At 43.5% G+C, this 288,358-nt stretch overlaps 5 protein-coding genes and 2 long non-coding RNA genes across 16 annotated transcripts in view; 5 read left to right on the top strand and 2 right to left on the bottom strand.

Moving 5' to 3' along the window:
* LOC110509091 (nuclear receptor-binding protein 2) overlaps positions 1 to 52,639 on the top strand; it is a 54,232-nt gene extending 1,593 nt beyond the window's left edge. Inside the window, exons 1-18 of one of the 2 annotated variants that reach the window (XM_090225222.1) lie at positions 1,505 to 1,760; positions 26,510 to 26,632; positions 27,043 to 27,144; positions 27,436 to 27,525; positions 28,012 to 28,052; positions 29,154 to 29,248; positions 30,607 to 30,630; positions 30,870 to 30,953; positions 34,566 to 34,621; positions 38,947 to 39,042; positions 43,012 to 43,144; positions 46,839 to 46,941; positions 47,055 to 47,105; positions 49,980 to 50,109; positions 50,508 to 50,561; positions 51,422 to 51,485; positions 52,108 to 52,163; positions 52,482 to 52,639. In XM_090225222.1, coding sequence (XP_090081348.1) covers positions 26,555 to 26,632; positions 27,043 to 27,144; positions 27,436 to 27,525; positions 28,012 to 28,052; positions 29,154 to 29,248; positions 30,607 to 30,630; positions 30,870 to 30,953; positions 34,566 to 34,621; positions 38,947 to 39,042; positions 43,012 to 43,144; positions 46,839 to 46,941; positions 47,055 to 47,105; positions 49,980 to 50,109; positions 50,508 to 50,561; positions 51,422 to 51,485; positions 52,108 to 52,163; positions 52,482 to 52,571 — 1,347 coding nt within the window. In that variant the 5' untranslated portion in view covers positions 1,505 to 1,760; positions 26,510 to 26,554 and the 3' untranslated portion in view covers positions 52,572 to 52,639. Of the gene's footprint in view, positions 1 to 1,504; positions 1,761 to 26,509; positions 26,633 to 27,042; positions 27,145 to 27,435; positions 27,526 to 28,011; positions 28,053 to 29,153; positions 29,249 to 30,606; positions 30,631 to 30,869; positions 30,954 to 34,565; positions 34,622 to 38,946; positions 39,043 to 43,011; positions 43,145 to 46,838; positions 46,942 to 47,054; positions 47,106 to 49,979; positions 50,110 to 50,507; positions 50,562 to 51,421; positions 51,486 to 52,107; positions 52,164 to 52,481 lie in introns of those variants that run through there. The other variant, XM_036966073.2, reaches the window with a different exon arrangement.
* Positions 52,640 to 58,970: 6,331 nt separating this feature from the next.
* Positions 58,971 to 72,075, bottom strand: LOC110509092 (tetratricopeptide repeat protein 19, mitochondrial). Of its 4 annotated transcripts, none has more exons than XM_021590054.3 (10): positions 71,184 to 72,075; positions 70,830 to 70,921; positions 69,696 to 69,806; positions 69,274 to 69,312; positions 68,759 to 68,815; positions 68,333 to 68,394; positions 67,845 to 67,939; positions 64,976 to 65,130; positions 63,385 to 63,547; positions 58,971 to 61,294 (listed from the first exon to the last, which is right to left on the bottom strand). In XM_021590054.3, exons 1-10 carry the CDS (start codon positions 71,464 to 71,466, stop codon positions 61,134 to 61,136), a joined length of 1,218 nt encoding a protein of 405 aa, XP_021445729.3. In that variant the 5' UTR covers positions 71,467 to 72,075; the 3' UTR covers positions 58,971 to 61,133. The 4 variants fall into 4 exon arrangements, with proteins under 4 accessions (XP_021445729.3, XP_090081349.1, XP_021445730.3 ...); XM_090225223.1 differs by having other exon boundaries at positions 64,934 to 65,130; positions 71,184 to 71,633; XM_021590055.3 differs by lacking the exon at positions 69,696 to 69,806 and having other exon boundaries at positions 71,184 to 71,679.
* Positions 71,658 to 76,122, top strand: LOC149971141 (uncharacterized). The gene is made up of 2 exons (XR_016492799.1): positions 71,658 to 72,124; positions 73,589 to 76,122. It is a non-coding gene; the product is annotated as an uncharacterized LOC149971141 (long non-coding RNA).
* Positions 76,123 to 82,158: 6,036 nt separating this feature from the next.
* Positions 82,159 to 90,274, top strand: LOC110509089 (uncharacterized). 2 transcript variants are annotated; one of them, XM_090225220.1, is made up of 8 exons: positions 82,159 to 82,309; positions 83,705 to 83,907; positions 84,036 to 84,140; positions 84,229 to 84,324; positions 84,955 to 85,065; positions 85,567 to 85,693; positions 86,959 to 88,571; positions 88,707 to 90,274. In XM_090225220.1, the coding sequence occupies exons 1-8, from the start codon at positions 82,273 to 82,275 to the stop codon at positions 89,622 to 89,624; spliced, it is 3,210 nt and encodes a 1,069-aa protein (XP_090081346.1). In that variant the 5' UTR covers positions 82,159 to 82,272; the 3' UTR covers positions 89,625 to 90,274. The 2 variants fall into 2 exon arrangements, with proteins under 2 accessions (XP_090081346.1, XP_036822579.2); XM_036966684.2 differs by having other exon boundaries at positions 82,170 to 82,309; positions 86,959 to 89,762.
* A 20,729-nt stretch (positions 90,275 to 111,003) lies between these two features.
* Positions 111,004 to 142,796, top strand: tfr1a (transferrin receptor 1a). Of its 3 annotated transcripts, none has more exons than XM_021590050.3 (18): positions 111,004 to 111,329; positions 119,188 to 119,237; positions 121,780 to 122,014; positions 122,625 to 122,814; positions 123,557 to 123,782; positions 124,118 to 124,240; positions 124,506 to 124,598; positions 125,298 to 125,437; positions 125,611 to 125,762; positions 126,099 to 126,218; positions 128,801 to 128,886; positions 132,341 to 132,404; positions 132,556 to 132,623; positions 132,725 to 132,792; positions 132,982 to 133,069; positions 133,786 to 134,013; positions 134,290 to 134,448; positions 137,316 to 142,796. In XM_021590050.3, the coding sequence occupies exons 2-18, from the start codon at positions 119,205 to 119,207 to the stop codon at positions 137,556 to 137,558; spliced, it is 2,316 nt and encodes a 771-aa protein (XP_021445725.3). In that variant the 5' UTR covers positions 111,004 to 111,329; positions 119,188 to 119,204; the 3' UTR covers positions 137,559 to 142,796. The 3 variants fall into 3 exon arrangements, with proteins under 3 accessions (XP_021445725.3, XP_021445724.3, XP_021445727.3); XM_021590049.3 differs by lacking the exon at positions 111,004 to 111,329 and adding an exon at positions 111,644 to 111,731; XM_021590052.3 differs by lacking the exon at positions 111,004 to 111,329 and adding an exon at positions 112,258 to 112,675.
* Positions 142,797 to 144,461: 1,665 nt separating this feature from the next.
* Positions 144,462 to 268,871, top strand: LOC110508241 (activated CDC42 kinase 1). 3 transcript variants are annotated; one of them, XM_036966285.2, is made up of 16 exons: positions 144,462 to 144,749; positions 159,743 to 160,076; positions 208,970 to 209,147; positions 215,022 to 215,092; positions 217,739 to 217,948; positions 224,560 to 224,712; positions 225,336 to 225,619; positions 226,315 to 226,441; positions 226,551 to 226,697; positions 228,556 to 228,650; positions 235,019 to 235,213; positions 240,071 to 240,162; positions 243,076 to 244,559; positions 248,323 to 248,418; positions 250,043 to 250,170; positions 254,520 to 268,871. In XM_036966285.2, exons 3-16 carry the CDS (start codon positions 208,985 to 208,987, stop codon positions 254,524 to 254,526), a joined length of 3,252 nt encoding a protein of 1,083 aa, XP_036822180.2. In that variant the 5' UTR covers positions 144,462 to 144,749; positions 159,743 to 160,076; positions 208,970 to 208,984; the 3' UTR covers positions 254,527 to 268,871. The 3 variants fall into 3 exon arrangements, with proteins under 3 accessions (XP_036822180.2, XP_036822177.2, XP_036822179.2); XM_036966282.2 differs by lacking the exons at positions 144,462 to 144,749; positions 159,743 to 160,076 and adding an exon at positions 187,963 to 189,851; XM_036966284.2 differs by lacking the exons at positions 144,462 to 144,749; positions 159,743 to 160,076 and adding an exon at positions 206,631 to 206,838.
* LOC149971140 (uncharacterized) lies at positions 176,346 to 184,338 on the bottom strand. The gene is made up of 2 exons (XR_016492797.1): positions 177,187 to 184,338; positions 176,346 to 176,885 (listed from the first exon to the last, which is right to left on the bottom strand). It is a non-coding gene; the product is annotated as an uncharacterized LOC149971140 (long non-coding RNA).
* Positions 268,872 to 288,358: the final 19,487 nt, after the last annotated feature.

Raw genomic sequence — 288,358 nt, 5'->3', positions numbered from 1 at the left:
CCTTTATCCACTTGAATTTGTTGTGATGCATCGAAAACATCCAAGTTGGATTCCATGGGAAAAATAGCAGAGCACATGACATGTCTACAAAGTATATACATTGGCAAGATATGGATGACAAAAATTTGTGTGGGGGGGGGGGGGAAAAACCGTCAAAATGGGAGACATCCTCCTTTGAGAGTAGCATGGTCTCGACCGGCTTCGATAGTTTTAAGTCAGGCTATTGGGTGGTGAAGTGACAATCGAACTGCGGTAAATATTAGAGATTGTACCTTTTTTTTTAAAAACGCTTCAGAGACGTCAGCGTCATGAGCTTCTCTTCTATTGTTCTTGTACGGCTAATGTAACAGTGCTGTTCTGCAGTGACTGGGAATCATTTAGGCCTGGCTGTGTAGATGGGGGTGGGCAGGTAGCCTAGCGGTTAAGCGCGTTGGGCCAGTAAGGTTGCTGGTTCAAACCCCTGAGCTGGCCAGATGAAAAAAATCTGCTGTTCTGCCCCCCCTCCCCCAATAACATCCGCTCCCCGGTCGTCGATGACATGGACGTCGCTTTTTAAGGCATCACCCATCCCCGCACCCCTCTGATTCAGAGGCAGAAGACTCATTTCGGTTGAATGCGTTCAGTTGTGCAACTGACGAGAACTTTCCCCCTGACAGACTATGACAGCATAGGGGTTAGGTGTGAGACTGGGGTTTGGCAAATGAGGTACCTGTGAATGGGCGATGAAGTGTGGTATGTAGACAGACACTTCGCTGTGAAATCCAATAACTATGATTTTGAAGTACTATGAGGGGCCCTAGCATGCCACATATAGGTGTCGCGCAGTCATCGACATTGGGCGATGGGGGCGTAGCCCTAGTATAGGCCTCCGACATTGGGCGACGGGGGGTGTAGACATAGTATAGGCCTCCGACATTGGGCGATGGGGGCGTAGCCATAGTATAGGCCTCCGACATTGGGCGACGGGGGCGTAGACATAGTATAGGCCTCCGTTGCAAAAAACGGTCCAACTTTTGAGAGCTGATGAGCTGCAGGTTTCCGTTCCTCCCTTCAATGTTTTATCACATCATTTAAAAATAAAAAAACATTATTATTATTTTTTTTTACATTCAGCAGTAGGCTTACTCGGTGCTCTGACAATTGAACAAAGTCATGGTCATACCAATATGGGCCAATGAGTGTCCAGTCAATCAAATCACCATGTGGTGGGTAACTTTTTACACAATGCAATCTACACAAGGCTTCTGAGTTTGTGTTCGCCCATTGCATTCTCTAGATACGTGTTTTTTTAAGTGTACAAACTTATCATGTTTAAACATGTCTGGTAATGGGAGTTGTCTGACCCAGTCACCCCCTAACTCGGCACCTATGATACCATACTAGTCCGTTCTCCTGCCATAGAGTCTGTGTGAAGGCCTACTGATGATACTGTTTCCCCTGTGTACTTGTATGTGTGTGTGTGTCAAGGGGCTTTAGGACAGGGTGTGTCGTGTTAGAACGAGCCATTCGTACAAAGAGAATGAAAGCCAGGTTTGTTTGCAGAGTTTTTCCACTCAATATGGTTAGCGCCGTCGCTCTGAGGAATGCCTGTTAGATTTTTTTATGAGGAGGCTTGAAAGGCACCACCTCTGTGGTTTCTAGGAGACGGCGAGTATGAGGAAACTGCATTGACTGCGTCCTGGTGGAAACAACAGATTACCAACATTAGCCTCTTTTCTCTTTTGCTTTCATGGGCAGTGTGTTTCCCATCTTTCGTCCAGGTATGAAACCCCAGTTTATGTATTTCATAAAATGTCTGTTCTCTATGTAGGTATGCCTTTTACAGTGCTGTTTAGAGTACTGTTCTCCTGCTAGGACCCAGTATGATTAAGACTTTTCATAGAAACGGCCTAATAATCAATGTCTATTTCTATTGTAAACTTCACATACTAGTTTAAAAAAAAAAGTATACTTACCTAACCCTTGGCAGTATACCTCCCTATGCCTTGGCAGTATACCTCCCTATGCCTTGGCAGTATACCTCCCTATGCCTTGGCAGTATACCTCCCTAACCCTTGGCAGTATACCTCCCTATGCCTTGGCAGTATACCTCCCTAACCCTTGGCAGTATACCTCCCTAACCCTTGGCAGTATACCTCCCTAGCCCTTGGCAGTATACCTCCCTATGCCTTGGCAGTATACCACCCTAACCCTTGGCAGTATACCTCCCTAACCCTTGGCAGTATACCTCCCTATGCCTTGGCAGTATACCACCCTAACCCTTGGCAGTATACCTCCCTAGCCCTTGGCAGTATACCTCCCTATGCCTTGGCAGTATACCACCCTAACCCTTGGCAGTATACCTCCCTAACCCTTGGCAGTATACCTCCCTAGCCCTTGGCAGTATACCTCCCTAGCCCTTGGCAGTATACCTCCCTAACCCTTGGCAGTATACCTCCCTAGCCCTTGGCAGTATACCTCCCTAGCCCTTGGCAGTATACCTCCCTAGCCCTTGGCAGTATACCTCCCTAGCCCTTGGCAGTATACCTCCCTAGCCCTTGGCAGTATACCACCCTAGCCCTTGGGGGGCATCAGCCCTCCTTTTGTCAAACTTGACAAGGGTTCAGCATTGGTCAGATTTGAATGACAAATCCAACACAATAAAAGACTGCAATTGTGTTATTTATTATAAATAATGACTGTAATTATCTGTTAGCCTATTCTCTTTTCCACATATTTGACATACTGTTTACAGAGACTTAGCGCTATAGATGTGTTGGCAAATCATCATGGCAATGAGTTATTGTTTTATTTCAAATGTTTACTTTTTTTTTTAGCTATCTACCAAGCTTACAGTTTAGACAACCGGTCATTGGGGCGGCAGGGTAGCCTAGTGGTTAGAGCATTGGCCTAGTAACCGGAAGGTTGCAAGTTCAAATCCCCGAGCTGACAAGGTACAAATCTGTCGTTTCTGCCCCTGAAAAGGCAGCCGTCATTGAAAATAAGAATTTTTTCTTAACTGACTTGCCTAGTTAAATAAAGGAAAAATAATTTAAGTAATGTCCTATAGGGTGATTGAGTGTTGTGTACTGTGACTCTGGAAGGTACTGACTGACACGACATAACAGGAAACCCCAGATTCCTCTGCCAATGTATAGCTGTGACTGTCTCTAAGACGGTCTCATACAGAACAGGCAGCCTAGGTATTTTTTTAGAACTGTCATCCAGAGTTTGTACATTGGATGATAAATGAAGTGTTGTGTTTGTGTGTGTGTGTGTGTGTGTGTGTGTGATTGATTACATTTGGCACACACAGCTGATGCATAGAACATTTTACTTTCGCTAATGTTTCCAAATGCATTCAATAATTCAGGCAGATGCAGTCACCGCTAGCATCTGAGTCAACAGAAAACACCACATTGGCACAATAGAAATCCTTGTTGGTGGAATGACGGCAAACCCGCAGCGTCACAAGACTGCCATTGAGCTGGCGGATCTGATCTCGGACCTGCTGGAGGGATGTCTGGCCGGGGGGGGGGGGGGGGGGGGGGGGGGGATTAAATGAGAGTAGATCCCGCTGTGATCATTTTCCAGGACATTGGCTTGATGAGGCCATCTCTCTGTTCACTTTTGACGCGGGTGTTCAGAGTAAATTCATATTAACTTTTCAAATGGTTAGTGTACGTACACAGGTTTTTTTTGTTGTTGTTGCAACTGAGACATTTTTTCTTCTTTTCTTAATCCTCTCAAATCTGGACTCGATTGCAATTTAAGCGACATATAGACTGATCCAGACTCTTAAACTGGCACACACTCGCTCCCTTAGTCTAATCTGCCCTTTTGGCAGCCGATCAGCAGAGCGAACCCCGTTTGCCGAGTCATAGCTGTGACGAGTTATGTCTGGAGATAACCTTCAACTTTCCATCAGGAAAGTGCTTGTGCTGTAATCTTCGTAGTGGACTCTAGGCTTTACTGATTTTGAAGAAGACTGGAATAAATGCAGTACTGTAAAGCAACATCCTATCATCTGTAGGTTCTACCGTATAGGGGATACACACTTATGGGGAGCATTTTCATTTATTTGGGGAAAACTTTTAAGTTAAACGTTTTGCGAACAGAACATCACTATTTGGGGAAATATAATGGGACCTTTTTTTTTTAAGAGAGCTGAACATGTCGGGAAGGAAGTCATTTGAATCACCTGAAATGTTAGGTAAATTCACTTTAAAAACGTATCAAAACATTTATTGAAAATGAAGAATGGTGTATTTACCAACTGTCTGTCCTAATGAGGTTTGTGTATGGCTTTATACAGTGTATTCAGCCATACATGAACCAGCCTGTATGACAATACCCAATCCACTTAAAATAGCCTGAATGCAAAGATTAACTTCAATGGCAAGGACAGGACTCGACGTTGATCTTTCTCTTCTCCTCTCTCCAAAAATTATTTCACTAAAATTACATTTCATGAAGCGAAGAATTTCATAAATGCTGCCTGCTTGTTTGCCAGTGTTAAAATAAGCATGAATTATACCCGTAGTAGTTAGTAAGGTTGGCTATTGAAACCTTAACTAAGAACCTAAATCTGTGTTTTTAGAAAATGTGTTGATATGACATTTTCTAGTGTTATAGATATAACTGGATGAGTATATATTATATCTACAAATGTCATATAACTCAAATTGTCCCTAATAGATGCATGTATGGTTCTTTGTTGGGTTCAATTGATGGCTTAAACGTCACAGCAAAAAACTCATAGCCCAAGATTATGATAACTGTGTTGTCACAAAGTAACACCAGGTCATTTTATTAGATGTTTGACACCGGAGTTAGTTAATCCAATATTTTGAGCCGTACCTTGAGTTGTCCTATGTAGGCCAGTAGATGCAGCATCCACGATAATCCTAATATCAGGGAAATGTTAACTAATTGGAATTCAGGGGATGATGCTAGCTAATCAAATAATAACACATTTAAATGCTGTGTACACAGTTTAATAGCAGGTAAAAAAGGTGCAGTGAAATGCTTGTGTGCTAGTTCCCTCAACATTGCAGTACAATAATCAATAAGTCAAATGATAAAACCAGTAATAGAAGAGGTAGTATTTCTTTCCTTTTTTTAACTAGGCAAGTCAGTTAAGAACAAATTCTTATTTTCAATGACGGCCTAGGAACAGTGGGTTAACTGCCTTGTTCAGGGGCAGAACGACAAATTTGTACCTTGTCAGCACGGGAATATGAACTTGCAACCTTTAGTTTACTAGTCCAACTCTCTAACCACTAGGCTACCCTGCCGCCCCAACTAGTATGTCTAGTACTAGCCTGATATGTACACAATAGGATAGGTGAAAGAATAATCTCTGCCCTTAACCGTTGCACTTATTTCTCATTTCTCCTGTAAATCGTTCAGCAGAAGAGTCCTAGATATTGTACACGTTGTACAACCACATACATATTGCACAACTGCCCTGACACATTTTGTCAGTGACTCGGGAACACAGCTCGACTTAATTTATTGCTATTTAGGTATTTGATGGACATGGCAATAATGCAGGATGCTTGTACCTGTTCAGCTTACACGTAGCGACCCGATAGGGTCTGCCTGAGGGGACGAGCTGATACTCAGAGAATTACATGGGAGTGGTCTGAAAGAATCTCTGATAACGGTCTGTTCAACAGTAAAGAAGGCTACTGCATCACACCCATGATCTTCATGGCAGTTTGCAGACAATTTGAGAGGCCTAATATGGGGGTGCTCTTCACCCGGACAATTAGGCACATTTCCATAAGTCTGTTTTGCCTCTGGACGATATGACTCTAGTCACGAGGAGGAGGTCCTGAGATGGTGGGTAGATTATCAGATCGTATCAGGAACCACATCAACAAGAACATTCCTATTATGTTCTCTGGAACCCGCAATCTTTTGAGGACAACCAGCTTGTTTGTACCCGAATAGCCCACTTTAGGAAAGAAAAGCAAGTCCTTTCTGTCCTTTGTCACCCTCTCAGCTCACTGCCAGCGAAAAGCACATCCGGAAAGACATCTGTGTTGCAACATGGGGCTCTGTAGATGGCCTTGTTTGTTCCTGTTGTGTTTTTCTTCTCCCCAGGTTTCTTGGAAAGGCAACTGACGTGGGCGTTTTTACTTGTTTCTAAAACTCTGGGCTTTGTGGGCGGAATACGCTCTAGCCACTACTTGTAAACGTATGCCATGAGTGTGCGGTGTTGCTTTGCACCCATGGGAATTTACACAGAAAACCTGTCAGTCACTCATGTTCATGGCTTGGTATGCAAAGTACCAGTCAAAAGTTTGGACACACCTACTCATTCCAGGGTTTTCCTTTGTTTGTACTATTTTCTACATTGTAGAATAATAGTGAAGACATCAACTATGAAATAACACCCATGGAATCACGTAGTAACCAAAAAAAAGTGTTAAACAAATCAAATTATATTGGATAATGTTTTGCAACGGAAAAAGTTTCTACTGGCTAAATTCAGATAGGTCCCCTCCCCGTTTCGTGTGCTGCCGGTTGGTTCATAGAGCAAACGGTAAGCAGTTACCGTTGCAGAGCGTTTTTGCAACGGAATCCGACTAATGAATACACCACTACTTGTTGGTCCACTGATTGGCCAGGCCTCCTCTCACTTTAGAGAATTTGCAATAGCATGTCACCTCTCTCCTGGGCTGCATTCCATTCCAAAAAAAATCCTTCCTCCAAAATGCTCCCTTTCCATCACATTCAAGGGGAGGATCCCCAACATAAGAAGGGGGGGGCAGCAAAGGGATGTAAGTGATTGGAGGGAGAAGTTACATTACCTCAGTCCCTCTTTATTTTTTCCTCTGCGCCAGTGTCACGAACCGGCTCAAAGCCCGTAACAAAAAGGGAGACAACGTGGAGATAAGGAGTAAACTAAGTACAATATACAATGGTGTGTGTAATCAGTAATCAGTAGTGTAAGTGAGTGTTTTTTGCATGCATGGATGTGATATTGCAGGGTGTTGAAAGGTGCCAAAGCAAACAACCAAAAGGCCACCAAGAGACACAACAAAATCTAGAAAGGTGTCTGCATGGAGAGAGTCTCTTCCATTAATGTGGAAGTGGTGTATTTATCCTGGGAGACACCGGGCCCAGGTGTGTCTGCATGGAGAGAGTCTCCTCCGTGAATGGGGAAGTGGTGTATTTATCCTGGGACACACCGGGCCCAGGTGTTTCCCATGTAGCTGACGACCCTCCCAACTCCGCCCACCGGCATCCTAATAAGGAAAACCAAGAGCAAAGAGAGAATACGGCAGACAGAGTGGGAGGGTCGTCACACCAGTTAGAAAGTATTTTTCTTTTTTTTGAAGAGCCAAAATTTAAGACCTTTTCAACAAAATCTTTCTTCTCAGATCTGTCATTACTGTAGCTGAGATCAACCTTTTCCCCCCAGAAATATGTATGGATGTATTTAATTTTTCATATTTGTTGCCTTCTGTCACAGCCAGGCTCTGGCCCAGCTAAACACACGTGTTGCATGAGTCATCGCTTAAAGTTTGTGGCTGGTTTATAGTGAACTATAAGTGTACTGTACAGTTGCTTTCCAGATAACTGCCGTGACACCAAGGTCGGCCGGGGCAATCAATAATGTGGCCCATCTATGAGATTGAACATCAATATTATCTTTTCTACCACACCGGAACTACACGCCGACGACATTCTTTACAGTCAATAGTGATGGACCCTGTGAGATAAGGACATGTGACATATGTCTACAAAACAGTGCACAGCGACTTGCCAAGAATTACCGTAACGTTTTGAGTAGATGGAAGGGCACTTCATAATCACTGCGTTCTCAAGGACATCGTCAAAAAGAGACATTTTGAAAAGTCCTGCTGCAAGAGCTGCTATTCCAATGATGGAGAATACAGAAGTCCCTTTTTAAAGTGGACAATATTACTATATTACACAACAGGCTACACCACTGGAATAATGCATGATATTATATGGTTGCTATCGGAAATACCTTTGCATAGCACAGTTATAGTCTTTCTTTTTTTCCCCCTTTGTAACCCTCAAGATGTTTTTTGGTAGCCAGTACACAATTATTCAATGTTTTCTATGATCCTTTCTTTGAAAATATTGGGTACAAGAGATACCTTTTTATATCACCAAAACACTAGGTTGGGTTTTTGTACAAGCCAACAGTAACTCCGTACTCTACATATGAGCTGAACGCTTCAAGATCAAGAGGAGCGTGTGAGCTGGAGTATCTCCTCTTTTTATCTCAAGGCTTATTGAAGGGAAATTAGATTTTTACAATGTTGCAGGAACTAGGCCACTGTCTTCATACCGTCCCAATGTGGTAAATGTATCCGGGGTTTGAGTTACTCCACAGATGCTGCCTTAAGACTTAAGACCCCAAAGACGCAAATCATAATAAATGAATCTAATCAATGCCAACGATGGGAGTAAATGTCTATCGGGATGAAAGAGAGTGGAGGACAATGTTTGAAAATGTATGCATATTGAAGCAAACAACCCTCAAGATGACCAAGGGATTCCTGTATTCATTTGAATGACATTGTGGCTTCCACTGTAACGTTCACAGGACTTGTGACTTGTAATTATACTCAACAAAAATATATAAATGTAACATGTAAAGTGTTGGTCCCATGTTTCATTAGCTGAAATAAAAGATCCCAGAAATGTTCCAGATGCACAAGTGGCTTATTTCTCTCAAATTTTGTGCACAAATTTGTTTACGTCTTTGTTAGTGAGCATTTCCCTTTTGCCAAGATTTATCCCAACCCTCGTCTCCACACAAGGCCTTTTGGTAGGCCGTTATTGTAAATAAAGAATTTGTTCTTAACGGACTTGCCCATTGTGCTGGGGACAATAAAAGGCCACTCTAAAATGTGCAGTTTTGTCGTGCCCTCTTCACAACTTGTGCTTGGACCATGTTAGTTTGTTTGATGTGGACGCCAAGGAACTTGCCGCTCTCAACCTGCTCCACTGCAGCCCTATCGATGACAATGGAGGTGTGCTCGGTCCTCGTTTTTCTGTAGTCCACAATCATCTCCTTTGTCTTGATCACGTTGAGGGAGAGGTTGTTGTCCTGGCACCAGACGGTCAGGTCACCAGAGCTGTTGCCATAGTTAATTTCTCTACCATAAAGCAGCCTCCAATAATGTTTTAGAGAATTGGGTGAGGCCTTCCAACCGGCCTCCAATAATGACCATTTATTTCAATTGACTGATTTCCTTATGCACTTTATCCCTGTAAAATCATTCAGATTTTGTTCAGTGTAGTTATTTTTACACAGCAGTAAGCCTTTATGCTTGCAGTCAGTCTGATAACGTGTCGAAAGGGGGGGACTGGAACTCTCAGGTAGCGTGACCGTGTTGTGACGTGTTCCCTGGGTTTGTTAACACATGTTTCATTAACGAATGACTTTAACAGACTCGAAACGGAATTGACCCAATCCTGTTAAAGTGAGCTGAAGAGTTTTAATTTACTGCTTGAGTTCTCAGGCACAATGCATTCCTTGGCAAAGGGGAAACACTAAGAATTGTGGTGACTGTGATCGCCTGCCTGAGATAATTAGCCAGTGACTGTGGCAAATTGCTATTTGTTGACATGCGGGTCACATCATGCGTACAGGAACTGGCTTTGTGAGCTTGATTCCTGCCTGATTCAACCAGTATGAAGGTTACTGCCAAAAAGTGGCAAGAAATAACCATTTTGAAGGGCACTTTAACATTCTATAAGCTTTTCAGACAAAGTGGATCAATGTAACACTGCAACAAAGGAATAACATTTTGTAAATGGGTCATGTAAAATAAGGCAATATTGCAGGTTTCTCAGAATCAAAATTAGAAAGAGAGGAAAAAATGGATGAACTTTTCCAACGCTAGTTAAAGATGGGCTTTATTCTGGTGCTGCTCTGCACATACAAGCTTGTTAGCTAGCTCTGGTCCAACGTTAGTTAAGCCAACTCTCTGAAGTTCAAAGACATTCAAAGTTCCTCCATAGAAGCTGCTTCTCCGTAGGTATAATTCTGTGGGCCTAATTCAGATAATGCATGTCATAAGATGCCCAGCACTTCAAGCCAAGCCTCCTCCTCCACCCTCTCTTACTCTCTCCCCACCCTCAAATTTCAGTCGCATCTCGTGCCCTACATTTGTCTGTCCAGTGCATGTAAACAACTATAGATTACCTGCTCCAGCAAGCTGATCTAGTCACACTGATTGCTTGGTGACGTAATTCAATGTTGCACTAAATGTAAAAAGTGTGTGTATATTTCGAAGGTTGAGAAAGGAACTAAATTCAGCAAGAAAAGAAAAGTCCCATAACTTCACAGATCTTCATTTTTGTAAAGGTTTTAAACACTGTTTCCCATGCTTGTTCAATGAACCATAAACAATTAATGACCATGCACCTGTGGAACGGTTGTTAAGACACTAACAGCTTACAGACAGTAGGCAATTAAGGTCACAGTTATGGAAACTTAGGACACTAAAGAGGCCTTTCTACTGACACTGAAAAACACCAAAAGAAGGATGCACAGGGTCCCTGCTCATCTGCGTGAATGTGCCTTAGGCATGCTGCAAAGAGGCATGAGGACTGCAGATGTGGCCAGGGCAAGAAATTGCAATGTCCGTACTGTGAGACGCCGAAGACAGTAATACAGGATGGACAGCTGATCGTCCTCGACGTGGCAGACCACGTGTAGCAACACCTGCACAGGATCGGTACATCCGAACATCACACCTGCGGGACAGGATGGCAGCAACAACTTCCCGAGTTACCCCAGGAATGCACAATCCCTCCATCAGTGCTCAGACTGTCCGCAATAGGCTGAGAGGCTGGACTGAGGGTTTGTAGACTTGTTGTAAGGCAGGTCCTCACCAGACATCACCAGCAACGTTGCCTATGGGCACAAACCCACCTTCGCTGGACCAGACGGGACAGGGAGAAAGTGCTCTTCACTGACGAGTCACGGTTTTGTCTCACCAGGGGGGAGGGTCGGATTTGCGTTTATCGTCGAAGGAATGAGCGTTACACCGAGGCCTGTACTCTGGAGCAGGATCGATGTGGAGGGTCTGTCTGGGTCGGTGTGTCACAGCATCATCGAACTGAGCTTGTCATTGCAGGCCATCTCAACGGCGTGCATTATTACAGGGAAGACATCCTCCTCCCTCATGTGGTACCCTTCCTGCAGGTTCATCCTAGCATGACAATGCCACCAGCCATACCGCTCATTCTGTGCGTGATTTCCTGCCAGACAGGAATGTCAGTGTTCTGCCATGGCCAGCAAAGAGCCTGGATCTCAATCCCATTGAGCACGTCTAGGACCTGTTGGGGTAACATCTCTAAGCAAGAACAGGCAAATCTGGTTTGGTTCCAACTCCTGCTTTGTTGTGCCTACCAACCTTTGTGTAGTAAAGAGAAACTGCATGAACATTTTTAGAATTGCAATAACCAGTGGCCCCTAATGTAAACTTCTGCCTCAAATATGTAGCTATAATATTGTCTATTTTAGTTGGTGTACTTTTGATAACCAATAGCTTTTTTTGTGTTGATACAACAGAGAGACAACCAATCGTGTAAAACTGCTTTGCTTTATCTTGGTCAGGTCACAGTTGTAAATGAGAACTTATTCTCAACTAGCCTACCTGATTAAATAAAGGTGAAATAAATAAAAACTTTAGGGCTTATTTCAAACTTAAGTTCTGCGCTCTCGGCTTTACCTCGGAGGGCTAATACTGTCTGGAGGCCTGCAGGCAACACTGGTTCGATATCCAGTTGGTCACAGTGGGGTATGTGGTTTTCCAGCCCTCCAATCTTTCACCATTTGGCCTACTGAGACGCCACGGAGTCTGAGTCAGATTGTGCACAATGCACGTCACAAATAAGACACTCGTACAACTCCAGTCTAAACCACAGCCTATTACATTTTGATAAAGTGGATGACTCAGGCCTTGAATAAGTTACTTTTTTAACGGGCTCTCTGGTGGAAAAACCTCACAGTAAAGTATTTTTTTTTTATAGATGTTTCTTCTCAACAACAGCCCTCCCACTGAGTGATAATGTCTGAACCCCAAATGGCACCCTATTCCCTTTTACAGTGCACTACTTTTGTTCAGAGTCCATAGGACTCTAGTGAAAAGTAGTGCACTATATAGGGAATAGGGTGCCATTTTTGGGATGTGTGTGTGTGAGTGAGAGATTATACATCCTGCAACCTTTTTTTAGGGGAAGCATGGTAATCGGAACCTGCTGTTATGCGTACTGAAGACTGCAGTGGTCCGACAAACTGTTTACATCGCTGTGCAAGACAGAACTACAAGACACTGTACTAATTCATGAATGAGAGAACATCTAAATATTGTGCTGGATTGGCTACAATTCTGGGTACTATTGTTTATTTGACAGTGACCACTTAAAAGGAGTACATTACACCAGTGTTTTTTTTTTTACATTTCTAGACTATCCCGTCTTAACTGCAGGTAGTTTCCGTATCCAATATTTTTGAGCTGTGACATGAACTGCAACTTGTACAAGGAAATCCGCATGCCATTCTTCATGCGAATGACAGTCCAACTGTGTTTTATCAAGTGCTATTTGCTTGTGAAATTGTCATGCAATTCATTCTCCCCATTGTTGACGTTTTTTTGTTGGTGGCCCACTCTTTGATGGAATGAACCCAACTTTTTAAAGGTTTCTGTTTTTATGTTGTAATTTTTCCATGTTTGTTTATTTATTTATGGTACGACGTTAATGAAGAGGACCTGTATTTACAGTCTGAAGACTGCTTATGTGTCCTCCCATATGGGAATGGGGGTTTATCTGTGAGGCGGAGGTGCTGCTGTCCTTCATCTGCGATTGATCAATTCAGTTTCACATTGTTAATATGTGACTGGAACTGACTGACCCTGTTTGTAGCGTGCTTCGTTGTCTTTTTTCTATCTGCTGTGTTTTTGTTCTACCTTTTTTTTTGTTATTTTTTTAGTATTACATTGTTATTGATTACTGCATTTTGGGGTTTTCGAGCTTGCAAGAAAGGCATTTCACTGTACTTCTGTAAGACACGTAAAAATACATGTGAAACTTGATACTAACTTATAAATGCCTTTTTTTAAATGAGTTAAACTGTGGTATCGCATCAGAACTCAAAATAATAAGCATGTCATGGAACTCTGTCTCTGAATTTGAACGGTTAGTCCCACCCCATCCCTCAACTGATTCCCAAAGCAGTGGGGGGGGGGGGCTACTTTTTAAATGTTTTTTTTTTAAAGGTGACCTTGTGTGGCCTGACATGTAGTTAGGCTATTCAAAACAATGGGCCTCTCACGTTTTACCATCTCCAATAAATAGGATACTGTTGCTTTCTACTTCACGTCCAATCACAGGATTTGGAGACGGTGCATACAGTGAATGGTTATTAATGCCAGAAATAAAGGTAGTTCTAGTAGTGAAAATCTACACACCCCCTTACACATTATTTACATTCTGCTGTCTTTGAATTTAATCTAGAAAAAGGATCAAATTTGTTTTTCTACAGAACTACATACCCCCCCCCCACCCCCCACATTATTTTTTTTCAAACCATGTCTCTGATATTCAAGCAAATGTTAAGTCAGGACTCCGACTTAACCACTCAGCAACACTCAACACCTCTTGGAAAGCCATTCTGGTGTGTCTTAACCATGAAAATGTGTGTAATTGTCTTGCTGAAAAATAAAGCTATTCCAGGGTTAGGTTTTGAAAATACTTTTATTTTTACCCGGGCTTTGCTCCTTTTCATATTTATTTTAATCACGACAAACTCCCCGGTCCCTGCTGATGACAAGCATACCCATAACATGATGCCTCACATCAGGGCGTCAAGCTCTCATCACAATATCTCTGTGCATTCAAATTACCATTGATTTTTAAAATGCAATTGTTTGTCTGTAGCTTATACCTGCCCATACCAGAATGCCAAGCCACAACTCTGTTCACAACGTTGACATCTGCAAACTGCTCGCCCACACGACGCCATACACGTGGTCATCACTTGAGGCTGGTTGGATGCACTGCCAACTTCTCTAAAACTACATTGGAGGCTGCTTATGGTAGAGAAATTAACATTCAATTCTAAGGCAACAGCTCTGGTGGACATTCCTGTGGTCAGCATGCCAATTGCACGCTCCCTCAACTTGACTTGAGACATCTGTGGCGTTGTGTTGGGTGACAACTGCACTTTTTTAGAGAGAACTTTTTAACGTTTTATTCATAGATTTTTCGGCTATAACAACAAAAACAGTACAACCCCCTCACTCCCTCCCTCTCCCTTCAAACCACCCACCCACCCAACAAGGCATCTATAAAAGTAAGTTAAATAGGAAAGAAACAAACAGTAATTGAAACAAACAATGGAAAATAAAAATAAGTTCAATAAATTCTTATCAGCACAAATGACCACTAGAACAGACTGCTTACCAAACGATGCAAGTTGCACAAAGTAGAAGACAGCCTCTCCAGGTATTAATGGAGACCAGGTTAAGTCAAACTTTGTTGGGACCAAAGCACAGAAAGGCGGATTAATGTGGAGTATTATGTCGTATAATCTGGAGATTGTGCCCTTCGGATAAGGGTTAAGATCTAAGCACCTTGACACTTAGTAGGCTCGAGTGGAAATTAAGGGAAATGTTTTTTTTTGGCAAATCTGTGTATCTAATAAAATAAGTAGTTATTGGGAATATTATGGTCAACACTCAGAGTATCGAATGAGACTAATGTGTTATCAACAAATAGGTCACAAAAAAATATTACACCGTTCCTATGCCAGAACTGGAATGCCAAGTCAATCTGTGACCCTGGGAAGATTTTAAGGGAGTTCTTTAACTAGAGGTCGACCAATTTTTTTATGATTTTTTTCAACGGCGATACCGATTTAAAAAAATATTATTTATTTATTTTTATTTGATTATTTTTGTTATAATAATGACAATATGAACACTTATTTTAACTTAATAGAATACAAAAATCAAATTATTTAGTGTAAAATAAATAATGAAACATGCTCAATTTGGTTTAAATAGGGCAAAGAAATGTTGGAGAAGAAATTAAAAGTGCAATATGTGCCAGGTAAAAAAAGAAAAGCTAACTTTTAAATTCCTTGCTCAGAATATATGAAAGCTGGTGGTTCAATATTCCCAGTTAAGAAGTTTTTTTTAGGTTGTAGTTATTATAGGAATTATGACATGTCGACTATTTCTCTCTCTACCATTTTATATTTCATATGCCTTTTGACCTAATCTCAGGAGTTGATAGGCTGGAAGTCATAAACAGGGCTGTGTTTGAAGGAATGCTTACGAGCTTGCCGCTGCATACCACCGCTCAGTCAGACTGCTCTATCATAGACTTAATTATAATAAACACAGAAATACTAGTCTTTGGTCATGGTCATATGGTCTTATCCGGAACCTATCATTTCAAAAACAAAACGTTTATTCTGTCAGTGAAATACGGAACCGTTCCGTACTTTATCGAATGGGTGGCATCCCTAAGTCTAAATATTGCTGTTACATTTCACAACCTTCAATGTTACGTCACAATTATGTAAAATTTAGGCAAATTAGTTCGCAATGAGCCAGGTGGCCCAAACTGTTGCATATACCCTGACACTGCGTGCAATGAACGCAAGAGAAGTGCGTTTCCCTAGTTAATATATATTTGTACCTTTTATTACCTACAATTTCCCTAGTTAATATATATTTGTACCTTTTATTTAACCAGGTAGGCTAGTTGAGAACAAGTTCTCATTCACAACGGCGACCTGGCCACGATAAAGCAAAGCAGTTCGACACAAACAACAACACAAAGTTACACATGAAATAAACAAACATACAGTAGAAAGTCTATATACATTGTGTGCAGGGGAGGTAAGGCAATAAATAGGCCATGGTGGCAAAGTAATTACAAAATAGTAATTAAACACTGGAGTGATAGATGTGCAGAGGATGAGTGTGCAAGTAGAGATACCGGGGTGCAAAGGAGCAAGATAAATAAATACGGTATGGGGATGAGGTAGTTGGATAGGCTATTTACAGATGGGCGTGCAGTGAGCTGCTCTGACAGCTGGTGCTTAAAGCTAGTGAGGGAGATATGAGTCTCCAGCTTCAGTGATATTCGCAGTTCGTTCCAGTCATTGGCAGCAAAGAACTGGAAGGAGAGGCGGCCAAAGGAGGAATTGGCTTTGGGGGTAACCAGTGAGATATATCTGCTGGAGCGCCTGCTACGGGTGGGTGCTGCTATGGTGACCAGTGAGCTGAGAAGGTGGGGCTTTACCTAGCAGAGACTTGTAGATGACCTGGAGCCAGTGGGTTTGGCGACAAGTATGAAGTGAGGGCCTGCCAACGAGAGCATACAGGTCGCAGTGGTGGGTGGTATATGGTGCTTTGGTGACAAAATAGATGGCACTGTGATAGACTGCATCCAATTTGTTGAGGAGTGTTGGAGGCTATTTTGTAAATGACATCGCTGAAGTTGAGGATCGGTAGGATGATCAGTTATATGAGGATATGTTTGGCAGGATGAGTGAAGGATGCTTTGTTGCGAAATAGGAAGCCAATTCTAGATTTAACTTTGGATTGGAGATGTTTTATGTGAGTCTGGAAGGAGAGTTTAGTCTAACCAGACACCTAGGTATTTGTAGTTGTCCACATATTCTAAGTCAGAACCGTCCAGAGTAGTGATGCTGGACGGGCGCGCAGGTGCGGGCAGCGATCGGTTGAAGAGCATGCATTTAGTTTTACTTGTATTTAAGAGCAGTTGGAGGCCACGGAAGGGGTGTTGTATGGCATTGAAGCTCGTCTGGAGGTTAGTTAAGTGTCCAAAGTAGGGCCAGAGGTATACCGAATGGTGTCATCTGTGTAGAGGTGGATCAGAGAATCACCAGCAGCGAGAGCGACATTGATGTATACAGAGAAGAGAGTTGGCCCGAGAATTTAACCCTGTGGCACCCCCATAGACTGCCAGAAGTCCAGACAACAGGCTCTCCGATTTGACACCCTGAACTCTCAGAAGTAGTTGGTGAACCAGGCGAGGCAATCATTTGAGAAACCAAGGCTGTTTAGTCTGCCGATAAGAATGTGGTGATTGACCGAGTCGAAAGCCTTGGCCAGGTCGACGAATACGGCTGCACTGTATTGTCTCTTATCGATGGCGGTTATATCGTTTAGGACCTTGAGCGTGGCTGAGGTGCACCCATGACCAGCTCTGAAACCAGATTTCATAGCGGAGAAGGTATGGTGGGATTCGAAATGGTCGGTAATCTGTTTAATTTTGCTTTCGAAGACCTTAGAAAAGCAGGGTAGGATAGATATAGGTCTGTAACAATTTGGGTCTAGAGTGTCTCCCGCTTTGAAGAAAGGGATGACCGCAGCTGCTATCCAATCTTTGGGAATCTGACAATGCAAAAGAGGGGTTGAACAGGCTAGTAATAAGGGGTTGCAACATTTTCGGGAGATAATTTCAGAAAGAGAGGGACCAGAATGTCTAGCCCGTCTGATTTGTAGGGGTCCAGATTTTGCAGCTCTTTCAGAACATCAGCTATCTGGATTTGGATGAAGGAGAAATGGGGGAGGCTTGCTGTGGGGGGTGAAGGGCTGTTGACCGGGGTAGGGGTAGCCAGGTGAAAAGCATGGCCAGCCATAGAAAAATGCTTATTGAAATTCTCAATTATAGTGGATTTATCGGTGGTGACAATGTTTCCTAGCCTCAGTGCAGTGGGCAGCTGGGAGGAGGTGCTCTTATTCTCCATGGACTTTACAGCCCCATAACTTTTTGGAGTTTCTGCAACAGAATGCACATTTCTGCACATTTCTAGCTTTCCTAACTGCCTGTGTATATTGGTTCTTAACTTCCCTGAAAAGTTGCATATCACGGGGGCAATTCGATGCTAATGCAGAATGCCACAGCATGTTTTTATGCTGGTCAAGGGCAGTGAGGTCTAGAGAGAATCAAGGGCTATATCTGTTCCTGGTTCTACATTTTTTTGAATGGGGCATGCTTATTTAAGATGGTGAGGAAGGCACTTTTTAAGAATAACCAGGCATCCTCTACTGACGGGATGAGGTCAATATCCTTCCAGGATACCCGGGCCAGGTCGATTAGAAAGGCCTGCTCGCTGAAGTGTTTTAGGGAGTGTTTGACAGTGATGAGGGGTGGTCGTTTGACCGCAGACCCATTACGGATGCAGGCAATGAGGCAGTGATCGCTGAGATCTTGGTTGAAAACAGCAGAGGTGTATTTGGAGGGCAAGTTGGTTAGGATGACATCTGAGGGTGCCCGTGTTTACAGCTTTGCGGTTGTAGCTGGTAGGTTCATTGATAATTTGTGTGATTGAGGGCATCAATCTTCGATTGTAGGATGGCCGGGGTGTTAAGCATGTCCCAGTTTAGGTCACCTAGCAGCACGAGCTCTGCATACAAAGGTATGGTAGGATGTGAATACAGTGGAGGTAAACCTAGGCATTGAGTGATGATGAGAGAGTTATTATCTCTAGAAACATCATTTAAACAAGTGATGTCATCGCATGTGTGGGAGGTGGAACTAAAGGGTTGGATAAAGTATATTGAGCAGGGCTAGAGAGAGGCTCTAAAGCCTTTTCGGCATCAAGAGAGATGAGAAACTCTGGCTGTTCAGTGAGCAGAATAAAGAACATTAAATCAAAATAAAAAGATTACCTGAGAAATCCGGTTTGGTCAGAGTTAATTATATTAGGCATCACTGTCTCTAAATGGCACGAGAGGACTGTAAGTGAGAATTTTATAATCGCAGCACAAAAGGCTTATGGGTTGGTATGAGTCAGGGGATTCTTGCCCTTTTTTTTAAGCAAAACCGAAATAGTTATCTGGGTAAGGGTCTGTGGCAGTTTCTGACTAGAAAGGATTTCCTTGTACATTGAGCTGAGGATAAGGGATAATTTAGAGGAGAATGCTTTAGAAAATTCAATAGGGAAGCCATCAGACCCGGGGGGCTTTACCGCTCTACATGGACTGGATTTCCAGAGTAGCTTCATCTTTCACTCATTGAGGCATCCATGTTGGTTGTTCATATGAATTGAGACCGGGGATGTCTAGAAATGTATGCATACGAGATGTGTCAGGAAGAGCCTCTGGCGAGTAAAGAGCAGAGTAGAATTGCTTAAATTGATTGATTTCTTTGGGATAGGTAGAAGTTAAATCAGCTGCAACACAGATTTCAGGTATGCTGCTGCTGCTAGCAGCGGATTGTCGAAGCTGGTGAGATGTTCATAGAATTTTTACCTCGACTTAAACAGAAGCTGCTCCGTTTGTTTGGTGGAAAGATTGTCAAATTCCAGATTGGTGGTAGCAGTCTCTCTTTGTAGAGTTCAGGAGTCAGAAAACAGGCATCTCTGTTGTACACATCTAGAATGAGTTGCGATAGCTCCGATAAGCGCTTGGTGCGCTGTTTGTCATGTATGAAATCATTTGGCCCCTTAGATATACTTTTAACGACTCCCACACAGTAGAGTGAGACACGTCAGGGGTACAGTTGATCTGTAAAAAGACATCAATGTGAGTTGATGTATTTTTTTTAAAGGCACTACAGGATAGTAGTAGTGGGTCAAGTCACCACGCGCATTGTGACACAGTACTGTCCAGAAAGAGGATATCTAGCTGGACAGGGCTATGGTCTGAGATAACAATGCTGTGATATTGGCTATTAGTTACAAAAGGAAGAATGATATTGTCCAGCAGGAACAAGTCAATCCTAGAGTATGATTGGTGGACTGGAGGAAACAAGTCAATCCTAGAGTATGATTGGTGGACTGGAGGAAATAAGTCAATCCTAGAGTATGATTGGTGGACTGGAGGAAACAAGTCAATCCTAGAGTATGAGCGGTGGACTGGAGGGAAAAAAATGGAGTACTGTTTAACAGTGGGATTGCTCCTCCTCCATGGATCAGACAAATTATAGGATTCTAGAAATGAGTTGATTACTGCGCCTGATTTTGAAATTACATTGTTGGGCTTCGGTCTGGATCTGTCTAGACTTGGATGCAATACACAATTGAAATCTCCACCCAATGTCAAATGATGAGAGTTAAGGTCAGAAAGTGTTGCGATGAGTTCAGAGAAATTGAGCGTCATCCCAATTAGGACCATAGAGGTTAGCCTAGAATAACCTGTGTGCTAAACAATTTCCCCATCACCATCTGCCATTAGTATCTGAAATTACTTTGGAGGAGACAAATGGGGGTGCTTTTTTATGATAAGGATGGCTGCCCCTCTGGCCTTAGTAACAAAGTTGGAGTGAAATATTTGGTCTACCCATCCTCTCTTTAGTTTGTCATGGTCGCTGGACCGGAGATGGGTCTCTTGGAGAAAAACTGCAAACTGATTTCAGGACTTAAGATGAGCATACACTCGACTACGTTTCACCACCTGGTTAATACCTTTCATGATCCAGCTGATACAGCTTGTGGAGCCTAGAGTATGTGAATTAGGCATAGTAATCAGAAATGAATGTAAGTACGATCTCATGGCCAGTGTGCTGAAAGGTCAGAGTAATAAAGAAAAGGGGAAAAAAACGGCTAAAAACAACAAAATAGCCAGAAAACCTTGGACCCCTATGCTGGTCTTCCCCCTGTTGGAAGGCTGCATCTACCTACCTCTCCAAGACTAGAGCAAAAGGCTACCATGTTAAACTGAACCTCTTCTTCATGACTACCACCGTGTAGTCCGGGTAAATGCGAATATTCTGGCCATAGTGGGTGATGGGAGCCTCTCGCGTTGCCTTAGGGAAGACGACCTCCTCCTGAAAGTAGTGGAATTTAACTACTATGGTTCTGGGCGGCTCCCCATTCTTTGGTGCAGACTGTATGCTTCTGTACTCCCTGTCAAGGGTGGGTGTGTAATCGAGGCCTAGAATTTCCTGTAGCAGTTTAGCTATGGACAGGGTAGGCCGCATTCCGCCTACGGTCTCGAGTCCCTCTCTCCTGTCGAAAATGCGACAGTTCCCCTGCCGCTGTCTGTTCTCGAGGTCCTCAACCTTGGAAGTGAGTTTGATGACATCTGATGAAAGCCGAGTGACTTGCTCTTCCAGTGTCACCACTGTGTCGGAGTAAATATTTGCGCCATATTCCAGACTATTCAGACGGGTGTCATGTCTTGTCAAGTCTTCGTTAACGGAGTCGATCTTTATGTATACCTCGGTGGCGAGAATAGGTATTTGTGTGGATAGTGACTCCACCTTATCCATCACAGTCTGTTCAGATTTAATGATAGCCGCTATTACCACGTCTAGGTCGGGAAACAGAGTCCGTGTCAGGTGAGCCCGCGGCCGTTGTCTCGATATTTTACGATTAAAAGACAAAAAAATTCAGGAAAAAAATCCAGATTAGTAAATTGGGTTCGATTCCATATTAAATGTTACAAAATGAACACGTGTTGGTCAAGTATTAATAGTAAATTGTTCGTCTTCACATGTTGCTGCTCCCCAGTATTTTTTTTTCTGTGATATTTCTTACATTATTAGCCCAGAATTATTTTGGGTGTTATTACATACAGCTGGAAAGAACTCCTGGACATCAGAGCGGCGGTAACCCACCAGTAGTATGACCAGGAATACGACTTTCCTGAATTGGATCCTTTGTTCGTACCCCCCAGGGCAATTGATTCCAGAGGCTGATCCAAAACACAGCCGGCGGAGAAGAGGTATTCGGGGTTGGACTTCTAGTCCGACTCAGGAGGCACGCACATCACCCACTGCTTCCGAGTATATTACTCGCTAATGTTCAGTCTTTGGATAATAAAGTTGATGAGCTCAGGGTGAGGATCTCCTTCCAGAGAGACATCAGGGATTGTAATGTACTCTGTTTCACGGAAACATGGCTCTCGAAATATACTGTCTGAGTCTGTCCAACCAGTTGGTTTCTCAGTTCATCAAGCAGATGGGAATAAAGATCTCTACGGGTAGAAGGGCTGGCGTGTATGTTTCATGATTAACTACTCATGATGTGATTGTGATAACATACAGAAACTAAAGTTTCTTTGTTCAACCAACCTAGAATACCTCACAATCAAATGCCGTCCGTATTACCGCCCAAGAGCATTCTCTTCGGTTATAGTCACAATCGTGTATATTCCCCATCAAGCCGATACCACAACGGCCTCTCAAAAAACTACACTGGACTGGAAACCACATATCCTTAGGCCACATTTATTGTAGCAGGGAATTTTAACAAAGCTAAAATGAGGAAATCGCTACCGAAGTACTCTTCACATTGACTGTAGCACTTGCTCTGAGAACATTGGACAACTGCTACTCAAATGCCTACAAGGCCCTCCCCCGCCCTCCCTTCGGTATGTCTTATCACGACTCCATTTTGCTCCTCCCTTCCTATAGGCAGAAACTCATACAGGAAGTACCCGAGCTACGGTCTATTCAACGCTGGTCTGACCAATCGGAATCCATGCTTCAAGATTGTTTTGATCATGCGGACTGAGATATGTTCCGGGTAGCCTCTGAGAATAACATTGAGGAGTACACCGATACGGTGACTGAGTTTATCAGGAAATGTATTGTTGTACCCACTGACTTTTAACCTACCCAAACCAGAAACCATGGATAGATGGCAGCATTCGCACAAAACTGAAAGCGCAAACCACTGCATTTAGCCATTGCAAGGTGACTGGGAATATGGCCGAATATTATAATATATTTTTTTAAACAGTGTAGTTATTCCCTCCCGTAAGCAATCAAACAGGCAAAATATCAGTACAGAGACAAAGTGGAGACGCAATTCAACGACTCAGACACGTATGTGGCAGGGTCTACAGACAATCACGGACTACAAAGGGAGTCCGCGATGTCTTGCTTCCGGATAAGCTAAACACCTTTTTCGCCCAATTTGAGTATAACACAGTGCCGCCGACGCGGCCAACTACCAAGGACTGTGGGATCTCCTCCGTGGCCGACGTGAATAAGACATTTAATCGCGATAACCCTCGCTGGGGAAGCCACGTCCTCAGAGTATGCGCAGACCAGCTGGCTGGAGTGTTTACAGGCATATTCAATCTCTCCCTATCCTAGTCTGCTGTCGCCACATGCTTCAAGATGTCCACCACTGTTCCTCTACCCAAGAAAGCAAAGGTAGCTGAACTAAATGACTATCGCCCCGTAGCACTCACTTGTCATCAAAGTTCTTTGAGAGACTAGTCAAGGATCATATCACCTCTACCTTAACTGACACCCTAGACCCACTTCAACTTGCTTACCACTCCAGTAGATCCACAGACGATGCAATCACACTGCACACTGCCCTATCCATCTGGGCAAGAGGAAAACCTATGTAAGAATGCTGTTCATTGACTATAGCTCAGGATTCAACACCATAGTACCCTCCATGCTCATCGTTAAACTCGGAGCCCTGGGTCTGAACCCCGCCCTGTGCAACTAGGTCCTGGTCTTCCTGATGGGTGGTGAAGGTAGGAAACATCACCTACCTCTGCTCTGCTGATCCTCATCATAGGGGACCCACAAGGGTGTGTGCTCAGCCTCCTCCTGTACTCGGTTTACCCATAACCGTGTGGCCACGCACGCCTCCGACACAACAGTAGTAGACCTGATTACAAACAATGATGAGACAGCCTACAGGGAGGAGGTGAGGTCCCTGGGAGTGTGGTGCCAGGAAAATAACCTCTCACTCAACATCAACAAAACAAAGGAGCTGATTGTGGACTTCAGGAAACAGCAGAGGGAGCACCCCTATCCACATTGACGGGACCGCAGTGGACAAGGTGGAAAGCTTAAAGTTCCTCGGTAAACATCACTGACAAACTGAAATGGTCCACCCACACAGACAGTGTGGTGAAAAAGGCACAAGAGCACCTCTTCAACCTTAGGAGGCTGAAGATATTTGGCTTGGCATCGAAAGCCCTGACAAACTTTTACAGAGGCACAATTGAGAGCATCCTGTTGGGATGTATCACCGGCTGGTACGCCAACTACACCGCCCGCAATCACAGGATTCTCCAAAGGGTGGTGCGGTCTTTCCCAACGCATCACCGGGGGCAAACTACTTGCCCTCCAGGACCCCTACAGGAAGTCATTGACTTGTCACAGGAAGGCCAAAAATATCAAGGATAACAACCACCCGAGCCACTGCCTGTTCACCCCGCTATCATCCAGAAGGCGAGGTCAGTAGAGGTGCATCAAAGCTGGGACCGAGAGACTGAAAAACAGATTATATCTCAAGGCCATCAGACTGTTAAATAGCCATCACTAGCATCTTAGAGGCTGCTGCCCTATATACATAGACTTGAAATCACTGGCCACTTTAATGTTTACATTTTTTTAATTAAACCACATATTTTGCATTACTCATCTCACATGTATATGCTGCATTCTATTCATTGCTCATCCAAATATTTATATATTCTTAATTCCTTTACGTTAGATTTGTGTGTATTGTTAGATATTACTGCACTGTTGGAGCTAGAAACACAAGCAGTTCGCTACACCCGCAATAACATCTGCTAAACATGCGTATGTGACCAATAACATCTGCTAGGAGAGGACCAATAACATCTGCTAAACATGCGTATGTGACCAATAACATCTGCTAGGAGATGACCAATAACATCTGCTAGGAGATGACCAATAACATCTGCTAAACATGCGTATGTGACCAATAACATCTGCTAAACATGCGTATGTGACCAATAACATCTGCTAGGAGATGGTCCATAGAGATGGTCCATGACGTTAGATTTGTGTGTATTGTTAGATATTACTGCACTGTTGGAGCTAGAAACACAAGCAGTTCGCTACACCCGCAATAACATCTGCTAAACATACGTATGTGACCAATAACATCTGCTAGGAGAGGACCAATAACATCTGCTAAACATGCGTATGTGACAATAACATCTGCTAGGAGATGACCAATAACATCTGCTAGGAGATGACCAATAACATCTGCTAAACATACGTATGTGACCAATAACATCTGCTAAACATGCGTATGTGACCAATAACATCTGCTAGGAGATGACCAATAACATCTGCTAAACATATGTATGTGACCAATAACATCTGCTAAACATGCGTATGTGACCAATAACATCTGCTAAACATGCGTATGTGACCAATAACATCTGCTAGGAGATGACCAATAACATCTGCTAAACATGCGTATGTGACCAATAACATTTGATTTGTAATGATGATCATTCTGTTTTAATCAGCTTCTTGATATGCAACACCTGCCAGGTGGATGTATTATCTTGGTAAAGGAGAAATGCTCACTAACAGGGATGTAAACAAATGTGTACACAACATTTTAGAGAAATAAGCCATTTGTGCATATGGAACATTTCTGGGATCTTTTATTTCAGCTCATGAGACCAGCACTTGTTTGTGTTTTTTTGTTAATAAGAGAACATTTTCCAATTTACAATCAATTCGTTCACTTTGTAAATGTGGGGTAGGTTGTTGTAGATCATTAAAACATCCAAATGTATTCCCTTATTTAGATTATGTTTTAAGCCAGAAAATGTTAAGACTATGCAAGGGGTGTGTAGACTTTCACTAGCGACCATCTTCCTTGTGTTGACCCCGGTTTTGCTCTCCAGACAGGATAGCGTGCAGTCCGTTTGGAACGGGATCATTTCCTTTTGATCCCTTACAGCGTGAGTCCGAAGAGCATTGACTTATTCAATTTAGACTCATTTACGCAAAATAGAACTAATGTAAAATGTGTGTTGTTGTTTTTTCTAACATGTTCTTATACTACTGTCCTTTGCAACTCCCTGTCAGGTGTGGTAGATGGTTCAGTTGTTCAACTACCAGACATATTATGAGGATACTTGAGTAATACACTGTGTACAAAACGTCAGGAACACCTGCTCTTTCTATGACGTAGCTTTCATTTACAGCCGGTCAGTCAATGATTACTGATTTGATGTCGCTAGTTAAATCCACTTCAATCAGTGTAGATGAGGTGTGTTCCTAATGTTTTGTACACTCAGTGTCTATTCTAGAACATATTGGAAGTTGTAAACAATGTTTGTTCATTTTTAAATGGTCCCAAGCTTTGCTTCTGTGTACCTCCTAAAATGAACCACTATAACATGCAGCACGAATCCAGGGCTCATTTGAATACTTCTAACAAATCCTAATTTTCTTTTGAAGTAATCACTGATCTGACATGTCTGGATTGGTGAAAAACTAAGAGGTAGTACCCTTGCTTTCGCCTATTCAATTGTTTTGTATCACTGATTTCCTCAAGGAGGGGAAGAAGGAGGGAAGCATTATACATCTCTTTGTCTGACTTTTGTTGAACAGATGGAGGATGACAATGGGGAAAGATGGAGATGTGTCATGACAGTAGGCCAGATTCTAACCTATGCCAACACTGGAGACCGGCTTTACCCCTGGAGCAGCCAGGCCACAGAGGGAAGCATTTTAACAGTTTCGAAGAAGGCTGACTAATACTTTGGACCTACGCTTTCCTCTGTTTTTGTAGGTGAGTCAGGGGAATGTCCCGGGCATCGAGACTGCCTCACTGGCCATGGACACAGAGGAGGGGGTAGAGGTGGTGTGGAACGAAGTGCAGTTCTCCGATAAGAAGGTCTTCAAATCTCACGAGGTATCTTTTTGATAATCCTGTCCTGATTTGTTTTATTTATTTATTTATTATCCCCCCCCCCCCCCCCATTTTTTTAAAAGGCAGAATCTGGTTAAAAAAAAGAAGAAAAAAAAACGAAGTTTGACCCGGCAGGACTAGGAAGGTAGATATTTTTGTTGTGTGTGTCAAAGAGTGATGTTGATAACCGGCTTTGAGAGCTCATGGGGCGGGCAGGTAGCCTAGTGGTTAGAGCGTTGGGCCAGTAAACGAAAGGTTATGCGATCAATGACAAGAAGTTTGTCATTCTGAACAAGGCAGTTAACAAGGCCATCATTGTAAATAAGAATGTGTTATTTAACTGACTCGCCTAGTTAAATAAAGACAGTAAAACATTTCAGAAGTGTGGGTCTTCATGGTTGTTTGTCTTGCAGGATCGAATGAGGGAGATGTTTGAGAGCCTGATGCATGTAGATCACCCCAACATTGTCAAGTTCCATAAGTACTGGCTGGACACCAGGGAGAGTCGTGCGAGGGTGAGGGACATGAGCACGCATGACCTTGGTCTCTCTCTCACACACACACACACACACACACACTCACAGGTAACCAGTACATACTGTACACAGGAACAAACTGTCAGCATCCGGGAGAAGTAATTCCCCTCCTTTAAAAAAAAAGTCCATTCAAAATGGCTTGTGAATTTCAATGACTATAGTATATGGATATATAATTTTACACCTTTTCGGATAAACAAGTTTTTCCAAGAACACTGATGCCCCTCCCCCTTTCATTCATTATATCTCCATGCCTATCTCCGAACTCAGGTGATCTTCATCACAGAGTACATGTCATCAGGCAGTCTCAAGCAGTTCTTAAAGAAAACAAAGAAAAACCACAAGACCATGAATGTCAAGGTGAGTCCATTCCATAGAGAATGATAGAGGCCTCTAATGACCAAAAGACTGAGGGCTTCCACCATTTTAAAGTAGTCAAGTGGGTGGGTAATTCCTATGGGTAGCCTGACTGGCGTTAACCATGCTGTCAGATCTATCATCTCTATGGACCATTCCCACTCGTCTTCCTCCTCCCTCATCAAACCTCAACTGGGAATAGCGCCATCTAGTGTTTGGCTTTAAAACTACCACAACTTATAGGATTTAGAACGTTTCTCGTAGTCACTTATCCTGTATTTGTCTCTGGACGCATTCCAGACCACCCGCAAAGCAGTCGCGCTGCACATACTAACCCGATTCAAATGCTCTGCAGCAGGGCATCAGATTGCACCAGTAGGTTAAACACTTATCCAGACGGTGTGAGATTTTGTAGACGGCCACTGTTTTTGTATCTATTTAAGTCATTCAGTAAAACTGTTTCTCTGCTTGCATGTGGTCGGTTTTTAGGCATGGAAGCGATGGTGCACTCAGATTCTGTCAGCTCTGAGGTAAGAAACCCAGCACCATTCAACCTGTCACTCAAAACTCACCAAAATGATGTCCTTCCCCACCCCCACTGGGCAAATGTGTAACACAAAATCGGTCCCTTTTTTGGTTGATTTTCTACCAATGTGAATTTTGCTTGAAATAAACCAACAGTCAAATTGTGGTTCAAATCTAGTTAAAATTACGTTGACTTTAAAAACAATTTCAACCAAAAGTTCAACTACAATTCAGATGACAGTGATAGAATATTGGTTTTGTATATTTTGTGTGAACTCTATTTATTCAGTGATATATCTAAAGGATAGTGGTGGAAAAAGTACCCATTTGTCATGCTTGAGTAAAAGTAAAGACACCTTAATAGAAAATGACTCAAAAGTGAAAGTCATCCAGTAAAATCCTACTTAAGTAAAAAAATAAAAAAGTATTTGGTTTTAAATATACTTAAGTGTAAATAATTTCAATTTCCTTATTATGCAAACCAGATGTTTTTTTTTTAAATGTACTGTTAGCCAGGGGCACACTCCAACACTCATACATCATTTTCAAACAAAACATTTATTAAGTGAGTCCACCAGATCAGATGCAGTAGGGATGACCAGGGATTTTCTCTTTAAGTAAATTAGACCATTTTCCTGTCCAGCTAAGCATTCAAAGGGAAATTGTATGGGGTAAAAAAAGTACATTATTTTCCTCAGGAATGTAGTGAAGTAAAAGTAGTCAAAAATATCAAAAGTACAGATAGATACCTGAAGCTACTTAAGTAAAAATACTTTAAAGTACTTAAGTACTTTACACCACATGGTAACAAGAGGAAAAAAAGAAGATGGCGGCTCCACACAGCAGTATCCCAGCAGGTTTGGGGAGAATCTGACTGCCATGTTTCTTAAATTGGATTATATTTAACTACTATAAATGAGCAACTTTAACATCGAGCTGAACGATGTGAAACTGCTTCTCCTGTAGAAGATTTATGAAGTAGATTATACACAGCACATGACAAGACATAATATCTTACTGACATTTGATTTTAACACAGGACAGAAATCACACGCACGCAAAAAAGGTTAGTTTTTTTTAATACGAATGCGAATTTATATCCTTAGTTATCTGCATTCCTGCCACCCGCCCATAGTCCATGGTAACTTGACGTGTGACACCATCTTTATCCAGCACAACGGACTCATCAAGATCGGCTCGGGTATGTGGTCTACAGGGCAAGGAGGGGGGGAAGAGAGTACCAGTACTCCACCATTTTCCCTGACGCTAGTTGGATTTAAATCATAGGAAATGCTATGCTTTTAAAACCGTCAGAGGTAGTGCACAAGTGGACATTTGCAGGGAAAAGATTGGAGAATTACAACGCGGATGTTTATCTAATCACCAAAAAACAAAGAACAATGGTAATAAGAGACGGCTGTTACCGATGTACCCCTCTAACAGACCTACAGTGATATCACATTCTATTAAGTTGAATGGGGATTACAGTACCAGTCAAAAGTTTGGATACCTACTCGTTCAAGGGTTTTTCTTTTTTTACTGTTTTCTACATTGTAGAATAATAGTGAAGACATCAAAACCTATAAAATAACACATATGGAATCATGTAGTATCCCAAAAAAAAGTGTTCAACAAATCAAAACATATTTTCGATTCTTCAAAGTAGCCACCCTTTGGCTCATCAGACCAAAGGACAGATTTCCACCAGTCTGTCCATTGCTCCTGTTTCTTGGCCCAAACAAGTCTCCTCTTATTGGTGTCCTTTTGGTAGTAGTTTCTTTGCAGCAGTTCGACCAGTCTCCTCTAAACAGTTGATGTTGAAACGTGTCTTGAACTCTGAAGCATTTATTTGGTATTTGGGCTGCAATTTCTGAAGCTGGCAACTAATGAACTTATCCTCTGCAGCAGAGGTAACTCTGGGTCTTTCTTTCCTGTGGTCAGTCCTCATGAGAGCCTACTTCAACAGGGTGCTTGTTGAGTTTTGCGACTGCACTTGAAGAAACTTTCAAAGTTCCTGAAGTAAAGTATTGATGGACTGTCGTTTCTCTGCTTATTTGAGCTGTTCTTTCTCTGTTTATTTAAAATGTTCTTGCCATAATATGGACTTGGTGTTTTACCAAGTTGGTCTGTCTTCTGTATACCACCACTACCTTGTCACAACACAACTGATTGGCTCAAATACATTAAGAAGGAAAGATATTCCACAAACTAACTAATTGAAATGCATTCCAGGTGACTACCTCATGAAGCTGGTTTAGAGAATGCCAAGAGTGTGCAAAGCTGTCAAAGGCAAAAGGTGGCTGGATACTTTAAAGAATCTTGTAAAAAATATAATTTGACTTTTTTTTTTTGGTTACTAGATTATTTCATAGTTTTGATGTCTTTGCTATTATTCTACGTTGTAAAAAAAATTAAGAAAAATCCCTGAATGAGTAGGTGTGTCCAAACTTTTAACTGGTACTGTATATAATTGAATAAATACCTAACTTTTCCTCAGTTTTTCCTCTTGGGGCATGATCATTTGTTTGAATTCTCAGTGTCTTTCTGTTTTGTTTACAGTGTGGCATAGGCTGTTTGTCAATGGTAAGAATCCTATTTGTCACTGTTGTTTTTTTTCCCCCTTCTAGTCTACAATCCACTACTAATTTAGGAACTAAGTTCTGTTGTGGTTTATGTTCTCAAGACTGCCCTTCACTTGGTCAAAAAAAAAACTATTTTTTAGATAACCTGTTGAAGAGTAATTGTGAATATAATCTATTTTCGAGAGCGTGAACGAGATGGAGACTTGTTTTTTTACTCTGGTCTGTTCGTCCCTTTCCTAGTTTTCCCAGAGGCGATCTACGGAAATGTGCAGCATCATCGGGATGATGAAACGAACCAGCACTATTTTGCTCCTGAATACGGCTGTAAGTGTCTATCTCCCATCTTTCTTACTCTCCCTTTAACTCCATCTACTCCTCATGCATTTGATGTAGCTCTTATTTTGGCCCGTGTGTATAAACAATACTCCACCACCTATTCTGCCTTTCTCTTATGATCATTTAGTTAACTTTAATAACAAATTAAGGGTAACCATTGATGCTATAGCTCCAGTAAAGTTGAAAAGGGCCACATCCAAAAGGAGAGCCCCTTGGAGTGAGAAATAATAAATGAAAGAGAAATTGCAGAAAGGCAGAGCGGAAGTAGAGAAAGGCAGTTGCAGGTCCGTTATGATATTCTGAGAGAGCAACTTGACATATATAACGAGGCAATTATGAATGCCAGACGGGCTCATTTTTCTAACATGATCACTATTAATCAGAGTAATTTGAGTGCCCTTCTCCACCATTGATGGCCTGATATATCCTACCCATGCAAACCTATGTGACCTTTCCTCCACATCTAAATGTGAGTTTGCAGCATATTTCAGAGAGAAGATACCCAGCCTAATGTTGGTTATCAGTAAAGCAAGACCTGATGAGAAGGCACTATGGATTTATTTCCCCTGGTTGACACAGACATGCTCAGGAAAGTGATATCACAACTTAAGCCTTCTCGATCCTATCCTCAACACCTTCAAAACAGTTTTTAATAGTGTATCTGAAGAACTGCAAGCTATTGTTAACCACTCCCTGTTCATAGCAGTGTTTAGTGCAGTGGGGAGAGTGCCTATGTTAAAAACCGTTCTGAAGAAAAGTAATCTGTTCTGAACCAAAATATTAGCCCTACATTCAACAATTTCAACGAGTTACAGTTCATATAAGGAAATCGGTCAATTGAAATAAATTAATTAGGCCCTAATCATTGGATTTCACATGGGGCACAGCCATGGGTGGGCCTGGGAGAGCATAGGCCCACCCACTTGGGAGCCAGAACCAGCCAATCCGAATGAGTTTTTCCCCACAAAAGGGCTTTATTACAGACGGATATACTCCTCAGTTTCATCAGCTGTCTGGGTGACTGGTCTCAGTCGATCTCACAGGCATCGGAACGCAGAGCTTTCAAAACATGAGTCACTTCCGGATTGGATTTTTCTCAGGCTTTCGCCGGCAATATCAGTTCTGTTACACTCACAGACAATATTTTTACAGTTTTGGAAACTTTAGAGTGTTTTCTATCCTAAGCTGTCAATTATATGCATATTCTAGCATCTTGTCCTGACAAAATATTGTAAGGCCTGCCAAACTGCCAAATTCTCTAAAACAACATTGGAGGCGGCTTATAGTAGAGAAATTAACATTCTCTGTCCATAACTCTGGTGGACATTCCTGCAGTCAACATGCCAATTGAATGCTCCCTCAACTTGCGACATCTGTGGTGTTGTGAGGTCCTTTTATTTTCCCTAGCACAAGGTTCACCTGTGTAACGATCATGCTGTTTAATCAGCTTCTTGAAATGCCACACCTGTTAGGTGTATGGATTATCTTGACAAAGGAGAAATGCTTGCTAACAGGGATGGAAATGAATGTGCACAATTTGAGAAATAAGCTTTTTGAGTGCAAGGAACATTTCTGGGATTTTTTATTTCAGCTCATGAAACATGGGACCAACACTTAATTTTTTTATTTAACCTTTATTTATCTAGGCAAGTCAGTTAAGAAAAAAATCTTATTTTTCTTACACTGGCCAATCCCAGACAACACTGGACCAATTGTGATACAGCCTGGATATAAACTTGCATGTTGCGTTTTATTTTTGTTCAGTATAGATTCTAACGCTCTTAGCAATTTTCAGCCAATCTCCAACCTTCCATTATTAAGCAAACATCTGGAGAAATTGGTGCTCAAACAGCAGTGTCAACTTTAAAAAAAACAAAAAAAAGTTTACAATTCCCATCTGGTTTTAATGCCCACCACAGCACAGAGACCCGCCTTAGTTAAAGTGGTCAATTATCTTTTAGAGCCATCAGACGCCAAACAGCTCTCTGTCCTTGTACGCTTCGATTTAAGTGCTGCATTTGACACTGTTGACCATGATGTCCTTCTGGGCAGACTGTGGAGACGTGTGTTGGCCTCTCCGGTCCAGTTCTAAATTGGTTTAGAACTGGGTTTTTTTTGTCACCCTTGGTGAACATAACTCAGAGAAAATACATTCCACAAGGTTCTATTTCCGGTACTGAGTCCGGTGCTGTTCAGTTAATATATGTTAACCCTTGGCAGCGTTATCAGAAAGCACAGCATTGATTTTCAGTGCTACGCATATGTAACACAACTTTACATTTCTGTGTCACCAGAGGATTTTAGCTCCATGGATAAATTATTAGGCTGTATTGGTGATTGTAAATAATTGGGTGGCTCACAACTTCCTCCGGCTACATTAAGACAAGACCGAGGTACTTATTGTTGGAGCCAAAGCACAGAGGGAGAATCTAGCAACACATTATAATTCACGGGCAAGAAAGATAAAAATCCAGGTGAAAAACCTAGGTGTTATTTTACATTCTGAGCTAAATTTCGAATCACATTTTAGGAATGTGACAGCTTTTTACCACCTGAGGAACATTGCCAATGTGCATCTGTTTCTCTCAGGCTGACAGAGACTCATCCATGCTTTTATTACAAGCAGGCTTGACTACTACTGTAATGCTTTCCTGTCTGGTCTACCCAAGAATGCCATTGGTCAACTGCAAAACATACAGAATGCTGCAACACGGGTACTGACCAAGACCAGACGGAGAGCACAGAACCTGAGGGGACCAAGAGGCATGGAGAGGCATGGAGAGGCAGCCTTTAGTTACTATGCCTTTAGTTACTATGCCTACAGCCCTCTGCCAGAGAACCTGAGGAGACCAAGAGGCATGGAGAGGCAGCCTTTAGTTACTATGCCTCCAGCCCTCTGCCAGAGAACCTGAGGAGACCAAGAGGCATGGAGAGGCAGCCTTTAGTTACTATGCCCCCAGCCTTTAGTTACTATTCCCCCAGCCTTTAGTTACTATGCCCCCAGCCTTTAGTTACTATGCCCCCAGCCCTCTGCCAGAGAACCTGAGGAGACCAAGAGGCATGGAGAGGCAGCCTTTAGTTACTATGCCCCCAGCCCTCTGCCAGAGAACCTGAGGAGACCAAGAGGCATGGAGAGGCAGCCTTTAGTTACTATGCCCCCAGCCCTCTGCCAGAGAACCTGAGGGGGGGGTTGAAACTGTGGACATATTTAAAAGAGATCTTAAAACACACCTCTTTAGCTTTGCTTTTCCTTAGGGTACTTTTTAGTCTTTCAGTTTGTATTATTTGATTTGTTTCATCATCTATGCTTGTGTAGTAAATATTTCAGTTTATTTTTCCCTGTGAAGGGCATCGCGTTGGATTCCATGTCTGAAATGTGCTATATAAAAATAAAGCTTGATTTGATATGTTATATTTTATATGCTTTGTTTTGTAAATACTTTTTGTGTGTAGTGTACATTGAGCTGTCTTCAAATTTGTGTAATTCAGACAAAGGGGTCTCTAAAATAACCTTTTCTCTTTCCTTCTCCCCTTGTCTCTGTCTCACACGCTCTGTGTCTGTCTCTGTCACTGTCTCTCTTCTACACTATTCTGGTTTAGTGGCTGAGGATGTTTGCTCTATTGACATCTTCGCCTTTGGCATATGTACCCTGGAGGTAAGATAAAACAACCCGGGGTGAAGTTTCCCCCTGGGTACAGATAAAACAACCCGGGGTGAAGTTTCCCCCTGGGTACAGATAAAACAACCCGGGGTGAAGTTTCCCCCTGGGTACAGATTTAGGATCAGCGTCTAGGGTGAACTTCACTCTACGCCAACACAAAACACTTTCTCTTGCAGTGATCCCAATAATAAACAACCAGATACCCTTTAAATACACTACATGACCAAAAGTATGTGGACACCTGCTCGTCATCGAACATCTCGTTCCAAAATCGCGGGTATTTATGGAGTTGGTTCATGCTTTTGCTGCTATAACAGCCTCCACTCTTCTGGGAAGGCTTTCCACTAGATGTTGGTACATTGCTGCTATAACAGCTTCCACTCTTCTGGGAAGGCTTTCCACTAGATGTTGGAACATTGCTGCTATAACAGCCTCCACTCTTCTGGGAAGGCTTTCCACTAGATGTTGGAACATTGCTGCTATAACAGCTTCCACTCTTCTGGGAAGGCTTTCCACTAGATGTTGGAACATTGCTGCTATAACAGCCTCCACTCTTCTGGGAAGGCTTTCCACTAGATGTTGGAACATTGCTGCTATAACAGCTTCCACTCTTCTGGGAAGGCTTTCCACTAGGTGTTGGAACATTGCTGCTATAACAGCTTCCACTCTTCTGGGAAGGCTTTCCACTAGATGTTGGAACATTGCTGCTATAACAGCCTCCACTCTTCTGGGAAGGCTTTCCACTAGATGTTGGAACATTGCTGCTATAACAGCTTCCACTCTTCTGGGAAGGCTTTCCACTAGATGTTGGAACATTGCTGCTATAGCAGCTTCCACTCTTCTGGGAAGGCTTTCCACTAGATGTTGGAACATTGCTGCTATAACAGCCTCCACTCTTCTGGGAAGGCTTTCCACTAGATGTTGGAACATTGCTGCTATAACAGCTTCCACTCTTCTGGGAAGGCTTTCCACTAGATGTTGGAACATTGCTGCTATAACAGCCTCCACTCTTCTGGGAAGGCTTTCCACTAGATGTTGGAACATTGCTGCTATAACAGCCTCCACTCTTCTGGGAAGGCTTTCCACTAGATGCTGGAACATTGCTGCTATAACAGCTTCCACTCTTCTGGGAAGGCTTTCCACTAGATGTTGGAACATTGCTGCTATAACAGCTTCCACTCTTCTGGGAAGGCTTTCCACTAGATGTTGGAACATTGCTGCTATAACAGCTTCCACTCTTCTGGGAAGGCTTTCCACTAGATGTTGGAACATTGCTGCTATAACAGCCTCCACTCTTCTGGGAAGGCTTTCCACTAGATGTTGGAACATTGTTGCTATAACAGCTTCCACTCTTCTGGGAAGGTTTTCCACTAGATGTTGGAACATTGCTGCTATAACAGCTTCCACTCTTCTGGGAAGGCTTTCCACTAGATGTTGGAACATTGCTGCTATAACAGCCTCCACTCTTCTGGGAAGGCTTTCCACTAGATGTTGGAACATTGCTGCTATAACAGCCTCCACTCGTCTGGGAAGGCTTTCCACTAGATGTTGGAACATTGCTGCTATAACAGCTTCCACTCTTCTGGGAAGGCTTTCCACTAGATGTTGGAACATTGCTGCTATAACAGCCTCCACTCTTCTGGGAAGGCTTTCCACTAGATGTTGGAACATTGCTGCTATAACAGCTTCCACTCTTCTGGGAAGGCTTTCCACTAGATGTTGGAACATTGCTGCTATAACAACCTCCACTCTTCTGGGAAGGCTTTCCACTAGATGTTGGAACATTGCTGCGGGGACTTGCTTCCATTCAACCACAAGATAATTGGTGGTGTTGGTCGATTTAGGCCTGGCTCGCAGTCGGCGTTCCAATTCAACCCAAAGGTGTTCAATGGGGTTGAGTCAAGTTCTCCCACACCAATCTGGACAAACTACTTCAACATTTTTTTTTTTTTTATTTTTTTTTTTTAAATTCAGCCCAATTTCGTGACTACGGTCTTGTCTCATCGCTGCAACCCCCCCCCCCAACGGGCTCGAGAGGCGAAGGTTGAGTCATGCGTCCTGAGAAAGATGCCGCGCCCTGAGAAAGATGCCGCGCTTCTTACCACAGCCGATTAGAAATTGTAATGTATTTTTGTAGCTGTCTATTTACCAGCACAAACTGACGCTGGCACTAAGACCGCACTCAAGCAGCTGTATAAGGCAATAAGCAAACAGAAAAATGCTCATCCAGAAGTGGTGCTCCTAGTGGCCAGGGATTTTAATGCAGGCAAACTTAAATCTGTTTTACCTCATTTATACCAGCATGTAACATGTGCAACCAGAGGAAAAAAACTCTAGACCACCTTTTACTCCACACACAGACACCAACAAAGCTCTCCCTTCCCCTCCATTTGGAAAATCTGACCATAATTCTATCCTCCTGATTCAGGCATATGAGCAAAAACTAAAGCAGGAAGTACCGGTGATTCGCTCAATACGGAAGTGGTCAGATGATGCGGATGCTATACTACAGGACTGTTTTGCTAGCACAGACTGGAATATGTTCTGCAATCCATCCAATGGCATTGAGGAGTATACCACCTCAGTCACTGGATTCAATAGGTGTATTGACGACGTCGTCCCCTCAGTGACCGTACGTACATATCCCAACTAGAAGCCATGGATTACAGGCAACAACCACACTGAGCTAAAGGCTAGAGCTACTGCTTTCACGGATTGGGATACTAATCAGGACGCTTATAAGAAGTCCCACTATGCCCTCCGACGAACCATCAAACAGGCAAAGCGTCAATAGAGGACTAAGATTGGATCCTACTATACCGGCTCTGACGCTCATCGACGGGGCAGGGCTTGCAAACGATTACGGACTACAAAGGGAAACCCAGCTGCGAGCTGCCAGTGATGCGAGCCTACCAGATGGACTAAATGCCTTTTTTATGCTCGCTTCGAGGCAAACAACACTGAAACATGCATGAGAGCACCAGCTGTTCCAGACAACTGTGTGATCACGCTCTCCGTAGCTGATGTAAGACCTTTAAACAGGTCAACATTCAGATGGATTACCAGGACGTGTTTTCAGAGCATGGGTGGATCAACTGGCAAGTGTCTTCACTGACATTTTCAACCTCTTCCTGACTGAGTCTGTAATACCTATGTTTCAAGCAGACCACCGTAGTCCCTGTGTCCAAGAAAGCGAAGGTATCCTGCCTAAATGACTAACGCTCTGTAGCATTCACGTCTGTAGCCATGAAGTTTGAATGGCTTTGAATGGCTCATGTTAACACCATCATCCCAGAAATCCTAGACCCACTGCAATTCGCATACCGCCCCAACAGATCCACAGATGACGCAATCTCAATTGCACTTCACACTGCCCTTTCCCATCTGGATAAAAGGAACACCTATGTGAGAATGCTGTTCATTGACTACAGCTCAGCGTTCAACACCATAGTGCCCACAAAGCTAATCATTAAGCTCAGGACACTGGGACTAAACGCCTCCCTCTGCAACTGGATCCGGGACTTCCTGACGGGCTGCCCCCAGGTGGTAAAAGTAGGCAACAACACATCTGCAACGATGATCCTCAACATGGGGGCCACTCAGGGGTGCGTCCTGAGTCCCCTCCTGTACTCCCTGTTCACCCACAACTGTGTGGCCACGCACGACTCCAACGCCATCAAGTTTGCTGGCGACACAACAGTGGTAGGCCTGATCACCGACAATGTTGAGACAGCCTATAGCGAGGAGGTCAGAGAGCTGGCAGTGTGGTGTCAGGACAACAAGCTCCTATGGCGGTGCCACGTTGAAAGTCACTGAGCTCTTCCGTAAGGCCATTCTACTGCCAATGTTTAACCATGGAGATTGCATGGCTGTGTGCTCGATTCTATACACCTGTCAGCAACGGTTGTGGCTGAAATAGCTGAATCCACAAATTTGAGGGGTGTCCACATTTTGTGTGTGTGTGTGTGTGTCACAGATGTTAATTGAAACCCATATTTCTGTTATGTTCAATAGACACGAAACAGGAAAAAACATTCTGATGTTTTACCTGAACTCGTCTGATAAGCCATTCTCATTTTCCGACTAAAAATGTTTCCTTTTTTTTTGCTGCCTACTGACGCATAATATTAATCACAAATGCAAAATAAGGGTTGTGTTCATTAGCTACCAAATGGAAGAAAACAGACTGATAGAGGGAGGGACAATCTAGCCTTGGTCATGATAATAAGACCCGCCCATTTTAGCTTTCTGTTTTACCGTTGTGTTGTCCTAATTAACACGACCCAGCACATTTTGGTTTTTGTCCTCCCCAACTTTAGATGGCAGTGTTGGAGATCCAGGCCAACGGGGACACTGTGGTATCCAAAGAGGCTATAACCAACGCCGCCCAGTCTTTAGAGGACCCGCTCATAAAGGCAAGTTGCACAGGAGTAGTGGGCATACCTGGCGTGCCTAAAGTTAGGCATTTTCCACAGGGCAAAACCTGGTTGCTTTTCATATTAGTTATTTAATGACTTCATATTTACACCTGAATCATATTTACACAAGCGCCATGCTCTACCTACTGAGCCACATGGGGACCATATACTGGTTGTATACCAGTGGAGGCTGCTGAGGGGAGGTCGGCTCGTAATAAAGGCTGACATGGAGTGTAATTGCTGGAATGGAGTGAATATAATGGAATCAAACACATGAAAACAACGTGTTTGATTCCATTCCATTTACTCCATTCCGGCCATTATTATGAGCCGCCCACCCCTCAGAAGCGTCCACTGTTGAATACTGCTTGAATAAAAAGGTTTTTTTTGTTAATGGATTTTTCTGGTTGTTAAAAAGACATTAACAACACGTCTAAAAAGACGCCAACAAAACGTATACAACCGGTGTGACCAGATAAAAAACAATAATGACATCATCTCAACCAGAAAGCATCATTAAGGTGCCATGTGCCAAATTTGACCTGCTGGGTTAGTGCTACATTAGCTGGTATATTCTCTTCAACTTTGCAACGCTCACTTATTTCAGCAGTTGAACGCGCACAACATAGCCTCGGTAAAAATGGTTTGCTTCCACCAGGATGCCAGCATTATCTCAAAAGTAAACTTAAGAAGACACACTGCCGTAATGCAGTGGTGTGCAATGACTTTAACCCCTGGGTGTTCATTCGGGAAAAATTGGGACTAATAACCAATAATGATGGAGTATTAGAATCTCCTATTATACAACTCCTAGGGATTAATTGTACCGTAGTGGTAAATGTGTGAAGGAAAGTTGGCAGCTGCTACCATACTATAATACATTGAGTCAAACTGTCGGTTTATCATCTTCGTCAGTCACTGAAAGCCACGGTTCTCTCTAATTCCCATGACACATTTCTTCCTTCCTACCAAGTGTTTGTAGTAACTCGGTGAAAGATGACAGGCCGTTTTTATTTAAGCACATTGTAGGAAAGATGTCAGCAGCCGTAATGCTATGTGTAACGTTACACGACACCTTTTTTTCTATCACCAGAGGCTATGGCTCCTTCTAATTACCCAGTTCCTTCTAAATACCCAGTTCCTTCTAAATACCCAGTTCCTTCTAAATACCCAGTTCCTTCTAAATACCCAGTTCCTTCTAAATACCCAGTTCCTTCTAAATACCCAGTTCCTTCTAATTACCCAGTTCCTTCTAATTACCCAGTTCCTTCTAAATACCCAGTTCCTTCTAAATACCCAGTTCCTTCTAAATACCCAGTTCCTTCTAAATACCCAGTTCCTTCTAATTACCCAGTTCCTTCTAAATACCCAGTTCCTTCTAAATACCCAGTTCCTTCTAAATACCCAGTTCCTTCTAAATACCCAGTTCCTTCTAATTACCCAGTTCCTTCTAAATACCCAGTTCCTTCTAAATACCCAGTTCCTTCTAAATACCCAGTTCCTTCTAAATACCCAGTTCCTTCTAAATACCCAGTTCCTTCTAAATACCCAGTTCCTTCTAATTACCCAGTTCCTTCTAAATACCCAGTTCCTTCTAAATACCCAGTTCCTTCTAAATACCCAGTTCCTTCTAAATACTCAGTTCATTCTAATTACCCAGTTCCTTCTAATTACCCAGTTCCTTCTAAATACCCAGTTCCTCTGTAAAAACTCACGTACAATTTTATTAAAGCTCAAACAAAGTTTATTCACCCAAAGGGTCAGACAGCTGAACAGACAAAGACATATACACACAAATACTGGTATTTAATCCTTTCTCCTATGCCGAGTCTCCTCCTTACACATCTGAACAGCCAATACATCTCTGTTGCTAGACATAACTTTAGTGATATCTGTTGTACCTCACTACATCTGACCTGATTTCTGTCCAAATTCCTTACTACTCCCTAACTCACGGCTGTCCTGTTGACTTGTACCAGACGGTGGCCATTTTCCTTCCCACAGGATCCCTAATGTCTAACAGTGACATGAATAAGGATATTTAATATTTTCAAGTTTAGAAGTCAGAACCCATCAACACTAAATCACACCATGGCCTCGTCTAGTAGTAGTGTTACCGCCCCTGGACCACGTAAGAAGGCAGCAGTTCGATCCGTGTTCCACTGCTCACTTTCTTTTCCTGTCCTCTCCCCATCTACATATCAATCAATAAAGCATGGAAATGCATTAAATATATAGATATATTACACACAGTATAGTGCATTCGGAAAGCGTTATTCTAAAAATTGATTTAAATTGGGGGGGGGGGGGTTACCGTCAATCTACACACAATGACCAAGCAAAAACAGATTTTGATTTTTTTTGTTTCTAATTGATTAAAAATAAGAAACGGAAATATCACTTACATAAGTATTCAGACCCTTTACTCAGGACTTTGTTGAAGCACCTTTGGCAGCGATTAAAGCCTCAAATCTTCTTGGGTATGACACTACAAGCTTGGCACACCTGTATTTGGAGTTTCTCCCATTCTTCTCTGCAGATCCTCCCAAACTCTGTCAGGTTTGAGGGGGGCGCGTTGCTGCACAGCTATTGTCAGGTCTCTCCAGAGATGTTAGATCGTATGCAAGTCCAGACTCTGGCTGGGCCACTCAAGGATATTCAGAGACTTGTCCTGAAGCCACTCCTGCGTTGTCTTGGCTGTGTGCTTAGGGTCGTTGTCCTGCTAGACTGGGGTGAAGGATCACCTTCCGAGGTCCTGAGCGCTCTGGAGCAGGTTTTCAATAAGGATTTCTCTGTACTTCGCTCTGTTCATCTTTCCCCTCGATCCCGACTAGTCTCCCAGCCCCTGCCGCTGAAAAACATCCCCAAAGCATGATGCTGCCACCACCATGCTTCACCGTTGGGATGGTGCCAGGTTTCCTCCAGACATGACACTTGGCATTCAGGCCAAAGAGTATATCTTGGTTTCATCAGACCAGAGAATCTTGTTTCTCATGGTCAGCGGGTATTTAGGTGCCTTTTGGCAAACTCCAAGCTGGCTGTGATGTGCCATTTTTTACTGAGGAGTGGCTTCTGTCTGGCCACTCTACCATAAAGACCTGATTTGGTGGAGTGCTACAGAGATGGTTGTCCTTCTGGAAGATTCTTCCATCTCCACAGAGGAATTCTGCAGCTTTGTCAGAGTGACCATCGGGTTCTTGGTCACCTCCCTGACCAAGGCCCTTCTGCCCTTATTGCTCAGTTTGGCTGGGCGCCCAGCTCTGGGAAGAGTCTTGGTGGTTCTAAACTTCTTCCATTTAAGAATGATGGAGGCTACTGTGTTCTTGGATCTTCGATGCTGCAGAAGTGTTTTGGTACGCTTCCCCCAGACCTATGCCTTGACACAATCCTGTCTCGGAGCTCTACAGACAACTGCTTCGACCTCATGGCTTGGTTTTTGCGCTGACATGCACTGTCAGGTGTGTGCCTTTCCAAATCATGTCCAATCAATTGAGTTTACAACGGGTGGACTCCAATCAAGTTGTCGAAACATCTCATGGATGCTCAATAGAAACAGAATGCACATGAGCTCAATTTCGAGTCTCCGAGCAAAGGGTTTGAATACTTATGTAAAGGTATTTTAGTTTTTATAAATGTGATTTTTTTTTTAACACCTGTTTTTGCTTTGTCATTATAGGGTATTGTGTTGTCATTATGGGGTATTGTGTTGTCATTATGGGGTATTGTGTTGTCATTATGGGGTATTGTGTTGTCATTATGGGGTATTGTGTGTAGATTGAGGGGAAAACATTTATTCAATCAATTTTAAAAATAAGGCTGTAACGTAGCAAAATGTAGAAAAAGTGAAGGGGTCTGAATACATTTCAGAATGCACTGTGTATTTAAAAATCACCACGTTCCACCCACAATTCCACCCATGGTAGTAGTAACTCTCCATGCACCTCCCTTTTCCCTCGTCTGTTGCAGGAGTTCACCCAGTCGTGTGTACGCATGGATGCCAAGAAGAGACCCACGGCCCATGACCTGCTGTTTCACAGGGTCCTGTTTGAGGTGCACTCTCTTAAACTGCTGGCTGCCCACTGCTTTATCAACTATCAGTGTGAGTAATGTCACATCAGAGGTACATTTAGATTCTTGACACAATTGGTCAGAAAACATCCCCTTTTTTGCCGTTTGCCCCCATACTGAAAGTTTAATGCAAATGTGACCATCTCTTTTCAGTCTTATTTTCCAAAATTCAAATTGTATTATTATTATTTTTTACATTGGATAAAAGTACAGACTCAGCGCTTCAAAATGGCATATCATACACTGTAGTTGAAAGAAACATGGGGGAGTAATGCTGCTTTAAAAAATTGTAATATTTTCACAAAATGTATTCTTTAACCAAATTGCCAAAATGGATTCTCTGAACATTATCTCACCAAGTTAGGCAAACCATTAACACTATGACATTTAAAAATATTTTTTAAATATTTTTTTTAATTTTTAATTTGATTGAATATTCGAAACATACAATATACTTGCAGTGAAGCCGCTCAATAACTACATCATACCAGTCATCCAACAGATTCCCATTCAGAGAGACACACAGAAGCATCCAGGGTCAATGCCCTGCTCAAGGGGGCATGTTGACCGATCTACCACCAGGCCAAAAAACGTGAACACGAAGCCTCCAAGATCCCCCCCCCCCCCCCACACACACACACACAGTTCCCCAATAGCTGTCCCTCAACCATTCGAGAACCCTCCCAAAGTCCCCCCCCCCCCCGCAATAAAAAATAAAATAAATGTTTTAATTAATTCCATTCCCCACCCCCAAGAACCCCCCACCAAGAGAACTAAAGAGAAAAAAGGAAAAGACAGGAGAAAACAGCTAGCGTCCCACCTGGCCAACATCCAGTGAGATTGCAGAGCGCCAAATTCAAATACAGAAATACTCATGATAAAAATTCAGAAAAGATACAACTATTTTACATAGGTTTAAAGATTAACTTCTTGTGAATCCAACTAAATAGAGATGAAATGTATCACTTACCTTTTGAGCTTCATATGGTTGCACTCAGAAGATTCATTTATTCAATAAATGTTCCTTTTGTTTGATAAAGTCTCTCTTTATATCCGAAAACCTCAGTTTTGTTCATAGTTTTCTTCAGTAATCCACGGGCTCAAACGCAGTCACAACAGGCAGACAAAAAAATCCAAATTGTATCTGTAAAGTTCATAGAAACATGTCAAACGATGTTTATATTCAATCCTCAGGTTGTTTTTAGCCTAAATAATCGATAATATTTCAACCGGACAAAACGTCATCAATATAAAAGGTAAACAAGAAAGGCACTCTCTCGGTTGTGCGCATGAAAAAGCTCTGTGACACGGCAGGGTCCACTCATTCAGACTGCTCTTACTCCCTCATTTTTCAGAATACAAGCCTGAAACAATTTCTAAAGACTGTTGACATCTAGTGGAAGGCATAGGAACTGCAATTTGAGTCCTAAGTCAATGGATACTGTAATGGCATTGAATAGAAAACTACAACAACAAAAATCCTACCTCCTGAATGGATTTTTCTCAGGTTTTCGCCTGTCAAATCAGTTCTGTTATACTCCGACATTATTGTAACAGTTTTGGAAACTTTAGTGTTTTCTATCCAAATCTACGAATTATATGCATATCCTATCTTCTGGGTCTGAGTAGAAGGCAGTTAAATTTGGGCACGCTTTTCATCAAAAATTCCAAATGCTTTCCCCTACCCTAGAGAAGTTAAAGAAATGTCTCGTTAATCCAACCACGGTGTCCGATTTCAAAAAGGCTTTTTGGCGAAAGCAGAACATGTTATATATGATATGTTAGGTCAGCAACTAGTCACAGAAAGCATACAGCCATTTTCCAACCAAAGAGAGGTGTCACAGAAAGCAGAAATATATATCAAATTAATCACTAAGCTTTGATATTCTTCATCAGATGACACTCCCGGGACAACATGTTACACAATACATGTATGTTTTGTTCGATCAAGTTCATATTTATATCCAAAAACCTCAGTTTACATTTGGCTTTGTCTCTAAAACATCCCGTGAATTTGCACAGAGCCACATCAATTTACAGAATGTCAATGTCATTGGAGGAATCATGGAACATATTCCAGTCTGTGCTAGCAAAACAGTCCTGTAGCTTAGCATCTGCGTCATTTGACCACTTTTTTTTTAATTGACCGAGTGACTGGTGCTTCCTGCTTTAATTCTTGCTTGTAAGCAGGAATCAGTGTGCGGTCTTTTAGTGCCAGCATCGGTCTGTGGTGGTATGTAGACAGCTACGAAAAATACTGATAGTGTGGTCTACAGCTTATCATGAGATACTCTACCTCAGGTGAGCAAAACCTTGAGACTTCCTTAGATATCGTGCACCCCTGTCTTATCAGACACCGCTGTTCCATCCTGCCGATACTGCGTATAACCGGTCAGCTGTATGTTGATGATGTCGTCGTCATAAGATATTCGTTTTTAATGTCCCGTTGGGAGTTTAATCTTCCTCGTAGGATGTCGATTGTTCTTTTCCAATGATTGCATGTTAGCTAGTAGAACGGAAGGCAGTGGGGGTTTATTTGATCGCCTACAAATTTTCAGAAGGACTCTGTCCTCTTTTTTTCCCCCCTCTTATCTTCATGCAAGTGAACGGATTTGGGCCTGTTCCCAGGAAAGCAGTATGTCGTTCACGTCAGGCTCGTCTGACTCATTATAAAGGGAAAGAAAAAAAAGCTTCTGCCAGTTCGTGGTGACTAATTGCTGTTCAGATGTCCAGAAGTTATTTTCGGTCATAAGAGACGGTAGCAGCAACATTATGTACAGAATAAGTTAAAAACAACGCAAAAAAAAAAACACATGGTTAAGAGCATGTAAAATGTCAGCCATCTCTGGCGCCATGATAGCTATATATGTGTAACAATGGCTAGCTATGAAAATGACTTTTTGATATAGTTGAGAGAATAACACATGTTCATGTAGCTATCTTGGTATTTTAACTGTAGACTCTTACCAGTGTATGGATTATGATGATTCACAGCAGACACACTTTCAAAATAGTCCTTCCCACTCAGCTTCAACCAGTCCAGAGTGCTTTAGCCACAGAAGATAAAGCTGTGTCGATACCAGCAGCAGTATTCAGGACAAAACTGGTATTGAAAGCTGTAGCTACACTTTGCATGTTGTCAATGATGAAAATATGAGTAAATCCGATGGATCGGTCAAATATCTGCGGTAGCAGAGAGCATGAAGTGCCATTTGACAGAGAAGACTTGCGCGACAGAACGGACCCTCTTGTTGTGAATGTCCCAGCCCACTCATTATCTCAACCATTCATGATGGCTAGGCAAGATTTTGTCTAAACAGCTTTGTGATTTCACATTTTATTTATATTTACAGATTACATACGAGTTTGTTATTACGGCACATAAATTGACATGCTCAAAAAAGCCACTTTGCTAAAAAAAATTTTTTTTTAAAATGTAATGTTCAAATGCCTCTTCTGTGAAGTAGTGACGTCTATCGTACACCCAGCTTTCTGAAACGGTTCACAAATACATTGTGAATCTGTATATTTTTGTCAAAAACAATATTTTAGGATTTTGTTACTTAGTCCACTACAATCCCACTTTTTTTTTTTCTTCAGGTTAGGAGTCCAATATCCCTTTGACGTTAAAGTTGAAGTTATCTCTTCTAGAGGTCAATCCAATAAAAATAATCTCCATATTAATTACATAACGGTAGTCTCAAATGCATTCCCTCTTTTAACAGATCAGCTTCATGATAACTGCCTTGAAGAGAAGACCAGAACTTTCGACCCCAGTGGTGTGATGGCTGAGATCAAGCATGGGGACCGGCCCGGGGTGGAGATCAAGTAAGGATGGAGAAAAACCCGTCCCCAGGCATAGACCCCAAGGTCTGTTTGATTGAGGTGATTTGTTGATGTTATTACTCATATGCTGTCCCATTTCTCATCGTTTCCTAAAGGTACTCGAATGTTTCGCCGCTAGAACTGGACAAATTTCTGGAGGACGTAAAGTAAGTGTGGGCGTTGGAGGACAGAAAGGTTATTGGATTTAATTTATTTGATCATTAAAAGTAGAAGACTGCTCCAGCCGGAGATTACATTACATAAAGTACCAGTCAAAAGTTTGGACACCTACTCATTCAAGGATTTTTCTTTATTTTTACTGCCAAGAGTGTGCATAGCTGTCATCAAGGCAAAGGGTGGCTACTTTGAAGAATCTCAAATATATTTAGATTTGTTTAACACTTTTGGGGGGGGGGGGGGGGTTTACTACATGATTCCATATGTGTTATTTCATAGTGTTGACGTCTTCACTATTATTCTACAATGTAGAAAACAGTAAAAAATAAAGAAAAACCCTGGAATGAGTAGGTGTTCAAACCTTTGAATGGTACTATATACAGTTGAAGTCAGAAGTTTACATACACTTAGGTTGGAGTCATTAAAACTTGTTTTTCATCTACACCACACATTTCTTGTTAACAAACTATAGTTTTGGCAAGTCGGTTAGGACATCTACTTTGTGCATGACACAAGTCATTTTTCCAACAATTGTTTACTGACAGATTATTTCACTGTATCACAATTCCAGTGGGTCAGAAGTTTACATACACTAAGTTGACTGTGCCTTTAAACAGCTTGGAACATTTCAGAAACTGATGTCATGGCTTTATTGACATAATTTGAGTAATTTGGAGGTGTACCTGTGGATGTATTTCAAGGCCTACCTTCAAACTCACTGCCTCTTTGCTTGACATAATGGGAAAATCAAAAGATATCAGCCAAGACCTTAGAAAGATCTCCAAGTCTTCATCCTTGGGAGCAATTTTCAAACACCTGAAGGTACCACGTTCATCTGTACAAACAATAGTACGCAAGTATAAACACCATGGGACCATGCAGCCGTCATACCGCTCAGGAAGGAGACGTGTTCTGTCTCCTAGAGATGAACGTACTTTGGGGCGAAAAGTGCAAATCAATCCCAGAACAACAGCAAAGGACCTTGTGAAGATGCTGGAGGAAACAGGTACAAAAGTATCTATATCCACATAACCTGAAAGGTTAGGAGGAAGGAGGAAGCTACTGCTCCAAAACTGTCATAAAAAAGCCAGACTACAGTTTGCAACTGCACATGGGGACAAAGATGGTCCTTTTTTGAGAAATGTCCTCTGGTCTGATGAAACAAAAATTGAAGGGTTTGGCCATAATGACCATCATTATGTTTGGAGGAAAAAGGGGGAGGCTTGCAAGCTGAAGAACACCATCCCGACCGTGAAGCACGGGGGTGGCAGCATCATGTTGTGGGGGTGCTTTGCTGCAGGAGGGACTGGTGCACTTCACAAAATAGATGGCATCACGAGGAGGGAAAATTATGTGGATAAATTGAAGCAACATCTTAAGACATCAGTCAGGAAGTTAAAGCTTGGTCACAAATGGATCTTAAATGGACAATGACCCCAAGCATACTTCCAAAGATGTGGCAAAATGGCTTAAGGACAACAAAGTCAAGGTTTTGGAGTGGCCATCGCAAAGCCCTGACCTCAATCCCATAGAACATTTGTGGGCAGAAAAGCGTGTGCGAGCAAGGAGAACTACAAACCTGACTGTTACCCTAGCTCTGTCAGGCGGAATGGGTCAAAATTCACCTAACTTATGTGGGAAGCTTGTGGAAGGCTACCCAAAACATTTGACCCAAGTTAAACAATTTAAAGGCAATGCTACCAAATACTAATTGAGTGTATTTAAACTTCTGACCCACTGGGAATGTGATGAAAGGAATAAAAGCTGAAATAAATCATTCTCTCTACTATTATTCTGACATTTCACATTCTTAAAATAAAGTGTTGATCCTAACTGACCTAAGACAGGGAATTTTTACTAGGATGAAATGTCAGGAATTGTGAAAAACTGAGTTTAAATGTATTTGGCTAACGTGCATGTGAACTTCTGACTTCAACTGTACATACATACATACATACATACATACATACATACATACATTCTAAATTATCAAGGATATAAACCTTGATCAGGAAGGAGGGATGCAATTATAAAGGGGGGAAAAAAACTGTGTACCGAAACCTTGGTTGATTACGGTAAGATATTGTCTAATTTCTGTTGGTCTGCTCATCATCAAATGTTATGGGTGTGCATCTGCAGCTCCTATATCTGGTATAAACAAATCAAATGACCTACGATTGGATCCAGATCGGACCTTGGCAGCTTGCGCCCACAACTGGCATTCAATTGTGTCCTCTATCCATCTCTTGTCTGCTTTTTAATTGGATGCTTATACACACATTTTATGTTGTGTTTTATTAGAGTTGGCCGCTATTTTATTTATTGCTGCACTTATTCCACGCCACTTGCCAGCCGTTATTGTAAATAAGAATCTGTTAACTGACTCGCCTGGTTAAAGTAAATATGATCTACATAGTAAACCTCTTTTTAATCCTAAATTTGTTTGACTTTCCGGTTGATGTTAGAACCGTCCGGTGCTATGATGGCCGCCACATATGTTTATAACTATCACTTCTCCTTAGTAGCTCTGACTTTGCCGATCGCTGCTTAGAGGAAAAATGGACTTACTGTGACATGTGGTTGTCTCACCTAGCGGTCTTAAGATGAATGCACTAACTGTGAGTTGCTCTGGATAAGAGCGTCTGACAAATGACTAAAATGTTCATGTAAAAAAATATAAAAAAATTACTCAACTCAATTAAGTCTTAAGATATTCCAAGGGACTCTTGTCCCTTCCCCCTTTTTCATACTGACTGTGGCATTTAGTCAGTATTTAAAGTAAAGACTGTACATCACATGATTTAACTCACTTAGTCTGTTTTTCAATTGATTGGATTGTCTCTTTCTTACTGTGTACTCACTAGGAATGGGATCTATCCCTTGATGAACTTCCAGCGGGGCCTCACCATGCCCCGGACCTTGTCCATCTTCCAGGAGCGCATGGAGACAGTGAAGACTCCCAGCCCGGAGCCCCAGGAGATGGAGACCAGAAAGGTAACTTACACGAGGGGTTCCATGCAGACCAGTAGTCAGGAGGTTGCTGGTTCAAATCCCGGGCCAGTCAACAACAAAAAAAGTGTTTAATAGCAAATGTACTGTATATGAACCATACCGGCAACACCCAACCAAAATGTTGGGGTAAACAATTATCAACTATACAGTCTCTTTAACTGGCAACCGGAAGGTTCCTGGTTTTAGATACCAGACGGTACTATCTTCTGCCGCTGTGCCCTTAAGACACTTAGGCACTAAAATGAACCTTCTTTTTGTCTGCTTTCAATTTCAAGGTGGTGCCCTATGGTCATGAAAAAAGTGTTGGAAATCAGTTGAGCAGATTTTTTTTTTTTCTCTCTCTCTGTCTCTCTCTCTGTGTCATGCTTGAAACTGTACAGGTTGTCCAAATGCATTGTAACTTGGAGTTCACTGAGGAAGGCACCAGAAGTCATGTGAGTTTTTGTTCATTTTCATCTACAACAACTTACACTTTAAAAGGAACAAAGAATTGTTGCTGGAATGTAAACGTGTGAGCTTTTATAACTACAGGCAACAAATAATTGCACAATAAAACATCTTGGTTTGTGTGGTTAGTGCCGCAGCCAATTCCTCCTTTGGCCGCCTTTCCTTCCAGTCCTCTGCTGCCGATGACTGGAACAAACTGCAAAAATCGCTGGAGACTCATATCTCCCTCACTAGCTTTAAGCACCAGCTGTCAGTGCAGCTCACAGATCATTGCACCTGTACATAGCCCATCTGTAAATAGCCCATCCAACTACCTCATCCCCATACTGTATTTATTTATCTTGCTCCTTTGCACCCCAGTATCTCTACTTGCACATTCATCTTCTGCACATCTATCACTCCAGTGTTTAATTGGTATATTGTAATTACTTTGCCAACATGGCCTATTTATTGCCTTACCTCCCTTATCTTACCTCATTTGCATAGACCTTTTCTACTGTATTATTGACTGTATGTTTGTTTATTCCAATCTGTAACTTTGTGTTGTATGTGTCGAACTGCTATGCTTTATCTTGGCCAGGTCGCAGTTTTAAATGAGAACTTGTTCTCAACTGGCCTACCTGGTTAAATAAAGGTGAAATAAAAACAAATGTAATAAATCAAAGCCCTCGGCACTTACGTACAGTATGCACGAGAGTTGGGATTGGTTCAAATCTGACCTAGTGCACACACTCGCACCTCTCCATTTTATAATAGCTAATAAAAACCAATTATATATATATTTTTTTTATTATACAAGGAGTTGTAAAAATACATTTGAATTGAATTCTCTGTTATCTGTCTGCAGCTCTCTCTCCTCCTGAAGATGGACGACAAGCTCCAACGGCAGCTGAACTGTGACGTTCTGCCTAGTGAGTCAATCCAACGTTCAACAACGTTATTGTAACGTTACTTTTTGACGTCGTATTAACCAAACAGGATGTACATTAATCTCCTGGTCCTATAGACTGGGTAGATTGGTTTCGGAGACATTTAAAAATATATATATATATTTTTTTAAAACAGCTTGTGACGTGGCACAGTTGGGGTTCATGTTCTTGACAAGGCAATGTGTTTCTACAGTAACGGCCACTAACTCATTGAATTAGCCCCCCTCCCCTACCCTCCACTGTAGATCAACAGATAAATGACCTAGTACCAGATACCAAGTTAACAACCACATGCCAATATACAGAGGGGCTGTTACAAATGCAGATATACAGCTCCATCTATTGGGTTATTCAGTTGATCGCATGCAGTTTTTAAAGGGGAAGTTCAGGATTTTATGAGGTTAGATGTTTCCTCAACCTGAAAGTAGTCTATGGGCCAGGAGTGGAATCGGTGGTTTGGTTTTATCTAAACAGCCACAACAAACTTCAGTAACTGCTAGCAAATAATCCATGGCAGTAGTAGGGGCCCCTTTTAACTGTAGGACTGGTTGAGGATCTTTATATGTTAAGGTTTTTGGTGGCTGTTTTGTGTTTTCCAATTTAGCTGACAGCTCCAAAGACCTGGCTAGTGAGCTGGTTCACTTCGCCTTCATCAGTGAGGTAAGAGGAGCAGAAGACACTGATTGATTAAATTAAACTCAACCCAGGCCAGCCTTAAATCTGTAGTATTTATACAGAAGTATTGTTTTTTTGTATTGAGTTTTTTTTTCTTTTTTTCTTTCTGGTACTTACTTTGAAAAATTTGACACAATTTGATAATTACCTGATACCAAATGGTGCATAGTGGGACTTATTTGAATGAATCCCAAAGAATCAAACTGGTTTTAAATACCTGGTCATTGTACCTTTAAAATAAAGTGCAACTAAATATCGTCCCTTAATATATAACCCCTTATTTCTGGTCTCTTGTTTCTTCAGGAGGACTGTGAGAAGCTGGCGGGCTTTCTGGAAGACGCCCTGTGTAAGCATTGGGCCGGGCCGCCATTGGAGGAGTCTTCCCTGGCATAGTGATGCTGTACCGACACATGCTGCTGACCCAAGGGGGATCTGGACCCTGGGAAAACTACAACAAGAAAGAGAATTTAGGGACAGAGGGGAAGGGGGGGGGGGGGCAATTAGTGGGGGAACTTTAAGAGTGAACATTCCAGGACTAGGAAGTGCCAGATTTTTGTTTTTGTGAGGCTTGTAAGGGAAGAGAGCCAAGTCAGCGCTTCAATCTGTGTGGCAAATGTAAGCAACAAGAAACGCTGTCTCAAAACAGAAGTGAGAAGCGATCTCTCTTTCTACTAAACAGAAGTGAGAAGCGATCTCTCTTTCTACTAAACAGAAGTGAGAAGCGATCTCCCTTTCTACTAAACAGAAGTGAGAAGCGATCTCCCTTTCTACTAAACAGAAGTGAGAAGCGATCTCCCTTTCTACTAAACAGAAGTGAGAAGCGATCTCCCTTTCTACTAAACAGAAGTGAGAAGCGATCTCCCTTTCTACTAAACAGAAGTGAGAAGCGATCTCCCTTTCTACTAAACAGAAGTGAGAAGCGATCTCCCTTTCTACTAAACAGAAGTGAGAAGCGATCTCTCTTTCTACTAAACAGAAGTGAGAAGCGATCTCTTTCTACTAAACAGAAGTGAGAAGCGATCTCTCTTTCTACTAAACAGAAGTGAGAAGCGATCTCTCTTTCTACTAAACAGAAGTGAGAAGCGATCTCTCTGTCTACTAAACAGAAGTGAGAAGCGATCTCCCTTTCTACTAAACAGAAGTGAGAAGCGATCTCCCTTTCTACTAAACAGAAGTGAGAAGCGATCTCCCTTTCTACTAAACAGAAGTGAGAAGCGATCTCCCTTTCTACTAAACAGAAGTGAGAAGCGATCTCTTTCTACTAAACAGAAGTGAGAAGCGATCTCCCTTTCTACTAAACAGAAGTGAGAAGCGATCTCTCTTTCTACTAAACAGAAGTGAGAAGCGATCTCTTTCTACTAAACAGAAGTGAGAAGCGATCTCTCTTTCTACTAAACAGAAGTGAGAAGCGATCTCCCTTTCTACTAAACAGAAGTGAGAAGCGATCTCCCTTTCTACTAAACAGAAGTGAGAAGCGATCTCTCTTTCTACTAAACAGAAGTGAGAAGCGATCTCTTTCTACTAAACAGAAGTGAGAAGCGATCTCTCTTTCTACTAAACAGAAGTGCCAACCAACTCAAGCCAGATAAGACTATGCTAGGAGAGCTACTATATTTGGCCACTTCAATGCCTCCGTCTCTCCGCACAGATGATGTCAATGGCCTTGTTTAGAATTTTAGCAAGAGACGGTGGACAAAGTAAGCAATACGAGGAACATAAAGGTCTTCAACATTTACTGCTGCATTGAGGCCTTTTTGTCCATAATAACCTTTTGGGCTCCATTTTACACACGCAGCGCAGCCTTGGCAATGACCCCATAAAGAAAACGAATCTAAAACTCTCACTCTCACATGCAAGGTGAGGGTACAGACACATTGAGATTTTGTGTCCCAAGATTCCAGGATTGAGACAATGGTTTTTCAATGGGGAGGTCATCCTCTGCTTGATGAATGATTGTCCAACGGAAGGGAAAAAAAACTGCAAAATATGTTAAGTCTTCTACATATACAAGTCATCCGAAAAAAAGTAGGGATGAGTTAAACTTATGACAAGAACGGACAATGATGTAGGTCATATACAATTTTATCCGTGTTCATGCTTCTCTGTTAGGGTTGGATATTTTCCTGGTATTTTACAAATAAATCACTTTTCTCCCGGGTAAAATCATTTGTAAAGCATATAAATATGCCTATGTCTGGATTTGAATAGACCGTTGAGCGAAAATTCAAGTCTGATGCGCCATATACATTAAAGACATTTAATGAGCCCAAGCCACCAAAACAAACACATGATTGTGCGGTTATCAAATATATATGATATAGTTTACTGCACATTACGCACGACAGAAAAACATAAAAGCCCATTGATGTAGTTAGTTTCATTTATTTACCCAACAGAGCATATAGCTAACTCCAGTAGGCTAATACTTCCTGAGTGTGAACTGTATAATATCGACTGGAATTACACACATCGGTCAAACTGTGATAAAGCGAGGAGAGAACATGCGTCTTGTAAAGTTACAAGTACAGGTTAGCGAAATAGTTTTTAATTTTGAAGTATAATGGGGCCTATTTGTATAATTTTAGTCGACTGACGCATATATACCTTTAAATAATATTTCCTCCTAATGTTATTAGCATATTATATTTGTTTTTGCTTCCTTCCTTCCTCTCTTTCAACTGTTAAATGAAATACGTTTCGTTGTCCTTTATTCTCATAATTCTCAATGACATCCTTGAACAATATAGGACTCGAATTAGATGCAGAAGGCTTTCACTTCTCTTCACAAAGATAGAATGGTCATGGGTCTGAATAAATAACTGCTATAGCCGACCGATATCGCGCGTTCGCTCTTTCAAATTAGTTATACTGGCTGCTGTATTTACCATTCAGCAAACAAGCGCATCAGTCCCTCTTCAAATAGTCTATTGGTATAAGAAATGCTTAAAGAAAACGTCCAAGCTATTCTAGTCTAGCTTCTCCTGCATGGGACTCCAACAGCTAAGGAGCGTGTTTTTAAAGAGGCCAGCGGAGCACGGGTGTGCGCGTATTGCGCAAGAGACAGGGGCTATAAATTAGAACCTAATTATGCATAACCCATCATTAATTAGCTAAATATAGGGCAAGTACTGCATTGAATGTTACCTGAAAGAGGTAGGCTAGGATATATATATATATTGGATGCAATTTGAATGGAGTGAGAAGGACGGTGTGCTCGCACGTGCACAGATGTTTTTAAAACTGCAGCTGCAATAAAACAATTATCTTTACAATTAAAACAACTAAAAGTGATCCCTAAAGCCAGATGTAAAGACATTCAGTCTTTATATTACTGTAGCATAGACTATGCTGCAGAAAATGCAGGCCTACCATCACAATATATTTTGTGTTTACCATGACATGCTAGATCTACATACATTGTGAACTGCGGTCCATACTGATGTTCCCTGAGCGTTGATTTATCATGCAGATGCCGTAGAGAAACCAGATTTTAGACATTGGGTATAATTTAAGTTCCATTCACGCCATGCTGTTCATATAAATAATTTATTAGCATTTTCCGGTTTCTCGCAGTTATTTATCCAGAGAAAAGTGTGTGGTTTTGGGCCGTGAATCTCAGTAACCGGGTTCCCGCCATTCAACCCTAGTCTCGGTGTGTCCATTCCCCTTACGCAAGTCGTAACTTTTCGTTTGCGATGTCTGTGAGAAAGCACAGATTATTGAAACATCGTTGAAGCACATAACACTAAAATGTGAAGCGCGTAATTCAATCTCGATTATTATTTTTCAAACGTTACCGAGGCTACGCTGCGTATGTCACCCAGGTATGTTTCAATGTTATAAGGCTACGAACAAGATGCACAAAATTAGCATGCATGTTGTATTGCTTAGTTACTTTACACCATGTGTATGTGACAAATACAATTTGATTATGACCACTTCACCGCGTGAGTGTTATTAGTCTTTCATAGGTCACACTCTGACCATCACCGTTTCTGAGGAGACCGAATCTGTGTTCCCGGCAGACAAAATTGACATGGAACAAGGATGGTTTTTAAGGTTGTTTTTGTTAGTCTTTTTTTCTTTTTTTTTAGCAAATTAAATAATGTGTCTGGTAATCTGGTTGTAATGTAATCTGGTTGTAAACATAGCTTCTGACCAAATCACAACCAAAATATACAGTCTTTTCCATGACTTCTTTACCTTGTCATGAAAACATTTCTCGGTTTCTCTTGCTTTACCTGGTTGTAAAAGAGACCCGTTGGTTGTAATCTGGTTATATAGGACGTCTTCTCAACCAGAAAACTAGTTAACAACCAGAAAATGTCATAGACCATGAGCAAAATGTCCACTGGGTTGATACCATAAATCAAACACTACTTCTGTCTTTGTGTCCGACCTAACACCTTTGCTCAATTGCAGGGAAAGTCTGGGTTAACGACAGATCTTCCATACTAAATGTCAGACATTGAACCTGTGAAAGTAACTCAAGTTTTAAACTGGAGACAATAGAATAATTTGCCAGCAATCCCTTACACAGTATGCTGCGTTTCTCTTTCTAAGAATGAAAACCCTATCAAACTGAGAGGAAGACTTACCTCACAATTTGAATTCATACATTTTTCTGCCTCATTGATATGATCATCATTCCTTTCCGATCTTAATATTTTGCTCGGTCCTTAATGTCTTTCAGTGGAAAGTCATAGACCTACAAGAGCTTCTGAATTCAATTCACTGTTGAGAAAATGTACCTTTTTAAAAAAAAATCATAACTTGCAATATGCCTTTTCCATGTTGCTGTGTGTTTTTAGTCTGTATGAACAAATGTTACATGTATCCACATTGGAATATTCAGTTTTTTTGGTGTTTTTGCATTTGTTGAAAGGTCAATCTTTTTAACTTGGTTTGATAGGCTACACTATGGCAATTTAGTTGCTAATTATTTACCTCAGATTTTTAGCTTGTTGACTGTATGGTTCATTATACATGCATGACATACTATTAATCGATTTTAGCTGCAATCAAGCCCAAGTGCCTCACTATACACTAGTGCAGCGTTTTCCCAAACTTTGTCCTCGGGACCCCAAGGGGTGCATGTTTTGGTTTTGCCCCCAACACTACACAGCTGACTCAAATAATTGACGCTTGATGATTAGTTGAATCAGCTGTGTAATGCTAGGGGCAAAAAAAAAAACTAAGCGCAACAACCCTTGGTGTCCCGAGGACCGAGTTTAGGGAAACCCAGAACTAGTGTTACACAAACTAACTTTAATGCAAATTTAGTTGCCATTGAGCTCCCTTACTGGGCTGTGTGGAACATGCATGAGCCTCAATTTCCATTGTGTAAGCCAGCATTCATTTAGTACACTTCATACCATGAATTTGTAAAACATTGTGGGTTCTGTTCCGCTTGAAATATTATCAGATACGGCTTATGTTGTAATATCTACTTGATTATATAACCGTCCAGTTGATCAAAACCAATGTGCTGGCATGTTGTATGATGAATGTTAAACTCATTTGATCAGTAATCTTTGTTACTCCGTTGCCCATAACTGGTCGGTACTGTGCCTCCGTAGACCTATTTTTGGGGGGTCAAGCATGTCCTGTCCACACTGTATACAGGAGTGGATGTCTTGAGTTGAATTGTACTTGAGCACGCTGCAATCAAGTCACTCTAGCCCTGTTTATACCTGGTGCTAACATGCAGCCTTTTTCCTGCTCTTATCACCACATTCTGATTCTGCCCAAATTTTTTTTGACAAGTGCAGATTAAAAAAAAAATGCATTGTGATCTGATAGGTGTAAACAGACAAGATCAGGACGAAGGACACATGTTAACGGCACTTGTAAACAGGTTCAAATAAGGTTCTCCTCATTTCAGCACCACCGATGGATTTATGTCTACATTCCATATTGTAGACAATGATCATTTTCTTGGTGAAATTTGGAGGGGTGAGGCTGTATCATCGATAATTGAAAAATAACTAAAAACAAATGAAAGGCCTAACACATCCTCTTCCTTTGTCTGTTTAGCTAAATTACAGCTCTCCTTGTATTGAGTTGCTTCTGCCTTGTTCTGTTTGTACAACTCATGTAAAATATTGTACAATAAAAAGTATTGAGTATAGATGAGGCAATAATGTTGCATTTTGTTGTTTATTTTGTTGAACTAAAAATCTGGGCCCTAAGAGTTGAGCTATGGCTTCTGTTATTACACACGTGGGCCTGCCATTCCTCACACATCAAACACAACATGAAGCCTAATCCCGTTCAAAAGACCATTCCGCCCAACGCTCGGAAGGTCTGGTGGATCAACGTGTCAAATGTGGCCTTCAATTTATTTGAAATAGGAAAAGTCCCGACCCACAACCAAGGTTCTGGAGCACTCTGCCTTAGTCATTCAAAATCAGTTTATAATCTATATCAACTGTAATATTACTAAATAAATGTATTTGTTGTATTAAAGTTAAGACTCACTACATTGTATGTACACTTATCTGATAGCAGTCAGATTCACTTTGTAAAATGTTCCAAATGTAACCTTTTTTTAACTAGGCAAGTCAGTTAATGACATTCTTATTTACAATGACGGCCTACCACGGCCAATTGTGTGCCAGCATCACGGCCGGATGTGATACAGCCTGGATTCAAACCAGGGACTGTAGTGACGCCTCTTGCACTGAGATGCAGTGCCTTAGACCCCCCGCGGGAGCCCTGACTCATGCAAGTCGTCTCACAGATTAAGCCAGTTTACTTCAACTAAACTCAGCAAAAAAAAGAAACGTCCTCTCACTGTTAACTGAGTTTATTTTCAGCAAACTTAACATGTGTATGAACATAAGATTCAACAACTGAACAAGTTCCACAAACATGTTACTAACAGAAATTGAATAATGGGGGGGGTCAAAATCAAAAGTAAGTCAGTGTCTGGTGTGGCCACCAGCTGCATTAAGTAATGCATCTCCTCCTCATGGACTGCACCAGATTTACCAGTTCTTGCTGTGCGATGTTACCCCACTCTTCCACCAAGGCACCTGCAAGTTCTCAGACATTTCTGGGGGGGAAATGGCCCTAGCCCTCACCCTCCGATCCAACAGGTCCCAGACGTGCTCAATGGGATTGAGATCCAGGCTCTTTGCTGGCCATGACAACACTGACATTCCTGTCTTATAGGAAATCACACACAGAACGAGCATTATGGCGGGTGGCATTGTCATGCTGGAGGGTCATGTCAGGATGAGCCTGGAGGAAGGGTACCACACGATGGAGGAGGATGTCTTACCTGTAACGCACAGCGTTGAGATTGCCTGCAATGACAACACGCTCAGTCCGATGATGCTGTGACACACCGCCCCAGACCATGACAGACCCTCCGCCTACAAATCGACCATGCACCAGAGTACAGGCCTCGGTGTAATGCTCATTCCTTCGACGATAAACGCGAATCCGACCATCACCCCTGGTGAGACAAAACCGCTACTCGTCAGTGAAGAGCACTTTTGCCAGTCCTGTCTGGTCCAGCGACAGTGGATTGGTGCCAATAGGCAAAGTTGTTGCCGGTGAGGACCTGCCTTACAACAGGCCTATAAGCCCTCAGTACAGGCTCTCTCAGCCTATTGCGTACAGTCTGAGAACTAGTCAGAGGGAAAGATTGCTCAGTTAATGTACAGAGATCCTTGAAAACCTGCTCAGGACCTCAGACTGGGGCAAAGGCTCACCTTCCAACGAGACAACGACCGTTAGCACACAGCCAAGACAACACAGGAGTGGCTTCGGGACAAGTCTCTGAATCAATCTCCTTGAGTGGCCTAGCCAGAGTCTGGACTTGAAACCGATCAAACATCTCTGGAGAAACATGAAAATAGCTGTGCACCATCCAACCAGACAGAGCTTCAGAGAATTTGCAGAGAAGAATGGGAAGACACTCCCCAAATACAGTTGTGCCAAGCTTGTAGCGTCATTCCCAAGAAGACTCGAGGCTGTAATCGCTGCCAAAGATGCTTCAATAAAGTACTGCGTAAAGGGTCTGAATACTTATGTAAATGTGAATTGAATACATTTGCAAACATTTCTAAAAAACAGTTTTTGCTTTGTCATTATGGAGTATTGATTGATGAGGGGAAAAAAACTATTTAATCCATTTTAGAATAAGGCTATAATGTATCAAAATGTGGAAAAAGTCAAGGTCGGAATTATTTCCAAATGCACTGTATAATATATATACACAGTTTTTACCATCTTAAATACAGTTTTTATGATACATCTCTGTTCACAAAAAGGTTATTGATTAGGCCTTTCACTCTTGAAGCTGCCAGTTAAGTCCTATGTCCCATTCTAGCCCATACAACATTTACACATCTTAGTTTAATTTAGTGATTCAGACAGCAAAGTCAGACTAAGGTGCCATCATTCAGAGTTGAATTCAAACAAGACACATTGTCATCAATCGCTCTGTCGAACAATGTGCCTTTTGTAAAAGGGCATTTCCCCTCGACGTTCGTGGAGAGATCGCATTCATGACAAACTCTGAAGATGCCAGCACAAACGTAAATATAAAGTCATAATTTAAAAGTCAAGTGCAATTACGCTTGTCGACAACACACCTTTTGATTGAATTCTGGCCATGGACTTAATTAAGCCCTGAGGTGTTCCCATTACATCTTAATGCCAATCTGACAACAAACAGACACCACATTGAAGGAGTGAGATTTCCCACAATACAGACAACATCATTGGGGTTTCACAGATAATTGTTAATTGCCCAGTGTAAGAAACTGTTCCAAGACATCTGTTACGATGTGACAGTGTTGTTGTTCTTCTCTTTCTGAGCTAAATGCCCTGTACTCCATAACGTGTGCTAACACTGACCACTCAGATCCCTTCAGCACAGACAAGTTAAGAGAGATTGCTTGGGGGTTGTGTTAATAAGATTAGTTTAGTTGATCCAACCAGTCAGTCTGTCTTATTCTTGGCTGCTTCTGCCTTCTGTGCTTTCCTCCTGTTTCCCACCTCTTTCAGTCCCTCCTGGATCTGCTCCAGTGCTTCTTCATCTCCTGCAGACTGGGCCAGAGCCAGGGCCTCCTTGTACAGCTTCACAGACTCTTCAAAAAGATCTAGAAGGAGACAAGAAGGATTGTGTTCATTTGGCACGAAACGGAAAGAAAAACAGGTGGGACGACCTGGAATTGGCCTTTTCCAATAAGACACACATTGTTTTCTATTGCAAAAACGCTTTGAAGCGTTTTCTGTTGCACGCCTTAGTGAACACTACAGAGATGATCAACAGTCGTAAAAAAAAGTCTTCACTGTACCCCCTTGAACTAAATGTTAATATCTGTACAGTTACTTATGCAGCTGCACCTACTCAAACTGCCGTATTCATCGACCTGGCTAAGGCTTTCGACTCTGTCAATCACAACGTTCTTATTGGCAGACTCAACAGCCTTGGTTTCTCAAATGATTTTCCTCGCCTGGTTCACCAACTACTTCTCCGATAGAGCTCAGTGTGTCAAATCGGAGGGCCTGTTGTCCAGAACTCTGGCAGTCTCTATGGGGGTGCCACAGGGTTCAATTCTCGGGCCGACTCTCTTCTCTGTATACATCAATGATGTTGCTCTTGCTGCTGGTGATTCTCTGATCCAACTCTACGCAGACGACACCATTCTGTATACCTCTGGCCCTTCTTTGGACACTGTTAACTAACCTCCAGATGAGCTTCAATGCCATACAACTCTCCTTCCGTGGCCTCCAACTGCCCTTAAATGCAAGTAAAACTAAATGCATGCTCTTCAACCGATCGCTGCCCGAACCTGCCCACCCGTCCAGCATTAAACTAGACGGTTCTGACTTAGAATATGTGGACAACTACAAATACCTAGGTGTCTGGTTAGACTAAACTCTCCTTCCAGACTCACATAAAACATCTCCCATCCAAAATTAAATCTAGAATCGGCTTCCTATTTTGCAACAAAGCATCCTTCACTCATGCTGCCAAACACCCTTGTAAAACTGACCATCCTACCGATCCTCGACTTCGGCAATGACATTTACAAAATAGCCTCCAACACGCTACTCAACAAATTTGATGCAGTCTATCACAGTGCCATCCGTTTTGTCACCAAAGCCCCATATACTATCCACCACGTTGGCTGGCCCTCGCTTCATACTCGTCGCCAAACCCACTGGCTCCGGGTCATCTACAAGTCTCTGCTAGGTAAAGCCCCGCCTTATCTCAGCTCACTGGTCACCATAGCAGCACCCACCCATCGCACACGCTCCAGCAGGTATATCTCACTGGTCACACCCAAAAACAATTCTTACTTTGGCTGCCTCTCCTTCCAGTTCTCTGCTGCCAATGACTGGAATGAACTGCAAAAATCTCTGAAGCTGGAGACTCTTGCGTCCCTCACTAGCTTTAAGCACCAGCTGTCAGAGCAGCTCACAGATCACTGCACCTGTACATAGCCCATCTGTAAACAGCCCATCCAATCTACCTCATCCTCATACTGTATTTATTTATCTTGCTCCTTTGTACCCCAGTATCTCTACTTGCACATTCATTTTCTGCACATCCTACCATTCCAGTGTTTAATTGCTATATTGTAATTACTTCACCACCATGGCCTATTTATTGCCTTACCTCTCTTATCCTACCTCATTTGTACATGCTGTATATATATTTTTTTCTACCGTATTATTGACTGTTTGTTTTACTCCATGTGTAACTCTGTTGTTATGTGTCGAACTGCTTTGCTTTATTCTTGGCCAGGTCGCAGTTGTAAATGAGAACTTGTTCTGAACTGGCCTACCTGGTTAAATAAAGGTGAAATAAAAAAAATAAAAATCTGTGCGGTCCCACAGGTTTACCCACCTTCTGTGGAAAAACATATTGAAAGTATGCCTATAGGGAGCGATACTTTTTTTCACCGTGGCCGGCGATCACCGTGACGCAACCATTATTGTTTTTTACCACGTCATCACAGTATGCATGCAACCATTTTTTTATTTTATTTTTTTAACTTATAGGTGGTTCCCGGGAATCAAACCCACTATCCTGACATTGCAAGAGTCATGCTCTACCAACGGAGTTACATTCATTTAGCGAATTCACAATAAAAGTTAATGTTGTGACACTGAAAACTGGCTTGTGTTGGAGGAAACCAAGGCCCTCCTAGAGGTTGTCCTCATTTTCATCCCTCCTTACCATTGTGCAGTAGGATGCCTGCCATGTTTCCCAGCAGCACATGTTGGTCAGGGTGGCCGGCTTCTCTGCTCAGCTCCACAGCCTGCTTCACCAGGGACAGAGCCTCATCGTGGCAACCCTGCATGTCCAGGATGGTGGCCAGGTCACTCATCAGCACCAAGGACTGTAGTCAGTAAAGTAAGAACAGATGAACTTCTAGGTTACAAAACAGCAAGGATGCATAAATGATGCATAAATGCCACCCAGTCTGCTGTCCCCACATGCTTCAAGATGGCCTCCCATCGTTCCTGTACTCAAGAAGGCAAAGAACTGAACTAAATGACTAATCGCCCATCACACTGCCCTATCCCATCTGGACAAGAGTAATACCGATGTAAGAATGCTGTTCATTGACTACATCTCAGCATTCAACACCATAGTACCCTCCAAGCTCATCATTAAGCTGGAGGCCCTGGGTCTCAACCTCGCCCTGTGCAACTGGGTCCTGGACTTTGGAGGGCCGCCCCCAGGTGGTGAAGGTAGGAAACAACATCTCCACTTCGCTGATCCTCAACAACGGGGCCCCACAAGACTGCGTGCTCAGCCTCCTCCTGTACACACTGTTCACCCATGACTGCGTGGCCATGCACGCCTCCAACTCAATCATCAATTTTGCATACAACACAACATTAGTGGGCTTGATCACCAACAGGGCTGCATCACCGCCTGGTACACCAACTGCACTGCCCTCAACCGCTCTCTAGAGGGTGGTGTGGTCTGCACAACGCATGACCGGGGTCAAACTACCTGCCCTCCAGGACACCTACAGCACCGCATGTCACAGGAAGGCCAAAAACATCAAGGACAACAACCACACGAGCTACTGCCTGTTCACCCCGCTATCATCCAGAAGGCGAAGTCAGTACAGGTGCATCAAAGCTGGGACCGAGAGACTGAAAAACAGCTTCTCTCTCAAGGCCATGCTGCTAAACAGCAATCACTAACTAAGAGAGGCTGCTGCCTACAGAGACTTACTAGTCACTTTAAACAATACCACTTTAATATATATTTACATATCTTACAATATTTCCATATGAAATGAGTAATGCATCTTATACCATCTATTGCATCTTGTCTATGCCATCGCGCATCCATATATTTATATGTACATATTCTTATTCCATACCTAAAGATGTGTGTATTAGGTAGTTGTGGAATTGTTAGACATTACTGCACTGTCGGAACTAGAAGCACAAGCATTTCGCTACACTCTCATTAACATCTGATGGGTTACAAAACATCAGGACGCATAACTGCAAAGCATTTAGACTACATCAGTCTTCTGTGGGTGGGTCTCTCCCTGCTCTTCCTGGTACCTGTGGGCGGGTCTCTCCCTGCTCTTCCTGGTACCTGTGGGCGGGTCTCTCCCTGCTCTTCCTGGTACCTGTGGGCGGGTCTCTCCCTGCTCTTCCTGGACAACTAGTACCTGTGGGCAGGTCTCTCCCTGCTCTTCCTGAACATCTAGTACCTGTGGGCAGGTCTCTCCCTGCTCTTCCTGGCCAACTGGTACCTGTGGGTGGGTCTCTCCCTGCTCTTCCTGGCCAACTGGTACCTGTGGGTGGGTCTCTCCCTGCTCTTCCTGACAGATCAGCAAGGCTTGCTTGTAGTCCACCACCGCCTGGCTCAGGCGGTGTATAGCGACCATGTAGCGGGCGTGGGAGTCCAGGGTCAGGCCCAGTAGGAGCCGGGTCTCCTTCCGCAACTCCTCTGAAGAGAGGGAGAAACACAAGGATGGATGTTGTCAGCGAGCAAGTTCAATATCAAAAAGGTCACAAGTTGAATGCACAACATACTAAAAGCAAGGTTACACAACTTTTCAGAAGATAACATCGCCCTCTTTATTTAAACGTTCTGATTTTATTGACCAGATCGTGCGAGAGGGTGACCAAGGGGAAAGATATACTCTCTCTACGTCACAGGGTATTAGGCCGGATTCCAGCCTATACCGTCACGGTACATAATATGTGCCTGAGACAGCACCATGACACCAGCCAGGCCACATCATCATTTCAAGCATGGTTGTGGCTGCATTGTGCAATGGTAATTCCTGTCATTGGCAGGGACTTGATTTGGAAGGATTGGGATTTTTTTTTTTTTTTAAAAGGGACAGAGAAAAATGCATGGAATGTTCTAGAGGAAAAGCTGCATCAGTCTGCTTGAGACATTCAGTTCACAGGGAGCAGTGTTTGTTGTGCTGTTCTGTCACGGCCCGGATTACAGATGACATGAGGGTTTAAATATTGTAATTGGACAACATTTACAAAGAAAGGAGAACAAGGACAGCACACACACACACTCTGTACTAGAGAGAAGACACCATAGGGCCCAACACAGCTAGAGAAGAGGCTAGGCCTGCACTTTACAATGAACTGACACTCTGTTGTTCACTGAACAGTACAATGGACTGGCTTTTAAAACAAGATGGCGCTGACGATGGCCACCCTGTTGCTAGCTCCCTGCCAATTTAGCACTCTTGATTATTTTGTATTTTTTTAATGTATTTTTTTTTAACTTTATTTGATCAGAAAGTTTCTAGTATTATTCCCTATCACCGACAAGCACTTCTGGACATCAGATCGAGATTACTCAAGACAAATTAGTCTTACTGGAGAAGGATACTCCATCTAGACTACCCAAAGCAGTTCCATTGCTTACGAGAGCCCTTTTTCCAAAAAGATGCCGCCAGAGGAGGGGAAGGCGAGCTGGAGTTCTCGTCTAATTAAACCACCCTCCCCTTTCTAGTATATAACCTGCTACTATACAGTCCCTGGACAATAAACTTTGTGAGCTCAGATTTCCTATCAGATATACAAGACACAACCAAGTCTGAGACAGATTATGTTAATCGTGTAGCTTGATCAAGCTACACAGCCCACGGGTTGTAGGTACATCACACAAACTGGGTAAAATAGCTTTGTGGCGCGGAAGAGTACAAACAGACACTGCACTGGCACTCGTAGAATTACACAGGACTTTGAGCTAATTGGAAACAGCATATCCCAAGGCCAGATCCATTGTGGACTTTAAAGGAAAATTCTCCCAAAATTCCACAAAACACATCTCTTCCCTTACTTGCAGGAATAATAAATTGGATCAGTGTTGTTATTCTTCATTCTGAGACGGATAGAAAGCCCTCCTTCGCCTCCCCCTTCGGCATATCAGACCACACCTCTATTCTGCTATTCCCTGCCTATAGGCAGAAATTAAAACAGGACGCACCAGTGTTAAGATCTGTTCAACGCTGGACTGACCAATCAGAATCCATGCTACAGAACTGTTTTGATCACACAGACAGACATATGTTCCGAGCCGTCTCTGGGAATAACACTGACAAATATACTGACTCGGTCTCTGGGCTGGTTCATCAGGAAGTGCATAGAGGATGTTGTTCCTACAGGGACAATTTGAAAATACCCGAGTTGTGGACTCAAGTCACATGACTTGGACTTGAGACTTGACAAAAAATAACTGACTGATGACTTGAATTTTGTGGCACAGTGTCTGTGGATTACTCTCCACACAGCCAGAGACAGTAGCTGCAGCGTCGCCCTTGCAAAAGAAAACGTGCAACAGACTGGCTAGCGAAACGCACACTCAGCCCTCTGATTGGAACAGCAATATGTCAATCAACACAGGTCAGTGAGCTAGCGAACAGATTGCTGATTTGCTGTACAGCTATGGGATGGGGTGTAGTGTAGGGGAATGCCAAAATAAATATGCAGCTCCGAAAATTGTTTGGTGATCAAGAATAGTAATGGTTTACTTTGCAAGCTCACCAGAAATGGGCCATCAACCAACAATTACTAGCTTAGGCCTTTTTTGACATGTCAAAATAGCTTGAAATGGATCATTTACTTATGAAGCAAACATTTCAAATGTTAAAATTAATTAGTGGTGAAGAAATGATAAAAGTATAGATTGCATCTTCATGCATCTTATAACAAAAACATATATTTTTCTTAGCATTAAAGATTTGTGTGAGTTGCTTTGCTTGTCACACCAAGACCGTGCTGTTTTGACTAAAATGTAAGCCTAGATTTGTGATAATGATGTGAGCTACAGGCAAGTTTGAGTCAAGTGATATGCATTTTTAGCAGACAGCATTGTGCCACACACACACACACACACACACACACGAGCAGTGTTGGACAGGAGATAGACGAGGATCCTGTTTAGGGCTGTGATGATACCAGTATCGTGATCTTTTTTTTTTGCCATTGAAAAAACTAAGCAGACCAAACTATTTTGCCCTTTAAAAACCTTCTGTATGTAAAGTAGCGTGACATACTGTAGCTTGGAAAATAAATAAATGTGACTCTGGATGACAACATAATGATGACATCATCCAGAGTCTCACACACACACACACAATCTTATGCTATTACAGCTAAAAACTATTTGAAGGTTTGGTCGTTAGATACCCGATTGCTCCTCAGCAGGAAGTTCCTTGAATTTCTCCAACTTGGTTTCAAGGGATTCAGTGCAAAACTGGAAACCCATCTCTGCCAAGTCATTCCTGAGAAGAAACAAACAGGTTACAGTTGGTAAATGGTGCACCGTGGTACTGGGAGGTGGTTCATGAAAATGTAGTCCTATAATACAGGACTACAACCAAGCGCAGGGAGAAAAAAAAACATTCTCAACTGAAAACCTTTGGATAGAGGCCTTCTAATGGTGTATAGGCACACTCTTAATCAACTAAGCTGGCTGGCTGGCTCCTATCAGAGACTTACTTGTATCGATTAAAAGTATGCATCAAAAAGGTGCCTCCTAATTTAGATGATGTCCATTATTTAAGAGGTAAGGACCACTAAAACTCATTTGGTTGCCTTAAACCTCGAAGCTGATTCAATTGCTCCAATGTCCATTTAAACTCACATGAAGACATCTACTTTTGAAGTTCACTTACTTCTCCTGGCCGGCATATATGGTAGCGAGCTTCAAGGACATCTCAATGACCCCATTGTCATCCTATGAACCCGAGGGAGAGAGAAAAAGACCGAAGTAGCAATATAGCATTGAGTGTCTGGACCACAATCCACTGCCAATGGTTTCTGAATTGACGGAGCTGAGCCCAAAACTATTCCAGAAAGTCCTTCTTTCTTCAAAATGGACAATAGATAGATTGTCCTCTTCATTTCAAAATCAAAAAGCTGCTTCAGTACCCAGCGACTCTACTGTCCAGATGTCACAACAATTCTATTCCTCTGCTATTAATAAAATATATGCCATGTAGCAGACGTTTTTATCCAAAGTGACTTACTGTAATGCGTGCAGACATTTTTATATAATTTACCCCGTTAACCTCTTACTTAGACACACGACCAACCCTCACCTGTGGTGTTCCTTCGGACAACATGAAACTCATGGCCACTTTGAAGAGTTTCTCTGCCTGAGGGAGAAGAGCACAGGGGTCACTGGAAGTCAGCAAAACAGCTCAAAACACAAGCATAAAATAAAATAAATACAATCACATTAACCTCTGCTCAATTGTCATTTCAATGAATGATGTACCACGAATTCTTGAAGAAAATACTTATGAACGCCTCATGAGCTGAGTACAACTGAATGGTTTCAAAGGTAGACTCCGCAATATGACATCATCTTCACCTCCAGCTTACAGACATCCACAAAAACAGGATAGAAAAAAAATGCCAAGTCTTCCCCTATTGGCTCTTCTCAATCTGTGCCCTCCTTTGAAGAACACATACATTAGGAAACGTCAATAGTGGCAGTTCTCCTTGCAGATTTTTAACGTAGTTCATTTTGATAAGCAGGATCCCAAAAGTGGGACAGTAGGTGGGGGTTCACTGAAGAGGAGAAAGAGTGGCGACCTCTGCTATTACTCACATTATCCAGCTGACCTTGGACATAGGCAAGGTTCGCCATCTGTAGAGACCGGGGACAATAAAACAACAATAATGATGTGCGGCTGACTTTCTGTGGCAACTGTGGCATTAATACCATGCATGGCATTACATGATTAAATGCTTACAGAAATTCCTGAGTAAGCATATTACTCCATCAAAGTGTATTGAGTGATACCTCAAAACTATCGTTATCACAACATGTATCAATGTGTGTGCAATATCACTATTGCAAGAGGCTGCGATTCTTAAATTCACTCTGTAATGCACAAAGACCAATCACGTGTCAAATGAGTCCAGTCAACCACACATGTTCCCACAAGTTCACTGTGTAAGCTAATAAACACGGTTTGAAGCACATTTGAACAGGTTAAAAACGTCCTGTTAAATAGTCAAGGCTTTTACCAAGCTGTAGGTGTAGATGATAGCTTGTGTATTGTTAGTCTGGTGGGCCAGCGCGATGGCCTGGTGGAGGAATCCATTGGCTCCATGCAACTGCCCCCGCATCATACTGAGCTTGAACACAACACACACACCAATGTTACTCAGACATAACATGTAAAGAAATGACACTTCATAATGTCTAGAACAGATATGACAAACATTTGGGTCTGAATTGATACAATTAAAATGATGTTACGTTGATGACACTTACACGGAACCCAAACCGGCTGCGCACGTGCGCCATCGTGCATAAATGTATTTGGTCCCCCCACACCAAACGCGATCACGACACACAGGTTAAAATATCAAAACAAATTAATATCAATGATATTAATTTGGGGACAGGTCAAAAAGCACTAAACATTTATGGCAATTTAGCTAGTTAGCTTGCACTTGCTAGCTAATTTGTCCTATTTAGCTAGCTTGCTGCTGCTGCTGCTATCTAATTTGTCCTATTTAGCTAGCTTGCTGTTGCTAGCTAATTTGTCCTATTTAGCTAGCTTGCTGTTGCTAGCTAATTTGTCCTGGGATATAAACATTAGGTTGTTATTTTACCTGAAATGCACAAGGTCCTCTACTCCAACAATGAATCCACACATAAAAACAGTCAACCGAATCGTTTCTAGTAATCTCTCCCCTTTCCAGGCTTTTTCATCGTTTAACTTATATGGTGATCGGCATCTAAACTTTCATAGTATTACCACGACAACTGTCAACAGTTCGTCTTTCAATCACCCACTTGGGTATAACCAATGAGGAGATGGCACGTGGGTACCTGCTTCTATAAACCAATGAGGAGATGGGAGAGGCAGGACATGCAGTGCGATCTGCGTCAGAAATAGGAATGACTTCTATTTTAGCCCTTGGCAACAGACGCTCGTTGGCGCGAGCAGTGTGGGTGCAATAATTGAATAACATAGATTCCTAAATTTATTTTGCAACGCTCGCGAGCGGTGTAGTCAGGGTGTTAGATTCACAAGATTGCATATAATCTCTTGGCAAATACAGTTGCATGGTACAGTACTTCTCGTTGAGATTAAGATTCTAGGTAGAAACTGGATTGAGGAGTTGCCTGCATCAATGACAATTAGTTACCTTGGCTCTCTTCAAAAGTAAAATAATCTCATCTTCTTTCTTCTGGGCATCAGTTCTGGTGTCCTCCTCAGCTTTGCTGAAGAGAGAGAACGCTATGAAGGAGGGGGGGGGGGGGGGGGGGGGGGGGGGGTATATCACAAAACATTTAGGTCACTCAGTAACTCAAATGACCTATTATGAACGTCATCCACGGTCATATGTTGAAGGACTCATAATAATGCAAATCATATGCACATCAATGTAAAAGATCGATGAGAGTCTCTTGGTAGAAGTTTCATGTATTGACAATGACACACACACACACACACTAGGGAAGAGTATTTTAAACATCTAATATGACAATAACTTACTTACCAATTACACTCCCCATTGCATAAGTCCAGTTACTAGTAGCACGACTATTTTCATCGCCATTGCTTTCGCAGCTGCGGTATAGCGGTGACCTTCTGTGCACAGTAGCATGGATAGCATACGATTGAGAAGTCGTCCTTTTTAGACATTTCAATGATTGTGTCCTCGCGTGAACTCGACTATCTAAAGACAGGTTGCGGAAGCCCTCTGCCATACATTGCTTTATTTGATTCCTATTAGTAAAGAATGCACGAGTGACAGCGGGTAACGCCATTTTAAAACACATTACAATTCAGTCGGAGGTTTTGGTGGAAAACCAAAACACGTCACTCCCTGTAATCAAAAAGCGTTCAACATAAAAGGGAAGTTGTACATAACAGCAATAATATTAATTATAATCTTTTCGCATATGTATTGAATACATCAATGTTTTTATTTTCTATTTTGAAGGGCAATACAAAAAAAATTGTGCCGGAAGTGATTCTATGCGCCTGCGGTCAATACGACTAACTTTAGTTGATTTATTTATGAGCATCTGAAGTGTACTTTTTCCTAAATGTCTAAAGTACAGCTGTTGAATGTGTTTATTACCGTGCGATTAACAGCAGTAGCTGTTGAGTTATTTGGTACAATGGGAAAAAAGGTTGCAGAGGAGCATCAGAAACGATTAAACAACCGTGGCTGACGAGATTTTCATGGCAGTGGAAAAAACGATAGCAGGTGAAGGTTCACCTTACAACAGGACAACAACAATAAGCACACAGCTAAGAAAATGCAGGAGTGGCTTCAGGACAAGTCTCCGAATGTCCTTGAGGGGCCCGGACATGAACCCGATCGAATTTCTGGAGAGACCTGAAGATAGCTGTGAAGCGAAACTCCCCATCCAACCTGACATAGCTTGAGAGGATCTGCAGAGAAGAATGTGAGAAACTCTCCAAATAAAGGTGTGCCATTTTTATTAAATTAGCAAACATTTCTAAAACCCTTTTTCTGCTTTGTCATTATGTGGTATTGTGTGTAGATTGATGGGGAAAATGTTTTATTCAATTTGAGAATGAGGCTGTAACGTAACAAAATGTGGAAAAAGTCAAGGGCTGAATACTTTTCAAAGACACTGTATATTTCCACACTGTGAAATTGAGAAAATTATTATAATGTCCTTTTGGTCTAAGCGCTATTAGAAAATAAAGACATGTATATGGTGGGATGGAGTTCTGGTTTGCCTAGTGACGTCACATGCTTCTAGACCAATAGAAAAGAGTTCCAAACCTCTTTGCCAATAACATTTAGTTTTCTAGTTAACATGGTACCCGCAAAACACCAGTCTCAACGTCAACAGTGAAGAGGCGACTCCGGGATGCTGGCCTTTTAGGCAGAGTTCCAGTGTCTGTTATTTTGCCCATCTTAGTCTTTTCTTTGTATTGGCCAGTCTGAGATATGGCTTTTTCTTTGCAACTCTGTCTAGAAGGCCAGCATCCCGGAGTCGCTTCTTCACTGTTGACGTTGAGACTGGTGTTTGTGGGTACTATTTAATGAAGCTGCCAGTTGAGGACTTGAGGCGTCCGTTTCTCAAACTAGACACTAATGTACTTGTCCTCTTGCTCAGTTGTGCACTGGGGCCTCCCACTCTTTCTATTCTGTTTAGAGACAGTTTGCGCTGTTCTGTGAAGGGAGTAGTACACAGCGCTGTACGAGATCTTTAGTTTCTTGGCTAACATAATTGCAAAAGGGTTTTCTAAACTTCTAAACTTGGATTAGCTAACACAACATGCCGTTGCTGATAATGGGCCTCTGTACGCATATGTAGATATTCCATTAGAAATCTGCTGTTTCCAGCTACAATAGACATTTACAACATAAACAATGTCTACACTGTATTTCTGATCAATTTGATGTTATTTTAATGGACCAAAAAATGTGCTTTACTTTAAAAAACAAGGACATTTCTAAGTGATCCCAAACGTTTGAACGGTAGTGTGTGTGTGTATGTATATGTGTATATACAGTGGGGCAAAAAAGTATTTAGTCAGCCACCAATTGTGCAAGTTCTCCCACTTAAAAAGATGAGAGAGGCCTGTAATTTATCATAGGTACACTTCAACTATGGCAGACAAAATGAGAGAGAAAAAATCCAGAATATATAACAAAGTATTGAGAAACTTTTGTTATTGACCAAATACTTATTTTCCACCATAATTTGCAAATAAATTCATTAAAAATCCTACAATGTGATTTTCTGGATTTTTTTTCTAATTTTGTCTGTCATAGTTGAAGTGTACCTATGATGAAAATTGCAGGCCTCTCATCTTTTTAAGTGGGAGAACTTGCACAATTGGTGGCTGACTAAATACTTTTTTGCCCCACTGTGTATACAGAACTGACCAGTGATTCTCCGCTTCTCTCTGCAGTAAATCCAGACTGTTCTGCAGTAAAGAGTGAAATCATTAACTCTTGATGGGGAGGAGAGTGAAGGACTGCTATTAGGACTAAAGACACTGGGAAAGAAAGGACAACGTTCTTATCTGTACAAAAGCTTAGACAACCAACCAATAAGCTCAAAGCACCATTGATGTCTCACACAGGGAAGAAACTTAACATGTGTCGTGTGTGCAGTATGGGCTTTATCAGAGCAATACATTAAAAAAAAATATATATATATATAAAAAAACACCAGAAATTTCAGAGAGGAGAAATTATTCAGGTGTTCCATGTGCAGTAAATGTTTTAAACCAGCCTAATAAGACATTAGACAATTCACACAAGGGAGAAAGCATATCGTTGCAAAGCACTTTGACTGTAATTACAAACTAGACCCGGCATATGAGAAGTCACACATGGGAGAAATGCTTCAGTTGTCCCGTGTGCAATAAATGCTTCTCAGTTCCAAGCTCTGTAAAGAATGCATATGAAGAGAGATCACATTGCACTGAATGTGACGAATCCTTCATAGCAGAGAGACACCTTGCCGTTCATACATAGATTCACACAAAGGGGGGGGGGGGGGGGGGAACACGCAAGGTGTCCTGTGTGCAATGAATCCTATTATTAACAATTTGGATAAGCATCAGAGAATGCACACAGAGAGAAACCATATCAGTGTAAAGAATGTGGCAAATCCTTCAGATGTATGAGATTGCTGGTCGTTCATACGACATATCACACAGAGGAGAAATCACACAAATGTCCTGTGTGCAGTAAATGCTATTTCAGAGTCAGCGATTTTCAAAATTAATCTGAGAATTCACACAGGTGGAAAAGACGTGGCAAATCCTTCTAGGTGCGTAACCTATTGCTCAATCAATCAAAATGTTATTGGTCGCATTCGCGAAATACAACAGGTTTACAGTGAAATGCTGACTTACGAGCCCCTAACCAACAATGCAGTTTCAAAAAAATACAGAAAAGAATAAGAGATAAAAGTAACAAGTAATTAAAGAGCAGCAGTAATATATATATATATATATAGGACATTTGTGTGATTTCTCCTCTGTGTGATACTTCGTATGAACGACCAGCAATCTCATACATCTATAGGATTTGCCACATTTTTGCTGGTTGCTGGTACAGAGTCAATGTGCGGGGGCAGCAGTTAGTTGAAGAATCACACAGCAGGAAAAACATGTTGCTGCAATGAATGTGGCAAATTGGTTCAGAGGAAAAACCAAAGTCTTAACAGGGCATATGAGGATTCACACAGGGGAGAGGCCCTATAAGTGCCTTTATATGTGAGAAATCCTTCATGTGTTCTAATGTTCTAAAACTCCGCCGGTTACCTCAGTCTAAAGAGAAGACCTACTGCTGCCATGAATGTGGCAAATGGTTCAAAACCGAGAAGTACCTGGACAGTCCTATGACGACTCACTCTAAAGAGAAGACCTACTGCTGCCATAAATGTGGCAAATGGTTCAAAACCAAGAAGTACCTGGACAGTCCTATGACGACTCACACGGGAAAGAAGAAATTGTACTGCTGCAATGAATGTGGCAAATGGTTCAAAACCAAGAAGTACCTGGACAGTCCTATGACGACTCACACGGGAAAGAAGAAATCGTACTGCTGCCATGAATGTGGCAAGTGCTACAAAGTAAAGCAGAGTCTTTAACGGCTCACATGATGACTCACACAGGGTCGAAAACATTTTGCTGCCGTGAATGTGGCAACGGATACCTGGATGTGCATTTGAGGACTCACAAAGGAAAGAAACCACTCTTCTTCACTGTTGACGTTGAGACTGGTGTTTGTGGGTACTATTTAATGAAGCTGCCAGTTGAGGACTGGCATGTAGTGAATGTGGCAAACGCTACCATGAAAAGGCAAGTCTAACAAAGCATATGAGGACTCACACAAGGGGAGTAATCATATGTGTGACCTGCGTGTGAGAAAACGTCTTGTATTTCAGTTTCTGATCTGTCGCTGCATTTTTTTGCAACATCTGTGGCAAATGCTCACATGTGATCCATGAGAGAAGCACCACACACTGTCCATGTGTTTTCTGGAGGGATCCCATCTTATGTAGAGGCCAAAAATAAACTGAATGAACACCTATTGAGTTTGATGGGCAGCGAGTAGCATAAACACTTATGTGAACAATGCTTGGTGTAAAAGCTATTCCCAAAGTAAAAAAGTGTGTAAACAGAGCTATGGAGGGCACATACCAATCCACTGCAATTTGTCAGTCAAAAGAGGGAAAAGCTAATTATTATATCTGACACCTTAAGAGACAATTCCCCCCAGGTTACAACTCTTGTTTGATTTTAGATGTGACAACTAGTTCAGGATGTGGGATTGTGGGTAGGGAGGTAGGGAAGTATGGCACACAAAAACATGTTTTTTTTTTTGGGCTATACATGTCCCATTTTTTTGTAACTTTTCTCATAATGCACCTGTTTACATTTCAGCCATTATGCTTTATGTTGGTATCAATAAAAACACGTAAATCCCATATTGCTGTTTTTTTCAATAGCAAAGCAAGTCAGTGTCCCTATGATGGAATGTCACTCAGGACATCTGAAGCACTGAGTTATTTTTTGTCAACCTATTTTCAAATGAGAAAAGGCCTAGGATCTGGTTTCAATGATGGACTCTTGGTATAGAGGACCTTATCCGCTTGAATAAAATACTAAATAGTAACTAGCAAGATGGAGATCACAGAGGTTATTTTAAATTAGTGCATTTTGGAAGTGGCTAGTTTGCATCGACTACCTTCACTAAAACCACTGCCTGCAAACTTTGGTTTCAAATCGTGACGTTCTGGTATGTCTGCCTCGTGATTTGTTGGGAGAGTTTTTGTCACAATGTTCTGAACCTGACCTGTCCTGTTCAACAATTCCCCTCCCCCTCCTGTCATTTCTTCTTCTGTGGTTTTTAAATGTAAAGGTACATTACCGCCACCAACTGGACTGGAGTGTGAATAAGAGACATGGAAGGTCTGTAGACCAGGGGTATATTCATTAGTCAGATTCCTACTAATGAATACCTAGACCCTACCCATTAATCCCAACTCCCCAAGGAAACAAAATACCTAATTAAATATTGCATCAACTGAAGGTTTTCTCAACAGTTCAATTAAACTTGGCTCTTCAATACTATTATTTCGTAGATCTACACTGAACAAAAATGGAAATGCAACATGCAACAACTTCAAAGATTTTACTGAGTTACAGTTCATATGAGGAAATCAGCCAATTTAAATACATCATTAGGCCATAATCTATGGGTTTCACATGACTGGGAATACAGATATGAATATGTTGGTCACAGATACCTTAAAGGTAGGGGCGTGGATCAGAGAGACAGTCAGCATCTGGTGTGACCACCATTTATTTGCCTCATGCGGCACGGCACATCTCCTTCTCACAAAGTTGATCCGGCTGTTGATTGTGGCTTGTGGAATGTTGTCCCACTCCTCGTCAATGGTGGTGCGAAGTGGCTGGATATTGGCGGGAACTGGAACATGCTGTCATACGCGTAGATCCAGAGCATCCCAAACATGCTCAATGTGTGACATGTCTGGTGAGTATGCAGGCCATGGAAGAACTGGGACATTTTCAGCTTCCAGGAATTATGTTCAGATCCTTGCGGCATGGGGCTGTGCATTATCATGCTGAAACGTGATGGCGGTCGATAAATGGCACAACAATGGGCTTCAGGATCTTGTCACGGTATCTCTGTGCATTCAAACTGCCATTGATAAAAATACTATTTTTGTTCGTTGACCGTAGTTTATTACCCCACCCACACCATGGGGCACTCTTCACAACGTTGACAGCAGCAAACTACTCACCCACACGCCTGCCATCTGCCTGGTACAGTTTAAACGGAGATTCATCCGTGAAGAGCACACTTTTCCATCATGCCAGTTGCCATCGAAAATGAGCATTTGCCCACTGAAGTTGGCTACGACACCAAACTGCAGTCAGGTCAAGACCCTAGTGAGGACAAAGAGCAACGCAGATGAGCTTCCCTGAGACCGTTTCTGACAGTTTGTACAGAAGTTCTTTGGTTGTGCAAACCCACAGTTTCATCAGCTGTCAGGGTGGCTGGTCTCAGACGATCTCGCAGGTGAAGAAGCCAGATGTGGAGGTCCTGGGCTGGCGTGGTTACAGTGCCTTGCGAAAGTATTCGGCCCCCTTGAACTTTGCTACCTTTTGCCACATTTCAGGCTTCAAACATAAAGATATAAAACTGTATTTTTTTGTGAAGAATCAACAACAAGTGGGACACAATCATGAAGTGGAACGACATTTATTGGATATTTCAAACATTTTTAACAAATCAAAAACTGAAAAATTGGGCGTGCAAAATTATTCAGCCCCCTTAAGTTAATACTTTGTAGCGCCACCTTTTGCTGCGATTACAGCTGTAAGTCGCTTGGGGTATGTCTCTATCAGTTTTGCACATCGAGAGACTGAAATTTTTTCCCATTCCTCCTTGCAAAACAGCTCGAGCTCAGTGAGGTTGGATGGAGAGCATTTGTGAACAGCAGTTTTCAGTTCTTTCCACAGATTCTCGATTGGATTCAGGTCTGGACTTTGAATTGGCCATTCTAACACCTGGATATGTTTATTTTTGAACCATTCCATTGTAGATTTTGCTTTATGTTTTGGATCATTGTCTTGTTGGAAGACAAATCTCCGTCCCAGTCTCAGGTCTTTTGCAGACTCCATCAGGTTTTCTTCCAGAATGGTCCTGTATTTGGCTCCATCCATCTTCCCATCAATTTTAACCATCTTCCCTGTCCCTGCTGAAGAAAAGCAGGCCCAAACCATGATGCTGCCACCACCATGTTTGACAGTGGGGATGGTGTGTTCAGCTGTGTTGCTTTTACGCCAAACATAACGTTTTGCATTGTTGCCAAAAAGTTCAATTTTGGTTTCATCTGACCAGAGCACCTTCTTCCACATGTTTGGTGTGTCTCCCAGGTGGCTTGTGGCAAACTTTAAACGACACTTTTTATGGATATCTTTAAGAAATGGCTTTATTCTTGCCACTCATCCATAAAGGCCAGATTTGTGCAATATACGACTGATTGTTGTCCTATGGACAGAGTCTCCCACCTCAGCTGTAGATCTCTGCAGTTCATCCAGAGTGATCATGGGCCTCTTGGCTGCATCTCTGATCAGTCTTCTCCTTGTATGAGCTGAAAGTTTAGAGGGACGGCCAGGTCTTGGTAGATTTGCAGTGGTCTGATACTCCTTCCATTTCAATATTATCGCTTGCACAGTGCTCCTTGGGATGTTTAAAGCTTGGGAAATCTTTTTGTATCCAAATCCGGCTTTAAACTTCTTCACAACAGTATCTCGGACCTGCCTGGTGTGTTCCTTGTTCTTCATGATGCTCTCTGCGCTTTTAACGGACCTCTGAGACTATCACAGTGCAGGTGCATTTATACAGAGACTTGATTACACACAGATGGATTGTATTTATCATCATTAGTCATTTAGGTCAACATTGGATCATTCAGAGATCCTCACTGAACTTCTGGAGAGAGTTTACTGCACTGAAAGTAAAGGGGCTGAATAATTTTGCACGCCCAATTTTTCAGTTTTTGATTTGTTAAAAAAGTTTGAAATATCCAATAAATGTCGTTCCACTTCATGATTGTGTCCCACTTGTTGTTGATTCTTCACAAAAAAAATACAGTTTCATATCTTTATGTTTGAAGCCTGAAATGTGGCAAAAGGTCGCAAAGTTCAAGGGGGCTGAATACATTCGCAAGGCACTGTACATGGGGTCTGCGGTTGTGAGGCCAGGTGGATGTACTGCCAAATGATCTAAAACCCTTACACAGCCTGGAGGTGTGTTAAGTCATTATCCTGTTGAAAAACAAATTATAGTCCCACTAAGCGAAAACCAGATGGGATGGCGTATCGCTGCAGAATGCTGTGGTAGCCATGCTGGTTAAGTGTGCCTTGAATTCTAAATAAATCAGACATTGTCAACAGCAAAGCACCATCACACCTTCTCCATGCTTCACAGTGGAACCACGCATGCGGAGATCATCTGTTCACCTACTCTGCGTCTCACAAAGACAGTCCTGTAGTAGTGGTTTATTTGCAGCAATTCGACCATGAAGGCCTGATTCACGCAGTCTCCTCTGAACAGTTGATTTTGAGATGTCTGTTACTTGAACTCTAAAGCATTTATTTGGGCTGCAATCTGAGGTGCAGTTAACTCTAATGAATTTATCCTCTGCAGCAGAGGTAACCCTGGGTCTTCCTTTCCTGTGGCGGTCCTCATGAGAGCCAGTTTCATCATAGCGCTTGATGGGTTTTGCGACTGTACTTGAAGAAACTTTGAAGTTCTTGAAATTTTCCGGATTGACTGACCTTCATGTCTTAAAGTAATGATGGTCTGTTGTTTCTCTTTGCGTATTTGAGCTGTTCTTGCCATAATATGGACTTGGTCTTTTACCAAATAGGGTTATCTTCTGTATACCCCTCTACCTTGTCACAACACAACTGATTGGCTTAAATGCATTAAGATGGAAAGAAATTCCACAAATTAACTTTTATTAACAAAGCACACTTGTTAATTGAAATGCATTCCAGGTGACTACCTCATGAAGCTGGTTGAGTGCCAAGCTGTCAAGGCAAAGTGTGGCTACTTTAAAAAATCTCAATTATAAAATATTTAGATTTGTTTGACACTTTTTTGGTTACTACATGATTCGAAATGTGTTATTTCATCGTTTTGATGTCTTCACTATTATTCCACAATGTAGAAAATAGTCAAAATAAACAGTATACAAAACATTAAGAACACTGGCTCTTTCCATGACATAGATGAAAGCTATGATCCCTTAGAGGTCACTTGTTAAAAAATAATTGTACCTTTATTTAACTTGGCAAGTCAGTTAAGAACACATTCTTATTTACAATGACAGCCTACCGGGGAACAGTGTCTTGTTCAGGGGCAGAACGACGCTAGGTCAATTATGCGCCGCCCTATGGGATTCACAATATTTGTGTCAAGAACTACAACGCTGCTGGATTTTATTTTTTACACAATAGTTTCCCGTGTGTATCAGGAATGGTCCACATCCAGCCAACTTGACAACTGTGGGAAGCATTGGAGTCAACATGGGCCAGCATCCCTGTGGAAGGCTTTCGACACCTTGTAGAGTCCATGCCCCAATGAATTGAGGATGTTCTGAGGTGGGGGGGGGGGGGGTAACTTTTACTTCACTACATCCTTAAAGAAAATAATGTACTTTTTACTCCATACATTTTCCCTGACAACCAAAAGTAATTGTTACATTTTTAAGGCTTAAGAGGACAGGAAAATGGTCCAATTCACTCACTTATCAAGAGAACATCCCTGGTCATCCATACTGCCTCTGATCTCGTGGACTCACTAAACACAAATGCTTTGTTTGTAAATGATGTCTGAGTGTTTTATTCTGTAAATCTGGTTTGCTTAATATAAGGAAACTGAAATATATTTTAGCATTTAAAATCAAGTATTTAAAATCAAATACTTATGGACTTTTACTCAAGTAGTATTTTACTGGGTGACTCACTTTTACTCAAGTAGTATTTTACTGGGTGACTCACTTTTACTCAAGTATGACAATTTAATATTTTTTCCATCAATGGAAAATGTTGGGTTTTTTCTTTTGCATGTTGCTTCTCAGCATTGTACAGCAACACATTGTCAATATCCTTTACAAACTGCAAATGTAAGTATACACGATTGAAATAAGCACAAAATAAGTAGCCCATATGCATTTTGAACTTGCAAAAGATGTAAGAAGCTATATGGTTCATGTTGCCAGCAGCATACCATCCCACTGCTGGCTTTCCTCTGAAGCTAAGCAGGGTTGGTCCTGGTTGGTCCCTGGATAGGAGACCAGATGCTGCTGGAAGTGGTGTTGGAGGGCCAATCTTTCCTCTGGTCTAAAAATAATATCTTGGGGACATTGCCTATCTTTTGGATGCGATGTTAAACGGGTGTCCTGACTCTCTGTGGTCACTAAAGATCACTCTCTGTGGTCACTAAAGATCCCCTGGCACTTATTGTAGGGGTGTTAACCCCGGTGTCCTGGCTAAATTCCCAAATATTGCCCTCATACCATCTTGGTCACCTAATCATCCCCATTCCTCTCCCCTGTAACTATTCCCCAGGTTGATGCTGTAAATGAGAATGTGTTCTCAGCCGATTTACCTCTTAAAATAAGGGTTAAAAATAAATATTGTGTTTCACAATGATAATGTGTTACTATCCAGTAATGAATGTCCACAGAACTACTTTGCCCCATACATGTTACACACAGAATAATTAACTGTTGTGAAAGCCACAAAATGTCATCCTTTTTTTTTCCAAATATGAATTACTGTATATTTGTTCAGTAAATGTGTTTTGAAAAAATAAAAAGTACAGCTTTTTTCCGGTAAAACTCTGCCCAGGAGGGCCCAATGTTCTAAATAAAAAGTACAGTAGGTGGCAGTGCAATATTGGTTACGACGTTTCCGCCAATGAATGAACAGAGACCAGTGTTTACGACCTTTTTACGACAAAAGGTTATTTATTTCCCGTGTTTACATCCAAACCTTGTTCAATACCAGAGATGCCCAACGCTATATAGTTGCAAATGCAAAAACGGCATCGGATGGAAGCTTTGAGAGACGGTTAGTTATGTTACTCTCATAGAAACTCATTCCTTGTCGGGATCTAGCAAACATTTGGTGTAGAATTTGGTCTGAAAACGTTATTCATACGCTCCATTGTTTACATTTTGGTGGCACGTGTTGAGGGTTTGAAGTGTAAAGCAATTTTGATGTTCAGTTTGCATAATCGCACGAGTCTGATATTTAGAGGTATTTAAGTCACATTTCCACCAACCAGCTGTAGTTATCTGTTCATATAGTAGAAATCCTAGAGAAATACTTGACCTGGAGGCGAGAGAAACGCACAGCTGTTTAGGCGAGGTGCTGGCAAGCGGAATGTAACGCTTGAAAAATAAACTCTAGGAGCTCAGATGCAATAATTTAATAACCAACGTTTCGACAGTCAAGCTGTCTTCCTCAGGGTATAATGACAAAAATTACGGGTCACTAGTTTATATAGTGTCAAAGGACACACAGGTGTCTGTAATCATGGCCGGGTATGGCTTGATATCATTGGTTACTTTACAGATATAAATTGATATACGATCATAGATACAATTTGGCTATATAAGCCTACAAACATTTACAATGACTAGCAAAATCACAAGAATGGTGCTACGATGCTCCGAGATTCGTACTTTTAATTTGCGCTTCATTTCACCCACATCATTTTTACCACAAGGACAAGTTATAAGATAAATAACTGCCTTAGTGGAGTTTGGGTGTGTTTGAAGGATCTACATTTGTAAGTGCCATTGCTGAGTGCAGGGTAGCCTAGTGGTTAGAGCGTTGGACTAGTAACCGGAAGGTTGTGAGTTCAAACCCCCGAGCTGACAAGGTACAAATCTGTCGTTCTGCCCCTGAACAGGCAGTTAACCCACTGTTCCCAGGCCGTCATTGAAAATAAGAATTTGTTCTTAACTGACTTGCCTGGTTAAATAAAGGTAAAATAAAAAATAAAAAAAAACACTTGTGCAGGGGTATTTTGGGGTGGTAAATCAGAGTTTTTTTTTTTTACTGCAGGAATATGACCAAGGGAGTGTCAGAAAAAACATTCCCGATACTGTCATCGGATCTTAGAATTTTTCCTTGGACTACTCATAAGATACATGCCAAGAAAGGGTTATCAAATAACAGGCTTTTTGGAAGGTCTCTTGTTATCCAGTTCACTGCATTTGTGCCTGCAGTAGGTCTCCCTCTCCCCCGATCATCTCTGTTATCCAGCTAACTGCATTTGTGCCTGCAGTAGGTCCCCCTGTCATCTCTGTTATCCAGCTAACTGCATTTGTGTCTGCTGTAGGTCTCTCTCCCCCTATCATCTCTGTTATCCAGCTAACTGAATGTGTGTCTGCTGTAGGTCTCCCTCTCCCCATATCATCTCTGTTATCCAGCTAACTGAATGTGTGTCTGCTGTAGGTCTCCCTCTCCCCCTATCATCTCTGCGTCTGTTGGTTCCTCCCCTGCGGCTGGTGTCTGCAGCTCTATGGCAAGTTGTTCAGCAGAGAGACGTAATGGACTACGGGTTGGTGGAGGAGTTTGTCACCACTGTGTTGGAGAGAGTTCCTGATATGATGAGTTACAGGGAGAGAGTCCAACTCATCATGGGGCTGCGAGCACAGGTGAGAGATGGTGCTGATTGGTGGAGACGAGGGAGTGGCCAGAGTTCCTCAACTCTCATCTCCTGATGTCAGTGCTCAGTTTTGTTTGTTTGTTGGCCCACCCACCAGTCTAACTTTTACTTCATCAGCTGGTTCTGGAGTTGTGTCGCTCTGATCACCTAGCCAACCCTGAGACCATCCAGCCACATCTGAATAGGATGAAGACCTGTATCATCACCCATAGGGGCAAGGAGGTTAGTACTACCCAGTAACAGATCAAGACTTGTAACGCTGCTACTTAGTTGAATTTATTATGACTGAGCTATCCCATACTTGCTGTAGATTTCTGATCCAGAGGTGGAAGCGTCAGAATCAAACTTCCTGAAGCTGATTCAAACTCTGCTGGAAGACCCAGTCGAGAAGGAATACTTCTTTCAGGTCAGTTTTGTAACTAAGGAGCTGCTGATGATTTTAGATTTTATTTGATTAGGATCTCATTTAGTCCTCATTCTCTCTAATCTTCCAAGAATCCTTGATGGTGATGACTCCAGAGTGAATGCTTTTACAAGGAATTGAAACTTATTATTAGATTTTTTTTAAAGTACTGAATATTGGGCCTCCCGAGTGGCGCAGTGGTCTAAGGCAGTGCTAGCTTTGCCACTAGAGTTTCTGGGTTCGAGTCCAGGCTCTGTTGCAGCCAGACGAGACCCATGGAGCAGCGCACAATTTGGCCCAGCGTCGTCCGGTTTAGGGGAGGGTTTGGCCCGGCAGGGATGACCTTGTCCCATCACGCGCTAATGGCGGGCCGGGTGCAGCGCACGTTGACACGGTCGCCAGGCGAACGGTGTTTCCTCCCACACATTGGTGCGGCTGGCTTCCGGGTTAAGTGATTGTGTCAAGAAGCAGTGCTGCTTGGTTGGGTTTTGTTTCGGGGGACGCATGGCTCACGACCTTCGCCTCTCCCGAGTCTGTACGGGAGTTGCAGTGATGAGACAAGACTGTAACAGACAGTTTTTTTTTTAAGTACTGAAAAAAGTACTGAATTTCCTCTACTTGTTTGTTTCTTAGAGTGTGTTTTCAGAGGAATTTGGCCCCAAGTATAACTCAGCACTGCAGACTCTGGTGTGGGAGTTCCTCTCCAGGCTGGAGAAGCTGCTTCCAGCACCAACCCTTCAACAGGTACCATGCTAACATCTTATTATCTTCATCAGGGACCATGCTAACATCTTATTACCTTCATCAGGGACCATGCTAACATCTTATTACCTTCATCAGGGACCATGCTAACATCTTATTACCTTCATCAGGGACCATGCTAACATCTTATTACTTTCATCAGGGACCATGTTAACATCTTATTACCTTCATCAGGGACCATGCTAACATCTTATTACCTTCATCAGGGACCATGCTAACATCTTATTACCTTCATCGGGGACCATGCTAACATCTTAGGACCTTCAACAGCATACTGTCATAAAAGTTGTTTTTAAAATTCACTGTACAAAGATATTTATCCTTAAATGACAAATGCCCTTTAAGTGAATAACTAGATGGTTATAACAGAGTGAAAATATGTATAAAGACACATTTCTTAAAAGCTACCACATGTGTTTTTATGTTATAATACAAAATAGATACATTGGTCTTTTTAAAAGCCATTCTCTCTCTTCCCATTAGACGGCATCTTGGTTCCTACCTGACCCCTCTGTCCTGGAGGAGTGTGTGCAGTGTGTATCCCACCCTCAGCCTTTGAAGACCCTTCTCCTGCACCACAACAACACATGTAGACATGTAGACACCAATGGTAGGAGAAATAGACTTTGGACAGGAAATAATGTTATGTGATTGTAAAGCTTTTTCTGGACCCCTCTTCCCGACAGCTGAAGGTCCCGACGGTTCTGCGCATGTGGGGGATTCTTTACTTTACGCACAGTCTCTGCTCTAACTAGTAGAAAACCTCCCTTCACCTTGGACAGGAAATAATGTTATCAGATAGCCTATAACATTTTAATGTTTGGCTTTAATGGTTTAATATAGACTTTTTTTATTCTTCTACGGTCTTCTGCTCTACTAGTACTGTCTTCTGCTCTACTCGTACTGTCTTCTGCTCTACTCGTACTGTCTTCTGCTCTACTCGTACTGTCTTCTGCTCTACTCGTACTGTCTTCTGCTCTACTCGTACTGTCTTCTGCTCTACTAGTACTGTCTTCTGCTCTACTCGTACTGTCTTCTGCTCTACTAGTACTGTCTGTCTTCTGCTCTACTCGTACTGTCTTCTGCTCTACTCGTACTGTCTTCTGCTCTACTCGTACTGTCTTCTGCTCTACTAGTACTGTCTTCTGCTCTACTCGTACTGTCTTCTGCTCTACTCGTACTGTCTTCTGCTCTACTCGTACTGTCTTCTGCTCTACTCGTACTGTCTTCTGCTCTACTCGTACTGTCTTCTGCTCTACTCGTACTGTCTTCTGCTCTACTCGTACTGTCTTCTGCTCTACTCGTACTGTCTTCTGCTCTACTCGTACTGTCTTCTGCTCTACTCATACTGTCTTCTGCTCTACTAGTAGAAAACCTCCCTTCACATTTCTGACTGTCAGACGTGAATGACAATTCTTAATGTTTTACCAGTGCAACGTCCGTGCAGCATCTCGGCATACCAACCATTTCATCTCAGAGTTCATGGAGATATGCATTTAGATCTTCTTGAGTTGCACAGTGTTGTTTTGAATTAAGTAGCCTACAGTGTTGTTTTGAATTAAGTAGCCTACAGTGAGCATTATATTATGCTTAGTAACGTTATACTATGTAGAATACTATCATTATGTGATCTTGCAGACATTTGATTCAGACTTTGATTTAACTTGATTAAACAAGCACCATTCACCAAAGCATCCTGTTCTCTAGGAGTAGAGGAGAGACATCCCGCACATGCACAGAATCTTCTGGACCTTTAGCCGTCGGGAAGAGGGGTCTAGAAAAGTCAGATCTGCAACCACTCCATATGAGGACATGTTAGCCTTTAATGTTTTTAAAATGTTTATATATAGACTTTTCTTGTCATCCTGTCCTCAGGTCTGTTTTCTGGCGACAATCAAATCCCAATCGAAGCTGACCCAGAGGTCCAATCAGAACCTGTGCAGCAATGTATGAGCCATGTCTCATCTGACAATGAGTCAGACATGACCCCTTTGTTGGAACTGGGGATTGATTCAGACCGAACTGTGCACAAAGGGGTGGGGCCTGTGCACAAAGGGGTGGGGCCTGTGCACAAAGGGGTGGAGCCTGTGCACAAAAATATTAAACACAACACACCAGGTAAAGAGCTAGCAAAATATATGCAAAATAATAAATATTTTCACTACCTTAACACTGACAGTGGGCTGAAAATCCAAGGAAAAGCCCACAGCAGCCAACAGGAAGTGCAGGACATTTCTAATGTATCTACTTCCTGTCAGCTCCATCAGCCAACAGTGCTGCTGCACAGACTTGACATTGCTGATATGCTTTTACCTGTGACGGAGGTCTCTTCAACACCGAGGAGAGAGAGGCTTCAGATTGACAAAGTGGGATCCCAAGGACAGAGAAGAGGACAGGTCATATCACAAAAGAGTGAGAGGAATATCAATGAAGAGCCCTCTGATGGTCAACCTCAGTATTCTCTGGCCCCTGACCCATCCCTTACCACAGGGCAGCCTAAAAGAAACAAGCGTGTCAAAATATGCTCCTTGTGTGGAAAGACTTTCAGCGAAGCAAAGGATTTGACGGCACACATGAGATGTCACAATGAGCAGAGCCCTTCCAAGTGCACCCAGTGTGGACAAGACTTTGAACACCATGAGGACTTACAGAAACATCAGCAGAATGTGTGTGAGGCGGCAGCTCAACCAGAAGAGGACAACATGTCTACGACATCCGTGGAGGATCAGACGGAACTAGCATGCACGGAGCTATCAGAGTCATCCAAAGCCAGGACTTGCCGTGTGTGTCATAAAACTGTCTATAGTATAAATTATTTGAGAAAGCACCTGAAATCCCAACACGGTCAACTCCTGAAGATGCGTAAGAAACACAAAAATATTATCTGTTGCATTATGTGTAATAAGTCCTTTGATATTTCTGAGCCAAACAAGTGTGAGGTGAACCAACAGCAACTCCCCAGGAAGGCACACCCAGAGGCCAACACACTTATTGCTGCAGTGATACCACAGCCCTCAAACACTCCATCCCAGAACCCAACAACCTCCAATGCTCTGCCCATTCAGGCACATTTCTACAATGACTACAGAGCATGTCTTTTGTGCAATGAAACTTTCGATACCGCAGAGACCATGAGAAAGCACCTAAGATTTCAACACAATATACTGTCTTACTTGTGCCACGATTGTGGGGAAAGTTTCCCAAGCAAATTAGATCTTCAGAAACACTCAAAGAATTGTTTGAGTATTCCAGATTCAAGAAAATGTCATGAGTGCAGGAAAATTACTCCTCAAACAACACAGCCGCAAGCAAACATTTGTCAGGAGATGAACCAAAGACAACAGCAACTACCTGCAGGGGGAAATGAGATGGAGATCCCTCAGTCCTGCAACACAGACGTTAACTCATTAAATGACTTGCAGCAATGCCAGCCAAATGAGTGTGAGAAGATTCACTTTCAGGGAGGACAGCAAGACTGGAGTGAGGAGGTTGATCCAAACCAGCATCCAGGGGAGGTTGATCCAAACCAGCATCCAGAGGAGGTTGATCCAAACCAGCATCCAGGGGAGGTTGATCCAAACCAGCATCCAGAGGAGGTTGATCCAAACCAGCATCCAGAGGAGGTTGATCCAAACCAGCATCCAGAGGAGGTTGATCCAGAGGAGGTTGATCCAGCCGACAGAAGCAGTTCTCTGATTCCAAGGGAGAATGGGACAGAGATTCCCCAGAGCCATAGCACTTCACCCCAGAGCCCAACAACCTTCGACGCTCCCCCCACTCAGACGCAGCCACCTGGCATCTCTCCCCCAGCCTCGCTAAAATCTAGAACATGCCCTTTGTGCTCAAAATGTTTTGCTTATAAAAAGACCATGATGCAGCATCTGAGACGTCATTCACAGGGTCAGGGACCCTTCATGTGCACCACATGTTCAAAGAGCTTTGGTACCGCCAGCGATTTGAAGAGACATCAGGGAATTAAGAGCGGTTGTGGGCCAAATCATCGTAATCTCGTCGTACCTGAGAATGTTCCCACAGAACAAAAAACTGTCTTCTCCTGCCCCCATTGTCGGGGACAGTACACGAGTGAAAAGAAATTGAAAGCACACATGGTATGTCACACAGGAGATGGGTTCACCTGTAGGTTTTGTGGCAAGATATTTGCTGAAGATAAGAAATTACGCAATCATGTTCGTTCTCATATTGACAGACGACATCTATGTGACACATGTGGTAAAGATTTTACATCTCTGTCTAACTTGAAAAAACACACACTTGTACACACGGGAGAACAGCCGTACATTTGCACAGACTGTGGCAAACGTTTTAGTCTGAAGGGTAACCTGAAAGTCCATCAACAGAGTCATACAGGAGAGCGGCCATTTGCGTGCACAATGTGTAAAATACGCTGTTTCACTCAGACTCATCTAAAACGACATATGTTGAGGCACACAGGAGAGAAGCCTCATAAGTGTTTGGCTTGTGGGAAGACATTTCAACGGAAAAACACATTGAGGAAACATCAGCAAGATTCGTGTTCTTAGTTCTTGGCTTTTACACACTGCCTTCTTGAGAGGCAGACTCAGTCATACTTTTTTTTTCGCTCAACATTGATTACATTTAGTTGATGACATTAATGGCTTGCAATTGGTTGTAGGTTCTAGTCAACAGACAAGTAGGCATCCATCTTTTGCTACTTTAACTTTTTGCATATTTGTAATATCTAGCCGTTTTGTGTGTGTGTGTGTAAAGGATATTGTCAATGGGTTGCTGTACAATGCTGACAGAAAAATAATATATATTCTGTTTTGTGTCAAATGTTGCCTTTTTTTCTGTCAGCATTGTACAGCAACCCATTGACAATATCCTTGACAAACTGCAAATGTAAGTCTACAAGAGAGATTGAAATAAGCACAACATAGGTAGACCGTATGCATTTTGAATGTAAACAAGTATAAATTGTCACCCCTCCATTTTGTTATTGTGTTTAACAATGCTCATGTGCTGTGATCTTATTTACTATTATGTATTGATTTCTTCTTCAGTCTTTATGGGATGTGCACTGCACAGAACACAGGAAGTATAATAACTGAATTATTACTGAATTATTGTAATGTTTGTGTCAGTTTAATCCTGTAAGGGATGGATTGCCAACTGGCAATTTGACACAAAAATAAAATGTCATTCACCACAATCTGTTAGCCTTTTTCCCCACACAACTCTGCCCAGGAGGGTGCAATGTTTTAAATATTTTCAGATGGAAATGTGACTGTCCATGATCCATCCATTCCCTGTCTGCCCTGTCCTTTCCTTGTGCGCGCTACTGTCACAGTACAGTATGTGGTAGCGCAACATTGGTTACAACGTTAAAGCCGATTAATGAACACAGACCAGTGTTTACGAACTTCTTACAAAAGGTTCTTAAAAAGGTTCTTTATTTCCTGTGTTATACATCCACCTGGTCCGTGCTATCCGGGATCCTTGGGAAGACTCTTCCCCCCCACCCCATTGGAGTAGACATTTATAAAATGGTAAGGGTTAAGGTCTTGTGCTCCCGAGTGGCGCAGCGGTCTAACATACTGCATCTCAGAGGCGTCACTACAGACCCTGGTTCGATTCCAGGCTATATCACAACTGGCCGTGATTGGGAGTCCCATAGGGCGGTGCACAGTTGGCCTGGGTAGACTGTCAATGTAAATGAGAATTTGTTCTTAACTGACTTGTTAAATAAAAAGGTTCGGTAGAGTTTAGGTTAGGGACATCCCACGGATCCCAGATAGCACAGACCCATCCAAATCCTGCTCTATACCAGAGTTGCCAAACACCTATAGGGGCAAGCAGTGTGCAGGGGGACATGAGACAAAGAATGCGTTGTATTGGTGGAAAAAAGTTGTGTGTGTTAACTGTAGGGGTACACATGGTGCTGGAGATCAGAGGTGTCCGCTGAGAGAAAGGCAAGTTCAGGTTGCCAGGATCAGAGTAGTGCAGAAGGTGTGGTATGCTGAGCCAGTGAAGAGAGTAGTAGAGGAAGATAGGTCCAGGGTGAGGGATCCTAAGAGGAGCCCTGTGAGTAGGCCGAGGCCAAAAGAGAGTGAAAGGAATAACATTGCACTCCAGTATTTTTGGGGGGGATTCATGGTCATGGTTGTCAACTGTACCGCAGGAATGGAACGTAAATCACAGAGTATAGATGTTGTGGGGGCAGCTGCAGAGAAGTACTTGGGTAGGTGAGATTTTACTGCAGAAGAGTTACACGATGTTTTGAACGATAGTGTCCTGTCTTCCAAGGCTGCTGGCCTGGAGTAGGATCAGACGGGGCCAAAGTAGTGGAATAGTGGTGAGGTTTTAGTGGGTGCAGTGTTAGTTGGTATAGTGGTCAGGTTTTAATGGGTACAGTGTTAGTTGGTATAGTGGTCAGGTTTTAATGGGTGCAGGGTTAGTTGGTATAGTGGTGAGGTTTTAATGGGTGCAAGTGTAACCAGTGTGAAATGGCTAGCTAGTTATCAAATCAAATCAAATTTTATTTGTCACATACACATGGTTAGCAGATGTTAATGCGAGTGTAGCGAAATGCTTGTGCTTCTAGTTCCGACAATGCAGTAATAACCAACAAGTAATCTAACTAACAATTCCAAAACCACTGTCCTGTACACAGTGCAAGGGGACAAAGAATATGTACATAAGGATATATGAATGAGTGATGGCACAGAGCAGCATAGGCAAGACACAGCAGATGGTATCGAGCACAGTATGTACAAATGAGATGAGCATGTAAACAAAGTGGCATAGTTTAAAGTGGCCAGTGATACATGTATTACATAAGGATACAGTCGATGATATAGAGTACAGTATATACGTATGCATATGAGATGAATAATGTAGGGTAAGTAACATCATACAAGGTAGCATTGTTCAAAGTGGCCAGTGATATACCCACATCATCTCCCATCAATTCCCATTATTAAAGTGGCTGGAGTTGAGCCAGTGTCAGTGTGCTGGCAGCAGCCACTCAATGTTAGTGGTGGCTGTTCAACAGTCTGATGGCCCCGAGACAGAAGCTGCCCCTCAGTCTCTCGGTCCCAGCTTTGATGCACCTGCACTGACCTCGCCTCCTGGATGACAGCGGGGCGAACAGGCAGTGGCTCGGGTGGTTGACGTCCCCGATGATCTTCATGGCCTTCCTGTGACATCGGGTGGTGTAGGTGTCCTGGAGGGCAGGTAGTTTGCCCCCGGTGATGCGTTGTGCAGACCTCACCACCCTCTGGAGAGCCTTACGGTTGAGGGCGGAGCAGTTGCCGTACCAGGCGGTGATACAGCCCGCCAGGATGCTCTCGATTGTGCATCTGTAGAAGTTTGTGAGTGCTTTTGGTGACAAGCCAAATTTCCTCAGCCTCCTGAGGTTGAAGAGGCGCTGCTGCGCCTTCTTCACAATGCTGTCTGTGTGAGTGGACCAATTCAGTTTGTCTGTGATGTGTATGCCGAGGAACTTAAAACTTGCTACCCTCTCCACTACTGTTCCATCGATGTGGATAGGGGGGTGTTCCCTCTGCTGTTTCCTGAAGTCCACAATCATCTCCTTAGTTTTGTTGACGTTGAGTGTGAGGTTATTTTCCTGACACCACACTCCGAGGGCCCTCACCTCCTCCCTGTAGGCCGTCTCGTCGTTGTTGGTAATCAAGCCTACCACTGTTGTGTCGTCCGCAAACTTGATGATTGAGTTGGAGGCGTGCGTGGCCACGCAGTCGTGGGTGAACAGGGAGTACAGGAGAGGGCTCAGAACGCACCCTTGTGGGGCCCCAGTGTTGAGGATCAGCGGGGAGGAGATGTTGTTGCCTACCCTCACCACCTGGGGGCGGCCCGTCAGTAAGTCCAGTACCCAGTTGCACAGGGCGGGGTCGAGACCCAGGGTCTCGAGCTTGATGACGAGCTTGGAGGGTACTATGGTGTTGAATGCCGAGCTGTAGTCAATGAACAGCATTCTCACATAGGTATTCCTCTTGTCCAGATGGGTTAGGGCGGTGTGCAGTGTGGTTGAGATTGCATCGTCTGTGGACCTATTTGGGCGGTAAGCAAATTGGAGTGGGTCTAGGGTGTCAGGTAGGGTGGAGGTGATATGGTCCTTGACTAGTCTCTCAAAGCACTTCATGATGACGGAAGTGAGTGCTACGGGGCGGTAGTCGTTTAGCTCAGTTACCTTAGCTTTCTTGGGAACAGGAACAATGGTGGCCCTCTTGAAGCATGTGGGAACAGCAGACTGGTATAGGGATTGATTGAATATGTCCGTAAACACACCGGCCAGCTGGTCTGCGCATGCTCCGAGGGCGCGGCTGGGGATGCCGTCTGGGCCTGCAGCCTTGCGAGGGTTAACACGTTTAAATGTCTTACTCACCTCGGCTGCAGTGAAGGAGAGACCGCATGTTTTCGTTGCCGGCCGTGTCAGTGGCACTGTATTGTCCTCAAAGCGGGCAAAAAAGTTGTTTAGTCTGCCTGGGAGCAGGACATCCTGGTCCGTGACTGGGCTGGATTTCTTCCTGTAGTCCGTGATTGACTGTAGACCCTGCCACATGCCTCTTGTGTCTGAGCCGTTGAACCGAGACTCCACTTTGTCTCTGTACTGACGCTTAGCTTGTTTGATAGCCTTGCGGAGGGAATAGCTGCACTGTTTGTATTCGGTCATGTTACCAGACACCTTCCCCTGATTAAAAGCAGTGGTTCGCGCTTTCAGCTTCACGCGAATGCTGCCATCAATCCACGGTTTCTGGTCAGGGAATGTCCTAATCGTTGCCATGGGAACGACATCTTCAACGCACGTTCTAATGAACTCACACACCGAATCAGCGTATTCGTCAATGCTGTTGTCTGACGCAATACGAAACATGTCCCAGTCCACGTGGTGGAAGCGCGTGGGAGCCTCTTGTTTTAGTTTCTGTCTGTAGGCGGTGGTGCGCGTAGTTAGCGGTGGTGCGCGCTAATAGCGTTTCAATCGGTGACGTCACCCGCTCTGAGACCTTGAAGTAGTGGTTCCCCTTGCTCTGCAAGGGCTGCGGATTTTGTGGAGCGATGGGTAACGATGCTTCGATGGTGACTGTTGACCCTGTTACACAAGGTTAGTTGGTATAGTGGAGGGGTTTTAATGGGTGCAAGGTTAGTTGGTATAGTGGTGAGGTTTTAGTGGGTGCAGGGTTTAGTTGGTATAGTGCTGAGGTTTTAATGGGTGCAAGGTTAGTTGGTATAGTGGGGAGGTTTTAATGGGTGCAGGGTTAGTTGGTATAGTGGGGAGGTTTTAATGGGTGCAAGGTTAGTTGGTATAGTGGGGAGGTTTTAATGGGTGCAGGGTTAGTTGGTATAGTGGGGAGGTTTTAGTGGGTGCAGGGTTAGTTGGTATAGTGGGGAGGTTTTAATGGGTGCAGGGTTAGTTGGTATAGTGGGGAGGTTTTAATGGGTGCAGGGTTAGTTGGTATAGTGGGGAGGTTTTAATGGATGCAGGGTTAGTTTGTAGGGCATTTTTTTTACTAAGCGTAATACATTCACACTATAGAATAGTACACCTAGAACATTTATTTGCGGACCGCCATAATACCAAAGAAGAAGAAGCAGTAGCTACAAGGGTAAAATACATAGTTACAAATACAACGGCATCGGATGGAAGCTTTGACGTGAGATGGTTAGTAATGTTGCTCTTTTAGAAACTCATATCTTTTCGAGACCTAGCAATAAAGTTGCTGTAATGTAATATAATTGTGTCTGTCACGTTTAAAAAAAACGTTTTTTTAAGTAGTATAAGTATTAAAATTGATTTATTTTGTCTGAAAATGTGACGCACGTGCTCCGTTGTTTCCATTTTGGTGAAAGGTTACATACATCCTGCCTACTGTAGCAGAGGCGGAGAGAGAGAGAGATGTCTGTATTCTCCAGCAGGCGGTGTCACTCACCAAGCAAGGAGTTGTTGTATGGAGGTGAATGTAAGTGTCACATTTGGTTAACAAAAACGGTATGGTTTATTTGATCGAATAGAAGTTTCGTAATGCTTAAGGTGTTCACACGCGTATAGCTCTCATTGGCTAGAATGGCCCAACTTGATCTTGCCTCCTCATTGACTGCCTTCCATTTTTGAAGACATTTATTTTTCATTGTTAGAGTGGCCACTACAGTATCTGGTTAATATAATGGAAAATCTGTGCCTGTATTGTGTGTGTGTGTGTCTGAACAAGTATAAAACCAAGCTAGTTAATTTACTGTCACCTGCAGTTATGGAACGTTTCCTCATGCGCAAAACTCCCCAGAAGCGGGCGCGCGAGGCGGGCAGAGAGGATGGAAGTGGTAAAAACCCCTACAGCTTGAACATCGTTGCGATTCTAGCTTGGCTGGTGGTGCATTTGGTAGCTGACAAGATTTGATAAATAACTGGTACTTCAAATGAACGAATCCCTGTCAGTTATGTGTAGTATCTACATACTAATACCATCAGTATTAAGCTTTTGTTGAAAAGAAGAAAACAAATATATAAACACACATATATACAACTTTTAAAATATGGTTGCTTAGCAACTTGCGGAATAATATATACAGTTTTGTACACCCTCAAAAAAAGTTTCACTTTTCAACAGCTAACATTGAAATAAATTGTACATTTTCACCTCCCTCTCTCTTTCAACATCGCCAACTACACCTCCGATGATAGTTCTGGCTTTTGCTTTCACTGTATGCTAGCAGGATAGTCCATATCTCCAATCCGCTTTGCTGATAGTGATGTGTTAATTGTTCTAATTAGAACGTATGGGAAAGCCTCAACCAGTAGCCTCTTTTTTATAAGTACAAACTTTTTGTGTGTTTTGTGTGACAGAGATAAAACGCAAAAATAGAGAAACTTTCTACTCGAGCAACTTTCTACTTGAGCGCAGCAGCAAGGCCGACAGAGCGTTAGCTGCCCACCGGCCTGCTGCAGTTGGGTCATTATCATTCAAAACAATGTATTCTAAAATAAGTTGCACGCGCGCCTTCAGTGAGTTTAGGCCTTTAGGAGGATATTTCATTGATTGATCCCTCCCCATGACCTAGATTAAAATGGCCCATCTACTGTTGCTAGCCACAATTCTGACGTGTGCTCTGATATCTGCTTCACTGATTTCTGCTCTCGTAAAATCCTGGGTTTTCTGCACGTTAACATGTGGGTTCACAGCTCCAATTCAGATGTTTTGGTCATTACTGAGACGTGGTTAAGGAAGAGTGCTTTGCATACTGATGTTAATCTTTCTGGTTATAATCTTTTTCGGCAAGACAGATCTTCCAAAGGTGGTGGAGTGGCAATCTTTACCAAGGAACACCTTCAGTGCTCGGGTTGTCTACACCAAATCTGTCCCCAAACAATTTGATTTGCTGGTTTTAAGCATTAAACTTTCAAATAGCTCTTCGTTGACTGTTGTTGGGTGCTATTGTCCTTCATCAGCACCGGCCTGTACCCTGCCCACCCTAATCTCTCTCCTGGCCCCTTACACTAAGTCTGAATTTGTCCTGTTAGGTGACCTAAACTGGGACATGCTTAAACCATCTGACCAAGTACTAAAGCAACAGGACTTGCTAAATCTTTCTCAGATTATTACCAATCCCACAAGGTATGACTCCAAACATCCAGAATAGGCTACTCTCCTCAACGTTATCCTCACAAATAATCCTGATAGGTATCAGTCTTCTGTTTTCTGTAATGACCTTTGTGATCACTGTTTTACAGTCTGTGTTCGTAATGGCTACTCAGTGAAACGACCTGTCCTGATTTGTCATAGACGCTTGCTATAAAACTTTAATGAGCAAGTTTTCCTTCGTGAACTGGCCTCTGTAAAATGCTATAGAATCAATCTTTAATGACCACTTCATTATGTCAGGATTCCTATTTGACTCAGCCATGCCTCCTTGCCCGTCCAACATTTCCTCATCTCATCTCTCATCTCATTTCCTCATCTCCTCCCTCTTTTTCCCCTGCCCCGCTACAAAGTTTCTCCCTGCAGGCAGTCACTGAGTCCGAGGTGCTAAAGGAGCTCCTTAAACTTGACCTCATAAAAACATCTGGGTCATATGGTTTAAGATCCTCGTGTCGTCTTAAGGGTCAAAAATGACCCGCCACTATGTTTAACAGCAGAGAAAACCTCCTAAATGATATTTTTTCAACTTGAAATTTGTTGACTTTTCCTAGAGTGACCCCAACATTATAAAAAGTGAAACATCGCCTTTGTTCCTATTTCCATGAAGGCTGTACACCACCAGGGTACAAAGGTTGTCTTAAGGGTAATTTTTGACTCAGCAGTTATACAATAATTTACACACCACACAAACCACAAAGACACACACACACACAATGAGAAATGTAGATTATGTGTACTACTAATTTGAACTCAGTCAGCAGCTCCTGAACAGGAAGATTACCATGGTCGGCACAGTTAGAAAAAACAAGCCTGACCTCCCTCTGCACTTCTCACAACAAGGCGAAGAGAGGCCTTCTCATCAATGTTTGCCTTCACCCCCACCACCACTCTAGTTTCTTACCTCGCAAAGAGGAAGAAGAATGTGGTTCTTCTGAGCACACTGCACAAAACGGCTGAGACCAGTGATCGTGAGGACAGGAAGCCAGCCCTCATCCTGGTCTACAACCACAACAAAGGAGGCATGGACAAGGTGATTGGAACTTAAAGCTGCAGGAGGATGACTGCCTGCTGGCCCCTGGTCATCTTCCATAACCTCATTGATGTGTCCTCATACAATGCCTTCATGATATGAAACAAGATCAACCCTAACTGGATGCCTGATAAGCGGAACAAGAGGAGGGTGTTCAGGGAGCAGCTGGGGAAGGCACTTGTAACCCTACACATTCAAAGAAGGGAGCGCCTCCCCCGTAAAGCAGCCTCTGCAGCGCTTGTGAAAGCTGTTCAGGGGGCTGAATCTTGTCCTGATCCACCTGAGGCTGCAGCTGGGGCAGGCAAGAGGAGGAGATGCCAATTCTGCCCCCCAAAGAAGGACTGTAAAACAAATCCTATGTGCTGCACATGTGAGAAATACATCTGCAAAGTCCAGGCACACACACTTTCATACTGTCCTACATGTGCTAATTAGAGTTGATTGATTTATGTTCTTCACGTTTTTGTTTTGTATCTGTTATCTTATTTTGTTCTTATGTATTGATGTTGTTTATGCACCTTGTTGGTGGGGGCAATGGTTAAAAAAAAATGGGAGAAGACTAGTATTTTGTAGGTAAATTCCTAATTGAACAGTATATAAGAATATATCACTATGTTGCCAAAAAAGTTCAAGACTGTTATTGTTTCCCTTCAATAAAATACATTCAAACTACTTTCTGCACATTTATGCTACTTTCTTAGGCTACACAAGTGCTATCTCTTGCTTAAAAAATTATGTTTACACCTATGCAATACCTTTAGCAATAATAATAATAATAAACCTCTACTTTAGTAAAAAAATAAATATTATGACAGGTGTATGTAATAAGAACGAGTGGTGTCCACTGATTTTAAATGCAGTCTTTCTGCATTGTGAGGGAAAACCCAGATATTCACAAAGTTTGTGATGAATGACAGGTTGTTTCTTCATGCAAAATAGATTTGGGGTTTAAAATTAAATTAAGATGCTTTATTGTAGGGGTTTAGTGAAGGCGGGTCATTTTTTACTCTTAGGGGGAATATACAGAATGTTAAGACTACACAAGGGTTAAGGTTGCTGCCCCTATCGTCGCCAAACCTGTCTCCAACCTTTTTAACGTGTCTCTCCTTTCTGGAGAGGTTCCCATTGCTTGGAAGGCAGCCACTGTTCGTCCTTTATTGAAAGAGGGAGATCAAGCTGATCCTAACTGTTATAGGCCTATTTCTATTTTGCCCTGTTTATCAAAAGTGTTGGAAAAACTTGTCAATAGTCAACTGACTGGCTTTCTTGGTGTTTATAATATTTTCTCGGGTATGCATTCTCGTTTCTGCTCAGGTTATGGATGTGTCACTGCAACCTTAAAGGTCCTCAATGATGTCACCTTTGCCCTTGATCCTAAGCAATGTTGTGCTGCTATTTTTATTGACTTGGCTAAAGCTTTTGATACTGTAGACCATTCCATTCTTGTGGGCAGGCTAAGGAGTATTGGTGTCTCTCATGGGTCTTTGGCCTGGTTTGCTAACTACCTCTTTCAAAGAGTGCAGTGTATATAGTCAGAAAATCTGCTGTCTCAGCCACTGCCTGTCACCAAGGGAGTAACCCAAGGCTCGATTCTAGGCCCCATGCTTTTCTCAATTTACATCAAAAACATAGCTCAGGCAGTAGGAAGCTCTCTCATCCATTTATATGCAGATGATACAGTCTTATACACAGCTGGCCCCTCCCCGGATTTTGTGTTAAATGCTCTACAACAAAGCTTTCTTAGTGTCCAACAAGCTTTCACTACCCTTAACCTTGTTCTGAACACCTCCAAAACAAAGGTCATGTGGTTTGGTAAGAATAATGCCCCTCCTCCCACATGTGTTATTACTACATCTGAGGGTTTAGAGCTTGAGGTAGTCACCTCATACAAGTACTTGGGAGTATGGCTAGACGGTACACTGTCCTTCTCTCAGCACATATCAAAGCTGCAGGCTAAAGTTAAATCTAGTCTTGGTTTCCTCTATTGTAATCGTTCCTCTTTCACCCCAGCTGCCAAACTAACCCCAAACTAACCCTGATTCAGATGACTCTGATTCTGATTCAGATGACCATCCTACCTAGATTACGGAGATCGATCGGCAGGTAAGAGTGCTCTCGAGCGGCTAGATGTTCTTTACCATTCGGCCATCAGATTTGCCACCAATGCTCCTTATAGGACACATCACTGCACTCTATACTTCTCTGTAAACTGGTAATCTCTGAATACCCTTCGCAAGACACACTGGTTGATACTTATTTATAAAACCCTCTTAGACCTCACTCCCCTCTGAGATATCTACTGCAGCCCTCATCCTCCACAAATAACACCCATTCTGCAAGTCATATTCTGTTTAAGGTCCCCAAAGCACACACATCCCTGGGTCGCTCCTCTTTTCAGCTGGTGACTGGAATGAGCTGCAACAAACACTCAAACTGGACAGTTTGATCTCAATCTCTTCATTAGGAGACTCAATCATGGACACTCTTACTGAGTTGTGGCTGCTTTGCGTGATGTATTGTTGTTTCTACCTTCTTGCCCTTTGTGCTGTTGTCTGTGCCCAATAATGTTTGTACCATGTTTTGTGCTGCTACCATGTTGTGTTGCTACCATGTTGTTGTTATGTTGTGTTGCTACCATGCTGTGTTGCTGCCTTCTTATGTTGTTGTCTTAGGTCTCTCTTTATGTAGTGTTGTCTCTCTTGTTGTGATGTGTGTTTTGTCCTATATTTACAGTTGAAGTTGGAAGTTAACATACACTTAAGTTGGAGTCAATAAAACTCATTTTTCAACCAACCACAAATGTCTTGTAAACAAACTATAGTTTTGGCAAGTCGGTTAGGACATCTACTTTGTGCATGACACAATACATTTTTCCAACAATTGTTTACAGACAGATTATTTCACTTATAATTCACTGTATCACAATTCCAGTGGGTCAAAAGTTTACATACACTAAGTTGACTGTGCCTTTAAACAGCTTGGAAAATTCCAGAAAAGGATGTCATGGTTTTAAAAGCTTCTGATAGGCTAATTGACATCATTTGAGTAAATTGGAGGTGTACCTGTGGATGTATTTCAAGGCCTACCTTCGAACTCAGTGTCTCTTTGCTTGACATCATGGGAAAATCAAAAGAAATCAGCCAAGACCTCAGAAAAAAAAATTGTAGACCTCTACAAGTCTGGTTCATCCATGGGAGCAATTTCCAAATGCCTGAAGGTAAAATGTTCATCTGTACAAACAATAGTACTCAAGTATAAACACCATGGGACCACACAGCCATCATACCACTCAGGAAGGAGACACGTTCTGTCTCCTAGAGATGAACGTACTTTCGTACGAAAAGTGCAAATCAATCTCAGAACAACAGCAAAGGACCTTGTGAAGATGCTGGAGGAAACAGGTACAAAAGTATCTATATCCACAGTAAAATATCGACATAACCTGAAAGGCCGCTCAGCAAGGAAGAAGCCACTGCTCCAAAACCGCCATAAAAAAGCCAGACTACGGTTTGCAACTGCACATGGGGCCAAAGACTGTTTGGCCATAATGACCATCGTTATGTTTGGGGGAAAAGGGGGGAGACTTGCAAGCCGAAGAACACTATCCCAACCGTGAAGCATGGGGGTGGCAGCATCATGTTGTGGGGGTGCTTTTCTGCAGGAGGGACTGGTGCCATTCACAAAATAGATGGAATCATGTGGTAGGAAAATTATGTGGATATATTGAAGCAACATCTCAAGACATCAGTCAGGAAGTGAAAGCTTCGTCGCAAATGGGTCTTCCAAATTAACAATGACCCCAAGCATACTTCCAAAGTTGTGGAAAAATGGCTTATGGACATTCAAGTCAAGGTATTGGAGTAGCCATCACAAACCCTTTACTTCAATCCTATAGAGAATTTGTGGGCAGAACTGAAAAAGAGTGTGCGAGCAAGGAGGCCTACAAACCTGACTCAGTTACAGCAGCTCTGTCAGGAGGAATGGGCCAAAATTCACCCAACTTATTGTGGGAAGCTTGTGGAAGGCTACCTGAAACACTTGACCCAAGTTAAACAATTTAAAGGCAATGCTACCAAATACTAATTGAGTGTATGTAAACTTCTGACCCACTGGGAATGTGATGAAAGAAATAAAAGCTGAAATAAATCCTCTCTACTATTATTCTGACATTTCACATTCTTAAAATAAAGTGGTGATCCTAACTGACCTAAAATAGGGGATTTTTACTAGGAATAAATATCAGGAATTGTGAAAAACTGAGTTGAAATGTATTTGGCTAAGGTGTATGTAAACTTCAACTGCACTACCTCAATTAGCCCGACTAACCGGTGCCCCCGCACATTGGCTACCCGGACTATCTGCATTGTGTCCCACCTCCCACCCAACCCCTCTTTTACGCTACTGCTACTCTCTGTTTGTCATATATGCGTAGTCACTTTTACCATACCTAGCCCGACTTACCAGTGCCTGTATATAGCCTCGCTACTCTATATAGCCTCACTACTGTATATAGCCTCTCTACTGTATATAGCCTCTCTACTGTATATAGCCTCGCTACTGTTATAGCCTCGCTACTGTGTGTAGCCTCGCTACTGTTATAGCCTCTCTACTGTTATAGCCTCGCTACTGTTATAGCCTCTCTACTGTTATAGCCTCGCTACTGTTATAGCCTCTACTGTATATAGCCTCTCTATTGTATATAGCCTCGCTACTGTATATAACCTCTCTACTGTATATAGCCTCACTACTGTTATTTTTCACTGACTTTTTACTGTTGTTTTTATTTCTTTACTTATCTATTGTTCACCTAATACTTATTTTTACTTAAAAATTGCACTGTTGGTTCGGGCCTGTAAGTAAGCATTTCACTGTAAGGTCTACTACACCTGTTGTATTCAGCATTTCACTGTAAGGTCTACTACACCTGTTGTATTCAGCATTTCACTGTAAGGTCTACTACACCTGTTGTATTCAGCATTTCACTGTAAGGTCTACTACACCTGTTGTATTCATCATTTCACTGTAAGGTCTACTACACCTGTTGTATTCAGCATTTCACTGTAAGGTCTACTACACCTGTTGTAATTTAGCATTTCACTGTAAGGTCTACCTACACCTGTTGCATTCGGCATTTCACTGTAAGGTCTACTACACCTGTTGGATTCATCATTTCACTGTAAGGTCTACTACACCTGTTGTATTTGGCATTTCACTGTAAGGTCTACTACACCTGTTGTATTCAGCATTTCACTGTAAGGTCTACCTACACCTGTTGTATTCAGCATTTCACTGTAAGGTCTACCTGTTGTATTCGGAGCACGTGACAAATAACCTTAGATTTGATGGCAGAGGATGAATAGCACTACAATGGGCCTCCAGGATCTCGTCACGGTATCTCTGTCCATTCAAATTGCCTTTGATAAAAGGCAATTTTGTTTGTAGCTTTATGCTTGCCCATACCTTAACCCCACCTCCACCATGGGACACTCATGGTGGAGGCTCTACACGGCAGCTGACCGTACAGCCTTGACATCTGCAAACCTCTCGCCCACACGACGCCATACATCTGTGTTTGCGAGGACGGTTGGAGGTGCTGCCAAATTCTCTAAAACGACGTTGGAGGCAGCTTATGGTAGAGAAATGAACATTCAATTCTCTAGCAGTCAGCATGCCAATTGCAATTGCATCTGTGGCATTGTTTTGTGTGACAAAACTGCACATTTTAGAGTGGCATAAGGTGCACCTGTGTAATGATGACACTGTTTAATCAGCTTGTTGATTTGCCACACCTGTCAGGTGGATTGATTATCTTTGCGAAGGAGAACTGGTCAACAAATCTGTGCACAACATTTTAGAGAAAGAAACTTTTTTGTGTGTATGGAACATTTCTGGGATATTTTAGTTCAGCTCATGAAACATGGAACTAACACTTCACATGTTGCGTTTATATTTTAGTTCAGTTGTCTTTTTACAAACCCATTTGTCCAATGTTCCTAGGTTTCAGCAGTCTGATTCAATAATTCATATTATTGATGGTTTCTTGTTTAATGTCCTCTGGACATAACAAGGCCACGACAGTTATCTATAACATTTGATTAAAAAAAAAACCCACATTTATGAATGAGGGCTTTGATACTAACGGGGGCTCACGTCACCTACGAACATGGACCATGACTTGAAAAAGTCCCTGTTCTGCTGCTGATATCATATCAGTGCTCTACACGGCAGCTGACCGTGCTTAACCCACCCTGGGGTTTAAAAAAAAAAAAAAAAAAAACATGACTTCGGCCTACACAATCCTGGCCCTGGATTGCATCATCTTTAAAACTTCTTCTACACAACGTTTTGTGTGTGTCTTTTAAAACGACACAGTCGTAGATGCACGTCTGGTATGTGTTATCGTCTTTTTGTCTGCTTTAGTGTTTGGTTGTCTTTCTTGTTCCTCTCTTTTTCCCTCCTCACCTGCTTAGTTTATGGAAAGAGGAAGAGGAAGGAATTCATGTTTGTTTTTTTTAATTCCCCTTCTTTTTGTTTTACCCGCTCACTGTTGTGTTCACACCAAACCACAGTGCATCAGCAACCTTTTTTTTCTTAATGTATAACATCCCCTTTTGTGTTGTGGAGCCTATATGGCCAAGTCACAGAGATATCTCAAATGGCACCCTATTCCCTAGTGCTCTACTTTTGACCAGGTCAACCTGTAAGTAGTGCACTATATAGGGAATAGGGTGCCATTCTGGTCAGAAGTAGTGCACTATATAGGGAATAGGGTGCCATTCTGGTCAAAAGTAGTGCACTATATAGGGAATAGGGTGCCATTCTGGTCAAAAGTAGTGCACTATATAGGGAATAGGGTGCCATTCTGGTCAAAAGTAGTGCACTATATAGGGAATAGGGTGCCATTCTGGTCAAAAGTAGTGCACTATATAGGGAATAGGGTGCCATTCTGGTCAAAAGTAGTGCACTATATAGGGAATAGGGTGCCATTCTGGTCAAAAGTAGTGCACTATATAGGGAATAGGGTGCCATTCTGGTCAAAAGTAGTGCACTATATAGGGAATAGGGTGCCATTCTGGTCAAAAGTACTGCACTATATAGGGAATAGGGTGCCATTCTGGTCAAAAGTAGTGCACTATATAGGGAATAGGGCGCCATTTGGCACGCACACATTGGCCCAATGACTTTATTCATTGATGAAAAGCCAGTACCTCATTTACATAAAACAAATATATATTTTTGGTAATTACGTGAAGAAACAGTTTTGTTGTCCTTTTTTTTTCAGTTCAGTGCTGTTTTGTATTAGCTAAATGGAACCGTTGTGCAGAACATCCCACGGGGTGACGGGTGAGTGCTACTGCTGCAGACAGACTGTATGTAGGAGTCTACCCCAGGCGTATGGGTGGGACTGTGATAAGGACTTCTGTTCTGGGAAAGTGACAGTTTGCTGTTGGGTGACTAAGCTGATACTGTTTGCAGGAAAAAGGCGGGATAAAAGTCATGCGCGAGAGAACGAGAAAAGTGAGGCAGTCTTATGAGAGACCGAAGAGAAGAATGTCAACACGTGAGGTCTTATAGAGCGCTGTGTGAGGATTCTTTTGAAGCTACAGGGGGTCCTATCTAAAGCAATTATTTAATGTACATGCAGGTCAACAAAGGTACACAGTGCAGTGCATTGTCGCACAAACTCCATCCCAGTACTGTGTTGGACCCCTGGATGGGCTGCTAAACTGCCTGCTCAATAACATAACATCTTCCAGAAAATCCCTTTATTAAAAAAAAAAAACTGTTACGCTCAGAATGTGCTGCGAACTGTTCTGTACAGAGCATGACAAGGGGAGACCTCATGTTTTTGCTATGCCTGTGCACCGGTGTTAACTTGCATGTACAATGATGAAATTGTTTAGTAAAACTTCCAAAATCCAATGTGCAGTTATAATAGTGGGGGAAAGACACCTAGTGAGAGGTCGTGTGGTGAGGTTGTGGTTTCTCTCCAACATGGCAACCTGTTCTATTGAAAAACAAACCACAGAATCTCTTTCCACTTGTTTCTGAAACAGCTGTGGGCAACTGTCTGGCCAGACCCTCCTCCCAGACTGTCTGGCTAGGCCCTTCTCCCAGACTGTATGGCTAGGCCCTCCTTCCAGGTGGATTGTGGTGGACTTTGTCTGCGTCAGCACCAGCAAGGCTTTGGACCCGTGCTTCCTGCCGGGAGAAACATGAGCCAAAGACCACATCCAGAGCAGCAGGAGAGGCCTATGGCAGACTTAACCAAGGTTAACCAAGTGGAGAGAACATCAGCAGCCATTATGAATCATACTGGGAACACCTGGGCATGAGTTTCCCAAATGCAAACATTGTCTTTAGCTCAAAGATCATTTTAAGTCCATTGATCTTAATGCTGAAGAGGATCTGGATGTTTTTGGGGAAATTCACCGCAGGAAGATTGAGGTGTTTCATTAAGATAAATGTAGAGCTGGTAAACTGTGTTGGAGATTTCAGGTGTTTCGCAGCTCTAGTTGCGATGTATTGATGTAGTTACATGTCTTGCATTTTTTATTTTTTTTGGTGTGGGGGGACATTGGTGGAGTCATTTTCAGATGAAGAGGTCAAAGAGCTTTGAACAACTGCTACTTTACCGTGTAAAACAAAGAAGAGTTTAACATTTTTTTTTTAGCTAGGCGAGTCAGTTAAGAAGAAATTCGTATTTACAATGACGGCCTACATCGGCCAAACCCGGATGACCAATTGTGCGCCGCTCTATGGGACTCCCAATTACATCTGGTTGTGATACAGCCTGTATTTGAACCAGGGTGTCTGTAGTTTCATCTCTAGCACTGATCCCCGCTGCGCCACTCGGGAGCCCAACCTGAGGTTTTCAGGTTTCTAAATAAGTCAAATGTACCACCAATGACTATTAGTGTAATCATTGGTTACAGTGCATGGAAAATGTATTGTGTATGTCATTAAGGGTGCAGGTGTTTTGTTGCTGTACTCTTTTCACTTCCTCAAAGGAAAATTAAGAATTGACTGTTTTGCTTAGAGAAGATTTAACAAAGTCACAGCCTAAAAATTAACCCTACGCATAAATCTGACAGTTGGAAGCTCTGGCAATTCCATTTCATTTGCAGAAGAATGTACCATCAAACGGGAAGAACAAAATCTGTGTAGTTTCTGGATTAGAGCCTGGACTTGAATGACAATTTTACTAAATTGATAACCACATTTCATCACTAGTTTGGACTTGATGAATTTACACCCATGGAAAAACAGACACAGATAGTATTGGTTTTCCCATGAAGAAGATCAGGACTTCTGAGACATCATTTGAGCAGAAGAGTCGTTGCCAATTAAAGATTAGTGGGGTCTCCCTCAGAAACAAAGGGAATTGATGTTTACGTTCATGTAATGGGGAGTCAAGAAACTACATTTGCTCTGTGATTACCGGTAGTCAGGCACGGAGTCATGGGAATCCTCTGTGCCCATCTGGTGAGAAACATTCAATGTCCCTCTCTCTCGCTCTCTCTCTCTCTCACACACACACACACGCATACACACACACACACACACACCAGCCTGGCTTTAATGGATGTGTTTATGGGATCTGGATCTGTGGGTGGTGTCTTTGCAGGTGGGGCCCAGGTGGTGTGTACGGACTACATATTGGTCAAGCACCATCATTCCTCCCTAACCCCTTTCCTAGGAACTTCACATATTAAGGTAAAGTTACTAGGAAAGGTTTAGAAAGAAGGGGGGCGCTTCACTAGTGCAGACTTGACTAGCAGAGGGGTTCCTAATATGTATTCCGTAGGGTGGGCTTATGCTACATTTCACTGAAATCCTGTGAGGGAAAAAAATAAAGGGACTTTATTATCCCTCCTGTTCTTGAGCATTTAAAAAAATTTAAATCTTCCATTGCAGTCATTGTAGGGTACGAGCAGCCTTCCAGTCTGCTAGACTGTGTGTGTGTGTGTGTGTGTGTGTGTGTGTGTGTGTGTGTGTGTGTGTGTGTGTGTGTGTGTGTGTGTGTGTGTGTGTGTGTGTGTGTGTGTGTGTGTGTGTGTGTGTGTGTGTGTGTGTGTGTGTGTGTGTGTGTGTGTGTGTGTGTGTGTGTTTGTGCCCAGATAAATACCAAATTGGTTAGCTTCCACAAGATCATTTCTTAGGAAAATATATTTATTTCGGAATATTCTCTTTAACCAAGGCAACCATCCCACATTGTGAGTAGGTGTTTGGTGAATTGTTCTCTTTCAACACCTTTGCCCCTGAGTTAACAATTCAACAAGGGCATTACATATTGCTCGACAGGTTTGACATTATCCGGTGAACACAACAACTAATGATTACACATATAAAAAGAAAGAAACAATGAAGCTTGGCTTGCTAACAGTTGCTGTGGGAGCTTTGCATTCTTGGCCTGAGATACCCAGCAACTACAACAGTGATTTACCCAGAATTAATTCCATCACACTTTCAAAACTCTAAATCCATGTTTATGAGGCCCTGTAGAGGAGGAATGTAAATAACAGTCTCGTTATGTGAACTGGTTTGTTACAGCAAGATACACTGTAACTTCCTCTTAGCTTATTAGAGGACAATAACATGCACCTACACTCATTTTGGTTCAAGGTAGAACCTTTTTGGTTCCAGGTACAACCTTTTTTTGGTCCCGGTAGAACTATTTTGGGTTCCATGTAGAACCCGCTGTCGAAAGGGTTCTACATGGAACTCAAAAGGATTCTACCTGCAACCGAAATGGTTCTTCGGCTGTCCCCATAGAATAACCCTTTTTGGTTCCAGGTAGAACCCTTTCCACAGAGGGTTCTACATGGAACCCAAAAGAGTTCTACCTGGAACCAAAAAGGTTCTACTTGGAGCCAAAAAGGGTTCTCCTATGGGGAAACCCGAAGAACCCTTTTGGAACCCTTTTTCTTCTAAAGGTGTACAGTATGAGTTCCCAAGACAAGTCCTGAGACGTGCTTTATCCCCTGCGACCTGCCCTTTCTGGAACTATGAGGAATAACAGTGTAACCTACGTAGCTACCATGACAAAGACCAAAGCTAGCGGGAGTACCGTTGAGTACAGTGGTAAAGGATCTTTTAAATGAATAAAAATATTTCTATAAGCAGTTGTTACAACAACAAGAAAATAGTTTCAAGTGTTTTGTCCAAGTACGGGTTGAGTCAACTAATAAAAAAATGGCCGACCTGACCAGAGAGGTCCAGGACCTGAAGAACAGTTGAACAGCAAACCTGGTTTCAAAAGACAGATAAGGCAACACCTCACGGCACAACGCCTCTCCCCTATTAGACTTAGATAGTTTGTGTGTCTGTATTGATATGTAGGCTAACATGTGGCTTTACATTTTTTTTTGTATGTAGTTATGTCCTTGAGCTGTCTATTAATGTTCTCTATTATGTCATATTTCATGTTTTGTGTTGGACCCCCCAGGAAGAATAGCTGCTGCTTTCGCCACAGCTAATGGGGATCCTAATAAAATACCAAATACCCTCAACAACAAATATTCCCATTGTAGGCCTCAACAGCAAGCATACTCGGCCTAAATATAAAGAGTTGATTCCAAAACGCTATATCCACATATTTCACATTTCTGTTTTTTTCATCAGAAATTATTGCTTATGGGTACGTTCATGTATGTGTAAAATATGACTGTTTTTATTATTATTACTAATTTTAGATGTGCATGAAAATGTTAGTTTTTTTGCTAAATGCTATATATCCATTGTTTAGCTGGAATGGAATGTTTGTATTCTGTATATTTGACTGTGATAAGTGGCTGTCTCACCTAGCTATCTTAAGATGAATGCACTAACTGTAAGTCTCTGGATAAGAGCGTCTGCTAAATGACTAAAATGTCAAAGTTTTACATACACATCTCATATATTAATGTATTGAATTATTATTTTAAACCATTTTTAAATAGTGATGTCACAAATGTATAATTTGTACATTTCTTTATATAAAAAATAAGCAGGCCAGGCTTATTGTCAAGAAGTGGTGGCAGGGCCCTTTTGCATTTCACCTGAATCCCTGTGCGTGTGATACTTTGAGACACCACAGGGCTGACATCCTCCCCCTTTTAATCACTGTCCACAGTGTACAAAATGAATGTGTGACTCACAATACTTGTAGTGGCCAGGATTGGTGCAGAAACTATTTTTACAATGTCGATGAGAAAGGCAGCGAATAGTTTTACCTGATGAGACCACCCAAGGAGGGTTGTTTAATTGAAGAGTTGAGCCCTGATATTCCATACACAAAAGAACAACCACAAAATCCTGATTTACCCCTCTTTATACTTATGGAGGTGATAGATTAACCTACTGACAGTTTAGAATTACATGTAATAACCTTTTCACTCAGGATATAGAAGCTTATTAAAACATCTCTTTCCAGTGGCCCAAAACAATTATTTAAACATCTTTAGCTACTAGCTTTGTTTTTAAATAAAAACGGAACCTTGCATTCTTTCTCATTTGAAACATTCTGTATCAAATGACATTTTATCATATTTTAATGTAGAAAATGTCTCGTCATGGGTCTGCAGACTCAGCATTTCTAAGATTAGGCTAAATCACGCCCTTCTGCCTTCTGGCCTACAATTACAACAAGACCCTGTCTAGCAGATAATATTTCCACAGCTGTAGCAGAAAAAGGAGTGTTGCAAAGAAAACGGACTTTTGTTCCCATGAAGTCTGATTTTCCTATTCATGTGTAACTGTAGGTCTGCGTCCGACTGGTTTGGTAGTTTTGGCATAATCTCACGCAGAATTCCGGTCCGTCAAACTGTTTGGCGTAATTACTGTTTAATAAACCATTTTGAATACAGAGAGGGCCTTATACCTGACCAGTCGGATGAAACAAACTACTTCAAAAAAAAATTTGGACACCCTGCAAAATGTGTCACAGTTATGGTTTCATCAGGCATGTATAGTGCGTAAAATCATGTCTGCTGTGTAAACGTTTTTTTTATATATATATATATATATATATATATATATATGTTTTTTTCAATAATTGTCTGAGACACAAGAAATCTACCCTACCTACAAGTAAAGCCCTTATATCTGATTTAGGCCTACCCTAAACGTTGATTTGGCTATTGCATAGGCAAAAGGCGCCTCGCCCCTACTATAATATCACTGAAATAGCCTAAAGCCGAATTGCATTGATATCATCTCACATCTGCGCAAATTGAGTTATCCAAATTATATTTGGACAAAAATCGTTACAAGAACACCCTTCATTTTTATTTTGAGCAACCTGCATATAGTTACATCGCATTCAAACCAATTCATATTTAGGATAAATCCTATATGTTCAGAGATTATCTGTTTATTGACGGAATGGTATATGAAAATGTTACAATGAATTGTTGGTTGTTCATGGTGTGCAGCCTAGACTATGATGCCGCCAGCCAGTCGTTCATTGGCAAACTCCTGCGCAAAGCGTGAAAGTCGTCACACTGAAAAGCGAAGATACACTTGATTTAGCACGCTAAACAGGCAGTTTTCTCTTTTGGAACCAACCACTAATGCGAAGTGAAGTCCACCGAGCGCGCCGGGTGAGCAAAATCAACTGCGACCACGATTCTACATTTCTGTGTACATGTCAATATATTTAATCCTCACTAATGTTGTGCAAACACCCAATGTCATGTGAATGTGTCAAATTAAACGGTCAAAACACATAGGCCTAGAAACCATTGCCGACGTTGCTTTCTCAAGAGCGCAAACCTAGAAGTTCTATACTAGAACACATGGCAAGGCCAGCGCTCCTCGGCTAAGAGGAGACGTGCGACAGGAAGTGACGTTTTCATCTATTAGAACTCGATTTTTTTTTCTATCCATAAAGAGCATGCTCAAGGTTGCTTGCGCCAGTGAAGGAAAAAAATATAGTGAACGTTCAAAGAAACCTCGGGTCGAGGGAGCATACAATACCAGACGATTGGCACAATCGAAGAGCGGTAAGGGTGTGATTAGATTCGTATCATAATAAATGTAGCTTTTAAAAAGCCGAAATAGTCCATAATATCCATAATACAATGGATTGACTACCATGAATGGCCATGATGACAGTAATGTTAACGTAAAGCGTCATATTATTGGCGTCCTTGATTTTAGAGAGCATATGGATATATTAGGCTATATATAACCAAATATGTTTTACTGCCAGCATGTCATAATGACTATTTTTGCCTATCTTTTTATGTAGGCTAGTTGGCAGGTGTCAATGGTTGATTGGATCATGATTGTAGCTCTGAGTCTTATTGAAATCTAGGCTACAATGTAGCCCTTGACCACGACTCTCATCAGTTAATTCCATTACACATTTAAGAATGCTCAGTCTGAATATTTAAACATCGCTTGCAGTATGGGTTTGGAAACCGTATCCTTTATATTAGCTAGAAATAATTTTCAAAAAACAAAAGGTTAAATTGATATACACATTTTTTATAGGGTTGGTGTTCCCACATCTTTCAAATTTACAGCACACCGCGTGTATTTACGGAAGACCGTGACCACCTGTGCTAATTATCTAAGGTGCTTTGAACACCTGTGTGAAACGGAAGTCCGCCCAGAAACGTGTTGTCACTGAAAAATACTATCGGCTGCAACTGTGATACACCCTTTTTAAAACGGGGTACATTAAGTGTATTTTTTTTTTTTGCATTTTGTGGAATTATATTAACGTGATATGAAAGTAAAGGGCTTTGTTTCTATATCCGTATAGCTTCACGTTTTTAGATGGAGTATGTTGGTTGTTTTGTCTACCTCAGAAAATAACAGTCATTTGGACTATAAGGAGAAATCGTAGGCTCTGTAAGAGTACATTTTGGGCATAACTTCTGTATGGGAGGTTTGTCATGTTCGGTTGAGTCGCGTGCTCTGTAGCTACTCTCAGCACATGGTGAGTAGCCTATTTTCACGAGGTATGCACACACTTGGTTGACCTGGACTCCTCGCTACCTAGATATATCGTAGTAAAATTAACCTCGAGTAGGGTTCTTAAATGGGATTGAAGTTAGTAACGTTAGCATTTAAAAAACAAATAATAATCTCGTAATGATAGTTCATCTGCATGGGTAAACCTTCGCGCCCCACAGCCTAATATCTCATTCTCTATCAGCAAGATCGTGTGAAACAGACATTGTGTTTTATATAATCGATTTCTTCCTGGTCATAGAAGCTAAAAGGCCCTGTTAAGCTATAGCCAGGTACAGTAGACTATCTAAACAAATCCAGCTTTTCAACGCTAGTGTGCGTGTAGAAGTCCAACAAAATTCTTAATTATCTCAACGCAAATCATGTCGAGCAATTATTTTGCATTGAAATAGGCTATGAATGAACCTCGGTTTGCAAATAAATACACAATGCCAATGTGTGCAGAACATTTGACCCAGAATGCTACATTTCTATTTAAAACCATAACGTAGGCTACATTGAAGCCGAAACTGCATCAGGGAACTTGACAAGCTCAAGTAGCCTACTGCGCATGCCTGCCCTTGACAAGTCCCAGTCACTCCCGGGCGTCTCTATCCTATAATGACCTTGGTGATTTCTTGAATGTCTAAACAAAGGTATTGTTATTCACAACCTTTGACACACTTTGCAACTTAACTATGCACAGCACACATGTTATCATCTCTATGCTGTGTGTGTCAGTCAATTATATTCTAGAAGTCTCTACTTTGTATGTAATGTCCTTATTCATCCAGGTCGTTGATCTCCGTGTAGAAAATCTCCACAATATTCTAATTGACAACAGACCCCCAGTGTGTTTGACGTTCACCTCACGGCTGTGGTTGAATGGGTGGCAGGTAGGTAGGTAGACTAGTGTTTAAGGACGTTGGGCCAGTAACAGATTGGTTTCTGTTTCGAATATCTGCTTAACCCTAATTGCTCCTGTAAGTTGCTCTGGATAAGAACATCTGCTAATTGACGTAAATGTAATGAATATTCAGTTTTTTGTGTTGACAATATTGGTTAGCCTTTTCATATTCAACACAGTAATCTCAGACTGAATGTGTATGGAGATGCCTCTGTATGGCTCTGTAGCCTGTTCTCCTGGCTGATTCTCATGAACAACTGGGAACTTTTCCCAATGTGACTCTCACATGATCGGCTACTGCACAATGAAGCAGAAGATATGACTCCCCTCACACTCCCCCCACCTTCCTTCTCACTCCTTATAACAAGGATTAGTGGGCAACAATCCAGATGTCAGCAGCTTATAGAATCAGGATTGGCCATGTTCGGTTTGATGAATGAAGCTTTCATGTAATTGTTGTGTGGGTTTGCGCTAGAATTCTGGACTCTGGTCTCTTTGGCGCTCCAGGCTTGCTCTTTTTGTGTTCATAGCAGGTCTGTTTCTTGGGCAAAAGTTTGAGTTAAAAGCACTAGTCTATACTTTGTAGGATCTGGTTGAATGAATGACATCTGTCATCAGAGTGAAAAATATTGTAATTTCCCTGAACCTACCAAAGTTTGCAGTTGTCACACCTTTTACATTCGGAAAACCTGAATTTTTAATTTTATTTAGATTCCTTTTCAGAACTGAAATAGTTTCAGGAATCTTTACTTGCTCCTCTTCACTTTAATAGGTGCTGTCCATTCTGACTAAAGGTTTCCTATATAACCATTGTGACGAGTCGAAGAACCTTTGCTATACGTCTGCCTATGTGAGTGGTCGAAGAGCTTTAGCCAAGGGCAATGATATAGGCTAGGATCTGTTACTTTGTTTAGGCTACATATTCAACCAGAAAGCTTAGGCCTCATACTGTGGCATGTAAGCGTCTAATCCTGTTGTGTTCATTCACAACATGTTGCCAGTTCTTAAGACTAAAATAACTTCCCATGGCTGTTTGCAGTCAACTCGCAGCTTACGGAGTCAGTCTCCTATATCTGCATTTGTCATGAAATTAATGGTTATAGCATGTTTACAACACTGTAACATCGTCAGCTTTATGGATAAATGCTGTTCCATAGAAATGCATTGTGGTCAACCCGTGGGCTAGTTACAGTAGAAGGCCTTAACTCAGTCACGCTCGTAAAGCTGGGATAAATGGCTGTGTTTCTGGACTGTTTATGAACTTAAGGTTACCCGGGTTCTTCTGGGAGATGTGTTGGAAAGCCCTACCGTGAGTGTCTGCTTGACAATGGGAAAAGAGAAGAGCTATTAGGCTGTTAGAAAAAGCGGGTGAAGATGTGTCTGTTTTTCAAGGAAGAACTTGATACGCAAGGCGTTAGCCTTGAATTGATGTAACCATGCCCCCCCCCCTGGGCCCAGTGTAGCAGTTTGTCTGGGAACCAAGGGTGAATTTACGGTTCCCATGGTGATAGCACATGCTTTATCTGTCTTACACACTTTGAAGGCTTTGCAGGTAGAGGCCTACACTCTAGAACAGGGATGGGGCGGGGGGGAACTCCAGTCCTCAGGGGCTCGAGAGGTTTCGCACTTTGTCTTCATCCCTAGCAAATACAGCTGATTTTTAAACTAATTGCCCCCGAGCTGTGCAGCGGTCTAAGGCACTGCGTCTCTGTGCTTGAGGCGTCACTGCAGACATCCTGGTTCGATATCCAGGCTGTATCACAACCGGGCAGGTGATTGGGAGTCATATTTGGCCCAGTGTCGTCCAGATTTGGCCGGTGTAGACCGTCATTAAAAATATGAATATGTTCTTTAACTGACTTGCCTAGTTAAATAAATAAAATGTGCATTCTAAACTCAAGATCATGGTTAATTGGTTATTGGCGTCAAAGTCTTCAGGCAGTTGTCACCAGCTGGCAGATGCTGTGTGGTTAAGGCTACCCACGTGATGTGATCCTTATGAATTATTTGTCGAACAGCAGCCAAGCATCGATCATCAATGTCACCAGAATAACACCCTCGATATTTATTGGAAGCTCATCATCGAGTGGTTTCACCACCCTGTGAAGTTCATCATTTATTTAATCTGTAGCCTAATAAACTGCATGATTTCCTGAGTTGTCGTTGGAGGACCACACCACATAATCGCGTGACTCCAGGTTTACATCGATATAATTGTTATTATATCAATATTTGTGCGTAAAGGGGTTTCCGCCACCTTTTCTCGCATTTATTAATTTGACTGACACAAAAAGATCCCACCTTGGCTAGTGTATTTTTTTGTTTGTTTTTTGTCGACATTTGGAAAGTTTACCGACACAATTTGTTTCCATCAGGCCTGTTGTGACCTTTTTTTATTTATCCGACATGTACTTTACTCACTTAAAAACAAAAGTTGGATGGAAACCTGGTTATTGTATGTGACTGTGTGTTTGTAGTCACACTTTTCATCTCTTAACCAATTCTGCAAGACCTACAGATAAGTTTTTAACCCTACCAAGGCTGGGTATGTTTGGCACGTAGGCTTAAATCTTTGATGGTTTACCTTTCAGATGGTGTGATTTTAATGAGAGAACCACTTGACCAACAGTCTTTTCTCAACATATTCCACTGCAAGCCGAGGGGTTGAAGTTACAGCCTACATTATGATATGCCAGCAAGAGGTTACAGCCTACATTATGATATGCCAGCAAGAGGTTACAGCCTACATTATGATATGCCAGCAAGAGGTTACAGCCTACATTATGATATGCCAGCAAGAGGTTACAGCCTACATTATGATATGCCAGCAAGAGGTTACAGCCTACATTATGATATGCCAGCAAGAGGTTACAGCCTACATTATGATATGCCAGCAAGAGGTTACAGCCTACATTATGATATGCCAGCAAGAGGTTACAGCCTACATTATGATATGCCAGCAAGAGGTTACAGCCTACATTATGATATGCCAGCAAGAGGTTACAGCCTACATTATGATATGTGGATATGAAGTTTGCTAGTTTACAAAAGGACCGGTCATAATAATAATAATACATTGAATTTATAATGCATTTTTCATTGAAAAACAATCTCCGTACTACAGTTAGTGTATTAAAATAAATGTAGAAAGGACAGAGCTAGACAGGGCAACTGACACGAAGTACACAGCGGACGCTACCAAGGAACACAAGGAATAGTGCTACAGTATCTCCTCTGTTTCTGTGACCTTTACTGTAAGTCTTGCTAAGTCAGCCTTTACTAGCCGTAGCCAAAAAATATGCTGAGGAAGACACGGCTAGGCCATGCCAGACAGACTTAGCCTAACTGAAATGAGCTTATATCTGCTAACCTAATGTAGTGTTAAGATCATAGGCCTATATTTTATTTTATTGTTTAGTTAGGCTAGGATTGGAGGTTGCTAAGTAGGGCAGGCCTGTCTCCTGGCATTTGCCCACGGTTCCGCTGTCACGCCATGTCCTTTCTGGAATCTCACCCCATTGGGGCTGAACATGTCGCAAGAGGTCATTCGGGGCTCATTGTCCGGACAGCCGTCACTGTTCTGCCCGGTTAGCCTTACTACAGTAATCATTGTGGCAACTTTCTACTGAGGTGACTTTACCAAAACAAGGACTGACTGTCTGCTGATTCATTCAGTCCCTAACACAATCCTAGGGTTGATTAGTCTTCTTTTTACACTAGATGGGTCATAAGAGAGCTGTTTAGGTGGTTGAAATACTGGGAGAAAAGGTTGCCGAGCAGTTATTTAGAGTAGCCGTGTTCAGTCTGATCATGTCCTGCGTGGCTCAGTTGGTAGGAGCGTGGTGATTGCAACGCCAGGGTGTGTGGGTTCGATTCCCATTGGGGAACAGTGTGAAAAAGAATGTAAATCTATGTGCTCACTTAACTGTAAGTCGCTGTGGATAAATGAGTGAAATGTAAATGAGGGCTCTGCTCACTTGCCTCCAATCTTTTTTGTGATTGGTTCAGGAGCATTGAGATAATATTGATGCTTGGTGTGATGGGGGGGAAAAGAGGTGAATGAGGTTCATTTAGGTAGGTTCATGCTGATTGGGAACACAGTTAGCTAGGCATTTGGTAAGACCTGAACAACATGTGGATTGTTCAGAAAGATTGGGCATGGTTTGAAAGTTTTTTGTTTGTTTTAGTATCTAGGCCTAGATCCTCCCTTGTCAGAGATGCATTGTTTTGAATGGTAATACGTGAAACATTGGTTATGAATTACTGCTTGTCTTTCTCAGTAAAGGAGAAGTGTGTTATGAGGAATTGCTATCATGACTGCGGTAACTCTGTGGTCAAAACAGCTGTTAGGAGGGTTCGATAAACTTGACTTAGCATGTTGGCTGGATGCTCTGTTTCCTTTCCAGAAAGTGGTTTACTTACTTAACATGTCAAAACCCAACTTACCGTAAATAGACGGTTATCTCTGCACTTTGTTCTTTATTCAGTGCGCTAACTTAGTCAGACTGCCCTATTGTCAAATATAGAGGAGGTGGTTGTTATTCATAGGTATTTAAAAGATAAATAAAAAATAGATGCGATGGGGATCGTGATGTATCATTGTTAACTGAATAATGAATGGCCCGTCTAGTGGCCTCAAGTTGATAACCTCTCAGTGATGTAGGCCATCACAGCTGTGGCAATGATTTAGAAGAGCTTTCGATTTCTTTGCCCATTATTTATTTATTTATTTATTTATATATATATATATATATATATATTTTTTTTACAATGAATGTATTTAATTTGGATTCAGTTCAGATATTAATTTGAGCCATTAGGCCTAGTTGTATATCACCCTAAGCAAAGCAATTATTGTGGGACTTTGTCGCCACCTACTGCTCTAAACTGAATACTATATGGTAACTTCAATGGGACAAAATAATGGATTATTTTATGAATTCATTTAGGCTAATTACAATTTACAATTAGGCCAGCATTACATTAATGTTACCAGTAGTGTACAGTACAAGATCACTTATAGTCTGTCCAGTCAAATAAGCAATGGGGTCTGCAATAATGACTTAATAACAGCACATTATCGAAAATGTTTAAAACGGCCTGTTCCTTATTCAGAACAGTTGCTCATCATGGGTGCTACTTGACAGCCAGGAAATGATATGGTAGTCTTGTGTTTCTGGTCTCAGGACTCCATTCACACAGAGACATTGCTTTCTTTGGCGAATCCATAAAATCACGTGGGAAGTTTGTGTTTTTGTAATCATGTTATTTTCCTTCCCCCTCGACTTCACGTGGAGCCAGTGTGATTGTGGCCGGTTCACGCTCTCAACAGTGCTCTTTAGTGCCTGGGAACAGCGCAATCCTTCAGGGCAACACCGTAGGAAGCCTGGTGGATGTTCAGAGAAGTTGTGGGACTTTTCTTCTTTGGTTTCTCCCCACTAGCCAGAAAGAAACTGTTCATGAATACACAAATAAGAAGTGAAAACCTGGGGCTTTGGGACGTGTAGTATTTTCCTTTCCCCAAAACTCCGTATTTCTATTCTAGCATGGATCCTGTTCCACACTCAAATTGTTTTTTTTGTTCCCTCTAGACTTCTGAGAAGCTACCATGGACCACGCAAGGTCGACAATATCCAAAATTGTAAGTACTAGACTTTAAAGAAATTACCCTAGCCTTTACTAAACGATTGTCTCATTATCCTGTCTAAAAATGGTTGCAAATCAAAAGCTCTTTTGAATGTCTTTTTAAATGGTTGCTTTTAGTTTCAGTTGACTGATACTTGCACCACAATTTTCTAAAATGTTAGTGAAATGAGTACACGTCACACACTTGCAAATTGGTCTCTTCACTCTAAAGTGATTCCCGAAGCAAAGGTATAGTGCTGCTACCTCGCATTCCAACCAAGGAGCCAACTGGAAATGTGAAGAATGGTGCTAATCTATTGATATTTTTTTGTCCTTTATTTAACTAGGCAAGTCAGTTAAGAACAAATTCTTATTTTCAATGATGGCCTAGGAACAGTGGGTTAACTGCCTTGTTCAGGGGCAGAACGACAGATTTGTACCTTGTCAGCTCGGGGATATGAACTTGCAACCTTTCGGTTACTAGTCCAACGCTCTAACCACTAGGCTACCCTGATGAAGGCTACAAGTCAAAAAGAGCATTGGTTTTTATTAAGGCAATGAAACAAATGTTATTATGCCAAAAAAATCTGTTTCAGTAAGCTGGTCTAGAGGAAGTAGTGTGTTTTTATACTGATTTGACTCCAATAAAATTGTAACACAATAGCTGTGTTTACACAGGCAGCCCAATTCAGATCTTTTGTCTGATTTTTAGGCACAAGCTCTGCTCTGATTGGTCACCGCCTTACTTAATTTGCACACACTGTATACAGATTTTTCTATTGTGTTATTGACTGTACTTTTGTTTATCCCATGTGTAACTCACTGGATGTAGTCTATCACAGTGCCATCCGTTTTGTCACCCGAGCCCCATATACCACCCACCACTGCGACCTGTATGCTCTCGTTGGCTGGCCCTCACTACATATTCGCTGCCAAACCCACTGGCACCAGGTCATCTATAAGTCTTTGCTAGCTAAAGCTCCGCCTTATCTCAGCTCACTGGTCTCTATAGCAACACCCACCCGTAGCACGCACTCCAGCAGGTATATTTCACTGGTCATCCCTAAAGACAACACCTACTTTGGCCGCCTTTCCTTCCAGTTCTCTGCTGCCAATGACTGGAACGAACTGCAAAAATCCCTGAAGTTGGAGACTTATAACTCCCTCACTAACTTTAAGCGTCAGAGCAGCTTACTCTCTGCAGCTGTACACAGCCCATCTGTAAATAGCCCATCCAACTACCTACCTCATCCCCATATTTGTTTTAGTTTTTCTGCTCTTCTGCACACCAGTATTTCTACTTGCACATCCTTATCTGCACATTCTATCACTCCAGTGTAAATTGCTCAATTGTAATTACTTTGCCACTATTGGCCTATTTATTGCCTTACCTCCTTACTTCATTTGCACACACTGCATACAGATTGTTCTATTGTGTTGTTGACAGTACGTTTGTTTATCCCATGTGTAACTCCTGTTTTTGTCGCACTGCTTTGCTTTATCTTGACCTGGTCGCAGTTGTAAATGAGAACTTGTTCTCAACTGGCCTACCTGGTTAAATAAAGGTGATTTAAAAATAATAATAATAATTATATATACATTTTTTGGAACAGAATATCAGAATTAGGCTGCCTGAGTAAACAGTAAACAAAGCCAATGTGTTTAAGTGGCACACATTATGCAAATGAGTTTCAACAACCTCTGACAAGTTGATGTATTGACACAGACGTACTATATTACTGCACTATAGTATAACGTGACCTAGTACCTGCCTAGTAAGACTATACATTAGGGCTGGGAATTGCCAGGGACTGGACGATACGATATTATCATGATACTTAGTGCCGAGTCGCTATGTATTGCGATTCGATACTGTGATATTATCACAATACTTAGGGCCGAGTCGCTATGTATTGCGATTCGATACTGTGATATTATCACAATACTTAGGGCCGAGTCGCTATGTATTGCGATTCGATACTGTGATATTATCACAATACTTAGGGCCGAGTCGCTATGTATTGCGATTCGATACTGTGATATTATCACGATACTTAGGGTCGAGTCGCTATGTATTGCGATTCGATTTTGCCAAACACATTGCTCACGATATCGCTGCAGAGGGATCAGTCATGGAAATAAAAGTGCTGAAAACAAATTGGCTCACTATTTAAAAAAGAAGACCAGGAAGGAAAAATACTGGAGTTTTTGTTGCGGGTACAGATGACGAAGTCAAATAATATTGCGATATATCGGCCAATAATAAGATCCTTTTTTTTTTTTTTTTTTTTGGGCTTCAAAATAATCAATCGCATTACATTCTGTAGTTAATCTCGATTGAATCACTTTTTATTTGCTCAAATTTGGTGCCAAATAAAGATTGTTCCATTAAATAATATACATCTGTATATAGGCATGTAGGGAGTGAAACACAAGGTCATCTGTATAAGAATGTTCAAAATGTCTTCATTTTGGCTGAATAAAACACACACTAAATCACATGGCATGTGAGGATTTTAACAGCTCTCCTTCCTTCATCAATCTCCGTCTCCACACAGTTCAATGGAGAGCCTCGCTCATACACGCGCTTCAACCTGACGCAGAACATGGAGGGTGAGAACAGCCAGGTGGAGATGAAGCTGTCGTCCGACATGGACGAGGAGGTGGGCGGCAATGGCGTGGGGGAGGACCACAACCATGCCAAGGAACCCTATGTGGTACACAGGCCGGCCGGGCGCACGCCCAAGAGCGTCTGCTTCATGGTGGCCACCGTACTCCTCATCTTCATCATCAGTAAGAACAGACATTTAAAAAATTTACAATTGCATGCTGGTGCCTCAGTCACTGTTAGTCACGTATTGGTCATATGCTGTAACAGTAAAAGTCACAATCTCTGTATTAAAGTACACGTTGAAGGATGGTTGGTTTCTTCACTCTCCAAGTAGTCTATTGGCCAGGAGAAACTCTAATTCATTTTTCGGGTTTCTTTAAAAGCCACTATGAAATTCTGCTAACTTTAGCCACAGATAGCTAAAACTCAGTGCAAGTTGCCACTATCACTTCCACTGTCGTATGATTTATGGCTGAAACACTGTTCAGATAAACTGATGACCAGATTAAGGGCCCGTTTTCCAGACAAAGATTAAGCCTAGTCTTGGACAAAAAATATAAGAATCCTCCATCGAAAGCTTAAAAAAAATAATATATATATATATATATATATATATATATCATTTTCGTCTGGGGTAAACCGGCCCGTCTGGGGTAAACCGGCCCGTCTGGGGTAAACCGTCTCTTGGTCTGGTTCCTGCCCGGATGGTTTTGTATAGCTGCTGCTGACAGTGGTTTCAGCGGTTATTTTACAATTGACACTCTTCCCCTTTTTTTCTGTTTTCTCTCTCAGGCTATCTGATTGGCTACCTGTCCCATCGGAAGAAAGAGTTGGCTCCTCCCAGCTGCTCTAGGTCCACCTTTGAAGAATCCATTACCCAGGGTTCCGTTAAGATGGAGGCGGACCCTGTCATGGACTGGAATGACGTGAAGAGACTGCTGGATGAGAAGATGAGTGCCTCCAGCTTCGAGAGCGCCTTCAGGTGACTGCACTAGTAGCCCAGTGGGGTGAACATTAAAGGGTTACTTCACGATTTTGGCAATGCATCTCTTTATCTACCTCCCCAGAGTCGGATGAATTTGTGGATTCTGGGGAGGTAGATAAAGAGATTCATTGCAAAAAATCCCAAAGTATCCCTTTTAAGCTTGTCTGCTCTCATTTTTCAACTTTATATTGGAAATAGCACTACAATGTTATACTACTACCAGTTATGTTGTGACAGTATGGCGGCTGCATACGAAGCCTGAACAGTTTCTACCCCCAAGCCATAAGACTGTTAACCAATGGCTATCCCGACTATTTAACTATCTGCGTTGACCCTTATTGTACTGAACTCTTGACTCGTATAAGCTGCCATTACTGTTTATCTATCCTGTCGCCTGGTCACTTCATCCCTTCCTATATGTACATGCAGTATCTACCTCAATTACCTTGTACCCCTGCACATCCACTCTGAACTTGGCTATAGACACTGGGTACCAGTAATCGTTACTCATTGTGTATTCTTTGTTATTATTTTTCTTTCTACATTGTTGGGAAGGGCCCGTAAATAAGCGTTTCACTGTTAGTTTACATCTGTTAACAAAGCATGTGACCAATAACATTTGAAGTCGTGATAATTGTCTGCATAATGATTGGCACATCATTGGGATAAAGGAAGTATATTTTATATTTCTCTCCCCTTCCCTTTCTCCCCCCCTTCTCTCTCTCTGTCACTCTCTCAGTGAGTTTGCTAGTGAAAGCCATCAGGCAGGCTCTGCTGGAGACACTGTGCTGGCCAAGAAGGTGCTGGGAAGATTCAAAGACTATGGCATGTATACGTGGACAGACGAGCACTATGTCAAGCTTGTGGATCCCCCTGCATCTGGCTCCAACATGGTGACCTTCAAAGGGTCTGACCTTGGAACACTGAGGGGATATCTGGCCTACAGCAAAACTGGAACAGCAAAGGTAATCATTGAAAAAAAAATAGTGTTTTTTGTTTCATTTTTATTTTACATTGAAATTAACAAATTTGCAGCATTTCAGTTGATTTCAAGCTTGACAATAGAGCTTTTATACTCTGATTGTAATAAAATAATTTACATATTGTATACTATAAAATACTACATGAGTTATCACATTAGTCATTCAGTTTATTTTTCAAGCGCTTAGCTAATTGTGCTAAGTACACCTTGCATACCCCTAGTATTCTTCCATAATAGTACCTCCATATTTATGAATTAATTGTTGCAGAGTAATTTGAGCTGAAGACCGGTTTCAATTTCTATTTTTGTTTTTCACAGGGCGCAGTACTTCACGGCAACTACGGCCAGATGGACGACCTGAGGAAACTGCAGGATAAGAACATTGCCTTGGACGGGAGGGTCCTTCTGGTCAGATCTGGAAAAATAAGCTTTGCTGAGAAGGTGAGGGAATTTGCACAAGAAGAAACAAAAACATACTTCCTTGAGATATTTCATAAGCATACGGCTGAATTTTTAATAAGGTCATTGATCTCTCTTCATTTGGAGGTTTAGTGTCAGTGTGACGAGTCTAGTTTGTATTGGTAAATCTATTGGAGCCTATATGGACTTGATTGAATAACACAAGGTGACGTGTCATTGCTAAGCGTAAAAGGGTTCTGTTCTCGTGCTTTTCCATTCCATGCTTCCTCCTTTCTTCGTTGCGTAGGTGGCCAACGCAGCCAAGCTGAATGCCTCTGCTGTTCTCATCTACCCTGCTGACGACAGAAGGATCGGAGGTTCCACTCAGCTCTTTGGCCATGTGAGTGAGGCAGACATTTTCCTCTATGAAATGTACTTATGATTTGCTTTCCCAGCCATTACTGAAGTTAACTGGACACACACATATATTGTTGGGTATATCTGCACTATCTACTACTTATGGGCTCCCGAGTGGCGCACTGCATCTCAGTGCTTGAGGCGTCACTACAGACACCCTGGTTCAAATACAGGCTGTATCACAACCGGCCGTGATTGGGAGTCCCATAGGGCGGCCTACAATTGGCCCAGCGTTGTCCGGGTTTGGCCGGTGTAGGCCGTCATTGTAAATAAGAATTTGTTCTTAACTGACTTGCCTAGTTAAATGTAAAAAAAATACATTTAAGGTTACATTTAAAGATACAGTAGTGTATTGTGTACCTCTTGTTGCCTCATCTTATTCTGTTCCACTTTGTAACCTGATGACAACTCTCACTATATTCTAGCCAGGGCAGTGCACCTTCTTGTTCTAGCCCTGCACCAACACACCTGGGGTGTATTCACTAGGAACCAAAATGGGAAGGAACCTACTTGAATTTTTTTCAGCAGAAGCTAGTTTTTTTTTTGGACTAATGATTACACCCCAGATCGAACTTATCAAGGGTTTGGCAATAAGTTGAATTGGATATGTTAGTGCAGGGCCAAATCGGAACACAAAGGTCAGGGCTCACCCTGTCATGTGTCTCTGTTTCTCCATATCCAGGTCCATCTTGGCTCTGGCGACCCTTACACCCCCGGGTTCCCCTCCTTCAACCATACCCAGTTTCCCCCTGTCCAGTCCTCAGGCCTCCCCAGCATCCTGGCCCAGACCATCACAGTCGACATGGCCACCACTATCACGAGGTAGGTTTCCATCAACTGATCGTAGTGTAGTAGAAGTTGGGCCTTACACACAGATCTAGGAACATCATACCATTCCTATCCTAACCATGACCATTTTTAAGGGTTAAAACTGTGAAACTGACCTTAGATCAGTGCCTAACATTTTCCCACCAAATCTTTGTCTGGAAACTCAGGGAAATGGAAGGGAAAAGCGCCCCTACAGGTTGGGGAGGGGTAGGAAAACTGGGAGATAATGACGATATGGTCACGGTGGAGGTCAACAACGTCCTGGCTGAGAAGTTGATCGTCAACGTGTTTGGAGTCATCAAAGGCTTTGTGGACCCAGGTATGATTGACCTAAGGCCCTGTGGAAAGAAACATGAGTCCCTAGTATTGTGTAGTTCTTAGGTAATTTGACGGTAGCTTTGGGGTCAGTTTCATTTCAACTGTCGGCAAGTCAGTAGATTTAATTGAAATTCAATGTGTGAATTGATGCATAGTCCAGATCTGAAAGAATTAACCATTTTCATTTCATGTACATCATTTCCATTAAGGGAAATTAAATGGGATTGACCCTAATTTGAGAGGCTATCTGTGAGCGGCTAACTGCTATCTAATAGATCAACTGTCTTAATCCTTTACACAATTTAAATATGCTGTGTCTCTGCCTTCCTTGCTGTAGATCGTTTTGTGGTTATGGGTGCTCAGAGGGATGCCTGGGGTCCAGGCTTCGCCAGCTCCACAGTGGGCACCAGTGTGTTGGTGGAGTTGGCCCGCACCATCTCAGACATGGTGAAAAATGGTGGGTGATAGATGACAAGCCAGACCATAAATGCCATAGAATAGACAGAATGGATACAGGTCTCTAAGCGCTTTAGAGTGTTGGACCAGTAACCAAAAGGACACTGGTTTGAATCCCCACAGCGACGAGGTGAAATTGTTCCCTTGAGCCAAGAACTTAACCCGAATTGCTCCTTTTTAAGTCGCTCTGGATAAAAGCGTCTGCTAAATGACTCAAATGTACATTTATAGACAGAATGGATATACAGTGTAGGTCTCTACTGTAGTGCCTTGAGCTTTCAATCAATTCTCATGTGTTCATGTAGTGTCTGGGGTTAATTCTAACGTAATCCACAAATCTCAAGGAGCATTGTTGTCAATGAAGTCATATTTTAAGTGACCGTGGGTTTCTGTTCACATTACTGGAGAAGACTTATAGATTTAAAAAGGGTCATGTAGATAAATCCTAGTCAGAATCACCATTTTATTTACCAAGTACATTTACATGTACCGGGAATTTGACCTGGTGAAGTGGTCCTGACATCGTCTTACAATAAATACACAGACAGAAGAATGTACACACGCACACACACACACAGTGCCTTCAGAAAGCATTCAGACCCCTGGACTTTTCCCCCACATTTTGTTACAAAATTATTCTAAAATGGATTAAATACAAATTAAAATCCTCAGCAGTCGACACGCAATTCCCCATAATGACATCGCAGTACCCCATAATGACATCGCAGTACCCCATAATGACATCGCAGTACCCCATAATGACATCGCAGTACCCCATAATGACATCGCAGTACCCCATAATGACATCGCAGTACCCCATAATGACATCGCAGTACCCCATAATGACATCGCAGTACCCCATAATGACATCGCAGTACCCCATAATGACATCGCAGTACCCCATAATGACATCGCAGTACCCCATAATGAAATCGCAATACCCCATAATGACATCGCAATACCCCATAATGACATCGCAGTACCCCATAATGAAATCGCAATACCCCATAATGACATCGCAATACCCCATAATGACATCGCAGTACCCCATAATGACAAAGTGAAAACAGGTTGTTAAATGTTTGCTAATTAATAAAAAATTAAACATAATACTGATTTACAAAAGTATTCAGACCCTTTGCTATGAGACTTGAAATTGAGCTCAGGTGCATCCTTTTTCCATTGACCATCCTTGATGTTCCTTCAACTTGATTGGAGTCCACCTGTGGTACACTCAATTGATTGGACATGATTTGGAAAGTCACACACACCTATGTAAGTTCCCACAGTCGAAGGAATTGTCCGTAGAGCTCCAAGAAAGGATTATGTCGAGGCACAGATATGGGGAATGGTACCAACAAATGTCTGCAGCATTTGAAGGTCCCCAAGAACACAGTGGCCTCCATCATTCTTAAATGGAAGAAGTTTGGAAACCCTAAGACTCAAACTGAGCAATCATGGGAGAGGGGCCTTGGTCAGGGAGGTGACCAAGAATCCGAGGGTCACTCTGACAGAGCTCTAGAGTTGCTTGGTGGAAATGGGAGAACCTTCCAGAAGGACAACCATTTCTGTAGCACTCCACCAATCAGGCCTTTATGGTAGAGTGGCCAGAAGGAAGCTACTCCTCAGTAAAAGACACATGACAACACGCTTGGAGTTTGCCTAAAGACTCTCAGACCATGAGAAACAAGATTCCTGAATGCCAAGCATCACGTCTGGCGGAAACCTGGCACCATCCCTACGGTGAAGCATGGTGGTGGCAGCAATATGCTGTGGGGGTGTTTTTCAGTGGGACTGGGAGACTAGTCAGGATCGAGGCAAAGATGAACGGAGCAAAGTACAGAGATCCTTGATGAAAACCTGCTCAGGACCTCAGACTGGGGCGACGATCCACCTTCTACCTTCCAACAGGACAACGATCCCTAAGCATACAGCCAAGACAACACAGGACTGGTTTCAGGACAAGTCTCTGAATGTCAATTAATGGCCCAGCCAGAGCCCGGACTTGAACCCGATCTAACATCTCTGGAGAGACCTGAAAATGGCTGTGTAGCAACGCTCCCCATCCAACCTGATGGCGCTTGAGAGGATCTGCAGAGAAAAATGGGGAAACTCCCCAAATATAGGTGTGCCAAGCTCGTAGCGTCATACCCAAGAAGACTCAAGGCTGTAATTTCTGCAAAAGGTGCTTCAACAAAGTACTGAGCAAAGAGGCTGAATACTTATGTAAATGTGATTATTATAATTGTTTTTTTTAAATAAGTAAGCAAAAAAAAATGTAGCATGTTTTTGCTTTGTCATTATGGGGTATTGTGTGTAGATTGATTAAATAGTTTTTCCCCCTCATCAATTTTAGAATAAGGCTGTAACGTAACAAAATGTGGAAAAAAGTAGAGGGATCTGAATACTTTCCGAATGCACTGTATTCTACATGCATGACTTACAGTACAGATATAGTGGGGGAAAAATGGAACGATTACACAATACAAAAGAAACATTTCCCCATAGCCTGTAAGGAGGCAACCAACTGTGAATGATGGCGATAATGATGTTCGTCCTGTCTTTTTTTCCCCCCTCTGACAGATGGCTTCAAGCCCAGGAGGAGCATCGTTTTTGCCAGCTGGAGTGCTGGAGAGTATGGGAGTGTTGGCGCCACCGAGTGGTTGGAGGTAAGAACGGCACTTGATGCCAATTCAAACCTTAGAACAATTGTTTTTTACTTGAGTATGTGTCTCAACCAATGATTTATATACAGTGCCTTTAGATAGTATTTACTTTTTATTTTATTTACTTTTCCCACATTGTTGTGTTACAGCCTGAATTTAAAATGTATTAAATTGATATTTGTCACAATACTCCATAATGTCAAAGTTGAATTAGGTTTTTAGATTATTCTTATTTTAGTTCTAAATTTTTTTTTTACAAATGAATAAAAAGATTAAATGTTAAATATCCAATCCCTTTTTATGGCAAGCCTAAAGTTCAGGAGTAAACATTATTTTTATTTTTTTTACAAGGCACATAATAAGTTACAATAATAGAGTTTAACATCATTTTTTTTAATGACTACCTCATCTCTGTAACCCACACATACGATCAGTAAGGTCCTTATGTCTAGCAGTTCATTTCAAACACAGGAAAGGAAGCCTGTACATAATAAACATATTAATCCTTTTTGCAACAAGGCAGTAAAGTAATACTGCAAAATCTTTTTGTCCTGAATACAAAGTGTTATGTTTGGGGCAAATCCAATCCAACACATTACTGAGTACCACTCTTCATATTTTCATGCATGGTGGTGGCTGCATCATGCTATGGTTATGCTTGTAATTGTTAAGGACTGGGGAGTTTTTCAGGATAATAAAGAAAAATGGAATGGCACTTAACACAGGCAAAATCCTAGAGGAAAATCTGGTTGTCTGCTTTCCACCTGACACTGAGAGATGAATTCACCTTTCAGCAGGACAATAATCTACAACACAAGGCCAAATCTACACTGGAGTTGCTTACCGTGAAGACGGTGAATGTTCCTGAGTGGCCTAGTTACAGTTTAGACTTAAATCAACTTGAAAATCTATGGCAAGACCTGAAAATGGTTGTCTAGCAATGATCAACTCATTTGACAGAGCTTGAAGAAATTTGAAAAGAATAGTGGGCAAATATTGTACAATCCAGGTGTACAAAGCTCTTAGACTTATCCAGAAAGACTCACAGCTGTAATCACTGCCAAAGGGGATATAACATGTATTGCCTCGGGTGCGTCTACTTATGTAAATTATATATATATATATATATACACACACACACACACACACACACACACACACACATCTCAGCAAAGAAAGAAACGTCCTCTCACTGTCAACTGCGTTTATTTTTAGCAAGCTTAACGTGTAAATATTTTTCTCATCCATCTACACACATCCCATAATGACAATATGAAAACGAGAAGAAAAAATCAGTAAAAAAAAAAAGAAACAGACTTTTTTCAGGACCCGGTCTTTCAAAGATCATTTGTAGAAATCTAAACAACTTCACAGATCTTCATTGTAAAGGGTTTAAACACTTGCTTCCCATGCTTGTTCAATGAACCATAAACCATTAATGAAAATGCACCTGTGGAATGGTCATTAAGACACTAACAGCTTAGATGGTAGGCAATTAAGGTCCCAGTTAGGAAAACTTAGGACACTAAAGAGGCCTTTCTACTGACTCAAAAACACAGAAAGAAAGATGCCCAGGGTCCCTGCTCATCTGCGTGAATGTGCCTTAGGCATGCTGCAAGGAGGCATGAGGACTGTGGCCAGGGAAATAAATTGTAATGTCCGTACTGTGAGACGCCTAATACAGGGAGACAGGACGGACTGCTGATCGTCCTGGCAGTGGCAGACCACGTGTAACACCTGCACAGGATCGGTACATCCGAACATCACACCTGCGGGACAGGTACAGGATGGCAGCAACAACTGCCCGAGTTACACCAGGAACGCACAATCCCTCCATCAGTGCTCAGACTGTCCGCAATAGGCTGAGAGAGGCTGGAATGAGGGCTTGTAGGCTTGTTGTAAGGCAGGTCCTCACCAGACATCACCGGCAACAACGTCACCTATGGACACAAACCCACAGTCGCTGGACCAGACAGGACTGGCGAAAAGTGCTCTTCACTGACGAGTCGCGGTTTTGTCTCACCAGGGGTGATGGTCAGATTTGTGTTTATCGTCGAAGAAATGAGTGTTACAACGAGGCCTGTTCTCTGGATTGGGATCGATTTGGAGGTGGAGGGTCCGTCATGGTCTGGAGCGGTGCGTCATCGAACTGAGCTTGTTGTCATTGCAGGCCATCTCAACGCTGTGTTACAGGGAAGACATCCTCCTCCCTCATGTGGTACCCTTCCTGCAGGCTCATCCTGACATGACCTGACATGACAATGCCATACTGCTCATCTGTGCGTGAATTCCTGCAAGACAGGAATGTCAGTGTTCTACCATGGCCAGCGAAGAGCCCGGATCTCAATCCCATTGAGCACGTCTGGGACCTATTGGATCGAAGGGTGAGGGCTAGGGCCATTCCAGGAACTTGCAAGGTGCCTTGGTGGAAGAGTGGAGTAACATCTCACAGCAAGAACTGGCAAATCTGGTGCCGTCCATGAGGAGGAGATGCACTGCAGTACTTAATGCAGTTGGTGGCAACACCAGATACTGACTGCTACTTTTGATTTTGAACCCCCCCCCCCCCCCCCTTTGTTCAGGGACACATTCAATTTCTGTGGAACTTGTTCAGTTTGTCTCAGTTGTTGAATCTTATGTTCATACAGATATCGAAAAAGGTATTAAATATTCATGAGGTATGAAATATTTTAAGCCGGCTATAACACCTGCTTATTGATAATGTGCCTCCCACCTACAATACAATTTACGGAAGCCTAGTATTATTTATTTTTTATATATATATCTGAGGAAAAGTGGTTAAAGGCATATACTCGTTGACGCCAAATACAACAATGTTGACTACACAACTTAAATTATTATTATTTTTTTTTACTGTTGCTATCACTCATTACTGTAGCCTATGCTATTTAAACTGTAGTATCAATCCACAATGGACTAGGACAAGAATATTCTGTGCCCCCAGCTGAATTGCACTTGATAATGCAGACTGACAATAACCTACTGAACTGAAGACCAACAAATGGTAGTATTAAGCCATGGAACGCCTTGATTGGTCAGGTCGGACCGAGTGTCATCAAAACCCAGCCCTTTCGCGCCACTGCTAGCTATTTGCGCTCATAATAACGGCTGTGAAAATAACTAAAACATTTTGGATTGACTTAATAGCGCTACCGTCAGCGCTTAGATTTACCATTTGCGTTAGTTAAAATAGAGCCCGTAATGTTAATGTCCCTCCTACAACAACAAAAATACTTTAAATTCATGTATTTTTTTTCCCTAAGAAACATTTTAATTGAAATGCTGTAGAATTCCATTTATTCCCATAGAAACGGCTCCTTCTAGGAAATGCCAATATGGCTGACCGGTGGTTTCAAAGCCTCTCATTGGCAAATACATGGCATCAGTAATCCAGGGTTTATATACCTAATTGGTCTCAACTCATTTCTGTTTTCAGGGTTATTTGTCTTCTCTGAACATGAAAGCCTTCTCTTACATCAACCTGGATGGAGTTGTAACAGGCATGTATAGTGTATTTGATTTCTGTACACCGAATGCGTTGTTTGGGTCGGTGCCAATGACAGTTTACAGTTGCAAAGGTTATACATTGAAAACCTAAAGTAATAAGGTGAAATGGTTTCCTCTTGAATTGTACAATGTCTCTCTCCCCAGGTTTCCCAACATTCAAAGCCTCGGCCAGCCCTTTAATGAACACACTCATCCAGAGAACGCTGCGGGAGGTTAGTTTCACGTAGCAGCAGATCATCTGACAGGATTTCTCCTTTCATTACGAAGCCGTGTCCTTGAGATGTTTTGAAACCTGTGCTGCTCTTCTCTACAGGTGAACACTCTCAGTGACTCCGGTACACTCTACTCTGCAGTCTCCGGGCTCAACTGGGAGGCAGCAGTGTAAGTGGGACTCGGTGGCATTTGGGAAGATCATAACAGTGTGTGGCTCAACGTGTCAAACGTTTTATTGTAAAGCAGATCCCACATTGAAGTTAATTGAATCGCTTATAGAATTAGGGAACATTTTTCACCGCCATATTTGTATGATTGTGTAGTCCATGTTTTTTTGTGTTATTTATGTTTTAACAGCATGGAGCCTCTGAGGCTAAATGATCCCGTTTATCCCTTCATCACCTTCTCCGGCATCCCATCGGTCTCATTCCGTTTCACCACAGAGGTCAGTTTGTGAAAAGTGCCTTTACAAGGCCCACATAATGGTCTCAGCAGTACATCACGATACACATAGAAATAGTCATTTTTAGAACCCTTGTACTCAACTGGCAGACCGCGGTATGGAAGCGGACCCACAACAGGGTCAATATGGGCCGGGACCCTGGTATCATAAACGGACGAATGTGTTGAATTGCAGGTCATTTAACTTTAAAACGGCAACATTTTCAGTCTGTCAGGAACAGGGGTGTGAACAGTTTACATGGGTTGCAAGGTGGGTGGGTGGGGTTTTACTACTCTGATGAATGACAATATCCAGCCGGACCTTTCGCCATCTAGGACATTTGTGTAACCAGACCTTCTCAAATAGTACTTGCGTACCCCTGTTTTAGAAGGTCCTCCTCAGACCTGGAGAATCAGGTCCTGTCAGGGAAGCTTTCCAAATCCTCTGATCCAAGATGGCCCCTGGGAACCACAACAATTAGGTCCTTGATCCCATTCCTGTCAGATTCCACTGTTCGTTCCATCAGGCTTTGCATTTAAAAATATCTGGTGTAATATGACCGATAACTCTCTCTTTGTATGACAATATAACAAATGTTTTTGCTACTACCTCTCGTTATTTTATGACCCAGTTTTCCCTCCACATTTTGAGTAATAACAGTCATTGTTTAGCATTCGGTTTCTACCTGTAATTGTTGACATTCTTTACTCTTTAATCAGGGTGAGGAATACCCATACCTCGGGACACTGGATGATACACGCGAAAAGCTGTATGGTGCCACGTCCAACCAGGTAGCCAAGCTGGCGGTGTCCGCAGGGCAGTTTGCCGGGAGAATAGCCCTGCGGCTGGTCCACGACCACCTGCTGCACCTGGATGTGGAGAAATACACCCGCCAGATCCGCACCCATGTGTTCGCCATTAACTCCAAGATCAAAAAAGTGCAGAGTGTAAGTCGAGTCCGATCTGCTTAATTTCAGCGCTGTGCAGAGTTGCTCAGCGAGTGGGGAAAAGGACATGTTCACTGTCTGGTAATGTGAACTTGATGGCAGAATTATAATTTTAAGTTTAGTTTTCCTGTCTTGTTTTCCTTTCTCCATGTCTACCCGTCTAGGATTTTGTTTTGTGCGTTGTTTAATCTGTCTCAAATTGACCTCTATTTGATCCCGGTGCTTGTTTTGCCTATGTTCTCATTTCTCCTTTGATCTTAATTTTGTTCTCTCCAGATGCATCCCCAGCTGTTGCCTAAGTCGCTGTCTGTCCAGTGGCTGATGTCTGCGACGGGCTCCTACAGCCGAGCCGCCAGTAGCCTGGCCACTGAAATCGATAATAGTAACCTGGAGGACGCAGAGCTGTGCCGGAACATCAACGACCGCATCATGAGTGTGCGTGCCTTTAAGTGTTGCCGTTTGAGATTATGTTGTTGTTGTTGGAATTGGACTGCGTACGGCAGGGTTACGGTGCCTTCATGGGGTGTGAACACTTTCTGACTTTTTTCCCACATCTTGTTACAAAGTGGGATTAAAATGGATTGGGTATGTTTTTTGAGCAGCAGTACAGAAGCATCGCTAGCCCGGCACATTAGACGGCACATTCCTCACTCTCCAGATGCGCAACTAAATTAGTTTGTTTTCTTCTACTTAAAAAAAAAAGTGTTCTGATGTGATTTAAGCATTGAAATGGACGCAGAACATCAAATTTAGTTGTTTCTCTTTTGAACAATTTGACATTTTGAAAAAAATTAAAACATAATTTGGGAAAATATAAAATTTAATTTTGGGAGGGCCCACCTTAGTTCTTTATTAACAATTATTTCACCAGGTTTACTGAAAGAAACCAGTGCACTACTGTATCGTGTAAGGACCTGGGGAAGAGTTTCAGAGGAGAAAAGCTAAAAGAAAAGTGTTTAAATGTTATTTTAAAGTCGCTCTCTAGAAAAGGTTTAGACCCCTGCTGTAACACAACAAATGTGTGGGGGAAGGCAAGGCACGGAAGGCACGGTGGATGTCATGTACATCGGGATTGGGGTCCATTTTAAATTCCAGTCAATTCAGAAGGTAAACCTGATTCCACTGAAGAATATGTCAATTGAAATGTGTGTACTTCCTGAATTGCCTGGAACTGAAATGGAATTGACCAATTCTGATGTACCTTTTGAAAGTATTTTGAATAATGATGACACCAATAGGGAGACAGGCTGTAATCCAAATTTAAAAATAAATTACATTTAATTGCCTCCACACATGGTTCATCCAAAAAGTTTTGGGACACTAAAGTCCCAGCTGCCCACTGCACTGAGACTAGGAAACACTGAGAAATCCACGATAATCGGATTTCAATAAGAATTTCTCTACGGCTGCCCATGCTTTCCACCTGGTTTCCAGCTCTGCAGCAACTGGCCCAAGCCCCCCATCGCTTCTCCTTCACCCAAATCCAGACAGCTGATGTTCTGAAAGAGATGCAAGATCTGGATTTCCTACAAATCAGCTGGGCTAGACAATCTGGACCCTCTCTTCCTAAAATTATCCGCTGCCATTGTTGCAACTCCTATTACTAGCCTGTTCAACCTCTTTAGTATAGTCTAAGATTCCTAAAGATTGGAAAGCTGCTGCGGTCATCCCCCTCTCCAAAGGGGGAGACACTCTAGACCCAAACTGTTATAGACCTATATCCATCCTGCCCTGCCTTTCTAAAGTCTTTGAAAGCCAAGTGAACAAACAGATCACTGACCATTTCGAATCCCACCGTACCTTCTCAGTGTGTCAAATCGGAGGGTCCGGACCTCTGGCAGTCTCTAATGGGGGTGCTAGAGGGTTCAATTCTCGGGCCAACTCTCTTCTCAATGATGTCGCTCTTTCTGCGGGTGATTCTTTGATCCACCTCTATGCAGACACCATTCTGTATACATCTGGCCCTTGGACACTGTGTTAACAAACCTCCAAATGAGCTTCAACTCCATACAACACTCCTTCCGTAGCCTCCAACTGCTCTTAAATGCATGCTCTTCAACCGATCGCTGCCCGCCCGACTGGCATCACTGCTCTGGACGGTTCTGATTTAGAATATGACAATTCTAAATACCTAGGTGTCTGGTTAGACTGTAAACTCTCCTTCCAGACTCGCATTAAGCATCTCCAATCCAAGTTAAACCTAGAATCGAGCTTCCTATTTCGCAACAGTCTCCTTCACTCATGCTGCCAAACATGCCCTCGTAAAACTGACTAGCCTACCGATCCTTGACTTCGGCAATGTCATCTATAAAATAGCCTCCAACACTCTACTCAGCAAACTGAATGTAGTCTGTCACAGTGCCATATGTTTTGTTACCAAAGCCCCATGTACTACCTTCCACTGCGACCTGTATGCTCTCGTTGGCTGGTCCTCACTACATTTTCGTTGCCAAACCCACTGGCACCAGGTCATCTATAAGTCTTTGCTAGCTAAAGCTCCGCCTTATCTCAGCTCACTGGTCTCTATAGCAACACCCACCCGTAGCACGCACTCCAGCAGGTATATTTCACTGGTCATCCCTAAAGACAACACCTACTTTGGCCGCCTTTCCTTCCAGTTCTCTGCTGCCAATGACTGGAACAAATTGCAAAAACCCCTGAAGTTGGAGACTTATCTCTCTCACTAACTTGAAGCGTCAGCTGTCAGAGCAGCTTACCGATCGCTGCAGCTGTACTCACCCATCTGTAAATAGCCCATCCAACCAACTACCTACCTCATCCCCATATTTGTTATAGTTTTTCTGCTCTTCTGCACACCAGTATTTCTACTTGCACATCCTCATCTGTACATATATCACTCGTGTAAATTGTAGTTACTTCGCCTATTTATTGCATTACCTCCTTACTTCATTTGCACACACTGTATACAGATTTTTTTTTTGTGTTATTGACAGTACGTTTGTTTATCCCATGTGTAACTCTTTTTGTGTAACTGTTTTTGTTGCACTGCTTTGCTTTATCTTGACCAGGTCGCAGTTGTAAATGAGAACTTGTTCTCAACTGGCCTACCTGGTTAAATAAAGGTGAAATAATATATTTAATTTAAAAAAATAGTGTAACCTTGGGTACACACGGCTCATCGTGTAACCTTGGGTACACACGGCTCATCGTGTAACCTTGGGTACACACGGCTCATCGTGTAACCTTGGGTACACACGGCTCATCGTGTAGGGTGTAGGACGATACTGACACATTTTAAACACTTCTGTTTTATTTACCTTACTTTCCTCTTCCTCCTGTAGGTGGAGAGGGACTTCCTGTCCCCATACGTGTCTCCCAGAGAGACCCCGTTCCGCCACATCCTGGTGGGCTCCGGCTCCCACACCCTGAAGGCTCTGTCAGACCACCTGGACGCCCTGCAGATTGACCACTCAGACGCCAACGCTGATCTGTTCCGGATTCAGTTTGCTTTGGCAACCTGGACCATCCAGGGCTGCGCCAACTCACTGGCGGGGGAAGTCTGGTCCACAGATAACATGATCTAAGCCGGTCTCGACATGTCCTATTAAACAAAACACCCAATATAGCCATCGCTCAAGGCACCCTCAGTTAGGCTCAACCATTCAGGAAAATTAAATGGAAGTGTTCTGTATCGATATCAATAACTCTTTTTTCATATGCATTGCAACTCATCAGTACGATATGATGTACTTTATCTTCCGCACAAGGCCCCCAAAAAATAACACTTCAATTCAACTGCCTTAAATTTCACTTGTTTGTGAAATTAGTGAAAAGCCATTTATCACTCTTGCGAAGAAAAAAAAACTGAATTGCATTTCTTAACGCCATATTTGAATTTATATTGGTGCTAAATACGAATGACTAATGGCCTACAAATGTCACCGTACTTACTAGTATGGCAATAACGCAGTTTTGGCCCAATATCCAAGGTCACAAACACCTAAATTGTGTGTGTAAACTCAAGAGGTACTTTGCGATTACAACAGAAAGGTTATTATGGTACTATTACCACCCATGAACAAAATCACAAAAAAAAAAATTGTACAATCCGAGACCGCTGTTATTTCTACACTGTTTCTTTACATTGGATTCAAACCTGGGCTGTTTTTTTTATAGAGATTAAGGTGCTGAAAACTTTAGAACGAGACCTGGTCTGAGAGCTGTTGCCAAATGGGTTTAAATGTACATTCAGTTCAGAAAGTAACACAGAATAGATCGTTATCAATAAAAGGTCACAATATTGGATTTGCCTGCTTGGCGGCGAGGAGACCACCGCTCTGCTAAAACCAGGGGATTGTTAAATCAATTTTTAACTATTTGGTTGTAATATAATCCCCCTCCTTGAAGAGCATAGTCAGAACTTACAAATGTATGATTTTTTTTCTTCTCCCCCTTGCAAACAACTGAGCACATTTTAACTCTGTTTTCATACAGCATGTAACCAACCGCATGCTTTTCATGATCAGTAAACGTAATTTCAGATACGTGAGAGCAAGCCTCTCAACATCCCTCAATATTGGCCACCATTAATTGGATATTTTAAGTGCTAAAAAAAGTTAACCACTCATTCTTGTCAGGTTGTTAAGGTTAATTTCCCCATCTTTTGTGGGCTCTGCTTGTCAAGCAGCAGAAGGGTACATTTGCAGATGTAATGTTTACGTTGCAAGCTACCGATCGGAAGTTTGTAGTTGGCTATGTATGTATGTGTGTGTGTGTGTGTGTTTCCTAAAGCCTAATCTCTGATGAAGCAAGCTGAATGAGTTTTAGCTAGCTACATGCCAAATGGCTAGTCTACCTTCCCTAAATGACATGATACATGGATGTTTACTTACAATGAAAAAGCATGCAGTGACTGCTAAATGTGCAATAATCAGAAATGTGGTGTTCTGACTATGCTCTTCAAGAAGTGATGATATTAAAAACATAAATAGTTATAATATTGATTTAACAATTCCCTTAAACGGCACATATAGTTAATGGTTTTAACGACGCTGCAGTCAAATCGAATGCTTCGCCACATTTGACACACTATTGATAACGACCTGTTGACCTGACCCTTCACTGAGCCCTGCCTGCCTTGGTTACTGTTGCCACCGGGAAGCCCAATTCTCCATTCAACCACTGGTGAAATCTCCTCACAGTGATCTCAAACCGTGTTTTCGAATACACAATGAAATTAGACAGACTGACTGTGACTACCTCTTGCTAATCAGGAAGCTCTTGGGTATGTTGTGGTTGCCTGCCATTACAATTGCTTCAGGGGGAACCTGGTAAAAAAAATGGTTTGTACTTTAGCTAGCCACTGAATGGCTCTGAAATCATTGTCGGCATGCAGTTAAAGCTATAACCACTTTTGGCGCTAACTAGTGCCCTCAAACCATATCCTGATGTCGACAGCAGTATAAGCTAAAAACCAAGCTGGCTAGCTAAAACAATTTAGCTAGCGTTAGCAAGCTTGGTGGTCAGCGACAGAGCTAGCTAAACTAGCAAACAAAATGTTATATAATTTTGGATAAAAAAAAATACTCCAACAGGGTCTATATTTCAGGAATCACAGTAGCAAGTATTCCTGGTGCATATTTCAAATATTTATCCATTTGAATAAAGTTTGAAAAACTATTTTTTTAGCCTTAGATGGGTTGGCGTGGCTTAGCGACGGGTCATTTGAACCATGTAAAGTGAGACCATCTAACCTAGTTACTGATGTTCAGTTGTCCTGAGACCTAAAGGCTAAATAAAGCCCTTTGTTTTTTTTACGCCTCAAGCAACATGTACCTTACACCACGCTTGTGAGCTCTTTCGAAATGGCCTCCTGCTGACATGAATACAATAGCGAGGACTTTTAAAACCTGGGGCGAAAGGGTCTTCACCACATGTCACTGAAAAGGTCTATTTATTTCCTTGTTTATTTATCAGTGACAGGGTTCACTATAAATGGTGTGTTTTTTTAAACTACTTTTTAAACATGTATAATTATCGGGAGCAGTGTCTTCCATAATTATGACAGTAATACTGTCGAAATGACAAAGCAGCATCTGCTATGGAAGTGTACCTGTCAGACCGACTAACCCATACTAGAGACCAGCCCATACAGAGACCAGTCCATTCAGTCACCTACTTCACAACCGACTGCAGGTTCTGCGAGTTAGCCGTTAATATATTCCCGAATTACATCTCAAACCGATGTTCAAAATACATTGAAAACAGCACAACCGAAGTTTGTTTCCTAAAAAATTTATAAATAATTGAACCCTTATTTCACTCGGCAATCAGTTAAGAAAAAAGTATTATTCATAATGACGGCCTACCCCGGCCAAACACTAATGACGCTGGGCCAATTGGGAGTCCCATAGGGCGGCGCACAATCACGGCCTGTTGTGATACAGCCTGGAATCGAACCAGGGTCTGTAGTGACACCTCTAGCACTGAGAAGTAGTACCTTAGGCCGCTGCGCCACTCAGGAGCCCAAATTGCCTTTTTTAGATTAACACAAAACTCAAGGCGGTTTCTAGTACAGGTCTCTTGGTGAATGTACACTTTCTCATCCTGAAACATTATCGGGAGCAGTGTCTTCCATAATGTGAAGAAGAAGGTAGTTTTTGTCTACCAGCGTGTCCGTATCGGAGGCAGTGACCTCCATATTTCACTGTAGGGTGGATGTGATTTATTATCGGGAACAGTGTTTCCCATAATGTTGTGTATATAATGTCTGCATCCGCATCTTTTGCGGTGCTTGCCGTTCCCTGTCATGTTGTCGCAACCCCCTATAACCGTGTCACTCTGTAGTCGGCTAGTATTTGATTTCTACCAGGTGCTGTTCTTCCTCTTGTTGACTATCATAAGGAATTGATAGTGAGAACCTGAAACATCCATTGATTGGGTAAATGTTAAAGCTGAGACTGACCGATGTCGTCAAAAGGGTTTAATGTTTTCACAAAAGATTGAGACCTGGATCTTATTTCCTGTATGATTCTGTTCGTATGACAATATCGGTTACACTTAACATAAAGCCTGCACTGAAGTATAATGCTTTATTACTTATAAGCATGTATGAGCCATTTTATAATGTCTTATTCTAAGACTTATAATATGCTTTCTCTTTATGTAGGACTTTTTTTTGTCCGGATCATTTATGAAACCGATCAGAAAACATTCTTATGACAAGTCTTACAATGCATTATAACCACAATGCATTATAACCACTGCAGGCTTTTAATAAAGTGTTACCAAGTTACATTTTTCTTTTCTTATTCTCCCTTTTTCTGGGTTGCTGTACATTCTGTTCTCGTTAGGGGCTTAGGCTATCTGTGCCTTGTTATGTTGTGAATGGTAATTAATGTAGAGAAATCCAGGCGTAATGAAGTCTTCTCTGTGGTGTATATTGTTTTTGCTTTATCAATACTTTGCAGACATCGTAGTTCTTGATTTAAGATGTGTGAGTATAATTTGGATGCGTTTTTGAAAGTCTCATTTTGTTAGCTTAAAGCTAGAATCCGCTGTTGAAACAATGACAAAGGGTGACTTTGTTGTCCTTAAGCCAACTTCTGTTTTCCTTTTACTCTGAGTTAGTAGAAGTGCTAGGGGGTGGGCCTGGAGAAATGGAACCACTCTTAAATTCAGACCGAGCATTGGATCCAAGGACTGACTCCAGGACATCTATCAAACTCATTCCGTGGAGGGCCGCGTGTCTGCAGGTTTTCGCTCCACACTTGTACTTAATTGATTGATTGATTGAATTAAGGTCGCTAATTAGTAAAACTCACATCACCTGGCTATCTAGTACTAAATTGAAACAAAAAACCCCGCAGACACTGCCCTCTGTGGAATGAGTTTGACACCCCTGATTCATGATATCAAAATGAGTTTTAACCATGTTTTGAGGCTATACAGTATTTGACATTTTCTTTGTTTTACATTGGAGTAAAACAAGCTTATATTTTGGGTTCAGATGGGGTATGCCAGTTGAACTAAGCTCATTAAGGCATTCATAATTGATATTCTTGAATATTCAATTGGTGTGTATATACCTTTTTTTTTTTTTAAGTCCAAAATGGATGTAGCAACTGCGGATTCCAGCGTTAAGCCCAAAGTCATTGTTTTTTGAGAGAAGTCTACCCTATACTATTACACTCGTAGGTTATAAACAGGCTTGATTATGACTGATGGAAAATAACATAAATATTTGAAAAAATGTCTAGAACAACTTCCTAACTTATACAGCAGACAGTTCTTTAACCTTTTTTATTTATTTGTTTACGGGACACAATTTACTGATCATATAAATATTTGACCATCAGACACATCTGCTCGACAGGTAGACCTGAGTTGTCATGTCACATTGGCAGAGTCAAAATTCCATGAACCAAATTGTCAGGGATTACCACACTGAAATTGCTATTTTCCTGCATCAGTTAGACTTGGCAGTTTACATTTAACCACTCTAAACTGGAAAGTATGCTACAATCAGATTATTCAGAATGTTAATTTAAAGCTAAAATATTGGCCAAACTGTGATGCCCCACAAAGGTGTAATTGGTGTATTGATTGTTGAGTTATGATAGAAATGTCCTACAATGTATGTTTTTGAGGATTGGATTAAATGGCTTCCCTTTGGTGGGTACTTAAATAAAATTAAAAGCCTGGAAAAACGATATGTAGCATATTTTGAAAAGACGACTTATTGGATGTTGGAGTTTCTTTTGTTTAGGACTACGCAAAATTGCTTGTCTCCTGTGTTTGCTGCAATAAATCATTACACAGGTGTTTTGGCGTTTTTGTAAAAATTTCAAGAATGTACCGGTAACCCATTACTGTCTGAAAGGGAATGGGTCAAATATAGTCGACGACAGGACAAGGAGACCAATGTCAGTGTAGTAAAAAAATAATTGGAAGAGGGGTTTGATTTTTTTAAGAAAAACAAAAGTTGTAGTGTTGATTTTCATTATGGAAGATGTTTGACCAAATATAATGGCAACTACACTGAACAGAAGTATAAACGCAACATGTTTCATTAGCTGAAATAAAATATCCCAGAAATGTTCCATATGCACAAAAAGCTTATTTCTCTCAAAATATGTGCACAACATTGTTTACAGCCCTGTTAGTGAGCATTTCACCTTTGTCAAGATGATCCATCTGCCTGACAGGTGTGGCATATCAAGGTTACACAGGTGCACCTTGTGCTGGGGGCAATAAAAGGCCATTCAAATGCGCAGTTTTGTCACACGATACAATTCTACAGGTGTCTCAAGTTTTGAGGAAGTGTGCAATGGGCATGCTGACTGCAGGAATGTCCACTAGAGCTTTGGCCAGAGAATTCTGCCATAAGCCACCTCAATTGTTTTTGAGAATTTGGCAGTACGTCGAACCGGCCTCACAACTGCAGATGGTGTCGTGTGGGTGAGCGGTTTGCTGATGTCAAGGCTGTGAACAGTGTGACCCATGGTGACAATGGGGTTATGGTATAGGCAGGCATAAGCCACGGACAAAGAACACAATTGCATTTTTTATCAATGGCAATTTGAATGCACCAAAATACTGTGACGAGATCCTGAGGCCCATTTTTTTTTTCAAGGTATCTGACCAACAGATGCATATCTGTATTCCCAGTTATGTGAAATCCATAGATTAGGGCCTAATGCATTTATTTCAATTGACTGATTTGCTCATATGAACTGTAACTCAATGTAGGGCAGAAGTAGTGCAGAGGCTGCTGGGAGGAGCTATATGAGGACGGGCTCATTGTAATGGTTGGAATGGAGTCATTGGAATGATGTCAAATATATGGAAACCACATGTTTGGATCCGTTCCATGAATTCCATTCCAGTCATTACAATGAACCCGTCACTAATCCAGCCCTGCTAGCCCATGTGGGACACAAACACAGACCACTCTAACATGAACGGACACACACACACACACACACACACAGAGACAGAGGCGTTAACTGGGCAGGAGCAGCCTGTGCACGCTATGGTCCTCCAAAACTGGAGATGCCCACTTCAGTCCTTTAGAATTTTCATCTTCATATTGCCTGGCCCTGCAGTTTCATTTACTGTCATTATAGCACCACTTGATGGCGACAGAGAATAATACAACATACAAGGGAAACTACATGCAGCAAAGCAGTGACAGCCATCTCTTCAAGATACGGGAGCCGCAGTACAACCAACACATGCTCTTTCTACACGTTTTATTTACAGTATTACACATCTGTGAAACCCCTATTACAGCTTGCGATGAAGTCGATACTGTCTTTCATATATATATATATATATTTTTTTTTTTAAACACTGGCTGTGCATGACAGCAAAGTCAGACACCAAATAAAAATTAAATAATTTGCATTCAGCATTGTTTTGTATTTGGAAGTGCAGTCGCAGTCAAATATATTTTCAGTGGTGCAAGTGTACGTTTAGCTCGGTACTTTACCAAGTTCAGGTTCAAACGTGAGTTAGGGACATGTGCCTTTAAGAGTGGGTTGACGGCATAAACGCGTAGAAAAAAAGCAGGGTTGAGTGGATGACGTCTGCTCGAGCCGACGCAAGCAACGCTAGAATGTGGTCAATTGAGAATAGAAGAATAAAAACAAAATTAGCGACCCATGTTAAGTTTTCATAAGGAACTGGAGAGTTTCAAAGAAAGAGGCAGCCAAACACGCCTCGCCAGGGAGCAATGCCGTGAGAGAGAGAGAGAGAGGAGCAGAGATCTACAGGTAGTTTAAAGTTTTATTAGTTGTATGTAATGAAGTTGTATGTACAGAATACACATGGTAACGTTATAACGTTATACACCGTCCAACGAAATGCCTTCTCGACAATGCAACAACAATAAGAAATAATGCAAGATAAAGAATACGAACACAAAGTAAATGTCTCAGTAGAATATAATATATATATTTTTAGCATAAATATAATACAGGAAGGCACAATTTATAGTTCAATATTTACACCTTTTGGGGATGGGGGGGATTGGGGTGCAAGTGTTTAAATTGTGCAGAATTTAGCAATAATAAATAAACAGAGTGTGTGTGTGTGTGTGTGTGTGTGTGTGTGTGTGTGTGTGTGTGTGTGTGTGTGTGTGTGTGTGTGTGTGTGTGTGTGTGTGAGAACATGAGTGAGTGAGTGCATGTGTGCTAAGGTGCAGGTGGTCAGTCCAGTTCAAGTGTTCAGCATTCTGTAGATAGAAACTGTCTCTGAGCTTGTTGCTATCAGACCTCAGGCTCCGTCTGATACCGTCTGACCGACTGTAAGGGAATGAACAGCTCGTAGCTGGGGCTGTGTGGTGTCCTTAATGATGCAGCGGGACTCCTTCAGGCACCGGTTTGAGTACATGGATGGGTCGGAGGATGGTCCCAGTGATGTACCGGGACCAGTGGGCCATCCTTTGCCACCCGCTGGAGGGCCTTGCAGTCGTGGACAGAGCAATTATCGTAAAGGCCGTGATGCAACCTGTCAGGACGCTCTCGATGGTGCAGTGGCGGTAGGCTGTGAGGCGAGCTCATAACAAAAATGCATATGAGAAAACCTGGCGGTGAGTTTAAATAATTGTCTAACTGCCATTCTAAGTCTTTGACAATTGACACCACCTTGTCTACTTGATAATTGTAAAAAAAAAAAAAAAAAAAAAGCGATTTTATACTGTAAACTGAAGAAAAATATAAACGCAACATGTAACAATTTCAACGATTTTACTGAGTTACAGTTCATATAAGGAAATCAGTTCATTTAAATACATTTATTAGGCCCTAATCTATGGATTTCACATGGGGCACAGCCATGGGTGGGCCTGGGAGGGCATAGGCCCACCCACATGGGAGCCAGGCCCAGCCAATCAGAATTAGTTTTTCCACACAAAAGGGCTTTATTACAGGTAGAAATGCTCCTCAGTTTCATCATCTGTCCAGGTGGCTGGTCTCCAACGATCCCGCAGATGAAGAAACTGGATGTGGAGGTCCCGGGCTGGCGTGGTTATACGTGGTATGCGGTTGTGAGGCCAAATTCTCTAAAACAGTGTTGGAGGCGCCTTATGGTAGAGAAATTAACATGAAATTCTCTGGCAACAGCTCCTGCAGTCAGCATGCCAATTGCACGCTCCTTCAAAACTTGAGACGTCTGTGGCATTGTGTGGTGTGACAAAATTGCACATTTTAAAATGGCCTTTTTTTGTCCCTAGCACAAGGTGCACCTGTGTAATGATCATGCTGTTTTAATCAGCTTCTTGATATGCCACACCTGTCAGGTGGATAGATTATCTTGGTAAAATAAGAAATGTTCACAGGCAAGGATCTAAACATTGAATCTTGGAAATTGTCAGTGCAGACTTACCCCAGGCACCTGCCTAGTCCTGCACTTAGTCTGTTCTAGTCCTGCATTTAGTCTGGCTGAGTGCCAGTGTAACCGATGTGAAATGGCTAGCTAGTTAGCGGGGTGTGCTCTAATAGCGTTTCAATCGGTGACGTCACTTGCTCTGAGACCTTGAAGTAGTTGTTCCCCTTGCTCTGCAAGGGCCGTGGCTTTTGCGGAGCGATGGGTAACGGTGCTTTGTGGGAGGCAGTTGTTGATGTGTGCAGAGGGTCCCTGGTTCGAGCACAGGTAAGGGCGAGGAGAGGGACTGAAGCTATACTGTTACACCACCATCTGAAGTACTTTAGTAGATGAATGCAAGGGCTTGACCGCCAGGCAGCCAGCCAGTGGAAGTAACTATTGAATTCACTGACAGAGACCATATTGTTGCCGCTTTCAAGACAACTCGGAAACTCTGAAATGTCAGACTTGGAAACTCATTGTAGATGGATGAGTTTCCCACTTGGAAAGTATAAGTATCAAAAAAGTAGGTAGGGTGTTTACCTACTTTACCCAGAGTGGGTGAAAATGAGTTTTGGTGAGGAAATTTCACTTCGTTATGTTATAAAATACGTTTTACCAAGACAAATATGATTTTTCATGTTCTGAATCTTTAAGTGGGGTCTTTCTCTAACATATATTATTAACATTATAGGCCCCCAAAAATTGGGGGCCTATAAGAAGAAGGTACGAACGAGGTGGTCGGTAAATAACAAGCGTTTAGTAATGATGGTTTTGGGGGAAACAGCTTGGCTACTAAAGATACACCGTAAGATGGTTCTAACGATGATCTTACCGCTACAGAAGGCTATGGGACACGGCTGCAGCACAATGCAACTGCACTCCAGCCACCAACAACTTGACTAATGGAGGACTATGTCAACACAGAGCTTCGATCGCAGTAATACAATACAGATCAATCCACTGGTGGGCCCAGACACATCCTGTTCTCTCGCAAAGGGTTTGATTGGACAAATGCCAGGGCCATTACTGGACACCACCATTCTGGAGAGACCGTGTTCACTAGAACTCTCAGGTCAATTGGTCTTGTTTCAATGTCTTCCTTTTCTTACCCCGTTTTCTCCCCAATTTCGTGGTATCCAATTGGTAGTTACAGTTTTGTCTCATCGCTGAAACTCTCATACGGACTCGGGAGAGCCGTGCGTCCTCCGTTTCATAACCCAACCAAGCCGCACTGCTTCTTGACCCAGAAGCAAGCCGCACCAATGTGTCGGAGGAAACACTGTACACCTGGCAACCGTGTCAGCGTGCGTTGTGCCCGGCCCGCCACAGGAGTCGCTAGTGCGTGATGGCACAAGGACATCCCTGCCGGCCAAACCCTCTCCTAACCCGGACGACGCTGGGCCAATTGTGTGCCGCTCCATGGGTCTCCCGGTCGCGGCCGGCTGCGACAGAGCCTGGACTCGAACCCAGAATCTCTAGTGGCACAGCTAGCACTGCGATGCAGTGCCTTAGACCACTGCACCACTCGGTAGGCCCGATGTCTTCCATTTCACATCAATTAATGATTCACATGAAAGTCTGAGTTCCTCACGCTTATCTCAACTGGGAATAGGCCCAGCAATGAACTGTACAAAGGCCCAGCAATCACAAAATAGGCAGCTTTATCAGGAGTGGCAAACTTAGAGAATTCTGCTTCCTGTAAGAACAGGGTGACTGAGTCAACTAATTCAGTCATAGGAGACACTACAGCATATCAGGTTTCAACCTGAGGCAACCAAGTGTTTTTCAGTTTCTGACGATAGGTTCCGAACGAGGGGGGGGGGGGGGGTTCGGCTGTGTGAATAAGTGTGAGAACAGGATTCACTGCACTGTCTCATTGTTCCTTAGAGAGAATTGAATTACAAACCCACCCAGTTTTCACCATAATAGCATCCACCCCCCCCCAGTGTATAGAGAAAACATTGGTCCCTGTAGTACTGTATCAAATGTCCTGCTTTGACTTTTGGACACCTTATGCCTTAGTTTGACTGATGGTCCTATACTGTGAAGGAATATTCTTTACAGTGTCGTCTATTGAAATACAGTATGGTGTGGATGAAAGTGCGTTCTCAATTGCATTGCAAGCCTTCATTTTAAAGAAAGTTAAAGAAAACTGTGAATTTTCAATCAGTGGGATCTAACTAGGCCTGTGCTTTATACTACACACAGTTTTTTTTTAAATATCCTTGTGGAAGTTAGTTGGCTACTAACAACATTCACAATATGGATGACCAAGACCTACAGCATGGCTTGTAACTAGAGGTCGACCGATTATGATTTTTCAACGCCGATACCGATTTATTGGAGGACCAAAAAAAAACGGTACCGATTAATCGGACGATTAAAAAATATATACAGTGCCTTGCGAAAGTATTCGGCCCCCTTGAACTTTGCGACCTTTTGCCACATTTCAGGCTTCAAACATAAAGATATAAAACTGTATTTTTTTGTGAAGAATCAACAACAAGTGGGACACAATCATGAAGTGGAACGACATTTATTGGATATTTCAAACTTTTTTAACAAATCAAAAACTGAAAAATTGGGCGTGCAAAATGATTCAGCCCCTTTACTTTCAGTGCAGCAAACTCTCTTCAGAAGTTCAGTGAGGATCTCTGAATGATCCAATGTTGACCTAAATGACTAATGATGATAAATACAATCCACCTGTGTGTAATCAAGTCTCCGTATAAATGCACCTGCACTGTGATAGTCTCAGAGGTCCGTTAAAAGCGCAGAGAGCATCATGAAGAACAAGGAACACACCAGGCAGGTCCGAGATACTGTTGTGAAGAAGTTTAAAGCCGGATTTGGATACAAAAAGATTTCCCAAGCTTTAAACATCCCAAGGAGCACTGTGCCAGCGATAATATTGAAATGGAAGGAGTATCAGACCACTGCAAATCTACCAAGACCTGGCCGTCCCTCTAAACTTTCAGCTCATACAAGGAGAAGACTGATCAGAGATGCAGCCAAGAGGCCCATGATCACTCTGGATGAACTGCAGAGATCTACAGCTGAGGTGGGAGACTCTGTCCATAGGACAACAATCAGTCGTAAATTGCACAAATCTGGCCTTTATGGAAGAGTGGCAAGAAGAAAGCCATTTCTTAAAGATATCCATAAAAAGTGTTGGTTAAAGTTTGCCACAAGCCACCTGGGAGACACACCAAACATGTGGAAGAAGGTGCTCTGGTCAGATGAAACCAAAATTGAACTTTTTGGCAACAAGGCAAAACGTTATGTTTGGCGTAAAAGCAACACAGCTCATCACCCTGAACACACCATACCCACTCTCAAACATGGTGGTGGCAGCATCATGGTTTGGGCCTGCTTTTCTTCAGCAGGGACAGGGAAGATGGTTAAAATTGATGGGAAGATGGATGGAGCCAAATACAGGACCATTCTGGAAGAAAACCTGATGGAGTCTGCAAAAGACCTGAGACTGGGACTGAGATTTGTCTTCCAACAAGACAATGATCCAAAGCATAAAGCAAAATCTACAATGGAATGGTTCAAAAATAAACATATCCAGGTGTTAGAATGGCCAAGTCAAAGTCCAGACCTGAATCCAATCGAGAATCTGTGGAAAGAACTGAAAACTGCTGTTCACAAATGCTCTCCATCCAACCTCACTGAGCTCGAGCTGTTTTGCAAGGAGGAATTGGAAAAAATTTCAGTCTCTCGATGTGCAATACTGATAGAGACATACCCCAAGCGACTTACAGCTGTAATCGCAGCAAAAGGTGGCGCTACAAAGTATTAACTTAAGGGGGCTGAATAATTTTGCACGCCCAATTTTTCAGTTTTTGATTTGTTAAAAAAGTTTGAAATATCCAATAAATGTTGTTCCACTTCATGATTGTGTCCCACTTGTTGTTGATTCTTCACAAAAAAATACAGTTTTATATCTTTATGTTTGAAGCCTGAAATGTGGCAAAAGGTCGCAAAGTTCAAGGGGGCCGAATACTTTCGCAAGGCACTGTATATATTTATTTATTTGTAATAATGACAATTACAACAATACTATATGAACACTTTTTTATTTTAACTTAATATAATACATCAATAAAATCAATTTACTCTCAAATAAATAATGAAACATGATCAATTTGGTTTAAATAATGCAAAAACAAAGTGTTGGAGAAGAAACTAAAAGTACAATATGTGCCATGTAAATAAGCTAACGTTTAAGTTCCTTGCTCAGAACATGAGAACATATGAAAGCTGGGGGTTCCTTTTTAATATGAGTCTTCAATATTCCCAGGTAAGAAGTTTTAGGTTGTAGTTATTTTTGGACTATTTCTCTCTATACCATTTGTATTTGACTATTGGATGTTCTAATAGGTACTTTAGTATTGCTAGCCTATTGCTATCTCGGGAGTTGATAGGCTTGAAGTCATAAACAGCTCAATGCTTGAAGCATTGCGAAGAGCGGCTGGCAAACGCAGTAAAGTGCTGTTTGAATGAATGCTTACGAGCCTGCTGCTGCCTACCATCGCTCAGTCAGACTGCTCTATCAAATCATAGACTTAATTATAATAAACACACCGAAATATGAGCCTTAGGTCATTAATATGGTCAAATCCAGAAACTAACATTTCGAAAACAAAACGTTTATTCTTTCAGTGAAATACGGAAACTGTTCCGTATTTTATCTAACTGGTGGCATCCATAAGTCTAAATATTCCTGTTACATTGTACAACCTTCAATGTAATGTCATAATTACGTAAAATTCTGGCAAATTATTTCGCAACGAGCCAGGCGGCCCAAACAGTTGCATATAGCCTGACTCGGCGTGCAATGAATGCAAAAGAAGTGACACAATTTCCCTAGTTTAATATTGCCTGCAAATCTGGATTTCTTTTAACTAAATATGCAGGTTTAAAAATATATACTTCTGTGTATTGATTTTAAGAAAGCCATTGGTGTTTATGGTTAGGTACATTGGTGTTTATGGTGAGGTACATTGGTGTTTATGGTTAGGTACATTGGTGTTTATGGTTAGGTAACATTGGTGTTTAGGGTTAGGTACATTGGTGTTTATGGTTAGGGTTAAGTACATTGGTGTTTATGGTGAGGTACATTGGTGTTTATGGTTAGGTACATTGGTGTTTATGGTTAGGTACATTGGTGTTTAGGGTTAGGTACATTGGTGTTTATGGTTAGGGTTAAGTACATTGGTGTTTATGGTGAGGTACATTGGTGTTTATGGTTAGGTACATTGGTGTTTATGGTTAGGTACATTGGTGTTTATGGTTAGGTACATTGGTGTTTATGGTTAGGTACATTGGTGTTTATGGTTAGGTACATTGATGTTTATGGTTAGGTACATTGATGTTATGGTTAGGTACATTGGTGTTTATGGTTAGGTACATTGATGTTTATGGTTAGGTAACATTGGTGTTTAGGGTTAGGTACATTGGTGTTTATGGTTAGGGTTAAGTACATTGGTGTTTATGGTGAGGTACATTGGTGTTTATGGTTAGATACATTGGTGTTTATGGTGAGGTACATTGGTGTTTATGGTGAGGTACATTGGTGTTTATGGTGAGGTACATTGGTGTTTATGGTTAGGTACATTGGTGTTTATGGTGAGGTATATTGATGTTTATGGTTAGGTACATTGGTGTTTATGGTTAGGTATATTGGTGTTTATGGTTAGGTACAGTCGTGCAACGATTGTGCTTTTTTCCGCAAATGTGCTTTTGTTAAATCCTCCCCCGTTTGGCGAAGTTGGCTGTCTTTGTAAGGAAGAAATAGTCTTCACACAGTTCGCAACGAGCCAGGCGGCCCAAACTGCTGCATATACCCTGACTCTGTTGCACAGAGGGTTAGGGTTAGTATTGAGTATTGGTTTTTAAGAAAGGTGTTGATGTTTATGGTTAGGTACACATTGGTGCAACGACAGTACTTTTTTCACGAATGCGCTTGTTAAATCATCCGTTTGGCGAAGTAGGCTATGATTCAATGATAAATTAACAGGCACTGCATCGATTATATGCAACGCAAGACAAGCTAGTTAAACTAGTAATATCATTAACCATGTGTAGTTAACTAGTGATTATGTTAAGATTGATCGTTTTTTAGAAGATATGTTTAATGCTAGCTAGCAGCTTACCTTGGCTTCTTGCTGCCCTCGTGTAACAGGTAGTCAGCCTGCCACACAGTCTCCTCGTGGAGTGCAATGTAATCGGCCATGATCAGTGTCCAAAAATGGCGATTGCAGATTGTTATGAAACCTTGAAATCGGCCCTAATTAATCGGCCATTCCGATTAATCGGTCGACCTCTACTTGTTACATCACTCAGCCCTCAGTCACTACCATGTTACTGTTTATCACTCAGCCCTCAGTCACTACCATGTTACTGTTTATCACTCAGCCCTCAGTCACTACCATGTTACTGTTTATCACTCAGCCCTCAGTCACTACCATGTTACTGTTTATCACTCAGCCCTCAGTCACTACCATGTTACTGTTACATCACTCAGCCCTCAGTCACTACCATGTTACTGTTACATCACTCAGCCCTCAGTCACTACCATGTTACTGTTTATCACTCAGCCCTCAGTCACTACCATGTTACTGTTTATCACTCAGCCCTCAGTCACTACCATGTTACTGTTACATCACTCAGCCCTCAGTCACTACCATGTTACTGTTACATCACTCAGCCCTCAGTCACTACCATGTTACTGTTTATCACTCAGCCCTCAGTCACTACCATGTTACTGTTTATCACTCAAACCTCAGTTACTACCATGTTACTGTTACATCACTCAGCCCTCAGTCACTACCATGTTACTGTTTATCACTCAGCCCTCAGTCACTACCATTCGTACTGACCTAAAACGTCACCTCGGGACACGAGGGACAATCGTGCAAAGAAATAATGCCAGTTGTCTGTGTTCAAGTGCTCATGATTAATAAAGATTGGCCCTTGTTTTTCTAACAGTGGTGTGATGATTTCATTATGGCCACATCAATGAAAGGCCTCACTGCTGACCTGTGAATCAGCAGTGACTCGACTGGGTTGACTGGTCCACTTCCATTTTCCTCTGTTTTGTTAATGGATCACATTCATATCACGGCTACGGTGCAATTCTGGCTCAATGTGGTTACAAAGAAATCGCCTGTTTGTTTTTTTTAATGACAATTCAGATCCGGTAATGGTAATGACACGTTTTTAAACTGTACAACATTGTGCAAGCAGTGCACATTTACCATCTAAATTAGGCCTAGGCACAAGGACTGATCTGTATCGATGACTGTCCTCCCTAGGTAGACTTTGTTTTCTGAACACTCTACAGATACTGTCGCCCGCCACTGCCCACTGAGTGAATTGCGAAACTATAATTCAATTTGGTATAGTATAGTCGCCTATGTGTATAGTGTGTGTCCTTGCATAGGTGTGTGTGTCTGTGTGTGCGCGCGCGTCCCTCAGTTAATTGATGTATCTTGGTGTGTATATTCCGTTTTCTGGACGCCCGCTCAGAGAAAGATGATCACCTGCCTCTCGCCCAAGCACGCACTATACGTGTCCTCATAAAAACACCTGATGGTTAGCTCTAGCATTAATACGTGGTGTGTTATTGTACAGTAACTCAGGTGTGATGGTTAGCTCTAGCATTAATACATGGTGTGTTATTGTACAGTAACTCAGGTGTAGTGGTTAGCTCTAGCATTAATACATGGTGTGTTATTGTAGAGTAACTCAGGTGTGATGGTTAGCTCTAGCATTAATACATGGTGTGTTATTGTACAGTAACTCAGGTGTGATGGTTAGCTCTAGCATTAATACATGGTGTGTTATTGTAGAGTAACTCAGGTGTGATGGTTAGCTCTAGCATTAATACATGGTGTGTTATTGTAGAGTAACTCAGGTGTGATGGTTAGCTCTAGCATTAATACATGGTGTGTTATTGTAGAGTAACTCAGGTGTGATGGTTAGCTCTAGCATTAATACATGATGTGTTATTAGTAACTGAAATAACAGGAAGCTCAGCCCAGATGGATCATTTCCCTGGTGCTTTAGTTAGGATGACCTCACCTTAAGGTGGGTTGAAGGGAGCTGATCTTCACCTGGTAAGGACTTCAACGTAGTCCGTCATAGTAAATAAGAATTTGTTCTTAACTGACTTGCCTAGTTAAATAAAGTTAAATAAAAATATTAATAAATATCACTTCCCCCTCAGAGGATTTTAGGTTTAATTTCTTACTTAGGATGTAGAATTGTCAGTTTAGCTGTGCAGTATCACTTGACTTTACTGACACACTGACTGACTGACTAGTGAACTGACTGACTGACTGGTGAACTGACGGACTGACTGGTGAACTGACTGACTGGTGAACTGACTGACTGACTGACTGACTGGTGAACTGACTGAATGACTGACTGACAGGTGAACTGACTGACTGGTGAACTGACTGACTGACTGACTGACTGACTGACTGACTGACTGACTGACTGACTGGTGAACTGACTGACTGACTGACTGACAGGTGAACTGACTGACTGGTGAACTAACTGACTGACTGACGGACTGACTGGTGAACTGACGGACTGACTGGTGAACTGACTGACTGGTAAACTGACTGACTGACTGACTGACTGGTAAACTGACTGACTGACTGACTGACTGGTAAACTGACTGACTGACTGACTGACTGACTGGTGAACTGACTGACTGACTGGTAAACTGACTGACTGACTGACTGGTGAACTGACTGACTGACTGGTAAACTGACGGACTGACTGACTGACTGGTAAACTGACTGACTGACTGACTGACTGACTGACTGGTAAACTGACTGACTGACTGGTGAACTGACTGACTGACTTTTAAACTGACGGACTGACTGGTGAACTGACTGACTGACTGGTGAACTGACGGACTGACTGGTGAACTGACTGACTGGTGAACTGACTGACTGGTGAACTGACTGACTGGTGAACTGACTGACTGACTGACTGACTGGTGAACTGACTGACTGATAAACTGACTGACTGGTGAACTGACTGACTGACTGGTGAACTGACTGACTGGTGAACTGACTGACTGGTGAACTGACTGACGGACTGACTGACGGACTGACTGACTGACTGACTGACTGACTGACTGGTAAACTGACTGACTGGTGAACTGACTGACTGGTGAACTGACTGACTGGTGAACTGACTGATGGACTGACTGACTGACTGACTGACTAACTGGTGAACTGACTGACTAACTGGTGGACTGACTGACTGGCTGGTGGACTGACTGACCGGTGGACCGACTGGCTGGTGGACTGACTGACTAACTGGTGGACTGACTGACAGACTGGTGGACTGACTGACTTACTGGTGGACTGACTGACTGGTGGACTGACTGACTAACTGGTGGACTGACTGACTAACTGGTGGACTGACCGACTGGCTGATGGACTGACCGACTGGCTGATGGACTGACCGACTAGCTGGTGGACTGACTGACTGGTGGACTGACACACTGACTGACTGACTGGCTGGTGAACTGACTGACTAACTGGTGAACTGACTGACTGGCTGGTGGACTGACTGACTGGTGGACTGACTGGCTGGTGGACTGACTGTCTGGTGGACTGACTGACTGGTGGACTGACTGACTGGTGGACTGACTGTCTGGTGGACTGACTGGCTGGTGGACTGACTGTCTGGTGGACTGACTGACTGGTGGACTGACTGACTGGTGGACTGACTGACTGGTGAACTGACTGACTGGCTGGTGGACTGACTGACTGGTGGACTGACTGTCTGGTGGACTGACTGTCTGGTGGACTGACTGGCTGGTGGACTGACTGTCTGGTGGACTGACTGACTGGCTGGTGGACTGACTGACTGGTGGACTGACTGTCTGGTGGACTGACTGACTGGTGGACTGACTGACTGGTGGACTGACTGACTGGTGGACTGACTGACTGGTGGACTGACTGACTGGTGGACTGACTGTCTGGTGGACTGACTGGCTGGTGGACTGACTGACTGGTGGACTGACTGTCTGGTGGACTGACTGACTGGTGGACTGACTGACTGTCTGGTGGACTGACTGACTGGTGGACTGACTGGCTGGTGGACTGACTGTCTGGTGGACTGACTGACTGGTGGACTGACTGACTGGTGGACTGACTGACTGACTGGTGGACTGACTGACTGGTGGACTGACTGACTGGTGGACTGACTGTCTGGTGGACTGACTGACTGGTGGACTGACTGACTGGTGGACTGACTGACTGGTGGACTGACTGACTGGTGGACTGACTGTCTGGTGGACTGATTGACTGGTGGACTGACTGACTGGTGGACTGACTGACTGGTGGACTGACTGACTGGTGGACTGACTGACTGTCTGGTGGACTGACTGACTGGTGGACTGACTGACTGGTGGACTGACTGACTGGTGGACTGACTGACTGGTGGACTGACTGACTGTCTGGTGGACTGACTGACTGGTGGACTGACTGACTGTCTGGTGGACTGACTGACTGGTGGACTGACTGTCTGGTGGACTGACTGACTGGTGGACTGACTGACTGGTGGACTGACTGACTGGTGGACTGACTGACTGTCTGGTGGACTGACTGACTGGTGGACTGACTGACTGTCTGGTGGACTGACTGACTGGTGGACTGACTGTCTGGTGGACTGACTGACTGGTGGACTGACTGACTGGTGGACTGACTGACTGGTGGACTGACTGACTGGTGGACTGACTGTCTGGTGGACTGACTGACTGGTGGACTGACTGACTGGTGGACTGACTGACTGGTGGACTGACTGTCTGGTGGACTGACTGTCTGGTGGACTGACTGACTGGTGGACTGACTGACTGGTGGACTGACTGACTGGTGGACTGACTGTCTGGTGGACTGACTGTCTGGTGGACTGACTGACTGGTGGACTGACTGACTGGTGGACTGACTGTCTGGTGGACTGACTGTCTGGTGGACTGACTGACTGGTGGACTGACTGTCTGGTGGACTGACTGACTGGTGGACTGACTGACTGGTGGACTGACTGACTGGTGGACTGACTGACTGGTGGACTGACTGACTGGTGGACTGACTGACTGGTGGACTGACTGACTGGTGGACTGACTGACTGGTGGACTGACTGACTGGTGGACTGACTGACTAACTGGTGAACTGACTGACTGTCTGGTGGACTGACTGACTGGTGGACTGACTGACTGGTGGACTGACTGACTGGTGGACTGACTGTCTGGTGGACTGACTGACTGGCTGGTGGACTGACTGACTGGTGGACTGACTGACTGGTGGACTGACTGACTGTCTGGTGGACTGACTGACTGGTGGACTGACTGACTGGTGGACTGACTGTCTGGTGGACTGACTGTCTGGTGGACTGACTGACTGACTGGTGGACTGACTGACTGGTGGACTGACTGACTGGTGGACTGACTGACTGGTGGACTGACTGACTGGTGGACTGACTGTTTGGTGGACTGACTGACTGGTGGACTGACTGACTGTCTGGTGGACTGACTGACTGGTGGACTGACTGACTGGTGGACTGACTGTCTGGTGGACTGACTGACTGGTGGACTGACTGACTGGTGGACTGACTGACTGGTGGACTGACTGACTGGTGGACTGACTGACTGACTGGTGGACTGACTGTCTGGTGGACTGACTGACTGGTGGACTGACTGACTGACTGGTGGACTGACTGACTGGTGGACTGACTGACTGTCTGGTGGACTGACTGACTGGTGGACTGACTGACTGGTGGACTGACTGACTGACTGGTGGACTGACTGTCTGGTGGACTGACTGACTGGTGGACTGACTGACTGACTGGTGGACTGACTGACTGGTGGACTGACTGACTGGTGGACTGACTGACTGGTGGACTGACTGACTGACTGGTGGACTGACTGACTGGTGGACTGACTGACTGGTGGACTGACTGACTGGTGGACTGACTGACTGGTGGACTGACTGACTGGTGGACTGACTGACTGGTGGACTGACTGACTGACTGGTGGACTGACTGACTGGTGGACTGACTGACTGGTGGACTGACTGACTGACTGGTGGACTGACTGACTGGTGGACTGACTGACTGGTGGACTGACTGACTGGTGGACTGACTGACTGGTGGACTGACTGACTGACTGGTGGACTGACTGACTGGTGGACTGACTGACTGGTGGACTGACTGACTGGTGGACTGACTGACTGACTGGTGGACTGACTGACTGGTGGACTGACTGACTGACTGGTGGACTGACTGACTGACTGGTGGACTGACTGACTGTCTGGTGGACTGACTGACTGGTGGACTGACTGACTGGTGGACTGACTGACTGGTGGACTGACTGACTGGTGGACTCTCTCCTAGCATCCCCCCCCCCCTCATCTTTTACCTCATTAGATATTGATGCTTGTTGAAGTTGGCAGTTGAGCTCTCAGTTTAGACCACCTCTGTGTGCTCAGTCTGACCCCATCACTCATCGGGGTGTAATGATCACTGTGGTTTTATGTTTGCATAGAAAACAGAGGGTTTTGTTTCCAGTCTTGAAGAGAGCCTATGTTGCAACAACCCACGCTACCTGCTTTGATCTTAGGCCAAAGTAGGTCTAAAGTTAGTGATGGGGGGGGAAAACTCGATACAGTTATATATCACAATATTATTTTGGATGATATTCTATCGATACTTACTATCGATTAGTAAAAACAACTATATTTTTTTGCTACTAAGCATTAGTTAGTGCAGGTCGACTGTACCTGCTCCACAATATATACTTTGCTATCTGTCTTCTTTTTAAATAGTGAGCCAACATGTTTTCAGCACTTTTACTTCCCTGTCTGATCAAAAACAAATTTTCTCCTGCTCTCTCTTGTCTCTCTACAGCAGACAGTGAGTTATATGTTCGGGAACATCAAATCGCAATAAAATCACAATACATTGAGAATCACACTACATATAGAGTCATGAGAATCACACTACATATAGAATCATGAGAATCACACTACATATAGAATCGTGAGAATCACACTACGTATAGAATCGTGAGAATCACACTACGTATAGAATCGTGAGAATCACACTACGTATAGAATCGTGAGAATCACACTACGTATAGAATCGTGAGAATCACACTACGTATAGAATCGTGAGAATCACACTACATATCGTATCTGCACCTAATTATCGTGATAATATCGTCCTTGGCAATTCCCAGTCATAGTTGGTATTGATGTTGTACAGTATCCTTCATCAAGTAGGAGGAGCCTTCAGTACAACTTCCAGTAAATAAGGCTGTAGGTTGACATTCATTGGTATTTCGGTGATTCTGAGGCCTTTACCCCCCCAGGCAGTTTCCAGAAACAGACCCCTGGGTGTGTGTTGTCGTGTGTGGTTTTCCATGGACGGGGATGTACGGGACCATGTGACCAGCTGACCTTTCCGCACAACATCGCAGCACCATGATGGACTCCTAGCCAGAGCTGTGCCTCGCCACGGACTGGGGCCTGCCGCCAACCAGTCCGTGGGTGACCTCTGACCTTCCCCCCCATACACAACCAACGACCACTAGACCTCGTCTCTACTGTCCCTGAGAGTAGGCTTGTCCCCAGATAGAGGCCGAGGGTCGACAGACAGAAGGACACCTGCGCTCTGTCTTCAGATAGCAACCCAACAGCTAGCAGGTAAGACTTTGGATGTGTGTGTGTATAGTATGTACACTTTGGTAAAAATGTTTATTAGTTAGAACGAATGGGTGTGTCAGGCAAGTTGCTCATCTGGCAAATGGAGTCTGAATGTAGAGTCTGGCCAAATGGAGTCTGAATATAGAGTCTGAATGTAGTGTGTGAGTGTGGCCAAATGCAATACAGGAATGAGATCTGATTTACCTTCACTGTCAAAGCTGTGCTTATTATGTCCACAGTATCTCAGCGATGCATACAGGAAATGAAATCAGTCTGGCTCTGATTGGAGGAGGGAATGAGCAAGTGAGATCCTGAGTTACGGTGCTGTTTTGAATGTTTATTTTATTTTTAATTTTATTTTACCTTTATTTAACCAGGTAGGCTAGTTGAGAACAAGTTCTCATTTGCAACTGCGACCTGGCCAAGATTAAGCAAAGTAGTGTGACACAGACAACAACACAGAGTTACACATGGAGTAAACAATAAACAAACCAATAACACAATAAACAAGTCAATGACACAGTAGAAAAAATCAATTCTGGCTAAGGTGCACCCGTGACCGGCTCGGAAACCGGATTGCACAGCGGAGAATGTACGGTGGGATTCGAAATGGTCAGTGATCTGTTTATTAACTTGGCTTTTGAAGACTTCAGATAGGCAGGGCAGGATGGATATAGGTCTGTAACAGTTTGGGTCTAGAGTGTCACCCCCTTTGAAGAGGGGGATGACCGCGGCAGCTTTCCAACCTTTAGGGAAAAGAGCTGTTGGCGGGGGTTGGAGTAGCCAGGAGGAAGGCATGGCAAGCCGTTGAGAATGGATTGGATGGATTTATCAGTGGTGACCGTGTTACCTAGCCTCAGTGCAGTGGGCAGCTGGGAGGAGGTGCTCTTATTCTCCATGGACTTTACAGTGTCCCAAAACGTTTTTTGGAGATAGAGCTACAGGATGCAAATTTGTGTTTGAAAAAGCTAGCCTTTGCTTTCCTGACTGACTGCGTGTATTGGTTCCTGACTTCTCTGAACAGTTGCATATCGCGGGGACTATTCGACGCTATTGCAGTCCGCCACAGGATGTTTTTGTGCTGGTCGAGGGCAGTCAGGTCTGGAGTGAACCAAGGGCTATATAGTTCTGCATTTTTTGAACGGGGCTAAGATGGTGAGGAAATTACTTTTAAAGAATGACTGACGGGATGAGGTCGATATCCTTCCAGGATATCCGGGCCAGGTCGATTAGAAGGCCTACTCGCAGAAGTGTTTTAGGGAGCGTTTGACAGTGATGAGGGGTGGTCGTTTGACCGCGGACCCATAGCGGATACAGGCAATGAGGCAGTGATCGCTGAGATCCTGATTGAAAACAGCAGAGGTGTATTTGGAGGGCAAGTTGGTCAGGATAATATCTATGAGGGTGCCCATGTTTACGGATTTAGGGTTGTACCTGGTGGGTTCCTTGATGATTTGTGTGAAATTGAGGGCATCTAGCTTAGATTGTAGGACTGCCGGGGTGTTAAGCATATCCCAGTTTAGGTTACCTAACAGAACGAACTCTGAAGCTAGATGGGGGGCGATCAATTCACAAATGGTGCCCAGGGCACAGCTGGGAGGTCGGGGGGTCGATAGCAGGCGGCAACAGTGAGAGACTTATTTCTGGAGAGGTTCATTTTTCAAATTTGAAGTTCAACTTGTTTGGGCATAGACCTGGAAAGTATGACAGAACTTTGCAGGCTATCTCCCCTTTAGCAGTTATATATTGACGGAAAGTGTTATAGTTGGGTATGGAAATCTCAGAATTGTTGGTGGCCTTCCTAAGCCAGGATTCAGACACCGCAAGGACATCAGGGTTGGCGGAGTGTGCTAAAGCAGTGAGTAAAACTGCTAAGTTTGACATGGCTTTTGTGGTTTCTTAGCAGTAAGACCAAAACAAAGTTGGACACACAGTGCACTTTCTACTGTTTCTACACAGCCACCCAACCACATACTCCTATGCACACACACACACACACACACACACACACACACTGGTTGACCATTTCCTTGCGAAAACAGGCTTGTGACCGCAAAGCCCAGAATATCTGTGAGAGCTAATGTTTATTTTGTCTCTTTTGGTGAGACATCTACATGACAGGGGTGGATCCAGAGCCAGGTGAGTTGATGAGGTAAGAGTCAGTCAGCCATTCAGGCAAACCGTCAGTCAGCCATTCAGGCAGCCATTTAGGCAATCAGTCAGTCAGTCAGTCAGCCATTCAGGCAGCCAGCGAGTCAGTGAGTCAGGCAATCAGTAAGTCAGTGAGTCAGGGCCTGCTTGGTTACACAGGAGGTCCTCTGTTCCGCCCCCTCTGTCGCCCTCAGTACCCACAGACAGGATACAGGCCAACCAGCCAGCCAGGTGTCTGCTGCTCACTGTTGCTGTTCAGAGACTGACTGACTGGCTGACTGGCTGGCTGGGCACCATAGGAGGTGTGTGTGGGTGAGAAGGAGACTGGCAGTGTGTGTGGGATGTGGGTGTGTTCATGCATTTGCAGTTTATGTTCAGACTTTGTGCGTGTCTGTGTGCGCACTAGCATCGTGTGTGTGTGTATGTCTGCGCGCTGGCGTGTGATAAATAGTTTTACGCTGAGGTCCATGTGAGTTGTAGTTTGTTTATCCAAAATGTATCCTATTGTGGTATCCTAGTTTGTAACATCCTAATAAACTATCATTGTTCTGACAATTATGGTCTTATCTCTGTGCTAGACCAACAGCTTCTGATTAATTGGTCACTCCCCTGTTGAGATTGTAATCCCTGTGTCCATTACCAGGGCTGTTACAGGGGTCAATCCAGGCATGGTTTACTGGACAGTACATTACTAAGGACTGAGTGTAAGGGCAAGGGGAAAAAGTACTAGTAGGGAGAGTATAAAGACAACAGAGGAGACTGTAATAACAGAAGGGTAGAGGTTGTAATAGAAGACAACAGAGGAGAGGGAGAGGTAATGCGGAGAGGGAGAGGTAATACGGTGAGGGAGAGGTAATGCGGAGAGGGAGAGGTAATGCGGTGAGGGAGAGGTAATGCGGTGAGGGAGAGGTAATACGGAGCGGGAGAGGTAATACGGAGCGGGAGAGGTAATACGGAGCGGGAGAGGTAATACGGAGAGGGAGAGGTCATACGGAGAGGGAGAAGTAATGTGGAGAGGTAATGCGGAGAGGGAGAGCTAATACGGAGAGGGAGAGGTAATACGGAGAGGGAGAGGTAATACGGAGAGGGAATATGGTGACGGAATACAGAGAGGGGGAGGTAATGCGGAGAGGGAATACGGAGAGGGAGAGGTAATACGGTGAGGGAATACGGAGAGGGAGAGGTAATACGGTGAGGGAATACGGAGAGGGAGAGGTAATGCGGAGAGGGAGAGGTAATGCGGAGAGGGAATACGGAGAGGGAGAGGTAATACGGAGAGGGAATACGGAGAGGTAATGCGGAGAGGGAGAAGGAATGCGGAGAGGGAATACGGAGAGGGAATGCGGAGAGGGAGAGGTAATGCGGAGAGGGAATACGGAGAGGGAGAGGTAATGCGGAGAGGGAGAAGTAATGCGGAGAGGGAATACGGAGAGGGAATGCGGAGAGGGAGAGGTAATGCGGCGAGGGAGAGGGAATGCGGAGAGGGAATACGGAGAGGGAGAGGTAATGCGGGGAGGGAATGCGGAGAGGGAGAGGGAATGCGGAGAGGGAATACGGAGAGGGAATGCGGAGAGGGAATACGGAGAGGGAGAAGTAATGCGGAGAGGGAGAGGTAATGCTGAGAGGTAATGCAGAGAGGGAGAGGTAATGCAGAGAGGGAGAGGTAATGCAGAGAGGGAGATGCAATGCGGAGAGGTAATACGGAGAGGGAGAGGTCAGAGGGAGATGTAATGCGGAGAGGTAATGCGGAGCAGGAGAGACCAAGGTAACAGACAGAGGTGAGGGAAATATAGAGGTAATAAATCAAATCAAATTTTATTTGTCAACACATGGTTAGCAGATGTTAATGCGAGTGTAGTGAAATGCTTGTGCTTCTAGTTCCGACAATGCAGTAATAACCAACGAGTAATCTAACCTAAAAATTTCACAACAACTACCTTATACACACACAAGTGTAAAGCGATGAAGAATATGTACATAAAGATATATGAATGAGTATGAATGAGTGATGGTACAGAACGGCATAGGCAAGATGCAGTAGATGGTATCGAGTACAGTATATCCATAAGAGATGAGTAATGTAGGGTATGTAAACATTATATTAAGTGGCATTGTTTAAAGTGACTAGTGATACATTTTTACATACATTTTTACATTATTAAAGTGGCTGGAGTTGAGTCAGTATGTTGGCAGCAGCCACTCAATGTTAGTGGTGGCTGTTTAACAGTCTGATGGCCTTGAGATATAAGCTGTTTTTCAGTCTCTTGGTCCCTGCGTTGATGCACCTGTACTGACCTCACCTTTTGGATGACAGCGGGGTGAACAGGCAGTGGCTCGGGTGGTTGTTGTCCTTGATGATCTTTATGGCCTTCCTGTGACATCGGGGGGGGGGTGGGGGGGGTGGGGGGGGGGGGTGTAGGTGTCCTGGAGGGCAGGTAGTTTGCCCCCCGGTGATGCGTTGTGCAGACCTCACTACCCTCTGGAGAGCCTTACGGTTGTGGGCGGAGCAGTTGCCGTACCAGGCGGTGATACAGCCCGACAGGATGCTCTCGATTGTGCATCTGTAGAAGTTTGAGTGTTTTCAGTGACAAGCCGAATTTCTTCAGTCTCCTGATGTTGAAGAGGTGCTGCTGCGCCTTCTTCACCACGCTGTCTGTGTGGGTGGACCAATTCAGTTTGTCCGTGATGTGTACGCCGAGGAACTTAACTTACTACCCTCTCCACTACTGTCCCGTTGATGTGGATAGGGGGGTGCTCCCTCTGCTGTATCCTGAAGTCCATGATCATCTCGTTTTGTTGACGTTGAGTGTGAGGTTATTTTCCTGACACCACACTCCGAGGGCCCTCACCTCCTCCCTGTAGGCCGTCTCGTCGTTGTTGGTAATCAAGCCTACCACTGTAGTGTCGTCTGCAAACTTGATGATTGAGTTGGAGGCGTGCATGGCCATGCAGTCGTGGGTGAACAGGGAGTACAGGAGAGGGCTCAGAACGCACCCTTGTGGGGCCCCAGTGTTGAGGATCAGCGGGGTGGAGATGTTCTTACCTACCCTCACCACCTGGCGGTGGCCCGTCAGGAAGTCCAGTACCCAGTTGCACAGGGCGGGGTTGAGACCCAGGGTCTCGAGCTTGATGACGAGTTTGGGGCATACTATGGTGTTAAATGCTGAGCTGTAGTCGATGAACAGAATTCTCACATAGGTATTTCTCTTGTCCAGATGGGTTAGGAAAGTGTGCAGTGTGGTTGCGATTGCGTCATCTGTGGACCTGTTGGGGCGGTAAGCAAATTGGAGTGGGTCTAGGGTGTCAGGTAGGGTGGAGATGATATGGTCCTTGACTAGTCTCTCAAAGCACTTCATGATGACGGAAGTGAGTGCTACGGCGGTAGTCGTTTAGCTCAGTTACCTTAGCTTTCTTGTGAACAGGAACAATGGTGGCCCTCTTGTAGCATGTGGGAACAGCAGACTGGGATAAGGATTGATTGAATATGTCTGTAAACACACCAGCCAGCTGGTCTGCGCATGCTCTGAGGACGCGGCTGGGGATGCCGTCTGGGCCTGCAGCCTTGCGAGGGTTAACATGTTTAAATGTTTTACTCACGTCGGCTGCAGTGAAGGAGAGTCCGCAGGTTTTGGTAGTGGGCCGTGTCAGTGGCACTGTATTGTCCTCAAAGCGAGCAAAGAAGTTGTTTAGTCTGTCTGGGAGCAAGACATCCTGGTTCGCAACGGTGCTGGTTTTCTTTTTGTAATCTGTGATTGACTGTAGATCCTGCCACATACCTCTTGTGTCTGAGCCGTTGAATTCCGACTCTACTTTGTCTCTATACTGATGCTTAGCTGGTTTGATTGCCTTGCGAAGGGAATAGCTACACTGTTTGTTTTCAGTCATGTTTCCGGTCACCTTGCCCTGATTAAAAGCAGTGGTTCGCGCTTTCAGTTTTGCGTGAATGCTGCCATCAATCCACGGTTCCTGGTTTGGGTTTTAATAGTTGCTGTGGGTATGACATCACCGATGCACTTGCTAATAAACTCGCTCACCGAATCAGCGTATTCGTCAATGTTGTTGTTTGACGCAATGCGGAACATATCCCAGTCCACGTGATCGAAGCAATCTTGAAGCGTGGAATCAATTTGGTCGGACCAGCGTTGAACAGACCTGAGCGCAGGAGCGCAGGAGCTTCCTGTTTTATTCTCTGTCTATAGGCTGGAAGCAACAAAATGGAGTCGTGGTCAGCTTTTCCGAAAGGAGGGCGTGATGGAGAGGTAAGAGAGAGAGAGAGGTAATAGAGGGAGGTAATAGAGAGAGAGAGTACTGAGCAAATGTCAAATTGGCTTTTTACCAAATTACCATACAACAGACCATTTATTCACCCTGCACACCCTAATTGACAAACAAGCAAACCGAATCAAAATCAAAGTCTTCTCATGCTTTGTTGATTTCAAAAAAGCTTTTGTGTCAATTTGGCATGAGTGTCTGATATACAAATTGATGGAAAGTGGTGTTCGGGGAAAAACATACGACATTATAAAATCCCTAAAATTAGCAAAAAACACATTTCTTTCTACAGGGTTGTGGGGTGAGACAGGGATGCAGCTAAAGCCCCAACCTCTACAACATATATATCAACTAATTGGCGAGGGCACTAGAACAGTCTGCAGCACCCGGCTCACCCTACTAGAATCTGAAGTAAAATGTCTGCTGTTTGCTGATGATCTGGTGCTTCTGTCACCAACCAAGGAGGGCCTACAGCAGCACCTAGATATTCTGCACAGATTCTGCACAGATTCTGCCATCTGGGCTGGGCCCTGACAGTAAGTCTCAGTAAGATAAAAAATAATGGTGTTCCAAAAAAGGTCCAGTTGCCAGGACCAAAAACACAAATTCCATCTAGACACCGTTGTCATAGAGCAGCCTTTCTAAAAGTATGGGTCGCGACGTGACGTGTCAGAGTAAATTTTATAATCATTTAATTAGTTACTGGAATTGATTTGGCCAAGTGCACCTCTGCTTAAGCAGCTGTCTCTGCTCAGTTTGGCAGCTGTGTGAGTGTGAGAGGTGGAGGTAGATGCCCGTGTGCTTCGCGGTTTACCAGATCTTTTTTTCTGCAGTTTTCTTGAAGATCACTCCGCGACCCACACTATGCAGCTCATCAAATGGACTCATGCTATAAAACGACACGTCCTGACCAAACATCAACAAGCATGATGGTAAACCCAGGAAGTTCTTTCAGAACAGGCCAGAATGTTTCATCAAACAGTGCCTCAACAGTGGAAAAGTAAGTCAACTAGCAAGGCATTGTTGTTTTATAACAGGTGATGATCAGCAGAAATAAGGGAGTACTATCTCTCATAGTAGATGCGAGTTTCTATTTCAAACAATCCCCTGGTTTTGTACACAGCTAATAGCTAACCTTAGCAAACTAACTAGCTACTGATAGTGCAACCCTAAGTAACAGTACAGATGAAGATGAACAATGATCAGGCCTACTGTACATCTTACTGTAGAAATGATTGTTGAAAACTAGTCTAGGTTGGAACTGTTGCTGTTAAAATACAATAATAATTGTTATACTGAACTGGAATAAACTGATTGAAGCAAGGTGCTTTTTGAGGTAAACACTCACACAGTTCTGGGTTGTTCATCTGCAGCAGGAAGCGGTCTCCTGCCTGACTGAGAAAGCAGTAGATGTTCTGGTCCAGTTTGGCAACACATACCTATGTGAGTCGGGGTTCTCAACTCTGACATACTTCAAAAACAAGTACAGAAACAGTTTCAAGGCTGAGCATCACCTCAGTGTTACACTGTTAAAACAGAGACCAGAATAGACATGTTGCTGTTAAAATACAATACATATTAGACATGCTCTCATTAGGACTGTGTGTGTGTTTTCTGGTCAACATCTGTGTGATGTGATCAATCAGTTTATTCCAGTTCACAATAAAAAAATATATGTATTTTAACAGCAACAGTTCCAACCTAGACTTTCTTTCAACAATCATTTCTAAGATGTACAGTAGGCTTGATCATTTTTCATCTGTACTGTTACTTAGGGGGTTGCACTATCAAAAAGCCTGTGTTCTGTTATTCATCTGTGTGATGTGATCAATCCGTTTATTCCAGTTCAGAATTAAAATTATTTATTGTATTTTAACAGCACCAGTTCCAACCTAGACAGATACAGTTGAAGTCAGAAGTTTACATACACCTTAGCCAAATACATTTAAATTCATTTTTTCACAATTCCTGACATTTAATCCTAGTAGAAATTCCCTGGTCAGTTAGTATCACCACTTTATTTTAAGAATGTGAAATAATAATAATAGTAGAGAGAATTATTTATTTCAGCTTTTATTTATTTTTATTTCTTTATTCCCAGTGGGTCGGAAGTTTACATACACTCAATTAGTATTTGGTAGCATTGCCTTTAAGTTTTTTAACTTGGGTCAAACGTTTCGGGTAGCCTTCCACAAGCTTCCCACAATAAGTTGGGTGAATTTTCTCAACTTGCCTACCTGGTTAAATAAAGGTGAGGGAAAAAAATGGAAACAGGATGCACCTGAGCTCAATTTTGAGTCTCATAGCAAAGGGTCAGAATACTTATACGTAAATAAAGGTATTTATTTTTCAAACGTATTTTCTTTTCTTCTCAAAACCTGTTTTCGCTTTGTCATTGTGGGCTATTGTGTGTAGATTTGCTGAGAAAGTTCTTGAGTAAAGGCTGTAACGAAATGTGGAAACGGGGTCTGAATACTTTCTGACGGCTGTTACCTCACCCCCCTCCTCTATCCTGACTCTTTTTGTATTTTGCCTCTTCAATTCTTCAGTAGTGTTTTCAGTAGTTCTCCCCGTGGACTGGGTGTGTTTTCAGTAGTTCTCCCCGTGGACTGGGTGTGTTTTCAGTAGTTCTCCCCGTGGACTGGGTGTGTTTTCAGTAGTCCTCCCTGCGGACTGGGTGTGTTTTCAGTAGTTCTCCCCGTGGACTGGGTGTGTTTTCAGTAGTTCTCCCCGTGGACTGGGTGTGTTTTCAGTAGTCCTCCCTGCGGACTGGGTGTGTTTTCAGTAGTCCTCCCTGTGGACTGGGTGTGTTTTCAGTAGTTCTCCCTGTGGACTGGGTGTGTTTTCAGTAGTCCTCTCTGTGGACTGGATGTGTTTTCAGTAGTTCTCCCTGTGGACTGGGTGTGTTTTCAGTAGTCCTCCCTGTGGACTGGGTGTGTTTTCAGTAGTCCTCCCTGTGGACTGGGTCTGTTTTCAGTAGTCCTCCCTGTGGACTGGGTGTGTTTTCAGTAGTCCTCCCTGTGGACTGGGTGTGTTTGTGCTGCATGTTTAAGTCATTGGTTTCATTTTCACCTCCCCCTCCAGTACACTGTGTCTAGATAGTGTTGTTTGGAGTGCGTGTCTCTTTGAAGTGTTCTTAAAAGGATTCCCCAAAACATATTTACCTGTTTTCACGTAGCCTACTCCACACTACTCTACTCACCATGTGTTTTATAGTCTGCTATATAATATGCTTCAGGATTAATTTTGCTGGCTTCAATCCAGTTGTTTTGTCAGTTGGACACTGACATGTTTTCCAGGACCTCCTAGGAGGGAGCAGCGTGAGGGTAGCTATCACACTAGGGGTGCACATTAGGGGTGCGTGGTAGCCAGATTTTCATATAGTCATACCGTCCTTCTCTCATAACAGGATATACGGTACTACCGGCTTAGTACTCAATGGGATGCCAAACAAAATCCAGCTAAAAAGCCTAATGGGGTGTCTATTAGTAAAAGCGAATTTCCGTGGAGGCTGTTAGCTAACTATGCTAACGAGCGCAAACTAAAATAAAACAAATTGCAAAGACATGCAATCGAGCTCATAAAGTTCTACATATATAGGTAGGAGCTACCGAATGCCATTTCTGGTGAGTTTGGACATTTACAAGCGAATGTGAATGAGAGACATTGTGCAAATGAACAACGTTTTTACATATGCTTGTCTGAAGGAAGAACAGTACTGGCTTTGGAGCAGCATGTGTACACACTGTGTCTGTGTGGAGTCTGGTGTCGCTAGGGCAGCGGGCCTGCCTGCTCTGCTCTGAGAGAAGGGGGGAAGGAGAAGACGTGCTGAGAACGGAGAGGAGAAAAAAACACAAGGAAATTAAGATAGTGGCAGCTGTACAAATAACTCCTGCAAAGGGCTTTGACTTCTCAAACACAGCACTAAGCTAACACAATATGATGCCACGTCACCTTATTAATTCAGCTATTTACTTACTTAGATTAACTAGCAAGTTAAACTTAGGGTTCGTGTTAATGCAGAATTCTGAATTTTTCACAGAGGTAAACAAGATAATATGCATAATAAATATTGTGCTGCAGATGTGAAATGCTTCTTATTGTCATTTCTGCTTGGCATCTGGAAAATGTTGTGCGTGAGCGTAGCCTAGTGGTTAGAGCGTTGGACCAGTAACCGGAAGGTTGCAAGTTCAAACCCCCTGAGCTGACAAGGTACAAATCTAATTCTGCCCCTGAACAAGGCACTGTTCCTAGGCTGTCATTGAAAATAAGAATTTGTTCTTAACTGACTTGCCTAGTAAAATAAAAAAAATTGGATAAGAATTGGCTAATGGGCATTCTGTCAGCAGATGTGTGGCTGATCAAAAATGCAACATGTTTCATGAGCTGAAATAGAAGATCCCAGAAATGTTCCATACACAAACAAATCTTATTTCTCACAAATTTGTTTGTATTCCTGTTAGTGAGCATTTATTTCTCTCTTTGCCAAGATAATCCATTCACCTGACAGGTGTGGCATATGAAGACTATGAATAAACAGCATAATCATTACACCTTGTGCTGTGGACAATAAAAGGTCACTTTTAAAATGTGCAGTTTTGTCACACAACACAATGCCACAGATGTCTCAAGTTTTGAAGGAGCATGTAAATGACATGCTGACTGCAGGAATGTCCACCACAGCTGTTGCCAGAGAATTGTATGTTCATTTCTCTACCATAAGCTGCCTCCAACGTCGTTTTAGAGAAATCTGACAGTATGTCCAACCGGCCTCACAACCACAGACCACGTGTAACCACACCAGCCCAGGACACATCCGGCTTCTTCAGCCCAGGACACATCCGGCTTCTTCACCTGCGGGATCGTCTGAGACCAGCCACCTGGACAGATGATGAAACGGAGGAGTATTTCTGTCTGTAATAAAGCCCTAGTGTGGGGAAAAACTCATTCTGATTGGCTGGGCCTGGGCCTGGCTCCCCAGTGGGTCGGCCTGTTTCACAAGTGGTTGGGCCTATGCCCTCCCATGCCCACCATTGTGAAATTAGGGCCTACATTTTCTTATAAGAACTGTAACTTAGTCAAATCGTTGAAATTGTTGCATTTTATATGTATATCCTTGATCACTCTATCGAAGTAAGAAAACACTGACTTTCAATATAAAACGCTCCTCTTTTCAACAACACAAAGCTGGACTCACCTAGCTACCCGCTTTCTCCTGTTGTGCTATTACAAACAAACACGTGACTGGCTCAACTGTTCTGGGGAACTACGGTAAGATAATGTTACAGGTGAAATGAAGAACGCAATCTGCTTTACATCCTAACATATCGCACAAGTTGACTGTAGACTATTTACTTAAAAAGTAGCTACAAATATTACAATGTATTGAAAAAACTTTACAGAAATAGTTAACTGTATTGAAAAACCATCCCGTGGATATTTCCAGAAAACCTGGTGTATGGTATATACGGGGTATACCGCCCAAGCCTAGTTGGCATGCAGTCAATCTAGCTATGTTTAGGTGGGGTTATAGGCTAGCCCTAGGCTAACCACTTCTACACGGTCCTAGTAGTTTTAAAAGTAGCCTAAGCGGAAACTAAACAGGACTATTAAAATGCTGAAATGACACAATTATTCCAAAAAAATGAAACGCATATTTTCCTACATCAACCAACCATTTTAGAATTTGTGATAAAACTGTCGTCCTTTGCTAAGGAATGTAGTTTGTGTATCTGGAGTGAAAAGCAAATGAACATAGTCTTCAAGACAACATTTCACTTGTAGGGACAAAACGCACATTCCAACAAGTAGTTTTACAGTATTTGATCTCCGGTTAAATATCGAACTTTGACGTCCGTTCGAGTACTCTCTTACACATGCCCATCCCTCCACAGTGGCATACTGTTTTTCATGATCGGTGTTGGTATGCGGACACACGCGTGGGCGTTAAGCGTGTAGGTGTGGCATATGTGTGTGGGTGTTGTTGATGTGCTCTGTCATATAGAGTTTGCATTGCATCACGCCTGCGGTGAGTGGGCTAGCCTACGCTGCCAATCTGGTCAATGTGTAGCTCGCTCTTCTGGTGCTTTCCTGAAGGAAGAATACAGACGAGCTGCACATAACACCCTGATGAACCGGAGAAAGAGAGGGGGGGACAGAGAGGGGAGGACAGCGAAGAGGGAAATGGGGGTGGGGGGGAGACGAGGGAGAAGAGAGTGGAAAGAGATTGTGAAACAGAAAGACACAGGAGATTGAGATTAATGTTGTCACCTCTTCCAGGGTTGTTTGTGTTACTGGGACTCCTAGTAAATACTCCAGTAACAATCTCTTATCAGACACCCAATCTCCAGGTCCTTGATCTGTTTCCAATTGCCGTAAATCCCGTGTATAATCTCATCTCCTGAGCTGGTGTCAGCGGTGCGATAGCGCCATGGGCAAGGTTAACGAGTAGTGGTAATACAGTTTTCAGATCGACAGGTTCTACACTGAAAATACACAAAAATATTAGTTTGATGAAGACTTAGAGCATATTTTCATAAGAATCATTAAGCATGGCAGCAATTCATTACCATGCAGTGTTGTTCAATGTGGATTTTTTTTTATTCCATAAGAACAGGCAGATTTAAACTAAATTAAATGTTTGTGTATTGAAAATAAGACACATTTTGGTTTGTAACCCAGACTTTTTTGTCTTTCAACTCTCCAAATTGAGCTCGGTTTCAAGCGAGCATTCTGAGAATAACTGTTCCAGACGGCATCAAATATCCCTGTCAATTTTTTTGGAATCAATTTGGAAAAAATATTCAGTTCTATTTTATTCTTATGTTACATAATGTTTTTTTTTTTAAATATATAAAATAGGTGTCTTGACTGTGATAAGGGCTTAGGAAGAGTGTCTTGTCTGGTAAATAAACAAAACTATGCCATTAAACAGCCATAGGTTTCTACAAGGGCCACCGCTGAGGATACTGCCTTTATTGAGATTCTGTTCCACCATATAATGTAACCAGTTGATATTACGCTTTCAATAAATCAATATTAAATGACACTTGCTTTTTTTATTGTCTGATATAAATAATGGGACAATTTAGCCATTAGGATATGTTATCTTTAATGGTGATGATAAATTAGGCATCGTTGCGCACTGTTGGCATAGGCTTCTATTTTTATTTATTTAACTAGGCAAGTCGGTTAAGAACAAATTCTTATTTACAATGAACGCCTACACCGGCCAAACCCGAACGACGCTGGGCCAATTGTGGGGCCGCCCTTATGGGACTCCCAATCACAGCCGGTTGTGATACAGCCTGGATTCGAACCAGGGTGTCTGTAGTGATGCTTCAAGCGCTGAGACGCAGTGCCTTAGACCGCTACACCACTCGGGAGGCCTAGAGATAAATGGGCCTCTAAAAAAACAACATTCTCAAACAGTCAAAACATTTAAAATGCAGATTCTACTACTGTGCCCTGTTCTCAGATCCTCCCATATGAGCACAGAGCACGTCGGGAGTATGGATGAGAGATGGAAAACACATACTAGTTAGCTAGTCGAAGTGGCGCCTTGATTCTCTATAAATAGAACAAAAATGCCTCCAAAAGTAATTTATTTGTGAATTATTAACATGCAAAAAAACAGCATTGGGCTGCAAAACCTTTAACACGCCAACTAGGCACTTGGGTAAATGGTGCTGCTTATTTATTGTCCAAAATGGCTTCCTTTCCTCGTCTCCCGTTCTTCATCCAACTCGGCAGCACAGATCTGAAATAGTTTGGCTAGATACTACTTAGTGCCTACACCCACTGCATACCTCATTGTACCCACTGCAGTGGAGAGTGAACAACTACAAGCTGTGTAGTCACTTGTTTAGACTTGAAAGGTTTGCATTGGTGTAAGCAGAATAACGGCGAAAAAGGTCGGCTAGCCTATCAGACGGCAAGGTGGAACCATATTGCTTATCCTATCAGATCGACATGAATTGCCAAGGAATAATTACCAAAGGTTCGATGTTGGATTGGGCATTTCTGCATGGCTGGTTTGACCCATTTGACTGGTTCTGTGTAATTGAAGACCCAGGTGCAGATGATTAGGCCAAGTATGGAGTTAGGAGCCTGATGACCAATGTTTTTTTTCCGTTGCTCCTGAAAGGTAGTACTTCTGAAAGGTAGTACTCCTGCCACACCCACAGCCCACAGTTGTCTGCACACCGGAGCCTAGAGCTATTTCTGGCAGGGTGGGTTTATACATCAGGATGGACACACAAATACCAAAGGCAACAGAGCTGTAACCACTCAAAACGGCAGCCCTTTATTCTAAACTGAGGAAGATGGCAATGATCTCTTATTCTCTCTCCGTTGATTAAGCTAGCGCAACGATGATTGCAATTGTTTACATAACCTCTTAACCAGGATGTTCTGAGATAATAATCTATTTTGCAAATGTTGTGGTGCCATTCACTCAAACCTTCCACACTCCTGGGTTGCGTTCGGGATGGTGCAACACATAGAACACATGCAGACAAGAATGTCATGAATAACAATTACATTATTCCTTACTTTAGGAATAAGATAAAGAGATTCTACCATCCTCTGCATGCCTCTACATCTGGTCTGGGATGTCCTCCTCTTGCCACACTCTTCCCTCTTGTGGCGAGCAGTGGAAGTGGCTGCCCATAGTGAGGTTAACATAGGTTATTTGTTGTCGCTGTCACAGTGACGGTATGATGGTAAGGGTTGGGAGGGAGGAGATGAGCTGGAGGGACAGTGTCGGCAGTAGAATAAGCCACAAAATGGCTCCGTCTGAAGACTGTCAAGGTGTGTGTGTGTGTTTGTGTGCGTGTGCGTGTGTGTGAGAGAGATGCGGTGTGTGTGTATGTGAGGTGCGGTGTGTCGCACGTGAAGCAATTTTCAGCTGCTAGAGAAACTGAATCCATGAGATGCCTTCAAAGCCTAGCAGCTTTGGGACATTTGCTTGGGTTACCATACCAATCTCTGGGGGATTTTAGCATCTTTGGGACATTTGCTTAGGTCATCGTACCAATCTCTGGGGGATTTTAGCTCCCCTATCATTCTGTCAATTTTATTTTAATAGCCTATGGCAAGGGTTCTCAAACCTCTCCTGGTGGGCCCTCTATACGTTTCACCATTTTGTTGTAGCCCTGAACTAGCTCACCTGATTTAAGGGCTTGATGATTAGTTGACAAGTTGAATCAAGTGTGATATATGTAGAATAGATCAAATAAATGGAAGGGCTGGGGCCCCCTGAGGAGAGGTTTGAAACCCTCTGGGCTGTGCAACAAAACAAGTCTCAGCCCAGTTTTTGTTTAATTCCTTCAGAGAAAGGTGTTACCACTAATGAAAGGAATGCAATAGCATTTGCCTCTCTTGTATATTTAAGCAATAAGGTACCTCGGGGGTTTGTGGTATATGGCCAATACACCACGACTACGAGCTGTTCTTAGGCACGACGCAACGCCTTATTGCTATTATAAACTGGTTACCAACGTAATTAAAGCAGTTAAAAATAAATGTTTTGTCATACCCGTGGTATATGGTCTGATATACCACGGCTGTTAGCCAATCAGCATTCAGGACTCGAACCACCCAGTTTATATAAAAGGTATAAAAGAAATTGAATCCAGATGCAGCTGTGTCTCTCTGCCTTCCTAATTTAGTTTTATGCAACAGGCTTACTATACTGTATGAATTGTTTAGTTATTTTTTATGATATTGTCACTGCCTTTTTTTCTCAAAGCACAAATTGAGGTTTGCATGCTGCACGGGATGTCGTTGATAGACCTGAGAACTGAGGCAATGACTATTTAAAGGCACTAGCTTCTCAAATCAAAATCAAATCAAATGTATTTATATCGCCCTTCGTACATCAGCTGATATCTCAAAGTGCTGTACAGAAACCCAGCTTAAAACCCCAAACAGCAAGCAATGCAGGTGTAGAAGCACGGTGGCTAGGAAAAACCAAGAAAGGCCAAAACCTAGGAAGAAACCGAGAGAGGAACCAGGCTATGAGGGGTGGCCAGTCCTCTTCTGGCTGTGCCGGGTGGAGATTATAACAGACCATGGCCAAGATGTTCAAATGTTCATAAATGACCAGCATGGTCAAATAATAATAATCACAGTAGTTGTCGAGGGTGCAACAAGTCAGTTGGTTTTTCATAGCCGATCATTAAGAGTATCTCTACCGCTCCTGCTGTCTCTAGAGATTTGAAAACAGCAGGTCTGGGACAGGTAGCACGTCCGGTGAACAGGTCAGAGTTCCATAGCCGCAGGCAGAACAGTTGAAATTGGAGCAGCAGCACGTCCAGGTGGACTGGGGACAGCAAGGAGTCATCATGCCATGTAGTCCTGAGGCATGGTTCTAGGGCTCAGGTCCTCCAAGGGAGAGAAAGAAAGAGAGAAAGAATTAGAGAGAGCATACTTAAATTCACACAGGATACCGGATAAGACAGGAGAAGTACAAACTGACCCCAGATATAACAAACTGACCCTAGCCCCCCGACACAAACTACTGCAGCATAAATACTGGAGGCTGAGACAGGAGGGGTCAGGAGACATTGTGGCCCCATCAAATGATGCCCCCGGACAGGGCCAAACAGGAAAGATATAACCCCACCCACTTTGCCAAAGCACAGCCCCCACACCACTAGAGGGTTATCTTCAACCACCAACTTACCATCCTGAGACAAGGCTGAGTATAGCCCACAAAGATCTCCGCCACGGCTCTGCCTCCAGCTGTTTGCTTAGAAATTCTAGGGACAATTAGGAGGTCTGCGTCTTGTGACCGTAGCGTACGTGTAGGTATGTACGGCAGGACCTAATCAGAGAGATAGGTAGGAGCAAGCTCATGTAATGCTTTGTAGATTAGCAGTAAAACCTTGAAATCAGCCCTTGCCTTGACAGGAAGCCAGTGTAGGGAGGCTAGCACTGGAGTAATATGATGAAAAATGTTGGTTCTAGTCAGGATTCTAGCAGCCGTATTTAGCACTAACTGAAGTTTATTTAGTGCTTTATCTGGGTAGCCGGAAAGTAGAGCATTGCCGTAGTCTAACCTAGAAGTAACAAAAGCATGGATTAGTTTTTCTGCATCATTTTTGGACAGAACGTTTCTGACTTTTTCATTGTTACGTAGATGGAAAAAAGCTGTCCTTGAAACAGTCTTGATATGTTCGTCAAAAGAGAGATCGGGGTCCAGAGTAACACCGAGGTCCTTCACAGTTTTATTTGAGACGACTGTACAACCATTAAGATTAATTGTCAGATTCAACAGAAGATCTCTTTGTTTCTCGGGACCAAGAACAAGCATCTCTGTTTTGTCCGAGTTTAAAAGTAGAAAGTTTGCAGCCATCCACTTCGTTATGTCTGAAACACAGGCTTCTAGCGAGGGAAATTTTGGGCCTTCACCATGTTTCATTGAAATGTCCAGCTGTGTGTCATCCGCATAGCAGTGAAAGTTAACAGTATGTTTTCGAATGACATCCCCAAGAGGTAAAATATATAGTTAAAACAATAGTGGTCCTAAAGCGGAACCTTGAGGAACACCAACATTTACAGTTGATTTGTCAGAGGACAAACCATTCACAGAGACAAACTGACATCTTTCCGACAGATAAGATCTAAACCAGGCCAGAACTTGTCTGTGTAGACCAATTTGGGTTTCCAATCTCTCCAAAAGAATGTGGTGATCGATGGTATCAAAAGCAGCACTAAGGTCTAGGAGCACGAGGACAGATGCAAAGCCTCGGTCTGATGCCATTAAAAGGTAATTTACCACCTTCACAAGTGCAGTCTCAGTACTATGATGGGGTCTAAAACCACACTGAAGCATTTTGTATACATTGTTTGTCTTCAGGAAGGCAGTGAGTTGCTGCGCAACAGCCTTTTCTAAATTATTTGAGAGGAATGGAAGATTCGATATAGGCTGATAGTTTTTTATATTTTCTGGGTCAAGGTTTGGCTTTTTCAAGAGAGGCTTTATTACTGCCACTTTTAGTGAGTTTTTTGGTACACATCCGGTGGATAGAGAGCCATTTATTATGTTCAACATAGGAGGGCCAAGCACAGGAAGCAGCTCTTTCAGTAGTTTAGTTGGAATAGGATCCAGTATGCAGCTTGAAGGTTTAGAGGCCATGATTATTTTCATCATTGTATCAAGAGATATCGTACTAAAACACTTAGTCTCTCTTGATCTTAGGTCCTGGCAGAGTTGTGCAGACTCAGGACAACTGAGCTTTGAAGGAATACGCAGATTTAAAGAGGAGTCCGTAATTTGCTTTCTAATAATCATGATCTTTTCCTCAAAGAAGTTAATTAATTTATTACTGCTGAAGTGAAAGCCATCCTCTCTTGAGGAATGCTGCTTTTTAGTTAGCTTTGCGACAGTATCAAAAATACATTTTCAGATTGTTCTTATTTTCCTCAATTAAGTTGGAAAAATAGGATGATCGAGCAGCAGTAAGGGCTCTTCGACACTGCACGGTACTGTCTTTCCAAGCTAGTCGGAAGACTTCCAGTTTGGTGTGGAGCCATTTCCGTTCCAATTTTCTGGAAGCTTGCTTCAGAGCTCGGGTATTTTCTGTATACCAGGGAGCTAGTTTCTTATGAGAAATGTTTTTAGTTTTTAGGGGTGCAACTGCATCTAGGGTATTGCGCAAGGTTAAATTGAGTGCCTCAGTTAGGTGGTTAACTGATTTTTGTCCTCTGACGTCCTTGGGTAGACAGAGGGAGTCTGGAAGGGCATCAAGGAATCTTTGTGTTGTCTGTGAATTTATAGCACGACTTTTGATGCTCCTTGGTTGGGGTCTGAGCAGATTATTCGTTGCAATTGCAAACGTAATAAAATGGTGGTCCGATAGTCCAGGATTGTGAGGAAAAACATTAAGATCCACAACATTTATTCCATGGGACAAAACTAGGTCCAGCGTATGACTGTGACAGTGAGTAGGTCCAGAGACATGTTGGACAAAACCCACTGAGTCGAAAGCCTTTTGGAGTGGGTCTGTGGACTTTTCCATGTGAATATTAAAGTCACCAAAGATTAGAATATTATCTGCTATGACTACAAGGTCCGATAGGAATTCAGTATATGGCCAGCGTAAATTGAATTTTTTGTAAATTGAAATTTGCTATCGTAAATGTTAGCAACACCTCCGCCTTTGCGGGATGTACGGGGGATATGGTCACTAGTGTAACCAGGAGGTGAGGCCTCATTTAACACAGTAAATTCATCATGCTTAAGCCATGTTTCAGTCAGGCCAATCACATCAAGATTATGATCAGTGATTAGTTCATTGACTATCATTTCCTTTGAAGTATGGGATCTAACATTAAGTAGCCCTATTTTGAGATGTGAGGTATCATGATCTCTTTTAATAATGACAGGAATGGAGGAGGTCTTTATCCTAGTGAGATTGCTAAGGCAAACACCGCAATGTTTAGTTTTGCCCAAACCAGTTCGAGGCACAGACACGGTCTCAATGGGGATAGCCGGAGCTGACTACACTGACTGTGCTAGTGGCAGACTCCACTAAGCTGGCAGGCTGGCTAACAGCCTGCTGCCTGGCCTGCACCCTATTTAATTGTGGAGCTAGAGGAGTTAGAGCCCTGTCTATGTTGGTAGATAAGATGAGATCACCCCTCCAGCTAGGATGGAGTCCGTCACTCCTCAGCAGGTCAGGCTTGGTCCTGTTTGTGGGTGAGTCCCAGAAAGAGGGCCAATTATCTACAAATTCTATCTTTTGGGAGGGGCAGAAAACAGTTTTCAACCAGCGATTGAGTTGTGAGACTCTGCTGTAGAGCTCATCACTCCCCCTAACTGGGAGGGGGCCAGAGACAATTACTCGATGCCGACACATCTTTCTAGCTGATTTACAATCTTTCTAGCTGATTTACACGCTGAATCTATGTTGCCCTTGGTGACCTCTGACTGTTTCATCCTAACATCGTTGGTGCCGACGTGGATAACAATATCTCTATACTCTTTACACTCGCCAGTTTTAGCTTTAGCCAGCACCATCTTCAGATTAGCCTTAACGTCGGTAGCCCTGCCCCCTGGTAAACAGTGGACGATTTGTTTTAAGTCTAATACTGCGGGTAATGGAGTCGCCAATGACTAGGGTTTTCAATTTGTCAGAGCTAATGGTGGGAAGCTTCGGCTTCTCAGACCCCGTAACGGGAGGAGTAGAGACGAGAAGGCTCGGTCTCAAACTCCGACTCACTGCTTAATGGAGAAAACCGGTTGAAAGTTTCTGATGGCTGAATGAGCGACACCAGTTGAGCGTTCCTACAGCATTTCCCTCCAGAAACCGTGAGAAAGTTGTCCGGCTGTGGGGACCGTGCGAGGGGATTTATACTAACGTTACTATCTGTACTTACTGGTGGCACAGACGTCGTTTCATCCTTTCCTACACTGAAATTACCCTTGCCTAACGATTGCGTCTGAAGCTGGGTTTGTAGCACAGCTATCCTCGCCGTAAGGCGATCGTTTTCCTGTATATTATGAGTACAGCGACTGCAATTAGAAGGCATCATGTTAATGTTACTACTTAGCTTCGGCTGTTGGAGGTCCTGACGAACCACGTCCAGATAAAGCGTCCGGAGTGAAAAAAACTTGAGTAAGGGGAAAAAACAAAAATATAAACCGTAATTAAAAAGTAAAAACCGTAAAGTTGTCAGGTAGCAAAGTAAGGTTGGCAACAAAACGCACAGCAACACGTAAACAAGTCTGCAAGTTGTGACCGGTGACACAGCTTCTGTGTTTGTTTTTATGACCTGGCTCTTCTCTCTCTCCCTCCTCACTCAGCTCCTTGCTCTGTGCATGGATATGCCACACAGCTGGCTGGAAGCTCGCAGTATATTGGCTTTATTCATGACTGGGCCATACTTCACAGACTCACAGCGTTCAGCCAGGGGTGCAAGCTGATTGGCTGAAGGCGATACGCAACATCTGGGAATAACATTCCTAGGCCTTAGCCACGTGGTGGTAAATGGTGTTTCAGAAAGAAATATACACTTGACTTTTTTTTCATTTTTTTCACCTTCTCACCATTAAATCTAGGAGGAAATTGAAGCCTTTGCAGCCTGAATGTGTAATGTGCTAACCGACAGCCGGGGGACACAAGTGTATTACCGGCTGCGCACATCAAGCCCAGACGATAGTGGAGAATCCATAAAGCCCACTAGCGGTTTCCCAGGCTAGTACCTGGCCTAGATAAGCATGTTGTTTGTGAAACGGTGTCTTTTAAATCAGAGAGGAATAAGGCGACGTATGAATGTGTTATCTACATGAGGTAAGAAAACTAGAAACACTATTTTCATGCCACTTTGATACAGCTATGACCGGAAGTGACTTCTTTGTAGCAGGTTAGGAGAACTTACGCAGCAGGTTAGGACAGTTAACATAGTAAGTTAGGAGACTGAAGTTAAGGTTAGGAAAAGGGTTACGGTTAGCGAAAATGCTCTCCTAACCTGCTATGAAATTACTTTCGGTCGTAGCTGTATCGAAGTGGCGTGAAAACAGTGTGTCCGGTAAGATAACATGTAATGTAACATCTAATTAGGGTTACCTGGAAACACTGACCAACACTTTGGTTCCTACCCTTAGCTTATTTATTTGTCATGTCAAACAATGTATTCAAGGTGCTTCCCACTATATTCCAACTATAGTGTTACAATAATCATTCAATTTCCATGATTCCAACAGTTCACCAATTCACAAGGCCTAGATAGAGATCTATGAAAATGTATTTTTTTGTTTGAAGTTGGATTGAACAGTATACAACGATCAGAATGGAGAAAGCCCCATTGCAATCACTTAGAACAGTATGTGTTGCCACTCCAGGGTCATGAGTTACTCATAAAGCATTTTAAGAAATGTATTATTCGAAAACATAAAATGCTATCATACTGTCAAAAATGTGACAAATATTGTGATAGTACAGACCAGCTGGCGCTATCACAGCACCACGGGTGTTTCTACCCTATAATCTCTACTGGTTGCACCTACAGGTGAAGTCGGAAGTTTGTGGAGTGGTTGAAAAACAAGTTTTAATGACTCCCACCTATGTGTATGTAAACTTCCGACTTCAACTGTACCTCTAGGGTTTCTACTCAAATCTCTGCTGGTTGCACCCACCTCTAGGGTTTCTACCCTATAACCTCTACTGGTTGCACCTACCTCTAGGGTTTCTGCCCTATAACCTCTACTGGTTGCACCTACCTCTAGGGTTTCTACCGTATAATCTCTACTGGTTGCACCTACCTCTAGGGTTTCTACCGTATAATCTCTACTGGTTGCACCTACCTCTAGGGTTTCTGCCCTATAACCTCTGGTGGTTGCACCTACCTCTAGGGTTTCTACCCTATAACCTCTACTGGTTGCACCTACCTCTAGGGTTTCTACCGTATAATCTCTACTGGTTGCACCTACCTCTAGGGTTTCTACCGTATAATCTCTACTGGTTGCACCAACTGTACCTCTAGGGTTTCTACCGTATAATCTCTACTGGTTGCACCTACCTCCTAGGGTTTTTACCCTATAATCTCTGCTGGTTGCACCTACTGTACCTCTAGGGTTTCTACCCTATAATCTCTACTGGTTGCACCTACTGTACCTCTAGGGTTTCTACCCTATAATCTCTGCTGGTTGCACCTACTGTACCTCTAGGGTTTCTACCCTATAATCTCTACTGGTTGCACCTACTGTACCTCTAGGGTTTCTACCCTATAATCTCTGCTGGTTGCACCTACTGTACCTCTAGGGTTTCTACCCTATAATCTCTACTGGTTGCACCTACTGTACCTCTAGGGTTTCTACCGTATAATCTCTACTGGTTGCACCTACCTCTAGGGTTTCTACCCTATAATCTCTGCTGGTTGCACCTACCTCTAGGTGCCTCTAGAGTAGAAATGACACATTAACACTTTGGCAGTATCACTTTATCACCTCCCTTTCTCTCCCAGTATTACCGTCAGTACTACCTCCCTTTCTCTCCCAGTATTACCATCAGTACTACCTCCCTTTCTCTCCCAGTATTACCATCAGTACTACCTCCCTTTATCTCCCAGTATTACCATCAGTACTACCTCCCTTTCTCTTCCGAGAAAGCTATTTTTCTTTGTAAACTGCAATGACCGGTGTCTTTAGCCTAGTTAGCTTCTGTTAACAATCCATAGTGTGATTCATATAGTAGACTGTCTTGTGATCTCAACCTCAAGGATGAAGTCATCCACTAAGTCAACAGCAGGTCATCTTTGACTGGAAGAGGTGACACACACACACACACACACACACACACACACACACACACACACACACACACACACACACACACACACACACACACACACTCACACACACAGATCATTTCTTCAGTGATTAGTGGTTACTGTTCTAAAGCCATCTTGGTACTCCCCCACCAACATCATCAGATTTTGGGAGCTATAGAAAAGCATTTATTAATTCATACTTTGAAATTATTTTATGTGAGCTAAACGTAAAAATGTAAAAAAAAATATATTCAATAATTCCTGAAAGTATAATTTTTGGAAAGTCCTAATGTTACTGCCCCAGTATTTTATATTTATGAAATACATGTCGTTGAAACATTTAATTGAAATACTCCCAATATGGCCGACCGGTGTCTTCAAAGCCTCTCATTAGCCAATACATAGCACCAGCAATCTAAAGTTTATACACTGTGCATACAAAGGTATTTGGATACCCCTTCATTATAGTGGATTCGGCTATATCAAATGTTATTTGTCACATGCCGTTCAAGAATGCAGTTCAAGAAATAGAGTTAAGAAAATATTGACAAAATAAACTAAAACAAAATTAAACACCATAAAATAACTATACAGGCAGTACCGGTACCGAGTCAACAGTTTAGACTAAGTAATTTGTACATGTAGGTAGGGGTAAAATGACTATACATAGATGATTAACAGCGATTAGCAGCAGTGTAAAAACAAAGGGGGGGGGGGGGGGGGGGGGTGTTATGAATTTAAATAGTCTGGGTGGCCATTTGATTAATTGTTCAGCAATCTTATGGCTTGGGGGTAGAAGCTGCTAAGGAGCCTTTTGGACCTATACGAAGATAGTTTGTTGACGATGTGGAACCCAAGGAACTTGAAACTCTCGACCCGTTCCACTACCGCCCCATCGATGTGAGTGGGTAGTGTTCGGCCCTCCTTTCCCTGTAGTCCACAAACAGCTCCTTTGTCTTGCTCATGTTGTTGTCATGGTACCACATTGCCAGATCTCTGATCTCCTCCCTATAGGCCGTCTTATCGTTGTTGGTGATCAGGCCTACCACTGTTGTGTCGTCACCAGACTTAATGATGGTGTTGGAGTCGTACTTGGCCACGCAGTCGTGGGTGAACAGGGAGTACAGGAGGGGACTAAGCATGCACCCCTGAGGGGCCCATGTGTTGAGGATCGGCGTGGCAGGTGTGTTGTTACCTACCCTTACCACCTGGGGGCAGCCTGTCATGAAGTCCAGAACCGGAAAAAAAATTATACGTTTGTCCTAGCGCTAACTGAGGAAAGATTGACATGACACAAGTGGTAATATTCTCGGCTGACATAAACTACAATATGAATTAGCTAATAGCTATTACTATTATAATGAATCACATCTCGGGTGAGCTCACCATTGATCTAAACAATTTAGTAAACCACTTTCTAGGAATCGAAAGTAATCCGACGATGGGATGTTTCTGCGCACCGCCATGTTTGTTTTTTCACAGACACCAAAGATAATAAGACGAGACAAGATGAGTTTGGTCTGTTTATAGTATGCATGTTGAAGGGGGTGTGACGTCTACCATCGTTCACATCCCACCATTCACTTTCGGAAGTTCTAGGAAAATTAGTGAACCCTTACTCACTTCATTTTGTTATAACATCTTTGGTCGACAGACGAATACGTGAAACGCAGAATGCATTGTATGTCAACAAACATGGCTCCACACATAGCTGGAATTAGCTTAGCTCATCATAATCAGTACAACCTTCAAAAAAGTATTTTACACACATAATATGTGCCCATTACAATCTGTGCAAGAATCGGAACGCATGATGTTGAAAACATGTGAATAAAACAGTAAATATATAAATAATTACCACACAAAACATTTTCTGATAGTGATTTATTGATACAAGTGGCGCGTGCCGGCAGTCAATCACGTCACCTCCCACTCTGAGCCATTCAGTGTTGTTGTTTATGTATGTAGCTAGTGAGATGAGCTGTAGCATTAACAATGTCTTTCAAAAGGAGACAACTCACAAATGCGGAAATTCTGGAAATTCCATTTTTTTTTCCTGGCTGAACGACGACACAGATAATATACAGTTAGCTGGGTTTTCCGTGCATCGGCAGGACAGAACAGCTATGTCTGGTAAGACGAGGGCTGGTGGTGTGTGTCTCTATTTGTCAATAACAGCTGGTGTGCGATGTCTAATATTAAGGAAGTCTCGAGGTATTGCTCGCCTGAGGTAGAGTACCTCATGATAAGCTAGATAACACTATCTACCAAGAGTTTTCATCAATATTTTTCATAGCCGTCTATTTACCACCACAAACCAATGCTGGCACTAAGACCGCCCATCCCATCTATCTCTGCTGGCCACCCTCAGCCCATCCCATCTATCTCTGCTGGCCACCCTCAGCCCATCCCATCTATCTCTGCTGGTCACCCTCAGCCCATCCCATCTATCTCTGTTGGCCACCCTCAGCCCATCCCATCTATCTCTGCTGGTCATCCTCAGCCCACCCCATCTATCTCTGTTGGCCCCCCTCAGCCCATCCCATCTATCTCTGCTGGTCACCCTCAGCCCATCCCATCTATCTCTGTTGGCCCCCCTCAGCCCATCCCATCTATCTCTGCTGGTCACCCTCAGCCCATCCCATCTATCTCTGCTGGTCACCCTCAGCCCATCCCATCTATCTCTGCTGGTCACCCTCAGCCCATCCCATCTATCTCTGTTGGCCACCCTCAGCCCATCCCATCTATCTCTGCTGGTCACCCTCAGCCCATCCCATCTATCTCTGCTGGTCACCCTCAGCCCATCCCATCTATCTCTGTTGGCCACCCTCTTCGGGTTTCTATGCAACACATATCTTTCAACTATGCTGTGATGTTAAACTACAGTTTCAGTCTATCTAATCGAATAGAATCCACAGATTGCGAGTTGAAGATAAATACTTTTACTAAGAGTATTAGTATATTAGTAATTGACTGACCCGGTCTCTCCAGATCTCCTAACAGTACTATTTCTAGGGTCAATTTTAGATCAATGTTATGCATTTTCAGCCATTCCTGAAAAGAAACAGGCTACCTGAGGGCAACACCAAAATAAATGGTCTATTGATTCTGTATCCTCACAACAAAATCTGCAGAGCTTCGATGATTTTATGCCCCAAATATTAAACATTTTGTTGGTGGCAAGAATTCTATCTAATAATTGAATCTTGAATCTTGCGTTGTTTAATATATCAACTATATCAATATACCATGGAATCGGTACGTCCAACATCTCTTCCCAACATTTAGGAATACACTCCCTATTCCAAAATGTGATTGTTGCGCAACAGGACATTTCATCTGAGCTGCCCTCACACTGAATTCAGCTGCTGAGAGGGGGTGGGCGCTAGACTACCACACTGCAGGGACAGGACAACAAAGCCTCTCGTTCAGGAAAAGGTAAGAGAAGGAGAGGAAGTCACGTAGCAAGGGGTGAAGAGTCGGCAGGTTGTCGTTCTTAACTGTGTGTCTTTAGCCTTCACTCTGGACCTGGTTGGACCTGCTTTCTTTACCTTGACAAACAACTTGTGGAATAAATTCCTGTTTGTTATTTTTAAGTTGTAATTGATTATATATCGACCCCCAGGTCCTACATGAAGGGGTTGATTTGAAATTGGGGCATTCCTCTAGTCCCAAGTCTGTAACACTGTGTTGTTGTGTGAATCGTTTTAGAATCGCTTCGCCTAGATTTATTCTTAAACAGACAAAGCCCCAAGCATCATTAAATGGTAGGGAAATCAATGAATCATCGTCATTTTGCCCAAGAATTTGATTTTATTTGTATCACAAGAAAACGCAACAGCAATAATAAGTCGAAGGTCACAGGAGCAGAGGCCACTGCCATGTAGGTGTGTGTGTGTGTGTGTGTGTGTGTGTGTGTGTGTGTGTGTGTGTGTGTGTGTGTGTGTGTGTGTGTGTGTCTCTGTGTGTGTCTCTGTGTGTGTGTGTGTGTCTCTGTGTGTGTGTGTGTGTGTGTGTCTGTGTGTGTGTGTGTGTGTCTCTGTGTGTGTGTGTGTGTGTGTGTGTGTGTCTGTGTGTGTGTCTCTGTGTGTGTGTGTGTGTCTCTGTGTGTGTGTGTGTGTGTGTGTGTGTCTCTGTGTGTGTGTGTGTGTGTGTGTCTGTGTGTGTGTCTCTGTGTCTGTGTGTGTGTGTCTGTGCCCGCTGTGCAGGGCCAGGAGGGAACAGATTTAGCAGTGGAGGTGGAGAAGGGATGAGAGCATTAAGCCTGATAAGCGGGTTGCGAATAACAGGCCCCAGGAATGGGACTGCACTAGACCGGCCAAAACCGTTAAGAGACAGAGAGAGAGATGGAGAGAGAAAGATAGAGTTAACAACCTCAGTGCTACCGTTATTGAGATCAAATGCTAATGCCTTGGTCAGTACCATCGAGACCATGACTCTATTGTCATGGTTAGATTGTGGACAGAGAATCAGGAGGCCGGCAGATTAAACAGTTTCTGCCTCTCTTGTTCTGTCGTTTATTCGTTTGTTCTCTCTCTCTACTCCCCCTTTCATCCAGATGTCAGCTCAGCTAGCCTCCAGATGGGGGGGGGCATCCCCTCCCATAGCAGAGTGGTGCTTTCTACACACACACACACACACACACACACACACACACACACAAACACACGCACACCGCCCAGCGTGGCTGTGTTTTTCTCCCTCCTATATGGCAGGATTAGTGATCCACATTAATGCCTGTCTCCGCCCCTGTCGGCCTCCTGCCACGTCATTGGCTGCTCCTCTCAGGACCACCGCTGATTGTAGATCCCCGTGGCGACGACCGGGGAGGGGGGGTTCCACTCTCGCTGTGGCAATGGGGAGGCGACCACTCATCAAATCGCCGACCAGCTGGAGCAAAATAATAATAATTGGGAGAAAAATAAGCATTGTGATGGAAAGAGACGACAACAACAACAACAACAAGGGATTAACCGTGGGCTCCAACTGAGCAATCAGGAAGTCTGTTTAAAACTGCACCAAAAAACACACACCCAGTTTCTCTCTCCCTCTCCTCAGTGCTAAGCTGCTGGTCAGAGTGGACAGCTGTTCAAAAACTAGGAGGATGGAGATGCATACAAAATGAAAAATAGCCCTCGGGACTCGGGTGAAAGACGCATTCTACATCCTCTTGTTTTTCAATGCCGCCTTCCTGTATTTGTTTTGATGATGAGGCAATAAGGTAAGCCGGACATAGGGATGCTGTGAAAATAGAACGACTGAGCGAGAAGAGGGAGAACTAGTGCAGCATGCGTCAGCTCTGAGGCATTGACCAATGAACAAGCAGCGTGCGACAGAAAGAGAGAGGGAGACGGACGGTGACAGCCTGTGATGCGAGGAGGAAAGCGAGAGAGCGAAGAGCAGGACTGGAAGGTCATTTAGAAGAGATGGAAATAAACGAGGATCCGCCACCCTTTGACGACACCTGTCTACAAGGCTATCCTCAACACCAATCAACAACATAGCTGGACTCCTGCTACATCCACATATAGGGGAAACCCTCCACAGAACCTGACTCAACCTGCCAACCAGCCAATACATTCCCAGAGGAATGTTCATTGTGAAGAGGACAATCCTACCGCTCCTGTCCTTTTCTTAGTGTACCTAATCAAAAAAACTTGGTCACTTGTTATGGCTGGCTGACCACAACATCCCCTTTTTGAATGAAACCCAAGAACTGTCTACAGAAAAGAAGAAGGGGATATCTTTGACTGCTACGACGAGGAATAGCCTGTCTGTTGTTCGCCAGAACACACACTGGATTGGTGATTCTCAGCCCAAGGTGGACCAGGAAACCACTGGACTGAGGCTATTGGAGAGATGGCTGACTGACGGTGTTGGACTTTGCCATGGGAGAGATGGCTGACTGACTGACTGACTGACTGACTGACTGACTGACTGACTGACGGTGTTGGACTTTGCCATGGGAGAGATGACTGACTGACGGTGTTGGACTTTGCCATGGGAGAGATGGCTGAGTACCAGCGACTGGATGAGACATCGGACTACCAGCGACTGCCCAGCGTTGACGAGGAGGTAGTTCACTTCACACCCACACCGATCATGGAGCGATGGTCACTTTGTTTTCTGACAACACTGCTGCCTAATTACTCATCAGTAGAGAACACGAGGCCTTCATTATGACATGGCAGGAAGTGTGTGTGTGTTTTCAAGTCCTGTATTCTATTACTTATGAGTCATTATTTGGATTGTAGGTGAAAGTATTGTAAGTATTTCAAGTCGACTGATTTTAAAGAAATGCTTTCAGATCTCTGTTCATGTGATAGTATCTTGTTGAAGTCTAGTGCTTTTGTATTTAACCCTGAATATAAAGAACACCACCAGGCTAATGTATCGTGTGTGTGTGTGTGTGTGTTCCAGGTACCCATCTGGCAGTATAGTTGTTGTCATCTACCATTCATTCAACAGATGCAGTGATTGTGGCTAGGCTAGGCTAGGCTATGCATAGCTATATTTTTTGTGTCTATCTGTTATGGTCTGTGTGTCTGCTCAACCCTTCAGATCATGACTGTCACTTTTTCTCTGTCTCGCACACACACACACACACACACACACACACACACACACACAGCCCACGTTATTGAATGCGGAACCATGAGGTCATTGATGAAGTGCTGCTGAATGACTTTTGTGTTGGGACGCACCCACACCCTCCTCTGTCCCCTCTCTCTCCATCCATCCCTCTCTCCTTTTCTTTCCCTCCTTTCTCACTAGTGTGATATGCAGTCATTAGAGGGTTGTCTGTCTCTCTGAGGAGGTAGCCATGTCTCTGTGCTGACAGAGTAGCCTGTTCTGTTAGGTCAGGGGAGGTGGTAGCCATGTCTCTGTGCTGACAGAGTAGCCTGTTCTGTTAGATCAGGGAAGGTGGTAGCCATGTCTCTGTGCTGACAGAGTAGTCTGTTCTGTTAGGTCAGGGGAGGAGGTAGCCATGTCTCTGTGCTGACAGAGTAGCCTGTTCTGTTAGGTCAGGGGAGGAGGTAGCCATGTCTCTGTGCTGACAGAGTAGTCTGTTCTGTTAGGTCAGGGGAGGAGGTAGCCATGTCTCTGTGCTGACAGAGTCAGGTTTTTCATCTCCTGTACATTACCCAGCGTGTGTTTTGTCTTTATTCTTCTCTTTCTTGTAGGTATGTCCAGTCCTGTAGTGTACAGTCCAGTCCTGTAGTGTACAGTCCAGTCCATTATACTACAGTCCAGTCCAGTCCACTACAGTCCAGTCCACTACACTACACTACAGTCCACTACACTACAGTGCACTACAGTCCAGTCCACTATACTACAGTCCACTACACTACAGTGCACTACAGTCCAGTCCACCATACTACAGTCCAGTCCACTATACTACAGTCCAGTCCACTATACTACAGTCCACTACACTACAGTGCACTACAGTCCAGTCCACCATACCAAAGTCCAGTCCACTATACTACAGTCCAGTCCACTATACTACAGTCCACTACACTACAGTGCACTACAGTCCAGTCCACCATACTACAGTCCAGTCCACTATACTTCAGTCCAGTCCACTATTCTACAGTCCAGTCCACTATACTACAGTCCAGTCCACTATACTACAGTACACTACAGTCCAGTCCACTATACTACAGTCCAGTCCACTATACTACAGTCCAGTACACTACACTCCAGTACACTACACTTCAGTCCAGTATACTACACTACAGTCCACTACACTAGGTCCACTACACTACACTACAGTCCACTACACTACATTCCAGTCCATTCCACTACACTACATTCCAGTCCACTACAGTCCAGTCCACTACATTTCAGTCCAGTCCACGAAATACTTTGCAAAGAAGCCAGGTGTGTGTGTATGTTCTGTGACCAGTATGTTGGTCCTCTGGTGTGTATGAATGTGTGTGGCCTTGGGTTGACGTTGCAGTTTTCTGAGCAGCGAAGGTGATTCGGGGATGCAGGGCTGCTCACACAGTTGCAGCTTTCTGCTTTCTGCAGCATTTCTCTCCCCTTACACAGCAGGCTGCTGTTACCTCATGAACTGGAGAGGGAGAGAGGGAGGGAGAGAGGGATGGAGTGGGAGAGAGGGATATAGAGAGAGGGGAGGGTGGAGAGGGGGAGAGAGAGGAGGTTGGGGAGAGAGATGAGGTTGGGGAGAGAGAGAGGGGAAGGTGGGTGGGAAGAGGTAGGGAGGGGAGGGTGGATGGGAAGAGGGAGGGAGGGGAGGGTGGATGGGAAGAGGGAGGGAGGGGAGGGTGGATGGGAAGAGGGAGGGAGGGGAGGGTGGATGGGAAGAGGGAGGGAGGGAGGGAGGGAGGGAGGGAGGGAGGGAGGGAGGGAGGGAGGGAGGGAGGGTGGATGATGGGAAGAGGGAGGGAGGGGAGGGTAGATGGGAAGAGGGAGGGAGGGAGGGTGGGTGGGAAGAGGGAGGGTGGGAAGAGTGAGGGAGAGAGGGGAGGGTGGGATAGAGAGGGGAGGGTGAGAAGAGGAAGGGAGGGAGGGAGAGAGCGAGGGATGTAGGGAGAGAGCGAGGGATGTAGGGGGAGAGAGGGTGAAGGATGTAGGGTGAGGGAAGGATGGAGAGATGGGAAGGATGGAGAGATGGAGAGAGAGCGATGGAGAGAGAGGGAGAGAGAGAGAGGGAAAGAGAGAGATGGAGAGAGAGACATGGAAAGAGAGAGATGGAGAGAGAGAGATGGAAAGAGAGCGATGGAGAGAGAGCGATGGAGAGAGAGAGGTGGAGAGAGAGCGATGGAGAGAGAGAGGTGGAGAGAGAGAGAGGGAAAGAGAGAGATGGAGAGAGAGACATGGAAAGAGAGAGATGGAGAGAGAGAGATGGAAAGAGAGCGATGGAGAGAGAGAGGTGGAGAGAGAGAGAGGGAAAGAGAGAGATGGAGAGAGAGTTGTTTTCTTTTGAACAGGTACTGTATATGAATGAACCTAGCCATAAATAATGAATCACTGAAGCTCTCAGCTTTTCTCCCCCAGGAGGGTTGTGTGGAGATCACTTGGCTGGCTGGTTGACTGGCTGGTTGGCTGGGTATTATTTGCAGCCTACTGTTTTGTCCTCCAAGCCCCAACAACTATGTCTTGTTTACACCAGTGATCCCTCTCTCCAGCATACTGCGCTATGTGCGACATTCGTTTTCCTCTGGCTAAAAAAAACATTGAATTATGGAAAAAATACTGTCAAACTCTCAATACTCTGCAGCACAATTTTTCTCTGACTTTGTTTATGCGAAGGCGGTGATTGATTGGGCTAAGTAACATTTTTGCAACATTGTTTCTTATTGGACAAGGTCAGTTGTTTCACCATTTTTTTATTTCATTTTGTGCCAACTGAACATTACCCAGTTCTCTGCCACAGTGCTGGTCAGGGATGGAAGGACAGGAGGGGGGGGGGGGGGTGATTATGCAGTAAGTCAAGCCCCTTGCTTAAAGTGGCATTGAAAAAGGGGACTCATAGGCGCTGTGATGTGTGGCATTAGGTTGGGAGTCCCACTCTCTGCCAAAGCTCCATCAATCCCCTTGTGCTCTTGTGCCCCCCCCCAGAAAAAATCCTGTGTTTCATGAGCTGAAATAAAAGATCCCAGAAATGATCCATATACACAAACCACTTATTTCTCTCAAATCTTGTGCACAAATGTGTTTACATCCCTTCTTTGCCAAGATAATCCATCCACCTGACAGGTGTGGCATATCAAGAAGTTGATTAAACAGCATGATCATTACACAGGTGCACCTTGTGCTGGGGACAGTAAAAGGCCACAGTTTTGTCACAATACAACACAGGTTTTGAGGGAGCATGCACTTGGCATGCTGACTGCAGGAATGTCCACCAGAGCTGTAGCCAGATAATTGAATGTTGATTTCACTACCATAAGCCGCCTCCAACGTTGTTTTAGAGAATTTGGCAGTACGTCCAACCGGCCTCACAACCACAGACCACTTGAATGGCGTTGTGTGGGCGAGCAGTTTGCTGATGTCAGCGTTATGAACAGGGTGCCCCATGGTGACAGTGGGGTTCTGAAATGGGCAGGCATAAGCTACGGACAATGAACACACAGTAGTGCATGGGTAAAATCACCGGGGAAACCAATCAAAAAATGTTGCTCTACGACCCCCCCACAAGCTTTATGGGACTCGTCTGAATTTGCTACCGCCGATGTGCCAACTTCTGTCTGTAGTGTTTGAACTCGTGATGTGCTCTTCGCAAACTATCCGTTCTTTTTCAAACGACTCATTTTACTAACTCGAGAGTTATGATTCGTTTTTCTGAGTGACTTGTTAATTTTAGTTGTTTGTTTGACCTGCTTGTGCTGGCCGCAATGAGTCCTGCAGCAGGACTAATACACTCTCCTCCGGCTCAGCGGCTCCAGAGAAGTGCTCTGACCACCAACTGTCTGTCATATGTTCCCACCATGCACCAACTGTCTGTCATATGTTCCCACCATGCACCAACTGTCTGTCATATGTTCCCACCATGCAGCAACTGTCTGTCATATGTTCCCACCATGCACCAACTGTCTGTCATATGTTCCCACCATGCACCAACTGTCTGTCATATGATCCCACCATGCACCAACTGTCTGTCATATGATCCCACCATGCACCAACTGTCTGTCATATGTTCCCACCATGCACCAACTGTCTGTCATATGATCCCACCATGCACCAACTGTCTGTCATATGATCCCACCATGCACCAACTGTCTGTCATATGTTCCCACCATGCACCAACTGTCTGTCATATGATCCCACCATGCACCAACTGTCTGTCATATGATCCCACCATGCACCAACTGTCTGTCATATGTTCCCACCATGCAGCAACTGTGTGTCATATGTTCCCACCATGCACCAACTGTCTGTCATATGTTCCCACCATGCACCAACTGTCTGTCATATGATCCCACCATGCACCAATTGTCTGTCATATGATCCCACCATGCACCAACTGTCTGTCATATGTTCCCACCATGCACCAACTGTCTGTCATATGATCCCACCATGCACCAACTGTCTGTCATATGATCCCACCATGCACCAACTGTCTGTCATATGTTCCCACCATGCACCAACTGTCTGTCATATGTTCCCACCATGCACCAACTGTCTGTCATATGATCCCACCATGCACCAACTGTCTGTCATATGTTCCCACCATGCACCAACTGTCTGTCATATGTTCCCACCATGCACCAACTGTCTGTCATATGTTCCCACCATGCACCAACTGTCTGTCATATGTTCCCACCATGCACCAACTGTCTGTCATATGATCCCACCATGCACCAACTGTCTGTCATATGTTCCCACCATGCACCAACTGTCTGTCATATGTTCCCACCATGCACCAACTGTCTGTCATATGATCCCACCATGCACCAACTGTCTGTCATATGTTCCCACCATGCACCAACTGTCTGTCATATGATCCCACCATGCACCAACTGTCTGTCATATGATCCCACCATGCACCAACTGTCTGTCATATGATCCCACCATGCACCAACTGTCTGTCATATGTTCCCACCATGCACCAACTGTCTGTCATATGTTCCCACCATGCACCAACTGTCTGTCATATGTTCCCACCATGCACCAACTGTCTGTCATATCTGACATAAGGCAAATAGATCAGGGTCATAGAGAAGAAAACTCCATGTTTAGGACTGATGATTGATCACATGTTGGAAGAATAAATTAAATGAATTGATTATTGAATGTTGTGATTAAAAGAGCTTTGTAGAACTAAAACATGCACAGTCTCTGGTCAACAAACTCAAACTGGAGAAAGAATCGTTTGAGACGGTGCAGTTTACGAACGATATTGTGCTTTTCACCCTTACAGCAGTCAAGCACCTCAAATGCCACACCTAGACCTTGTTTCGAATGTATCAAGAAATAATCGTATTTATATGTTTAGCAATTAAACAAAATGTACATGTTTAAAGCACACGTCTACAAGACTGAGTCACAAATGACAGCTCCAATAAGCCTCCTATGGTGAACAAGAGGCTTGTAGAATCATGACTCTTGAGTTTTCAGTTCATCGCTAGGGGGTCCTGCATGCTCTGGTATTACTGAATCAAATGAATGGAATCAGTCGAAAGATTCGTTCTTTTAACTGAACGAGTCAAAAAAGATCTGAGTCAGTAAAAAGACTTCCCATCACTAGTCAGAAACGGTCTGGCCTACACACTAATATGACCCCACCAGAGTCAAAAAAGATCTGAGTCAGTAAAAAGACTTCCCATCTCTTGTCAGAAACGGTCTGGCCTACAAACTAATATGACCCCACCAGAGTCAAAAAAGATCTGAGTCAGTAAAAAGACTTCCCATCACTAGTCAGAAACGGTCTGGCCTACAAACTAATATGACCCCACCATTGGGGAAGGAAAGCTCTCTTTGTCCTGTCATGATGATCAGGAGCCAGATGCAGGACATCCGCTCGCTCTCTTACGAGCTGTGAATCCACAACACAAAGAATTCCATCTATTTTAATGAACACAACAAGGACATGTCACTTTCAGTGTGAGTACCAGTTTGGAATGAAAACTTATTGAAAATATATGAGACCAACCAACCAACAAGAACTATCAAGGAAACATTGCGGGATGTTTTGGCTCCCCTGTTGTGTTTCTTCGACCCAGAGAAGATGGAGAAAAGTATAGACGGAGTCTGACCCTCCTCTCCAACGGCTGTCATCACCCCAATGTTCCAGAAACATTGCAAAAACATTCCATTCGCGTTAGCCGAGCAGTATCGCTAAACGGCACCGGCTGGATCCTCCTCGGACATTCCTCCTTTAACTAGTGCTGGTGAAAAAGCAAACAGCCTGCCATTGAAGGGGAGAAAAGCAGCTGGTTTGGATTTATTTATAGTCTGCACAGATAACATTTTTTGAGGGTTAGCAGGCAGGAAATACAGCCAACATCAAATAAAGAACATACTGTCGGCCCGAAAGCCGTGAGGGAATAGAGAGACTGTAGGGAGGAATGAATGAGAGAGGAAGAGAGAGGCAGAGGAAGAGAGCAGAAGAGAGAGGGAGATGGGTGCTGGGTTAGACAGACAGGGTGTAAATGTGGTGGGGACAGCAAACAAGTGGGGGGAGAGAGGCAAGAGAAGGGCTGACTATATCAGAGGGAGAGAGGGGAGGAGAGAGTCATTGAGCGAGGGGGTGAGAGATTCAGTCAGAGAGCTGTAAGAGTTATTAAAGTAGATGGTAACAAGAGAGAGTAGCAGCAGTATAAAAGACGGGGGGGGGGGGGGGGGGGGGGGCGTGGCAATCCAAATAGTCTGTGTAGCCATTTCATTACATGTTCAGGAGTCTTATGGCTTGGGGATAGAAACTGTTTAGAAGCCTCTTGGACATAGACTTGGCGCTCCGGTACCGCTTGCCGTGCGGTAGCAGAGAGAACAGTCTATGACTAGGGTGGCTGGGGTCTTTGACAATTTTTAGGGCCTTCCTGATATAGAGGTCCTGGATGGCAGGAGGCTCGGCCCCAGTGATGTACAGGTGCCTAGAGCCTTGCGGTCGGAGGCCAAGCAGTTTCCATACCAGGCAGTGATGGTGCAGCTGTAGAACCTTTTGAGGATCTGAGGACCCATGCCAAATCTTTTCATTCTCCTGAGGGGGAATAGGTTTTTGTCGTGCCCTCTTCAGGACTGTCTTGGTGTGCTTGGACCACGTTAGTTTGTTGGTGATGTGGACACCAAGGAACTTGCCGCTCTCCACCTGCTCCACTGCAGCCCCGTTGATGGGAATGGAGGTGTGCTCGGTCCTCCTTTTCCTGTAGTCAACAATCATCTCCTTTGTCTTGATCAAGTTGAGGGAGAGGTTGTTGTCATTGCACCACACGGCCAGGCCTCTGACCTCCTCCCTATAGGCTGCCTCATTGTTGTCTGTGATCAGGCCAACCACTGTTGTGTCATCGGCACAATCGTGCCTGGCCGTGTTGGAATCGTGCCTGGCCGTGCAGTCCTGAGTGAACAGGGAGTACAGGAGGGGACTGAGCACGCACCCCTGAGGGGCCCCTCTGTTGAGGAACAGCATAGAGGATGTGTTGTTACCTACCCTTACCACCTGGGGGCGGCCCATCAGGAAGTCCAGGATCCAGTTGCAGAGGGAGGTGTTTAGTCCCAGGGTCCTTAGCTTATTGATGAGCTTTGAGAGCACTATGGCGTTAAACACTGAGCTGTACTCAATGAACAGCATTCTCACATAGGTGTTCCTTTTGTCCAGGTGTGAAAGGGCAGTGTGGAGTGCAATAAAGATGGCATCATCTGTGGATCTGTTGGGGCAGTATGCAAAATGGGAATGGGTCTAGGGTTTCTGGGATGATGGTGTTGATGTGAGCCATGACCAGCCTTTCAAAGCACTTCATGGCTACAGACGTGAGTGCTACGGATCGGTAGTCATTTAGGCAGGTTACCTTAGTGTTCTTGGGCACAGGCACTATGGTGGTCTGCTTAAAACATGTAGGTATTACAGACTCGGACAGGGAGATGTTGAAAATGTCAGCGAAGACACTTGCCAGTTGGTCCGCTCATGCTCTGAGTACACGTCCTCGTAATCCGTCTGGCCCCGGTTCCTTGTGAATGTTGACCTGTGTGTTCTAGTGGGTCTGGGCAGGTGTGATGTAGTTCATGGAGATGAGCTGTGTTCTAGTGGGTCTGGGCAGGTGTGATGTAGTTAATGGAGATGGGGGTGTGTTCTAGTGGGTCTGGGCAGGTGTGATGTAGTTCATGGAGATGAGCTGTGTTCTAGTGGGTCTGGGCAGGTGTGATGTAGTTAATGGAGATGGGGGTGTGTTCTAGTGGGTCTGGGCAGGTGTGATATAGTTGATGTTTGTATGTGTATGTTTTGTATTGTTTATAACATATCAAACTAAATAGAAAGGAATGTAGTATGGTAACATGCTGTACATGACGTCAGACTTTCACAGCACCTTACTGGTTTTGGCTGACAGACGTTCGGTAGTTGCCCTATCCCTCCCTGCCAATTGGGAAAATGTAGAAAATGTTTTTCTGACTAAATGAGGTAAATGCTGTAAATTTAAGTGGACTTTATGTATTTTGAAAGATGAGACGTTAAGGATTATGATTTCATACAAGACAGCAAACAACACCCGGGAGTCCAAATGTGCACGTCACATTTCCATATCATTAAACTCATGTCATTTACATTGCCAATGTTCCTGATCACTATGTTTGATGTACAGTTACAAGATGACATGGTGTCATACCCTGGGTCATTCTACACATAGCAGAATATACTCAGGTCTCCTTTCTATCCGCACCAAAATTACAATCTGTTTCCATTGAATTGTGAAAAGCCTAACACTGTAAGATCATATTTTTTTATAACTTAGCTAGTCTTGTTGGCAATAGAAAAAAGCTTTCAAATGATACCCGGCTGACCCAGAGTGTGATTTTATAATGGACCGTTTTTGGATTGCGTAAACAACAGTAATTGTGTAACGGCGGGGGATGCAGGTTTGTGTTCTTAACTAAACAACTACAAGTGTGCTTGCTCTAGTTCCTCAACTGCACCGCTAGGAAAGAGCGCTCAAAAAAACACCTTTATAGTTGAAGACTCTTCTTTGAGTCATAAAAGTGCATTGAAATATGCACACTTTGGAGAGGTGTGTGTGTGTGTGTGGCCACTTGGAGACACCAGTTAGTCCTCTGCCTCAACCTCTTGTCATTCTCTTATGTTGCACCTACAACACATTGTCCAGGAATATTGTCATCATGTTACTCAAAGTATCCAGAGGATTTTCAGATGTCGTTAATGTGGCAGTGAATGTAAAATACAGATCAAATCAACAGTGTAATGTTTGGATTCAGTCTTGTCAGGTGAACTCTTGTCCTCAAATTTGGTCTAATAATTTTCCCATAATTTCCATGTACTTTTCATATTCCTTCTGTAAGAAACATTTCAATGTATCCCTATCCATATAGTTATAGGGCAATTCCCACCAGTTTAACGGGTTGAGATCCTAACATACTGTAAGTAGGGGGTGCACAGGAAACGAGTTCTCCATCCTGCAGTTCAATCTGACCTCAAATCTGAACTCAAATGTTCCTTCAGCCGAATACCATGGAGCCTCTGTACTCGACACGGAGCACTTCCTTGTCCGTCTTCGAGAGGGAGGGAGGGAGGACAGGGAGAGAACATGGGGTAGAGGGAGGTAGGAAAGGGAGAGAACATGGGGTAGAGGGAGGGAGGACAGGGAGAGAACATGGGGTAGAGGGAGGGAGGACAGGGAGAGAACATGGGGTAGAGGGAGGGAGGACAGGGAGAGAACATGGGGTAGAGGGAGGGAGGTAGGACAGGGAGATAACATGGGGTAGAGGGAGGGAGGTAGGAAAGGGAGAGAACATGGGGTAGAGGGAGGGAGGTAGGACAGGGAGAGAACATGGGGTAGAGGGAGGGAGGACAGGGAGAGAACATGGGGTAGAGGGAGGGAGGTAGGACAGGGAGAGAACATGGGGTAGAGGGAGGTAGGACAGGGAGAGAACATGGGGTAGAGGGAGGGAGGTAGGAAAGGGAGAGAACATGGGGTAGAGGGAGATGGAAAGGAGAGAAAAAGAGGGTGGAAGAAAAGTGAAACAGGCAGAGAGACTGAAAGGGAGAAAGAAGAACGAGGGGTAAACGAGGCAGAGGGGGAATACCAGGAATCACCAAGCTGACTGAGCCAAGCCATCCAGCAAGTGAGAAAGAGGGGAGGAGAGAGAGGCAGGAGAGAGAGGCATGAGAGAGAGGGAGGGGAGAGAGGCAGGAGAGAGAGGGAGGAGAGAGGCAGGAGAGAGAGGCAGGAGAGAGATGCAGGAGAGAGAGGGAGGAGAGAGAGGCAGGAGAGAGAGGCAGGAGAGAGAGGGAGGAGAGAGAGGGAGGAGAGAGAGGCAGGAGAGAGAAGGGGGAGAGAGAGGGAGGAGAGGCAGGAGAGAGAGGGAGGAGAGAGAGGCAGGCGAGAGAGGCAGGAGAGAGAGAGAGGAGAGAGAGGCAGGAGAGAGAGGGAGGAGAGAGAGCCCGAGACAGAATTATTTGCCAGCTTTGCTCAAAACAGAAGGAATAGATCGTCCTTCCAGTGCACACACTGATGTGCACCACAAGCAAATACACAAACTCACTCACTAAAATACCATACCACACATACAGATACACTCTGTGAGTCATCACGCCGCGGTCCTCCACTTTTCGCTCTGCCCGACCTGGCAGCTCTGAGTGAATCTAGGCGAAAACCAAGTCGCTGCTATTTTTAGCCCCACGATGGTGGGGATGGATAAACGAATGGACAGGAGCTGGGCACACGGAGGAGGGTAGAGAAGAGGGCAGGAACTGGGCAGCATTGGGCTATACCTCAGCCAACTTCGCAAAGCTGCTAGAGAAACTGACACAGTAACAATTCCTCTGGAGTTATCCTTCTCACAAATTAACAGTTCCTCTGGATTTATCCTTCTCACAAATTAACAGTTCCTCTGGATTTATCCTTCTCACAAATTAACAGTTCCTCTGGATTTATCCTTCTCACAAATGAACAGTTCCTCTGGATTTATCCTTCTCACAAATGAACAGTTCCTCTGGATTTATCCTTCTCACAAATTAACAGTTCCTCTGGATTTATCCTTCTCACAAATTAACAGTTCCTCTGGATTTATCCTTCTCATTTGACCATTTGTTAGGTTTCTTTAGATTGTTCCTGTGTTATGTCCCGTGATGGAATGTAGCCTGGCTACAAGAGCTCTTGAAGTTTTCCTTTTCCCAGGATTGGGAACGGGATCGTTGGAGCGCTCTCTCAGCGTTCCCTCTCCGGGGAATCTTGTTGCTCTGATACTGTCAAGCCACAGAAGCAGGTGTCTCTGAAGATTAAAAAAAAATACTCTCTCTCACACAGAATTCGGGATGCGGCGTTTCGACAAGCTCATAATGTCGTTCCCTTTCCTGGCACACTTCCATGTGTACAGAGTAAGCCTACTCGTTTCGTCTCGTTGACAAGTTGTTACGGTGATGTCATTGAATGAATAGGTATGGTGGTGGCTGGTCTGGCAATAACACCATAAGTAAAGTACTTCTGTCAAGGTGGAGGAATTTCGGTGAAGATTAGGTTCTTCAAATGAAAGACTTGTGGGTCGCCTATGCTTGAATGGATCTATCCTATGCCCAAAATGTACACATCTCACATGTTGCTCAACCTGTCCACACCCACTAACCTTTTTGATATGTAAGATCACTTAACATTTCGAAGACAGATTTCAGTTGCAATCATGTTTTTAGTTCGAAGCCAGACAACCGTTGGTTTCCTCCTGGAATTCGTTCATATTCTGAACGTAGGTTGGTCTCACTGCTCACAGTGTTACGGATAGTAGCTCATATCCCGCTGAAGGTCTTATTGAGGATACGTTGTTTACATGCAGCGTTGATATCCGGCTCATGAGTATCCCTGTAGCCATGAATAAACAGAATATTTAGAATGTAAGTATATGGGTTAAATGGAATAGTTAGTGAAATATGGACACTAACTGTTGGTCTATATATAACCTCTCACATGTAATATAATACTAACTGTAGGTCTATAACCCCTCACATGTACGATAATATTAATGCCTGCAGAATTATGCATGTCTTGCAGTGAAATTATACAACAAATACAATATTGTCTCGGGAACAGGAGTGGAGAAATATGATTTCTTTCTTTCAGGATCTCTTGAGAAAATATGAATGTGATGTGTTATCTTTGACACTGTTCTGCAAACAGACAGTATTCCAACCACGTAAAATAAATGCCCAAGACATACTAAAGTATTTTCAGAAACCTGTTTCATTGTTTGTTTTTTATAATATGGCCTACCAGATGTTAGAAATTATAATATGGCCTACCAGATGTTAGAAATTATAATATGGCCTACCAGATGTCAGACATTATAATATGGCCTACCAGATGTCAGAAATTAAAATATGGCCTACCAGATGTCAGACATGTGACACCTTGCATTCCCCATCGCCCAGCGACATGCGACACCTTGCATTCCCCATCGCCTAGCGACATGCGACACCTTGCATTCCCCATCGCCCAGCAACATGTGACACCTTGCATTCCCCATCGCCCAGCGACAAGCGACACCTTGCATTCCCCATCGCCCAGCGACATGTGACACCTTGCATTCCCCATCGCCCAGCGACAAGCGACACCTTGCATTCCCCATCGCCCAGCAACAAGCGACACCTTGCATTCCCCATCGCCCAGCGACATGTGACACCTTGCATTCCCCATCGCCCAGCGACATGTGACACCTTGCATTCCCCATCGCCCAGCGACAAGCGACACCTTGCATTCCCCATCGCCCAGCGACATGTGACACCTTGCATTCCCCATCGCCCAGCGACAAGCGACACCTTGCATTCCCCATCACCCAGCGACATGTGACACCTTGCATTCCCCATCGCCCAGCGACAAGCGACACCTTGCATTCCCCATCGCCCAGCAACAAGCGACACCTTGCATTCCCCATCGCCCAGCGACATGTGACACCTTGCATTCCCCATCGCCCAGCGACATGTGACACCTTGCATTCCCCATCGCCCAGCGACATGTGACACCTTGCATTCCCCATCGCCCAGCGACATGTGACACCTTGCATTCCCCATCGCCCAGCGACATGTGACACCTTGCATTCCCCATCGCCCAGCAACATGCGACACCTTGCATTCCCCATCGCCCAGCGACATGTGACACCTTGCATTCCCCATCGCCCAGCGACATGTGACACCTTGCATTCCCCATCGCCCAGCGACATGTGACACCTTGCATTCCCCATCGCCCAGCAACATGCGACACCTTGCATTCCCCATCGCCCAGCGACATGTGACACCTTGCATTCCCCATCGCCCAGCAACAAGCGACACCTTGCATTCCCCATCGCCCAGCAACATGCGACACCTTGCATTCCCCATCGCCCAGCAACAAGCGACACCTTGCATTCCCCATCGCCCAGCAACAAGCGACACCTTGCATTCCCCATCGCCCAGCGACATGTGACACCTTGCATTCCCCATCGCCCAGCAACAAGCGACACCTTGCATTCCCCATCGCCCAGCAACAAGCGACACCTTGTATTCCCCATCGCCCAGCGACATGTGACACCTTGCATTCCCCATCGCCCAGCGACATGTGACACCTTGCATTCCCCATCGCCCAGCGACAAGCGACACCTTGCATTCCCCATCGCCCAGCGACAAGCGACACCTTGCATTCCCCATCGCCCAGCGACATGTGACACCTTGCATTCCCCATCGCCCAGCGACAAGCGACACCTTGCATTCCCCATCGCCCAGCGACATGTGACACCTTGCATTCCCCATCGCCCAGCGACACGCGACACCTTGCATTCCCCATCGCCCAGCAACAAGCGACACCTTGCATTCCCCATCGCCCAGCGACAAGCGACACCTTGCATTCCCCATCGCCCAGCAACAAGCGACACCTTGCATTCCCCATCGCCCAGCGACATGTGACACCTTGCATTCCCCATCGCCCAGCGACAAGCGACACCTTGCATTCCCCATCGCCCAGCGACAAGCGACACCTTGCATTCCCCATCGCCCAGCGACAAGCGACACCTTGCATTCCCCATCGCCCAGCGACATGTGACACATTGCATTCCCCATCGCCCAGCGACAAGTGACACCTTGCATTCCCCATCGCCCAGCGACAAGCGACACCTTGCATTCCCCATCGCCCAGCGACATGTGACACCTTGCATTCCCCATCGCCCAGCGACATGTGACACCTTGCATTCCCCATCGCCCAGCGACATGTGACACCTTGCATTCCCCATCGCCCAGCGACATGTGACACCTTGCATTCCCCATCGCCCAGCGACATGTGACACCTTGCAGCGGAACACTTCGTCCAGCTTCCACTCCTCATACCTCCCAAGTGCCACGTCTGTGTACACAACGTCAGTATTTTTCTTTCCAGCGCCAACAGCCTTGCCCCCATCCCCACCTCTTTAGGTATGAACTCTGACAGCCTGGCCGACGGCCACAGGAACTGTCAGGAAGTCAACTCACGTCTTTGGCACCACCACGAGAGGTGACACTTTGGTGTTACGCCGATTCTGTTGCAAAACGTTTCTTAAACATAAGTAAACAGAACAAAACGGGGAGGGACCTACCTGAATTTGTCCAATAGTAACTCTAGTTTTAGTTGCAAAATGTTCTCTGTTTATACTAATGATTAAACCCCAGCTTAGCAAGAGAGTTTAAGCATCGCAACCAAAACGAAGATCTAACAGAAGTTAATGCATGGATAAAGTACAGATGTAGGATCTTAATTTGATCACCCTGTTGCAGGATAACTTTCCTACAATGCAGGAAATGTCAAACTTGTAGTGTATTTGTGGTTTAAAAAGGCTTCTGAAGTTTTGAATTTCCATTTTGAAATAATTTCCACATAAAACATCACATTTCCTGTTGCTGCAGGATTATTTTCCTGCTGTAGAAAACTGGCTCAAATTAAGATCCTACATGTGTACCTTGTAATACTCATCCATTCCATTTCAACAACACAGCTCAGCATCGTGTGGCTTTTCTTCAAACACCTGATTTTAGATAATGAAGGTATCAAGTCAGCTCTTTGCTGAGCTAGGACACCCAGTAGCTTTCTACAACTACACTGTTTTGCATCATGGCTACAATGCAAATTCAGTAGACCTTTTGACCTTTTAAAAAGAGACCTCTGACAGTACGTCATGAGTGGAATTCAGACAAAAAAAAGGCACTTTGGGGTTGTGGTCTTTTGCTTCACGAATTCTCTAGATTTAATGTTGAGTTTTTTTCCCCCTGAAATGAGACCCATAACCTTTAGACTGAGCATGGGTGAGTCAGTTGAGCCCACTGCGTTCTACTCAAGGGTTCTAGAAGTGGACCAAGCCCAGTTCTACCCAGGGATTCTAGAAGTGGACCAAGCCCAGTTCTACTCAGGGGTTCTAGAAGTATACCAAGCCCAGTTCTCAGGGGTTCTAGAAGTGGACCAAGCCCAGTTCTACTCAGGGGTTCTAGAAGTGGACCAAGCCCAGTTCTACTCAGGGGTTCTAGAAGTATACCAAGCCCAGTTCTACTCAGGGGTTCTAGAAGTGGACCAAGCCCAGTTCTACACAGGGGTTCTAGAAGTATACCAAGCCCAGTTCTCAGGGGTTCTAGAAGTGGACCAAGCCCAGTTCTACTCAGGGGTTCTAGAAGTGGACCAAGCCCAGTTCTACTCAGGGGTTCTAGAAGTGGACCAAGCTCAGTTCTACTCAGGGGTTCTAGAAGTATACCAAGCCCAGTTCTACTCAGGGGTTCTGGAAGTGGACCAAGCCCAGGTGCCAGACCACTACGAGCTGACAGATTACGAAGTGCTACTCAGGAATATTGAGACAGGAATATTACTGCATTGTGACCTAGATTAATGTGCTTGTGGTGGATTCGAATCAGGATACAAACATCTGGCGTTACCATTTGGGAGTAGTATACAGTAACTCAATTTCAATCTGAAATTGTGTAATGTTTTATGCCAAATATAAGTAATCTCTTCTCATGTCATATCATATTATTTGAGTTATAGGCTATGGGTCTATCTTGCTAGTCAGTGGAATGTTTTTGGACTTGTACATGTGTACATGTGTGCAGGTACACCACACACACAGACATCTGAAGTACTTGTCAAGCGTCTTCCTGTCTCTCTCTCTCATATCGGAAGTATTAGTTAAGCGTCTTTCACTCTCTCTCTTTCTATCTATATTGTCTCTCTTTCAGAGGGTCTGTCTCTTTCTCTCTCTCGGAACTAGATAGTTGGATAATTGAAAGCAGCACTCCAAATCCAATAGAGAAGAGGGCAGCCGGACATGTTTGACAGAAGTCAAAAGAAGTCTGTGTCCTGATGGTAGTTGTTTGACGTATAGGCTAAGCTATCAAACAAGACCATACAGCACTTCATACTGCCCTCTACACAGGGTATGGTTGAGAATGAGGAAAAAGGTCTGGATACATTGTTTGAATAGATTGTCTGCTTGAATAGATTGTCTGCTTGAATAGATTGTCTGTTTGAATAGATTGTCTGTTTGAATAGATTGTCTGTTTGAATAGATTGTCTGTGTATCATCTGGATACCAAATGTGCTTTATACTGTCTTCACCTGTGTCCGGCTCCGGATGTCTGTCTGTCTACGGATGTTTGGCTATGGATGTCTGTCTGGCTACGGATGTCTGTCTGGCTACGGATGTCTGTCTGGCTGCGGATGTCTGTCCGGCTACGGATGTCTGTCTGTCTGCGGATGTCTGTCTGTCTGGCTACGGATGTCTGTCTGGCTACGGATGTCTGTCTGTCTGCGGATGTCTGTCTGGCTACGGATGTCTGTCTGGCTACGGATGTCTGTCTGGCTACGGATGTCTGTCTGGCTACGGATGTCTGTCTGGCTGCGGATGTCTGTCCGGCTACGGATGTCTGTCTGGCTACGGATGTCTGTCTGGCTACGGATGTCTGTCCGGCTACGGATGTCTGTCTGGCTGCGGATGTCTGTCCGGCTACGGATGTCTGTCTGGCTACGGATGTCTGTCCGGCTACGGATGTCTGTCTGGCTACGGATGTCTGTCTGGCTGCGGATGTCTGTCCGGCTACGGATGTCTGTCTGGCTACGGATGTCTGTCTGGCTACGGATGTCTGTCTGTCTGGCTACGGATGTCTGTCTGTCTACGGATGTCTGTCTGTCTGCGGATGTCTGTCCGGCTACGGATGTCTGTCTGTCTGTCTACGGATGTCTGTCTGGCTGCGGATGTCTGTCTGTCTACGGATGTCTGTCTGGCTGCGGATGTCTGTCCGGCTACGGATGTCTGTCTGGCTACGGATGTCTGTCCGGCTACGGATGTCTGTCTGGCTACGGATGTCTGTCTGTCTGGCTACGGATGTCTGTCTGTCCGGCTACGGATGTCTGTCTGGCTACGGATGTCTGTCCGGCTACGGATGTCTGTCTGTCTGTCTACGGATGTCTGTCTGGCTGCGGATGTCTGTCCGGCTACGGATGTCTGTCTGGCTACGGATGTCTGTCTGGCTACGGATGTCTGTCTGGCTACGGATGTCTGTCTGGCTGCGGATGTCTGTCCGGCTACGGATGTCTGTCTGGCTACGGATGTCTGTCTGTCTGCGGATGTCTGTCTGGCTACGGATGTCTGTCTGGCTACGGATGTCTGTCTGGCTACGGATGTCTGTCTGGCTACGGATGTCTGTCTGGCTACGGATGTCTGTCTGTCTACGGATGTCTGTCCGGCTACGGATGTCTGTCTGGCTACGGATGTCTGTCTGGCTACGGATGTCTGTCTGTCTGGCTACGGATGTCTGTCTGTCTACGGATGTCTGTCTGTCTGCGGATGTCTGTCTGGCTACGGATGTCTGTCTGGCTACGGATGTCTGTCTGGCTACGGATGTCTGTCTGGCTACGGATGTCTGTCTGGCTACGGATGTCTGTCTGGCTACGGATGTCTGTCTGTCTGGCTACGGATGTCTGTCTGTCCGGCTACGGATGTCTGTCTGGCTACGGATGTCTGTCTGGCTTCGAATGTCTGTCTGTCTGGCTACGGATGTCTGTCTGTTTACGGATGTCTGTCTGTCTGCGGATGTCTGTCTGGCTACGGATGTCTGTCTGGCTACGAATGTCTGTCTGGCTACGGATGTCTGTCCGGCTACGGATGTCTGTCTGGCTACGGATGTCTGTCTGGCTACGGATGTCTGTCTGTCTACGGATGTCTGTCTGGCTACGGATGTCTGTCTGGCTACGGATGTCTGTCTGTCTGTCTACGGATGTCTGTCTGGCTACGGATGTCTGTCTGTCTGTCTACGGATGTCTGTCTGTCTACGGATGTCTGTCTGTCTGTCTACGGATGTCTGTCTGTCTACGGATGTCTGTCTGGCTACGGATGTCTGTCTGGCTACGGATGTCTGTCTGTCTACGGATGTCTGTCTGGCTACGGATGTCTACTTACTGATCTATGACGGTGCCAGCGTATTCTCGGGGGAGGAAAGGGTGTGGTAATTTGCTATGTCTGTGAAGAGGTTGTGCAGTCTTCTGTTCTTCAATATTTAAACCCAGTTTCTCCTTTTTGTATGTGTTATTCAGAAGCTGGGCAGTAGCATGCAGTCTGAGGAGGGCACAGAATGGCTCCTGGAGCTGCTGATGGAGGTGCAGCTGCAGCAGTACCTTTTGCGTATCCGTGACGACCTTAACGTGACGCTCATCTCCCACTTCGACTACGTCAAAAACGAGGACCTGGAGAAGATCGGCATGGGGCGGCCCGGTGAGTTGTTATAGTGGGGATGGTGTGGGGGGGGGCATTTTGCAAATCTTTTGACTTTTTGCTGTGCGAGTTACATTTTTCATTGGTCGCATTGGTGAGCTGCACATTCTACCTGGTCACCTCAATTAAAACGTCCTATTTTTTGGGGCCGGATAAAACCATGCATTTGTTACAGTAAAGTGCATTATCCTCATGATTCCTGTAGTAAAAGTGTCAGCCTGTTTTTCTGGGGCCGGCTGCTGTAAATGAGGCTCTCTCTCCCTCCTGTGCCCCTCTTATTTCTCAACAATCGTTATTGAGCTCAAAGCACGCTGTTTTATAATCAAGATATCTGATATGGCTTTGAAATACAGAACGCCCAAAATTGCACAATGGCCATCACGAGTGCACTTGGCCTCAATGCAAAACATTTTTTTGGGGGGGGAGACATTACTTTTACTGTTAGATTAGTACATGGCTAGGTGTTATATTTGAGTGGTTAGCGCATTGGGCCAGTAACTGAAAGGTTGTTGGATTGAATCCCCGAGCTGACAAGGTAAATATCAGTCGTTCTACCCCTGAACAAGGCAGTTAACCCACTGTTCCCCTGAAAAAGGCAGTTAACCCACTGTTCCCCGGGCACTGTGGATGTTGATTAAGGCAGCCCCCCGCACCTCTCTGGTTCAGAGGGTTAAATGCGGAAGACACATTTCAGTTGAAGTCATTCAGCTGTACAACTGACTAGGTGTCTCCCCTTTCCCCCTTTATTCAAGTTAGCGATCTAGCTAATGTATTTAGAGTTAGCGATCTAGCTAATGTGTTTAGAGTTTCCACTTCTTTAGGTGATGAATTGGGGCGGCAGGTAGCCTAGTGTTTAGAGTTAGCGATCTAGCTAATGTATTTAGAGTTTCCACTTCTTTAGGTGATGAATTGGGGCGGCAGATAGCCTAGTGTTTAGAACCCAAAGGTTGCTGGATCAACTGACTTGCCTAGTTAAATAAAGGTTAAACAATTAGCACCTATTTAATTAAGCATGTATATAATATAAATGCTCATAAAGATGAAGGAAAATGTGGCTCTAATGAACAAGAAATAATGATTCTGATGCCCAGTTTTGACAGTAAAATCTAACAAAAATTGTCAATTAGGTTGCTTTATATCTAAATATTTGTAATCATGCATTGTTGATTGGACATGTTAGATTTAACATTAGATTTAACAACTTATTTATTGAATACCATCTCAGTAGGTAAATATATTCTATTGTGTAATGCTGCAGATGTTTTTTGTTGTTGCACCCAATCATGGGCAGGTGCCAACTGAAAAAGTTGGTCTGAAGCCCTGTACAGACTACCATAACTAGTCAATCTGAAGACAAAGCCCCCTGATAAAGCTTAATTACTCTCCTCTTTTCTCTTTTCACCAGGATGGAGAGTGAAGGAGAGAGAGTGAAGGAGAGAGAGTGAAGGAGGGATGAGGGAAAGATGGAGGGAGAGGGAAAGATGGAGGGAGGGAGAGAGAGAGAGAGAGAGAGAAACGGAGAGAGAGAGAGAGAGAAACTGAGAGCTAGCGAGAGACAGAGATGGAGAGAGAGAGAGAGAGATGGAGAGAGAGAGAGAGAGAGAGAGAGAGAGAGATGGAGGGAGGGAGGGAGACCGGGAGAGAGAGAGAGAAACGGAGAGCTAGCGAGAGACAGAGATGGAGAGAGAGAGAGAGAAACGGAGAGCTAGCGAGAGACAGAGATGGAGAGAGAGAGAGAGAGAAACGGAGAGCTAGCGAGAGACAGAGATAGAGAGAGAGAGAGAGAGAGAAACGGAGAGCTAGCGAGAGAGAGAGATGGAGAGAGATCCGGACAGAGTGGGAGTAATAATAGAAAAGCGTACTGTAATTTCTCCAAGCAGATCCCATCTGGTCTGGTCAGCATGTAAAGCAGTGGTATTCAAATGTTTTTAGCGGGAACCCCATTTTTTTCTAGCAGAATTTCTGGGGACCAGAAGTATTTCTCGTGAGCCAACACCAACTCTAATGACACAACCTTAAAATCGGTAAATGTTGACTTTTTAAGTCAAGAAATAACCTTCAATTCATTGCATTTTCATCTCTTATCAAAATGAAAATAAACCAATAAATACATTTACTCAATAACAATTTTATTTTTCAAATGATCTTTCTCAAAAACATTTGTATATCATTTTTTGAGGTGACCCCTCTGCAGTTCTGCCGCGACCCCGTCTTTGAATACCACTCCCCTGAAGCCTGCCGCATGCTTCCTAGTTGAAACAGTTTTCGCAGAATATTATACCCTCGTGTTTTTAACTGCTTTTGTTCATTTGGGTGTTCAGCAGGTTTTTTTTGGGGGGGGGGGGGGGGGCTGTTCTCACACACCAAATGTTTTCTTTGAGGCAAGTCGAAGGTCGGTAGCCAAAGTCTACGCCCCTTCGTTGGTAATTGGTCAACAGTACTACTCCTAGTAGTGGGAACTATGGACGGGATTCTTCAATGAAGTGTTTGTTGTTATTCAACGAGACATGACTAGTTTTCATGCACGTTTTTTTTACTCAAGAAATACTGCACCAAACACCTTAGTTAGATGTAAACTTGTGTGACTAGGAAGAAAGTCAATTTATTACAAACTTTTTGATTTATCTTAGATTAATTCAGACTGTTTTGAGGAAGTTTATACTGGCTGTGTGGTTGCTACAGCATCTGAAGAGGGACAACCATAAAAATTGCTGAATTCTGCTAGGAGCAAACCTGAACCTAGTATACGGGCGCCTTAAGCCAGTCTGACAGGCGTGCGACCTTATGCACATTAGTGGGAGAGAAAAAAAGAAACCCTAGTCTATAGCTCTTATTTTCTCTCCCATTTTTCACGCTCTAAGCCCCCCTCTCAACTCCTCTGTCCCTTTCCCACTCACTCTCTCTCCTCTCTCTCCTCTCTCTCCTTTCTCTCTCTTCCTCGAGCACACTCCTTTTTTCTTTATTTCTCGTGAAACTACTAGCAGCTAACTTTATTTTGGAACATTTTACTCACCATGACTGAGAGATGTGGTTGTCCCACCTCACTATGACTGAGAGATGTGGTTGTCCCACCTCACTATGACTGAGAGATGTGGTTGTCTCACCTCACTATGACTGAGAGATGTGGTTGTCCCACCTCACCATGACTGAGAGATGTGGTTGTCCCACCTCACTATGACTGAGAGATGTGGTTGTCCCACCTCACTATGACTGAGAGATGTGGTTGTCTCACCTCACTATGACTGAGAGATGTGGTTGTCTCACCTCGCTATGACTGAGAGATGTGGTTGTCCCACCTCGCTATGACTGAGAGATGTGGTTGTCCCACCTCGCTATGACTGAGATATGTGGTTGTCCCACCTAGCTATGACTGAGATATGTGGTTGTCCCACCTCACTATGACTGAGAGATGTGGTTGTCTCACCTCGCTATGACTGAGAGATGTGGTTGTCCCACCTCGCTATGACTGAGAGATGTGGTTGTCCCACCTAGCTATGACTGAGAGATGTGGTTGTCCCACCTAGCTATGACTGAGATATGTGGTTGTCCCACCTAGCTATGACTGAGATATGTGGTTGTCCCACCTATCTATGACTGAGATATGTGGTTGTCCCACCTAGCTATCTTAAAAGAGAAACTTTGGGATTTTTTCTACTTCCCCAGAGTCAGATAAACTCGTGGATACCATATTTATGTCTCTGTGCGCCGTCTGAAGTAAGTTGCTAACTAGCGTTAGCGCAATAGCTAACTAGCGTTAGCACAATGAATGAAAGTCTAGGGGTATCTGCTAGCACTTCTAGTCATTGTGCTAATGCTAGTTAGCATTGGCTCGCAAAACTACCTCTAACTTCCTTCATACTGGACACCAAGACATACACATTTTATCCACAAGTTCATCTGACTCTGGGGAAGTAGATAAATGGCATCATTGCTAAAATCCCAAAGTATCCCTTTAAGAAGAGTACACTAACTGTAAGTCACTCTGGATACATGTAAATGAATGAAGCTATGAATATAGCTATGAATGAACCAACTCTCCTCCCAGAGGGCTACCCTACTGGTGGGCAGCAGTACCCTACTGGTGGGCAGCGGTGCCCTACTGGTGGGCAGCAGTACCCTACTGGTGGGCAGCGGTGTCCTACTGGTGGGCAGCAGTACCCTACTGGTGGGCAGCGGTGCCCTACTGGTGGGCAGCGGTGCCCTACTGGTGGGCAGCGGTGCCCTACTGGTGGGCAGCTGTGCCCTACTGGTGGGCAGCGGTGCCCTACTGGTGGGCAGCGGTGCCCTACTGGTGGGCAGCGGTGCCCTACTGGTGGGCAGCGGTGCCCTACTGGTGGGCAGCGGTGCCCTACTGGTGGGCAGCTGTCCCCTACTGGTGGGCAGCGGTGCCCTACTGGTGGGCAGCTGTCCCCTACTGGTGGGCAGCTGTGCCCTACTGGTGGGCAGCAGTGCCCTACTGGTGGGCAGCTGTCCCCTACTGGTGGGCAGCGGTGCCCTACTGGTGGGCAGCGGTGCCCTACTGGTGGGCCACTGTCCCCTACTGGTGGGCAGCTGTGCCCTACTGGTGGGCAGCTGTCCCCTACTGGTTGGCAGCAGTGCCCTACCGGTGGGCAGCAGTGCCCTACTGGTGGGCAGCGGTGCCCTACTGGTGGGCAGCGGTGCCCTACTGGTGGGCAGCTGTCCCCTACTGGTGGGCAGCTGTGCCCTACTGGTGGGCAGCAGTGCCCTACTGGTGGGCAGCAGTGCCCTACTGGTGGGCAGCGGTGCTCTACTGGTGGGCAGCTGTGCCCTACTGGTGGGCAGCTGTGCCCTACTGGTGGGCAGCGGTGCTCTACTGGTGGGCAGCAGTGCCCTACTAGTGGGCAGCTGTCCCCTACTGGTGGGCAGCTGTGCCCTACTGGTGGGCAGCGGTGCCCTACTGGTGGGCAGCGGTGCCCAATTCTCCTCCCAGAGGGCTACCCTTGGTTAGCTGAATCGGATGAGTTGCCAGGACCTCGGTAGCTGATTCAGAGGAGTTGCCAGGACCTTGGTAGCTGAATCGGAGGAGTTGCCAGGTCCTTGATTCGCTGAATCGGAGGAGTTGCCAGGACCTTGGTAGTTGAATCGGAGGAGTTGCCAGGACCTTGGTAGTTGAATCGGAGGAGTTGCCAGGTCCTTGGTAGTTGAATCGGAAGAGTTGCCAGGACCTTGGTAGTTGAATCGGAGGAGTTGCCAGGGCCTTGGTAGTTGAATCGGAGGAGTTGCCAGGTCCTTGGTAGTTGAATCGGAGGAGTTGCCAGGACCTTGGTAGTTGAATCGGAGGAGTTGCCAGGTCCTTGGTAGTTGAATCGGAGGAGTTGCCAGGTCCTTGGTAGTTGAATCGGAGGAGTTGCCAGGTCCTTGGTAGTTGAATCGGAGGAGTTGCCAGGACCTTGGTAGTTGAATCGGAGGAGTTGCCAGGTCCTTGGTAGTTGAATCGGAGGAGTTGCCAGGACCTTGGTAGTTGAATCGGAGGAGTTGCCAGGACCTTGGTAGTTGAATCGGAGGAGTTGCCAGGTCCTTGGTAGTTGAATCGGAAGAGTTGCCAGGACCTTGGTAGTTTAATCGGAGGAGTTGCCAGGACCTTGGTAGTTGAATCGGAGGAGTTGCCAGGACCTTGGTAGTTGAATCGGAGGAGTTGCCAGGTCCTTGGTAGTTGAATCGGAGGAGTTGCCAGGTCCATGGTAGTTCAATCAGAGGAGTTGCCAGGACCTTGGTAGTTGAATCGGATGACTTATCACATGCCTTAGGGTTTCTCATTCTTGGTCTGCATAGTCAGTGACATTCTCTCCCTCTCGTGTGCTCTCTTTGTGTCTGTCTCTCTCTTCTCTCTGTCTCTCGCTGGTGTCGCTGCAGGGCAGAGACGGCTGTGGGAGGCGGTCAAGAGGAGGAAAGCCATGTCCAAGCGCAAGTCCTGGATGAGCAAGGTACAGTACACAAACTCACACATATCCGTACTATGCATACTGATGTATTGGAACCGTTGCATGATTCACTATCTCTTCTAAAATAACTTTTAAAAACTTTAAAATAAAACATTTGGCGTTAACCCGTGTATTTGTTTGAATTACAACTGCACAGGGCCCCCCAAAAAAATGTGGCAGAAATGTAGATTTTTATCTTAAAAATGGAATGGACAAAATTATTCCAAAATTCCCCAGACAGTTAGGTGTACAGTTCATGGTTGTGTGATGGTCTACCGTACAGTTCATGGTTGTGTGATGGTCTACCGTACAGTTCATGGTTGTGTGATGGTCTACCGTACAGTTCATGGTTGGTCTACCGTACAGTTCATGGTTGGTCTACCGTCTTCACTGTTTAATGAACCTCCCATACCTTTATTACCAACTCAGACTCAATACAGAGACCTACACAGACTCATTGATACACACCACAGACTGAAGAACAGACTCATTGATACACACCACAGACTGAAGAGCAGACTCATTGATACACACCACAGACTGAAGAACAGACTCATTGATACACACCACAGACTGAAGAACAGACTCATTGATACACACCACAGACTGAAGAACAGACTCATTGATACACACCACAGGCTGAAGAACAGGGACATTGATACACACCACAGACTGAAGAACAGACTCATTGATACACACCACAGACTGAAGAACAGACTCATTGATACACACCACACCACAGACTGAAGAACAGACTCATTGATACACACCACAGACTGAAGAACAGACTCATTGATACACACCACAGACTGAAGAAGAGGGACATTGATACACACCACACCACAGACTGAAGAACAGACTCATTGATACACACCACAGACTGAAGAAGAGGGACATTGATACACACCACAGGCTGAAGAACAGGGACATTGATACACACCACAGACTGAAGAACAGGGACATTGATACACACCACATCACAGACTGAAGAACAGACTCATTGATACACACCACAGACTGAAGAACAGACTCATTGATACACACCACAGGCTCAAGAACAGCGACATTGATACACACCACAGACTGAAGAACAGACTCATTGATACACACCACAGGCTGAAGAACAGACTCATTGATACACACCACAGGCTGAAGAACAGGGACATTGATACACACCACAGACTGAAGAACAGGGACATTGATACACACCACATCACAGACTGAAGAACAGACTCATTGATACACACCACACCACAGACTGAAGAACAGACTCATTGATACACACCACAGACTGAAGAAGAGGGACATTGATACACACCACACTGCAGAGACATATAACCTGCCTTCACACAGACAACCAACGGTACTGCTATTTTGAATGTACAACTAAGGTCAAAGTCATACAATAGGTTGGTCAAAGTCAAAGGTTTATTTGGTCCACCTATCTAGTATTAGGTCGGAACCCCCTTTGCCTCCAGAACAGCCTGAATTCTTCAGGGCATGGATTCTATAAGGTGTGCCATTCAAACGTTGCTCAGTTGGTATCAAGGGACCTAACATTTGCCAGGAAAACATTCCCCACACCATTACACCACCGCCAACATCCTGTACCGTCGACACCAGGCAGGATGGAGCCATGGACTAATGCTGCTTACACCAAATCCTGACTCTGCCGTCAGCATGAGGCAACAGGAACCGGGATTTTTTCGGACCAGCCAATGTTTCTCCACTCCTCAATTATCCAGTGTCGGTGATGGCATACCCGCTTGAGCATCTTCTTCTTGTTTTTAGCTGATTAGAGTGGAACCCGGTGTGGTTGTCTGCTGCAATATCCAATCTGTGACAAGGACAGATGAGTTGTGCATTCCGAGATGCCGTTCTGGACACCACTGTTGTCCTGCGCCGTTATTTGCCTGTTTGTGGCCCGCCTGTTAGCTTGCACAATTCTTGCTGTTCTCCTTCCACCTCTCATCAACGAGCTGTTTTCACCCACAGGACTGCCGCTGTCTGGATGTTTTTTGTTTGTTTCACCGTTCTCTGTAAACCCTAGACACTGTTGTACGTGAAAATCCCAGGAGGATGTCCGTTTCTGAGCTACTGGAACCGGCGCCCCTGGTCCCTGAGGATCCTACCACACTCAGTCACTTAGGTCACTCTTTCCGCCCATTGTAACGTTCAGTCGAAACAGTAACTGAATGCCTTGATGCCTGTCTGCCTGATTTATATAGCAATCCACGGCCACGTGACTCACTGTCTGTAGGAGCGAACCATTTGCGTGAATGGGGTGATGTACTTCATAAACTGGCCGCTGAGTGTATACAGTGGGGAGAACAAGTATTTGATACACTGCCGATTTTGCAGGTTTTCCTACTTACAAAGCATGTAGAAAGAAGTCTGTAATTTTTATCATAGGTACACTTCAACTCTGAGAGAAAAACAAAAATTCAGAAAATCACATTGTATGATTTTTAAGTAATTAATTTGCATTTTATTTGTATTCTCACAGCTAAGTACTGTTTGTCTATTTCATACAGGTCAGATACCTCCTGCACTACAGCACCCAAAGACAAATTTACATAATGTAGTAAGAGTTTGGTCTTTTCATTCATCTTCTATTAACGACGTCTCTCTTCTCTCGTCTTTCTCCAGGTGTTCAGCGGGAAGCGGACGGACGCTGGGGACTTCCAGCAGGCGGCCCCCACCTCCTCCTTCCGAAAGCTGTCCCCTACGCCGCCCCCCCAGCAGCAGACACTCAGTTGTCTGATCAGTGAAAAGGATCTGGTCCTCTTCCAGAAGCTGGGCGAAGGCTCCTTCGGCGTGGTCAAAAGGGGCGAGTGGTTCATGCCCGCTGGGAAAGTGGTGAGAGGGGGTGGGTTCTGTCTGTGTGTGGGTGTGGCGGGATGGGTTCTGTCTGTGTATGGGGGTGGGGAGGGGGCGTGTGGGTGTGGCGGGATGGGTTCTGTCTGTGTATGGGGGTGGGGAGGGGGTGTGTGGGTGTGGCGGGATGGGTTCCGTCTGTGTATGGGGTGGGGGGGCGTGTGGGTGTGGCGGGATGGGTTCTGTCTGTGTATGGGGGGGGCGGGATGGGTTCTGTCTGTGTATGGGGGGGGGGGGATAGGTTCTGTCTGTGTATGGGGGGGGGGGGGGGGTAGTGTGTATGGGGTGTGGGTGTGGCGGGATGGGTTTTGGTCTAAATCTTACCGTCTAGGTTCCCGTCTAGAAAACAGGGTCCCATCTGGACAACACATCTAATTCAGATGATCAATAATCGTTAACAGGGAAGAGAGAATACCCTCACCTCTCCCCCATTTGTTTTTTTTTACGTCAAATGTTTTAGGACCGTGAGTGAAACAGAGCCCCTGTAGGCCTAATTGGTAAAATGGCTTTTATGTACTCTGCTCCATCGTCTTGGAACACCTTACAAAATACTTTTAAACTGGAAGAACTTGTCCCGATTGGTGTTTTTAAATCACTGATTAAGGATTTTGAGGCTGATTCCCTGACCTGTCAATGTTTTTAATTAGCTGTTTTATACTCTTGTGAATTGAATGGTTTTTACTAGATGACTTGTAGCTTTTCATGTTGTCTGTCTGTAATTGTTTTGTAATGACTTGGTGCTGCCTATCTTGGTCAGGGCGCTCTTGAAAAAGAGATTTTAATCTCAATGAGCCCTTCCTGGTTGAATGAAGGTTAAATAAAATAAATCAATCAATCAATGAGAGGTGTTACTCCGGCCGCACAGGCAGCACTTATTTTTACGCTTCAGTTGTTTCACACATGCTTATGGAACGTTTGTGGTAAAGTTTCACAGTAAAGTGTTAGAATAGATAGAGGAACAGAGGGAGGGGGCTTGCGGTATAGTTTCACAGTAAAGTGTTAGAATAGATAGAGGAACAGAGGGAGGGGGCTTGCGGTGTAGTTTCACAGTAAAGTGTTAGAATAGATAGAGGAACAGAGGGAGGGGGCTTGCGGTGTAGTTTCACAGTAAAGTGTTAGAATAGATAGAGGAACAGAGGGAGGGGGCTTGCGGTGTAGTTTCACAGTAAAGTGTTAGAATAGATAGAGGAACAGAGGGAGGGGGCTTGCGGTGTAGTTTCACAGTAAAGTGTTAGAATAGATAGAGGAACAGAGGGAGGGGGCTTGCGGTATAGTTTCACAGTAAAGTGTTAGAATAGATAGAGGAACAGAGGGAGGGGGCTTGCGGTGTAGTTTCACAGTAAAGTGTTAGAATAGATAGAGGAACAGAGGGAGGGGGCTTGCGGTGTAGTTTCACAGTAAAGTGTTAGAATAGATAGAGGAACAGAGGGAGGGGGCTTGCGGTGTAGTTTCACAGTAAAGTGTTAGAATAGATAGAGGAACAGAGGGAGGGGGCTTGCGGTGTAGTTTCACAGTAAAGTGTTAGAATAGATAGAGGAACAGAGGGAGGGGGTTTGCGGTATAGTTTCACAGTAAAGTGTTAGAATAGATAGAGGAACAGAGGGAGGGGGTTTGCGGTGTAGTTTCACAGTAAAGTGTTAGAATAGATAGAGGAACAGAGGGAGGGGGCTTGCGGTGTAGTTTCACAGTAAAGTGTTAGAATAGATAGAGGAACAGAGGGAGGGGGCTTGCGGTGTAGTTTCACAGTAAAGTGTTAGAATAGATAGAGGAACAGAGGGAGGGGGCTTGCGGTGTAGTTTCACAGTAAAGTGTTAGAATAGATAGAGGAACAGAGGGAGGGGGCTTGCGGTGTAGTTTCACAGTAAAGTGTTAGAATAGATAGAGGAACAGAGGGAGGGGGCTTGCGGTGTAGTTTCACAGTAAAGTGTTAGAATAGATAGAGGAACAGAGGGAGGGGGCTTGCGGTGTAGTTTCACAGTAAAGTGTTAGAATAGATAGAGGAACAGAGGGAGGGGGCTTGCGGTGTAGTTTCACAGTAAAGTGTTAGAATAGATAGAGGAACAGAGGGAGGGGGCTTGCGGTGTAGTTTCACAGTAAAGTGTTAGAATAGATAGAGGAACAGAGGGAGGGGGCTTGCGGTGTAGTTTCACAGTAAAGTGTTAGAATAGATAGAGGAACAGAGGGAGGGGGCTTGCGGTGTAGTTTCACAGTAAAGTGTTAGAATAGATAGAGGAACAGAGGGAGGGGGCTTGCGGTGTAGTTTCACAGTAAAGTGTTAGAATAGATAGAGGAACAGAGGGAGGGGGCTTGCGGTGTAGTTTCACAGTAAAGTGTTAGAATAGATAGAGGAACAGAGGGAGGGGGCTTGCGGTGTAGTTTCACAGTAAAGTGTTAGAATAGATAGAGGAACAGAGGGAGGGGGCTTGCGGTGTAGTTTCACAGTAAAGTGTTAGAATAGATAGAGGAACAGAGGGAGGGGGCTTGCGGTGTAGTTTCACAGTAAAGTGTTAGAATAGATATAGGAACAGAGGGAGGGGGCTTGCGGTGTAGTTTCACAGTAAGGTGTTAGAATAGATAGAGGAACAGAGGGAGGGGGCTTGCGGTGTAGTTTCACAGTAAAGTGTTAGAATAGATAGAGGAACAGAGGGAGGGGGCTTGCGGTGTAGTTTCACAGTAAAGTGTTAGAATAGATAGAGGAACAGAGGGAGGGGGCTTGCGGTGTAGTTTCACAGTAAAGTGTTAGAATAGATAGAGGAACAGAGGGAGGGGGCTTGCGGTGTAGTTTCACAGTAAAGTGTTAGAATAGATAGAGGAACAGAGGGAGGGGGCTTGCGGTGTAGTTTCACAGTAAAGTGTTAGAATAGATAGAGGAACAGAGGGAGGGGGCTTGCGGTGTAGTTTCACAGTAAAGTGTTAGAATAGATAGAGGAACAGAGGGAGGGGGCTTGCGGTGTAGTTTCACAGTAAAGTGTTAGAATAGATAGAGGAACAGAGGGAGGGGGCTTGCGGTGTAGTTTCACAGTAAAGTGTTAGAATAGATAGAGGAACAGAGGGAGGGGGCTTGCGGTGTAGTTTCACAGTAAAGTGTTAGAATAGATAGAGGAACAGAGGGAGGGGGCTTGCGGTGTAGTTTCACAGTAAAGTGTTAGAATAGATAGAGGAACAGAGGGAGGGGGCTTGCGGTGTAGTTTCACAGTAAAGTGTTAGAATAGATAGAGGAACAGAGGGAGGGGGCTTGCGGTGTAGTTTCACAGTAAAGTGTTAGAATAGATAGAGGAACAGAGGGAGGGGGCTTGCGGTGTAGTTTCACAGTAAAGTGTTAGAATAGATAGAGGAACAGAGGGAGGGGGCTTGCGGTGTAGTTTCACAGTAAAGTGTTAGAATAGATAGAGGAACAGAGGGAGGGGGCTTGCGGTGTAGTTTCACAGTAAAGTGTTAGAATAGATATAGGAACAGAGGGAGGGGGCTTGCGGTGTAGTTTCACAGTAAAGTGTTAGAATAGATAGAGGAACAGAGGGAGGGGGCTTGCGGTGTAGTTTCACAGTAAAGTGTTAGAATAGATAGAGGAACAGAGGGAGGGGGCTTGCGGTGTAGTTTCACAGTAAAGTGTTAGAATAGATAGAGGAACAGAGGGAGGGGGCTTGCGGTGTAGTTTCACAGTAAGGTGTCAGAATAGAAAGAGGAACAGACAGAGGACGAGGGAGTTCCTTGTGATCACATGGGGAACAGTATCAGTGGCTTCAAAGTTCAAGCCATGACAACATGGAAAAATGACCAAAAGCACTCTCTCTCCAACATCTGTTTTGGTCAAACCATTGACCACTAGCCCCTATAGACTTGAACTCGAGGAAGTGATGGAGAAAGAGAGAATCTTGTCCAAACACTCTCCAGAAGTGACCGAGTGACCACACACACACACACACACACACAAAGACACAGTACACACATACAGTGACCCCAACATGGCCAGATGGGACCAAAGGAATAGTTTACAGAACATGTGACACAAGGTTTACAGAGCCCATAAAACAGGGCTGTTCAAGTATTACCCTATGACACGGATGGGTAACTCAGTCCTCGGACCCCAGCCTCCGCCTCAGCCCCCAGCCCCAGATAACACACCTCACTCCAATAATCAACTAATCATGATCTTCAGTTTAGAATGCAATTAGTTGAATCGCCTGTGTTCGCTAGGGAAAGGGGGAAAGTGTGACACCACTCTGGACTGGAGTTGACCATCCTGGCCCTACGAGGTCTGGGGTTGCCCATCCTGTCCCTACGAGGTCTGGAGTTGCCCATCCTGGCCCTACGAGGTCTGGGGTTGCCCATCCTGGCCCTACGAGGTCTGGAGTTGCCCATCCTGGCCCTACTAGGTCTGGAGTTGCCCATCCTGGCCCTACGAGGTCTGGAGTTGCCCATCCTGGCCCTACGAGGTCTGGAGTTACCCATCCTGGCCCTACGAGGTCTGGGGTTGCCCACCCTGGCCCTATCTAGTGTCGTCTCAGGTCTAAATCAGTCCTTGAATAGAGGGGAATAATGGAAAAAAACACTGTGGAACTGTCTTCAATGTCCAGAGTTGAGTTTGAGGGCCACAGAATATCTAGTCCAGTGTCTGAGCACAAAACATCTAGTTCAGTTGTTCAGGAAGCTCAATCATCAAATCAAAATCAAATGTATTTATATAGCCCTTCTTCCATCAGCTGATATCTCAAAGTGCTGTACAGAAACCCAGCCTAAATCCCCAAACAGCAAGCAATTCAGGTGTAGAAGCACGGTGGCTAGGGAAAGCTCCCTAGAAAGGCCAAAACCTAGAAAGAAACCTAGAGAGGAACCAGGCTATGAGGGGTGGCCAGTCCTCTTCTGGCTGTGCCGGGTGGAGATTATAACAGAACATGGCCAAGATGTTCAAATGTTCATAAATGACCAGCATGGTCAAAAATAATAATCACAGTAGTTGTCGAGGGTGCAACAAGTCAGCACCTCAGGAGTAAATGTCAGTTGGCTTTTCATAGCCGATCATTAAGCGTATCTCTACCGCTCCTGCTGTCTCTAGAGATCTGAAAACAGCAGGTCTGGGACAGGTAGCACAACCAGGTGGACTGGAGACAGCAAGGAGTCATCATGCCAGGTAGTCCTGAGGCATGGTCCTAGGGCTCAGGTCCTCTGAGAGAGAGAAAGCGAGAATTAGAGAGATATACTCCAGATATAACAGACTGACCCTAGCACCCCGACACATAAACTACTGCAGCATAAATACTGGAGGCTGAGACAGGAGGGGTCAGGAGACACTGTGGCCCCATCCGATGATACCCCCAGACAGGGCCAAACAGGCAGGATATAACCCCACCCACTTTGCCAAAGAACAGCCCCCACACCACTAGAGGGATATCTTCAACCACCAACTTACCATCCTGAGACAAGGCAGAGTATAGCCCACAAAGATCTCCACCACGGCACAACCCAAGGGGTGCGCCAACCCAGACAGGAAGATCACGTCAGTGACTCAACCCACTCAAGTGACGCACCCCTCCTAGGGACGGCATGGAAGAGCACAAATAAGCCAGAGAATCCCAGTGGAGAGAGGGGAACCAGCCAGGCAGAGACAGCAAGGGCGGTTCGTTGATCCAGAGCCTTTCCGTTCACTTTCACACTCCTGGGCCATACTACACTCAATCATATGACCCACTGAAGAGATGAGTCTTCAGTAAAGACTTAAAGGTTGAGACCGAGTCTGCGTCTCTCACATGGGTAGGCAGACCATTCCATAAAAATGGAGCTCTATAGGAGAAAGCCCTGCCTCCAGCTGTTTGCTGGACAATTAGGAGGCCTGCATCTTGTGACCGTAGCGTACGTGTAGGTATGTACGGCAGGACCAAATCGGAAAGATAGGTAGGAGCAAGCCCATGTAATGCTTTCTAGGTTAGCAGTGAAACCTTGAAATCAGCCCTTGCCTTAACAGGAAGACAGTGTAGGGAGGCTAGCACTGGAGTAATATGATCACATTTTTTGGTTCTAGTCAGGATTCTAGCAGCCATATTTAGCACTAACTGAAGTTTATTTAGTGCTTTATCCGGGTGTATTCACTAGGAACCAAACAGCACCAAATCTGGGGTGTACTCCCTAGGAACCAAACAGAACCAATCTGGGGTGTACTTCCTAGGAACCAAACCGAACCAATCTGGGGTGTACTCATAAGGAACCAAACAGAACCAATCTTGTGTGTACTCATAAGGAACCAAACAGAACCAATCTTGGGTGTACTCAGAAGGAACCAAACAGAACAAATCTTGGGTGTACTCACAAGGAACCAAACAGAACCAATCTGGGGTGTGTTCACTAGGAACCAAATGGAAGCTAACAGAACCAAACGGAAGCTAACAGAACCAAACGGAAGCTAACAGAAGCTAACTGGTTGGATGAATACACCCCCGGTGTTCTATTGTCTCCTAGTTTTAGATTGTTCCAAGGCCACCACACTGTTAGTAAGCACAACTGTAGTCACTCAAAATAAACATTTTGCTAGCTAATCATCAATCATTTTCACTATGGATTTAGCATTACGCTAACCCCCCCTACCCCCTTCTCTTCTCCAGTTGGAGGTAGCAGTAAAGTGTTTAAAGACAGACGTTCTGAGTCAGCCGGACGCTCTGGACGACTTCATCTGCGAGGTGAACGCCATGCACTCCCTGGATCACCAGAACCTCATCAGGCTGTACGGGGTGGTACTCACACGCCCCATGAAGATGGTACGGACACACACATCATGGCAACAGGAGGCTGCTGAGGGGAGGACGGCTCATAATAATGGCTGGAACGGCGCTAATGGAATGACATCAAAAACATGGAAACCCTTTGTTTGATGTATTTGATACCATTCTACGTATTCAGCTCCAGCCATTACAACGAGCCCATCCTCCCCAATTAAGGTGCCACCAACCTCCTGTGGTACATACATGCACACACACACGCACACCGGACACACATAAACACACGCACACATTGGACACACATAAACACACACACACCGGACACACATACCGGACACACACCGGACACACATAAACACACACACACCGGACACACATACCGGACACACACACTGGACACACATAAACACACACACACACTGGACACACATACCAGACTATCATAAACACACACACCAGACACACATAAACACAGAGAGCTAAGTAAACACACTGCTCAGACTGCTTCCTGTCCCCATTTAAATCATGTCAGCGTCAGAAATGTCAAGGCCGGCAGGAGGAGAGGAGTGATTGATTGAGACAGAGGACTAAAATGAAGGCTGACCTTTCCTCCTTGTTCTATTCATCTGTGTCATATCCCCCCCCCCCCGCCCCCCCCCCAGGTGACTGAACTAGCCCCGCTGGGCTCCCTGCTGGACCATCTGCGCTGCGTTCCGACGCAGGGCCCCGTCCTCATCCACACACTGTGCCAGTACGCCGTGCAGGTGGCGTGCGGCATGGCCTACCTGGAGCACCGACGCTTCATCCACCGCGACCTGGCCGCCCGCAACATCCTGCTGGCGTCGACCGAGACGGTGAAGATCGGCGACTTCGGCCTGATGCGAGCGCTACCCAACAACCACGAGCACTACGTGATGCAGGAGCACCGCAAGGTGCCGTTCGCCTGGTGAGAGGGGGCGACAGGGGGGGGTTGTGTTTCCGTGTGTCGTCGTGGTCAGGGGCCACATTCAGTAAGCAGACGTCTGACGTTGCAGATAGAAATGTCATGAATAGATCAGACATGATCTTGTAATTGTACATCTGATCTGTTTATTCTACGTGTCTAAAGGCATGTTTGTTGAACATGTTTGTATCTGAATATTCCACAACATTGTGCCCCTGACGTGGCCGTAGTGTTTTTTTTTTCCTCTGTTCTCATCACCTTTTTGATCCAGTTGTCTAACGTGTGTGTGTCCGTACATTTGCTCTATGTGAATTTGCTGTGTGTGTGTGTGTGTGTCCGTACATTGCTGTGTGTGAATTTGCTGTGTGGGTGTGTGTGTGTGTGTGTGTGTGTGTGTGTGTGTGTGTGTGTGTTTGTCCGTACATTGCTGTGTGTGAATTTGCTGTGTGTGTGTGTGTGTGTCCGTACATTGCTGTGTGTGAATTTGCTGTGTGGGTGTGTGTGTGTGTGTGTGTGTGTGTGTGTGTGTCCGTACATTTGCTGTGTGTGTGTGTGTGTGTGTGTGTGTGTGTGTGTGTGTGTGTGTGTGTGTGTGTGTGTGTGTGTGTGTTCGTACATTTGCTGTGTGTGTGTGTGTGTGGGTGTCCCCGTACATTAGCTGTGTGTGAATTAGCTGTGTGTGTGTGTTCTCCCTCCAGGTGTGCCCCTGAGAGCCTGAAGACACGGACGTTCTCCCACGCTACAGACACCTGGATGTTCGGGGTGACGCTGTGGGAGATGTGTACCCACGGACAGGAGCCCTGGCTGGGTCTCAACGGCAGCCAGGTACACACACACACACACACACAGCAGACGTGTGAAAAAAGTATTTGTCCCTTTTGTACATCACGATTTCATTCTAGGTTTAATTTCAGTATTTCAATCTGTGTTTCAGATCTTACACAAGATAGACAAGGAGGGTGAGCGTCTGCCCAAGCCAGAGGACTGTCCCCAGGACCTCTACAACGTCATGCTGCACTGCTGGGCCCAGAAACCTGAAGACAGGCCCACTTTCCTCGCCCTCAGGGAGTTCCTGCTCGAGGTACACACACACAAGAATAGTAAACGAACAAAAAGTTGACCAACTGGGGACATTTTATAGGGGGGGTTGGATGTGTGTGTGTGGGGGGTGGGGGGTGGATGTGCGTGTGGGGGTTGGATGTGTGTGTAGAGGGGTGGGGGGAGTGGATGTGTGTGTAGAGGGGTGGGGGGAGTGGATGTGTGTGTAGAGTGGTGGGGGAGGGGGTTGGATGTGTGTGTGTAGAGGGATGGGGGTTGAATGGGTGTTTAGAGTGGTGGGGGGAGGGGGTTGGATGTGTGTGTGTGTGTGTAGAGGGATGGGGAGGGGATTGGATGGGTGTTTAGAGTGGTGGGGGGAGGGAGTTGGATGTGTGTTTAGAGTGGTGGGGGGAGGGGGTGGATGTGTGTGTAGAGTGGTGGGGGGAGGGGGTTGGATGGGGGTTTAGAGTGGTGGGGGGAGGGGGTTGGATGTGTGTGTGTGTAGAGGGGTGGGGAGGGGGTTGGATGGGTGTTTAGAGTGGTGGGGGGAGGGGGTGGATGTGTGTGTAGAGTGGTGGGGGGAGGGGGTTGGATGGGTGTTTAGAGTGGTGGGGGGAGGGGGTTGGATGTGTGTGTGTAGAGGGGTAGGGAGGGGGTTGGATGGGTGTTTAGAGTGGTGTGGGGAGGGGGTTGGATGTGTGTGTGTGTAGAGGGGTGGGGAGGGGTTTGGATGGGTGTTTAGAGTGGTGGGGGGAGGGGGTTGGATGTGTGTGTGTAGAGGGGTAGGGAGGGGGTTGGATGGGTGTTTAGAGTGGTGAGGGGAGGGGGTTGGATGTGTGTGTGTGTAGAGGGGTGGGGAGGGAGTTGGATGGGTGTTTAGAGTGGTGTGGGGAGGGGGTTGGATGTGTGTGTGTAGAGGGATGGGGGTTGGATGTGTGTGTGTAGAGGGATGGGGGTTGGATGGGTGTTTAGAGTGGTGGGGGAGGGGGTTGGATGTGTGTGTAGAGGGGTGGGGGGAGGGGGGGGCGGATGTGTGTGTAGAGTGGTGGGGGGAGTCGGGTGGATGTGTGTTTACATTAGTATTTGCATTACGTGTGTGTTTGTATTTAAATGTCTGAGTATATTTTGAACGTGTACCTTCAAGGTTGTATACAAGACCTTCATGAGCGACAATTGTATATTCTGACGTCAAGTTTAGTGGATCAATTTGCTTACAACCTGAGATGTCAGTTCTAAATACTTAACTTGTGTACACAATTTGTGTAAAATGTCATATCATTTGAAATATTTACTTGCATTATTGAATGACAAGATGAAGTCTTGACTGTGGGAGCTCTTAATATGTTACCTGGACCTCTAGCGCCACCTAGTGAATCTACTACGGTACTGTATGGGCCAGGGGCACAGTGAATGGGTCAGGGGCACACTGTATGGGCCAGGGGCACAGTGAATGGGTCAGGGGCACACTGTATGGGCCAGGGGCACAGTGAATGGGCCAGGGGCACAGTGAATGGGCCAGGGGCACAGTGAATGGGTTAGGGGCACACTGTATGGGCCAGGGGCACACTGTATGGGCCAGGGGCACAGTGAATGGGTCAGGGGCACATTGTATGGGCCAGGGGCACAGTGAATGGGCCAGGGGCACAGTGAATGGGCCAGGGGCACAGTGAATGGGTCAGGAGCACACTGTATGGGTCATGGGGCACATTATGGCATCACCAACTGAGGAATCCTAACTTGATGTGTACTTAACTGAGATTTGTGGAGGAAGAACTCACACTCTGATTTCATATTTAGGTTTTGGGCCCAAGTGACTATGTTGGGGTGCCTGGTGTGTGTTTTAAGGTAATCACACTTGGTTTTTATGTGTGTGTGTGTGTGTGTGTGTGTCTCCGTTCCAGACCATGCCAACAGACATGTGTGCCCTGCAGGACTTTGATGAGGCTGACAAGCTTCAGATTCAGGTTGACGACATCATCACCATCATCGAGGGCAGGTGTGTGTGATCAACTAATGAACTGTAAATCAATATTCTGTCAGCATTGGGTTTTCTATGTATGTTTTGTGTCTGTCAGAGTGTATCTGTGTGCATGGGTATATGTGTGTGTGTGTGTGTGTGCTATGCATTTGCATCGGCACCTACCTGTGTATGTGTGTGTACCTGTCTGTGTGTGTTATGTCTTTATATACCTGTATGGGTTGTCTTTATATACAGTTGAAGTCGGAAGTTTACATACACCTTAGCCAACTACATTTAAACTCAGTTTTTCACAATTCCTGACATTTAATCCTAGTAAAAAGTCCCTGTCTTAGGTCAGTTAGGATCACCACTTTAATTTAAGAATGTTTCAGTTTTTATTTCTTTCATCACATTCCCAGTGGGTCAGAAGTTTACATACACTGAATTCATATTTGTAGCATTGCCTTTAAATTGTTTAACTTGGGTCAAACGTTTCTGGTAGCCTTCCACAAGCTTCCCACAATAAGTTGGGTGAATCTTGGCCCATACCTCCTGACAGAGCTGGTGTAACTGAGTCAGGTTTGTAGGCCTCCTTGCTTGCACAAGTTTTTTCAGTTCTACCCACACATTTTCCATAGGATTGAGGTCAGGGCTTTGTGATGGCCACTCCAATACCTTGACTTGAATGTCCTTAAGCCATTTTGCCACAACTTTGGAAGTATGCTTGGGGTCATTGTCCATTTGGAAGACCCATTTGCGACGAAGCCTTAACTTCCTGACTGATGTCTTTAGACGTTGCTTCAATATATCCATATAATTTTCCTACCTCCTGATGCCTTCTATTTTGTGAAGTGCACCAGTCCCTCCTGCAGCAAAGCACCCCCACAACATGATGCTGCCATCCCCGTGCTTCACGGTTGGGATGGTGTTCTCCGGCTTGCAAGCCTCCCCCTTTTTCCTGCAAACAATAACGATGGTCATTATGGCCAAACAGTTCTATTTTTGTTTCATCAGACCAGAGGACATTTTTCCAACAAGTAAAATATTTTTTATGGCGGTTTTGAGGCAGTGGCTTCTTCCTTGCTGCGCGGCCTATCAGGTTATGTCGATATAGGACCCGTTTTACTGTGCATATAGATACTTATGTACCTGTTTCCTCCAGCATCTTCACAAGGTCCTTTGCTGTTGTTCTGGGATTGAGTTGCACTTTTCGCACCAAAGTACGTTTATCTGTAGGAGACAGAACGCGTCTCCTTCCTGAGCAGTATCATGGCTGCGTGGTCCCACAGTGTTTATACTTGCATACTATTGTTTGTACAAATGAATGTGCTACCTTCAGGTGTTTAGAAATTGCTCCCAAGGATGAACCCGACTTGTGGAGGTCCCCCCCAAAAAATTCTTAGGTCTTGGCTGATTTCTTTAGATTTTCCCATTATTTCAAGCAAAGATGCACTGAGTTTGAAGGTATGCCTTTACATACATCCACAGGTATACCTCCAATTTACTCAAATTATGTAAATTAGCCTAACAGAAGCTTCTAAAGCCATGACATCCTTTTCTGGAATTTTCCAATTTGTATAAAGGCACAGTCAACTTAGTGTATGTAAACTTCTGACCTACTGGAATTGTGATACAGTGAATTCTAAGTGAAGTGTCTGTAAACAATTGTTGGAAAAATTACTTGTCATGCACAAAGTAGATGTCCTAACCAACTTGACAAAACAATAGTTGGTTTTAATGACTCCAACCTAAGTGTATGTAAACGTCTGACTTCAACTGTACCTGTATGTGTTATGTGTTTATATACCTGTATGTGTTATGTGTTTATATACCTGTATGTGTTTATATACCTGTATGTGTTATGTGTTTATATACCTGTATGTGTTTATATACCTGTATGTGTTTATATACCTGTATGTGTTATGTGTTTATATACCTGTATGTGTTATGTGTTTATATACCTGTATGTGTTTATATACCTTTATGTGTTATGTGTTTACATACCTGTATGTGTTATGTCTTTATATACCTGTATGTGTTATGTGTTTACATAGCTGTATGTGTTTATATACCTGTATGTGTTATGTGTTTATATACCTGTATGTGTTTATATACCTGTATGTGTTATGTGTTTATATACCTGTATGTGTTTATATACCTGTATGTGTTATGTGTTTATATACCTGTATGTGTTATGTGTTTATATACCTGTATGTGTTATGTGTTTATATACCTGTATGTGTTATGTCTTTATATACCTGTATGTGTTATGTGTTTATATAGCTGTATGTGTTTATATACCTGTATGTGTTATGTGTTTATATACCTGTATGTGTTTATATACCTGTATGTGTTATGTGTTTATATACCTGTATGTGTTATGTGTTTATATACCTGTATGTGTTATGTGTTTATATACCTGTATGTGTTATGTGTTTATATACCTGTATGTGTTTATATACCTGTATGTGTTTATATACCTGTATGTGTTATGTGTTTATATACCTGTATGTGTTATGTGTTTATATACCTGTATGTGTTATGTGTTTATATACCTGTATGTGTTATGTGTTTATATACCTGTATGTGTTTATATACCTTTATGTGTTATGTGTTTATATACCAGTATGTGTTATGTCTTTATATACCTTTATGTGTTATGTCTTTATATACCTGTATGTGTTTATATACCTGTATGTGTTTATATACCTGTATGTGTTATGTGTTTATATACCTGTATGTGTTATGTGTTTATATACCTGTATGTGTTATGTGTTTATATACCTGTATGTGTTAAGTCTTTATATACCTGTATGTGTTTATATACCTGTATGTGTTATGTGTTTATATACCTGTATGTGTTATGTGTTTATATACCTGTATGTGTTATGTGTTTATATACCTGTATGTGTTTATATACCTGTATGTGTTATGTGTTTATATACCTGTATGTGTTATGTGTTTATATACCTGTATGTGTTATGTGTTTATATACCTGTATGTGTTTATATACCTGTATGTGTTATGTGTTTATATACCTGTATGTGTTATGTGTTTATATACCTGTATGTGTTTATATACCTGTATGTGTTATGTGTTTATATACCTGTATGTGTTATGTGTTTATATACCTGTATGTGTTATGTGTTTATATACCTGTATGTGTTATGTGTTTATATACCTGTATGTGTTTATATACCTGTATGTGTTATGTGTTTATATACCTGTATGTGTTATGTGTTTATATACCTGTATGTGTTTATATACCTGTATGTGTTATGTGTTTATATACCTGTATGTGTTATGTGTTTATATACCTGTATGTGTTATGTGTTAATATACCTGTATGTGTTTATATACCTTTATGTGTTATGTGTTTACATACCAGTATGTGTTATGTCTTTATATACCTGTATGTGTTATGTCTTTATATACCTGTATGTGTTATGTGTTTATATACCTGTATGTGTTATGTGTTTATATACCTGTATGTGTTTATATACCTGTATGTGTTATGTGTTTATATACCTGGATGTGTTATGTGTTTATATACCTGTATGTGTTATGTGTTTATATACCTGTATGTGTTATGTGTTTATATACCTGTATGTGTTATGTCTTTATATACCTGTATGTGTTTATATACCTGTATGTGTTTATATACCTGTATGTGTTATGTCTTTATATACCTGTATGTGTTAGGTCTTTATATACCTGTATGTGTTATGTGTTTATATACCTGTATGTGTTTATATACCTGTATGTGTTATGTCTTTATATACCTGTATGTGTTATGTGTTTATATACCTGTATGTGTTATGTGTTTATATACCTGTATGTGTTATGTGTTTATATACCTGTATGTGTTATGTCTTTATATACCTGTATGTGTTTATATACCTGTATGTGTTTATATACCTGTATGTGTTATGTCTTTATATACCTGTATGTGTTATGTCTTTATATACCTGTATGTGTTTATATACCTGTATGTGTTTATATACCTGTATGTGTTATGTCTTTATATACCTGTATGTGTTTATATACCTGTATGTGTTTATATACCTGTATGTGTTTATATACCTGTATGTGTTATGTGTTTATATACCTGTATGTGTTATGTGTTTATATACCTGTATGTGTTATGTGTTTATATACCTGTATGTGTTATGTGTTTATATACCTGTATGTGTTATGTCTTTATATACCTGTATGTGTTTATATACCTGTATGTGTTATGTGTTTATATACCTGTATGTGTTATGTGTTTATATACCTGTATGTGTTATGTGTTTCCTGTATGTGTTTATATACCTGTATGTGTTATGTGTTTATATACCTGTATGTGTTATGTGTTTATATACCTGTATGTGTTATGTGTTTATATACCTGTATGTGTTATGTCTTTATATACCTGTATGTGTTATGTCTTTATATACATGTATGTGTTTATATACCTGTATGTGTTATGTGTTTATATACCTGTATGTGTTTATATACCTGTATGTGTTATGTGTTTATATACCTGTATGTGTTATGTGTTTATATACCTGTATGGGTTATGTGTTTATATACCTGTATGTGTTATGTCTTTATATACCTGTATGTGTTATGTCTTTATATACATGTATGTGTTTATATACCTGTATGTGTTATGTGTTTATATACCTGTATGTGTTTATATACCTGTATGTGTTATGTGTTTATATACCTGTATGTGTTATGTGTTTATATACCTGTATGGGTTATGTGTTTATATACCTGTATGTGTTATGTGTTTATATACCTGTATGTGTTTATATACCTGTATGTGTTATGTGTTTATATACCTGTATGTGTTATGTGTTTATATACCTGTATGTGTTATGTCTTTATATACATGTATGTGTTGTGTCTTTATATACCTGTATGTGTTTATATACCTTTATGTGTTATGTGTTTATATACCTGTATGTGTTATGTGTTTATATACCTGTATGGGTTATGTGTTTATATACCTGTATGTGTTATGTGTTTATATACCTGTATGTGTTTATATACCTGTATGTGTTATGTGTTTATATACCTGTATGTGTTATGTGTTTCCTGTATGTGTTTATATACCTGTATGTGTTATGTGTTTATATACCTGTATGTGTTATGTCTTTATATACCTGTATGTGTTATGTGTTTATATACCTGTATGTGTTATGTCTTTATATACCTGTATGTGTTATGTGTTTATATACCTGTATGTGTTATGTGTTTATATACCTGTATGTGTTTATATACCTGTATGTGTTTATATACCTGTATGTGTTATGTGTTTATATACCTGTATGTGTTATGTGTTTATATACCTGTATGTGTTTATATACCTGTATGTGTTATGTGTTTATATACCTGTATGTGTTATGTGTTTATATACCTGTATGTGTTATGTGTTTATATACCTGTATGTGTTTATATACCTGTATGTGTTATGTGTTTATATACCTGTATGTGTTATGTGTTTATATACCTGTATGTGTTATGTGTTTATATACCTGTATGTGTTATGTGTTTATATACCTGTATGTGTTATGTGTTTATATACCTGTATGTGTTATGTGTTTATATACCTGTATGTGTTATGTGTTTATATACCTGTATGTGTTATGTGTTTATATACCTGTATGTGTTATGTGTTTATATACCTGTATGTGTTATGTGTTTATATACCTGTATGTGTTATGTCTTTATATACCTGTATGTGTTTATATACCTGTATGTGTTATGTGTTTATATACCTGTATGTGTTATGTGTTTATATACCTGTATGTGTTTATATACCTGTATGTGTTATGTGTTTATATACCTGTATGTGTTACGTCTTTATGTAGATGTGTTGCATGCATGGGCTTGTTTATCTGCTGTGCATCCGTCTGTCTGTCTGTCTGTCTGTCTGTCTGTCTGTCTGTCTGTCTGTCTGTCTGTCTGTCTGTCTGTCTGTCTGTCTGTCTGTCTGCACTGTGTCTGTCTGTTTGTCTGTCTGTCTGCACTGTGTCTGTCTGTCTGTCTGCACTGTGTCTGTCTGTCTGTCTGCCTGTCTGTCTGCACTGTGTCTGTCTGTCTGTCTGCACTGTGTCTGTCTGTCTGTCTGTCTGCACTGTGTATGTCTGTCTGTCTGTCTGCACTGTGTCTGTCTGTCTGTCTGCACTGTGTCTGTCTGTCTGTCTGTCTGGCTGGCTGTCTGTCTGTTTGTCTGCACTGTGTCTGTCTGTCTGTCTGTCTGTCTGCACTGTGTCTGTCTGTCTGTCTGTCTGTCTGCACTGTGTCTGTCTGTCTGTCTGTCTGTCTGCCTGTCTGCACTGTGTCTGTCTGTCTGTCTGTCTGCACTGTGTCTGTGCTTTTTCTCACGTTCATCTGACAACCCTCTTTGTCAGAGCGGAGAACTACTGGTGGCGGGGCCAGAACAAACGCACGCTGAAGGTGGGCCAGTTCCCCAGGAACGTGTTGACCTCCGTTGCGGGCCTATCGGCCCACGACATCAGCAGGCCCCTTGAACACAGCTTCATCCACACTGGCCATGGAGACTCCGACCCACATCGCTGCTGGGGCTTCCCAGACCGCATTGACGAGTAAGACATAACTAATCCTAACCTTAAATCATCAATGAGTAAAGACATGTCCTCATAACTAACTTGGACCATATTAAAGACATGTCCTCATAACTAACCTGGACCATATTAAAGACATGTCTTCATAACTAACCTGGACCATATTAAAGACATGTCCTCATAACTAACCTGGACCATATTAAAGACATGTCCTCATAACTAACCTGGACCATATTAAAGACATGTCCTCATAACTAACCTGGACCATATTAAAGACATGTCCTCATAACTAACCTGGACCATATTAAAGACATGTCCTCATAACTAACCTGGACCATATTAAAGACATGTCCTCATAACTAACCTGGACCATATTAAAGACATGTCCTCATAACTAACCTGGACCAGATTAAAGACATGTCCTCATAACTAACCTGGACCATATTAAAGACATGTCCTCATAACTAACCTGGACCATATTAAAGACATGTCCTCATAACTAACCTGGACCATATTAAAGACATGTCCTCATAACTAACCTGGACCATATTAAAGACATGTCCTCATAACTAACCTGGACCATATTAAAGACATGTCCTCATAACTAACCTGGACCATATTAAAGACATGTCCTCATAACTAACCTGGACCATATTAAATATTAAAGACATGTCCTCATAACTAACCTGGACCATATTAAAGACATGTCTTCATAACTAACCTGGACCATATTAAAGACATGTCCTCATAACTAACCTGGACCATAGTAAAGACATGTCCTCATAACTAACCTGGACCATATTAAAGACATGTCCTCATAACTAACCTGGACCATATTAAAGACATGTCCTCATAACTAACCTGGACCAGATTAAAGACATGTCCTCATAACTAACCTGGACCATAGTAAAGACATGTCCTCATAACTAACCTGGACCATATTAAAGACATGTCCTCATAACTAACCTGGACCATATTAAAGACATGTCCTCATAACTAACCTGGACCATATTAAAGACATGTCCTCATAACTAACCTGGACCATATTAAAGACATGTCCTCATAACTAACCTGGACCATATTAAAGACATGTCCTCATAACTAACCTGGACCATAGTAAAGACATGTCCTCATAACTAACCTGGACCATATTAAAGACATGTCCTCATAACTAACCTGGACCATAGTAAAGACATGTCCTCATAACTAACCTGGACCGTATTAAAGACATGTCCTCATAACTAACCTGGACCATATTAAAGACATGTCCTCATAACTAACCTGGACCATATTAAAGACATGTCCTCATAACTAACCTGGACCATATTAAAGACATGTCCTCATAACTAACCTGGACCATATTAAAAACATGTCCTCATAACTAACCTGGACCATATTAAAGACATGTCCTCATAACTAACCTGGACCATATTAAAGACATGTCCTCATAACTAACCTGGACCATATTAAAGACATGTCCTCATAACTAACCTGGACCATATTAAAGACATGTCCTCATAACTAACCTGGACCATATTAAAGACATGTCCTCATAACTAACCTGGACCGTATTAAAGACATGTCCTCATAACTAACCTGGACCATATTAAAGACATATCCTCATACCTAACCTGGACCATATTAAAGACATGTCCTCATAACTAACCTGGACCATATTAAAGACATGTCCTCATAACTAACCTGGACCATATTAAAGACATGTCCTCATAACTAAACTGGACCATATTAAAGACATGTCCTCATAACTAACCTGGACCATATTAAAGACATGTCCTCATAACTAAACTGGACCATATTAAAGATTAAAGACATGTCCTCATAACTAACCTGGACCATATTAAAGACATGTCCTCATAACTAACCTGGACCATATTAAAGACATGTCCTCATAACTAACCTGGACCATATTAAAGACATATCCTCATAACTAACCTGGACCATATTAAAGACATGTCCTCATAACTAACCTGGACCATATTAAAGACATGTCTTCATAACTAACCTGGACCATATTAAAGACATGTCCTCATAACTAACCTGGACCATATTAAAGACATGTCCTCATAACTAACCTGAACCATATTAAATATTAAAGACATGTCCTCATAACTAAACTGGACCATATTAAAGACATGTCCTCATAACTAACCTGGACCATATTAAAGACATGTCTTCATAACTAACCTGGACCATATTAAAGACATGTCCTCATAACTAACCTGGACCATATTAAAGACATGTCCTCATAACTAACCTGGACCATATTAAAGACATGTCCTCATAACTAACCTGGACCATAGTAAAGACATGTCCTCATAACTAACCTGGACCATATTAAAGACATGTCCTCATAACTAACCTGGACCATATTAAAGACATGTCCTCATAACTAACCTGAACCATATTAACGATTAAAGACATGTCCTCATAACTAACCTGGACCATATTAAAGACATGTCTTCATAACTAACCTGGACCATATTAAAGACATGTCTTCATAACTAACCTGTACCATATTAAAGACATGTCCTCATAACTAACCTGGACCATATTAAATATTAAAGACATGTCCTCATAACTAACCTGGACCATATTAAAGACATGTCTTCATAACTAACCTGGACCATATTAAATACATGTCTTCATAACTAACCTGTACCATATTAAAGACATGTCCTCATAACTAACCTGGACCATATTAAAGACATGTCCTCATAACTAACCTGGACCATATTAAAGACATGTCCTCATAACTAACCTGGACCATATTAAAGACATGTCCTCATAACTAACCTGGACCATATTAAAGACATGTCCTCATAACTAACCTGGACCATATTAAAGACATGTCCTCATAACTAACCTGGACCATATTAAAGACATGTCCTCATAACTAACCTGGACCATATTAAAGACATGTCCTCATAACTAACCTGTACCATATTAAAGACATGTCCTCATAACTAACCTGGACCATATTAAAGACATGTCCTCATAACTAACCTGGACCATATTAAAGATTAAAGACATGTCCTCATAACTAACCTGGACCATATTAAAGACATGTCCTCATAACTAACCTGTACCATATTAAAGACATGTCCTCATAACTAACCTGGACCATATTAAAGACATGTCCTCATAACTAACCTGGACCATATTAAAGACATGTCCTCATAACTAACCTGGACCATATTAAAGACATGTCCTCATAACTAACCTGGACCATATTAAAGACATGTCCTCATAACTAACCTGGACCATATTAAAGACATGTCCTCATAACTAACCTGAACCATATTAACGATTAAAGACATGTCCTCATAACTTTCTCCATCTAACTGTCCCATCCGTGTAAAATCTGATCACATTTGATAATATGTATAACATTCTGACAGTTCAGTGAGGGTTTAATTTGTAAATGGAATTGAACCCTCAACCTTGGCTTTGCCAGTTCCATCATCTTAGTAACTGAGTCATATAGGAACAACAAAATGTTAGAGAATCAAACAGTATCTTCACTTGAGTCTTTGTTGCCAAAAAAGTAAATTGGTTTTCTGACCAGTAGAGCGCAGTAGAGTATAGTTAATTTGACTTTAGTCAGGTGAAGCGCAGTTGAAATGACACCATCAGGCCAGGGTCACCTTCAGCAGGACGCAAGGTTTTTCAAATAAATATTCTACTCTGTAGAACACACATTGCAGTCTGACAACATTCGACAATGTTTAGCAACTAGCTGAACGTGGCCCAGGGTTGGTTAAGCAGATGTGAATCCTGGGGGAGCCACTGTACACCTGATTTATGGCTAGCCCAGACTAAAGAACCTCTTGGTATGGAAAGTCAATAAATTCTCTCACTCTCTCTCTCACTCGCTCTCTCTGTGTCTCTCTCTCTCACTCGCTCTCTCTGTGTCTCTCTCTCTCACTCGCTCTCTCTGTGTCTCTCTCGCTCTCTCTCTGTCTCTTTCTCTCTGTATCTCTCTCTCTCCATCTCTCTCTCTCTCTCTCTCTCTGTATCTCTCTCTTTCTCTCTGTATCTCTCTCTCTCTTTCTCTCTGTATCTCTCTCTCTCTTTCTCTCTGTATCTCTCTCTCTCTTTCTCTCTGTATCTCTCTCTCTCTCTCTCCCCCCCTCTTTCTCTCTCTCTCTCTCTGTATCTGTCTCTTTCTCTCTGTATCTCTCTCTCTCTCCCTCTTTCTCTCTCTCTGTATCTCTCTCTCTGTATCTCTGTATCTCTCTCTCCCTCTTTCTCTCTGTATCACTCTCTCTCTCTCTCTCCCCCTCTCTCTCTGTATCTCTGTCTCTTTCGATCTCTCTCTCTCTCTCTCTCTCTCTCTCTCTCTCTCTCTCTCCCCCTCTCTCTCTGTATCTCTGTCTCTGTATCTCTGTATCTCTCCCCCCCTCTCTCTCTCTCCCCTCTCTCTCTGTATCTCTGTATCTCTCTCTCTCTCTCCCCCCCTCTCTCTGTATCTCTGTCTCTTTCTCTCTGTATCTCCCCCCCCTCTCTCTCTCTCCCCTCTCTCTCTGTATCTCTCTCTCTGTATCTCTGTATCTCTCTCTCCCTCTTTCTCTCTGTATCACTCTCTCTCTCTCTCCCCCTCTCTCTCTGTATCTCTGTCTCTTTCGATCTCTCTCTCTCTCTCTCTCTCTCTCTCTCTCTCTCCCCTCTCTCTCTGTATCTCTGTCTCTGTATCTCTGTATCTCCCCCCCTCCCCCCCTCCCCCCTCTCTCTCTCTCTGTATCTCTGTCTCTTTCTCTCTGTATCTCTCTCTCTCTTCCCCCCTCTCTATCTGTCTCTCTCTCTCTCTCTCTCTCTCTCTCTCTCTCTCGCTCTGTATCTCTGTATCTCTTTCTCTAGTCTGTACTTAGGAAACCCCATGGACCCACCAGATGTCTTGGGGTTGGACCTCAATGCTGCCCGGCCCACTCAGCTACTGGGACGAGCAAAAAGTGAGTGGCCGGGTTCCTAAACAACCTACTGCCCCTGTCCCATAGCACTATTTATTTGGACAACTATTGTCAGTGACTCTAGGAAGTATGTTTCTCTCGCTGGTTGGTGTTTCTTCTCGCTGGTTGGTGTTTCTTCTCGGTGGTTGGTGTTTCTTCTCGGTGGTTGGTGTGTGAATGTGTCCAATCTGACTTGACTGTTGCCACAATGTGTCCATTCTGACTTGACTGTTGCCACAATGTGTCCAATCTGACTTGACTGTTGCCACAATGTCAGACAGCCAGTCTGGTCTCTCTCCCCAGCCAGCCAGTCTGGTCTCTCTCCCCAGCCAGCCAGTCTGGTCTCTCTCCGCAGCCAGCCAGTCTGGTCTCTCTCCCCAGCCAGCCAGTCTGGTCTCTCTCCGCAGCCAGCCAGTCTGGTCTCTCCCCACACCAGCCAGTCTGGTCTCTCTCCCCAGCCAGCCAGTCTGGTCTCTCTCCACAGCCAACCAGTCTAGTCTCTCTCCACAGCCAGCCAGTCTGGTCTCTCTCCCCAGCCAGCCAGTCTGGTCTCTCTCCCCAGCCAGCCAGTCTGGTCTCTCCCCACAGCCAGCCAGTCTGGTCTCTCTCCACAGCCAGCTAGTCTGGTCTCTCTCCCCACAGCCAGCCAGTCTGGTCTCTCCCCCAGCCAGCCAGTCTGGTCTCTCTCCCCAGCCAGCCAGTCTGGTCTCTCTCCCCAGCCAGCCAGTCTGGTCTCTCTCCGCAGCCAGCCAGTCTGGTCTCTCTCCCCAGCCAGCCAGTCTGGTCTCTCTCCACAGCCAACCAGTCTAGTCTCTCTCCACAGCCAGCCAGTCTGGTCTCTCTCCCCAGCCAGCCAGTCTGGTCTCTCTCCCCAGCCAGCCAGTCTGGTCTCTCCCCACAGCCAGCCAGTCTGGTCTCTCTCCACAGGCAGCTAGTCTGGTCTCTCTCCCCACAGCCAGCCAGTCTGGTCTCTCTCCCCAGCCAGCCAGTCTGGTCTCTCTCCCCAGCCAGCCAGTCTGGTCTCTCTCCCCAGCCAGCCAGTCTGGTCTCTCTCCCCAGCCAGCCAGTCTGGTCTCTCTCCCCAGCCAGCCAGTCTGGTCTCTCTCCACAGCCAGCCAGTCTGGTGTCTCTCTCCACAGCCAGCCAGTCTGGTCTCTCTCCCCAGAGCCAGCCAGTCAGTCTGGTGTCTCTCCCCACAGCCAGCCAGTCTGGTGTCTCTCCCCAGCCAGCCAGTCTGGTCTCTCTCCCCAGCCAGCCAGTCTGGTCTCTCTCCACAGCCAGCCAGTCTGGTCTCTCTCCACAACCAGCCAGTCTGGTCTCTCTCCCCAGCCAGCCATTCTGCTGTCTCTCCCCAGAGCCAGCCAGTAGGTCTGGTGTCTCTCCCCACAGCCAGCCAGTCTGGTGTCTCCCCCAGCCAGCCAGTCTGGTCTCTCTCCCCAGCCAGCCAGTCTGGTCTCTCTCCCCAGCCAGCCAGTCTGGTGTCTCTCCTCAGCCAGCCAGTCTGGTGTCTCTCCCCAGCCAGCCAGCTAGTCTGGTGTCTCTCCCCAGCCAGCCAGTCTGGTGTCTCTCCCCACAGCCAGTCAGTCAGTCTGGTGTCTCTCCCCAGCCAGCCAGTCTGGTCTCTCTCCCCAGCCAGCCAGTCTGGTCTCTCTCCCCAGCCAGCCAGTCTGGTGTCTCTCTCCCCAGCCAGCCAGTCTGGTGTCTCTCCCCAGCCAGCCAGTCTGGTGTCTCTCCCCAGCCAGCCAGTCTGGTCTCTCCCCACAGCCAGCCAGTCTGGTCTCTCCCCCAGTAATATTGGTCTCTCCCTCCAGCCAGCCAGTTTGGTCTCTCCCTCCAGCCAGTGGTGTCTCTCCCCTCAGCCAGTGGTGTCTCTCCCCAGCCAGCCAGTCTGGTCTCTCTCCCCAGCCAGCCAATCTGGTGTCTCTCCCAGTAATATTGGTCTCTCCCTCCAGCCAGCCAGTTTGGTCTCTTCCCTCAGCCAGTGGTGTCTCTCCCCACAGCCAGCCAGTCTGGTCTCTCCCCCAGTAATATTGGTCTCTCCCTCCAGCCAGCCAGTTTGGTCTCTCCCCCCAGCCAGTGTTGTCTCTCCCTCCAGCCAGCCAGTGTTGTCTCTTCCCCCAGCCAGTGTTGTCTCTCCCTCCAGCCAGCCAGTTTGGTCTCTCCCCCCAGCCAGTGTTGTCTCTCCCTCCAGCCAGCCAGTGTTGTCTCTTCCCCCAGCCAGCCAGTTTGGTCTCTCCCTCCAGCCAGCCAGTGTTGTCTCTTCCCCCAGCCAGTGTTGTCTCTCCCCCCAACTCCCGCCTTCTTCTCTGCTCTTTCCTAGCTCCAGTCCTCTCCTCTTATCTCTCTTTCTCGTCTCAGTGTCTCCATTTCTCTTCTTCCTCCTTGTTGTTACTCTCCCTCTCTCCCACAAACGGGGCAGTCTGGGTTGCTGTGCATTGAGTGGGTTAAAAGACAAGTTGTTACTGTAGTTTTTAATGGTTATGATTACAGTTGTTTTTAATGTTTATGATTACGGTTGTTTTTAATGTTTATGATTACGGTACTTTTTAATGTTTTTATGAGTTTAATGTTTATCATTACGGTGCTTTTTAATGTTTATGATTTCCTCCTAAACATCTTTAAAGAGCTAATGTTCTCTGTAGGATTGTATTTGTTTCCATTCATACACAGTGTATGAATATCCACACATTACAGATGGACACACTGAGGAATATTACCTACTCATTTCAGGGACATTATGCGCATAAATAAACCTTACATCAAAGGCAGCACTCAAGGTTGAGCACTCATTGTAGACAGCTGGGACCTTGGGGATGGACTACACTGCTACATGAGTAATGAGAGGTTACAGCGTTGGGTTAGGGTATTGTTGCCAAAGTCATTAAGTTGTGTTTGTTTGTCTGTTTATTTGTCCAGAGCCATGCTACGACTCAGTGACTGAGGACGAGGAGCTGACCGCCTCAGGCCTCAAGAGGCTGTCGCTACGGAAAGCAAGTTCCATCCTCAAGCTCAAACCTGCCGCCTGGGTCTCCGCCTCCAAACAGGGGGAACGGACTACGGGTTCAGGCCACACCCCCAGCAAGGTGTCGCTCATCGACTTTGAGCAGGAGTTTCCCCCGGCCACACCCTCTCCCTCCCCAGTGGCAGAGCTACAGTTGCCCTCATTGGTCAAGCTGTCCCTGGAGGCGGAGTCTATTCTGGACAGGACTCCTCCTCAGAGCCCATGGTGCTCGCTGCCTTGCCCTTTACACCCCACGCCAGTGGTGGACTGGGACGCCCGCCCCTTACCTCCACCTCCTGCGTACGATGACGTGGCGCAGGACGAGGAGGACATGGAGGTGAGCTCCATCAACAGCTTGGAGCAGCGACAGCAGAGGGGGATGGGTGAGAGCCACAGCCCCACGGAGGCCATCCCGGCTGGGGAGGAGGGGAAACCCCTGGGGGACAACCTCTTCTTACCCTCCCAGCAGGACCAGGCCTACACATCCTTCTCCCAGTCAGCAGAGATCTTTCAGGAGCTCCAGCAGGAGTGCATGAGGAGGCTCAATGTGCCCACAGGAGGAGTTCCCCAGCCCCCCTCTCCGTCACCGAGCTCAGGCCTCCAGTCCATAGACGTGCACCGCCATATCGTCCTGTCCTTCTCCGAGGACAAGCCCCAGATCCCTCCCCGCATTCCCATCCCACCTCGCCCCGTCAAACGAGGGGACTACACCCGCTGGTCCGGTGACCTCTCCCTGTCCCCGACTCCACCTTCAGAGGAAGTCCAGGACCGGCCCCCTCAGATCCCCCCACGGAACCCCCTGTCCCAGCCAGGCTCACGCACCCCCAGTCCCATGGGGCTCCAGGTGGGCTCCCCCCAGCAGAGGACAATGGTTTGCCCCAGCGCCCCTCCTCCGGCCACATACGGATCCTACCTCTCCACGTCCCCGGGGATGATCATGCCCACTACGCACAGCTTTGCCTCGGACCCAAAATACGCCGCGCTCAAGGTCATCCAAGCACAAGCCCAGGGTAAGGACCTGGCCAAGGGGCCATGCATCCTGCCCATTGTCCGCGATGGCCGCAAAGTCAGCAACACGCATTACTACCTCCTGCCTGAGAGGCCGCCTTACCTGGACCGCTACGACCGCTTCTTCAGGGAAGCAGGAAACGTGCCGACCGGTGGCGGCGGTGGGATCTGTGAGGAGAGGCAGCAGGCCAACACGGCCACGGTCAGGCCCATGGTGGTGAACCAGCAGCAGCAGAGCAAAGGAGGAGATATCAAGGCCAACTTCTCCAACAACAACAGCAGTCTGGGCTGCCGGCCGGGCATTAAGGCCTCCATCAGCCTGCCTAGGGTCAGCTCTGAGGGGTCAGCCAGCAGGGCAGCGGGTGAAATCACAACAGACCAGGTCAAGATGGTGTGTACTACCGAAAGCGCCAGTCAGATTTGCTTTTTATAATCCGTAATCAGTTGATAACTGGAAAGGACTTAGTCTACTAGACAAAAACACACAGGCCTACCAAAACAGAAACACACAGGTCTACCAAAACAGAAACACACAGGTCTACCAAAACAGAAACACACAGGTCTACCAAAACAGAAACACACAGGTCTACCAAAACAGAAACACACAGGTCTACCAAAACAGAAACACACAGGTCTACCAAAACAGAAACACACAGGTCTACCAAAACAGAAACACACAGGTCTACCAAAACAGAAACACACAGGTCTACCAAAACAGAAACACACAGGTCTACCAAAACAGAAACACACAGGTCTACCAAAACAGAAACACACAGGTCTACCAAAACAGAAACACACAGGTCTACCAAAACAGAAACACACAGGTCTACCAAAACAGAAACACATAGACCTACCAAAACAGAAACACACAGGCCTACCAAAACAGAAACACACAGGCCTACCAAAACAGAAACACACAGGTCTACCAAAACAGAAACACACAGGTCTACCAAAACAGAAACACACAGGTCTACCAAAACAGAAACACCTAGACCTACCAAAACAGAAACACACAGGTCTACCAAAACAGAAACACATAGGCCTACCAAAACAGAAACACATAGACCTACCAAAACAGAAACACATAGACCTACCAAAACAGAAACACACAGGTCTACCAAAACAGAAACACATAGGCCTACCAAAACAGAAACACATAGACCTACCAAAACAGAAACACATAGGTCTACCAAACAGAAACACACAGGCCTACCAAAACAGAAACATACAGGTCTACCAAAACAGAAACACACAGGCCTACCAAAACAGAAACACACAGGCCTACCAAAACAGAAACACACAGGCCTACCAAAACAGAAATGAGTTATGAGTGATGAGGTATGAGTAATGAGTTATGAGTAATGAAGTATAAGTAATGATGCTACAGTGTGGCATTACAGTATGTTGGATATGGAGACAAAGAGCACAACTACTGATTCAGAAAACAAGAAAAATGATACAAAAAGTATTAAAAGAAACTAGAAATCGAGTTACAATAAATCAACTTTGGCGGAGTTAGAGGATACACCCAGCAGTTTTTCTTTCCCTTGTTCGTTTATCATTTTGCTGCCAAATCAAACTTCCCAAGTCCCCAGAGGATTAAAGTACTGGGATTCGGTCCACAGACAACCCTGCGCAAAACTATCTAACCAATCGATCTAAATCAACACTCTCTCAACCAATCAAGTATCCATCAAAGATCTATTTTATAAGTAATATTTTATTACATTGCATTACATTGCACTTAGTTGTATAATATAGTAAATTGTTGTCCCAACCCATGTCATTGGAGTTGTATAATATAGTAAAGTGTTGCCCCAACCCATGTCATTGGAGTTGTATAATATAGTAAAGTGTTGCCCCAACCCATGTCATTGGCGTTGTATAATATAGTACATTTTTGCCCCAACCCATGTCATTGGAGTTGTCTTAACATAAGCTATGGGCATAACACTTCTAAATATTGGTCTGTGGGATCAGATGCAATCAACACCTAGATTGAACTGGAAGCTGACTTGTTGGGGGACCAGTCCAATATTCCCTATATAGTGCACTAAATCAAATCAAATCAAAGTTATTTATATAGCCCTTCGTACATCAGCTGATATCTCAAAGTGCTGTACAGAAACCCAGCCTAAAACCCCAAACAGCAAGCAATGCAGGTGTAGAAGCATGGTGGCTAGGAAAAACTCCCTAGAAAGGCCAAAACCTAGGAAGAAACCTAGAGAGGAACCAGGCTATGTGGGGTGGCCAGTCCTCTTCTGGCTGTGCCGGGTGGAGATTATAACAGAACATGGTCAAGATGTTCAAATGTTCATAAATGACCAGCATGGTCGAATAATAATAAGGCAGAACAGTTGAAACTGGAGCAGCAGCACAGTCAGGTGGACTGGGGACAGCAAGGAGTCATCATGTCAGGTATTCCTGGGGCATGGTCCTAGGGCTCAGGTCCTCCGAGAGAGAGAAAGAAAGAGAGAATTAGAGAGAGCATATGTGGGATGGCCAGTCCATCCAGACAGGATGACCACATCAGTGACTCAACCCACTCAGGGAAGGCATGAGAGAAACCCCAGTAAGCCAGTGACTCAGCCCCTGTAATAGGGTTAGAGGCAGAGAATCCCAGTGGAAAGTGGGGAACCGGCCAGGCAGAGACAGCAAGGGCGGTTCGTTGCTCCAGAGCCTTTCCGTTTCCGGTTCGTTGCTCCAGAGCCCCATAGGCTGTAGTTAAAAGTAGTGCCCTATATAGGGAATAGGGTAGGATTCCCCAACTGGTGGCCAGTGGTTTTATTTGTATCGCCAAGTTTTCTGAGCAAAATGATGATTATAATTTGAATTTATTTTCATAATTTTCATTGTTGGACATAACAGACTAAAAACACCAGGAAATCTGTTCCCAAGTATTCCCACGCATAGTAGATGTGATCGTATACAAAATGTAAGCAAGGTTTGAAATTATTATGTTTTAGTCAAATATTATATCTGTTTGTGCTTCTTGTGGTAAATTTGTGCTCTACAAATGATTTGTAATTATGTTCCGGTCCGCCGACCAGACGCTCAAGACATATTTGCTCCGCAGCTGAATGTCGTTGATGATCCTTGGAATAGGGTTTTGTTTTGCTTTGGAGACAGTGTTTTGGTGTTTCACACGCCATCATTGAACAGGAGGGGACAACAGAGGGCAATTCCTGACCAGTCTTTCCATAACATCAACTCCTGACGAGGAACTGTTTGTCTGCTTGCTTATAGACATCTTCTCCTTACTGGTGGATTGATAACTTCCTAACTAAATCCAAATTCAATGTTTCAAACTGTAACCAAATTCTATTTGATGTATAACAACCTAATGTAATTTGTGCACCGAGAGCACTTGGGAAGATGGATGGACTGAGAAAAGGGTCTTGGAAAAGGTTCAATAAGGAGTCTGCATTAAAGCAGGCAGTCAGACAGACAGTCAGTCACTCAGAAGTCAGTCACTCAATCACTCATTAAAGCACTCACACGCTCGCTCATTAAAGCACTCACTCACTCATTAAAGCACTCACTCACTCATTAAAGCACTCACACGCTCGCTCATTAAAGCACTCACTCACTCATTAAAGCACTCACTCATTAAAGCACTCACACGCTCGCTCATTAAGCACTCACTCACTCATTAAAGCACTCATTCATTAAAGCACTCACAAGCTCGCTCATTAAAGCACTCACTCACTCATTAAATCACTCACACGCTCGCTGCATTTAAATTCTGTACCCTTTTTGAAAAGTGTTCACTCATTCACTCCTCTATGCATTTAAAAGCATTGGCTTGGTGCAAGGACGGCTGCAGGGAGTGTCCACCATATTGCTCAGACCAGTCCATTCCTTTCAAATCCATGAGGTAGAGTGTACGAGTGCAGAGAATACAATTTGAAGCCACTCACTCACTCAAAAAGACTGATAGTCACTCAACACCTATTCTTTTCCACAATGTATTAGACTTGTAGGACAAACATAATGAGCATGCCACTAAAGTGTTAGTGTGTGAGTATAGTTGAATCATTTTTTTTTTTTAAGTGTTGTGTATGTGGTTTTGATTGACAGTAGAGGACTGCAGAGCTGATTGGTTAGTGTAGCAGAAGAGTTGATATGATTGGTTGTTTGTGTGGCATCCACAGGTGCAGGAGGCGGTACATGGCGTGACTGTAGAGGAGTGTCAGACAGCCCTCCAGAACCACAACTGGAACGTGCAGAAAGCTGTGCACTACCTCAAGGTAGGGGCCCTTGGTGGTAGTGCACTATTACCTTGTCACACTATGGAGCCAATCAGAGCTGTACTACGTTGTCCTGGTTACTCATCCACCATAGTTGCTGGAACCTACAATTACAACATTTCTAATCACAGCACTATATAAACTCCCCGTGATGTACAGTTAAAGTCAAAGATTACATACACCTTAGCCAAATACATTTAAACTCAGTTTTTCACAATTTCTGACATTTAATCCAAGTAAAAATTCCCTGTTTTAGGTCAGTTAGGATCACCATTTTATTTTAAGAATGTGAAATTTCAGAATAATCTTGAAGAGAGTAATTTATTTCAGCTTTTATTTCTTTCTTCACATTCCCAGTGGGTCAGAGTTTACATACACTCAATTAGTATTTGGTAGCATTGCCTTTAAATTGTTTAACTTAGGTCAAATGTTTTGGGTAGCCTTCCACAAGCTTCCCGGTTCACGGTTGGGATGGTGTTCTTCAGCTTGCAAGCATCCCCCTTTTTCCTCCAAACATAACGATGGTCATTATGGCCAAACAGTTCTATTTTTGTTTCATCAGACTAGAGGACATTTCTCCAAAAAGTATGATCTTTGTCCCCATGTGCAGTTGCAAACTGTAGTCTGGCTTTTTTATGGCAGTTTTGGAGCAGTGGCTTCTTCCTTGCTGAGCGGCCTTTCAGGTTATGTTGATATAGGACTCGTTTTACTGTGGATATAGATACTTTTGTACCTGTTTCCTCCAGCATCTTCACAATGTCGTTTGCTGTTGTTCTGGGATTGATTTGCATTTGTCACACCAAAGTACATTCATCTCTAGGAGAAAGAATGCGTCTCCTTCCTGAGCGGTATGGCAGCTGTGCTGTCCCATGGTGTTTATACTTGCGTACTATTGTTTGTACAGATAAACGTGGTACCTTCAGGTGTTTGAAAATTGCTCCCAAGGATGAACCAGATTTATGGAGGTCTACAATTTTTTTTTCTGAGGTCTTGGCTGATTTCTTTAGATTTTCCCATGATGTCAAGCAAAGAGGCACTGAGTTTGAAGGCAGGCCTTGAAATACATTCACAGGTACACCTCCAATTAACTCAAATGATGTCAATTAGCCCATCAGAAGCTTCTAAAGCCATGACATAATTTTCTGAAATTTTCCAAGCTGTTTAAAGGCACAGTCAACTTAGTGTATGTAAACTTCTGACCCACTGGAATTGTGATACAGTGAAATAATCTGTCTGTAAACAATTGTTGGAAAAATTACTTGTGTCATGCACAAAGTAGATGTCTTAATCACAAAAATACATTTGTGGAGTGGTTGGAGTGGTTGAAAAACTAGTTTTAATGACTCCTACGTGTATGTTAACTTCTGACTTCAACTGTATAAACTCCCAGTGATCTATAATCATTGGCAGCATAAGGTGTGCGACTTTCTTTATTTTTCCTTCGGAAGTTGTGGAAATAAAACCTTTCTAGCTTACAAACAGGGATAAGTCCTTTTTACAGAATTCAACCCATCAAAACATTTGCTGATTTTGAAATATCTGATGACGGATACATGAATAATACAATGTTTTCAGAGATGATGAGTAGTAAGGGTGAGTTGTAACTGATCCTGTTGTTGTCTAGGTTGAGCAGCTGTTCTGTCTTGGCCTGAAGACCAGGCTGGAGTGCTCCAAGATGCTGGAGATGTACAACTGGAACCTGGAAGTGGCCAGCACTCAGCTCCTGGACTCCTACAGCTCTGTCACGCAAAGGTAACATAGAATTCTGGAGAACTTAAAGGGATAGTTTGAGATTTTGGCAACAAAGCCCTTTATATACATGTTAGCTGGGGCAGCAGCGTAGCCTAGTGGTTAGGGTGTTGGACTAGTAACTGCAAGGTTGCAAGATCAAATCCCCGAGCTGACAAGGTACAAATCTGTTGTTCTGCCCCTGAACAAGGCAGTTAACCCACTGTTCTTAGGCTGTCATTGAAAATAAGAATTTGTTCTTAATTGACTTGCCTACTTAAATACAGGTTAAATTAAAAAAAATAGCTGATCCCAAAGACTTCCAGCGTTTGGGCTAATACTAGATAGCATTTGTTTTGCCAAACTACCTGTAACTTCCTTCATACTGGATGCAACGACATAAAAATGGGTCCATGACTTAAATAAAAAAAATACAAAATAGATGCACTCCCTTCAGGAAGTATTCACACCCTTTTTACTTTTTCCACATTTTGTTGTGTTACAGCCTGAATTTAGATTTTATGTCAATGATCTACTCACAATAACCCGTCATTTAAAAGTGGAATTTTGTTTATAGAATGTTTTTTAAATTAGAAAAATCATTCATCCGAAAGATCCGAAGAAGTATTCACCAACTTTGTTATGTCAAGCCTAAATACGTTCAGGAGTAAAAATATAACAAATCACATAGTAAGTTCTGTGTTCAATAAAAGTGGTTAACATGGTTTTTGAATGATTACCCCACACATAAAATTATCTGTAATCAAGTAGTGAATTTCAAGCACAGATTCAACCACAAAGACCAGAGAGGTTTTTAAATGCCTTGCAAAGAAGGGCACTGATTGGTAGATGTGTAAAAAAATATATATATACAAGTAGATGCTGAATGTCCCTTTGAGCATGGTGAAGTTATTAATTAGGCTTGAGATGGTGTATCAATATGGCCAGTCATTACAAAGATACAGGCGTCCTTCTTAACTCAGTTGCCAGAGAGGAAGGAAACTGCTCAGGGATTTTAAAACAGTTACAGAGTTTAATGGTTGTGTTATGAGAGAACTTGAGGATGGATCAACAACATTGTAGTCATTCCTCAATACTAACCTAAATGACAGAGTCCCAGGTTCGATCCCGGGCTGTATCACAACCAGCCGTGATCGGGAGTCCCATAGGGCGGCTCACAATTGGCACAGCATCGTCCAGGTTAGGGGAGGGTTTGGCCGGGGTAGACCGTCATTGTAAAATAACATTTTTTCTTAACTTAACTTAAATAAAGATTGTTTTAAAAAGAAGGAAGCCTATACTGAATAATATTTTTCCAAAATAAAGAAATGAACTTTTTGTCCTGAATACAAAGCATTATGTTTGGGGAAAATCCAACACATCGCTGAATACCACTCTTCAAGCATGGTTGTTGGATCATGTTATGGGTATTTTTTTACATATATTTTTTAACTAAGCAAGTCAGTTAAGAACAAATTCTTAGGAACAGTGCCTGTTCAGGGGCAGAATGACATATTTGTACCTTGTCAGCTTGGGGATATGAACTTGCAACCTTTCGGTTACTAGTCCAACACTCTGACCACTAGGCTACCTTGCCGCCCCAAGTATTAGGCAAGGATTAGGGAGTTTTTTTTGTGGGATAAAAATAAAAGTTATGCAGCAAAATCCTAGAAGAAAACCTGGTTCAGTCTGCTTTCCAGCAGGCACTGGGAGATAAATTCACCTTTCAGCAGGACAATAACCTAAAACACAAGGACAAATCTACCAAGACGACATTGAATGTTCCTGAGTGGCCTAGTTACAGTTTTGATTTAAATCTGCTTGAAAATATATGGCGTGGAAATGGTTCTTCAGCAATGTTCAAGAATAAACTTGACAGATTTAAGAATTGTATATAATATTGTATAATCCAGGGGGACAAATCTCTTAGAGACTTACCCAGAAAGACCCACAGCTGTAATCGCCACCAAGGGTGATTCTACAAAGTATTGACTCAGGCATGTAATAGTTCTGTATTTCATTATCAATACATTTATTAAAAAAAAGCATGTTTTCACTTTGTCGCTATTGTGGTATTGTGTGGAGATGGGTGAGAAAATGTTTTGATTGAATCTATTTTCAATTCCGGATGTAATTTCCAACAACTATGCAAACCTGTATATGGGACAATTTGAAGAAGCATTCCTTTTTAAAACAGACACACATCCCTTACTTTCTAAAATACTTCTATGTAAGAGATACAGATGATGTCTTTGTGCTCTGGGAAGGAAGTCAGCAGGAACTAAATGAATTCCAAACTCTACTAAACGAGAGCTCTGAATACCTCCAATTCACCATGCAGACTGATGAGAGAAAAATACACTACCTGGACTGATGGATCATCAATGGAGAATGGTGCATTACACACAGACTTATACACAAAGCCCACAGATCGCAATACCCTGCAATGTGCGGATAGTATGCACCCCCTTCCCCTTCAACAATGGTCTACCATATAGCCAGTTATGTATTGTTAAATGAATCTGTGGCCACCAGTCAGATTTTGACAACAATGCTAAATAAAATGACAGATAAATTCAAAATGAGAGGCTACAAGGACAAAACTCTCGATGCTGCAATGATGAAAATATCTCAAAAACCTAGAGAGGAATTATTAAAAACTAAAACCAAAGAAGAAAAACAACGCAACTGTCTTTTGCACTAAGAACACCAAGGGTTCAGAGAAAATGACAGAAATCCTGAAAAATCACTGGCATATTCTGCAATCAGACAAAAAAAAAATGCACACCTCTTCAAGGAACCCCCACTGGTGGTCTATAAGCGTGGTCGCGATATTGGAAATAGTTAGGTGAGATCTGACATGCCCCCTGAGCCCACTCAGACACCTATCCCAAATGGGAACTACAAATGTGGCTCATGCACACAGTGTAATTGCACAAAAAAATATAATTTCTTCAGACGCCCACATACAGGTCGAAAGATCCCTGTGAGGGGTATGATCTCATGCAAAACCAAGGGAGTAATCCATCTCATCACCTGTTCATGTGGAAAAGCCCACAGGACAAACGAAAAGACAATTAAAACAACGCATAGCTGAACACCGCAGCTCAATCAGGTGTGAGAACATTGACTATCCGGAAGCAGCTCACTTTGTTGAAGCTAACCATCCCATCTCCTCCCTCAAATACACAGGCGTTGAGCATGTTGCTCTACCAAGGAGAGGAGGTAACATCGAGATCCTACTACTACAAAGAGAGGCTTACTGGAGATCATCTCTAAAAGCATTGACCCCTAGTGGTCTGAATATTGACTTTGATCCCAGGCCCTTACGAACACATTTTCATTATTTATTTATTAAAATTATTTTTACATCTTATTAGCGTACACCTAATATGTTCCCTCTGTTGATGATGATCATTATATATTAAGGTTGAACCAATATTACATGTAACAAAAATGAAACACGAAATGATGTGAAATTGAATGAAACAAGCATGTATATTGATGCTAATATGATGTACAATGGTCCATGATGTTTCTATATGATGACAATAGCGTAATATATTTAATATGCCACATACTATTTTTTTTAACAGTTTTCACTAATTAATTTTAATTAACTTAATCATTATGACACACCCCTCACTACTGTAATCGGTTACACTAATTGCACTGTTTGTCTACATAACCTGGTTCACGTATTCATGACATCCCCCTGAGGAAGGCACAGTGATGCCGAAACGTTGGTAAATACCCATTCAATGGAGTGTGCTACTTTATTTTTGATAGTTTATAGTTTATTCGCTGTTAGTCAGCACCTCCACACAAACTATTATTCTGGGTATGTTTTTTCTAAATGTTTGTTTTTAATTCCTGATGTAACACAACACAATGTGAAATAAGTCAAGGGGTGTGAATACTTTCTGAAAGCACTGTCGTGCCCACATGCCAAACTATCCCTTTAAAAGGATATCTCAGGAGAAATTAGGGTAAACTAACCCTACTGGTGCTGATGCCGATGTTGGATTTTGCTCCAGACAAACAGCCAAACACATGGGTCATGTTCATTAGGGCACACTGTAACTAAACGTTTTGAATAGGAAAATAAAAAGGAAACAGGTAGTCCCTGTTTCAGTATGATTTCTTCTGTTTGGTGCCTAATGAACAAGTCACTGATTCTACTAATTAAGAATCAATTCTGTGTGTTGCTGCTTGGTCCAGCCCAATAACCTAATATACTCGTGTCTATCCACAATTTAAACTGTATCAAATTACGTTCATCTAGCACCAAGTAAAATAGATGGAATTGTGAATGTACTTTGATTTGTTTTGAAATAATGGAACATCAAAATAAATCTCTCATCCCATTGCAGGCGGTGACCGATGCTAGGAGCAACAGCAGAACTTTTTTAAATCTGTCATCTGTCTTTGAGGGGACGGAGTCTGCTACCATCCCTCTTTTCTGACTTGCCAGACACGCCCCTTAAGAAGATGGGGATTTGAGTGTGGACCTGGGGTACATTTGACTGTGTGATGGGCCATGGCTGCAGTCTTGCCTACTGTACACTGAGACCTGGATAGGTGGTTTCCATGTGGTTGATACCATTCCATTGACTCCATTCCAGACATTATTATGAGCCGTCCTCCCCTCAGCAGCCTCCACTGAGGACCAGGGGGTTAGCCTCCACACTGAGGGCCAGGAGGCTAGCCTCCACACTGAGGCCCAGGGGGCTAGCCTCCACACTGAGGCCCAGGGGGCTAGCCTCCACACTGAGGCCCAGGGGGCTAGGCTCCACACTGAGGACCAGGGGGCTAGCTTCCACACTGAGGACCAGGGGGCTAGCTTCGACACTGAGGACCAGGGGGTTAGCCTCCACACTGAGGACCAGGGGGGCTAGCCTCCACACTGAAGACCAGGAGGCCAGCCTCCACACTGAGGACCAGGAGGCTAGCCTCTACACTGTGGACCTGAAGGCTAGCCTCCACATTGTGGACCTGGAAGCTAGCCTCCACTGAGGACCTGGAAGCTAGCCTCCACTGAGGACCTAGAGGCTAGCCTCCACTGAGGAGCCTCCCGTTCTACCACCGAATATGAGTAGAAGTCGACTTAGAATACAGGTAGTGGAACCATACTCTTAAAGGGACCATGGTGTCTGCTGTTTCCTACCCTATACCCAACACTGAAGGAAAAACATCCTCTTTTTCACTGCTGGTCTCCCCGATTCAGTTATATCACTGCCACAATACACCATTGACCAACTAGGCTGACCTCTTTTGTGTTATTACTGACATATGAATCAGGGGAGCACTCCCCTACTGTATGTGAGCTTTGCTAAACTCCTCGGATTGGACAGGGGCTTGTTTTAGCGAGGTCAGCATCTTTCTGCTGCGCCGCCCGCCCTCCCAGGCTCTACTGTGTTTTAGCAGAGGACAAAGTTCACAAAGCCCATAGAGAGAACGAATACAAGAGAGGGGAAGGAGAAAAAAAATGCAGCTGGTCTACTTTTAAGTCGACTCCTTTTTTTATTTTCTACTTGATTTATATTATTAAGGTGAGGAGTTAACAGATTTTTTTTAATGCACACAAACAGTTACATACATGAATAGTTCAGTTCATATATTTGCAGCGAATATGTGCTAGAAGTTGGTATTTTTAGTTTTTAGTGTTCTGTTTTTAATATATTTTGGGTTTTGAACCGGTTGTTTGAAAAGGGGGACATATGGAAAACATTCAATTCTTGAGATTTAAAAAAATATATATATTTTGTTAGTTATTAAAAGCCATGTATGTTATGCTTTCCCTGAATCGAGTTCACTTTGTCAGTGACATCAACTGGACGTTAGTCTCAGACAATAAAGTGTATAACCTAGAGCAAACTGTATAGTGATATGTGATAGTTTTCGATTTTTTTTTCTATACTGTCTTATCCTGATGCTTTGCCGTGTGTTATGATTCAAATGATGTTTTTTGGCGAACTGAACATTAATATACTGTACACTGAACAAAAATATAAAACGCAACATGTAAAGTGTTGGTAACGTGAGCTGAAATAAAAGATCACAGAAATGTTCCATACGCACAAAAAAGCTTACTTCTCTACCATAAGCCGCCTCCAACACTTTGGCAGTACGTCCAACCGGCCTCACAACCGCAGACCATGTGAATGGCGTGGTGTGGGCGAGCGGTTTGCTGATGTCAACGTTGTGAACCATGGTGGTGGTGGGGTTATGGTAAGGGCAGGCATGAGTTACAGACAATGAACACAATTGCATTTTATCGATGGTGATTTGAATGCACAGAAATACCGTAACGAGATCCTGAGGCTCGTTGTAAGGCCCATATTTTATTTTAAGGTATCTGTGACCAACAGATGGATATCTGTATTCTCAGTCATGTGAAGTCCATAGATTAGGGCCTAATGAATTTATTTCAATTGACTGATTTCCTCATATGAACTGTAACTAAAATCTTTGAAATTGTAGCGTTTTATACTTTTGTTCACTATATAATCATAATATATGCCATTTAAGTAGACACTTTTATCCAAAGCAACTTACAGTATGTATGGGTGGTCCAGGCAATCGAACCCACTATCCTGCTGCTGCAAATGCCATGCTCTACCAACTGAGCTACATCAGACCACAATAAACCCAATAACTTTTTATAGTTGATTTCAATCTTAAAATGAATCTTACATGAGAAGGCTTAATCTGACTTCAAATGAGTTGAAATTTAAGCACAGACCAACACGGTAAAACTATCAGACAACTAGCGGACCACTCCTACCATGTAGTGGGCTTGCAGGCTGATCTTTATTCAGTCTTTGCACTGTAGCAATTTGGACTTGTGTGACTGTGATTATTTGTTTGTGTCTTTATGTCTAAAACTCAAGAGAGAATGTTATGTCAAGTAGTTGTGATCGGTGTCTTGATAAGAACACCGTGTCTTGATTAGAACACCGTGTCTTGATTAGAACAGCGTGTCTTGATTAGAACACCGTGTCTTGATAAGAACACCGTGTCTTGATTAGAACACCGTGTCTTGATAAGAACACCGTGTCTTGATTAGAACACTGTGTCTTGATAAGAACACCGTGTCTTGATTAGAACACAGTGTCTTGATTAGAACACAGTGTCTTGATTAGAACACCGTGTCTTGATTAGAACACCGTGTCTTGATTAGAACACTGTGTCTTGATTAGAACACCGTGTCTTGATTAGAACACCGTGTCTTGATTAGAACACAGTGCCTTGATTAGAACACAGTGTCTTGATTAGAACACCGTGTCTTGATTATAACACGTGTCTTGATTAGAACACCGTGTCTTGATTAGAACACAGTGTCTTGATTAGAACACTGTGTCTTGATTAGAACACTGTGTCTTGATTAGAACACCGTGTCTTGATTAGACCCCATTGTCTTGATTAGAACACAGTGTCTTGATTAGAACACCGTGTCTTGATTCGAACACAACACAGTGTCTGTCTGTGAACCGTCCCGTAGACACTTTGGCCATGTTCCAAACTCAAACGTTGTCTCCTTGCCTCTTAGTCATTTACCATCACAGATAAGGAAGGTCTGGATAGATGAAACCAAAAAACTTGCAGGGTTTAATGCAGTGGAACTATCAGTCCTACCTTTCCTCCCCTTAAGATTCACCCAGGCCAGTCCTCAAAGGGCAGAGGTAAAGTGTCCATGTTTATGGTTTGGAACACTGCCTTAGTTGAGCATTTCCTGAATGCAATAATAAGGCACCTGTAACTTCTTCCAACAGTCAATGCCATCCAGCCATGACAAAAAAAGAGTGCTTCCACTGCTGTGAACTCCTTGATGCACAGAAAAATGCTTAGTGGCACAGTCTGATGATGTCACGATAAGGCAACCCAGTCCCTATGTCTTACATGATACCAAGCTGCTGTAGTTAGAAGGACTGACGCAACATTACGGCAATATTACCCAAACCAATGTTCTCCTGTTCATGTTGTTTTTAAGTTGATCGCTGTATTACCTCGGTGTTGGTTTGTTGTTCGTTCATCCTGATGTACTTGTCCTAGAGGTCTTCACAGGTACAAAAAAGTTGGACCCGTTTCCGAAATTTAGCTGGGGCTTTCCCACCCGGACCCGACATGCATAAGTTATCTATTATTTCAAAAGAGAGAAAGGTGCCACTCTAGCAGGTCGAGGAGGGGCCGTAATGTGAACGACATGGAGAGAGGGGAAAGAGAACCTAGTCAGTTGCACAACCGCATTCAACTGACATGTCTTCCACATTTTAACCCAACCCCTCTGAATCAGAGAGGTGCGGGGGGCTGCTTTACCGACATACATGTCATCGGCACCTGGGGAGTGGGTGTTGTTGGGGGGGGTTAACTGTCTTGCCCAAGGGCAGAACGGCATATTTGTTTACCTTGACAGCTCAGGGATTCAATCCAGCAAACCTGTTGTTTACTGGCCCAATGCCTTTAACTGCTAGGTGACACGGGGAGCAGGGAGGGAGAGAAGAGAGACAGCAACCAACCAAGCCAACTCACGCGATAGTAGACTAATAGCTGCCATAGCTAGGTTATTTATCATCAAATATGATTATGTAGTACCTGTCTTGGACTGCATCAAGCATGGAAGAGTACCCTGATGTAGAAGAGTACCCTGATGTAGCAGCCTACCCTTATGTAGCAGCCTACCCTGATGTAGCAGCCTACCTGATGTAGCAGCCTACCCTGATGTAGCAGCCTACCCTGATGTAGCAGCCTACCCTGATGTAGCAGCCTACCCTGTTGTAGCAGCCTACCCTGATGTAGCAGCCTACCCTGTTGTAGCAGCCTACCTGATGTAGCAGCCTACCTGATGTAGCAGCCTACCTGATGTAGCAGCCTACGCTGAGGTAGCAGCCTACCTGATGTAGCAGCCTACCCTGATGTAGCAGCATACCCTGATGTAGCAGCCTACCCTGTTGTAGCAGCCTACCCTGTTGTAGCAGCCTACCTGATGTAGCAGCCTACCTGATGTAGCAGCCTACGCTGATGTAGCAGCCTACCTGATGTAGCAGCCTACCTGATGTAGCAGCCTACCCTGATGTAGCAGCCTACCTGATGTAGCAGCCTACGCTGATGTAGCAGCCTACCCTGATGTAGCAGCCTACCTGATGTAGCAGCCTACCCTGATGTAGCAGCCTACCCTGATGTAGCAGCCTACCCTGATGTAGCAGCCTACCCTGTTGTAGCAGCCTACCCTGATGTAGCAGCCTACCCTGTTGTAGCAGCCTACCTGATGTAGCAGCCTACCTGATGTAGCAGCCTACCTGATGTAGCAGCCTACGCTGAGGTAGCAGCCTACCTGATGTAGCAGCCTACCCTGATGTAGCAGCATACCCTGATGTAGCAGCCTACCCTGTTGTAGCAGCCTACCTGATGTAGCAGCCTACCTGATGTAGCAGCCTACCTGATGTAGCAGCATACCCTGATGTAGCAGCCTACCCTGTTGTAGCAGCCTACCTGATGTAGCAGCCTACCCTGATGTAGCAGTTGCATTCGGATCTGTGCATTCCCTTCCGGGCAAATCAGTTAAAATTACACGTACCAGAGACCCGTTGACAATCATATCAGATTCGAACCCGATCCGTGATATTATTTAGAATTCTGGTTGTGGACCCACTCGGGTGCCAGATGGGGTGTTGGGTATTCAGGTACATGTGGATCCATTATGACCTCTAACCTGTACCAATGTACTTTCCCCAAAAGTGTATTATTTCCCCATGGTTGTATGGTTGATTCCCCCCCCCCCCCCTTTCCCTGGGTGTTTGGAATTGTGCAAGAGTACAAATGCAAATGCTGCCAATCTCAAATGTATAAAATGTATTTTTATTTTACCTTGCTCTCGTTACGTCTGATTATTGAGACATCTTGATGAGCGTCGATTGGGTGACTCCTGAGTGGCGCAGCGGTTTAAAGCACTGCATCTCGAATCCAGGCTGTATCACAACTGGCCGTGATTGGGAGTCCCATAGGGTGACGCACAATTGGCCCAGCATCGTCCGGGTTTGGCCGGAGTAGGCCGTCATTGTAAATAAGAATTTGTTCTTAACTGACTTACCTAGTTAAATAAAGGTTCAATTAAATATTTAACGTGCAGCGAGGAAAGTGCCAGTTTTTACATAACACTTAGAAGAATGGGCAGCTAATTGCCAATTACTCAGTTAGAGTTATTTAGCGATAAAGAGACCGGCAACTCTGAACACTGCCCTGAATGCTCATCAATTAGTTGAAAGAGAAGAAAAAAACTATATCTCCATATTTTGCATTTACTGTAGCCTCAAATGAAAAGGGCTTAGATACTTTTTGGATAGCTAGCTATGGGGCATTTTACTTAAGGGTTAGCACAAGGGTTAAGGGTTAACACAAGGGATAAGGGTTAGCACAAGGGTTAAGGGTTAGCACAAGGGATAAGGGTTAGCACAAGGGTTAAGGGTTAGCACAAGGGTTAAGGGTTAACACAAGGGTTAAGGGTTAACACAAGGGATAAGGGTTAGCACAAGGGTTAAGGGTTAGCACAAGGGTTAAGGGTTAACACAAGGGTTAAGGGTTAGCACAAGGGTTAAGGGTTAGCACAAGGGTTAAGGGTTAGCACAAGGGTTAAGGGTTAACACAAGGATTAAGTGTTAACACAAGGGTTAAGGGTTAACACAAGGGTTAACACAAGGGTTAAGGGTTAGCAGAATGGTTAACACAAGGGTTAAGGGTTAAGGGTTAACACAAGGGTTAACACAAGGGTTAAGGGTTAACACAAGGGTTAAGGGTTAACACAATGGTTAAGGGTTAACACAAGGGTTAAGGGTTAACACAAGGGTTAAGGGTTAACACAAGGGTTAAGGGTTAACACAAGGGTTAAGTCCCCTATTACATGTGCTTATTTTGTTTGCTCGTGAAGGAAAGACAAACCTCTGACAAATGGCCAAATCACTGTTCACGGCTTCATTTCAGTAAATGTGCATGAAATGTGTGTAGATTATTTTCCAGGTTTCTGTGTATGCCTTGTGTGTATCCACCCTTTCATGGCCTTGGTGTGTGAGGGATTAATCTGAATCCATTATGTGGGTTTCTTGTGAGGATTGACTCAACCTTTTGACAAATGGCCTTGCTTGCTCTCTACAAGGACGCATACCTTGTATCCAGTATATATTGAGTATATGTGACCGACCGGCTCGATTCGGTCTTATGCTAGAACATAGTATATCACACACTACAGTTGAGGAACAATGGGAAAGTAACTCTGTTTTGAAAGTTGATTAAACTTGTAACCCCACTTTTGAGAAAAATGGTCCTTGAATGTTTTGGTTCACCTACCGGAGAACTCTTCTTTGTCTTTGGGGCTCCCAAGTGGCGCAGCAGTCTAATGCATTGCATCTCAGTTATAGAGGCGTCACTACACCGTCTTAAGCCTTAGCCCCACCCATCTGTTTAAGGATTCACATGCATGAAATCAGCAGCATGACATCAGCAGCCTGGTGGTCCAAAATAGCGTAACTGGTGTATTCTAACACCAATAAACTCATCAGTTTAAAAAATGAATTTAGTGTATTTCAATCTACCAAACCAGGCAACTATAAAAGCAACTTTCTAAACAATGTTTTGGTTCGTTTCTAGCTTGTTAGCTACAGTACGTTAGCTACAGTACAGTACAGTAACGTTACGTTAGCTACAGTACAGTATTGTTACGTTAGCTTCAGTACAGTAACGTTACGTTAGCTACAGTACAGTAACGTTACGTTAGCTACAGTACAGTGACGTTACGTTAGCTACAGTACGTTAGCTACAGTACAGTACAGTAACGTTACGTTAGCTACAGTACAGTAACGTTACGTTAGCTACAGTACAGTAACGTTACGTTAGCTACAGTACAGTAACGTTACGTTAGCTACAGTACAGTAACATTACGTTAGCTACAGTACAATAACGTTACGTTAGCTACAGTACGTTAGCTACAGTACAGTACAGTAACGTTACGTTAGCTGGCTAGCCAGTTCAAATAATGACCACATCATATAGCTGACAATGTCTTAACCATTTTAGCTAATTTGTATTCATTATTACAGGACAATAAACTCACAACAAGATCATTTATTTACAAGTTAATGACCAGTTAATTACAGAAAATAACTTACGGTGGTGAATGTGAGGAAATAAAAGCAGGGCATTCTACCGGAGAATTTTAGAACTTGGACACCGTCTTGTTGGCCTAACGTTATATCCTAATTTGACTTTAGTGCAGGTCATGTTGTTCTTCACATTACAGTCTCTGGTAAACACACTATATCAGATAAATCAAGGTTTATTTGTCACATTGCACAGGATACAGAAGGTGTAAACGTTACAGTGAAATGGTTACTGGCACAGTGGAGTCTTTTGTTTAGACATGTAGCTAGCTAAACAAAAACCGTAATCCCAACTCATAAACGTTACTACCCTGCATGAATCTGCAGGTAGCAAACCAACTCGATTCAATGTTAGCTAGTTAACATAACTAGCAATGCAAATGGCTCTGAGATATGAATAATATTACTATACTACACAGATCATACACATAACGGTAGCTAGCAATCCAGCCAGCCAACGGTGGCTAGCTAGCTAACAGTGCTCTTTAACTTGTAATTGAAAGAAACTTATCATATCTGAAAATGTAGCTAGCTAGACTCTCATCTGTATACATGGATGAACGCTTCTCCCTCTCTGTCACGGATGCCATGGTTACCCTTAGATGTAATCCGGAGACGGGTGTTTTATACAACAGCCAGTGTGTTCTCTTTACGACTTCCTCCGTGCAATCAAACGCCAGAATGTTCTCTATCTCCTTAGCTATCATACTTTGCGTCCCCCGGGCATTCCACGGATTTCAAAACTCTGTCTTTCAGAAAGTGGAGAGCAACACTTGTGCAGTTATTCGTGATAACGACTCGTAATTTTACAATTGTATTTGTATTTACAGATGGCATACAAGTTTGTTATTAAGGCACATAAAAATTCACATGTTCCAGAAGGCATTTCTGACAAAAAACGCATTTTGTTCAACAACAAAAAATAATGTTACGTTTAAATGACTCTCCTGTGAAGTAGTGACCTGCAACATACACCTAGTTTCCTGAAACGAGGCACATATGGATCCTAGTTTGTCATTATGAATTAGCCTTGTTATAAAACGATGTCACTTCTCACTGGTCATTTCAACGTCCATTCCAGATTGGTTCAAGGTCATTTCAGTGGAATGACCTGGAAACAACATTGATTCAACCAGTGTGTGCTCAGTGGGTTGTGTTTCAGAGTACATTAAGTGTTTGTCCTTTATACAACTTGTATGAAAATATCCCATTTGTGTTTTATGATTGTGGAATTCCTAATGATGTTTTTAAAACAGCTCGCAGTCGAGGAAGATTAAACTTCATTACACAATAAATATGTTGAAGCTCTGCAGCTATGGAGTCACTTGTTATAAATAGTTACAAAGCGGTTGGCATTTCCAAGGTAGAGGCCCTGGACATATTATTTCCCTTACTCATGTACTGTCTACACCCACACACACACACTCCATTTGGGCGGCTGAACTTTTGCTTACTAATGAGAAGAGTGGGTCCTCCAATCGTCTTTGAGATGTGTGTGCACAGTATTGTTACCGTTCCTGATCATTATGGTATAAAAGAAGCGTTGGGTTCAGAACATTCCCCCAGAGAAATTATTTAGGTTTACGCAAATAAAAAAGTGAGGAAGGTAAAGTAGAGGGAGACAAAGAAAGAGTAGAGATAACTGAGAATCTTCTGCCGTCTGGGGAAGTGTGTGTGTAGAGGGGAACTAGGCATATCTGATGCTAATGCCCTGCTTGACTCAGTTTAAACTGGGCTAAAGCCTTAAATGGTAACAAAATAAATCTCTCAAATTGTATTATCTTCTTTCCTCTCTGTGGTAGTACTGTACTGGGGGCTGGTCTAATGGTAGTACTGTACTAGGGGGCTGGTCTAGTGGTAGTAGTGTACTGGGGGCTGGTCTAGTGGTAGTACTGTACTGGGGGCTAGTCTAGTGGTAGTACTGTACTGGGAGCTGGTCTAGTGGTAGTACTGTACTGGGGACTGGTCTAATGGTAGTACTGTACTGGGGGCTGGTCTAGTGGTAGTAGTGTACTTGGGGCTGGTCTAGTGGTAGTAGTGTACTGGGGACTGGTCTAGTGGTAGTACTGTACTGGGGGCTAGTCTAGTGGTAGTACTGTACTGGGAGCTGGTCTAGTGGTAGTACTGTACTGGGGCTGGTCTATTGGTAGTACTGTACTGGGGGCTGGTCTAGTGGTAGTACTGTACTGGAGGCTGGTCTAGTGGTAGTACTGTACTTGGGGCAAGTCTAGTGGTAGTACTGTACTGGGAGCTGGTCTAGTGGTAGTACTGTACTTGGGGCTGGTCTAGTGGTAGTACTGTATTGGGGGCTGGTCTAGTGGTAGTACTGTACTGGGGCAAGTCTAGTGGTAGTAGTGTACTGGGGGCTGGTCTAGTGGTAGTAGTGTACTGGGGACTGGTCTAGTGGTAGTACTGTACTGGGGGCTAGTCTAGTGGTAGTACTGTACTGGGAGCTGGTCTAGTGGTAGTACTGTACTGGGGGCTGGTCTAGTATGTCTTGCCCCCCTGTTTATCTGCTCTCTCTCTCTCCCTCACTAGCTATCAATTCAATTTAAATGCTTTATTGGCATGTGGAAAATATGTTAACATTGCCAAAGCAAGTGAAATAGATAATAAACAAAAGTGAAATAAACAATAAATTAACAGTAAACATTGCAAATGTCATTATGTGCAAATAGTTAAAGTACAAAAGGGAAAATAAATAAACATAAATGTGGGTTATATTTACAATGGTGTTTGTTCTTCGCTGGTTGTCCTTTTCTTGTGGCAACAGGTCACAAATCTTGCTGCTGTGGTATTTCACCTAATAGATGTGTGAGTTTATCAAAATTGGGTTTGTTTTTGAATTCTTTGTGGGTCTGTGTAATCTGAGGGAAATATGTGTCTCTATGGTCATACATTTGGCAGGAAGTTAGGACATTTGTAGGAAGTTAGGAAGTGCAGCTCAGTTCCCACCTCATTTTGTGGGCAGTGTGCACATAGCCTGTATTCTCTTGATAGCCAGATCTGCCTACCGCTGCCTTTCTCAATTGCAAGGCTATGCTCACTGAGTCTGTACATAGTCAAAGCTTTCCTTAAGTTTGGGTCAGTCACAGTGGGCAGGTATTCTGCCACTGTATACTCTCTGTTTAGGGACAAATAGCACTCTAGTTTGCTGTTGTTTTGTTAATTCCAATGTGTCAAGTAATTATCTTTTTGTTTTCTCATGATTTGGTTGGGTCTAATTGTATTGCTGTTCTGGGGCTCTGTGGGGTCTGTTTGTGTTTGTGAACAGAGCCCCAGGACCAGCTTGCTTAGGGGACTATTTTCCATGTGCATTTCTCTGTAGGTGATGGTTTTGTTATGCAAGGTTTGGGAATCACTTCCTTTTAGGTGGTTGTAGAATTTAGAGGCTCTTTTCTGGATTTTGATAATTAGCGGGTATCAGACTAATTCTGCTCTGCATGCATTATTTTGTATTTTACGTTGTAAACTGAGGATATTTTTTGCAGAATTCTGCATGCAGTCTCAATTTGGTCTTTGTCCCATTTTGTGAATTCTTGTTCGGTGACCTAACAACCATAAAGGACAATGCGTTCTATAACTGATTGAAGTATTTTTTGCCAGATTCTAATTGGTATGTCGAATTTCATATTCCTTTTGACGATATAGAAGGCCCTTCTTGCCTTGTCTCTCAAATCGTTCACAGCTTTGTGGAAGTTGCCTGTGGTGCTGATATTTAGGACGAGGTAGGTATAGTTTTTTTTGTGTGCTCTAGGGCAACGGTGTCTAGATTGTATTTGTATTCCCGGTCTTGGGAACTGGACCTTTTTGGAACACAATTATTTTTGTCTTACAGAGATTTACTGTCAGGGCCCAGGTCTGACAGAATCTGTGCAGAAGATCTAGGTGCTGCTGTAGACCCTCCTTGGTTTGGGACAGAAGCACCAGAACATCAGCAAACAGTAGACTTTTGACTTCAGATTAGGGTGAGGCCGGGTTCTGCATACTGTTTGTTCTGGTGCCCCTGCCAATTCGTCAATATATGTGACCCGTTTCAGGAACTAGGTGTATGTCGCGGGTCACTACTTCACAGGAGAGACGCTTAAACGTAAACTTTTTTGTTGTTGTTGTTGTCAAAATGCATTTTTTTTCCCAGAAATACCTTCTCGAGCATGTGAACTTTATATGCCTTAATAACAAACTTGTATGCCATCTGTAAATACTAATACAATTGTTAAATTACGAGCCTAGTTGGTTTAGCCACAGAAAAAGTAAGCAACCTTCCTGCTAGCCATGATTGGCTGAGATAATAAGTGGGCTGGACATGCCGAGAGATGAGTTTGGATTGGTCTGCCATATAGCACACTTCTGTCTATTTGAGCTGCTTAGTATGTCTAGGTAATCCTGTCTAACGAAGCTTTAAAAAAAATGATATAGCTAGCTAACTCACTTTTGTACATCGCCTGGAATATACAATTTACTTTATTGTATCGCCCCAAAAACGTAATACTTCCAGGTCAGTTGTAATAATAATAGCATTGTAAAGCACAATTTATCCCCTTTCCAGCCAAATCAATGACGAGACCTTCATGCTGCCTGTCTAGGCATGATTGAAGAATGCAAATGAGCTCCGTCGGGTCTTTTTGTGGGGAAGCGAAACCTACTGCGTGATAGGGAAAGGGGGAGATATGTTGTGGGGAAACTGCTTTTTTCACCCGATATGTCCAACTTATCACTTCTAAAATGTAAATAAAACACTATAAAGAGTTTATATAGTGTATCACTACATACCAATTTGAAGGTTTGTGTCGAATTTGAATCGGGCTTTTAGGGCGCCTCTAAAGTTATCTTCAGAAGTAAACAGCGGCTGTCGCAGCTTTTGAGAGTCTTGTTGGCTTGCAGTGATGACGCAAAAAATGAATGCATTCAGTTGTATAATTGACTGGGTATCCCCCCTTACCCCCTTATCCCTTTCTTGTTTTTAGTCTGCGAGAGAAGCGCTTACACCTGGTGGAGAGAGGCTGTATGACACAGAATGAGTTGGTTTATGCGTGCTGTACGTTACGTCATGACAAGTCACAATTTAACGTAGTGTTAGGGGGTTCCGTGTTTTCAACTTTTCTCCAATACTATTGGGCCATTACCATGTCAATCAACACTTGAATAGAAACGTAGTTCACACCCTAGATTTTGATGCCGACACAGTCGCTAAAGTCCCATTCGTTTTCATTGCAGCCTCGTTTGAATGCCGCGGTTTTGCAAATTTGTACAGAATGGGGTTAGTCAACAGTAGTGTAGTAAAACTGCATAAGTGTTGCTCTCCACTTTCTGGAGGACCGAGTTTTGAAATCAGTGGAATTCGAGAATGATAGCTAAGGAGAAAATTAGGAGAAAACATCTGTCTCCTGGTTACATCTTCAAACTAAAGGCAACCATGGCATCCGACAAGAAATGCGTCCATCCATGAATGATATATACGGGTAAGATTGTCTAGCTAGCGGCATTTTTCAAGTGTACTGGCTAGCTAATGTTAGCAGGCTGGCTCAGTAGCTAATGTTACGTTTATGATCTTATTATTTGTATCTTAGAGCTATTTGCTTGGCTAGCTATAGCCTAATGTTAGCTAGCTAACATTGAACCTGGTTTGTTAGCTACCTGCAGATTTATGCAGGTTAGTAGCTTCATGAGTTGGGATTATAGTGCATTATTTACCTAGCTAGCTAACTTTAGCTGGCTGGCTCGTTAGCTAACATTAATAGTATGATCTTATTATTAGTTTCTCAGAGCCATTTGCTCTGAGATATGTCCCTCTGGAAAGAAATGTGTGTGTTTTTGGCCCAATTTAACCGCACACTTGTTGTCTGTGTACATGGATTTTATAATGTCGTATGTTTTTCCTCCCAACACCACTTTCCATCAATTTGTACAGCAGGCCCTTGTGCCAAATTGAGTTGAAAGCTTTTTTGAAATCAACAAAGCATGAGAAGACTTTGCCTTTGTTTTGGTTTGTTTGTTTGCCAATTATGGTGTGCAGGGTGAATACGTGGTCTGTCGGACGGTAATTTAGTAGAAAGACAATTTGACATTTGCTCAGTACATTGTTTTCACTGAGGAAATGTATGAGTCTGCTGTTAATGATAATGCAGAGGATTTTCCCAAGGTTACTCTTGACGCATATGTCTCCACTTTTGTGGACTTTGTGGATTGGGGCGATCAGTCCTCTCTCTCTCTCTGTCGTTATTACTACGTCGCTCTCTCTATCTCTCTCTCTCTCTGTGTCTCTCTTTGTCGCTCTCTCTCCCTCACTGGCTATCTCTCTCTTTCCCCCTCTCTGTCTCGCTCTTTCTCAATTCAATTTAAATTTAAATGTAAGGGTTTTATTGGCATGGGAAACATATGTTAACATGGCCAAAGCAAGTGAAGTAGATAATTAACAAAAGTGAACTAAACAATAACAATTAACAGTAAACATTACACTCACAGAAGTTCCAAAAGAATAAAGACATTTCAAATGTGATTTTATGTCTGTATACAGTGTTGTAACGATGTACAAAAGGGAAAATAAATAAACATAAATATGTGTTGTATTTACAATGGTGTTTGTTCTTCACTGGTTGCCCTTTTCTTTTGGCAACAGGTCTCTCTCTCTCCCTCCCTCTCTCCCTCTCTCTCTCTCTCTCCCTCATTCGCAAGCTCTTAAGTATAGAGTGTGTCGTTCCCAAGTCAATAATAAGATTCAGTGTTACCATGGTGAAATACTGTAAACACTTGCATAACGTAGAATACTTTGTGGATGTGTGTCTGGCTGATTGGGGTGTCTTCAGAACGGTGGATGGGAGTCCTCTTAAAACCCTCTCCATGCTCTGAGGAAGAGACAGCGGAGCAGCCGTTGAGTGGATTGGAGTGCCTGGGGAGCCAATCAAGAAGCGCTCCACCTTGCACCAGAGGGACCTAGCTATGAGGAGAGATATTCGTAGGGTTATGTGTTGTCAAACTAAGGTCACCATTGCTGGTTTATTTATCAGGCACATAGCCGGGCAGCCCACCGACCACCACTGACATATAGAGTCCTGCATGCAAGGTCATTGATAATGAACCTATGCGAGGGAAAGTATAAAAGATTCACATGAAAAAGAGAGTATCTGTATATCGTATGTGTTTCTGTAATCAATCATTGACTTGTTGTTGTTACCTTGTGTACATTTACAGGTCTTTACATAAAAATACTAATCTTAGGTTTCAAAAGGTGAAAATTAATTGATGGCTTACTGACTGCCGAGCCATCATGGAACCTTACTGACTGCCGAGCCATCATGGAACCTTACTGACTGCCGAGCCATCATGGAACCTTACTGACTGCCGAGCCATCATGGAACCTTACTAACTGCCGAGCCATTATGGAACCTTACTGACTGCCGAGCCATCATGGAACCATACTGACTGCCGAGCCATCATGGAACCTTACTGACTGCCGAGCCATCATGGAACCTTACTGACTGTCGATCCATCATGGAACCATACTGACTGCCGAGCCATCATGGAACCTTACTGACTGCCGAGCCATCATAGAACCTTACTGACTGCCGAGCCATCATGGAACCTTACTGACTGCCGAGCCATCATGGAAACTTACTGACTGCCGAGCCATCATGGAACCTTACTGACTGCCGAGCCATCATGGAACCTTACTGACTGCCGAGCCATCATGGAACCTTACTGACTGCCGAGCCATCATGGAACCTTACTGACTGCCGAGCCATCATGGAACCTTACTGACTGCCGAGCCATCATGGAACCTTACTGACTGCTGAGCCATCATGGAAACTTACAGGCCTAAATCACAAGCATAAAATACTTACTCCTTTATTCATGCTTTATTAAGCATTAATGACATGTTTCTGAAGAGCTAATAAACCTCATAGCCCTTCCAGTAGCATGGACTCCCTCCACCTATCCTATATGCTCAGCAATCCCATCACCTGCTATTTTATATGAGCCATATCCTTCCTTTCTATGCGTAATAAGACAGGAATGGCTCACGCGATATGGATAATACCTCATGCGTGTTATTGGCAAGGACGTTTCTTCTACAGTACCTCGCTTCTCTCATGTATGTAATTGGATTCCTGCATACCGATTGACATTTGTTGATTTGTGGCATGGATGTTTTCATTTAAAAATGTATTGGCTGGAAATTGTGACACACACACATACAGGTGCAATTACTATGATAGATGTTTTTCATAGCATTGATTTCCATTTATGACTGAGACAAGAGTCTAGATATTGGAGTGTTCCTCTATTAGCGATTTGTGGCCAATATTGTAGTTGAAAGGTCGATGGAGATTGTGTACCTTGTGGAAAGCCCCCAAGGCTGAAAACAAACAAATGATGCAGTCCTCGGCTCCCAGAGCAATGACCTTCGTTCCAACAAAGGCAGAGCATCAAAAACCTATTGTTTCTAAACATTCTCTGCTATCTGTTCCATTCTACCCTGGTATTTGTTTGTCTGCCACGGAACAGAACACAGCAAACCCAAAAAACCCAAAGTGAGCACATCAGGCCAACAGAGAACATGACAGAATGTACAGAGACAGGAAGCAGATTTTGTCGGTGTTCTGTAACAGTAGCACCCATACAGTGTGACCATGCATTAATGCTACTGAACCGATGGACATGACTCGGTGGTGTTAGGCTGTGGCCATGTAGAGATTTACCCTACGAAAATGATGGTTTGGACCAATGGTTTTTCAATAGGAGTCATGAGTTGACTGATGATTGACAACGGAGATGAACACAAATGTCCACCTTTTCATGTACGAAGATGTATGAACGTCTGAAAATAGTTTTCTTACAGTACCAGTCAGAAGCTTGAACCCACCTATTCATTCCAGGGTTATTCTTTACTATTTTCTACATTGTATTGTTAGAGGTCCTTATTATTCTCTGTGTTTGGTTAGGTCAGAGTGTGACTCGGGTGGGAAATTCTATGTTTTCTGTTTCTTTGTTTTTGGCCGAGTGTGGTTCCCAATCAGAGGCAGCTGTCTATCGTTGTCTCTGATTGGGGATCATACTTAGGCAGCCCTTTTTCCCACCATTAGGTTGTGGGATCTTGTTTTCTGTTTCGTTACTGTTGCCTGACAGAACCGTGCACTTTCGTTTTCGATTTGTTATTTTGTTTGAGTGTTTCTTGAATTAAAATCATGAACATTTTCCACGCTGTGCCTTGGTCTACTTTTTCTACCACCAACGAGAGCTGCTACAGTAGCCCACTTTGCCTCGATGACAGCTTTGCACAGTCTTGGCATAAGTTTAACCCTTACAAGACAGACATGGACAATTTATGTTCATCCATCTTCAAGCCTCTGTGTAGCCGTAGCCTTATGGTGACAGCATGATGATGATGATGATATGACTACTGAATTTGACACATTTTATACAGAAGTGAAGAGGGGAAGGCTATCTGGGGGAATAAGGGGAAGAAATTCACTTTTGGCAGGAATTGTGACAGCTATTTGTGTGATATGTCGTCCCGGTGTATTCAAGCCTTTGAAGCTTCCCCATCTCACATCACACCAATGTCAACATAGCCGCAGCACCCCCATCCCCAAACTACTTTCCGCGGCTATGAATGTCAACATTATCACTGAAATCTTGTGCAGTTTGAGATTGGCTGGTTCAAGGGGATATTGCTAACAGAGTACAGACTACATTCTTAGAAGAAAATATGCTATCTAGAACCTAAAATGGTTATTTGGGTGTCCCCATAGGAGAACCCTTTGAATAACACTTTTTGGTTCCAGGTAGAACCCTTTTGGTTCCTGGTAGAACCCTTTTGGGTTCCATGTAGGACCCTTTCTACAGAATTCTAAATTGAACCCAAAAAGTGTTCTACGTGGGACCAAAAGGGTTCTCCTATGGGGACAGCCGAAGAACCCTTTTTTGTAAGCGTGAACATGAGAAAGGTTGAAGCAAAGATTTTTTTGAAACTTCTCTCACTTGAAAAATAATCATTCTTATTTGTGCTTATGAAGTGACCATGTTAAATGTGACTACTTCTTAATTTAAAAAAATGTTTTTTACAAGTTAGCTCACAGAATGAAGAGGTTGTTTAGAAGAGAGAAAGAGAGGGGTTATTGCTCAGTTATCCTTACAAGCCTTGCACAATATTTTCCCTCTTCACAAACCTCTGAGCACCAGGTCAAACCAAAGGCATACTTGGCCTTGGGGGGGGGGGTTTAATCATAAAGTTAGGAATTGAGTAGTACTATGTAGTTTAAAGCCACATAAAGCCAGTAGCTACTCTGAGAAAATACTTTTCAATCCATCAAATTCATGGTATAATATTGAGGGGGTCAAAATTGGCCTGTCTCTAAAATTGAGGAGGGGGAGTCCAATCTCAAATGTACTAAATATCAAGGTCAGAGGTCAATTCCTTGGTCATTAGGCATTTCTATTTGAGGCATTCTTCCAGCCATTACCCCCTTAGTGCCAATGCAATACCCGATTTAGCCCTGGTATCGATTGCTCTCTCCTCTCCTTCCTCTGGCCCACTCTGTCCTCGCTCTCCCTTCCTCCCACTCTCTCCCTCTCTCCTCTCCTTCCTCTGGCCCACTCTGTTCTCGCTCTCCCTTCCTCTCTCTCCCTTCCTCCCTCTTTCTCCCTCTCTCCTCTCCTTCCTCTAGCCAACTCGGTCCTCTCTGACGTCTCTTTTTCTACACCCCATTACGGTTCTGAATGGCCAACAGGGTGGCCCCAGGGTGGGAGCTGAACCGAAGAACTCACTGACAGAGAGAGAGAGAGAGGGGGAGAGAGAGGGGGGAGAGAGAGAGGAGGGGGGATCAAGAGGAGGGGTAGAGAGGGGGGATAAAATAAGAGGAGAAAAGGGAATTTGACGGGTAAATGCGCTCAAAGGAACAGCTTTTCTCAATCCACACAGACAGATTGACAGACAGATAGTGAGACACACATACATGCACAAATGCAGACAAACACACACATACACATACACATACAGACACACAGACACACACAGTTTTTCGGTCAATGCTAACAACGATTTCTCATCAATTGGGACGACAGTCATATGGTCCAGTCAAATCAATCGTCGTCTTTGCTTCCTTATAATCAGGTTGCTTTGTCTCAGTTTCTTTTTCTTGTCTTTCTTCATCTCCTCCTCTTTCTAGCTCCCTTTTCTGTCTCTTTCTTTCATCTCTACATTCTTTCTCTCCCCTGACAGTCTCTCTCTCCCCTGACAGTCTCTCTCTCCCCTGACAGTCTCTCTCTCCTCTGACAGTCTCTCTCTCCTCTGACAGTCTCTCTCTCCCCTGACAGTCTTTCTCTCCCCTGACAGTCTTTCTCTCCCCTGACAGTCTCTCTCTCTCCCCTGACAGTCTTTCTCTCCCCTGACAGTCTCTCTCTCCTCTGACAGTCTTTCTCTCCCCTGACAGTCTTTCTCTCCCCTGACAGCCTTTCTCTCCCTGACAGTCTCTCTCTCCCTTGACAGTCTCTCTCTCCCCTGACAGTCTCTCTCTCCCCTGACAGTCTCTCTCTCCCTTGACAGTCTTTCTCTCCCCTGACAGTCTCTCTCTCCCCTGACAGTCTCTCTCTCCTCTGACAGTCTCTCTCTCCCCTGACAGTCTTTCTCTCCCCTGACAGTCTCTCTCTCCCCTGACAGTCTCTCTCTCCCCTGACAGTCTCTCTCTCCCTTGACAGTCTTTCTCTCCCCTGACAGTCTCTTTCTCCACTGACAGTCTCTCTCTCCCTTGACAGTCTCTCTCTCCCTTGACAGTCTCTCTCTCCCTTGACAGTCTCTCTCTCCCCTGACAGTCTCTCTCTCCCCTGACAGTCTTTCTCTCCCCTGACAGTCTCTCTCTCCCTTGACAGTCTCTCTCTCCCTTGACAGTCTCTCTCTCCCTTGACAGTCTCTCTCTCCCTTGACAGTCTCTCTCTCCCCTGACAGTCTCTCTCTCCCCTGACAGTCTTTCTCTCCCCTGACAGTCTATCTCTCCCCTGACAGTCTCTCTCTCCTCTGACAGTCTCTCTCTCCTCTGACAGTCTCTCTCTCCCCTGACAGTCTTTCTCTCCCCTGACAGTCTTTCTCTCCCCTGACAGTCTCTCTCTCTCCCCTGACAGTCTTTCTCTCCCCTGACAGTCTCTCTCTCCTCTGACAGTCTTTCTCTCACCTGACAGTCTTTCTCTCCCCTGACAGCCTTTCTCTCCCTGACAGTCTCTCTCTCCCTTGACAGTCTCTCTCTCCCCTGACAGTCTCTCTCTCCCCTGACAGTCTCTCTCTCCCTTGACAGTCTTTCTCTCCCCTGACAGTCTCTCTCTCCCCTGACAGTCTCTCTCTCCTCTGACAGTCTCTCTCTCCCCAGACAGTCTTTCTCTCCCCTGACAGTCTCTCTCTCCCCTGACAGTCTCTCTCTCCGCTGACAGTCTCTCTCTCCCTTGACAGTCTTTCTCTCCCCTGACAGTCTCTTTCTCCACTGACAGTCTCTCTCTCCCCTGACAGTCTCTCTCTCCCTTGACAGTCTCTCTCTCCCTTGACAGTCTCTCTCTCCCCTGACAGTCTCTCTCTCCCCTGACAGTCTTTCTCTCCCCTGACAGTCTCTCTCTCCCCTGACAGTCTCTCTCTCCCCTGACAGTCTCTCTCTCCCCTGACAGTCTCTCTCTCCCCTGACAGTCTCTCTCTCCCCTGACAGTCTCTCTCTCCCCTGACAGTCTCTCTCTCCCCTGACAGTCTTTCTCTCCCCTGACAGTCTCTCTCTCCCCTGACAGTCTCTCTCTCCCTTGACAGTCTTTCTCTCCCCTGACAGTCTCTCTCTCCCCTGACAGTCTCTCTCTCCCCTGACAGTCTCTCTCTCCCCTGACAGTCTGACAGTCTCTCTCTCGCCTGACAGTCTCTCTCTCCCCTGACAGTCTCTCTCTCCCCTGACAGTCTCTCTCTCCCTTGACAGTCTTTCTCTCCCCTGACAGTCTCTCTCTCCACTGACAGTCTCTCTCTCCCTTGACAGTCTCTCTCTCCCTTGACAGTCTCTCTCTCCCTTGACAGTCTCTCTCTCCCTTGACAGTCTCTCTCTCCCCTGACAGTCTCTCTCTCCCCTGACAGTCTCTCTCTCCCCTGACAGTCTCTCTCTCCCCTGACAGTCTCTCTCTCCCTTGACAGTCTCTCTTTCCCTTGACAGTCTCTCTCTCCCTTGACAGTCTCTCTTTCCCTTGACAGTCTCTCTCTCCCTTGACAGTCTCTCTCTCCCCTGACAGTCTCTCTCTCCCTTGACAGTCTCTCTCTCCCCTGACAGTCTTTCTCTCCCCTGACAGCCTTTCTCTCCCTTGACAGTCTCTCTTTCCCCTGACAGTCTCTCTCTCCCTTGACAGTCTCTTTCTCCCCTGGCAGTCTTTCTCTCCCCTGACAGTCTCTCTCTCCCCTGACAGTCTCTCTCTCCCTTGACAGTCTCTCTCTCCCCTGACAGTCTTTCTGTCCCCTGACAGCCTTTCTCTCCCTTGACAGTCTCTCTTTCCCCTGACAGTCTCTCTCTCCCTTGACAGTCTCTCCCCTGACAGTCTCTCTCTCCCCTGACAGTCTTTCTCTCCCCTGACAGTCTCTCTCTCCCCTGACAGTCTCTCTCTCCCCTGACAGTCTCTCTCTCCCCTGACAGTCTCTCTCTCCCCTGACAGTCTCTCTCTCCCTTGACAGTCTGTCTCTCCCTTGACAGTCTCTCTCTCCCTTGACAGTCTCTCTCTCCCCTGACAGTCTCTCTCTCCCCTGACAGTCTTTCTCTCCCCTGACAGTCTCTCTCTCTCCCCTGACAGTCTCTCTCTCCCCTGACAGTCTCTCTTTCCCTTGACAGTCTCTCTTTCCCCTGACAGTCTCTCTCTCCCCTGACAGTCTTTCTCTCCCCTGACAGCCTTTCTCTCCCCTGACAGTCTCTCTCTCCCTTGACAGTCTCTCTCTCCCTTGACAGTCTCTCTTTCCCCTGACAGTCTCTCTCTCCCCTGACAGTCTTTCTCGCCCCTGACAGACTCTCTCTCCCCTGACAGTCTTTCTCTCCCCTGACAGTCTCTCTCTCCCTTGACAGTCTCTATCTCCCCTGACAGTCTCTCTCTCCCCTGACAGTCTCTCTTTCCCCTGACAGTCTCTCTCTCCCCTGACAGTATCTCTCTCCCCTGACAGTCTCTCTCTCCCCTGACAGTCTTTCTCTCCCCTGACAGCCTTTCTCTCCCCTGACAGTCTCTCTTTTCCTTGACAGTCTCTCTCTCCCCTGACAGTCTCTCTCTCCCCTGACAGCCTTTCTTTCCCCTGACAGTCTCTCTCTCCCCTGACAGTCTCTCTCTCCCCTGACAGTCTCTCTCTCCCCTGACAGTCTCTCTCTCCCCTGACAGTCTTTCTCTCCCCTGACAGCCTTTCTCTCCCCTGACAGTCTCTCTCTCCCCTGACAGTCTCTCTCTCCCCTGACAGCCTTTCTTTCCCCTGACAGTCTCTCTCTCCCCTGACAGTCTCTCTCTCCCCTGACAGTCGTTCTCTCCCCTGACAGTCTCTCTCTCCCTTGACAGTCTCTCTTTCCCTTGACAGTCTCTCTCTCCCTTGACAGTCTCTCTTTCCCCTTGACAGTCTCTCTTTCCCCTGACAGTCTCTCTCTCCCCTGACAGTCTCTCTCTCCCCTGACAGTCTTTCTTTCCCCTGACAGTCTCTCTCTCCCCTGACAGTCTCTCTCTCCCCTGACAGTCTCTCTCTCCCCTAACAGTCTCTCTCTCCCCTGACAGTCTCTCTCTCTCCCCTGACTATAAGGAAGATGACGACTGATCGGAATGGACAATTTCACTGCAGTTCTTTTACATTTGTTCTGTCTTCCAAATAGAGGAGAAATCATTGTTTAGCATTGTGTGTGTTTGTGTTTGTTTGTTTGTGTGTCTCTTCCATCGCTCTTATTTCTATTATTTTCTCTCCTCATCTCCTCCCATATTGCACTTTACACCTCCTTCCCATCCCTCATGTTTTCTCTACCTCCCCTCCCTCTGTCTTTCTGCTCAGACAAACAAATCAATGCTTCCTTCACCCCCTTTGTACAGATGTGGCCCTCACCGGGGCTGCGTTCCAAGTGACACCATATTCCACTATATAGTGCTCTACGTTTCACCAGGGGCCCATAGGGAATAAGGCTCTGGTCAACAGTAGTGCCATGTATAAAGGGTATTGGGTGCCATTTGGAACACAACTCTGGCATCAGGCTCCTGGTTCTTTTCTTCTGGGCGGAGAGAGAGAACACAACTCTGGCGTCAGGCTCCTGGTTCTTTTCTTCTGGGCGGAGAGAGAGAACACAACTCTGGTGTCAGGCTCCTGGTTCTTTTCTTCTGGGCGGAGAGAGAGAACACAACTCTGGCATCAGGCTCCTGGTTCTTTTCTTCTGGGCGGAGAGAGAGAGAGAGAGATAGAGAGAGAGAGAGAACATTGTCTCCCTATTAGCTCAGCCTGTGCAGAGCAGAGGAGGGCATTCCCATCGGGGGAATAGAGAGGGTACAGCAGAGCGCCATTAGTCCACTAATGATAGATTATTTCGGCCTTAAAACAGAAGTCAACCGTCTCCAGAGCCACATCAAACACCAGCTCAATTTGCACAAGCAGAAAAAAATGGTCCGCAATCTACCAACAACTAGATAAAGGCTCCAATACCCACACTTTCTGGCAAAAAAAACTAAAAGACTCAATGAAAACAAGAATGACAACAACACAACACCAGCTTTAGTCCAAAATGGTAGTCTCCTGGAGAACAACTAAGAAATGAGGAAGAGGTTAACAACAGGCTCCTCAAAGAAGCTCCACAACGTAACCTGAACCAACTCTATTCTGCCTGCCTTCGAAACGGTCACTTCTCTACTCCCTGGAAGACGGCACTGATGACAGTTTAAGAAACCTGGAAAGACCCACAAAATGTCAACAGCTGTCAGCCCATCAGTCTTCTAAGTAACCTGGGGAACATTTTTTAGATATTTTATTTTACAAGATACCGAGCGACAACATAGAGGCCCTGGAGATTCTGGGTATTCATCAGGACGGTTTTAACAAAGGGAGATCTTGTCACGTGTGCTCCCTCTCCTGCCTCTAGGTCACCAGGCTGCTCGTTATGGCGCACACCTGTCACCATCGTTACGCGCATCATGCATTATGACACTCACCTGGACTCCATCACTTCCCTGATTACCTGCCCTATATATGTCACTCCCTTTGGTTCCTTCGCGAGGCGTCATTGTTTCTGTTTCCTGTGCGTTGTTCGTGGTTCTTGTTTTGTATTATGTTCCGTTTTATTTTATTAAAACACTCACTCCCTGAACTTGCTTCCTGACTCTCAGCGCACATCGTTACAGAATAACACCTCACCTAAGGGAAGCATCAGGGAGTGTTTATAAACATTTTTATGTGTCAGAGTAAAGACGTTGGGTCCGGGAACTGCTACAGCCTCTCATGCCTCAACCAGATCACCAGGCTTCCCTGCCTCAGCCGGCTCGTCAGGTTCTCATGTCTCCGCCGGATCGCCAGGCTCCCCTGCTTCCTGGTTCTCATGCCTCAGCTGACCGCCAGGCTGCCTCAACTGATCTATCAGGTTCCCACTCTCCAGCTGACTCGACAGGTTCCCGTGCCTCAGCTGGCGTGACAGGTTCTCGCGCATCAGCAGGGGTGACCGGTCCGCTCCTGATGCCCGGGTTCGTCCCCTTTGACGGGGAGGGGGGTACTCTCACGTATACTCCCTCTCCAGCCTCTAGGTCATCAGGCTTCTGACTATCCCGCACACCTGTCACCATCGTCTCGCGTACCTGCGCCTCATGACACTCACCTGGACTCCATCACCTCCTTGTTTACCTTCCCTCTATCTGTCACTCCCCTTGGTTCTCTCCTCAGGTGTTATTGACTCTGTTTTCATGTCCGTGCTTTTCTGTTTCGTGTTCATTGTTTATTTTATTTATTAAAACACTCACTCCCTGAACTTGCTCCCCGACTCTCAGCGCACTCGATTCAGATCCACAGCGGACAACATTTTAAGAATCTCAGAATGCGTTTTAAAAGATTTGAACTAAACAGTTTTTTCCCTTGCTGTGTTTTTTGACACAGAGAAGGCATTTGATCAAATGTGGCACCAAGGTATTCTCTACAGGCTCCAGGACAATAAACTCAAAACAAACAATAACACATCTAAACTGCCACTCACACTGAAACTGTATAGACAACATCTGAAAATTTGAGAACACAACACAATTCCTGGGTGTCACTTTCCAGCATGACATAAAGTGGACAACCCACATTGCAAACTGAAACAGAGGGAGAAACAATAATCAACCACCTAAAAGCCCTGTGTGGGAGGTGTACCGAGCAACGCCAACAAATGTGATGAAAGTATACCAAAGCCACATCAGGCCTGTTTTCGAGTTCTCCTCCTCAGCCTTGATGTCTGCATCAACACTACAGAAACACGAGCTACAAATAATCCAGAACACAGCAATAAGAGCAGCCTACCGTCTCCCTAAATACATCCCTGTCACCAACCTTCATCTCCGGGCTGAAAACAATCAACAAGGACCTGGACCCTGTTGGGACAGAAATATACTCACAAAGCAAAAGACAATCCATCACTAAAGAAAACAATAGAACAAGCAATACACTACCAAGACCAAGAGCTCTACCTAACCCAAACCCCCTTACCCCTAAACTGGAGCTGTATCCAAACCCCAACCCTACTGTACATCCATGCAACTCACAAGATAAGCCACGGGAAAACAAATCCTAACCTTCAACCCGAACCCACTGGGCTGTGGTCAGTAAACAGGTATTACAACAACAACCACATATTGTTATACTTCTTATAGATTTTACTGTCTTTTACACCGTGCTACTAAAAAGATACCCTGCCCACTTCCTCCTCCTCCTCCGCAACGGCGACCAACCAAGCCAATCAAGCCAAAATCAATAGATGGAAAAGAGCAGACGCTCTGAACTTTCCAACCAGTGCCAAGACTACTGCTACTACTTATTTTGGCTACCATGGTTATGCCCCCATAAGATGACAATGCCTCCATCCATAGGGCACGAGTGGTCACTGAGTGGTTTGATGAGCATGAAAACGATGTAAGCCATGGCCGTCTCAGTCACCAGATCTCAGCCCAATCGAAGACTTATGGGAAATTCTGGAGCGGCGGCTGAGACGGCGTTTTTCACCACCATCAATAAAACACCAAACAATGGAATTTCTTGTGGAAGACTGGTGTCGCATCCCTCCAATAGAGTTCCAGACACTTGTAGAATCTAATATGCCAAGGAGCATTGAAGTTGTTCAGGCTCGTGGTGGCCCAACAACCCTTTATGTTGGTGTTTCCTTCTGTTGTGTTCTGCCAGCCAAATACGTGTCCACCTGTCACAACCTGAGGGACAGCCAGTGAAAATATAGTGTGATTATTAATATTTTTTATAACAAACCGATTTTGTACGGACTACCGTAAGGTAAACAGTGTCACAAAGCCAGATTCATTTCCTCTTCCTCGGATGGAGGACTGTGTTGATCAAGTCGGTGCAGCTAAGTTTGTGAGCAAATTTGACCTGTTAAAAGGCTATTGGCAGGTGCCACTGACGACTAGGGCACGTGAAATCTCTGCTTTTATTACACCCTTTGGTCTGTACTCTTATTCAGTTATGAGTTTCGGTCTGCGTAATGCACCTGCCACTTTTCAGCGACTTATGAACAGGGTTGTCGCCGGTATGGCCGGGTGCGCTGTTTATCTGGACGATGTAGTGATATATGCAGATACTTGGGAGGAACATCTATCCCGTATTCAAGCCTTGTTCGACCTAGCTGCGGGTCGCCTCACAATCAATCTGGCTAAATGTGAGTTTGCTCAGGCGACCGTTACATACCTTGGAAAAGTGGTTGGGCAGGGTGAAGTGCGTCCTGTTCGGGCTAAAGTGGTGGCTATTGATACTTTTCCACCACCAACTACTAAAAAGGAACTGATGCGTTTCTTGGGCATGATTGGTTATTACCGTAGTTTTTGTAGTAACTTCTCTACTGTGGTCGCTCCCTTGACAGATATGCTGAAAGCTAAGGCTGTTTACGTTTGGTCTACTCGTTGTCAACACGCTTTTGAAGATGCAAAGAGGTTGCTTACCTCAACTCCGGTGCTGGCTGCTCCTCGCATGGATTTGTCATTTACCTTGCAGGTGGATGCTAGTCATGTGGGGGCAGGTGCAGTTTTGCTGCAAGCAGATGTGTCTGGGGTTGAGAGGCCTGTTAGTTTCTTTTCCAAAAAGTTTAACGATTATCAGTTGAACTATTTGGTTATTGAAAAGGAAGCGCTAGCACTCATTTGGGCCCTACAACACTTCGAAGTGTATGTCGGGTCGGGGGTAGTACCTATTGTGGTCTACACCGACCATAACCCCCTCACTTTTTTGAGGTTCATGATGTGTCCAAACCAGAGGATAATGCGATGGTGTTTATTTTTACAATCATTCCATCTCGATATGCGGCACATCCGGGGGACTGAAAACGTGATTGCTGATGCGCTCTCTCGTGCGCCCTGTTCCTAAATGTTTACGTGTCTGACCATTGTTTCGTAATGTCATGTTCTCTCGGTCCTGTCTGCTCCCTCCTGGTCTTGTTTTCTTCTTTCCTCTTAAATGTTGCTTCCTGTGCGAAGGTTGCTGAGGTCTGTGGAGGAGGTTGGCTGGGCAAATTTGTGGTGCAGAAGCTGTGTCAATTTGGAACTCAGAGGGTGTTTTTTTGTTCCGGTGTCCTTGTTGGTCTCCGGTTTTATGGGGGGGAATGTGACGACCCTCCCACTCTGTCTGCCGTATTCTCTCTTTGTTGTTTCCTTATTAGGATGCTGGTGGGCGGAGTTGGGAGGGTCGTCAGCTACATGGGAAACACCTGGGCCCGGTGTCTCCCAGGATAAATACACCACTTCCCCATTCATGGGAGAGACTCTCTCCATGCAGACACTTTGATAGTTTTTGCATGCAAAACACTCACTTACACTACTGATTACTGATTACACACACCATTGTATATTTTCCTTAGTTGCTTTAGTTAATAAATATATATTTTGTTAGAGACCACCTCTCCACGTTGTCTCCCTTTTGTTACGGGCTTTGAGCCGGTTCGTGACAGTCAATACTAACCATACCATTACTAGTTATTACTAGCTATACCATTACTAGTCATTACTAGCCATACCATTACTAGCTATACCCTTACTAGTCAATACTAACTATACCATTACTAGTTATTACTAGCTATACCATTACTAGTCAATACTAACTATACCATTACTAGTTATTACTAGCTATACCATTACTAGTCATTACTAGCCATACCATTACTAGTCATTACTAGCTATACCATTATTAGTCATTACTAGCTATACCATTACTAGTCATTACTAGCTATACCATTATTAGCTATGCCATTACTAGTCATTACTAGTCAATACTAACTATACCATTACTAGTCATTACTAGTCAATACTAACTATACCATTACTAGTCATTACTAGCTATACCATTACTAGTCATTACTAGTCAATGCTAACTATACCATTACTAGTCATTACTAGCTATACCATTACTAGTCATTACTAGCTATACCATTACTAACTATACCATTACTAGTCATTACTAGCTATACCATTATTAGTTATTACTAGCTATACCATTACTAGTCATTACTAGTCAATACTAACTATACCATTACTAGTCATTACTAGCTATACCATTACTAGCTATACCATTACTAGTCATTACTAGCTATACCATTATTAGCTATGCCATTACTAGTCATTACTAGCTATACCATTACTAGCTATACCATTACTAGTCATTACTAGCTATACCATTACTAGTCATTACTAGCTATACCATTATTAGCTATGCCATTACTAGTCATTACTAGCTATACCATTATTAGCTATGCCATTACTAGTCATTACTAGCTATACCATTATTAGCTATACCATTACTAGTCATTACTAGCTATACCATTATTAGCTATACCATTACTAGTCATTACTAACTATACCATTACTAGTCATTACTAGCTATACCATTATTAGCTATACCATTACTAGTCATTACTAGCTATACCATTATTAGCTATACCATTACTAGTCATTATTAGCTATACCATTATTAGCTATACCATTACTAGTCATTACTAGCTATACCATTATTAGCTATACCATTACTAGTCATTACTAGCTATACCATTATTAGCTATACCATTACTAGTCATTATTAGCTATACCATTACTAGTCATTACTAGCTATACCATTACTAGTCAATACTAACTATACCATTACTAGTCATTACTAGCTATACCATTACTAGTCATTACTAGCTATACCATTACTAACTATACCATTACTAGTCATTACTAGCTATACCATTATTAGCTATGCCATTAATAGCCATTACTTTTTCTTTTAATTGTATTTTTTAGAGGGAGGATCAGCTTAATATTGCGGAAAGAATGTTGCTTCCAATGTAATTGTCTGCATTACTAGTCAATACTAACTATACCATTACTAGTCAATACTAACTATACCATTACTAGTCAATACTAACTATACCATTACCAGTCATTACTAGCTATACCATTACCAGTCATTACTAACTATACCATTACTAACTATACCATGACTAGTCATTACTAGCTATACCATTACTAACTATACCATTACTAGTCATTACTAGCTATACCATTACTAACTATACCATTACTAGTCATTACTAGCTATACCATTATTAGCTATGCCATTACTAGTCATTACTAGCTATACCATTACTAGTCAATACTAACTATACCATTACTAGTCAATACTAACTATACCATTACTAGTCATTACTAGCTATACCATTATTAGCTATGCCATTACTAGTCATTACTAGCTATACCATTACTAGTCAATACTAACTATACCATTACTAGTCAATACTAACTATACCATTACTAGTCATTACTAGCGATACCATTATTAGCTATGCCATTAATAGCCATTACTTTTTCTTTTAATTGTATTTCTTAGAGGGAGGATCAGCTTAATATTGCGGAAAGAATGTTGCTTCCAATGTAATTGTCTGCATTACTAGTCAATACTAACTATACCATTACTAGTCAATACTAACTATACCATTACTAGTCAATACTAACTATACCATTACTAGTCAATACTAACTATACCATTACTAGTCAATACTAACTATACCATTACTAGTCAATACTAACTATACCATTACTAGTCAATACTAACTATACCATTACTAGCTATACCATTACTAGTCATTACTAGCTATACCATTACTAACTATACCATTACTAGTCAATACTAACTATACCATTACTAGTTATTACTAGCTATACCATTACTAGTCATTACTAGCTATACCATTACTAACTATACCATTACTAGTCATTACTAGCTATACCATTATTAGCTATGCCATTACTAGTCATTACTAGCTATACCATTACTAGTCAATACTAACTATACCATTACTAGCTATACCATTACTAGTCATTACTAGCTATACCATTACTAACTATACCATTACTAGTCAATACTAACTATACCATTACTAGTTATTACTAGCTATACCATTACTAGTCATTACTAGCTATACCATTACTAACTATACCATTACTAGTCATTACTAGCTATACCATTATTAGCTATGCCATTACTAGTCAATACTAACTATACCATTACTAGTCAATACTAACTATACCATTACTAGCTATACCATTACTAGTCATTACTAGCTATACCATTACTAACTATACCATTACTAGTCAATACTAACTATACCATTACTAGCTATACCATTACTAGTCATTACTAGCTATACCATTACTAACTATACCATTACTAGTCAATACTAACTATACCATTACTAGTTATTACTAGCTATACCATTACTAGTCATTACTAGCTATACCATTACTAGTCAATACTAACTATACCATTACTAGCTATACCATTACTAGTCATTACTAGCTATACCATTACTAGCTATACCATTACTAGTCATTACTAGCTATACCATTACTAACTATACCATTACTAGTCAATACTAACTATACCATTACTAGTCAATACTAACTATACCATTACTAGTCAATACTAACTATACCATTACTAGTCATTACTAGCTATACCATTACTAGTCAATACTAACTATACCATTACTAGCTATACCATTACTAGTCATTACTAGCTATACCATTACTAACTATACCATTACTAGTCAATACTAACTATACCATTACTAGCTATACCATTACTAGTCATTACTAGCTATACCATTACTAACTATACCATTACTAGTCAATACTAACTATACCATTACTAGTTATTACTAGCTATACCATTACTAGTCATTACTAGCTATACCATTACTAGTCATTACATTATTGTTATTATTGGTGTAGTTGCTGTTGATATTATTTCCCCTATTAACATCATTATTATTATTTTTGATTATTTACTTTGGCAATTTAAGTTTTTTTTTATTTTCGTGTCAACAACTGATGTGAGAGAGAGGGAGATGCAGTAGGGAGGGTGGGAGGAGAGCCAAAAGAGAGATTTGGTAAGGGCATTGATGGGTAAACTGATTGAAGCAAACTCATTTTGACTTGTCCTTGCTTCTGAAAGTATCGATTTAATCAAACTTCAGAGGGAGGAAAAGGCTGTCATTCCCTGGGGTCCCCTGGGAAAATAATGGCGCACAAAAAACAGACATCTGGTTCTTTTAAAATACGTTTGATTTTATTTTAAGAGTGCAACATTTCAAAATACTCACCTCAGCAAAAATACTCACCTCAGACAACAACATTTATTCGATATGAAACTCACAAACACCATAACCTAAACTACCTGTGTGTGTGTGTGTGTGTGTCTCTGTGTATATACTTGTCTGTCTTTGCTTCACAATCAGCATATCCTGCCTTTCACTTCAAGATAATAATCCTTGCGTGTTTTTGATTTCACGCTTCAAACAGAAGTCGTTTTTTGCCATGCAGGTGCTGCTTTCATGTGTTGACTTTGAAAGCAAAAAAAAAAATGATCTGAATATTTGGCTGACAGTTCACTCCCTTAGCATTGCCCTTTCCTTTCTTTAAAGACCACGCAGTCCCAGTTATATTACTGCATTAAAGAGATATCTCACCTTTCCACCATCAAAGAGTTCAAGCTGCAGCAGGGATGGTTGACTTACCTACACCTTGGTCTATGAGAGACACCTAGTCAGTCGACCTTTAGGGCTTGAAAAGATCCAGCTAGTGGGAAAAAAAATATTAATCAGTACTTTAGGTTAACAGTATACCAATTTACTCCAGATCTTAAGTTTGCCCAAAGCCTTCATAGCTACTGTGCCAGAACATTTCTCTTACCGCACAGCAGAGAGAGAGAGTAATGATTCTAAAATCAATGTTTAATGGTCAATCTTCTGTTCGTGAAGGAACAAATGTGATGGGCCCAAAGCATATGACGGGCAACTGTAATGCAACAACTGTCAAAATTCATGAAACAGACGGAACGAGGGGAAAAATGTAATTCCTGGAAAAACACATGACACCAGGAAAAACAAGAAAGAGAGAAAGAAAGGAAGAAAGGAAGAGAGAAAGAAAGAAAGAAAGAGAGAAAGAAAGAAAGGGAGAAAGAAAGAAAGAAAGAAAGAAAGAAAGAAAGAAAGAAAGAAAGAAAGAAAGAAAGAAAGAAAGAAAGAAAGAAAGAAAGAGAGAAAGAAATAATAAAAAGAGGAGAGAATGAAAGACAGGAAGGACAGAAAGAAAGAAAGAAAGGAGGAGAGTGTCATGGATGAAGTGTCTCAGACAGTCACGTTTTCTTTATCGAATGTTGAAAGACTGCTTTCGAGAGAAACAGTTGGAGCGAACAATTACAAATTGTGCGTGCTTGTTTTGAGGATGATGAAGATGATAGGGCCTCCGATAATGGTCACGGTAGGGATGAGTATGTTATTGATGAATACAGTGATGATGATGATTACAATTACAATGTTGATACTGGTGAAGAAGATGGTATTGTCCACAATCCACATCTCTTCTTCCTGTTCCTCAGTCTCAATCTATCTAGCAGGCCACATGGGCAAGCATAATCAAAATAACATACATATATATAGGATCTTAATTTGACCTATATTGTCATAGCAAAATAATTCTGCAGCAACAGAATGTGAAAGTTTAGTCCATAATGTTGCTTGATTCAGGTGGTTGGGCTATTAGCTGGCCAAAAGTAGGCTACATGAAAAGTGCAATATTGTTAATATAAACGTGCGTTCGTTTCCAGTGAATTTATGTAAATCATGAAGCTCACCTGCATTTCCTGCGGTGCAGGAAAATTCTCAGCAACAACAAAAGAGTGATCAAATTAAGATCCTACATCTGTACCACATCCAACCTCATTCAAAGACAATCCTCCAAGTCCTCTTGCAGACAGAGGATTTTCATTATCATTGGAATCATAGCACATCTACTTACTATTATTACTATTATTATCATCTTTACGAGTCAGCTCTTCTGAAATATATTTCGGTTCACTTTTTTATTGGTCCAAAAACACATTTCCATTTGAGAAAGCCTACAGTATGTTCTTGGAAAAAGGGGAGTCGTGCCATAAATATGATAAATATCAGTCGTAATAGGCAATGCAGTCGGTTGGATTTTCATCAAGACCAGAAAGGTTTACTATGCAGGAAGCTACTCGGGGTGTTCTAAAGCAAGCCAGCTTCAGTTAGCAGTACTGGAGGAAGGTAGCCTACATATTGATAATCAGAGATAGTGTTGTACTGTATGTGTGATAATCAGAGATAGTGTTGTACTGTATGTGTTAATCAGAGATAGTGTTGTACTGTATGTGTTAATCAGAGATAGTTTTGTACTGTATGTGTTAATCAGAGATAGTGTTGTACTGTATGTGTTAATCAGAGATAGTGTTGTACTGTATGTGTTAATCAGAGATAGTTTTGTACTGTATGTGTTAATCAGAGATAGTGTTGTACTGTATGTGTTAATCAGAGATAGTGTTG

Source organism: Oncorhynchus mykiss, chromosome 28, assembly GCF_057628025.1.
Source record: "Oncorhynchus mykiss isolate SJ-2025 chromosome 28, ASM5762802v1, whole genome shotgun sequence".
In the NCBI taxonomy this organism is placed as follows: Eukaryota; Metazoa; Chordata; class Actinopteri; order Salmoniformes; family Salmonidae; genus Oncorhynchus; species Oncorhynchus mykiss.
The sequence above is the reverse complement of the archived record's forward strand: the minus strand, read 5'-3'. Positions and strand labels throughout refer to the sequence as shown.

Bases quoted from the DNA above. Each gene is read 5' to 3' on its own strand.
- LOC110509092 (XM_090225223.1), bottom strand. From the start codon at position 71,466: ATGTGTTTTAAAATGGCGTTACCCGCTGTCACTCGTGCATTCTTTACT. The intron at 69,807-70,829 runs GTAACTAATTGT...GTTGTGTTCAAG, and splicing joins TACTTTTGAAGAGAGCCAAG to CTCAGTATGATGCGGGGGCA. The intron at 65,131-67,844 runs GTATCTAACGAC...CCCTCTCTTCAG, and splicing joins TCCTGCTGAGGAGCAATCGG to AGGAGTTGCGGAAGGAGACC.
- LOC110509089 (XM_036966684.2), top strand. From the start codon at position 82,273: ATGCAAAAACGGCATCGGATGGAAGCTTTGAGAGACG. The intron at 83,908-84,035 runs GTGAGAGATGGT...TTACTTCATCAG, and splicing joins TCATGGGGCTGCGAGCACAG to CTGGTTCTGGAGTTGTGTCG. The intron at 85,066-85,566 runs GTACCATGCTAA...TCTTCCCATTAG, and splicing joins CAGCACCAACCCTTCAACAG to ACGGCATCTTGGTTCCTACC.
- tfr1a (XM_021590050.3), top strand. From the start codon at position 119,205: ATGGACCACGCAAGGTCGACAATATCCAAAATT. The intron at 122,815-123,556 runs GTGACTGCACTA...TCACTCTCTCAG, and splicing joins AGCTTCGAGAGCGCCTTCAG to TGAGTTTGCTAGTGAAAGCC. The intron at 125,438-125,610 runs GTAGGTTTCCAT...CTGGAAACTCAG, and splicing joins ATGGCCACCACTATCACGAG to GGAAATGGAAGGGAAAAGCG.
- LOC110508241 (XM_036966282.2), top strand. From the start codon at position 189,777: ATGGGAGAGATGGCTGAGTACCAGCGACTGGATGAGACATCGGACTAC. The intron at 189,852-208,969 runs GTAGTTCACTTC...TGTGTTATTCAG, and splicing joins TGCCCAGCGTTGACGAGGAG to AAGCTGGGCAGTAGCATGCA. The intron at 209,148-215,021 runs GTGAGTTGTTAT...GTGTCGCTGCAG, and splicing joins GATCGGCATGGGGCGGCCCG to GGCAGAGACGGCTGTGGGAG.